Raw genomic sequence first — 267,170 nt, 5'->3', positions numbered from 1 at the left:
AGAGCCTGTGCATTCTCTTCTGTATGTACGATACAGAAGTATGTATGAATGTATGTATGTATGAAAGTAGGTATGTATGAATGAGGTGGTGGGAAAGGCTTAGGAGCCATGGTTCTGCCATGTCATGCAGCTACTGGATCACAACCCTCATTAGGCCAGCTAATCCATAGCTTTTCAGACCTTTGTTAAAAAAACAAACTTCCTCATTGGTAGTGATGAGGAAGGGAGTTAAATAGGAGATATTATACAATCACATTCAAGCAAGGATCAGAGTCTCATTCCTGTGTGCTGACTTCTAATGGAATGAGCAACGAGGGTCTTCCAAAACTGTTGCTGCTCCTATGTTCAATGGTTTCCTCCAATAAGTGCTATTCTAAAGGCCTAGTATGTGTCCTGTGTAGTCACGTGGTTTTGCTCTGTTATTCAACTGTATGAATATGCTGACATTATTTATTCATTCTTCTGTTGCTGAGCATCTAGGTTATTTGCTCTCTGTGGCAGTGACATGCAATGCTGCCATGAACATTATTGTATATTTATCCTGGTACTCATAAGCACAAATTTATCTACTAGATATCCTAAGTGTGGAATTGTGGGATCATAGGGCATATATATCTTCAAATTTTAAAGATAATACCTACAAGTTTTCCAGAGGGGTTGTACCAATTGACATCCCCCACTATTGTGGGAATTCATACACATTGCTCAACCTTGCTCACATTGCTCAGTCAATCCTTGCTAACATTTAATATTGCTGACTAATTCATTGTAACCAATCTGTGTAGTGTAGTGTAGTGTAGTGTAGTGTAGTATTTCATTGTTTTTTTAGCCTTTTGTGAAGTGTTTTTTCAAATCTTTCCCTCATTTTTTTTCTTTTTTGTCATCTTTTAAATATTTTCTGTTGCTATTCTTTGTATATGCTGGATAATTTTTCTTTCTCAATTTTGTGTTACAAAATCTTTTTGTTGATTGTCTTTTTAAAACTAAACTTAATATTTTTAGATAAATGTAGATATACATACATGAGAAATAATAGAGAAATAGCCCACATACTCTTTATCCAGTTTCTTTCAATGGTACCATCTCACAAAACTATACCACACTATCACAACCAGATTACTGACATTAATAGAATTAAGATACAGAACAATTCCCATCCCCACAAGGGTTCCTAATTTTGCTCTTTTACAGCCACACCTACTTCCCTCCTGTCCCTACTTCCTTTTTATTATAATTTCCTTCTCTGCTGGCTTTGGGTTTATTTTGCCCTTCTTTTTCTTGGTTCTTCAGGTAGGAGCATAGATTACTCATTTGAGACTTCTTTTTTTCTAATTTATGTATTTAGTGTTGTAAATTTTCCTTTCAGCACAGCCTTAGATGTGACCCACATCTGCATTTTATATGTTGTATTTGCATTTCATTTAGTTCAATGTATGTTTAAAATTTACCTTGAGATTTGTTCTTTGACCCATAGATTATTTGAAGAGGGTTGTTTAGTTTCCAATATTTTTTTTTTTTTAAGATTTTATTTATGTGAGAGAGCACAAGCAGGGGGAGCTGCAGGCAGAGGGAGAGGTAGAAACAGGCTCCTGGCTGAGCAGGAGTGAGCCTCAAACCCAGGACACTGGGATCATGACCTGAGCTGAAGGCAGTTAGCTGAATGAGACACCTAGGCACCCCAGTTTCCAAATATTTGTAGATTTTCATCTACAGTTGAAACAAGGAAACAATGGCTTTGAATCACACTGTGGACCAGATGGATTTAAGAGATATATCCAGAGCATTTCATCCTAAAGCAGCATACACATTCTTTTTGAGTGCACATGGGATATCCTTCATAATAGATCACATAGTGGGTCACAAATCAAACCTCAAAGTACAAAAAGACTGAGATCATGCCATGCATACTTTCAAACTACAACGCTATGAAACTTGAAGTCAATCACAAGAAAAAGTTTGGAAAGACCACAAATATATGGAGGTTAAAGAACATCCTGTTAAAGAATGAATGGGTTAACCATTCTCAAATAACCTAATCTTACACCTAAAGGAGTTAGAAAAGGAAATAAAGCCTTAAAAAAATAAAAATAAAGCCTTAAAAAGCCTAAAGTCAGCAGAATAAGGGAAATAATAAAGTTTAGAGCAGAAATTTAAAAAATGGAAACAAAAAAGCCTCATAGAACAGATCAATGAAACTAAGAGCTGATTCTTTGAGAGGATTAATAAACTTGATGAACCCCTAGCCAGATTTATCAAAAAGAAAAGAGAAAGGATCCAAATAAGTAAAATCCAAATGAAAGAGGAGTGATCACAACCAACACCACAGAAATACAAATAATTATTAGAGGCTATTATGAAAAATTATATGCCAACAAACTAGGCAATCTGGAAGAAATAGATAAATTCCTAGAAACATACAAACTGCCAAAACTGAAACAGGAAGAAATAGAAAATTTCAACAGACCTATAAGTAGCAAAGAAATGGAATCAGTAATCAAAAATCTCCCCACAAACAAAAGTCCAGGGCCAGATGGCATCCCAGGGGAATTCTAGCAGGCATTTAAAGAAGAGTTAATACCTCTTCTTCTCAAACTGTTAGAGAAAAATAGAAATGGAAGGAAAACCTTTTAAAAGATTACTAGCTGCTCTTTGAAAGGTAAATTTGGGGAATGGTAAACTGGAAGTAGGGAGATTCTCTTGGAGTCTACTGAAGTAACTATCTTAAGCCTTACTATGGAAGTACTAAGCAGTTGGTACCTTCAGAGATGATTAGAAGCCTCGAGGGTATTGAAATATACCAAGAGGATGACTAGCAGGAATGGACGGGAAGTGGGGGGGGGGGACGGGGGCAGGAGCGGGGGCGGGGGATGATGCAAAGGAGAGGGAGGAGTCAAGAAGAGAGCGTTGGTTTCAGGTCTTACCATTTAACAATTTGGAGCCACAGGAGGTCGGTCAGATTTGAAGGAAAAGAATTCAGCATAAGGTATATTGAGTTTGAGGTGTCTAAACAGCATGACAAGTCAGATAAAGATGACCAGCAGGCAACTAGATACAACGGTTTAAGAGCTCAGAAACGACATCAGAGCTACACAAATAGCTGGAGAGGGTTGCCTGGGTAGCTCAGTGGTTGAGCATCTGCTTTTGGCTCTGGTTGTGATCCCAGAGTCCTGGGATGTAGTCCCACAGGGGGCTCCCTGTAGGGAACATGCGTCTCCCTCTGCCTAGGTCTCTGTGCATCTCATGAATAAATAAATAAAATTAAAAAAATAAAAGAAATAGCTGGCGGAATCAAAGATGAAATAAACAAAACTAAAACAGGCCCATTGTTTGAAGTAGGTTGGGGGGGAAAAAGACAAGAAAAAAAGTAAAAAAAAAAAAAAAAAAAGGGAGAGATAATCTGTAAATAACTTGGCTACAAAAAAGTTAATGCCTAAACTAAATGACGAACAAGAACTAAGCTTATGCCCAAGTTATTTTTATAAGCAGCAAAATAAAGAGAGCATACTTCCAGACACACACTTGAAACGCGGTGGTGACCTGAGCTCGGATGGGGGGCGGTCGGAGTAAACTTAGCCTGGCGGTGGGGGAGAGACCTGAGGCCACGCCCCCGCCGCCCCGGCCACGCCCCCCGGCCTCGCCCGCGCCGCGGCCTCCAGCGCCTCCTCAAACCCGGCGTCCATTTTGAGAGACGCTGGTCTTTTCCAGTGGAGAAGTCGTATTTGTGTTTGAGGCTTTGAAGTCGCCGTAAGTAGTGTGTCCAGCTCTGTGCTCCCCTCCTTAAGCATCTCCAGGAGTGGAAGGCTTCGTACATATTACCGAGTTGGCGGCCAGGCCTCAGGCCCTCGTGCCCCGGCAGCGCAGTGGGGGCGGTGAGCTGGTGCCATCGCCGCCTCAGAGGAGGAAGCCGAGACCGCAGGGCCCTCAGGCCGGGCAGGCCCAGGGCCTCCGCTGCGCCCCGGGGCGGGCCTGCGTTCGTTCGCCCCGCAACTCCCTGCAGGTGTGAGGGGCTCGGCCGTCCCTCCCCTCCTCGGCTCTCCTGGCCCAGTGCTGCCTGGGTTCAGCGCCTGCAAATGTTGTCTCTTGCCCCGTTTCCTCGTGGAGGGCGCCTGAGTCTCGTTCTAGGTTCTCCATCCTGGCAAGCAGGCCCTGGCGTTTGACCGAAGCACGAGGTAGATGGTGGTGCCCTTTGCTATGATGGGACAGGCTTCAGAAGGAATAGGTTTGGAAAGTTGGGTTTGGGATATATTTTGAGATGTTTGGGAGAAATCCCAGTGGAGATTTTGCAGGCTGCAGGATATATGGGTTTGGAAATCAAGAGGAGAGGTTTGGAAGGGGAACAATGTTTTGATCTTTCCCTAAATGGTACTGAACTTCAAGGATCTGTAGGTACGTGGGAAATGGCTGTGGTAATGATTCTGAAAATGCTGCCTGTAATTCAGTATTCAAGCAGTTTACCACCCTCCCAGTCACAGGGCTTCTGTTCTTGGGCATATCAATATTTGCAGTTGGTCACACCAAATTCATGGAGTTTGATCATCAGCCAATTCAGGCTTCTCATTTCCGTTGTGATTATTTTCCTTTGACCCATGGGGTCCCCCCCCCTTTATATATTGTTTAATTTCCAAGTGTGGATTTTTATAGTTATTTTTTTCTTACTGATTTCTGGCTGAATTGTGCTGTAGTCAGAAAATATGCTCTGTAAGATACCAATTCTTAAAAGTTTATTAAAACCAATTGTGTGGTTCAATATACGACTTTCAATAAATGTTCCAATTCCAATGGAATGTATATTCTGCAGTCATTGAGTGTTTTATACATGTTAATTAAGATTAGTTCATTGGGACGCCTGGTGGCTCAGCGGTTGAGCGTCTGCCTTGGGCCCCAGGCATGGTCCTGGGGCCCCGGACCTGGTCATCGAGCTCCCTGCATGGAGCCTGCTTCTCCGTCTGCCTGTGTCTCTGCCTCTCTCTGTGTGTCTCTTGTGAATAAATAAATAAAATCTTAAAAAAAAAATTAGTTAATCAAGTTGTTAAAACCTTTTAGACTTTTTTGTCTGGTTATTATATTATTATTGAGAGAATATAAATTAATATATTTTTTATTCAGAGAAGTATGCTAAATCTCCCACCATGATTGTAGTTTTGTCTGTTTCTCCTGTAGAAGCCATTTGATTGGGTGCCCATAAATGGGAAATTATTTTTTAAGTCATTTTGCATCATGGTGAAAGGTCTTTCTTTGTCTTTTTGCCTCAAGCAAAAAACAAGGTCTTTTGATCTGCTGGTAACTAGTGAGGTAGACTGCATCATTTGACTCCAATTCCTACCCTTCCTTTCTCTTTTATGTTCCTGGTAATTTTTTAAAATATATTTTTGAAAGATTTTATGTATTTATTTGAGAGCGAGCAACACATGTGCATGAACAGGGTGGGAGGGAGCGGGAAAAGCAGACTCCTCGCTAAGCAGGGAGTGGGACGTGGGGCTTGATCCTAGGAGCCTGGGATCATGACCTAAGCCAAAGGAAGCCACCAGCCACCTGAGCCACCCAGGTGCCCCCATATTCCTGTTAATTTTTTTTTTTCCTGGTAATTTTTGATTGAATAGTTGGCATTGAGAATTTGGTTTTTTGGCTACTTGTATTTTTTTTTTTTTTTTTTTTTTAATTCTGATCTTTGTTTCAGAAGAGATCCAAGTTACTTGGAAACATTTTGACAATTTTGAAGCTACTTTTTAAACTTTGGACCGGCCATAATCCTAGTAGCCTTTAATGTAGACCTAATTTTTTTTTCACCCTTTTTTCTACTATTGAGGCAATACCCTTCTGAGTATGCTTCCTAGTGCCTCATGGATTATGAGGCTTTTCTGCTCTAGAGAAAACACCAACTATTCCCAGCCTTTTGTGAGCTCTTTTGTCTAAGCACCTTGTTTTATGTGGTTCTTTCTGTAGTGTCAGATAATTTCTTCACACCCATGTACTGATTTGTATTCAGTTGGTGACTCAGGGGAAGACATAGGGGTTGGTGCTTTTCCTTCCCCAAACTCCCATTTCTGTCTGCTCAGTTCAGGGATACTGCCAGGATTCACCTACATTCTCATTCCCAGTGCTTCATCCTGGAAACTATCCAGATTGCATATATAATACTCACTTCCTTTGTTTCTTCTCTCTCAAGAATGGCTATCGTTCACTGCCTGTTGTCCACTGTGTGAAAACTGTTCTTTCATATTTTCCCCATGTTTTTAGTCACTTAAGTTGGGAAGGTTACTCCAGTCCCTCTTATTCCCATTTTTGCCAGAGGTGTACATTCAGACTATGCACTGTGAACTACAACACACTTAACTACAACACTGCTTTTCACAGAAAAACTAAGTGGAGCACAACAAAGTTTTCAGGAGCAGAGATGATTGCCTGGGATCAGGCCCTTTAAGACTTCTTGTTTGTTTATTCTTAAATAGTTTTCAGGGGTTTTTTTTGGCCATTCATTCCACACATTCTCTGAGAGTATCCTATTACAGTAGGGTGAGAAAATTCAGTAGTGACAGCTAGACATCCCTCAATATCCTTTTCTTTTCTTTCTTTTTTTCTAGTAAGAAAACCTCTGTCAGTGAAATGCATGTTCAATTTTTGTCAGTGTCCTTAAAATAAGGGGGAACATCCTTTGTTCTTCTCCCTTTCTCCTAGTTGGAATTTAGCATGGTAGCATGTAACTTGAGCATCCATTTTTGGATGCTGATGAGGAACCCCTGTGCTGCAGTGGAACAGCAAGATGGAAGATATCAGGGTTCTTAAGGACATTGTGAAGCTACATACCGCATAGTTTCTGAAATATTTTTGTTGGCAAAAGAAAAAACAAACTTGTCATATTTTGGCCATTGCTATTTTGAATATTCCATCATTTAAATTGAGGCTAATGCTAACTAATTCCACATGGGAAAAGAGCAAAAGGGAAGGGGCAGCCAGGCAGCTGTGTATCTGAGTCACTTATTAGTCGGTGGTTGTATTTTTCACATACCTCACCCATGCCTCTTAGGTTCTCAAGTTATTTCAGGAGCATATTACAAATATTGAAAAAACACATGTGTATATGTTATCTAATAAGATGCTTTCAGCATTTATTAGTTGTCCAGGACAGAGAATATGGTCCCACTTTAGAGGTGAAAAAAAAACTAAACCTTAGATAGCTCATGACTGCACTAAGTACTCAACAAGTTAGGGGAAAAGGTAGGGTGAAGCTCTACTCATCTGCCCTGAATCCAGTGCATTATCCTAGATTATAAACTTTTAAAATCTATCAATTTTTGATGGAATTTTCTGTATGACAGTGAGGTAGGAAACATTTGAAGGAGCTATTAGATCCTAATCATTTTATTTGTCATTTCAGCAAGAGGGTGAACCATGCTTAAGGCCAACAGGGTTGAACCTGGGAGTAGCCAGAAGAATAGAAGTCTGAAAGAGCGTAATCCATGTGTCCTGTGCACCTGCAACCGACAATGCTACATCACCTTGATTACTGGTTGCTATACCTGCGAGTGGCAAGTCAAACAGGAGAAAATGTCTAGACCTGGACCCTGCTGCTGCTCTTGGGTACAGAGAGATGGGAAGGAGTAGGACCATACTTTCTCAAATGTGGGGAACATGGGCTGGTTCCTGGCCCTATGAGGGATCATTAGAGTCCCCAGGCCTGGGCATAGTAGAGCTCTAGTTCTCTGATGAAAAGCCTGCTACAAGTCTGGAGCCAAAATTAACCTTACAGAAACACATGCTTGTTTTCTTCATTTTCTTTCACTTTTATTCTTCTCCTTTTTCTTACTAAATCTTTTTTTTTCTTACTAAATCTTTTATGTCATTTATTTACTCATTGATTTACTTTTGCTTTTATTCATTTAGTAAATTTTGAAGAAGAAGTTTAGGTGTAGTTAGATGTTTTTGACTAGGAATTACAGGAATGCTTGAATCTTAAATTCTCTCTTCATGGTGAGTTTCCCAAAGGAGTTATGTTTATGAGAAAAATAATAGCAAGTAGGAAACAAGGTATTCCTTTATTATTGGTCAGGCTAATGCCTATTTTCCCTAATGAAAAACTTTAGTAAGGCTGAGTTGTGGCATGTGACCTAATCTTATTGAAGCCTCTTATTTTAAATTCTAAGCCATATGTTGGGATCCTCTGGTGGACTATTTGATATAAGAGACCAAGTGATGAGCACACTGAAGTGATAAGAGGAGGGCCACATCATGTACCTTCATGTACTTGTAAATGCAGTCCAGCCAAAGTCTGAGATTCTGACCATTTAGATCACTAGTTTCTTATATGTAAAGTGGGGAGCACAAGCAAAGGGGTAGTAATGGGAAGCTTGCCTAGATTAGGAGACGTGTTCTACTCTTTCCTATATCTTACCTTCCTAGACAGTCTATTAGTTTATAGTTTATACAGACTAGTTTATATACTAATGTCTAGGAATGAAGAACTGCCTTAGATATGGTTCCTGCTCTCAAGCAATTCATAGTCTATTGGAGGAAGAGACCAGCATGATGCAATCTTAAATTCTAAGAGTATTTGTGTGTGTGTATGTGTATATATACATACATGCTTCCATGTGCCAAGGGAGAGGCTGAAAACAACTTCTTATAGAAGGCAAGAGGTGATTAAGAACTGGGTAGCTAAGCATAGGGGATGGCAGAAGCAATAGTATTGAGGAGTCAAGGGGCATTGGTATAAGGTTTATTTTAGGTGGAAAGGAGGTTACAAATGGAGAAGTGATGGGAAGTGAAGCCAGAGAGGGAGATGGGACCAATGTTGTGTGGTTTTAAGAATTTGACTTCTATCATGTAGACGATAGAGAGTCCCTAAAGATTTTAAACTGATGTTCCTGATCTATGTTTTGGAATGATTGTTTGATCATGTGGGGGATGGATTGGAAGGTACAAACAAGGGAGGAGATGTCTTTGCCTTCAAAGAGAAAATGATAGCAGTATTTAATTAAGGTAAGAGATGTTGGTGGTCTAGATTAGATAGTGATGGTAAATATGGAGAAGAGTGAACTGATTCAACAGAAACTTATTACTGGGATCCCTGGGTGGCGCAGCGGTTTGGCGCCTGCCTTTGGCCCAGGGCGGATCCTGGAGACCGGGGATCGAATCCCACGTCTGGCTCCCGGTGCATGGAGCCTGCTTCTCCCTCTGCCTGTGTCTCTGCCTCTCTCTCTCTCTCTCTCTCTGTGTGTGTGACTATCATAAATAAATAAAAATTAAAAAAAAAAAAAAGAAACTTATTACTTAGGATTGAGGAAGTAAGTTACATGAGAGTTACTATGTAATAAGAAAGAAAAGGGAGGCTTCATGGGCAGGGTGACATTTGAGGCAGTGTGTGTAATGGAAAAATCCTTGGACTAGAGCCTGGGAGAATGTTTGAGTACTAATTCCCACTCTGCCTTTGGCTGATGATTTGAGATCTCTGAGCCTCTCTATAGTTAGAGAATTGAATGAGATAATTCCTAAGGTCCCTAGATAATTCTCAAGGCCCCATTTTCGCTCAGGGGAAGGAGCAAAGCATGTAGCATAAGAACTAAAATCTTGTGTTATGAGAAAAGACTACATGGATTCAGTTTATGGCTTTACCACGGACTATCTCCAAATTAGAGTTTTACCACTTGCGCAGGTTACTTGACAGCTAGTGCTTTAGATGCCTCATTAGAATAATGGAGATGGTAGGTATGCCTGGGTAGCTCAGTGGTTGAGCTTCTGCCTTCAGCTCAGGGCATGATCCTGGAGTCCTAGGATTGAGTCTCGCTTTGGATTCCCAGCAGGGAGCCTGCATCTCCCTTTGCCTATGTCTCTGCCTCTCTTTGTGTCTCTCATGAATAGACAAAATCTTAAAAAAAGAAAAAAGGAAGAAAAATGGAGATGGTTATAATAGTACCTACCAATAGGATTTGTTGTGGGAATGGAAGAAGTAATATATGGAAAACACTTAGAATTGGGCTTGGCACACAATTAGCCCTTAATAAATATTAGCTATTTTGTTACTCTTGGAAGTGATCTTTCATATACAGAAATATTGGTACAAGGGATTATGGGTAGAGGAAATGAGGTGGTCAGAGGTCGAGGAATAGAGAAACAGTGGTGTGTTTAGGGAAAAGTAAATTTCCAATGATGAATTAAGGACATGTAAAGCAATGGTAAGCAATAGGGTTGTAAAGTAATATTTTGATCAAATTATGAAGCATCTTTGTGTCAAGCTAAAGTATTTGAACTTTCCCTTGTAAATAGCGGGGAGCCTTTGAAAATGATTGAGGAAGAGGGGCAACAGTGAGAATCAAAACAAGGAAATGGATCTATTCAACAAAAACAAGTTAGTGGAACACTTCTGTTCCACAGTGAATAAGACAACTAAGGCCTCAACCTTCCTGCAGCTTATGAATCTAGTGGGATGAGTTAGTTAATAGACCATAAATGAAGAGAGATTATTTCAGATAGTGATAGGAGCTTTAAAGATATTAAATAAGAAACAGTGTTAGAATCTGGGGTGGGAGAGTGGTTGGAGAAGATCTCTTTGCAAAAGCGTCATGTGAACTGTCTCCTAAATGGAGATGTAGAGTCAGCCATGTGTGCAGCTGGGGGCAAAAGTATTCCAGGCAGAGGAACCAGAAAGTTCAAAAGTTTTGAAGTAGAAATGAATTTGGTCATATTATAGAAACAGAAAGAAGGCCAGTCTGGAGTTCAGAAATGGAATGTGTAGAATAAGATGAGGTCAGGGATGGACAAGGATTGATCATTGAGGACCTTGTGGGCCATGGCAGGCAGTTTGATGGTATGTTAATGCAACAGGAAGCTCTGGCAGGGTTTTGAGCAGGGGAATGACATTATCTGATACATGTTTCTAAAGTCCACATGAGATTTAGAAGATAGAGTAGGAGTGTAAAATCTGAATCAAAGATTTTGTGCTCTTCATCCTCCTACACCCAGAAAGTGCACCTTGATAGCTGTAATGTCTCTCATCTTTTTGGAATACAGTTCCTACATTTTCCATTTTATTTATTTTTATTTTTCACAGTAATGCCATAGTTTAGACAGGGCAAAGATTATCTGTCCAGTGTTAACAGATTAAATGCAGTGTTCTAAAGAGGCAGAATTCTTTTTTTTTTTTTTTAAGATTTTATTTATTTATTCATGGGTGGGGGGCCGGCAGAGACACAGGCAGAGGGAGAAGCAGACTCCACCCAGGGAGCCTGATGTGGGACTCGATCCCGGGTCTCCAGGATCACACCCTGGGCTGAAGGCGTTGTTAAACCGCTGAGCCACCCGGGCTGCCCTAAAGAGAGGCAGAATTCTTATTTAGGTGATACAGAAGTGTTAAGATTGTAACTCAGGTAGCAACGCAAACCTAATGTTCCCGGGAAGCATTTGGCAACCTCTAGCATGACTGGCTTGTGATGTGACTTTCAGTGAAGGAGGTTGCCTTCAAGGCTGTTTGAACACCTCCATAAAGATGTACTCCATCCTGGCTTTAGGCTCAGAGATCTGGGCAGTATCCCTGCTACTTCTTGGCTGTGTGGCTTTGAGTCAATTATTTCACTTCTCTGAGCTTTAGTTCTTCTGCAAAGTTAAGGATAATAATACCTAATTTATATGGCCATATTGAAAAATGAAGCAAATGAAAGTAGTTTTTGCAATTTCTAGCATTGTACTGGCACAAGGTAGCTACTCAAAAAAAGCTTTATTCCTTAACCTGTCCTCCATCCCCCAAATTTGGGCAGGTAAGTGACTAAATGAACTGATGAGTGATGACTGGATGAATTACTCAAAGATTGAGTCAGCGAACAAACATTTGGTAGATGAAGAGGTGGATTAATGCAACAGAGGGTTGTTAAGAGCTAGCTCCATTTAAGGAACTCTGCTGGATATTGCCAGGATGGAGGTGTGTAACAGTTTCTTAGAGAAGAAACTTTCTCACCAAATACAAAAAGATAAACATGTAATTGCAACTAAATGTAATAAATGTTATAAATAGGCTTATACAAAATTCCATAGGGGTAAGGAGAATACAGTGGTCACTCCAGTCTCCAGAAGATAATGTGCGGCATTGCAACTATACAGAACTTTGACAAGTTTATACAGATATTGCTGAAGTGACATGGATAAATGGAGCTGATTTATACTTTTTTCTTTTCCCAGAGAGAGCGATTATTTTACCCATTTGTGATTATTTCATTTTTCTTGTCTGTGATTTTGCTGTTCGTGTGGATAGAAACTTCAAATGAATACTTTGGCTTTGACTGGTGAGTTTCACTTTTTGTGTTTTCATTTGTATAGGGGCTCTTTGGTTTGCTGGCCACCTGAATTGTACCTCAGGCTGAAAAGATCTGGTGGTATAAGAGGAAGGGTCACAAAATTGGTCTTTTCCACAGTGGGTGGATGAGAGGCCTAACTCTGTGGTGGAGGAAGGATGCTCAGCACCCTCACTTATTTCACTTACCTTCCACATTTAGTCCAAATCTGGCTCAGTGGGAAGCTATTCAGATGACTCCCTGAAACCTTGTTCCCAGTCTTTTTGTCTGGGCTACTGATGCCTTATACTAGTTGGTCTTTGTGTTCTCTGTCCATGAACCCTCCTGTCTCTGCCTCACCTCTAGCCTCCCCCTCTTCCTTCTGTACCTAGGGAGCTTCCTAGGGCTCTGAACACAGAAATGGGTGTCCTTGGCATTCTTTCATGGCCACACTCTTCATACTGGATTGCTCACAGCAATTCCAGTTTCTTTGGTCTGGTGGTTGCAAATCTTACTCATTATTTGGTATTTGGGGGAGAAAGAGGTATGTTTGAATACGAGACTTTTAAAAAAATGGAATATAGTTGAGTTTTACTTTTATAGAATTAAAGTGTGTTTTCTTTTCTTTTTTTTTTCAAGGGAGGAGGGGAGAGAAGAGAGGAGGGGAGGGAGAGAGGGTTAGAGAGAGAGAGAATCTTAAGTAGGCTCCGTACAGCATGGAGCCAGAGGTGGGACTCAGTCTTGTGACCCTGAGGTCATGACCTGAGCCAAAATCAAGAGTTGGACAGTTAACCAGCTGAGCCATTTAGGCACCCCTGGTTTGTTATTTTAAATATAAAAACTTGAAAAATATAAAAATCAGCTTAGTCTTATTCTTGAGTGACAATTACTTGTTGGTATATTTCCCAGCCTTTTTTTCTACACTTATTTTTTTATATTATTGCACTCATACCATACATATATATAATTTTATTTTTCCTTTTCACTTAAAATAATTATAAACATTTTGAAAAAATTGTTAAAAACTGAACATCATTTAAAATAGTTTCAAAATATTTCATGATATGAAGATGCTGTAAAATACTTAACCACTTTGTATGTGGTTATGAATGTTTCTAATTTTCTTGTTTTTATGAAATAAGAGTGCAGAGAATAAGAGTTTGTATTCTGACTTAGGTCTTGGATAGATTCTCACAAGTAGCATTATTGAGCCAAGAAGAATAAACATTTTTAATATTCATTATGCCTATTGCTGAAGTACTTTCTCAAAAGATTGTAGTGATTTTCATTTGCAACAGAGGTATATGAGAGTTTCTTTGTTTTTGTTTTTGTTTTATAGAGAAAGAGAGCACACATGTGCATGTATTTGCCTGAGTTGGGGGGAGGGGGCAGAGGAAGAGGGAAAGGGAGAGAATCTTAAGCAGTTTCCACACCCAGCATGGGGCCAACTTGGGGCTCAGTTTTAACCACCCTGATATTATGACCTGAGCCGAGATCAAGAGTTGGATGCTCAATCAGCTGAGCCACCCAAGTGCCCCGAGAGTTTCTATTTTAACCTGTCATTGACAGCATTAATTATTCTATTTTGAATAATTTTTATTAATTTTATAGATAGAATTTGTTTTATTTTAATTTAATCATTAAGTGTTAAAAATAGTTTATTTTCTTTTTAGTTTTCTTCTTTGCCCATTATCTTGTGGGATTTTTAGTGATTTTTCTTGTCTGCTTATATGCAGTCTTTATGCATCAGTTCTAAGTTACTACAAAACACTTGAAATACAAAAATGTTTCATTTTTTTTTTAATTTTATTTATTTATGATAGTCACAGAGAAATAGAGAGAGAGAGAGAGAGAGAGGCAGAGACACAGCCAGAGGGAGAAGCAGGCTCCATGCACCGGGAGCCTGATGTGGGATTCGATCCCGGGTCTCCAGGATCGTGCTCTGGGCCAAGGCAGGCGCCAAACCGCTGCGCCACCCAGGGATCCCTGTTTCATTTCTTATATTTAGAATTTCCCAATTTTGGAAAACTTTTTATTGAGATATAATTTATTAGTTTCAGGTGTACAACATAATGATTTGGTATTGTATATATTGCAAGATGATCACCATTTTAATTAACATCCATCACCATTGTTACAAATTTTTTTCTTGTGATAACTTTTAAGATCTCTCTTCAGCAACTTTCAAATATATAATATTATTACGCCACTATGCTGTATATTACATGCTCAGGACTTACTTTCTAACTGGAAATTTGTACCTTTTTTTCTATTTACACCCATTTTACCTACCCCTCACTCCTTGCCCCTAGAAACCACCAATCTGTTTTCTGTGTCTGTGAGTTTAGTTTTTTTTTTTTTTTTAAGATTTCCTATAAGTGAGATCATATGATATCTTATCTTTCTTTGATTTATTTCACTTAGCATAATACTCTCAGGGTCCATCCATGCTGTTGCACATAGCAAGATCTCATTCTTTTTTATGGCTGAATAATATTCCATTGTGTATTTATACCATATTTTTCTTTATTAATCCATTGACAGACATTTAGGTTGTTTCCATATCTTGGCTATTATAAATAATGCTGCACTAAAGATGGGGGTGCATATATCTTCTTGAGTTACTGTTTTTATTTCTTTTGGATATCCCAAAGTGGAATTGGTAGGGTCACATGGTAGTTCCATTTTAAATTTTTTAAGGAACCTCCATACTGTTTTCCACAGTGGCTGTACCATTTTGCATTCCCACCAACAGTGCTCAAAGGTACCCTTTTTTCCACATCCTCACCAACATTTGTTATTTCTTGGCTTTTTGATAATAGCCATTCTAACAGGTGTCAGGTGATATCTCATTGTGAGTTTTGATTTGCATTTGCCTGATGATTAGTGATACTGAGCACCTTTTCCTATACCTGTTGGCCTGAATGTCTTTGGAAAAATGGTCAGGTCGTCTGTCCATTTTTTAGGCCTTTCATTCATTTTGAGTTTATCTTTGTATAAAAAAATGGTCTAGTTTCATTCTTCTACATGTGGCTGTCCAGTTTTCCTAGCACCATTTATTGAAGAAACTGTCCTTGATTTTTTTTATTAATTTTTTCACTATAACTTATTTTAAAGGTCTTGTGCTTTTATTTTCCACAACTCTGTATGCTGTGCTCACCGCAAGTACAGCTGTCACCATACAATGCTATTACGATACCATTGACTGTATACCCTATGCTGTAACTTTTATATACTTTATCACGTACCTCTTGGTGTATATGTCTTCTTTGGAAAAATGTCTGTTTATTACATCTCTTTCTCAATTCTAATTGGGTTATTTATTTGCTATTGAAATGTATGAGTTCTTGATGTATATTTGATATTAACCACTCACTCAAACACGTTTTGCAGATATTTTCTCCCTTTAAGTAGGTTGCCATTCATTTTGTTGATGCTTTCCTGTGCAGAAGCTTTTTAGTTTGATATAGTCCCACTTGTTTATTTTGTTGCCTTAGCTTTTGGTGTCAAATCCAAAAAAAATCATCACCAACATGGATGTCAAGAAACTCTTTGCTTATGTTTTCTTCTAGGAGTTTTATTATTTCAAATTTTACATTCAGACTTTAATAATCCATTTTGTGTATGGTATTACACAGTGGTCCAGTTTCATTCTTTTGGTTGTGGCTGTCCAGGTTATTGAGGAGACTGCCCTTTCCCTATTGTATATTCTTGGTTTTTGGCTTCTTTGCTGTAAATTTATTGACCATATATACACCTGGGCTCTTTATTCTGTTCCATTGATCTATATGTCTGTTTTTAATGCCCACACCATACTGTTTTGATTACAATGGCATTGTAATATAGTCTGAAATCAGGGCGTATCATGGCTCCAGCTTTGTTCTTTTTCCATATTGCTTTGGCTGTTCAAGGTCTTTTGTGGTTCCATAAAAATTTTAAGATTGTTCTATTTCTGTGAAAAATGCCTTTGGAATTTTGGTAGGAATTGAACTGAATCTACAGATGGCTTTGGGTAATATGAGAATTTTAATAATATTCTTTCAGTCATGAATGTAGGATATCTTTCCATTCATGTCTTCAATCTCTTTCCTCAGTGTCTTTTATTTTCCAGTAGGTAGGTCTTTAACTTCCTTGGTTAAATCTCTGCCTAGGTATTTTATTGTTGTTGATGCTAATGTAAATGGAATTTTTAAATTTCTTTTTCATATAATTCATTAGTAATGTACAGTAATGCTACTATTTTTGGGTGTTGATTCTGTCTCCTGCAACTTAACTGAATTTGCTAAATTAGATTTAATTGTTTTTTGGTGAAGTCTATATTTTCTATATATAAAATCATATAATCTGCAAATAGAGACATTTGTACTTCTTCCTTTCCAATTCTGTTTTTTTTTTTCTTGCCTGATTGCTTTGGCTGGGATTTCCAGTACTATGTTGAATAAGAGTGGTGAGAGTGTGTGCACCCTTGTCTTGTTCTTGATCTTAGAGGAAAAGCTTTCAACCTTTCACAATTAAGATATTCACTGTAGACTTGTCATATGTGTCCTTTATTATGTTAGGGTATAATTCTGTATTTTATTTATTGAGTTTTTTTCTTTCCAAATTTTTGTTTAAATTCCAGTTATCAGGGACACATGGGTGGTTCAGTGGTTGAGTGTCTAGACGCCTTTGGCTCAGCCTGTGATCCTGGGTTCCTGGATTGAGTCCCACATCGGGCTCCCTATGAGGAATCTCTCTGCCTCTGGCTTTCCTTCTGTATCTCTCATAAATAAATAATATCTTAAAAATTAATTAATTAATTCCACTTAACATGCAGTGTAAATTTAGTTTCAGATATAGAATTTAGTGATTCAGCACTTGCATATTATACCGAGTGCTCATCACAAACAGTGCCCTCCTTAATCCCCATCACCCACTTAACCCATTCCTCTCCAACTTCCCCTCTATTAACCATCAGTTTGTCCTCTATAGTTAGGAGTCTGTTTCTTGGTTTTCCTGTTGAGAGTTTTTATCATGAATAGATATTGAATTCTGTCAAATGCTATTTTTTCATCTATGGAGATGATCATATGATTTTTGTGTTTCATCATATTAATGTAGTGTATCGCACTTACTGTTTTGTGTATGTTCAACCTTCCTTACATTACTGGGATGAACCACTTGATCATGGTGTATGATCTTTTTAATGTGCTGTTAAATCTGGCTTCCTAATATTTTGTTGTGAATTTCTGCATCTATATTCATCTGGGATATTGGTCTATAGTTTTTTTAAATTATTTTTTATCTTATTTAAAATATTCTTTATTCAAATTCTATTTAGTTAACATATATTATTAGTTTCAGGGATAGAAATTAGTGATTAATTCGTTGCATATAACACCCAGGGCCTGTGGTTTTCATTTCTTGTAGTGTCCTTATCCAGCTTTGGTATCAGGGTAATTCTGGTTTTGTAAAATGAGTTTGGGAGTGTTCTTTCCTCTTTGGTTTTTAGAAGAGTTTGAGAGAGAATTGTGTTAATTCTTTAAATATTTGGTAAAATTCACCAGTTAAACAATCTGGTCCTGGGATTTTCTTGCTGGAAGGTTTTTGATTTCTGAGTCGGTCTTCTCAGTATAGGTCTGTTCAGATTTTCTATTTCTTCATAATTCATTCTTGGTAGGTTGTATGTTTCTAGGAACTTACCCATTTCTTCTAGGTTGTCTAGTTTGTGGGCATATAGTTGGGCATAGCAGTTGTTTATGATCCCTTTTATTTCTGTGGTATCAGTTGGAGCGTCCCCCCTTTCATTTATAATTTTATTTATTTGGGTCCTCTCTTTCTTCTTTGGTTAGTCTTGCTACAGGTTTGTTTATTTTATTTACCTTTTCAAAAATTCAACTTTTAAGTTTGTTAATCTTTTCTGTTATTTGCCTGCTCTCTATTTTACTCATTTACCAAATAAATTTGCTCTTAAATGAAAGTAAGACTCTGCATAAGGACCTTGCTACACAATCAAAAGTATATACTGTCAGTCTTCCTCCTAGTTTCCCCCCAAAGACTATCTAGCCATTTACCAAGGTCGTTGTGCATGGGGGTTATACTTTTACAGGAACTAATGGACACTGACACTGAACTGATAGGAATTTCTGGAGATGTGATTCACTAGTCAGAATAAGGCTTTCAGATGATAGGTAATAGATGGCACTTTGGCTCAGGTCCATTTCTACAGTGGGTCTAGTGGGTCCCCAAACCCACTCTGGTTATTTCTCTAGTTCTGGAATGCATAATTGGAATAAACATACTTGGCAGCAAGCAGAATTCCCAGTAAATACTCCATCATCAAATAGAAATTGTATGTATAAATGTATTCCCACAGGTTCTAATGCCACAAATAAGTTTCATGGGCAGTTTTCTATTGCTGCTATAGCAAATTACTACAAATTCAGTGGCCTGAAACAATACCCATTTATTATCTCACAGTTCTATAGGTCAGAAGTCAAGCATGCTCAACTGGGTACTCTGCTTCGGATCGCATAATGCTAAATTCAAGGTGCCAGCTGGCCTGAGCTTTTATCTGTAGTCTCTGGGTGAAAATCCACTTCCAGATTTATTCAAGTTGTTGGCAGAATCCATGTATTTCTGGCTGTAGAAATGAAGTGTCCTTTCTTTGGCAGTTATCAGATGGAAGTTTTTCTCACCTTCTAGAGGCCAGTGCATTCTTTGGCTTGTGGCTTTCTCTATCTTCAGAGCTAGCAACTGGGTGTCAAATCCTTCTTGCACTATGTATTTCTCTGAGTTCTTTTTCATCTCTCTGATTTCCTCTTATGCTCTCCTCTTCTGATTTTAAGAGTTCATGTGATTACACTGGATTACCCAGATAATTCAGGTTAATCTCCTTATTTTAAAGTTGACTGATTAGTAACCTTAATTACATCTGCAAAGTTCCTTTTACCATCTAACATAACATCATCACTGGTGTGACACCAAAGGGCAAAGGTCATGGGGGCCAGAATTGTGCTTGCCCATCCCTCCTTCCCTCCCTTCTTTATATGTGTGTCTGTCTGTCTATCTTTATCTACTTTTATCTTCTCCCATCCTTCTACCATTCAAAATAGGGTGTGTTGATAGTAATTAACCATATATATTAGTACTTAAATTAGAGGTATAACCATTACCCAGTGGTGAGAACTCTGACCTCTTGTGGAGAGAGGATTGGTCCATTTTTGGTTGCATGAGAGATAATTGCATCATGTTAGAAAATAAGGGTAGTTAGTAGAAGTGTGTATGGATACCAAATTGACCTTGAGTGGACTGTGATAATATACTTTCTGGGTCAGCTAAACTAAAACTTCATTTCTGAGAATTACATTCCCAATATAGGATTGAGTTAGGATTAGTCACGAGAAATTTGCATAAAATTTGGATGTAGGAAGTGAATCAGCAGCCACTGTTTTATATACTCTGAAGGTCAGCAGTGTGCTCAGGCATTATGGCAGCCTTCATGCAATATCACTATCTGGTAGTTCACTTAGCTGACATGGAGTGGCACCTCGGCCCACATACACTCTGATCCTGCCAGATCTTTTTTAGTTTCTCCATGTCCTAGGTCATAGTAGTAAAAGGCACCAACTATTTCTGAAGGCCTCCTTTATCATCAAGTTTGGAGGCAGTATGTTACAACTTTGTTAAACTAATATTTGTTACGTGGAGCACAGGGTGCTAGATGATGAGTCAGGGCAACAATAGTGATGAAGTGGTTCAGTGACCACAAGATTCCCTGATGCCTTCATTTAGATTTTAAAAAACATATCATCCAGCTTTTTAAATTGTTCTTATCTTTAGCTAGAAACAGGTAGAGCAGAATTTTTGATGGGACAATTGTCACTTTCCTTCCCCCCACACACCCTCTGTGTGTGTTGTGGGGTTGGACTTGTCTCCCTATTCCTTATGGTATGTGAAAGTTCTCAATGCCTCACAATAATGTGCCTTTTTTTTTTTTTTCAGAAATGATTGGTGGTTCTAATATAACTGTGGTATATAGTATATGTATTGGGGGAAGATGCAAGAAAGCTGCATCTTGGAGCTATAGGAAAGCAAGGATGAGGTCCTGAAGATTTCTTAAGCACTAGTACAGCAAATGTCGGTTTAGATGAGGAGGTTGCATTGACTAGGCTGTCCTAAAAAGGCTCTCTGTATTGAATAAGAAGGCCTTCTTCTAAAAGGGGGATGTGATTATGGAACTAAGGGGATATAAAAGAAAATGGCCCAAAGCAGAGAGAAAGCCTCTTGAAAATACTAAGTCAAGAAGCCTAAATTGGACAATCCATGTAGAGTGAGCCTCCTGTATATTCATCAGCAGTGGTATATTCCCAGATTAGAGGGATGATAGCCAAGAAAGACTTCTTTTTTTTTGATTCTCGCTGATGTGTAGGTAGTCACTAAACCTAACTCCTGCTCATTCTTCTCACTCCCTTTTGTTACCTACCTCCTGCCCACACCACTAGCCAGATGAATGCATAGGAAGAGGTAGAAAACGGAGAGAGAAAAAAATCACAGCTTTTCCTTTGCCTGAAGTTCATAGCAAGTAGATAAGAACTTCACTTGAGTTTGGCGAGAGAGTTTTGAGCTGAACTAAACTATTAATAATACTTACATGTGATTGAATATATAAAAGAAGTTTGAAAGGAGGGACGCTTGGATGGCTCAGTGGTTGAGCATCTGCGTTTGGCTTAGGGCTCCCCAGAGGGAGCCTGCTTCTCCCTCTGCCTATGTCTCTGCCTCTCTCTGTCTCTCGTGAATAAATAAATAAAGCCTTAAAAAAAAAAAAAAAAGAATGTTAAAGGAAGTGAAAAAAATCTAGTGTGGTCAGAGAAATGATTAGAAATCTAGTGTGGTCAGAAAAATGATTAGAAAAGACAAGGGGCACAATTAAATGGCAAACCTTAGTTTTCTTTTTTTTTTTATTATTTTTTTTTTATTATTTATTCATGATAGTCATAGAGAGAGGAGAGAGAGGCAGAGACACAGGCAGAGGGAGAAGCAGGCTCCATGCCAGGAGCCTGACGTGGGACTCGATCCCAGGACTCCAGGATCGCGCCCTGGGCCAAAGGCAGGCACCAAACCGCTGAGCCACCCAGGGATCCCCAAACCTTAGTTTTCTATTCTTACTTGAAAGCAAAGCCAAAACCATTTCTTGGTTAAGCTGTTTGATTAGTCCTTTGGCTATATCTACACTGATATTAAGTCCATTGTTCATTTTCTTTCAAGAACTTTGTATTAAAACACTATATTTGAGCAGCCCTGGTGGCTCAGCGGTTTAGTGCCTCCTTCAGCCCTGGGGTGTGATCCTGGAGATGTGGGATCCAGTCCCACATCAGGCTCCCTGCATGGAGCCTGCTTCTTCCTCTGCCTGTGTCTCTGCCTCTCTTTCTCCCTCTCTGTGTGTGTCTGTCATGAATAAATAAAATCTTACAAAAAAAACAAAAAAAACCAAAAAACAAAAAACCCACCACTATATTCTTGGGGCCCCAGACTGGCTCAGTCAGTAGAACATGGAACTCTTACTCTTGGGTTGTAAATTCAGTTGGGTATAGAGATTACTTAAAATCCTTTTTTTTTTTTTTTTTAAGCAAAAACATATTCTTGTTACATGGATATTAGTCCTCCTTTATTTCTTTAAACATCTTAAATATATTTGTTTTGTGATTCTTTTCTGATTGCTCTATTTTCTTGAATGCAAGTTATTCCATGTGTCAGCTTTATTGAATTCATTTGTTGACATTTTTTTTTTTATGATTTCTGATTTCTGGGTGTAAGTTCATCTTCTGCAGAATACTGTTCCTTGTGTTTTGATTAGTGATAGCTCTCGATAGGGTGACTGCTTGCCTGTTTCTTTCTTCTTGATGTGTTTTATAGCCCCTGACCAAAGAGAATTTCCTTTCTTATTTTTAATGTGGTTATATGTTAGTTGATGTATATTTTAAATTATTAAAATGTAATTTCTCCAGGTTTTATATTGAGAGAAGGTAATTTCTGTTATCTGGAAATGAGTCTAAATTATTTGACATATAATATGTAGACTAACATAACTAAGTTATGTTGGTGTTATTTTTGCTAAGAAAAATAACACTATTTTTCTTAGCAAATAATTAGCAAGTTTCTTTCATAACCTACTCTTGGAACAGAATATGTCCCATCTGCTTTACAAGGGCCCAAATCTCTTAGCTCTAGCATAGAGCAATTTTTTTTTTGCATAGAGCAATTAATATGGTAGCTATGATTGCAGTTATATTAGAAAACATATGCAAATGGACAAGGAACTTGCCAGAATGGAAAATACTAATTTTATTAAGATGGTGAACTTATGGATGACTTTTTCTCTTTTGACATTCCAGAATTTTTGTATTATATAAAGAGGGCATAATTTTTGAGTATATATTCTAGATAACTTTTAAAAATCATACCACTTATACAGACCCCCCCCCCCCCATTAAAATACCAAGTTGCCTGTAGGGTAAAGTCAAACTTCTCAACTAAGTATCTCCACAGCTTTTCAAAGATCTCTTCTCAGATTGCTTCTCTTAACTCCTTTCATTTTCTTATGCTTCATTTAGTCCAGTCTTGTTCCTCACCCTTGACACAGACACTGCTAATTTCTGCTATGTTTAAAGGATTGAAACACATTTTTGCAGGGTCGTTTTTCTAGGTACAGGATACTGGTTCTTTTGGTCCATTGTTTTGCTCAGTTTATTTGGGATCCTGGCTGCCTACTCTTCATTGCTGGTGGTGAGTAATGTTTCATTGCGGTTGGTGAGTAATGTTTCACATTTCTCCTATTCTCTTCCTGAGAAGCCTCATGAGGTGCTCCTATCTGAGATGGTATCTAGTAGGTGCTGGGAGCCTTCAGAACCTAAGATCATGCTTGTCTTAGCAGAGTTGGGGTTTGTGTCAGCTACTTGAATCTTAGGCGCAAGGGATGGATGGAGGAAAAAAGGCTTGTGCTATTAGAGGATCTGTCTTAGAACCTCCTCTTTTAAAAGGTACCAGAACATCCTTTTTCTTTTTCTTTTTTTTTTTAGAACATCCTTTTTCTAATCTTGTTTCATAGCCAATTATTTTTATGGTTCACCCAGTGTTGTTATTTTAAACACCCCAGATTCACATTACATATTGAACTACCGCATTCCATATCCTGTCTCCTGAGCATCAGTATTTCTGGGCCTTACAAATTAGCTAGTTTTTCAGACCTATTCTAATATGCAAATGTACATTAGTTCTCTAGTCCAGGTGCAGAGTAGTAATATGTAAGACCTTTGGCAAATAGTGACCCCATTTCTGTTTCCTGACATAGTAGTGTAGTGTGACATGAGAAATTCAGGCCAAGCAAGAGAAAAGTCTTTAGAAGTGTAAAGCTAGGGGAGATTAACTTTCAGGTAATGGGAGTATTTCAGTGCCCACGTACACATAGGACATATATATCTTGGGCAGCCCAGGTGGCTCAGCGGTTTAGCACCGCCTTCTGCCCAGGGTGTGATCCTGGAGACCCGGGATCTAGTCCCATGTCAGGCTCGCTGCATGGAGCCTGCTTCTCCCTCTGCCTGTGTCTGTGCCTCTCTCTCTCTCTCTTTTTCTCTCTGTCTCTCTCTCTGTGTCTCTCATGAATAAATAAATAAAATCTTTTTTTTTTTTTTTAAAAAGACATATATATCTTTCCCAGATTTCACAATTCCCTGACCTTACTGATTTCCTTTCTGATACAGAAAACCCCAACCCACCAAATCCATTGCAATTTGCATTTTTTCAATAAAATTTGTTAATCATTGTATGAGTGATAAGTATTGAGTATACAGTGATCAACAAAACATGCAGTTTCTGTTTTCATGCAAGACACTTCAAAGAGATAGGTATAAGATGTAAAGTTATAAAAGTGTCATAGTTCGCTGAGTTTAGATTCTAGTAGGGCAGCTAACTCTTAGACAAAAATAGCTAACCCAGACAGAATATTATATTTGTCATTAGAGAGGCCTAAAAAAAAGTTCTGCATGGGTTCTGAGAAGGAAGAGGTGACTTTCAGCCAAGAAGGAAGACTTCTTGGAAGAGGTGGCACTGATGTGTGATCTTGAAGGGATGTTGAATTTGGGCATGTGTATAATATGCAGATGGGGGAAGAACATTTCCAGGCTGTGGGAACATTATGACAAAGTTGGCACGATAGAAATATGGAGTGTGGGTAGATAGGAGGGAAAGGTCAGTTTCTGTTAGCATATAGAGCATAATGGAGAATAATGGGGGCATAGCTAAAAAGATAGGCTTGTGACAGATTTTGGAAGGTCTGGAAAGTAAAGCTAAGACATTTGGCATAAATCAGATTTCTATTTCAGGAAAACCATCCTGGAAGTTTTGATGTGGAGGGTGGCTTTTCTTTTAATGGGGAAAATGCAGATGAAGGATGTGCTCTGGGCCAAACTCTGGCCACTGACTTGTACTGCTTTTATACACAGTGCACATTAAATGGTATAGTTAGCTTCTAAGGCAGAAATGAGTTCTAGTGTCCAATAAGGCAATATATTATAACTATCACAAACTTCCTACTCTATGGTACATCTTTTTGGATACATGCAGTGGCAATAACAGTGCACAAAGAGGAAAATCTGAGTTCTGTTTCTGTTGTTAGGTTACTTTGTAACCTCTTTGACTCTCAATTTCTTTTTTTTTCAAATGAGAATGATAATATTTAATTGGCATTTTATGGGGCTGGATAAAAAGCAAATGAAATCAGATATATAAAATTATTTTGATAAAATAGTTAAGAGCTTTATATATTCCCTGCTGACTTGGAGCTAGTTAGATTTAGATTAAAATCTAATTAAGACTTGTTGACTAAGTATCAGATTAACAGCAGTGGTTAACTGTTGTAACAATGGCACTGATTCCTCAAGAGCTTTTAAATAACTCTTGGAAGGGCTGGCCTCTGCCTTCTCTTCTGTCACAAGTGAGTCTAAGTAATAACCAGAATACAGTTCATCACAGGGAAAAGAAATTGTTAGGAACTCAGGAAGAGTATCAGTATGGCAACTGTTAGGAAATTCCAAAGAATTCTTCCTGGAGGTGCTAGTGAACATTACACATAGAAGGTGACATTTTAACTACCTTGGAACCAGTGGCATGGGGAGGGAGAGCTTTTCAGGCAGAGGAGCAGCATGGCAAACTACCAGAGGCTGCAAAGTACAGGTATAGCAAGAAGTGAATATAGTGCCAGACTGTGAAGGGAATTCTGAGATATAGAACAGTGCTTTGGGCAGCAACTTGGTGATTTCAAAATAACCTCCTTTTTCTTCTTTGCTTTTCCAGGTACTTGCATTTTTGTTAGTTTGGGAAGGGTATGAACTATACCTGCACTGGTGTCATAAGGTAGGACACTGAATCTTTGTAGGAGACCTTGGGCCAGGACTGAATGTGCCTCTTAGGACTCAGTGTTAAGAACAGAGTGACCCTTTCTTTCATTGTTCCTTCTAAGAAGAGATCTATTTACATTGTTGGAACTGAAAGCCTTAAATTTCTAACAGTTGTAACTGATTTACTGATGGAGCTGAACTCAAACTTTTTTTTCACCACTCCTTATTAAACCCCTCTGTGACCCTGTTCTTCCCATCCCAGTAACATCATAGGCAAGCTCCATTACTTTCTCAGTCCTTTATAGTCATAGGAACATTCTCATCTCGGTCAATAAAAATTTCAGTTCATTGTAATAACCCAAACTTCCACAATATAAGATTTTTCCTCTCCTTATTTGGGCCTGACCCAGGCCTGGAAGCCTGCATGATAGAGCATGATGTCCTTCTACCTCTTTCACCAGAATAGGGCTAGGAGAAGAGGGGCTAGAATAAAAGAAACAGTGGCACAAAGAGGGGCAAGAATGTCATCCGGGGTTGATGCTGTCAGGACCAGGTAAATATTCAGTTGTTTTTATCCCACAGGGTTTTTCTGTGTGTATTTTCAGAGACCCTTCTGCTAAAATCTTGTCTGTGCTGAAGTGTGTGTCTGTCTTCCTATACTCTCAGAAATTTGTTGAAATCTTCTTGACTCACCCTTAGTTTGGAGCCCTTTAAAATGACTCCACAGTGGTGTCTCTCAAAGGACCTATATTTGTTCTACGGAAAGCAGCATCTCTGCCCCAACATCTGTGGACATGCAGCTCATTTCCAATAGCCTCCCTCATTTTGTTCTGTCATGGGCTTGCTTGAGCAGCTCCAGCCGCAGCCTCTTGCCTTTTTATAAACTTTTTTCAGGCATGATTTGACACCATATTTTGTTTTTCCTTAAACCCAAGAACATACCAAATTCTGAGTGGTCCCCTTAAAATTTCTTCATACTCAAATGAGAAGAATGAACTGGAAATGTAAAAGGGTTATTAGAATAGGTCAAAATTGAAGTCATAAGATCTTACAGGGAAAGAATGTAGATTGAGAAGTGAAAAAATAGGCCTTATTGAGATCACCGTGTGTTTTGGGGTTGGACACTGATCGGTTAGTCTCTACCAAGAATCGTGTGGAATCTAAAAAAAAAAAAAAAACAAATGAGTAGACAAAAAGCAAAATCAGACCAATAAATAAAAAGAACAAACTGATGGTTGCAGTGGAGTGTGGGGGGGAGTGTTGGACAAAATGGGTGGAGGGGAGTGGGAAATACAGGGTTCCAGTTATGGAATAAGTAAGTCACAGGAATAAAAGGCACAGCACAGGGAATGTAGTCTGCGGTATTCTAATATTGTTGCAGGTGACAGATGGTAATTACACTTGAGGTGAGCATAACATAACATAGACAGTTGTCAAATCACTATGTTGTACATCTGAAACTAATGTAACATTGTGTGCCAAATATACTCAAAATGTTTTTTAAAAAGGAATGAAAAAGGAATCCCTCTGATTGAAACCATTCTTTTTTTTTTTTAAGATTTTATTTATTCATGAGAGACCCAGAGAGGGAGAGAGGCAGAGACACAGGCTCCATGCCGGGAGCCTGATGTGGGACTCGATCCCAGGACTCCAGGATCGCACCCTGGGCCAAAGGCAGGCGCTAAACCGCTGAGCCACCCAGGGATCCCCAAACCATTCTTATTACTATTCAGGCTTATGCCTATTTTAGAAATCATGCCTACTTTGTCTCTGGCAGTTAATGCTGCTACTTGACCTCTGCCACAGCAGGATCTCATTATTGCCTTTGAAATCAGGAAACTAATTTCATTGGTGGTATCTCACCTTTATTCAGTCATAAGAGGTTTAGCCACCACTGTGCTTTTCAAGGATACTGACACTCTCCTCACTAGTGTATTTTTCAGTGTCCTCTGAGACCTCCCATAAAATATAATAAGGGAATGGGTGACCTGCTCATAGGTGATACCATTTCAGCAAACTTTTCTCAATAAATCTTTGGATTCTTTTTTCTATATTATACCAAGAAATTGCTGGTATCCCAATTTTGTTAAGCATAGGCCGCTATTGAACCAAGGTTTCGAACAATCAAACAGTTAGAACCACTTTGAGATGTGTAATACCTGGATTCTAGTGTATTCAATTCAGAATCTCTAGTAAGTACACTCAATAAATTTAGCCTGATCTAAAATTGTGTTCTTTTCTCCTTGTCCAGCACCCTTATGATTCATTCCCATACATAGTCTGCAGGGTTTTTGACCAATATAAATTAACAAATCCCTTTTCTCTTGAGGCATTCTGGGATCTAATTCCAGTTATGAGTCTATAGGAGATGAGAAATGATGGAAGTAGGGTATGGGAAGAGTAGGCATCCCCTTGGAAGGTAATTACCTTGATTGGGTCTTCATACCATGAAAGATTAGGCCTAGCAGACTTGAGAGGAAAAACTGCTTCTATTAGCAAGGGAGATTCTGTAGGACTTGAAGTGTTAGTTGTCATGTATTCAGAGTAAACCCAGAAGGAAAGGATTAGCACTAAGCTTTTTTTTTTTTTTTAATTTTTATTTATTTATGATAGTCACAGAGAGAGAAAGAGAGAGAGGCAGAGACATAGGCAGAGGGAGAAGCAGGCTCCATGCACCGGAAGCCCGATGTGGGATTCGATCCCGGGTCTCCAGGATCACGCCCTGGGCCAAAGGCAGGCGCCAAACCGCTGCACCACCCAGAGATCCCAGCACTAAGCTTTTAACCCATTCCTCTTCTACCTAGGGATACTTTGGGAAGAATGACTGACCTCAATCAAAACTTAATAAGAACCCAACCTCCTGATAAACACTTAAGATGTTTTTTAGTCAAAAGATAATAAAGAATCCTTGTCAATGAAAATTTCTAGCACAATATAACTTGCTAAATATAAATAATATTATTGTAAATAATACTGGAATTTATATGTTAGGTGAGAGACATGGCTGGCTGGAGTTGTATGATTAGTGGGATGTAAGCTAAGGATGCTCCATAACCAAAAAGGCTCCTTCTTTGAAGTAATGTTTTCCTATAACTTTGCTCAAAACACATCTCACACTCAAAGAAAATGAAAATACTGATTTGAAAAGATATGAACCCCTGTGTGTATTGCAGCATTATTTACAGTAGCTAACATATGGAAGCAGCCTGTGTCCATCAGTCCTTCTTAAAGATAAAGAAGATGTTATGCTAAGTAAAATAAGTCAAAGAAACAAATATATGATTTCATTTGTATGTGAACTCTAAAAACCAAAATGAACAGGCAAAAAGTGGAAACAGACCTATAAATACAAACAAACTGATTGTTGCCAGAGGGGAAGGGGTAGGAAAGAAGCATAAAGAGGAGAAAGAAGTGGGGAGTGGAAAGTATATCTCCCAGTTATGGAATAAATAAGTCACAGAGGTGAAAGGTGGTACAGCACAGGGAATGTAGTCAAAGGTATTGTGACAGTGTTGTATGGTGATAGTAGCTATATATGAGGTGAGCATAACATTATGTATAGACTTGCCCAATCACTGTGTTGTACACCTAAGACTTTTGCAACATTGTGAGTCAACTATATTTCAATTAAAAGAAAACACACCTCACATTTTAAGTCCCAAGACCCAAATGCATCCTAATATAGAAGGGGAAAGACCTTTTTATGAGTAACTGCATATGACGGGTTGACATTTCTCCAAGAGAAAATGTTTTATATGTACCTTCTAATTGCCCGAATACTTTGAATCATTATTAAGTTTGGTGTTGGGTAGATTATAGAACAGTATGAGATTCATGTGAGCTTGATTTGACAATTAAACTTTTATGTTGAGACGCTTCTGTTTTGTTAATAAGCTACTTAAAATTTTTGCATCTGTGTACATAGGAGAGATTGGCATATACGGGCATACCTTATGTCACTGCACTTCACTTTATTGCAGTTTGCAGATACTGTTTTTTACAAATTGAAGGTTTGTGACAGCCCTGTGTCCGGCAAGTCATTGGTGCCATTTTTCCAACAGCATTTACTCACGTTGTGTCCTGTATCACATTTCTGTAATTCTCACAGTATTTCAGACTTTCTCATTGTCATTATATTTGTTATGATGATCTGTGATCAAGAATCTTTGTGTTACTGTTGTAAATGTTTTGGGTTACCATGAACCACCACCATGTCAGATGGTGAACTTAATTGATAAATGTGTATATTCTGACTGCTCCACCCACTGGTCATACCCTGTTTTCTTTCTCCCTTTCCTCAAACCTCCCTATTTTCTGAGACAACACTGGAAGTAGACAATATTGGAATTAGACCACTTAATAGCCCTACAGTGGCCTCTGAGTGTTCCAGTGAAAGGAAGAGTTACATCTCTATGCTAAATCACCAGCTAGAAATGATGAAGCTTAGTGAGGAAGGCATATCAAAAGCCGAGATAGGCTAAAGACTAGGCATTCTTGCACCAAACAGCCATGCTGTGAATGCAAAGAAAAAGTCCTTGAAAGAAATCAAAAGTGCTATTCCGACAAACAAGAATGGCAAGAAAGCATTGCTGATAAGAAGAAAGCTTTGGGATCCCTGGGTGGCGCAGCGGTTTGGCACCTGCCTTTGGCCCAGGGCGCGATCCTGGAGACCCGGGATTGAGTCCCACGTTGGGCTCCTGGTGCATGGAGCCTGCTTCTCCCTCTGCCTATGTCTCTGCCTCTCTCTCTTTCTCTGTGACTATCATAAATAAATAAAGATTTAAAAAAAATTTTTTTTTAAAAAAAGAAGAAAGCTTTGGTGGTCTGAATAGAAAATCAAACCAGCCGAAGCATTCCCTTAAGTCAAAGCCTAATCCAGAGGAAGGCCCTCTCTTCAATTCTCTGAAGGCTAAGAGAAGGTGAGGAAGTTGCAGAAGAGAAGTTGGAAGCCAGCAGAAATGGTTCATAAGGTTTAGGAAAGAAGCTCTCTCCATAATATCAAAGTGCCGGGTGGAGCAACAAGTGCTGATATAGAAGCTGCAGCAAGTTATCCAGGAGATCTTGCTAATTCATGATGGTGGCTACACTTGACAACAGATGTTCAATATAGACAAAATATCCTTGTATTGGAAAAAGATGGCATCTAGGACTTCAATGGCTAGAGAGAAGTCAGTGCCGGGCTTCAAAGGACAGGCTGACTCTCTTGTTAGGGGCTAATGCAGCTGGTGATTTTAAGTTGAAGCCAGTGCTCATTTACCATTCCAAAAATCCTAGGGTCCTGAGGAATTACACAAAATCTACTCTGCCTGTGCTCTATAAATGCAACAACAAAGCTTGAATGGTAATATGGTTTACTGAATATATTTTAAAGATTTTATTTATTTATGTTAAACACAGAGAGAGAGAGAGAGAGAGAGAGAGAAAGGCAGAGAGGCAGAGGGAGAAGCAGGCTCTATGCAGCGAGCCCGATGCGGGACTCCATCCTGGGACCCCAGGATCATGCCCCAGGCTGAACGCAGGCGCTAAACCGCTGAACCACCCAGGGATCCCCATGGTTTACTGAATATTTTAAGCCCACTATTGAGACAACCTGCTCAGAAAAAAATTTTCTCCTGCTCATTGACAATATACCTGATCACACAAGAGCTCTGCTCGAGATGTACAGCAAAATGAATGTTTTCATGCATGCTAATACAACATCCATTTTGTAGCATAGATTAAGAAGTCATTTTGACTATCAAGCCTTATTATTATTTAAGAAATACATTTTGTAAGGTGATAGCTGCCACAGATAGTGATTTCTCTGATAGATCTGAGCAAAGTAAATTGAAAAGCTTCTGGAAAGATTCAACATTCAAGATGTCCTGAAGAACATTTGTGGTTCATGGGAAGCAGTCAAAATATCAACATGAACAGGAGTTTGGAAGAAGTGGATTCCAATTCTCAGGGAAGACTGAAGGGTTCAATACTTGAGTGAGTAACTGAAGACATAGTGGAAATAGCAAGAAAACTATAATTAGAAATGGAGCTTGAGGGATCCCTGGGTGGCGCAGCGGTTTAGCGCCTGCCTTTAGCCCAGGGCGCGATCCTGGAGACCTGGGATCGAATCCCACGTCAGGCTCCCGGTGCATGGAGCCTGCTTCTCCCTCTGCCTATGTCTCTGCCCCCGCCCCCTCTCTCTCTTTGTGTGACTATCATAAATAAATAAAAATATTTTTAAAAAATGGAGCTTGAGGATGTGACTCAATTGCTGTAATCTTATGATAAAACTTGAATGAGCAGTTCTTATGGGTGAGCAAAGTGTTAAGATGAAATCTGCTGGTGAAGATGCTGTGAGAATGGTTGAAGTGACACAAAGGATTTAGAATATTATGTAAACTTAGTTGGTAAAGCAGTGGCAGGGTTTGAGAAGATTAACTCCAATTTGGAAAGAAGTTTTACTGTGAGTAAAATGCTGTCAAACAGCATCACATGCTACAGAGAAATCATTCATGAAAGGAACAGTCAACCAATGCAGCAGACTTCATTGTTATCCTATTTTAAGAAATTACCACAGTCACCCCAGCCTTCAGCAACCACCACCCTGATGAGTCAGCAGCCATCAACACTGAGGCCTTACACTGGCAAAAACATTATGACTCACTGAAAATTCAGATAATGGTTAACATTTTCAGCAATTAAGTATTTTTGAATTAAGGTACGTACATTGCTTTTAAAGATATAATGCTATTACACACTAATTGACTACAGTATAATATAAACATAACTTTAAATGCACTGGGAAAGCAGAAAATTCATCTGACTTGCTTTATTGTAATAATTTATTGTGGTGGTCTGGAACTCAACCTGCAGTTATGTCTGAGGTATGCTTGTACTTTTTCTTTTTTGTCCTGTCCTTGTTGAGTTTGGGTGTGAATGTTTTGTTGGCTATGTAAGACAAGTTAGAATGTGTTCCCTCTTTTTCTATTCTCTGGAAGAGTTTGTTAAAGATTGGAAATGTTTAAATGTTTGATAAATTAGCCATTTAAGCCAGCAAAGCCTGGAGGTATTTTATGAGGAGGTTTAATTATGGATTCAATTACTTTAATGGATAATGGAAAGGCGGTAACTAAGTACTCTTTAGAGGGCAACACAGATGTAGAAAAATTATACATTTAGAGGAGAAAAACTTAGGGGCACTTGGGTAGCTCATTTGGTTAAGTGTCTGCCTTTGGCTCAGATCATCATCTCAGGGGCCTAGGATTGAGTCCCGCTCTGGGCTTTCTGTTTAGCAGGGAGTCTGCTTCTCTCTCTACCTCTCCCCACTGCTTGTGTGCTCTCTTTGTCTCTCTCAAATAAATAATAAAATCTTTTAAAAAAATAAAGGAGAAAATCTCAGAGTTGTGTTTTCTTGGTCTCAGTGTTTTTTCTTTGTGAAGTGTGTAGTGTTCTGGCAAGCAGATTTTGGTTTCCCTTTGTCCAACAAATATTTATTGGATGCCTACCATGTGCCTAACATTCTGCAAGGCAGTAAGGATATAATCATAAACAGTGTCCTTGATACCATGAATGTTATAGTCTTTGGGGAAGACATACATTGAAAAGGTAATTAGAAAGTACGATTTACTTGTGATTTTGTTGATTCTTACAAAAAATGTAGTGACCCATTGTAAAGGCCATTGTTGAAGCTGAGAGATGCCTAGCAATATTGAGGGCTCAGCTGAGGCAGTAAAGGCGTCAAACTACATAGCTGAGTGATTTTTTTCCAGCCATGCTGTCCAGCAAAGACTTCTACACAAAGAAAGTAAGTGATTGGATCCATTCCATATTGGAGATTTGCGAGGTTGTTAGATTAAAAGGATGAGGAAATGAGATCCCTGACATTGTTGAGACACACATAAAATTCCCAACGACAGTTCTGATTCAGTTCTAGTGTCTGGAAGTCAAGAAAAACTTTCTGTTTCTCCAGATCGTGATTCTGATAGTGATTATGATATGCTCATTTTTTCTCTGGATTTTATGCAAGTTCTGGCGAGACAGGTGGCTGACAGCTGGGCTGTCACTTCAGGTAAGCATCATCCTATAGGTCTAGCACTGTCTGTTTAGATGTGTTCAGCCTAACTTTTGGCTTTCTCCCAGGTCTTTGCTCCTTACATACACCTGAGCAGCATAACTGTGATGGTTATCCTTTCCTGGCCTGTGGCCTTCTACTTGATCCATTTGGAAGAAGAAGGTATGTCATGTGGGTGGAACCTCGCCTGATTCTTTCAGCTCGGACTTTAGCTTGTTTTCTACACTTAGCAAAATGCAAGTTTGGCAGACAGCCACCACTATATCTTTTTGAAATTTGTTTAGCTTGTTACTTCTACATACTCTTTGTGGTTGAACTCAATGATTTGTGGTCTGTCACAGCATTTCTCTAACTTAACAAGTCTCCATCTAAAGAGGGATTCTTCTAGAATAATAAGAATTTTCTCCATGTTGTTACAGATTGTCTGGGAATGGATTGAGGGTGGGGTGAGAATAGAGGTACATTTTATTTGACCAGAATGTTTGTACAAGTCACGATTCCTTTAGTTTGTATCAAGTATTACTAGTTTCAAGGAATGAACTTACGATAGGTCCAGATGTCCCTGGTTCCTTCCTAGTAATTCAAAGCAGTCTCCTGTGTGTCCCTGACTGACAGAAATGTCTGCTTTTTCCACTGATTTCCTCTCCATTCCTAATATGGAAACAAAAGAGAATCAGCTATTTACTGAATTGTTTTGAGACTGAAGTTATCTTGCAGCATCTTTACTAAAAAACTACAATCTTCCTTTCTATGCATCTCTCTTTTTACTCTTAGTTAAATAAGGAGTGTTTGCTTCCTGACTTGTGGAAGGATGCAGGCAAAAGAAAGACTAGCTTGATACTTTTGCCATTGATGGTTGTATGTGTGTATATGAGTAGGTGGAGGTGAATTTTAGGCAATATTTCTGGGCAGGATCTTAAAGGGTTGATAATGATCTCTTTTTCATTTCCTGAATTTTAGCTAGAGTCAGAAGATACAAGATGGCACACAATGACAGAGAAAGAACCAAGAGATGTAATATAATCACAAAGTTGAGAGGTTAGAGCTGGAGATCTAGATTTGCAAGTGATTGGAGCATAAGTGATAACTTTTAAAAATGTGCAAATGGGTAAAATTCTCAGAGGTCTAAAATAGTGTTGAAATGGCCAGTGACAGCAGATATTGTGTGTGTGTGTGTGTGTGTGTGTATAAGAGAGAGAAGAACGAGTACCTAATATTTATTGATTACTTAGTATGACTCATCACTGTCCTATCAATTCTATGAGGAAGATTTTAGTAGCAAGATAGCCCCATTTTTAAGAATGAAGAAAATGAAGACCCAGAGAGGTTAAGCAATATGTTCTTAGTTACACAATTAGAAAGTGATAGACTCTGGCTTTGAACTAAGATTTCTGTCATCTAGGGCTCCTTCCACTATATTGCACTGCCTTAAATATGGACATTTTAGGCTTTCCAGATTTCAGGGCTTTCTTAGAAGCAGCCAAACTACTCATCCTCCTGAGAAGGTATTCCTTAATATTTTCTCTTCATCCTACCTCCTGCACAGTTTATTCCCTTATAAATTTGCAGTTCCAATAATCTTTTCTTAACAATAATGCTTGTATTTGGATAACCCTATACTTTCAAATCACTGAAAATAAATAAGGGTGTGACAGAAATAGTAAATCAGCCAGTCCACAGAGTTAATTAAACCAATAGACTGGGTACTTACTGACTGCTGCTGGGATAGTTGGTTGCTTTGGTTGCTTGAGATGGTTCTCCATTCCTCTTCTGCTTTGTTCTCACTTCTCCCCCGACTTTTTCAGCTCTACAGGTGGCTATTGGATTGCCTTTTTTCTTCATCCTTTTATGTCTCTATGTTGTGCCATTGGGGATTCATTCTCCCTGCATTCAGGAGGAGGGTAAATTGGGACCCAAGCCAGACTTCTTTGGACATAGAGGGGCACCCATGGTAGGTCTGAACATGGGTGAGTAAAGGTATGCATGGGGTGTGGGGATGAGAATGGGACCTCAAAACCCTGGGAACCCATGGAAAGGAAAAAGGGTTAGCTTGAAATGACAAGAATAAGGAGTTAATTATAGAGGTTGTATTTGAACCCAAGTCACCTGACTTAATTTATTTTTATGTACTGTGCCCAGTGGTATTGCCTCACATGAGCAAAGTCCTGGAATCAGACTGGGTAGAGGAGAATATAGGCAGGCTCTTTGAAAAAAGAGCTGAGAGATCCAAACTTATCTTCCTAAAGCCTTTTCATTACTGGGCTCTCTCCCAGCCATAAAAGGGATGTTAGGATGAGAGATACTGAGGTATAGGGACTAATGTTCTTTACTTTCACAGCTGGGGCCTGAGAATACCATGATGGCCTTTGAGAAAGCTGTTGAACAAGGGGCCTATGGGCTGGAGAGTGATGTACATTTAAGGTAGGAAAGCATGGGCAGGGGTGGGGAGGAGATAAGACCAATGTTGTGGAAGACAACCAGCATGGCCCAAGTTGTAGAGAGGGCAGGCCCCGGGAAGTTTCTACTGTGTTTATGTGGCACATATCCACAAAGCACATACACACACCACTTCTTTACAAACCATACATCTGTACCCCTACATTCTCAAACATAGTCTCATAAATCATAACATGTACTATATGGTCTCCATACATAATTCAGGTTTGTCTTCATCGCAAACCATGTTAACATTTTAACCCCATGTACAATCTTAGCAATCTACTTAACATTCCCTGGGCACCTATTATATTCCAGGCCTTCTTGTTAAGTGCTAGAGAGAGGCAAATAAGATGTAGCCCTGCCTAAGAGATGTTCCCAGCCAGTGAAGGAGGCATGGCATGTTTACAAACACAGTATAAAACCATTTGTGGTGAGTTCCTTCCAGGGAAGAGTAAGTCCGATGCAGTGGAACCTCAGTGGAGGAAAAGGCCTCCACTTTTTCACCACCTATTGTGTGAAAAAGATCTATATCCTCAGAAATGTGTTTACATTGCCTTGAGAGAAAAATATTTTAACAGAGATGGAGAAGGAAGGTATGCTGGGCAGAGACAGCAGTTTATTCAAAGGCATCTAAATGAGAAATAAGTTTGTAGATCATCAATAACCTGTGTGGATTCCTAAAGTGATATGCTTTGGGGACAGGAGAGGGCTATGTGAAGAAGAAGTATAGCTGTAAAGCTCACTGAGGCTTGATCATGGAGATCCCTAAATGTGTAATGGGCAGCTGTGGTAGATTTTAGAGAACATATTACCATATTGTTTTAGAAAGGCTCATCAGGAAGTGTATGAGGGAGAAATGTCAGGGAGTTGGGTGGTAGACTATAGCAGTGTCCAAGGGAAAACAAAAGAAAATTTGGATCAGAGCAGGGGTGAGGACACAAAGACATGCTTTGCTGTAGAACCTGTATACCTTAGCAACTGGAAGTGGAAAGGCTTAATCTGTAGCATGGGCATAATTAGACAATGTGGTGTGTACAAACTGTCTTCACAGCCCTTCCAAGGGGGAAACAAGAAAAATGAACCTTACATTTCACAGATGAGGAAATGTGTTTTGAACCTAGATTCAAATAAGGGAAATGTATTACTAAAGTCATAAGGCTAGAATTTACATGATAAATCCAGAATTAGAACTAGATTTCCTGACTCCTGACTGGGGTTTTTGATGTTACCCAGCAATGACAATTGTTTGATGCAGAATGTTTGAATATTGTGGATATTCTATCAGAGCACCTGGGTTCATTTGTTGAAATGCCTTGTGGTCATGGCATAATGTGGTAAAGGTGCTGAGTCAGTGAGGTCCTGGCATACTGCCTTTCTCTCTTCTGTTACTTCTGTGACCTCAACTTTGATGTAGGTGATCCTTCCAACCCCTCAGTTTCTTTGCTTATACCGGCACTATCCATATTCATGGATAGGTCATACCCTAAGTTTTATCATTACCAAAAATTGAATATCAGTTAGAGTCCAGTCAGGACACAAATACCACATCAGTAATTTTAACAGAAAAATGTAATATCCAGAATTACTAAGTGTTAAAATGTGGTTAACTACGAAGAGGTAAGAGGATCCTGAGAGTTCAAAAGTATCAAGTACAGCTACTGGAACTTCTGTTCCAGATGAAATGAAGTAAGCACATATCACCCTTTTTTCCCCCAAGAATTACAAAAAAAAAAAAAAAAATACCCCTCCCCAAAAAACTGGACAAAATTCATTTACAAGTGCACATCCTGCCCACTCCTTTGAAGAATAAGAGATGTAGTTGACTTTCTTAACCCACAGAAACAGAGAGTTAGGCAAAATGAGGAGACAGAAGAATATGTCACAAATGAAAGAACAGGACAAAAATCACAGGAAGAGACCTAGTGAAACACCTATAAGTAACATGCCTGATAGAGAATTTATTTATTTATTTATTTATTTATTTATTTATTTATTTATTTATTTATTTATTTTTAAAGACTTTATTGTTCATGAGAGACAGAGAGAAAGAGAAAAGCAGAGACAGACAGAGGGAGAAGCAGGCTCCACGCAGGGAGCCCAATATGGGACTCGATTCTGGGACCCCAGGATCATTCGGGACCCCAGGATCATGCCCTGTGTGTGGAGGCAGACTCTCAACTGCTGAGCCACCCAGGCATCCCCTGATAGAGAATTTAAAGTAATGATCATAAAAATACTTACTGGACTTCAGAAAAGAATGGAAGGCATCAGTGAGACCCTGAAGACAGAGATAGAAAACAAAGAACCATTTAGAGTTGAAGAACACAATAAATAGCAGCTTGAAAGAAGCAGAGGGACAATTTAATAAATTAGAAGACAGTAATTGAAAGCAAAGGAAAAAATAATTATGAAAACAAAAATAAACTTATGGAACTCAGTGACTCCATCAAGCACGATAGCATTCACATTATAGGGTTCCCAGAAGGAGGAGAGAAAAGGGGGTGGAAAATTTATTTGAAGAATTAAGAGCTGAAAATTTACCTAATCTGGGGAAGGAAACCGGTATTCAGATCCAGGAGGCACAGAGATCCCTCAACAAAATCAACCAAAGTACCCATCCCAAAACACATAGTAATCAAAATGGCATAAAGTAACGATAAAGAAAAAAGTCTTGAAAATAGCAAAAGAAAACAGTTACATACAAAAGAAACCCTGTAAGGTTTTTTTTTTTCTTTTTTTTTTTTTTGAGACCCTGTAAGTTTATGAGATTTTTAAGCAGAAGCTTTGCAAGCCAGAAGAGTGTGTCACGATCTCTTCCAAGTGCTGAAAGGGAATAATCAACAGCCAAGAACACTCTTCCCTATCATTCATAATGGAGAAAAAGTTCCTCAAAAGAAAAAACTAAAGAAGTTCATGACCACTAAACTAGCCCTACAAGAAATATTAAAGGGGACCCTTTATTGTAAGAGAATGGAAAGTAGGAAATACAAAAACAGTAAAAGTATTTCCATAAAAAAACTAGTCAAGGGATTTACAAAATGAAAGGATGTAAAATATGGTACCATACACCTAAAATGGGAAAAAAGGAATAAAGAATGAGTTTGAATTTAAGTGACAGTCAACTTAGTATAGATTGCTATATGGTGAAGATGTTATATACAAATCTAATGGTAACCCCAAATCAAAAACCACTATAGATATGCAAAGAATAAAGAGAAAGAAGTCCAAATATGTCACTAAGAAAACCAGCACAGAAAGCATAAAAGAGAAGAATCAGAAAAACGACAAAAACAACCAGTAACAAAAAATCAAATCCATATCTATCAATAATTACTTTGAATGTAAATAGACTAAATGCTTCAATCAAAAGACATAGGGTAAAGAAATGGATTGAAAACAAAAAAAAAGACCTATATGCTGCCTACACAGAACCCATTTCAGGCCTAAAGACACCTGCTAATTGAAAGTGAATGGATGGAAAAACATTTATCATGCAAATGGATGTCAAAAGAATGCCAGAGGAGCAATACTTAGACAAAATAAATTTTCTTTTATGTTTGAAAAATCGTTTTATTTTCATTCTAGTGTAGTTAACATATAATATTAGTTTCAGGTGTACAATGTAGTGATTCAGTAATATATATAATTTTATATATTACTCCGTGCTCATTGTGTTAAATGTACTCTTAATCTTCTTCATCTGCTTCACTTATCTCCTCACTCACTTCCTCTCTAGTAACCTTCTGTTTGTTCTCTATAATTAAGAATTTGATTCTTGGTTTGTCTCATTTTTTTTTCTCTCTGTTCATTTGTTTTGTTTCTTTTTAAAAAATTACTGTTTTTTTCTTAATTTAAATTTTAGGTAGTTAACATACGTGCAATATTGGTTTCTGGAGTAGTATTCAGTGATTCATCACTTAAATATAACACCCAGTGCTCATCATAACAAGTGCCCTCCTTAATACTCATCTCTCATCTAGCTCATCCCCACCCCCCCCAACTCCCTCCATCAACCCTCAGTTTGTTCTCTATCCTTAAGAGTCTTTATGGCTTGTTACTTATATCAGGCAAAATAAACTTTAAAACAAAGAGTGTAACAAGAGACAAAGAAGGACATTATGTAATAATAGAGGGGACAATTTGAGAGGATGATACAACAATTTGAAGTATTTATGTACCCGGGATCCCTGGGTGGCGCAGCGGTTTGGCGCCTGCCTTTGGCCCAGGGCGCGATCCTGGAGACCCGGGATCGAATCCCACGTCGGGCTCCCGGTGCATGGAGCCTGCTTCTGCCTCTGCCTGTGTCTCTGCCTCTCTCTCTCTCTCTCTCTCTGTGTGACTATCATAAATAAATAAAAATTAAAAAAAAAAAAGAAGTATTTATGTACCCAACATAGGATCACCCAGATATATAAAAGAGATAATAACAAACATAAACAAATTAATTGATAGTAATACAATAATAGTAGGGGACTTTAACACCCTGCTTACATTGATGCATAGATCATCCAAACAAAAAATCAACAAGGAAATAGTGGCTTCATATTGACACACTGGACCAGATGGATTTAACAGATATAATTGAAATATTCCATCCTAAAACAGCAGAATGCACATTCATTTCAAGTGCACATGGAACAGTGTCCAGAATAGATAACATGCTGGGCCAAAAAACAAGCCCCAACAATTTCAGAGACAAAGTCATACCATGGATCTTTTCTGACCACAATGAAACTAGAAATCAACCACAAGAAAGAAGTTGGAAAGAACACAAATACGTGGGAGTTAAATAACATGCTAGTAAACAATGAATGGGTCAACCAAGAAATCAAAGAGGAAGTAAAAAATACACATGGAAACAAAGGAAAATGAAAACACAATTGTCCAAAATCCTTGGGATGCAGCAAAATCCGTTCTAAGAGGGAAATTTATAGCAATACAGGCCTACCTCAAGAAGGAAGAAAAATCTCCAATAAACAACCTAACTTTATACCTAAAGGAGCTAGAAGAACACAAACAAAACCTAAAACCAGCAGAGAAGGAAATAATAAAAGATTGCAGCAGAAATAATGATATTGAAACTTAAAAAACAATAAAACAATTCAATGAAACCAGGAGCTTGTTTTTGAAAAAAATCAGCAAAATTGATATACCTCTAGCTGGGCTCATCCCAAAAAAAATGGTTGGCAGGGTGGGGGGAGTCTCAAACAAATTCAACAATGAAAGAGGAGAAATAACCAACAACACGAAATACAAACAGCTTTGAGAGAATATCATGGAAAACTATATGCTAACAAATAAGACAAACTCCCCCAAATTGAGAAATTCCTAGAAACATATAGTGTACCAAAAGTGAAACAGGAAGAAATAGAAAATTTGAACTGATTACCAAGGACATTGAATCTGTAATAAAAACTCCCAAAAAACAAAAGTCCAGGACCAGATGGCTTCACAGGTGAATTCTACCAAACATTTAAAGAAGACTTAATGCCTATTCTTCTTAAACTATTTCAAAAAATAGAAGAAAACCTTCTAAACTCGTTCTTTGAGGACACCCTGATACCAAAACCATAAAGAGACCACAAAAAAGGAAAACTACAGGCCAATATCTCTGATGAACATAGATGCAAAAATTCTCAAAAAATACCAGCAAACTCAGCATCAAAAAACAATCCAATTAAAGAATGAGCAGAAGACATGAACAGACATTTCTCCAAAGATGTCCAGATGGTAAAGAGACACATGAAAAGATGCTCAACATCACTCACCACCAGGGAAATGCATATCAAAACTACAATGAGATAATACCTCACACCTGTCAGAATGGCTAAACTCAAAACCACAAGAAACAACAGGTGCTGGAAAGTATATAAAGAAGAAGTGACACTTGTGCATTATTATTTTTTAAAGTTATTTATTTATTTATTTATGAGAGACAGAGAGAGAGAGGCAGAGACACAGGCAGAGGGGGAAGCAGGCTCCATGCAGGGAGCCCGATGTGGGGCTCGATCCCAGGACTCCAGGATCACGCCCTGGGCCAAAGGTGGCGCTAAACCACTGAGCCACCCAGGCTGCACCACACTTGTGCATTATTAGTGGGAATGCAAAGTGATGGAGCCACAGCGAAAAACAGTTTGGAGGTTCCTCAAAAACTAGAACAACCTTATGATCCAGTAATGGCACTAATGAGTGTTTACCTCCAAAATACAAAAAAGAAACCACTAATTCAAAGGGATATGTGCACCCCTGTGTTTATAGCAGCATTATTTAAAGTAGCCAACTTATGGAAGCAGCCCAAGTGACCATTAATAGATGAATGGATAAAGAAGATGTGGTAAAAGTATCCAATGGAATATTATTCAGCCTCAAAAAAGAATGAAATCTTACCATTTACAATGATAAGGCCGGAGCTATAAGGAATAATACTATGTGAAGTAAGTGAGTCAGAGAAAGACAAACACCATATGGTCTCAGTCATAGATAGAATTTAGAGGAAAAAGCCAAATGAGCAAAGGGGGGAAAATGAGACAAACCAAGAAAGAGACTCTTAACCATAGAGAATAGACTTCTGGCTACCAAAGAGGAGGTGAGTGGAAGGATAGGTGAAACAGGTGATGAGGACAAAGGAGTGCACTTGTGATTAGCACTGGGTGATGTATGGAATTGCTAAATCACTATACTGTATGCCTGAGACTAATATTACACTGTATGTTAACTATTTTGGGATTAAAGGGAAAAAAACTCCTCTTTTCTCTCTCCCCTCAGCCCGTGGTAACCACCATTTTGTTTTCTGTTTCCGTGACTTTGACTACCATAGATACCACTTATGAGTGGAATCATTTAGTATTTTTCTTTTTTGTGACTGTTCACTTAGTATAATGCCTTCAAGTTTCATCCATGTTAAAGCATATGACATAATTTCCCTGTTCAGGCTGAATAATATTCCATTATATGTATATAACAAATTTTACTTATCCGTATGCTGATGGGAATTTAGATTACTTCCATATCTTGCTATCTGGACTAATGCTGCTATGAACATGAGTCTACAAATACATTTTTTAGACCTAGCTTTAAATTCTTTCGGGTATATACTCAGAAGTAGAATTGCTGAGGCATATGGTAATTCTGTGTTCCGTTATCTGAGGAACTGCTATGCTGGAGAAAGGGATTTTTAAAACCTGTGTATAAAATCTTGGGCAGACCTTTATGTAATCCATACATGAAACCCTACAGAAACAACACAGCAGAAGATTTGATAACTGAACAATGGTCTGGAGTACCATCCAGGTTTAGATTTACTTCTGGCTAGCATATAGTGGGAAGGGCCAGAAAAGCACAGCAAAACCTTTGAAAACTAAACTGGCTTTGAAACCATGGCCCACATAAATGGGCCAGAACATGTGTGCCTAAGTACATTGACTGCTAAAATAAATTTAAATAGCAGTGAGGAGCTCATCAAAATGCCAAGGGTACAATCCAAAGTTTGCATCATACCAAAACCTACAAAAAAATCTCAGCTTGAATGAGAAAAGGTAATTAATAGATGTTACCACCAAAAGAAACAGATGTTAAGGCAGCTATCATAAAGTATCTCAAACAATTGTGGACACTCATTAAACAGATTGTATTAGCAAAGAAAAAGAAGGAATAAAGAACCATATGGAAATAAAATTTCTTTAGAGAAAAGAAAATGATTTAAAAAATCAACCTCAAATCATGATTATGTTATATACCCCAAATACAATGTCATGTCAGTTATTTCTCAGTAACATGAGAAGAGTTAACCTCTTAGCATTTGAATTACTCCCTCATTTATTTTATTTTATTTTTTAAAGATTTATTTATTTATTTATTTAGAGAGAGAGAGGCAGAGACACAGGCAGAGGGAGAAACAGGCAGAAGGAGAAGCAGGCTCCATACAAGCAGCCTGACTCGATCCCGGGTCCCCAGGATCACACCCTGGCCTGCAGGTGGCGCTAAACCGCTGCACCACCGGGGCTGCCCTACTCCCTCATTTAAAAAACACTTTTAATTTGGCTTCCAGAGTATCATACTGTCTTGACTTTCTTCCTTTCTGGACTGTTCCCTGTATGTGTGGGGGTTTTTTTCCCCCTCATTCCTACCATTTCTTCTTATTCTCAAAATGGTGGAATTTTTGAGATTTGTGATAAAATATAAAGGAAGTCTCATCCTACCCCCAAAGTGAACTTTTTTTGACAGTGTTCACCACATTTTGTAAAATTGCAAACACATTTTAATGATATGTCAAACATGTTTAAATGAAACTTTCATTTGAATATGATATTTTTAAGACACATTTGAAAAGGAGGCATGTCTATACATCAAAAGCAAGTAATATAAACTGGTATTTAGCATCTGAGAGAAAGCTTATGATAAGAATCTATACAAAGACTTTTGGTTGCTGAGATTTATAGTATCAAGGCCCAGCTAGATAACCTCACTAAGTGTGGAACAACACCTCTCAGAGAACACTGAATCATGTTTTCTGAAGCAATGATCTTGTCTAAGCCAAAAGGAGAAATGTTGACTTCCTGGGACTCAAAGGAAGCTGAGCATAGAGACTGAAAGATTGCAGTAAGCTTATGTGGGCTTTGCTGCCCCATTTCTTCCCCACCAACTTAATTTTTACTTAACTTTTTAGGGGAAATAAGCATAGTCCCTGGTGTGATTCTGTCCTGCGCGGCTGTTCTGTGAAACAGTAGTCCTATATCTCCATCTGCCTTCTCTTCCACCTAAGTGTGTGCCACAACCCCTTGGAAGATTTGATATGGACATGAGCCCCCTGAGGCCCCAGAACTATCTTTTTGGTTGTGAGCTAAAGGCTGACAAAGATTACCACTTTAAGGTGGATAATGATGAAAATGAGCTCCAGTTATCTTTAAGAATGGTCAGTTTGGGAGCTGGTGGTGCAAAGGATGAATTGCACATTGTTGAAGCAGAGGCAATTATGAAGGCAGTCCAATTAAAGTCACACTGGCAACTTTGAAAATGTCTGTACAGCCAATGGTGTCCCTTGGGGGCTTTGAAATAACACCACCTGTGGTCTTATGGTTGAAATGTGGTTTGGGGCCTGTGCATATTAGTGGACACCACTTAGCTTGGTGGAAGATGCAGAGTCAGAAGATGAAGAAGAGGATGTGAAACTCCTTAGTGTATCTGGAAAGCGTTCTGCCACTGGAAGTGGTAGCAAGTTTCCACAGGAAAAAATAAAACTTGCTGCTGATGAAGATGATGATGATGATGATTTTGATGAGGAGGAAGCTGAAGAAAAGGCTCCAGTAAAAAAATCTATATGAGATACTCCAGCCAAAAATGCACAAAAATCAAACCAGAATGGAAAAGACTCAAACCATCAACACCAAGATCAAAAGGTCAAGAATCTTTCAAAAACAGGAAAAGACTCCCAAAATACTGAAAGGACCTAGTTCTGTAGAAGACATTAAAGCAAAAATGCAAACAAGTATAGAAAAAGCGAATTGAACAGTCTTGGGCGCTACTGGTAAATTAAACCCAAAGCTGAGGAGAGAGGAAAAGGAGAGACAAATATAGTCCATTTACTGACAGTCATCAACAATCCGGACTGAAGTCTCAAATCCCCTTTCCTGATTTGCCACCCACCCACACCCCCTTCCAGGCTGGAAGCAGTCTTACTCTTGATATGCTAAAGCACTTTTCTTTTGACTGCTGTGATTCAGTAACCCCTTAAATTTTGCTTTCTATGATTTGTGCATTTGCCTCACCTCTTTGACCATGTTTTTTGTTTGTTTGTTTGTTTGTTTGTTTTTTACCATGTTTTAATCACCTTTGTGTCTCCCTAGCTGCTCAATAAATATTTGAATGAATCAAAAAAAGAAGCATAAATGTTGTACTTTGTGTGTGTACACGCATTTGTGTATATGTGTATGAGAGAGAGTGGTAATTTCTCTCAATATCGCGTACCCTCTAACATCCATATTGAACAAAATGTCAGATATTTCAGTATGGATGTGCCATGCCAAACTATAATAAAGCCTGAGGCAAAAGGTAGAGTCAGTAATTCTGTATTTGAAATTTAGTATTTTGTTTGTCATGGATTTTTCATTAATTTATATATATTTTACAAAATCTATTTATTTATTTATTTGAGAGAGAGCGCATGCATGGCTAAGAATGAGCAGGGGAAGGGGCAGAAGGAGAGAGAAAGAGAATCTCAAGCAGACTCCCCAGAGTGCAGAGTCCAGTGTGGGTGGGGGTGGGTGGGGCTCAATCCCAGGAGACGGAAATCATGACCTGAGCCAAATTAAGTTGGAGCTCAACCAACTGAGCCACCCAGGTGTCCCATCATTAATTTAGCTTTTTAAAAACATTGCATCAAAACAGTATTTATCTTGACTACTGAATTTTTGGCACCTTCCTTACATTTTTCACCTGACATGAGTGCAACAGTTTTGCTACTGTTTTTTCTTTTCCTATTTTACTTTAGATGAATGGAATACTTTTTAGGACTTTATCTCTGCCTCTGGCTTATTAGCTGTATTTTTTTTTCTTTTAGTGGTTGTGCTAGAGTTACAGTATTATGTTTAAGCTATCACCTCTTCCTTAAATATTATACATCTTTTGTGTGTGAAATACAAATTTTTTTTTTTAATTTTTATTTATTTATGATAGTCACAGAGAGAGGGAGAGAGGCAGAGACACAGGCAGAGGGAGAAGCAGGCTCCATGCACCAGGAGCCCGACGTGGGATTCGATCTCGGGTCTCCAGGATTGTGCCCTGGGCCAAAGGCAGGCGCCAAACCGCTGCGCCACCCAGGGATCCCTAAAATACAAATCTTTTAACAGTGTACTTCACGGATGCCCAGGCGGCTCAGCAGTTGAGCATCTGCCTTAGGCTCACAGTGTGATCATGGGTCCCGGGATTGAGTCCTGCACTGGGCTCCCCATGAGGAGCCTGCTTCTCCCTCTGCCTATATCTCTGCCTCTGTCTCTGTGTCTCTCATGAATAAATAAAATTTTAAAAGTCTTAAAAAACAAAAAAACAATATACTTCCATTTCACCTCTCCCATCATTTGACTGTTTCTGTCATGAATCCCTCAATACATTGTTATTAATTTTTGCTTTAAATGGTCATAGTCTTTTTTAAAGATTGAAAATGAGGAAAAAAGTTTTGAATATTTACTTATGTATTTATCTTTTCTGGTACTGTTCATTCTTTCCTTCACTGCCCAGAAGCTTTTATTTTGATGTAGATTCTGTAGTTTATTTTTGCTTTTGTTTTCTTTGCCTCAGGAGACATATCTAGAGAAGTTACTGCCTGTGCTGTCTTCTAGGATTTTTATGATTTCAGGTCTCACATTTAGGTCTCTAATCCATTTTGAATGCATTTTTGTGAATGGTGTAAAAAAATGGTCCAGTTTCATTCTTTTGCATGTAGCTGACCAATTTTCCCAGCACCATTTGTTGAAGAGACTTTTTCCCAGCAGATACTCTTTCCTGCTTTATTGAAGATGAATTGACCGTATAATTGTGGGTTTATTTCTGGTCTTTATTCTGTTCTGTTGATCTGTGTGTCTATTTTTGTGCCAAGATCATACTGTTCTGATTACTGCAGCTTTGTAATATAACTTGAAGTCTGGAATTGTGATAATGTCCAATTCTGTTTTTCTTTTTTAAGAATGCTTATTTAGTAGGGTCTTTCATGATTGCATGTAAATTCTAGGATTGTTTGTTTTAGTTCTGTGCAAAATGCTATTGGTATTTTGATAAAGAGTGCATTAAATGTGCAGATTGCTTTGGGTAGGATAGACATTTTAATAGTATTTGTTCTTCCAATCCATGAGCATGAAATTCTTTCCATTTGTGTCATCTTCTATTTCTTTCATCAATGTTTTATCAAGTATGGGTCTTTCACTTCCTTAGTTAAGTTTATTCCTAGGTATTTTATATTTTTGGGTGCAATTGTAAATGGGATTGTTTTCTTAACTTCTCTTTGTTGCTTCATTATTAGTATATAGAGATGCAATGGATTTCTGTACATTGATTTTATATCCTGCAACTATAAGTCTAATGTTTTATTTATTTATTTATTTTATTAGTGAGAGAGGTGGGGGGGAGGGACGGGGGGGGAGAGAGAGAGAGAGAGAGAGAGAGAATCTCTATGCCCAACAAAGAGCCCAATGTGAGGCTCAATCTCATAACCCAGTGTCAGTCATGACCTGAGCTGAAATCAAGAGTCAGACACTTCACCAACTGAGCCACCCAGGCACCCCTATAAGTTTAATGTTTTAACCATCATTTTTGAGGGCTTTTGAGTAATACTTAATTCTATTTAATTTAGATATTTTAAATTGCATTTGTGCATTTAATATATTGTTTTGGTATTGCAGTTGTCTGAAATATATTCAGAATACTTAAGGAATTCTTATCTAATACATTAAATTTTTAACTATATAGACCCTATGTGCTCTTATATCTTTCAAATCCATAACTGTAGTGAGATATGAACTTATAATCACAAATCTAGATTAGTTACTCAATTTCCTATTTTAAATTGAAATTACAAAGAATTTTGTACTTCTGTACCAAAAGCAGACTTCTTGCTTTATTCTTAATCTTAGAGGAAAAGTTTTCAATCTTTCACTATTGAATATGGTGCTTATTGTGGGTTTTCATTTATATCTTTTATTATGTTGAGGTTATTTCCTTCTACTCCTAGTTTATTGAGTGTCTTTTATCATGATAGATATTTGATGCTGTTAGATGCTTTTTTGGCATCGATTGAGGTAATCATGTTTTTTTTTCCCCCTTTATTCTATTAATGTTGTATATTACATTGATTGATTTTTTGTTGTTGAACCATCTTTGCCTTCCAGGAATAAATCCTACTTGATCATGGGCTATAATGCTGTTAATATATTGCTGAATTCAATTTCTAGTATATTATTGAGGATTCTTGCGTCAGTGTTCATTAGGTATATTGGTCTATGGTTTTCTTTTCTTGTAGTGGTTTGTTTGGCTTTAGTATGAGGGTATCCTTTAGTTTCTTTTAGTATTTTTTGTTTCTTTTCCTCAGACTCAATAACTTCTATTGTCCTCTCTTCAAGTTCACTGAATCCTTTTGCCTGCCTAAATCTACCTTCAAATCCTTCTAGTCACTTCTTCATTTCAGTTATTGTACTTTTCTTTCTTTTCTTTTCTTTTCTTTTCTTTTCTTTTCTTTTCTTTTCTTTTCTTTTCTTTTTTTCTTTCTTTCTTTCTTTCTTTCTTTCTTTCTTCTTTTTTTTCAGTTATTGTACTTTTCAACTCCATAATTTTTTTGGTTTTAGATTTTAAAATCTTTTTATTGATATTTCCATTGTGTTCATACATTGTTTTCTTTACTTTGTCCACATCCTCCTTTAGTTCTCTGAGTATTTTTAAGATGATTGTTTTAAAGTCTTTCTGTAGTATATCTGCCATCAGCTCTTTACAGGAACAGTATCTGTTGATTTATTTTTTCCTGTGAATGGGCCATACTTCCTGTTTCTTTGTGATTTTTTTAATTGGAAACTGGACATTTGAGTCTAATAATGTGGTAACACTGGAAATCAAATTCTCCTCCTTCCTCAGGGTTTGCTGGGGTTTTTATTATTATTATTTTTACATCATGTAGGATGTCTCTGCTGTGGGTCAGCCTGAGGTATAAAATCAGGGTCTTAGGTTTTTCTGATCCTTTCCTTGGGAATGCTCAATCACTTTATAATTTTCTCCATATATGCATCTGTTTCTAATGTGCTGGCCTTTAATGTCTGGGAAAAGGAGAAAAATGAAGAAAGGTAAAAATTAAATTGAATTAAGTATTATTCAAAAGCCCTCAAAAATGATGGTTAAAACATTAAATTTATAGGGGTGCCTGGGTGGCTCAGTTGGTGAAGTGTCTGACTCTTGATTTCAACTCAGGTCATGACACTGGGTTATGTGCTAGTCCTCTAAAGTTCCTGGCAGTCACTTTAGCCTGAAGAGGAGGATTTTGTAACAGTGGGAGTAGGTGCAACAGTGGTTGCTTGTCTCTCTGTCCTTCTGTGGCAAAAAGCAGCAAACAGTGACCAGAGCACACCATCCCCTATATTTAGAGCATAGGGTTGTTTTTGCCATCATGGCTATGTAAACTACCTTTGGGACTACAGGGTAAGCTACCCTTGGAACTGTACACAGTTGTTTGCTATGTGGCTGGGGTGGGTTATTGGTAGCTGCTAATGTGCTAAAAGCTGAAATTGACCAAAATTAACCTCAGTTTATGTGCAAGCCTTCCCCTGGACATTGCTAGCTTTTTAATATACTCCGGAGTTCCAAAATAGTTACATTAGACAAAGTCTGCCAGTGCAGTTGTTGTCTAAGTTGAGAGACAGATTCTTGGTGCTTCCAACTTTGCCATTTTTCCACAATCCTCTTTTCTTTCATTTTTGAAAGATTTTAAATTGATATTTATTTTTCTTCATCATTTAAAACCTGTTTCACTGTTTTTTATCTCATATTTTTTGATGAGAAGTCTGCTGCTTTATGCTTGCTTTTGTTTCTCTCTAAATATGTCCTTCCCCCACCCCCCGCCTACCTTTACCAGTTTTCTTTTCCTCATCAGTTTTTGGGTGTTTTTCACCAATTTGGATGTGATAATCCTTAAGGTGGTGTGTATATATGTACTTTTATATTTATCCTTCTTGGTCTTAATTAAGACTCTTGGATTTGCTGATTATCAAATTTTTAAGATTTTTGGCTTTTATTTTCTTAGATTTTTTTGTTTCTCCCTTTTTAGGACTCCAATCATACATATATATTACTTGTCTAGTAGTCTCAGTAGATCATTTGGATAGATTGTATTGCTACCTCTTCAAATTTTCTGATCTGTACGTGATCAGAGAATTTGAATAATATTCAAATTCTATCTGATGTTGATGTCATCTAGTGAAATTTTCACTTTAATTATATTTTTCAGGTTTAGAGTTTCCGTTTTTTTCTAATATTTCTAGTAATATCTAATCTGATGTTAATGTCATCTAGTGAAATTTTCACTTTAATTATTATATTTTTTAGGTTTAGAGTTTCCGTTTTTTTCTTTTTTGTGACTTACAGTTGTGTTTTTATTATGTTCATGTTTTCTTGACATTATTTAAATACACATCTAAACAATCCAATCATGAAATGGGCAAAAGACATGCACAGAAATTTCGCAGAGGAAGACATAGACGTGGCCAACAAGCACATGAGAAAATGCTCCGCATCACTGGCCATCAGGGAAATACAAATCAAAACCACAATGAGATACCACCTCACACCAGTGAGAATGCGGAAAATCAACAAGACAGGAAACAACAAATGTTGGAGAGGATGTGGAGAAAGGGGAACCCTCTTGCACTGTTGGTGGGAATGTGAACTGGTGCAGCCACTTTGGAAAACTGTGTGGAGGTTCCTCAAAGAGTTAAAAATAGATTTGCCCTACGACCCAGCAATTGCACTGCTGGGGATTTACCTCAAAGATACAGATGCAGTGAAATGCCGGGACACCTGCAGCCCAATGTTGATAGCAGCAATGTCCACAATAGCCAAACTGTGGAAGGAGCCTTGGTGTCCATCGAAAGATGAATGGATAAAGAAGCTGTGGTCTATGTATACAATGGAATATTACTCAGCCATTAGAAACGACAAATACCCACCATTTGTTTCGATGTGGAGGGATCTGGAGGGTATTATGCTGAGTGAAATAAGTCAATCGGAAGAGGACAAACATTATATGGTCTCATCCATTTGGGTAATATAAAAATTAATGAAAGGGAATAAAGGAAAGGAGAGAAAATGAGCGAACATATCAGTGAAGATGACAAAACATGAGAGATACCTAACTGGGAAATGAACAAGGGATTGTGGAAGGGGAGGTGGGCGGGGGGTTGGGGTGACTGGGTGATGGGCACTGAGGGGCACTTGGCGGGATGAGCACTGGGTGTTATGCTATATGTTGGCAAATTGAACTCCAATTAAAATTAAAAATAAATACACATCTGTATTTTTGTTTTATATTTATGTTTTAATACCCTTGTTGATTCATCTCTTTCATATCTGAATTGTCTTTATTGAGTAATTTCTTCTGGTTCTGGTTATATTTTCCTGATTCTTCATATGTCTGGTAAATTTGGGTTACATGCTGGACATTGTGATTTTACCAGGCTAGGTGCTATATTTTGTTGTATTCCTTTAAAGAATTTTAGACTTTTCTAGCAAGCAGTTAAATACTTAGAGTAAGTTTGTTCCCTTGAAGGAAGTTTTTAAGTTCTTTAATGTATCATTTTAGTTCTAAATTATCCCCACTCTAGGGCATGGCCCTCTGAAGTCTCTGAGGAATGCCTTTGTAATTACTGAAGTCTCTCTGCTCTTGCTGGATGGAACTTGAAAGATTCATATACCCCTGTGTGAGCTCTGTACACTGTCTTAGAACTTTCTGGTAATTTTTCTTTTCTTGGAAGTTGTTCTTGGCAAGCTTAATAGAGTTTTACTTTGCACATATACTAATTGATATTTAGCCATATGCTCAAAGTACCTCTACATATTTCCCTAGAATTCTTTCTTTTCTTTTTCATAGCTCCATCCTTTATGAGACTCTATTCTGCAAATTCTAGCTCTCTTGACCTCTTTTTAATCTGTTCTCTTTCTACTCAAATCAGCATGATAGTTGGGTTCATTTTAGGTTCTCTCTCTCTGTGCCACAGTCTAGTATTCACCTACACTACAAGAGGGAAGCCTGGGTAATTGAAGAACTAATTTCAGCTGTTTACCTTTTCCTAGAGATAAAATCATACTGTGAAATGAGGTGAAAAGAATTATTTCCCTTATTTTTTCCAATTTTCTAGTTGTTTATGGCCAGGAGGCTAATCTCAGCTCTGTTACATTGCCTCATGGCCATTACAGAGGTCTCTTCAGAGGTATTTTAATGAGAAAGGAGAGATTTTCATAAAACCAGAGATACTTCAAGGCAAAAAGCAGATAAGAGAACAAGGAACTTTTCTAATAATAGCATCTAATGTGAAGGGTCTAGGGCCAGAAATACGCAGTTCAGGACCTACCAGGGAGATTGGTCAGAACAGGGAGATTGTGTAGATGCTAGCTTAGTGTGATTCCAGGACCACAGGGCCTTGCCCCATCCCTACCCCCACTCACCTTACTCAGGTCATTACCGTACCTACTGTTTTCTTGATGCCAGAAAGCCTCTAGATAGGGAAGCTACTTTTTCACCATTACTAATATGATTATATGTTACTTGATACTGAATTCTTGGCATAAAAATATTGAAATCAAAGCGTGAGTGACTAGTCCTTATTCCTTTGCTGAGATTTGGAGGGAATAAGAAACCCTAGTAAGACTTGTGACCTTGATGGGCTTTCTAAGAATCTACCTTATCTGCCAAGGTAGCTGAGTTCAGCCTTTCTCCCTCTTCTTTTCCCTTTCTGCTTGCAGTTATGATCTTGTGCCTTTTCTTATGCATGACAGTGACCTGAGAAGAACAACCAATATTAGGGAGGTCATGCCAAATGCCTCCTTCACACACAGTAGCCTCTTCACGTGGAGTTTCCTGTCGACTCTGAATGCAGGCAAATGGTTTGTACAATCACGGGTAAGATACATTTTCCAACTCAACAAACCTGCATCAAATCTCTCTTCTGTAGGAAGTAATGTGCTGCTCCTAGAAATAAAGTCAAACATACATACATTTTCATCCCATTTTGGTAGGAGAACTGTGGCATTGACAGGAGGACTTTTCCAGGAATGTAGTCAAATTGTTGCTTTTTACATTCACTGGAAATTTCTGAAGATGAACTCATAAACTGACTTTTGTCATTTAATTCCTTTTTATCCAAGAATTTCATAAACTTTATATTGTGTCTACCATGTACACAGCATTTTCCTAGGCATTTTGAGTAGCTCACAGTTATAGATGAGCCATACTGGGAAATAAGTTTATTTTTTCCTCCTTTTCTTATCATTCAATACATATTTACTGAGTACCTTTTGGGTACTAGGCACGTGGAATACAATGGTGAATAAACACACACTCAGCCTAATGGAGTTCACAGGCTAGAAAAGATAATTACAGGGATCCCTGGGTGGCGCAGCGGTTTGGCGCCTGCCTTTGGCCCAGGGCGCGATCCTGGAGACCCGGGATCGAATCCCACATCAGGCTCCCAGTGCATGGAGCCTGCTTCTCCCTCTACCTATGTCTCTGCCTCTCTCTCTCTCTCACTGTGTGCTTATCATAAATAAAATAAAATAAAATTAAATTAAAAAAAAAGAAAAGATAATTACAATACACTGTAATAAGTGCTAAACCAGAATTTCAGGTTGCTTAGGAGCACACAGAGCAACTTCTAACTTAGTCTGAGGGATGGAGATGGGGGATTCTGGAAGGAGGAGATAAATAAGCCAATAAAGGTGTGGTAAAATAAAAAGTGTTGCTGTGTACAATGTAATTCACAGGCAAGAGTGAATGTTTCTAATTGAGAGAGTTGGAGAATACTTCATGCAAAAATATCATTTGAGCTGCAGGCGATCATTAATGGGAACCATGGGCAATGATGGTGTGTTTCAAAGATTGCAATATGCTGATGCAAGAGTGGATATGGTGTGTGTGTATGCATGCATGTGTAAAAGAGGAAGAAAAGAATGGAGGGAAGGAAAGAAAAGGGTGGGTAAGGAGGAGATGGGAGATAGATTTGGAGGAAAACCTGGGAAAACATTGAGAGGAGATTATAGCAATGCTTGACAAGTTAGAGAGTTTAGAATTATTCTGAGTATTTTAAAGTATCTAAAATAAAAGGTCACATTTGCATTTGATACAAGTTAAACCTGCTTTCCCAGGATAGATTAAAGAAAACAAAACAATTTACAGTTTCCAGCTTATCATGTGTCTAGGGGAAGATCCACATGACTTAGCTTATACTGATCAGATGTACTCATTTGAGACTTCAATTTTGGGAATAAACATCTGAGCACAACAGACAGCGGGCATTCATACTGCTAGCACCTGTATCACCAGAGATAGCATGGTATTGACATCAGCTGTAATAATAGCTCTTTTATCAGGTAATAGGAAAATAAGTCTTAAGGTATTTATAATTGTATACTAAGGATGTAATGGAGTTTTATTTATATTTGATATTAACTGAGAAGTTTTTTTTATCTTTTCTCATGTAAAAAAGTGTTAAGTAATGCGTCATGTTAAAATGAACTACTCCACTTTAATTTCATTTTATTAACTAGTGTTGATATAAGAGATAGGTGAACGGAGATTTAGAATTACTGAATCTTCTTAGAAAACTTGTTCTTAAGGGGTAGTGGAAAGGGAGGTGGGTGGGGGGTTGGGGTGACTGGGTGATGGGCACTGAGAGGGGCACTTGATGGGATGAGCACTGGGTGATATGCTATATGTTGGCAAATTGAACTCCAATAAAAAAATAATAAAAAATTTCTTGCCAGACTGGAAAAAAATAAGAAAACTTGTTCTTACAGGAGTATATAGCCTATAAATACTCTTTCCATCAATGAAAATTACTCTGATATTCCAGGTTTCTGTGTATATATAGGCTCTGTAAAAGTTTCATCATACATGAATAAATACATATATTAACTAGAGATGTTCCATTAGAATGTATATATTAAGTTAGCCATAGGTAATGTTTTAACAAATGTGTGTACCAGATGAAAGAGCTGATACTCTGTCTGATGGATAGCGTATGACTCCTAAAATATTATTGTAAGTGATAGGGTTGGGTATGTCATTGTAATACATTTTGGTGGATTTTTAAAGACTTAATAGTTTTATTTTAGCATATTTAGGTGGCATGCTTGCAGTATTTAGCTAATACTATACTATGACTACTGATGAGTATCCTGGATCCTGGAGTTGCAAATATGGTTATGTAGGGGGCTTTATTTTTAGGTTTAATTGTGGAGTTTCTTTGCTTGGATGCTGTGCAGTCAGGAGTAGCTGAAGTGATATTGACATGTGATTTAAAAGATTTGGATATTTGGATACTTTTTGACAGCAAAGAAATTGTTTTGTGAAGATTATTTGGGTCACTCTTCTTTGGATGTGTGTAATTATGGATTTATGATGGTGGTGAGTTGATCATTATTTGTTAGTATATTTATTCCTGAGATTATTGGTGAAAATTAAATCGTTAATTTGATTGATAATGAAATAAAAATAATAGAACCAATATTGTTAAAATGTTGACAAAACCAAAAGACAACCAATAGGAGAAGATATTTGCAAATGACACATCTTTATGAGCTAATCTCCAAAATCTATAAAAAACTTAATCAGACTCAATACCCAAAGAACAAATATCCAGTCAAGAAATGGGCAGAAGACATGAACAGATATTTCTCAAAGAAAGACATGCAAATGTCCAACAGACACGTGAGAAGATGCTCAGCATCCCCCCAGGTCAAGAAAATACAAATCAAGACCACAATGAGATATCACCTCACATCAGTCGGGATGGCTAAAATTAACAAGTCAGGAAATGACATGTTGACAAGAATACAGAAAAAGGAGAACTCTATTGCACTGTTGGTAGGAATGTAAGCTAGTGCAGCCACTCTGGAGAACAGTATAGAGGTTCCTCAAAAAGTAGAAAATAGAGCTACCGTATAACCTAGCAATTGCGCTACTGGGTATTTACCCCAAAGATACAGATGTAGTGGTCCAAAGGGGTACTTGCACCCTAATGTTCATGGCAGCAATGTCCACAAAAGCCAAACTATGGAAAGAGTACAGATGTCCATCAAGAGATGAATGGATAGAGAAGATGTGGTGTATGTGTACACACATACATACACATACAATGGACTACTACTCAGCCATCAAAAGATTGTTGTTCCTGGAAGTTCAGCTGAATTCCTGTTTGTCCAGAAACAAGCATTTCTGTAGAGCTTTCTTATATCTTTTTGTTAAAGTATAATTCTCAAAATGATAAAAGAAAATATAATTCTTATGCAGGGGTGCCTGGGTGTCTCAGTCAATTAAGCTTCTGCCTTTGGCTCAGGTCATGATCTCAGGGTCCTGGGATTGAGCCCTGCATCAGATTTCCTGCTTAGTGGAGAGTCTGATTCTCCCTTCCCCTCTGCTCCTCCTCCTGACTTGTGCATGTGTGCTTGTGCTCTCTCTCTTTCAAATAAATAAAATCTTTTAAAAAAAAAATACAATTCTCCTGCAACTAATGAGGATGAATATAAGTTTTATTTAGCACATTAATGAGAGAACAAAGCAGAATGACAAAACCCACTCAAAAGAAAAGTGAGAAACCAGCATGCATATAGTCAGTGCAACAAAGAAATCCTGAAATCAGATTGCTAGAATAAATACAAACTTAGTTAATATACTATATGACAATAAAGCTATACCTTTGGACTTCTCTACCAGAAAAAGTCATTTGCATCTCTACTGGACAGAAATCATTTCCATTTTTATCAGTTTTCTACAAATTAACATCTAACTTTTACATAGTTTTGCCCTAATCAATAGTAAATAGTAATCCAAACAAAGATACCTTCCCCTGAGAGTCAGATGACCCTTACATGGGTTTGTTAAAGACTATGCTAGCATGATATTGCATAGTCCAACAATCAGCTTTTTGCCTTATTTCTGAGTGAATAGTTTAACAGTCTCCTTTTGTAGTCATAATTAACTTTTATAGATTACTTAGGGGCTCATCTGAGTGTAATTATGTGTTATATGGATTTATTTATATACATTCAGTAAGAAAGGTCAACACACATAAGGTTCCTTGTATAATCAGCACATCTAGAGCCAACAGGCTTCTAGAAGCCGACAAGGTTGGTCGGGGGGATGAGTGGAATATGTGAAGAAGATTAAGAGTACACTTACCCTGATGAGCACTAATTCACAGAATTGTTGAATCACTACATTGTACAACTGAAACTAGTATAATACTGCATGTTAACTATACTCGAATTTTAAAAATAGTGCTCAAGTGTTGGGAGTATACATATTTATGATTATTTTGTATTCTTGATGTATTTACCCCTTTCTCACTATATAATGACCTTCTCTGTCTCTTGTTAACATTTTTGGCTTGAAGTCTACTTTGATATAAATATAGCTACACCTGCTTTCCTTTGGTTATTTGCTTGGAGTATCATCTTCTACCCCATCACTTTGATCCTGTTTGTGTCTTTATAGCCAAAATGAGTGTCCAGAAAGCAGCGTATAGTTAGGGGCTGTGGTTAGCTACATTTCACCCTTTTTAAAATTTTTTAAATTTATTTTTCTTTTTTTTTTTTTTCTTTTTTTTTTTTTTTTTTTTTTTAATTTTTATTTATTTATGATAGTCACACAGAGAGAGAGAGGGAGGCAGAGACACAGGCAGAGGGAGAAGCAGGCTCCATGCACCGGGAGCCCGACGTGGGATTCGATCCCGGGTCTCCAGGATCGCGCCCTGGGCCAAAGGCAGGCGCCAAACCGCTGCGCCACCCAGGGATCCCCTATTTTTATTTTTTTCATTTCACCTTTTTAAAAAATTTTTTGTTAACATATAGTGCAATATTGGTTTCTGAAGTAGAATTCAGTGGTTCATCACTTATATACAACACCCAGTGCTTATCATAACACTGCACTCCTTAATACTCATCACCCATCTAGCCCACCCTCCATCCACCTCCCTCCATCAACCCTCAGTTGGTTCTCCATAGGTAAGAGTCACTTAAGGCTTGTTTCTCTCTCTTCTTTTTACTTTTCTCCCTTCCCATATGTTCATCGGTTTTCTTTCCTAAATTCTACACATGAGTGAGATCGTAGGGTATTTATCTTTCTCTGACTGACTTATTTCCTTACTGTAATACATGTTAGCTCTCTCCATGTCATTGCATATGGCAAGATTTTTCTTTTTGATGATTGGGTAATATTCTGCGTGTGTGTGTACTGCCTCTTCTTTATCCATTCATCAGTCAGTGGACATTTGGATACTCTCTATAGTTTTGCTGTTGTTGATAATACTGCTATATAAACATCTGGATGCATGTACCCCCTTGAATCTATATTTTTGTATGCTTTGGGTAAATACCTAGTAGTTCAGTTGCTGGATTGTAGAGTAGTTCTATTTTTAACTTTTAGAGAAACCTCCAAACTGTACTCTAGAATGGCTACACCAGTTTGCATTTTCTTCTGAGGCAAAGATAAAAAGCTTTTCCACTGGATCAAAGAATAGGAATTACTAGGCAATCAGTCTTTGATGTGTGCCAGGTTGCTAATACTTTTAGAACATGGCCTCTCCTTTTATGTACTTTCAAAAAGAAAGTTTTATTATGACTTGGAAGATCAGCAAAGATGATTGTTGAAGAAATATTTTGAGATTATTGAAGGTGTTTTTGCTTTTTGTGTTTTGTGAGAATGGTTCCCACAATGTTTGATTAACTTAAATCATACAGAGGCCTATTTTCAAAAGAGCTTGCTGTGTATACTCTATGACATCCAAATAATCCCAGGAATTATTTAATTGTCCTTAGTGTTTGGCCTTGGATTTTGGATAATTTGTGATCTGGAATTGGATTATGCCCTTCCTTAGCCAATATATCATGGCCTAGATCAGATGTTGGCAAATGGTGGCTTGCTGTCCAGATCCAGCTACTGGCTATCTTTATACAGCTTGTGAGCTAATGGAGTAGTTTTTACATTTCTACATGGTTGAAAAAAATCAAAAGAAAAATGTCCCATGACCTATAAAAATGATATAAAACTCAAAATTTCAGGATCCATAAATATTTACTGGAACATAACCATGCTTAATCACTTATAAATTGTGTGTTGCTGTTTTTTGCACTATATATAGCAGAGTTCAGTAGTTGTGACAACAGAGGCTATGTCTCACAGAATCAAAATATTTTGTATTTGGCCTTCACAGAGTAAGTTTACTGAACTCTGGATAATGAATATAGCCATAATTTGATAATGTGCAGTAGAACTTTCTACAACTCCTGAAAATATTTTGTCTGTGGTGTTTTTTCTTTTGGTAGATTATTTTTGCAGAATAGATTCCTAATGATGAAAGTTATAGGAATGTGCCATAGAACAGAAAGGAATGTTCTTCTGACAAAAATAATAATAATAATAGTTATGGATTGGGACGTGGAAAATGATTTAAGATTATTAGAAATTCCCACTACTTAAATGGTTTTTAGTACTTTGAGCAACCTGAATTTCCATGGTAGTAGGATTAATAGTAAAGATAGTGGCACCTATATCAACAAGAAGTTGTATTGTTGTTCATCTATATTTACAGATAGCTCTCTTCAGAATTGTATGTTGAATGGTAATGTTTCCCTGTAAGTAGGATTATTGGGCAGATTTTGGATAATTGTTATTTTTCTTACCAGTATGATACATTGGATCATCCTACTTGTAATTTCTCTAAGCATAAGCACAAAGAACTAAGGACTTTTTAGTGTTGTTTTTATTTGATGAACCAGGTGTCTTATGTGGAGAACCAGAGGTTGGTTTTCATTTCTAGCTCATTACTTCCTAGTGCTTTTTTGAAAATGTTTAACCATATGTTAGAGATTCTTTAAACTGGCTGTGTCCCATTCCAGTTTATCTTTCTCACTAAGTCCCTGATTTTATATACCAAAAAAGAGGCTCAATTAACTTCTGCCATTAGATCTAACACATAATAGTATTTAAAGCTTACTGGAATCTAGTTTTATTTTATTTTATCTTAAAGATTTTATGTATTCATGAGAGACACACAGAGAGAGGCAGAATACAGGCAGAGGGAGAGGCAGGCTCCCTCCGGGGAGCCTGATGTAGGACTCGATCCCGGGACCTGGGATCACGACCTGAGCCCAAGGCACATGCCCAGCCACTCACTGAGCCACCGAGGCGTCCCTGGATTCTAGTTTTAAGCTCTCATATTGTTTAACCTTTAAAAACATTTTTTGTTTAATTTATCTTTAAAGGAAAGTCTTTATAAAAGTCCTTGCACAGTACATTCTTATTTATGCCCATTCAGGGACTTTTTAAAAATTGTGCACAGCTGAGTTATTTAAGTTCTGTCTTGGTCTTTCCCATTGTGTTCTTTTAACAGTTTTCCCCAAATGAAGGTCTAATAAGAGAATTAGTTGGCCTTGATCTGGTGGAATATAACAAAATATTGAATTCTGAAGCAAATTTTCTATTTTCCTGAGAATTAATAAAACCCTTAATAACAGACCTCAACTCAGATCTAGACCATAGTTTGACTTTATTTCTATGGTCTGACTTCTGTTCTGGCATGAGGATACTGTATAATATGACTATTTCTTTGCCAAGAAGGAGACCAGAAGAAGGAAGAAATAGGATAAGATGAGAACAAAGATAAAGTCGTGTAGAAAAAAAAGATTACTTGCCTCTTGGGAAAAGGACCCATGTCCTGTTTCTTTCTTAGGCATAGCCTTTTATCACTTACTTCACCCACAAATGATTTAAAATGGGCAAATGACTATAAAAGTAGTCATCTGTTAAATGTAATATGGCTAATAAATGTATGGTGTAAAATGAAACGCTGTGTATTGCAAAGATAACAGGACAGTTCCTGCCATAAGGGAGGTACATTCCCGTAGAGGCAGTAGGGAGTGAGGGAACAATGTGAATTGTGTACTTTTCTATGTACTAGACATGCTTGTAGACCCTGTAAATATTTTATCATATTTAATATTCAAAATAATCCTGAGAAATACATAGATTGCCTCTCCCTTCACCCATTTTATAATTTGGGCAATAAAGACTTCGAGAATTTAAACAGTTTTACCAAGATTACACAGCAACACACACACACAAAACAAGGATTTGAATCTGATCTAAGATGTAAACAAATAGAAGGCAGAATGAAACATACAACTGAGGTGTAAAAATGAGCCTCTGGAGTTTAATACCATCAGAATCTCGTTAGTTCAGGAATATTTAAGGAAGGCTTCGTGAAGGAGGTAACATTTAAGCTGGGCTTTATAGGTTTAGGATAAGATTTTTAACAGGTGGATTCAGCAAGGAAAGCCAACGAGCGATGGAGCTGGAATTGAATCCAATTTTATCTAAAGCCAATGCCTATTTTCTTCCCATTACATAAACTAGAATAGTGAAAGCAAATGTGGGAAGCCAGTGTGACTTTTATAAAGAGAGATTTTATTACCTCAACTTATAGAAAAAAAGCTGAAAAGGTCAAGACAAAATTATGAAGGACCTTCAGTGCAAACACATGTTCTACAGTATAGAAGAAATCATTCCAAATACCATAATTATATATATGAAGATTACATTGAATTTCTCTCCTTGGCAACTCTTATCTCAGGACAAGTATTTCAGAGGGTCTGGTGGGTTGAATGATAATGGAGCAAAAGGGAGGTAGGGCTGGGTGTAGGGCTATAGAGCAGGAAAATTGGAAATTGCTTTTGATAAGAGTCAATGTATTCTCTGATATATTTGTTTTTAGTTCAAACCATTTTACAAAATGAAACGCCTCTCAAAGGCTGATCGTGAAAAAGCAGAAAATCAGACGATTCCAAGACTAACTGATTTATTGGAACTTGCACAGAAGGAACAAAAATTTGTGATATTTGATCTTAATGGCCCTACACGAAAACATCCTCTCAGAAACACATATGTTCGCCATGTAGTAAGCGTGATCCTTGCATCTAAAATTGAGCAACATCTGGTATGTCTACCTCATTATTTACAGTAGAATTTAGTTTGGGAGGTGGGTAGCATGTCCCAGGAGTATAGCAGTTGAACCTGACCCACCTTGTAGATCTTCCCTGGGATGCTCAAATAATTTTGCTCTCTGTAGATATAGAGGTGATTACTTATGTAGCCACATGTGGCAATCTAAGAATGACCCAGTTAAATTTATCCAGGGGAGAAAAACAGTAGCTGTTTGCTACTCCAAACTAAATGATGTAACAGCACTCTGTTAAAAGGCATGTGTGTAATGACTATGTGATGTGACTTATACCATCACTAGCATAGAACTATTATAAGGGGCCAGGGCAGCACTGAGGCTTTGAAGATTTGGCTTTAACTAATGATACAGAAGAAAGAGCTGGTTCTTATTCAAGCAGGGATTTGTTCATCATGTTTTTCAGAAGCAATTCTCTGCACTTGAACAATCATTCCAAATCTCTTAAATTCTTAGAATATGGTAGATTACTGACTGAAACCAATATGTGTTTTCCTGCAAATAAAATATTTCCACGGATGAATCATAAAAGCATTGTCCACTGATATAGGAAATAACCCCTTTCAAAGATGATTTTTAGTGTCATCAGCCAGAGGAAATTGATTCCCGCCTTTCACCCGCACCTACCAACTCCTCATCCACTTTGGCTAGTGTGAGGCTATTGGAACACCAATGGGCCTTTGACTCAGGATGTTAACTCTGAGAAATCTCAGCTCCAGAACAATCCTGGTGAAAGCCACATTATAAGAGTTCATTAGACAGTATGAGGCCAAGGTGACTCTTTTTCACTAAGGGCTAGATCTCTCTCCCTGGGACTCTGCTCCCTGGGACTCCCTGCTCTCTCTCTTCTACATGGAACTCTTTGTACCTGGAGAGCTGATTATCCACTGAAAGACTTCCTTTTTATCCTTACAGATTTTTTGGTTGTCAAGTTTTGATAGGCAGTATGTCAGAAACGCAGCTCCTGGTTTTCAGCAAGTGGGCCGGTTATTTTCCATTGAACGTCTTACAAAAGAAAATATCAGTATAATAAATGTTGACTACAAGAGGTTATTCTACAGTGGGTTGAGGTAAGAGTTTGACCATACCTCTCTCGGCAGGTATTGCCTTGCATAAAATCAGTACTCCTACCAAGCGCTTTGGCTTCTCTATCTCATCTCAGAGTTTCTTTGTGTGGTTCTTTTTGGAATCCCCTATTTTCCCCTCTTCCCCATCCCACGCTATCTTTCTTCCTCCCTCTGCCAGCAAACTTTCAAGTGTAGACTGTGTCCCTTGAACACAGTCTTCAGCCCCTTCTCTATCTCCAGTCTGTTATCATTCAGCACACTTTTTTGTATGCTTAGTGGTTTTGTTCTTATGTAAGGTGATTGAACAGTCAGAAATCAGGAAGTTGTTTATTCCTCCTGCCATTACCAGATGGATTGCAGTTCCTCATAAATAGCTTTGTGGTCCAGATAGCCAAATTTTTTATAGGGATAATTAAGATGGTGTCCTTCTCTCCTACTCATAACTAAATAATTATTTTTATTTTTTATTTTTTTAAATAATTATTTTAAAAAAACAACCTTAAAACAACCAAGGACAAGAAGAAACAAATTATTAGCTATGTTTATAAATATGTAATTAGTGACAAATTTTTCAAATTAAAAGCACCAGGGAATAAAATGGTACCTTTTTCAGACTTAACTGTTATTAATCACTCCTTGATTTAATCCACGTTTCCTTTCTCTTATATTTGAAAGTAAAATTTTTCAGATGATTTTAAATGTTCAAAAACAGTTTTGGGGCAGCCCTGGTGGCGCAGAGGTTTAGCACCGCCTGCAGCCAGGGGTGTGATCCTGGAGACGCTGGATCAAGTCCCACATCGGGCTCCCAACATGGAGCCTACTTCTCCCTCTGCCTGTGTCTCTGCCTCTCTCTCTCTCTGTGTGTGTGTCTCAATAAATAAAAATAAAATCTTTAAAACAACAACAACAACAACAACAAAAAAACAACAACAAAGTTTTCCCTGCAGAGATATATATATACAAAATCTCCTTGGGCTTAATAAAAATTCCCACTAGATGCCTGGGTGGCTCAGCTTTTGAGCACCTGCCTTCAGCTCAGGGCATGATCCTGGGTCTGGGGGATCAAGTCCTCCATCAGGCTCCCTGCAAGAAGCCTGCTTCTCCCTCTGCCCATGTCTCTGCCTCTTTCTCTGTCTCTCTCATGAATAAATAAATGCATTCATCTTTTAAAAATTCCCGCTGTTTTTCTGCAACTCAAGCCATGAACTAAGCTGTTAGATTTACCTCTGCTCCTGCTCTTGCTTCTCCTGCCTCTCTGGCCTTTTGGTGGTTGATCATGAAATACTATCTTTTTTCTTTTAGCAATGTTTTACCTCTATTTCCTAATCAGATTTCTCTTTGCTCAACTACTACTTCTATTTTGAGTGTATTTTTCTTTCCTTTTACATTTTTTCAAATAGAAAATAGCTCTATGATAGTGTCCTTATCTCCTACTCATTATTTAGATCAATCTAGTACTTGAAAAATAATTATAATAGCTTCCATTTATTGAGCATTTACTATGTGTCAGGTTCTGTGGTTGTTAGACCACAGGCTCTTTTTCAGTTTCTGCCCTCCTCATCATCTACACATAGGACTTTAGATAAATTTCTGATCATTTGTTTTCTCATTTGTAAATTAAGATAGCAACAACCTAAGGAGGAAAAAAAAAGAATAACAATAACATGATGAACTGGTTAAAAGATTAGATGATAATATTCTTTATATAATGTGCATGCAAAATACTGGGCAAGTGTAAGAACACAAGCTGCTGCTTTTATCATCACCATCCTTACATGCTGTGCCCTAGAAATGATCATCATCCCCATTTTTTCAAATGAGGAAACTTGTTTCTAAAGAGGAAAAGTTCAGATAGGCTAGGTAATTCACCAAAGTTAATATACTTGATCAGTAGGGGACCAAACTGAGATTTAAATATAGGTCTGACAGAGTCCAGAAGTCCAAATTTTTTCACCCTAGGAATATAGGTATTCCTTGGCTGTAGTTATATGGGCATAGTTTCAACTGGCATCAGATTTGAGAGGGATCATGTCCTGAATCCTATTATAAAGTTAAGCAGTTTAATTTAGCTCAGCAAGTATTTACTGAGTACTAGTATATACAAGTGTATCATGCTAGTTTTATATGAAAAGTCCAAAGCAAGGCACTATCCTTTTCCTTAGGGAAACCATGTATTCTAATAAGAACAAAAGAGGTTTTTCCATATAACTATACTGCAAAGCTGATCGTGATAAATTCATGTGCTGTACATTATTCTAAGTCTTTCTCCTCAAGGACCACTGCATTTTAAGAAATTAAGCTACTTGTGTAATGTTTATGACCAGAATATTTGTAATTATGATCACATATCCAGTATATTCCGTGATTATTATGCTCACTTCATAGTTTATCTGACCATGTTCACAAGACATTATGACCTTGCCATTTTTGACTAAGAATGCTTTAAATACATTATTTTAATCAATTTATATTAACATAGAGATGTCCTCTGCTTTATTTCTGATGTGGAAATTTTTATAGCATTTTTTTAAAAGCCTGGGTGGCTCAGTCAGTTAAGTGTCTGCCTTCAGCTCAGATCACAATCTTGGTATCCTGGAATCAAGCCCTGTGCTGGGCTCCCTGCTCAGCAGGGAATCTGCCACTCCCCCTGCTTGTGCTCTCTCTCTCTCTCTCTCTTAATTTTAAACCCTGATTTATTGAGGTGAAATTCATATAACATAAAATTAACCATTTTAAGAGTCTCATGCTCTACTGACTGACCTAAGTGAGAACTTAAAATTAACCTTATTTATTTATTTATTTATCTATCTATCTATCTATCTATCTATCTATCAAAATGAATATGGCTTTATTTTTTTTATGATTGTAAAAGCAATTCATGCTTGTGAAAACATTCATGCTGTTCAGAAAGATGTAAAGGCAGTGAAAATATCCTTATCTTTTCATCCAAAGGTAACTTGTATTTTCTCCATGTGACTGTGTGCACATTTGAATGCACACAGATTCACACAGATTCACACATGTATGTATGGATTTATATTTTCACAAAATCGAGATAATACTTTTTCCAAGTTCAACAATATATCCTAAATATCTTCCCATGTTAATAAATGCAGATCTACCTTACCATTTTATTTTATTCTGCCCCACATGTGAATTCTGCCATTTAAAAAATTTTTTTCACTTCCGTTTTTTAAATTTAAATTAAATGAATTAACATAATGTATTATTGGCTTCAGATAGAGGTCAGTGATCATCAGTCTTCTATAACACCCAGTACTCATTATATCATGTGCCCTTCTTAATGCCCATCACCCAGTTATCCTTTCCCTCCAGGAACCTTCAGTTTGTTTCTTATGATTAAGGGCCTCTTATGGTTTGTCTCCCTCTCTAATTTCATCTTGTTTTATTTTTTCTTCTGTTATGATCCTCTGTTTTGTTTCTTCAGTTCCAGACGTGAGTGAGATCATATGATAATTGTCTTTCTCTGATTGACTTGTTTTGCTTAGCATAATACCCTCTAGTTCCATCCATGTCATTGCAAATGGCAAGAATTCCTTTTTTATGGCTGAGTAGTATTCCATTATATATATACCACATCTTCTTTATCCATTCATCTGTCGATGGACATCTGGGCTTTTCTGTAGTTTGGCTATTGTGGACACTCTTGCTATAAACATTGGGGTGCAGGTGCCCCTTCAGATCACTACATTTGTATCTTTAGGGTAAATACCCAGTAGTCATTGCTGGGTCATAGGGTACCTCTATTTTCATTCTTTTTTTTTTTTTCTATTTTTTGAGGAACCTTCATAGTGTTCTCCAGAGTGGCTGCACCAGCTTACATTTCCACCAAGAGTACAGTAAGGTTCCCCTTTCTCGACATCCTCATCAACATCTGTCATTTCCTGACCTGTTCATTTTAGCCATCTTGCCTGGTGTGAGGTGATAGTTCATTGTGGTTTTGATTTGTATTTCCCTGATGATGAGCATCTGTTGCTCATATTTTCATGTGTCTATTAGCCATCTGAATGTCTTCTTTGGAAAAATGTCTATTCACATCTTCTGCCCATGTTTTAATTGGATTTTTTGTTTTTTGAGTATTGAGTTTAAGTTCTTTATAGATTTTGGATACTAATCTTTTATCAAATATGTCATTTGCAAATATCTTCTCCCATTTCATCGTTGCCCTTTAGTTTTGTTGATTGTTTCCTTTGCTGTGCAAAAGCTTTTTATTTTGATGAAGTCCCAGTAGTTCATTTTTGCATTTGTTTCCCTTGCCTTTGGAGATGTGTCTAGCAAGAAGTTGCTGTAGCCAAGGTCACAGAGGTTGCTGCCTATGTTCTCCTTTAGGATTTTGATGGATTCCTGTCTCAGACTTAGGCCTTTCATCTATTTGAGTCTATTTTTGTGTATGGTATGAGGAACTGCTCCAGTTTCATTCTTTGCATTTAGCTGTCCAGTTTTCTCTTTGTGCTCCTTTAGTATTGGTGTATAGAAATGCAGTAGACTTCTTGCATTGATTTTACATCCTGTGACTTTGCTAAATTCCTGTATCAGTTCTAGCAATTTTGTGAATAAGTCCTATCGGTTTTCTACATAGAGTATTATGTCATCTGTGAAGAGTGAAAGTTTGACTTCTTTACTGATTCAGATGCCTCTTATTTCTTTTTGTTGTCTGATTTCTGAGGCTAGGATGTCCAGTACTATGTTGAACAATAGTGGTGAGAGTGGGCATCCTTGTAGTGTTCCTTACCTTAGGGGAAAAGCTCTGTTTTTCCCCATTGAGGATGATATTAACTGTGGGTCTTTCACATATGGTCTTTATGATATTGAAGTAGGTTCCTTCTAGCCCTACTTTCTTGAGGGTTTTTATTAAGAAATGATGCTGTATTTTGTCAAATGTTTTTCTACACCTATTGAAGGGATCATATGATTCTTGTTCTTTCTTTTATTAATGTAGTGTATCACATTGATTGATGTGAAGATGTTGAACCACATTTGCAGCCCAGGAATAAATCCCACTTAGTCGTGGGGGGTGCTTGGCAGGATGAGCACTGGGTGTTATGCTATATGTTGGCAAGTTGAACTCCAATAAAAAAAATTAAAAATAAATAAAAATTCATCTTTAATTTCCTGATTGAGTCCTTCATTCTTTATAGGATGCTCTTTAACCTCCATGTGTTTGAGTTCTTTCCAAATTTCCTCTTGTGATTGAATTCCAGTTTCAAAGCATTGCAGTCTGAAAATATCCAGGGAATTATCCCAGTCTTTTGGTACCCGTTGAGACCTGATTTGTGACCTAGTATGTGATCTCTTCTGGAGAATGTTCCATGTGCCCTTGAGAAGAATGTGTATTCTGTTGCTTTAGGATGGAACGCTCTGAATATATCTGTGCAATCTGTCTGGTCCAGTGTGTCATTCAAAGCCCTTGTTTCCTTGTTGATCTTCTGCTTAAGTGATCTATCCATTGCTTGAGTAGAGTGTTAAAATCTCCTACTATTATTGTATTATTATTGATGTGTTTCTTTAATTTTGTTATTAATTGGCTTATAAAATTGGATGTTCCCAGGTTAGGGACATAAATATTTACAAGTGTTAGGTCCTCTTATTGGATAAACTTTTTAATTATGATATAGTGTCCTTCCTCATTTCTTAATACAGTCTTTGGTTTGAAATCTAATTTGTCTGATATAAGGATCACCACTTTAGCCTTCTTTTGATGTCTGTTAGCATATAAATGGTTTTTTACCCCCTGACTTTAAATCTTGAGGTGTCTTTGGGTCTAAAATGAGCCTCTTGCAGATAGCGTATCAATGGGTCTTGCTTTGTTATCCAGTCTGATACCCCATGTCTTTTGACTTTGGCATTTAACCCATTTACATTCAGAGTAATTGTTGAAAGACATGAATTTAGTGCCCTTGTATTACCTGGAGAGTCAGTATTTCTGTATGTTGTCTCTATTCCTTTCTAGTCTATGTTACTTTTGGGCTCTCTCTTCACTTAAAGGATCCCTTTTAATATTTCTTGTAGGGCTGGTTTGGTGATCACAAATTGTTTTAGTTTCTCTTTGTCTGGAAGCTTTTTATCTCTCCTATTTTGAATGACATTCTAGATGGGTAAAGCACTCATAGCTGCATATTTTTCATATTTAGCATTCTGAATATGTGACGCCAGTCCTTTCTGGCCTGCCAGGCCTCTGTGGAAAGGTCTGATGCCAGTCTAGTGTTTCTACCATTTTAGGTTACAGACCTATTGTCCTGGGCTGCTTTCAGGATTTTCTCTTTGTCTCTGAGATTTGCCAGTTTCACAATTATATGTCAGGGTGTTGACCTATTTTTATTGATTTTTAGGGGGGTTCTCTGTGCCTCCTGGACTTGGATGCCTATTTCTTTCCCCAGATTAGGGAAGTTCTCTGTTATAATTTGCTCCAGTATACCTTCTACTCCACCCCTCTTCTTCCTCTTCTGGAATCCCAATTATTCTAATATTGTTTTGCTCCATGGTATCACTTATTTCTTGAATTCCCTCCTCATCATCCAGTAGTTGTTTATCTCTTTTTTTTTTCTGAAATTTTTTATTCTCTATCATTTTGTCTTCTAGATCACAAATTCTCTTCTGCCTCATTTATCCTAGCAGTTAGAGTCTCCCATTTTTTATTGCATCTCATTAATAACCTTTTTTATTTTGACTTCATTAGATTTTAGTTCTTTTATTTCTCCAGAAAAGGATTCTCTAGTGTCTTCTGTGCTTTTTTCAAACCCAGCTAGTATCTTTATAATCGTTATTCTGAACTCTAGTTCCAACATTTTACTTATGCCCCATACAGATTAGGTCCCTGTCAGTACTGCCTCCTGTTCTCTTTTTTTAGGTGAGTTTTTATGTCTTGTCATTCTTGCTGAAAGTGGTGGTTGCTTTTCTATTTGTAGAGTTGCAGCTATTCTTTTCTTAGCTCTCTGGTTAAGTTTGCAGGTATTCAGAATGAATTGATAGCTATCTAGATGAATTCCTGGGTCTAGATGAAACTAAGGTCTCCTATTCCTCCACCACCTTTGAGTCTGTCCTTGAAATTAACCATTTTAAAGTGAACAGTTCATTAGCATTTAGTTCATTTACTTCTCGTTCCATACGATACATTTTTTCCCTCTGTTTGATGTTTTTATTTAAATTCTAGGTAGTTAACATATAGGGTAATATTGGTGTCAGGAGTAGAACTTAGTGTTTTTATTTAAATTCTAGGTAGTTAACATATAGGGTAATATTGGTGTCAGGAGTAGAACTTAGTGATCAGCACTTACATATAATACCTAGTGCTCATCACAAGTGTCCTCCATAATACCTATCAACTTCTTAGCTCATCCTCCACCCACCTCCCTCCATCAAGCCTCAGTTTGTTCTCTCTAGTTAAGAATCCCTGTGGTTTGCTTCCTCTTTTTTCCCCTTCCTCTATGTTTATCTGTTTTATTTCTTAAATTCCACGTATGAGTGAAGTCATATGGAATTTGTCTTTCTCTGACTAATGTATTTCACTTAGCATAATACACTCTAGCTCCGTATGTGTCACTGCAAATGGCAAGACTTCATTCTTTTTGGTGGCTAAATAATATTCCACTCTTCTTCTGTATCCATCTTACTTATCAGTTGATGGATATTTGGGCTCTCTCTGTAGTTTGGCTATTGTTGGTAATGCTGCTATAAACATTAGAGTACATGTACCCCTTTGAATCTGTATTTATGTATGCTTTGGTTGAATACTTAGTGGTGCAATTGCTGGGTCATAGGGTATTTTTATTTTTAACTTTTTGAGGAACCTCCAAACTGTTCTCTAGAGTGGCTGCAACAGATTGCATTCCCACCAACAGTATAAGAGGGTTCCCCTTTCTCCACATCCTTGCCAACACCTCTTGTTTCTTGTGTTGTTATTTTAGCCATTCTGACAGATTTGAGGTTGTATCTCATTTGGTTTGATTTGTATTTCCCTGATGAAGAATGATGTTGAACATCTTTTCATGTGTCAGTTAACCATCTGGATATCTTCTTTGGAAAATGTCTATTCATGTCTTCTGCCCATTTCTTAGCTGGGTTATTTATTTTGGGGGCTTTGAGTTTCATAAATTCTGTATAGATTTTGAGACTTACCCTTAATCAGATACGTCATTTGCCAATGCATTTTGATAGTAGAAATTTTTATTTTCCTTCTCTTCCTTGGTCAGTCTTGCTAGGAGTTAATGAATTTTATTAATCCTTTCAAAACCCCCAGTTTTGGCTTTGTTACCCTTTATCTGTTGCACATTTACTTTCCCATTTCATTGATTCCTGTTCTTTATTTTCTTTTACTTAAAGTTTAATTTGCTCTTCATTTTTTTGTTTGTAGAAACTTTATGTTTGAGTTTTAGATATGACAACAGGAGCAAAAACCTTTTTATGGAAGGCTGGAATTAGATATGGAGTTTTAAATGGCAATTCTATTAGTGGATAATTCCAAATTGAAAATACACACTGGGCCATCTGGATGGCTCAGTTGAGCATCTGACTCTTAATTTCGGCTTGGGTCACAATCTCAGTTTCATGAGATCAAGCCCTGCGTTGGGCTCCTTACTCAGCAGGGAGTATCCTTGAGATTCTCCCTCTCTCTCTGCCCCCTCCCCTCATTCATTCTTGTGGTCATTTGTGCTCTCTATCTAAAACAATCTTTTAAAAAATAATAGAATAAATAAATCTTTAAAATAAAACCCATAATGTATAATAATACTCTAAGAAAAACATACTTTAGTTTTTTAAATCTTAAAGTGTAGAATAGATGGTATATATCTGCTCTCATAATTTACTTTTCTCAAAACACTTCATTTTTTTAAAAAAGATTTTATTTATTTATTCATGAGAGACACAGAGAGATGCAGAGACATGGACAGAGGGAGAGCAGGTTCCATGCCGGAGTCTGACACGGGACTTGATCCCAGGCCTCCAGGATCAGGCCCTGGGCTGAAGGCGGCACTAAACTGCTGAGCCACCTGGGTTACCCAAAACACTTCATTTTTTATTGAGGTATAGTTGACACAATGTTACATTATTTTCAGGTGTACAACAACTCTGTGCTATGCTTACCACAAGTAAAGCTACCACCTGTCACCATATAAGGCTATTACAATACCATTGGCTTTATTCCCTATGCTGTACCTTTTATCCCTTTATGGACTTATTCATTCCGTAACTGGAAGCCTGTATTTCTTTTTTTTTTTTTTTAAGATTTTATTTATTCATGACAGACAGAGAGAGAGAGAGGCAGAGACACAGGCAGAGGGAGAAGCAGGCTCCATGCAGGGAGCCCAATGCGGGACTTGATCCTGGATCTCCAGGGATCACACCCCGGGCCGAAGGCAGCGCCAAACTGCTGGGCCACCGGGGCTGCCCTGGAAACCTGTATTTCCCACTCCCCTTTACCTATTTTGCCTATGCCCTCCAACCCCATTCCATCTGGCAACCAGCAGTTTGTTCTGTTTGTGGATCTGTTACTATGTGGTTGGTTTGTTGGTTATTCATTTACTTTGTCTTTAAGATTCCACATTTAATTGAAATCATATAGAATTTGTCTTTTTTGTCTAACTTAAGTTAGCATAATATTTTCTAGGTCCATCTATATTATGGCAAATGGCAAGAGCTCTTTCTTTTTATGGTTGAGTAATATTTCATTGTATATAAATATACCACATCTTCATTCATCTTTTGGTGGACATTTGGGCTGCTTCTATATCTTGGCTTATTGTAAATAAAGCTGCAATAAACATAGAGGTATGTATAATTTACATTTCCACCAAAAATGTATAAGGGTTCCTTTTTCTCCACATCCTCATCGGCTCTTGTTACTTCTTGCCTTATTGATACTAGCTAGCCATTCTGACAGGTGTAAGGTGATGTCTCATTGTGATTTTGATTTGCATTTCTCTAATGAAGAGTGAGATTGAACATCTTTTCATGTGTCTTGTGGCCATCTGTATGTCTTCTCTGGAAATACATCTGTTCAGATCCTCTGCCAATTTTTAAAATCAGATTTTTTTATATTGTTGAGTAATATAAGATACTTATATGTTTTTTATATTAAGCCTTTATTGGATGTATCATTTACAAATATCCTCTTCCATTCAGTTGGTATTGGTTGCCTTTTCATTTTGTTGATAGTTTCCTTTGCTATGCAAAAGCTCTTCATTTCAATGCAGTCCCAATAGTTTATTTTTACTTTTATTTCTCTTCCCCTATGTCTAGAGACATATCTAGAAAAATGTTTCTGAGGCCTAATGCCTATGTTTTCTTCTAAGAGTTTTATGGTTTCAGGTCTCACATGTAGGTCTTTAATTCTTTTTGAGTTTATTTTTGTGTATGGTGTAAGAAAGTGGTTCACTTTAATTCTTTTACATGTAGCTGTCCAATTTCCTAGCACCATTTATTGAAGTAATTGTCTTTTCCCCATTCTTGCTTCTTTTGTCCTAAATTGACTGGATGCACATGGGTTTATTTCTGAGCTCTCTGTTCTGTTTTATTGATCTATGTGTCTATGTTTTGTCTGTACCATACTCTTGATTATTACGGCTTTGTAGTATATTATGAAATCTGAGATTGTGGTATCTCCAGCTTTGTTGTTCTTACTTAAGATTGCTTTGGCTATTTGGGGTGTTTTGAGGTCACGTACAAATTTTAGGAATATTCTAGTTCTGTGAAAAATACTCTTGGTATTTTGATAGGGATTGTTTGAATCTGTAGATTACTTTGGGTAGTATGGACATTCTAACAATATTAATTCTTTAAATCCAAGAGCATAGAATTCTTTCCATTTCTTTGTGTCATCTTCAATTTCTTTTACCAATTGTTTTGTAGTTTTAGAGTACAGATTGTTCACCTCCTTGATTAAATTTATTTCTAAGTATTTTATTTTTTTTGAATAATTGTAAATGGGATTGTTTTCTTAATTTCTCTCTATACTGTTTCATTATTAGTATAGAGAAACACAACAGATTTCTGTGTATTAATTTTATATCCTGCCAGTTGACTGAATTAATTTATCAGTTCTAATAGTTTTTTGGTGGACTCCTTAGGGTTTTCTATATATAGTATGTAATCTGGAGATTTTGACGGTTTTACTTCTTCCTTATGAATTTTAATGCCTTTTATTCCTTTTTCTTATCTGATTACTGAAATAGGATGTCCAGTATTGTGTTAATTAAGTAAAAGTGGTAAGAGTAAACATCCTTGTCTTGTTCCTGATCTTAAAGGAATAGCTCTCAGTTTTTGATGACCTTAATATGATGTTAGCTCTGAGTTTTTCGTATTTGGCCCTTATAATATTAGAGTATGTTCTCTCTAAACCTACTTTGTTGAAAGTTTTTATCGTGAACAGACATATTTTTCAGATGCTTTTACTGCACCTTTTGAGATATCATGTGTTTTTTATCCTTCTTCTTGTTAATGTGGTATATCTCATGGTTGATTTGCTAATATTGGACTACTCTTGTGTCCCTGTAATAAATCTGACTTCATTGTGGTGAATAATTTTTTCACTGTATTGTTGAATTTGGTTTGCTAATATTTTGTTGAAGGTTTTTACATCTATGTGCATCAGAGATATTGGCCTGTAGTTCTCTTTTATTGTAGTGTCCTTATCAGGATTTGTTATCAGGGTAATCCTGGCTTCATGAGTGAATTTGGAAGTTTTCCTTCCTCTTTTATTTTATTTTTTGGAAAAATTTGGGATTAATAGTATTAACACTTATTTAAATATTTGGTAGACTTCAACCATGAAGCCTTCTGGTTCTGTACTTTTGTTTGGAAGTTTTCTGATTACTGATACAATTTCATTACTGGTGATTGGTATGTTCAGATTTTCTATTTCTTCCTGATTTTTTGTATGTTTCTTGGAATTTATCCATTTCTTCTAGGTTGTCCAATTTGTTGGAATATAATTCTTTATTATATTCTCTTATAATTCTTTGTATTTCTGTGATATTAGCTATTTCTCTTCCTTTATTTCCAATTTTGTTAATTCTTTTTTTTTTTTTTTTTGATAAGTCTGGCTAAAGGTTTTTCACCTGTGTTGATCTTTCAAAAAAAAAAAAAAACAAAAAAAAAAAAACAAAACAAAACAAAAAAAACCAGCTCCTGGCTTTATTGATTGGTTCTATTGTTTTTTTAGTTTGTATTTCATTTATTTCTGCCCTGATATCTATTCTTTCCTTCCTTCTATTGGTTTGGGGTTTTGTTTGTTCTTCTTTTTCTAACTCCTTTAGATATAAGATTAGGTTTTATATTTGAGGTTTTTCTTGTTTCTTGAGGTAGGCCTTTATTGCTATAAACTTCCCTCTTTGAACTGCTTTTGCTTTGTCCCAAAGATTGTAGATCATTGTGCTTTCCTTTTCATTTGTGTTTATTTAAATTTTATTTCCTCTTTGATTTCTTCATTGACCCATTGGTTGTTTAGTAGCATGTTGTTTAGCCTCCGTGTGTTTGTGGTTTTTCCAATTTTTTTTTGTAATTGATGTGTAGTTTCATGCTACACATCAATGGTTAGAAAAGATATGTGGTATAATTTCAATCTATTTAAATTTATTGATACTTGTTTTGCAGCCGAACATGATCTGTCCTGGAGAATGTTCCCTGTGCAATTGAAAAGAATATGTATTCTGCTGTTTTGGTTGGAATGTTCTGTGTATATCTGTTAGGTCTAGTGTATCATTCAAAGCCATTGTTCCTGAGGATCCCTGGGTAGCTCAGTGGTTTAGCGCCTGCCTTTGGCCCAGGGCATGATCCTAGAGTCCTGGGATCAAGCCCCACATCAAGCTCCACATCGGGCACCCTGCATGGAGCCTGCTTCTCCCCTCTGCCTATGTGTCTGTCTCTCTTTGTGTCTCTCATTAATAAATAAATAAAATCTTTAAAACAAACAAACAAACAAAGCCATTGTTCCTTTGTTGATTTTCTATCTGGGTGATCTACGCATTGATTTTTAAGAAGAGTATTAAAATCCCCTATTATTATTGTATTACTGTCAATTTCTCCCTTTAGAACTGTTAATATTTGCCATATATATATATATATATATATATATATATATATATATGCTCCACTGTTGGATGTGTAAATATTTATAACTGTTATATCCTCTTGTTGAATTAATTTCTTTATTATCATGTAGTACAGTTCTTTGTTTCTTCTTATAATTTGTGTTTTAAAGTCCATTTTGTCTGATATAAGTGTTGCTACCCTGGCCTTTTAATTTTTTTTTCACTTCTATTTGCATGGAACAAGTTTTTCCATCCATTCACTTTCAGTCTGTATGTGTTTTCAGGCCTGAAGTGAATCTCCTGTAGGCATCATAAGATTTGGTCTTGTCTTTTTTAGCCATTCTGTCACCTTATGTATTTTGATTAGATTATTTAGTCCATTTACATTTAAAGTAATTACTGATATATATGTAGTTATTGCCATCTTATTGTTTGTTTTATGGTTATTTTTGTAGTTCTTCTCTGTTCCTTTTTTCTTCCTTTGCTCTCTTCCCTGTACTTTGATGGCTTTCTTTTGTGATACGTTAGATTATTTTCTCTCTCTAATTTTTGTGTATCTATCACAGGTTTTTTTTATTTGTGTTTATCATTGAGTTTATATATAAACACGTAGCTGTCTACATTAAGTTTATGGTGACTTAAGTTTGAACACATTCTAAAAAGCACTAATTTTTACTTCCCCTCCCCATTTTATCCATATGATGTCATGTTTTATATCTTTTTATTTTGTGTATATTTAATATACAAAATTTTTATAGATATGATTCATTTTACTACTCTTGTTATTTAACCTCTATTACTGTCTTTATAAGTGATTAATCTATGAGCTTTAATTTATGGTTGCTTTTACCTGTGAACTTTTTCCCTTTCATAATTTTCTTCTAATTATAGCCTTTTCTTTTTACTTAAAAAAATTCTCCTTAACCTTTATCATAAATCTGGATTAGTGGTAATGAACTCCTTCAACTTTTTTATATCTGAGAAACACTTTGTTTCTCTTTGTCATTATTTTTTGCTATTTTTCTTTTTTTTCTTTTTTTTTTTTCTTTTTAAAGTAGGCTCCATGCTCAGTGTGGGGCTTAAACTAACGACCTGGAGATTGAAAGTCACTTGCTTTACTGACTGAGCCAGCCAGGCACTCTGCCATTTTACTTTACATGCTTTGGTGTGGACCTCCTTGGGTTTATCTTTTTAAGACTTTCTGTGCTACCTGGACCTGGATGTGTTTCCTTCCCTAGATTAGGGAAGTTTTCGGTTATCTTTTCTTTATATAATTTTTCTGCTTTCTCTTTTTCTTTTCCTTCTGGGATCCCTGTAATGTAAATGTTGTTACACTTGATGTCACTGACTTCCCTTAACCTAGTTTTATTTATTTATTTTATTCTTTTTTCTTTTTGCTGTTCAGCTTGGTTGATTTCCATTACCCTGTCTTCCAGATTGCTGACCCCTTCTTTGGCCTCTAATCTGCTAGTATATTTTTTATTTTGGTTATTGGATTCTTCAGCTCTGACTGGTTATTTTCTGTAGTTTCTATCTTTTTGTTGAAGTTCTCAATAAGTTCTCCACTCTTTTCTCACGTTTATGGAGTATCTCTGTGAATATTACTTGGAATTCTTTATCAGGCATATTGCTTATCTCCATTTCTTTTAGCTCTTTTACTGTGATTTTGACTTTTTGTTTCCTATGGGACATGTTACTCTGTCTTTTCATTTCTTCTCTCTGTGTTCATTTCTATGTATTAGGTTTAGCAGTTATATCTGCTGGTCTTGAATATGGTGGCCTTTTGTAGTCCTATACTGCCTTCTGGCACAATCCCCTCTGGTTACCAGAACCAGGTGCTCTGGGAGTGTCCCCTGTGTTGGCTGCATGCACCCTCCTATTGTAGCTGAACTGTGATTGCCTTCAACCCGGCTGGCTGTGATGACCTGCTTTGCTTGCTGTGGATACACTAGGCAGGGTTTGGTCTCCACATTATTGAGAGATCTACCTGCAGCAGCCACTGGCTTGTTGGTGTATGGGGCCTAGCTGTCTGCAGTTAGCCTCTCTGCCACAGCTGTAGGCATACCAAAAGGCAGTGCTTGCTCCCTGTTCTAAGAGGCCTAGCTGCAAGGACTATGGGCACCCTGGTGTGTGTGTGTGGGGGGTTATTTTTCCACTTCCCCAGAGCAGGAGTCACTTTGGAGTGGACTGGTCCAGCTGGGGCAGACTTCAGAGTGTGGTGGGCAGCAGCCACTTTGGAGGGACTCTTGCATCTGAGTTGGATGAGGTAGTTCTGCAGGGGAACACCATGGCAGGACATGTGGTACTACTAGCAAGATAGATAGTGTTAGCGCTGGCTGTCTAGGCTGGGGAAGTGAAAGGCAAATGCTGTCTGCCAGTACTTTTGTTCCCTGAGAAATTTCCTGTAGATTCTTGCTCCTCCTATACATATTCTAAGAAGGGTCAATGAATCTCCTTCACATATGCTTTACAAACTGCTGCTTTTGTGCTGTTTTTTAGTCTAATTATTTGGTATGCTGGTTCTTTATGCTCAGAGACTCAGTTTCCTGTCACTCCCAGATCTCCCAGAATTAAGTCTCATGGATTCTTAAAGCTCACAGAGTTAAACCCTGCTGATTATTAAAGTTCTTGGAGTTAAGCCCTGCCAATTTTCAAAGCCAGACATTATCTTCCAGTGTGGGTCCCCCTGCCAGGGATGCCTGTGGTGGAGTCTGATACTCTTGCTTCTCTGTGCTTGTGATATGCCTCCCGTTTGTAGTTAGTCACAGCAGGAATTTGGTTCTAAGAAAAGTCTCTGTCCCTCCCTACCATTTTTACCATTTTCAGTGTGGCCTTCTCTCTATGCTTAGCTATGGCAGATGTGTTTTGCCAGTCTTCAGGTCATTTACAGTTAGTCACATAGAATGTTGCTGTTATCTCTGTGTGTCCCTGGGACAAGATGAGTTCGAGATCTTCCTACTCTCATCTTTCTGAAACAAGTAGTAATTCTATTTTTAATATTTTTGAAGAACTGTCATGCTGTTTTCCATAGCAGCTGAACTAGCATTGCACAAAAGTTCCAGTTTTCCATATTCTCCATATCATTATTTTCTGTTTTTTTGATGTAGCCATCCTAATGGTTTGGTATTAGTTCTTTAAATGTTTGGTGAAATTCACCAGTGAAATCATTGGGTCTAGGACTTTCTTTGTTGGGATATTTTTAGTGATGATTCAGTCTCCTTACTCATTATAGATCCATTCACATCTTCTAATTCTTCATGATTCAGTCTTGGTAGGTTCTGTGTTCTTAGGAATTTGTCCATTTTATCTAGGTTATCAAATTTGTTGATGTACATCTGTTCATAGTACTGAAAGTTCATAGTACTTTCTTATCATTCTTTTAATCTCTATAAAATTGGTAGTAATGTCCTTTCACTTCTGATTTCTGTAATTTGAGTCTTTTTTTTTCTTATTAGTCCATTAAGCTAAAGGTTTATTAATTTTGTTGATTTTATTCAAGGAATTAACTTTTGATTTCATTGATTTTCCCTATAGGTCTTCTTTTCTCTAATTTATGTATGCTGTCATCTTTATTGTATTCTTTCTTTTGCTATGTTGGGTCAATTTACTCTCTAGGTCCTTGAGATATAAAAATAGGTCGTTGATTTGAGATTTTTCTTGTTTTTGTTAAAAGATTTTATTTATTTATTTGAGAGAGAGAGCCTGAATGGTGGGGAGGGACATAGGGAAAGGGAGAAACAGACCCCCTCACTCAGCAGGGAGCCCAATGTAGAACTTGATCCTAGGACCACAAGATCATGACCTAAGCTGAAGGTAGCTGCTGAAGCAACTGAGCCACCCAGGCACTCTGAGATTTTTCTTGTTTTTTAAATATAAGCAAATTTAGCTATAAATTTCCCCTTTAGCACCACTTTTGCTGCATCCCATGAATTTTCCCATGTTGTGATTTTGTTTCCATTAATCTCTAAGTATTTTCTAATTTCCCTTGTTGATTGTTTAAAAGTATGTGGTTTAATTTTTCACAAATATGTGAATTTTTCAGTTTTATGTTACTGACTTCTAGCTTCATCCTCATGTGGTTAGAAGATACTTTGTATGATAACTATCTTTTAAAATGTATTGTGACTTTATCTGTGACCTAACATATTGGTCTATCCTGTAAAATGTCCTGTGTGCCCTCAAGAATAATGTTTGTATGCTGTTATTGTTAAGTATTCTGTATATGTCTGTTAGATATAGTTAGTTTCTTGTGTTGATTAAGTCATCCATTTCCTTACTTATCTTTGATCTGGTTGTTCTATCCATTGTTAATAGAGTATTGACGTATCAAACTATTACTATACATCTGTCTGTTTCTCCCTTCAATTCCATCAAGTTTTGCTGTACACATTTTCTTGGTCTGTCATTAGGTGCATAAATGTTTATAATTGTTATATTTTCTTGCCATATTGAACCATTTATTAATGTATGTGTCTTTCCTTGCCTCTTGTTACCATTTTTGATATAAGTCTATTTTGTCTGATATCTGTATAGCCACCTCTGCTGATTTGGGTTACTATTTGTACAGAATATCTTTTTTCCATTCTTCATTTGTAATCTGTCTGTCTTTGAATCTAAAATGAGTTTCTTGAAGAGAGCATATAGTTGGGTCATTCTGCCAATGTCTGTTGTAGAGTTTAATCCATTTACATTTTTTTTAAGATTTTTATTTATTTATTCATGAGAGACACACAGAGAGAGAGAGAGGCAGAGACACAGGCAGAGGGAGAAGCAGGCTCCACAAAGGGAGCCCGACATCTCCGGTCTCCAGGATTACACCTTGGGCCGAAGGCTGCGCTAAACTGCCAAGCCCAAATCCATTTACATTTAAAATAACTACTGAGAAGAAGGGACTTAGGTCATTTTGTGACTTGGGTCATTTCTGTAAATATTTATTTTGTATCTGTCATCTCTTACTGTTATTTCTATAATGCCTTTATAACTTTTTTGTCCCTTATTTCCTGTAGTATTGTTTTATGTATATGTGTTTAGTTGATTTTTTTGTAGTGAAATGTTTAAATCCTTTTCTTATTTCTTTTTGGATATATTCCATACCTATTTTCTTTGTGGTTACCATGGAAATTATATTTAACATCCTAGGGGATCCCTTGGTGGCTCAGCGGTTTGGCACCTGCCTTTTGCCCGGGGCGTGATGCTGGAGTCCCGGGATCGGGCCCGTGTCGGGCTCCCTGCATGGAGCCTGCTTCTCCCTCTGCCTGTGTCTCTGCCTCTCTTTCTCTCTCTCTATCATGAATAAATAAATAAAATCTAAAAAAAAATCCTAAATCCATAAGATTCTAATATGAATTTATACCAGCTTAATTTTAGTAACATACAAAAACTCTGCTTCTTTACAATTTCTTTCCTACCTCATCTGGTTGTTGATATCAGAAAATTACATCTTTGTATGTGGTGTACTCCAGAACGTAAGCTAGTAATTCTTTTAAACTCATTAGTCTCTTAATTTACATAGGAAACTATGTGTGGAATTATAAACCGAAATTACAGGGATACTGTCTTGCAGACTAATTGTTTTTTCTTTAGATATATTAGTCTTTCAAATTATTCTTACAATAATACTAACTTTTATGGTTGCCCATTTATTTTTATTGAGATCTTTCTCCATACAGCTGTGAATTACTCTCTAGTACTCAATCCTTTCACCTTGCAGGACTCCTTTGGGCTTCTCTTAAAGGGCAGGTTTAGTGGCCATGAACTCCCTCAGTTTATCTGGGAATGCCTTAATTTTCCCCTTCACTATTCAAGGACAGCTTTTTGGTTTGTTTGTTTGTTTGTTTGCGATAGTAGTCTTGGTTTTTGTGTGTGTGTGTGTGTGTGTGTTTTAAAGATTTATTTATTTATTTATTTATTTATTTATTTATTTATTTATTTATTATAGACACACACACAGAGAGAGAGAGAGAGAGAAAGGCAGAGACACAGAAGGAGGGAGAAGCAAGCTCCGTGCCGGGAGCCTGACATGGGACTCGATCCCGGGACTCCAGGATCGCGCCCTGGGCCAAAGGCAGGCGCCAAACTGCTGAGCCACCCACGGATCCCCAGTAGTCTTGGTTTATATATTTTTTTTCTCTTAACATTTGGAATATGTGGGCCCATTGCTTCCTGGACTCTAAAGTTGCTGATGTGAAATCTGGGGATAACTTCATTGAGGGTTCCTTGGATCTGACAAGTTGCTTTTGTTTTAGTGCTTTCAGGATTCTTTCTTTGTCTTTGCCTTTTGAAAATTTGATTATAGTGTGTCTCACTGTGTGTCTCTTTGAGTTCATCATATTTGTAGTTCTTTGAATGTTATAAATACTAGTCCCTTGTTGGAACTGTGTTTTGCAAATATTTTGTCCTAGTCTATGGCTAGTCTGTAGTATCCTCTTAAGGGGGTCTTCCACAGAGCAAAAGTTTTTTAATTTTTTTTTTTTAATTCTTCCCAAGGCTCAAGTCTTTTGTTTTGTTTTTTAAGATTTTTATTTATTTATTTATTTGAGGGGTTGGGTAGAGCACAGAGGGAGAGTGAGAGGAAGAAGCAGACTCCCCACCAAGCAGGGAGCCCAATGTGAGGGCTCAATTCCAGGACCCCAGGATCATGACCTGAGCCAAAAGCAAATGCTTAACCAACCGAGTCATCCAGGCACCCCCAAAAAGTTTTTAATTTTGATGAAGCCTAGCATATCAGTTTTCCCTTTTATGAGTCATGTTTTTAGCTCAAGTCTAAGAGCTCTTTGTCTAACCCTTAGATCTCAAAAATTTTCTTTCATAGTATTTCCCTGAAAGTGAGTTTTACATATCTTATATATTTTATGTAGTTTTATATATTTAAGTCTGTGTGGTATATCTCAAGGTACTTGTTTTTTTGTGGGTTTTTTTTTTTTTTTTTTTTTTTTTTTTTTGGTCTCTGCCTGTCCAATTGTTCTGTCACCATTTGTTGGAAAAACTGTCCTTATTCCATTGAATTGCTTCTGCACCTTTGTAAAAAAAAAAAAAAAAAAAAAAAAAAATCATTTAGGCATATTTGTGTGGGTTTGTTTCTGGGTTTTAAATTATGTTCCATTAAAAATAAATAAATAAATAAATAAATTATATTCCATTGAACTGTGTGCTTCTCTCTTCTCTAATATTACATGTTCTTGATTACTGTAGCTTGATTACTAATAAACCTTAATATTAGGTAGACTGACCCCCTTTCACTTTATTCTCCTTTTTCAGGATTGATTTATTTTGGGGCTGTGTCTTTCCATATAATTTTGTTTTATTTTTAAATATTTATTTAAAGAGCATGATCGGGGGGTGGGAGGAGTGCAGGGGAGGGGCAGAGAGATAGGGAACAGCAGACTCCTTGCTGAGCAGGGAGCCTGACTCGGGGCTCAAACCCAGGACCCTGGAATCATGACCTGAGCCGGAGGCAAAAACTTAACCAGCTGAGCCACCCAGGTGCCTCTCCATATAATTTTAGAATCAATTGACCTGGTTGTACAAAACACTGGGATTTTGATAGGAGTTGCATTAAGACTATGGATCAGTTTCAAAATTAACTGATCTTTTTAAAGATGATAATTAACATCTTTATAGCATTGAGTCTTCCAGTCTATGAACACATTGTCTATTTTTAAAAAAATATTCTTTGATTACTTTCATCAGTACTTTGTAGTTTTCAGCTTATAGATTTTGCACTTGTTTTGTTGAGTTTATACCACAGTATTTTATTTTCTTTGTTAATTGTTAACGATATTGTGTTTTTGATAGTTTCTATGTATTCATTAGTAATATATGTAAATGTGATTGATTTTTGTGTATTGGTTTCAAAAGTATAAGTAGCTTTTACTACTATTTCCTTATTCCTATTTTTTTATTTATCTGTGGGTAATTTGTAGAATTATCTTAGAGATAATTCTAACATACTGGATAATTGCAAACACTCCTGCAAAGGCAGTGCTATATAGTTTATAGTTATACATTGAGCCTAACAATTTGCCAGGTTAGAGTATGATAGAGCTGGAATTCAAACCCAAGCTTGTACAGAGCTGTTTAAAAAATTTTTTGAAGGCATTTACATGATGTATTTTGTAAGAAATTTATTTTTTATTTTTTATTTTTTGTAAGAAATTTAATTCCTGAAAATGACAACTTGACTAGACTTGCTAAGGATTTCAATACTTATTTTCTTCTTTTCTCTATAGAGAATGTACAAGTGTCTGCTGATATGTTGTGCATTGGGAAACGTTTGGTTTCATTGTCCCTACTCAGTGCTTGTAAATAAATTTTATATTTGAAATTTAAGTATTTACCAGATTGGTATTCATTTATTCATTCCTTCATTTATCATTTATGAGGGCAGGTATTATGCTAGGTACTAGATATGCAGAGATGAATAATACACAGTCTCTACTTTTAATTTGATTATAGTCAAATAAAGAAGACTAATAAGAAAGCAGATAAATTTAGTAGAGGGTGTTAAGTGCTCTGATGAAAGTATGTGTAGTTGCTACACAATAGTGTCCTGGAGCTGGTTCATGTCAGCACATGGGAGTCATTTATTAAATATTCAGAAGCTTTGCAGATCTGTTTGACCAGTGGTAGCTTAAAATTGGCTAAGGTAGAAGTATTTACACCATAGAAATTGGCAAATGCTACAAATAGTGCTTTGTCTTTTTTTCCTACTTTCTTTTTTTTTCCTCCTCAGGACATCTACTTTACTAACATATCATGTTGGTTAGGTATTAAATCCAGTCCTTTACCTCATTGCAACATAAACCCGTTCTGCATTATCATAAGTTGTCACAGGACCAGCTGCTTCTAGTGATTTAAGCAGCGGCCTCTTCCAAACCTGGTGGTTTGTTACCCTTTTAGATGAGGAAAGTGAGATTAAGTCTAAATTCCCTGTGGATTCTGTTTTTATTCCAGAGATTATAAAGCAGCTAACATCACAATCAATTTATACATCGTCAATGAACCTTGGCTCTACTCACTGGCCTGGTGCTCCAGGATTCATTCAGTGACCACAGACAACATTCAGATCCTGAGGCAGATAAATCACCCTTACTTCTTCATGGTGAGCTGGTTGTCCAGATTGTTCTTTTCAAGTCTGGTATAGTAGGAATGAAAGTCCTTTATCCCACCCCTACATTGTCCACTGTGCAGACCCCCTGGGGAGCTACTTAATAGCAGAGACCTCTGTGATATTGGAAATAAGGCATTCTTTTCCCTTCTCTCACCCACATCCTTCTGTGATTTGCAGAGAGAAATTAATATTGTTATAATAACTGCCATTTATTGAGTCTTCACAATATGTTTTTCATGCACTATGTAATTTGACCCTCTCAGTTACACATTCTTATTATCCCCATGAAGAAAGTGAAATTTGAAGATATTAAGATTCTTGGACATAGTCATATGATGCCACATTCAGAATGAGGTTTGACTCCAGAGTTTTGTTACGGTAGCCCCACCTTCCTAGACGCATGGCAATGATGACAATGACCTGGGTTGTGTGGAGAAAACCAAGTATATTTGACTCCAAAGTGAAAACTGTGTGTCCTGAACAAAATGCTTTTGAAAAGAAGAGTCAGTCTCAGGGCCTGAGCTCAGTGTGAAGTGTGATTGAGATTCTCCCTCTCCTTCTGCTCCTCCCCCAACTTGCATCCTCTCTCTCAAAATAGGTAAATAAAATTTTTAAAAAGGAAAAGAGAGAGCTAGTGTCCAGCCACCTAACTTGATTGCCCTCCTATCCCTGATACTGCTTATTGTCAAAGGTTTAGGGACCTGAACACTTGGGTTATAATCACAGCTAAACTCCTATAATTTGTTATCTGTGGAAGCAGCCCTGGATAACCAGTTAACTGCTACCAAGCTCTTATCTGTTAAAGTAGCTTGACTGAGCTGGACACAATAGTGTACAACAGAAATGAGCTTAATTTCTCTTCATTGTTTAAACTGCTCTGTGAGTTAGCCTTTCCCTGCTCCTGAATGAAATCCTACTCAGGTCCCATAACTTTTCTAGTCACTTTTAGGTAATTTTAAAATTTCACTTCCTAGTCACCAAAGAGCCTCAATTCAGAGAAGTGTCTAGTTGAGAGTAAAAACCCAAACTCCAAGCTGTCTTAAAAAGGTATGCAGTTAAGCAGAGAAGCCCAAATGAGAAGCATAAATTTCAGTTGCCTTCACCATCCCTCTGGGCATCACTAGCCCTTGTTTAGAGTCAGGACCAGGGCGTCACTAGCCCTTGCTTAGGGTCAGGACCAGGAGAAAAAGAATCAGGGTCAGGACACAGTCTCATAGAGCCAGTACTACATTGAGGTCTGGTGGCAGTGTAAAATTACTGATACCTTTGTTCTCAGTGGCTTGGGTAACTTTCTGGGGATGACCTTGAAGAAAACCTTGAATGGCAGGTCCCTTGGCTAGGTGAAGCCTTTCTATTTGTCTGTCCTCATATAATTTTCCTTTCCTTCCCTGATATTTTTATAACATTTTGTTTTTAAAAATTGATTACAAAGTAAGCCTGTTCATTATATGAAATTCAGTCATTATAAAAATACATAAATCTGAAAGCAACATACCACTCCATAATCCTGTCCCCTAAATCAGTAATGTATCAGAGTTGTCCCTTTGTATATATTAAATGAAGCTTTATTAAATCTTTTTATTTTAATACTTGGATTGATACTATTTGAATTGACAATAAATTCATGTGATTCAAAATTCAAAGAGTACAAAAGGATATAAAGTTTAAAAAGAAACTTTTTTCTATATGTGGCTTTGGCTTTTTTAAAGACTCCAATGTCACTTTGTTCAGGAAAGTGGGACCAGTATCACCTGAGTTTTCTCAAACAGCTCACACTCTGGAGTTAGAATATGCAGTTTTAAGTCTTGGCACTACCACACTTGGAAACATTAGTTAGCTTGTCTGTGCCTCTTTTTGTTTATTAGGAAATTGAGGATAATGATAGTACAACAGAATTACTTTTAATCCATCACGATCTACTCTGATCATTGGTCTGTTAATTGAAGAGGTTAAAGTGGGGAATTATAAATGTATGTGTGTGTGTGCATGTGTGTATTTACAGTCTGTCAGCTTTTACTACTTAAAAAAAAAAACACCTCAAGTGTAGTTCCTTAAGACAAATATTTATTTGTCACATTTTTTGTTATGGCTAAGTGGTCCTCTGGTCTGAGCCAGCTTGGTGTAGGAGTAGGATGAGTGCATCCATATGTCTCATGTCTTACCTGGAATGCCTGGGATCTTTCTTCATGTGATCACTCATCCTCAAGGAGGCCAGCTTGAGCATGTTCAACTGGTGGCTGTGGGTTCCCAGCAATAAGAAAGGTCAAGCCCCAGTGCACATACAGTTTTTAAGGCTTTCCTGGTGTGTAGTCTGTGAGCCAAAGACAATTACATGGCCAAGTCCAGAATCAAGGTAGGGTAGGGGAGAAATAGACTTCATTTATTGATGGAGAGGAACAGCAAAGTCACACTATATACATTCCTACATTTTGGGTGAAATATTGTCGTTTTTGTAAATGATCTGTCACATACATACCTCATACATTTTAATTTAGAATATTCGTTTACTTTGTAACACAAAGTTTTTGAGGTTACTTCAGTGGGTGGAATTCTATATTACATTTGCTTATTTAAACACCCAAATGAACCAGCTATGATTTCTAAGTTTTGTTTCCTTAAAGCAGAACAAGAACATAAAATCACTGAAAGAAGCTGCCTGAATGAGGGATTCACCCAGATTTTCATAATGCTCTTATCCCAATCTCTTAACAGTGTTTCACTCATACTTCATTCCGTTGTAGTTTAATAACCTGTTCTGTCTTCACTGAGATTTTCAAAGCATTGGCTTAGTTTTCTTGAAAATGGCATATCACTTAGATTTATAGAGTTGAGTAACATTTAATTACACTGCACAGTTATAATAAGTACACTGTTCTAAGCCATTTAGGGAGGAAGAATGACTGATTCTTAGTAAATGGACAGCTCACCTGATGGGAAACCTGGAGTAGACCAAGCTATTAGTCACTCTTTCCCAGAGGGGATTAAGAGCCTGGGTTTAGGGGTGCCTGGGTGGCTCAGTCAGTTAAGCATCTGCCTTTGGCTCAGGTCATGATCCCCGCCAGGGTCCTGGGATTGAGCCCTGCCCAATGGGTTCCCTGCCCAAGGGAGTCTGCTTCTCTCTGCCCTTCGGCCCCTCTCCCTGCTCATTCTCTCTCTCTCTCTCTCTCTCTCAAGTAAATAAATACATGTCTTTTTTTTTAAGGGTTTTAGTGGAAATTATTTAAGGACTTCTACTATACATGCTTAGTGGGCTGTTGTGAGGATGATATGTGAAAACACCCTTAAAGTGCTTCAAATGCTTCCTTAGCTCTTGTGGCTGCTCATTAATTATTAATTGTTGTCATCATGACTGTTATTGTTGTTATTATTGTTATTATGGTTATTATTCAGTTCACAGAACGACCTTAGGATAGGGTGAGGAAAGGTTCAAGAAAAAGTAAAAAGTGTCACCCTCAGGGGCATCATCAAGTAAAATTGGTCAGGGAGCAATGAGGTGAAAAGGGAGGATCAAATCAAGTAATTATAAAACTCAAATTAAGAGGACCAGGAGATGGAGCTCTGGGAAATGGGTGATTCAGGCAAAGAGCATGGAGAAGGCAATCTGTTAGTTAAGGAGGAGTTATAATTTCAACATGCTTATTTGAAGCATGATGATTTTTTAAAAGATTTTATTTATTTATTCATGAAAGACAGAGAGAGAAGCAGGCTCTCTGCAAGGTGTCCAATGCAGGACTTGACCCTGGATCCTGGAATCACGCCCTGAGCCGAAGGCAGATGCTCAGCCACTGAGCCACCCAGGTGTCCGTGAAGCATGATGATTTAGAAGAAAAATTCCTGGATGCTGGTTCACAGACTAGTTGCTTCAGCATTACCAGGGAAGCTTATTCAAAATGCAGAAATTCTAATTCCTGAGGGATTTAGTGAGACCTGTGACCTTGTATTACTAAAAGCTGCCCAGGTAGATTTGGATGTCCAGCCAGGTTTGGGAAGCCATACTATGGAAACATGGAGCAGTGGAACTCAAGAAACTTGGGCTATAGTCTAGGGCCCAGATTAGCCTTGCTATGTGACTTCTCTGGGACTCGTCTGTCTTTGAGGGTTAAGGGGAATGAAGGTTATGAAGTGTTCTGTCCCTTGTAGAGTCCCCTGCACATATAAGGGGTGATTGTTAGGTTATGAGCAGGTACACACTGTGTTTGAGACCACATCAGAGTTCTTCCATCTGCTTTGCCTGCCCCGTCTCCCCCTGCTCTTCCCTCAGCCCTGGCAGGAGAGCAAAGGACTTGGCTTTTGTGAGCTAAAAATCCCTTCCAACTGTAGTCTTTTAAAATTGTTTTGTTTTCTGTTTTGCAGACACCAGGTTACTATATGTTCATGTGGCTTTTCATGGATAGTATTTCTGCGGTTCTCATTGTTACCATATTTTATTTTCATTGGTAAGCCTATATTTGTAATTTTAAATGAATATTTCCCAAGATTAAAGTGTAAGTGGTTCTTATGGAAAGTTCAGAAAAAATGCTTAGACTCTTCCTGTAATCCCACATGGCAAACTCTCAGGAAGACAGGGTTTAAAATCTCATTACTTCTCATGCTGCTTGTACCTCCTCACGTCCTTTCTATTCAACACAGAACAATATTCTAAGAATAAGGACTCTCACTTAAGCCTAGTCAAATCCTGTTACTACAGATTCATTGTGGACCAGTTGTAAAAGGACAAAGCTTGAAGGTTGTACAGAACAAGTGCCTCATCTTCCTGCTTCCATGAAACAAAGCAAGTTCACAAACTGGGAAGCCTGGGCTTTAGTCCTGGCTTTGTCTTTTAGTAGCTGGGGGACCCTGGAAAATCACCGCCTCTTTCTAGGCTATGGGCTTATTATTTGTCCAAAAAGATGACATTTAGAATCCTGCAAGGCAGATGTTATGGATTGCAGGATTCAAGGTGGGAAAGGGAACACCCAGGTAGAAGAATTTTAGGTAGAGGAGACCATAGTTGTTTAGGCCTCATCACACCCATCATTTCATCATTTGTGAGTTATTCTTTAAAAAGGAAAATATAAACCCTGTACTTAAGTGAGAATTTGACTGGATGGTGTTTCTTTTCTGACCACTGCCTTGGATTATTGTCTTTTTTTGGAAGAGATCTATGAGGCTCATGGATAGTCTCTTTCCTTCCAGGTGGAGAGAGAGGAAAAAAGAAATGTTCGATAATGCCAGCATTTACACAGGTAAAGTCAGAGGTCTACCCTGATCCTATCTCTTCATCCCTACCCACTGCCTCCAGGACATGGAGCCTGCTTTTCATGCTTCTGAGAAGAGCTGAGGGAGTCTGGGGAAAATCAGGGAGAAGTTGAGAATTGTCAGCTGGAGAGTCCTTGACATAGGCTTCATTTTGGACTTTCTCAAATGTTGGCAGTGAGACCTCTTGAAGATTTTGAGCATGGGTGTTTATTTGTTCACTTGTTCATATCTTAATTCATCACACAGTTAGTTATTGAGTACCCTCTTTGTGCCAGGCACTCTAAGAAAGACTGAAAATAATTGAAAGCTATCATGCAGGGTGGCCCAAGAGAGAGGGGGCCTGGCCCCCAAAGAGCAGCAAGGAAGGAGGCAAAAGTAGACAGTTGATGCCATTGAGCTAGGCACCAAGGTCCAGCTACCAAAGTAGCTGTCATGCCCAGTAGAGCTCTATGGGGTGATGTATGTTGGAGGGTGGAGGGAGAAAACTGCAGAGATCCTGAAAGACTTTACTAGAGTCTAGGCTCTGCACATAAGCAATGAAGAGATGGCAAATGAGCTTCTTCAAGGGAGCAATATGTTTAGAATTCTGTGTATAACAGAGTAACATTATTTAGCAGAGTAACTCAGGGGCTGAGGAAGTGAGATAGGCCCAGTAAAGGGAAGGAGAGCTGGATTTTATTTTTCAGGAGGCTGTGGGGATAATCACACGGTGAGTGACTAGTTGGGAAGCCTGTGCAATGTCAAAGGAAAACCAATTATGAGGCAAAGGACTGGGCAATACTTGATAGATTTCTTCCACAGCTCCTGGAGCCTTAGGTAAAGTTGGTACCATCATAGAATCATGAATTAATGTAATTTCTTGTTGATAGTGGTGAAGATCCTGAAATGCCATGCACCAACTGGCAGAGGGTTGAACTGATAAAATACTTAAGTGTTGCAGGAATGGATCCATAGGAACCATGAAAAAAATAAGTACAGAAATATGAATAAATTAAATGGAGAGCAATAGTCTTGCATACTATGAAACTGAAGGTTCAGACTAAGCTCACTCAAATCTCACAGAGCAGAAAGATCTCAAGTAACTCTGTGTTATATGGATTTTAAAGATTGCTTTACTGGCTGTTAAGTCTGAAGGCTTTAGCCTTATGATTTTCAGTAGTTGTATTAGTAAACCAAAGCTGCTATAACTGAATACCACAGTTTAGATAGCTTAGACAACAGAGATTTATAATCTCTGTTCTAGATGCAGAAAGTCCAAGACCAATCAATGTGTCAGCAGGTTTGGTTTCTTCTAAGGCCTCTCCCATTGGCTTGCAAATGGCCACTTTCTTGCTGTTTCCTCATATAGCCTTTCCTCTGTGCATACACACATACCAGCGCCTCTCAGTGTGTTTAGATTTTCTTTTCTCCAATTAGATTGTATTAGGTCTCATTTTAAGCACTTTTTTAAAGGCCTTATTTCCATGTCTAGTCAGATGTGAAGTACTGGGGGTTGGCCCTTCAGCATGTGAACTTGGGGGGCCCAAAATTCAGCCCATAATAGTAATAGAGCCAGGAAATGAGAAAACAAACAAACAAACATGGAAATGGTGATGAAAGTATGTATAGGAGAAGTTTTGAAGGAAAATTCAAAGAAGTGTATAAATAACGGATGAAGGAAAAAGTACTTGGTTAACTTGACCACACCTATCCACTATGTTGAAATGATGAGAAAATAAGATGAATAGAAAATGAATTAAGAATTTTTCCTGTTTTTTTTTTTAAAGATTTTTTAGTTGCCTGTTACAGAAACCAGTTTTGCCTGATCTAAGCAGAAAGAAAATGTATTAAAAGGCTGTTTGAGTGCCCCTAAGAGATATCTAGAAGGTACAGGACCAAGTTTAGAATCAGGGAAGGAACAAGAAAGACTGAAGCTAAAACCACAGCCCAGATCCATTGAGACTCGAGAATAGAGCCTCAGACACTAAGCACAGTGTCACTCACATCTTGCGCCACAACAGCCTCCAGGATGGGCAAGTACTGCTGCAGCTGCTGCTGCCACCATAAGGCATTCATCAACTTTCTAGCTTTAGGATGTATTTTTCAGCACTGTAAAGTAATCAGTCCTTTGTCTTCTGCCTTGTTTAGTTTCTTATGGAAAGTCTTGCAAAAAAAAAAATGCCCATTTTATCTGTTGTTCTACTTGTAACATGTCCTTTTTTTCTCTAGCTGCTTTTTAAGATTGTTCCTTTTGTTACTGGTCTTCAGTAATTTGATTATGGTTTACCTTGGATATGTGTGTGTGTGTGCATGTGTGTATCCTGCTTAGGGTTTGCTGAACTCTTAGATCAGTCAGTATAATTTTCATCAAATTGGATAAATTTTTAGTCTTCATTTTTTCAAATATTTCCTGTTCCTACCCTCTTCTGAGATTCCAATTACATGGATATTAGAAAGTTCAATACTATCCCATAGGTTGCTGAGACTCTGTTCATTGTTATTTTTGGACTATTTAATTTCTGTGCTTCATCTTGAGTAGACTCTATTTCTGTAGTAGTTTTTTATTGCTGTGTAACAAATTATTATAAACTTAGCAGCTTAAAATAATACAGATTTATCATCTCACAATTTCTATGGGCCATAGGTTCAGGCATGGGTTAACCAGGTCTTCTACTTAAGAGTCTCACCAGGCTGGGTCACCTGGGTAGCTCAGTTGGTTGAGTATCCAACTCTTGGTTTCAGTTTGGGTTGTGATCTTGGGATTATAGGTTCAAGCCCCATGTTGGGCTCCATGTTCAGCATGGAGTCTGCTTGGGATTTCTCCCTCTCCCTCCCTTGCTCTCTCTTGCATCTGTTCTCTCTCTCTCTCTCTCTCTCTCTCTCTCATAAAATCTAAAATAAATAAAGTCTCACCAGGCTAAAATCAAGGTATATGCCTAGACTGCAATCCCATCTGAGACTTTTAAATCCTCCTCCAAGATCACTCATTGTTAGAAGAATTTAGTTCCTTAAAGTTGTAGGACTGAAGTTTTTATCTGTTTTCTTGATCACTGTTGCCAGGGTTTTCTCTGAGTTCCTAGAGCCTAACTTTAGGTCCCAGTCATATGGCTCTCTCACAAGGCAGTTTACTTCTTCAAAGCAGGAGAATGTCTTATAGCAGTTAGGTTCAGGAACAAGACACCAAAGGAAGAAAATAACAGAAACCAAGTTGAAGCATGATTGTCATAAATCTAGCCATTTTATTAATCACATCAAATATAAATGGACCAAATATTCAAAAGTAGAGATTGTCAGACTGGATAGAAAATAGAAAAAAGCTGGACCCAATCATATATTGTCTACAGAATAGTTGAATACAAAGTCAACAGAAGATCAAAAGTAAAAGATTGGGAAAATGATATGCCATGCAAACAATAAGCATAATAAATAATACCTGAAAAAAATGACTTCAAAACTTGGAGCATTACTGGAAACAAGGATTTGATAATGATGAAAAGGTCAGTATATCAAGAAGGATTTGATAATGATGAAAAGGTCAGTATATCAAGAATATAATGTATTATATACATTATAATTAGAACTCTATAAACACATGAAACAAAACTGAGAGAAGTCATACTTAGGCATGTTAACTTCCTCTCTTAGTACCTACAAGAACAACAAAACACACAAAAAATCAAATCAGGAATATAGAAGTCTGAACAACACCTTGATCTAAGTGAGATAAAATATACAGAACAACTGAAGAATATATAATATTTTCAAATGCATGTGGCATATTTGCCAAAATAGACTATCTGACAAGCTATAAAACAAGTCTCAATAAATTTCAAAAGACTAAAATCTTAAAGTATGTTCTGTGACCACAACAAAATTAAACTGGGAATTAACATTCATGAAGTATCTAGATAAGTCTCTAAGTGCTGGAAATTAATGTATTTCTAAACATCTCATTGATCATGGGATAAATCACAAGAGAAATTAGAAAATATTTGAAATTAAATGATGATGCATCTACAACAATGAAATTTGTGGGATAAACCTAAAGCAGGACTTGGAAATTTGTAACTTTAAATTTTAGAAGGAAGAAAGTTTAATATTGATGAAGTTTCTACCTCAAGAATCTAGGAAAAAAAGACTACATTTTCCCCCAAGTGAAAGGAAGGAAATAATAACAATAGCAGGAATCAATAAAATAGAAGACACTAAAAAAAAAAAAAAATAGAGAAAATGAAAAAAGTGAAAAGTTGATTTTTGGAGAAGATTAATAAAATTGATAAACCCTTAGCAAGATGAGAGAGGGAGGAAAGAGGAAGAGAGAGAGAGATTGACTCCAGATATGAATGAAAAACAGATTATCCAGATCCTAAACATAAAAAGGAAAATTAGGAATATTTTTGTGCCATTAAAGTTTAAACTTAAGTGAAATAGATAAATTCCTTGAAGTATGTGGCTTACCAGAACTGAGAGAAGAAGAAATAGAAAATTTTAATAATTCACTATTAGAATCAAATGTGTATCCCAAAAACCTCACCAAAAGTCCAGGCCCAAGGAGTTTCAATGGTTAATCAAATATTTAAGAAATAATGCTGATTTTATACCAACTCAGAAAAAAAGAAGCAGCGTTTTCCAGCAGTTTTTGAGGCTTCCACTACCCTCATATAAAACCTTGTGACAGAGATATTACAATAACTAAATTTATAGATCAATATTATTATGAACTTAGAACTAAAAATCTCTAACAAAATATTAGCAAATTGAATTCATCAGTATATAAAAAAGATAATAAGTCATGAGCAAGTGGGGTTTATCCCAGTAGTGTAAGATGGACATATAAAAAAAAACAATGGACATATCATTTGAAAATTAATATAATTCAGTGAATTAATAAAATAGTATATTTGACAAAAGTCAATACCCATATATGATAAAAATCTCTGGGAAAACTAGTAGAATGAAACTTCCTCAATCTGATGAAAAATATCTACAAAAACCAACAGCCAATATCATTTTTAATGGTGAAACAATGAATGTTTTCCCTCTAAGATCAGAAATAAGGCAAGTATATCTGCTCTCAGCACTTGTATTCAGCATTGTGCTGGAGATCCCAGCCAAGTTAGTAAGATAAATAACAAGCATAAAGGAAGGGGAGAAAACACTCCTCATGTGCAGATATTATTAATTACATTTTAAAAATTCTAGACTTCCCAGGACAGACAGCAGAGTAAGAGGACTCTGATAAGCTCCCCTCATCCCATGGATGCAGATAGTTAACCCTCATGTCAGTGTAAATGACCCAGAAAATGTCCCAGAGACTGGTAGAACTCCATAACTAAATGTAGAGAAGAGGCCACATCAAAGAGAATAGAAGGGCAGATACACAATGCAGAACTGAACCTCACAGGTTTGGCCACTTGAGGGATGGAGCTATGGCTGTGGAGAGGGGAGGGAAAACAGACCGTCACACCTGGAAGCCTGGACAGGGAAGATGAATCCCTGTAACATTTGGCTTTGAGAACCAGAGGGATGAGGGTTGGAGTGCCTGGGTGGTGCGGTTGGTTAAGTGTCTGCCTTTGGCTCAGGTCATGATCCCAGGGTCCTGGGATTGAGCCCTGACACACGCTCTCTGCTCAGCAGGGAACCTGCCCCTCCTTCTCCCTCTCCCTGCTTGTGTTCTCTCTGTGAAAGAAATAAAATCAGAAAAAAAGAAAAGAAAAAAGCCACAGGGGCTAAATTTCATGAGTTCTTACCACCAGTGGGACTTAAACCCTGGAACTTTAAAAATCAGTAGGCTTGGCTTTAGGAGAGTCAGGAGGGCAATAGGAAACTGAGTCCTCACCCTTAAAGAGACAGTGCAACAAATAGCCCACAGAGATACAGCATGGAAGCAGTTTGAAAACCTCCTGGGGCATAGAGGTGGGAGGGTTATTTACTAATCTCAGAGTTCACTGAGAGCTTCTTCAGGACCAAAGAAGCTGGCAGGCACCATTTACCTCCCTTGCCCCACTGCATATAAACACATGGTCCTTTGTGGGAACCAGTGTAGCACTAGCATTCACTACCTAACTTGCTTATACTCCACCCCACACCCTTAAGCCAGGTTTGCCTCAGTACTGGTGCTGCGGGTCCCCTTCCCCAAAAAACCAGCACAAATCTTGCCAATACCACATCTCTTAACTGTAGTTTGCAGGGCCTACATGCAGTGGCAACTGGTCATTTCCCATGGATAATGGGCACACCTTGTTAAAACTGTGTGTCCAGCCCATGTGTCCTTTGCAGTGTTTCCTGTTTCTGTCTGGTTCCTGTTTTTGCAGTGGCTGTGCTTCCTCTATGGAAGAGGACTAGTGCCATCTTGTTAAAAATGTGTGCCCCACCCACTACTTTGAAGAACAAAAGATGTAGTTGACTTTGCTAATGCACAGAAACAGACACAGAGAGTGTCAAAATGACACTGGGGAATATGTCCCAAATGAAAGAACAGGACAGAATCATAGCAAGAGACCTAAGGGAAACAGAGATAAGTAATATGCCTGATAAAAAATTTAAAGTAATGATCATAAATATACTGGACTTGAGAAAAGAGTGGGTGACATCAGTGAAACCCTTAACAAAGATATGAAAGAAAACAATCAGAGATGAACCACAATCACTGAAATTAAAAATATACTAGGTGGGAAAAATACCAAGCTAGAAGCATCAGAAGGATGGATCAGCCACCTGGAGGATAGAGAGTAGTGGAAAGTAATCATGCTGAACAGGTGAGAGAAAAAAAAAATATGCAAAATGAGAATAGACTTAGAGAACTTGGTGACTCCCATCAGGTGTAATAACATTCACATTATAGGGATCTCAGAAGAAAAAGAACAAAGTGGGCAGAAAAGTGTTGGGGAAATAAAAGCTGAAAACTTTCTGAATTTGAGGAAAGAAACAAATTCAGATCCAGGAGGCACAGAGACCTTCCAACAAAAATCAACCCAAGGAAATCCATACCAAGACACATAGTAATTAAAATAGCAAAAAGCAGTGATAACAAATTTTAAATGCAAGAGAAAAGAGAATGTTACAAGGGAAACCCCTCAAGGCTGTTGGTGGATTTTTTGGCAGAAATTCTGCTGGCCAGAAGGGAGTGGCATAATATATTCAAAATGCTGAAAGAGAAAAATCTGCAGTCAAGAATAGTATATCCAATAAGGCTAGCATTCAGAATAGAAGGAGAGAGAAAGAGTTTCCCAGACAGACAAAAGTTAAAGGAGTTAATGACCACTAAACCAACCCTATAAGAAATTTTAAAGAGGACTCTGACTGGAAAGGAAAACCAGTAAAAAAAAAAAAAAAAGTATATCTGTAGAAATCGGTCAAGGAACTCACAAGATGAAATGATGTGAAGTGTCATACCATATATCTATAATGCGGGGAGGAGAGGAGTAAAAAATGGGTTCAACCTTAGGTGACCATCAACTTAATATAGATTGCCATATACAAAGGTGTTATCTACAAACCTAATGGGAACAAAAAATCAAAAACAAATGATAGATACGCAAAAAATAAAAAGGAAGCAAAGTACCTCACTAAAGAAAGCCAACTTAAGGTGAGGGAAAAATCCACAAAACCAAACACACAACAAATAACAAAATGGTAATAAATACATACCTATCAGTAATTACATGGAATGTAAATGGACTAAATGCCCCAATTAAAAGACACAGGTTGATAGAGTGGATTAAAAAAACTTTATCTATATGCTGCCTACAAGAGACTCACTTCAGACCTAGACACATACAGATTGAAAGTGAGAAGATAGAGAAACATTTATCATGCAAATGGATGTGAAAAGAAAGCTGAGGTAGCAATACTTAGACGAAATTGACTTTAAAACTGTAACAAAAGATGAAGAAGGGCACTGTATAATCATTAAGGGGACAATACAACAAGAAGACATAACAGTTGTAAATATTTATGCACCCAACATGGGAACATCCAAATACATAAACCAGTTAATAGCAAATATAAAGGAACTAATCTATAGTAATACAGTAATAGTAGGGGACTTTAACACTCCACTTACATCAATGGCCAGGTCATCTAAACAGAAAATCAACAAGGAAACTGGCTTTGAATGTCAGATGCAAAAATCTTCAACAGCAAACTGAATCCAGGAATACATTTTAAAAAAAATCATTCACTATGATCAAGTGGGATTTATTTCTGGTTTGCAAGGGTGGTTCAGAATTTGCACAAATCAATCAGTACATCACATCAATAAGAGGATAGGAACCATGTGATCATTTCAATAGATGCAGAAAAAGCATTTGACAAAGCACAACATTCATACGTGATAAAAAAAAAATACACCTCAATGAAATAGGTTTAGAGGGAGCATACCTCAACATAATAAAATCCATATGTGGAAAACCCACAGTTAACATCATCCTTAATGAGGAAAAACTGAGAGCTTTTCCCCTAAGGTCAGGAATAAAACAAGGTGTCCACTCTCACCACTTTTATTCAACATAATATTGGAAGTCCTAGCCACAAAAATACTCAGCAAAAAAATAAAAGTCATCTAAATCAGTAAGGAAGAATTTTTCAGATGACATTTCTATATATAGAAAAGCTAAAAGATTCTATTAGAATCTCTAGATTCTAATAATTGCTAGAACTGATAAATTCAGTAAAATCATGGGGTACAGAATCAATGCACAGAAATCTGTTGCATTTCTATACACTAATTACGAAGCAGCAGGAAAAGAAATCAAGGAAACAATCCCGTTTATAATTGTACCAAAAATAATAGAATACCTAGGAATAAACCTAACCAAAGAGATGAAAGACGTGTACTCTGAAAACTATATAAAACGCTGATGAAAGAAATCAAAGTTGACAAAAAGAAACGAAAAGACATTTCATGCTCATGGATTGGAAGAAAAAGTATTGTTAAGATGTCTATACTACCCAAAGCAATCTACACACTTAATGCAATTCCTATCAAAATACCAACAGCATTTTTCACAACTAGAACAAACAATTCTAGAATTTGTATGGTACCAAAAAAGACCACAAGTAGCCAAAATAATCTTGAAAAGCAAAACTAGAGGCACCATGAGTCTGGACTTAAAGTTATATTACAAACTTGTAGTAATTAAAACAGTATGGTACTTGCACAAAAATAGGCACATAGATCAATAGAACAAAAAAAAAAAAAAAAAACTCTGAAATAAACCACAACTATATGGTCAGTTTTTCTTTGACAGTGAAGGAAAGAATATGCAATGAGAAAAAGTCTCCTCAACAAGGGATGCTGGGAAAACTGGACGGCCACATGCAAAAGAATGAAACTGGACCACTTTCTTACACCATACTCAAAAATGAAGCCAAAAGGGATTAAGTACCTAAAATTTTAAATATCATTTACAATACCATAAAAACAAAATAGGAATAAATTTAAGGAAAATGTTGCAAGTTCTCACAAAGAAGATATGGTTGGCCACTGAAAGCTACAAAAATTTACTGAGAGAAGGCACAAATAAATGGACCAATATGCCACATTTATGAATTAGAAAACCTAATAAATACTAGTTGTCATGGAATTGACCTACAAATTCCATTTAAAGAGTGCCGTTGTAATCCTTTTCTTCCTGTGAAGCTGACAGAAATGAAGTTGATGTATGCAGCCATTTCTTCAAGATTGATATTACACTCAGGGCAAAAACAATGGAGTTCTTGGTTTACTTTGGATTCTCATTATCTTGTAGATTTTAGCCCCACAGTTCATGACCACGTGGTAAAACCTTAGATGATTTTAAGCTGTTTTCTTAGTTTTAATTATTACCCAGTTTTTATTTTTATTTATTTATTTTTTATTTATTTATGATAGTCACAGAGAGAGAGAGAGAGGCAGAGACACAGGCAGAGGGAGAAGCAGGCTCCATGCACCGGGAGCCCGACGTGGGATTAGATCCCGGGTCTCCAGGATCGCGCCCTGGGCCAAAGACAGGCGCTAAACCGCTGCGCCACCCAGGGATCCCTATTACCCAGTTTTTAATTTGTCTTTTGTAAGATTCAGTTTCCTAGCTCCATTAGTAAATGTAGTCTCCATCATTTATTTTTCTATCAATTAGATTAAAATTATTTTTTGAGCACTTAGGACACTTCTGAGCACTGTGTATATAGTGTCAAGCAAGATAAAGTCTCTGCCCTTAAAAAGTTCCCATTCTAATTAAGGATGTATTCATTTGTCTGTTCAAATTGATGTGGAAGCAATGGTTGTGAAATGCCTGAATTTTAAGTAGATGTCACTTCCTGCCTTCTGAGGGCTTCCATGTTGGCCTAAAATCTCACACACTAGACTCTTAAACTCCAGCACCATGCTGAATTGGAAGACCATAATAAAAGCTGCACAAAATTTGGGGTAGGGAAAACTAAGGGGGGAAAGAATGTGAGATGGTACGAGAGGGACTAATGTTTTAAAGATAAAATTTCACCACATGACTGGCAAAGATTGGAGAAGTGACATTTGAGGAATCTGTGTTTTTGTTGTTTTATCCCACAGATCCTAAAAGTATAAGCCTCCAAAAGAGAGAACAGGGAAGTCAAGGATCTTCAAATGTATCCACAAAGGCTCCCTTCCGAGTTATGGAAAGTCCTTGGACTCTAGCAGCCCTCTACCCAACTTTAACCAAGAACACAAAGAAACACCCAGGCACTCGTCATTTTTTAGTAGTCCCCAAGAAGAAAGCCAGTGAACCAGAGCAAGCCAAGAAAACCATAAAACCACTGATGCCTCAGAAGGATGCTGTTAGACAGCTGGCATCCACCGAGAAGTCATTTGAACCCACATGGGATGCTACCAGAAAGGCTACCTTCCAAACTGCATTACCTTCCCCGAAGATGAATAAACCAACAATTTCTTCCTTAGAGATCCTTGAATCTGAAACAGAACCTGAAAATACCTCCAGTAGTGAGCCCTCCCAAGAATCCTCTCTTATGTTTTCTACCACATCCAGCATATTCTCCTCTGGGCTGCTTTCAAAGAAGAATTAGCTACATCTTGCCTTCTTCTTCCTTTTTGTTTCTGTGCGTAAGAGTGGTGATGGTGGATAGTGGTCAAGAAAGGAGTGCAGAGGGCCATTGAGGCTCTCAGGAGGATCACTCTGGTCTAGCATTTTCCATAAAGAATGCATCTCAAAGGTATGGGCAAGGGAGTTGTGGTCTTGGAGCTGGAGCTGGTTGTTCTCTGATGTTACAGGGTTTCTCATCTTAACCCTTCATAACACTCCCTGCTAAAGGAATGGCTTTGTGCGTATCAGCATGGGAATAAAGACAACCTCTCAGGAACCCAGAAGAGAAATGGTGTATTCTTTGAACCCTTCTGTGATCACTCAGGTTGACAGAAACTAGGGGATGAGTTCAAAAGTGATGCCATCCTAAGTCAGAGAATGAGAAACGGCATAGACATGGGCATGAGTTGGAGGAAAGATCATCTTACATGCACATTCTGTGATCTAGCGTGTAGTGAGATGCTTCCTAATAGCTTGTTGATGGCTGATTCTCCAATGGGATGATGGGCATAATCCCATGCCCACCCAATGGCCCTAGACCTTGAGCAAAAATCAGAGCCACAGCAAGTGTCTGGAGACTTACCGATTTGGAGGATTCCAAAGAAGGCAAGCATGGATCTACCAAGTGAAAGAAGCAATGCAATGAGATAAAAGTGGAATATTTTTAGATACTTTATTAATCAAACCAAGCATATCCTCTAGAGCTTTATCCTCTTGACACTAAGGTTAGGGTATTGCCACTTCTCTCAGATAAAAGTTAATCTAGTGGATGAATCAAGTTAAACAGAACTATAATAAAAAATCTAAATGTAATTATTTATAAATATTTAAGTAATTCTTCAAGGTGACAGTGGAAGAACTATCACCAGGCATGCTCTAGACAGCATTAGTCCAACAAAACCTTAATATCAATCTTAAATTCTATATTTGTCCTTTTAAAAAAATTGTAGTAAAGGGGTACCTGGGTGGCTCAGTCAGTTAAGCATCTGATTCTTGATTTCAGCTCAGGTCATGATCTCAGGGTTGCAGGATTGAGCCCCACATCCAGCTCTATGCTCAGCAAGGAGTCTACTTGGAATTCTCTCTCTTCTCTCCCTTTCCCTCTGTTCCTCCTCTCTCTCTTTCTCTCTCTCAAATAAGCCTCTTTAAAAAAGTAAAAATAAAAAGCTTCTGCAAAGCAAAGGAAACAACAGAGGGAAAGGGCAACCTACAGAAGGGAAAAATGGTTGCAACCCTATTTCTTATAAAAGGTTAAATCCAAAATATATAAGGACCTCCTACAATTCAACAGCAAATACACACACACACACACACACACACACACACACGTACAAACATACATACTTGGGTAAAAAGTGGGAACAAGACCTGAGTAGACATTACTCAAAAGAAGATATGCAAATGGCCAATAAGCACATGAAAACATCATTAATTATCAGGAAAATTAAAATCAAAACCACAAAGAGAAATCACCTCACACCTGTTAGAATGGTTATTATCAAAAAGACAAAAGATAACGTATGTTAGTGAGGATGGCAAGAAAAGGGAACTCTTACACACTGCTGATGAGAATGTAAATTGTTAGAGCCACTATGGAAAACTGTAGAGAGGTGCTTCAAAAAATAAGAAAATAGAACTACCATATGATCCAGCAATTCCGCTATTGTTGGGAACACATCCAAAGGAAATGAAACCAGTACCATTAAGAGATATCTGTACTCCCATGTTTATTGCAGCACAGCACTATTCACAATAGCCAAGATACGGGAACAACCTAAATGTTTGTTGATGGAGGAATGGATAAAGGAAATGTAATAATGGATTTTTTTTCTTTTTAAGATTTTATTTATTTATTCATGAGAGAGAGAGAGAGGCAGAGACACAGGCAGAGGGAGAAGCAGGCTTCATGCAGGGAGCCCGAAATGAAACTGGATCCTGGGTCTCCAGGATCAGACCCTGGCTGAAGGTGGTGCTAAACTGCTGAGCCACCCTGACTGCCCAGTGGAATTTCTCTTTTGGTTTCCATGTGCATGGAATATCTTTTTCAATCCTTTCACTTTCAGTCTGTGTATCCTTAAAGTTGAAGTGAGTCTCTTATAGGTAGCATATAGTTGGGTCTTGTTTTTTATACATTCAGCTATTCTCCTTTGGTTGGAGAACTTAGTCCATTTGCATTTAAAGTAATTATTTATAGGTATGCGCTTATTGCCATTTTGTTAATTGTTTTATAGCTGTTTTGTAATTCTTCTGTTCCTTTCTTTTTCTCTTGCTCCTTCCCTTTGTGATTTGAAAATTTTCTGTAGTGGCATACTTGGGCTCTTTTCTCTTTATTTTTGTGTATATTCCATAAGACTTTGCTTTGTGTTTACCATGAAGTTTATGTATAACACAATAATCTACTTTAATTTGATAACAACTTGAGGGTTTTTTTTTTTATTTATTCATGAGAGACACAGAGAGAGAGAGGCAAAGACACAGGCAGAGGGAGAAGCAGGCCCCATGCAGGGAGCCCCACATAGACTTGATCCCGGGACTCCAGGACCACGCCCCGGGGCCGAAGGCAGGCACCAAACCGCTGAGCCATCCAGAGATCCCCCAACAACTTGCGTTTGAACACATACTAAAGCTATACATTTTTACTTTACACCCCCACATTTTTTGAGGTCACAATTTAAATCTCTTTATCTTGTATATCCATTAGCAAATTATTATATAGTTATTTTTATTGTGATTTTTAGCCTTTATACTGGATCACACCAGCATTACATTAGATTATTCTGAATTTAATTGTATATTTACTTTTATCAATGAGATTGGTACTTTCATGTATTTTCCTGTTACTAAGTAACACTCTTTCATATCAGCTTAAAGAAGTCCCTTTAACATTTAAGGCTGGTCTAGTGGTGCTAAACTCCTTCAGTTGTTGCTCATCTGGAAAACTCTTTAACTCTCTCAGCTCCAAAGGCTAACTTTGCTGGATAGAATATTCTTGATAATGCTTTTTTTTTTTTTTTTTTTTTTTTTTTTAGTACTTTGAATACATGGTGCCACTTTCTCCTGGCCTGCAAAGTTTCTGCTGAAAAATCTGCTTATAATCTTATGGGGTTCCCTTGTATGTAACAAATTGTTTTCCTCTTGCTACTTTTAAGATTTTCTGGACCTGGATATCAGCTTCATTCCCCAGGTTAGGAAAGTTTTCAACCATTATTTTTCCAAATAACTTTTCTACCCCTTTCCCTCTCTTTTCTTTTTTCTGGAACCCCTATAAAGTGCATATTAGTCCACTTGATATGGCCCAATAAGCTCCTTAAGCAATCTTCACTATTTTTTATCCTTTTTACTCTTCTGATTGGATGAATTCCACTGCTGCCTTCAAGTTTGCTTGTCCTGTTTTAGCTTTATCTAGTATGCTGTTGAACCCCTCTGTTGAATTTTTCCAGTTCATTTATTGTATTATTCAGGTCTGTAATTTTTGCTTGGTATTTTCTTGTATTTTCTGTTTCTTTGTTGAAATTCTTAAATTTGTTTATTCATTGTTTCCTGACCTTGGTGAACATACTTATTGCCATAATTTTCAACTCTTTGGTAGGTAAATCACTTATCTCTTTTTCATTAGGGTCTTTTTCTGAGGTTTTATCTTGTTCTGGCATTTGGAACACATTCCTCTATTTCTTCATTTTCCTTGACTGTGTTGATTTCCATGCCTTAGGTAAAGCAGCCATCTCTCTGAGTCTTGGAAGAGTGGTCTGGTGTAAGAGATGAACCTTATTATTCAACCCTGCTCCAGCTCTTGTTGTCTCTCAAAACTTTATGATTGTCTGCACATGCTTGTTTGTTCTTAGTAGCTCCAGTAGGTGAGAGTTTGCCAAGACCTTTTGTGTCCAAAACAGGGAAGGATCTCAGCACCTAGATGCAGGTTTTTTAAAGTCAGATCCTCAGCAGCTTTTTTTTTTTAAGATTTTATTTATTTATTCATGAGACACAGAGGCAGAGATACAGGCAGAGGGAGAAGCAGGCTCCAAGCATGGAGCCTGATGTGGGACTTGATCTCTGGATCACTCCCTGAGCCAAAGGCAGGTGCTCAACCACTGAGCCACACAGGCATCCCATTAGCAGCTTTTAAAGTATGCAAATAGGCCTCTTTCAAGGGAAGTCTGGGAAATGGGAGTTTCTGTCTGCTCTCTCTGCACTGAGCCCTGAGAGTTTAGCCAATTCTAAACTTTTCTTTGCTACCATTTTGTTGAACCTGTGAATACTAACTTGCTAGTTACCAGAGCCAGGCTATTAAAGAAGATGTCTTCTAGGTGGCAGTCACAAAAACCAGGTTATCAGATGTGTGTACAGACCCCTTTCTTGGTAGAAGGAGAGCATGAAGATGGTGCCCACTGGCCTTCCTGGTCTCTGGAGAGGATTACAGTTGACCTCTAGATGTAGGTTAAATTAAAAGCCTGCCTCTTGGACTACAACTTTTAAAATAAGCAAATAGGCCTCTTTCACAGAAAGACTAGGTGTTTCTGGCTGCTGACTCTGTGCTGGGTTTTTGGGGGGATAGCCAGTTAAGAATTGTCTCTCTGTTATAGTCCTGTGAGACTCATGAATTTAGGCCCCATTGACCACCAGAGCCAGGTGATCAAGGGGCATGTTCTGGGTAGCAAGTACAAAAATCAGGGCAGCAGGCATGTGCTCAGCCTCCCTTCTGGAAAATACTGTTGACCTGGAGCAAGGCAGAAAGAGAACATATAAACATGGCCCTCACCAGCTACTGTAGTCTCTGGAGAGTATTGGAGTTGGCCCCTAGATAAATGTTAAATTTGAAGCCTGTCCCCCCTTTCATGGAAAGATAGAGTGTTTTATTCTTCTGCCTCTGCACTGGGTCCTGGGTGTTCACCATGGTGAATCCACATGAGTCCTTTAAGAATGGTTTCTGGGTTTGTTACAGCCTTACAGATTTGGTAGCTACAAGCCCCATTGACATTCAAAGCAAGATGTTTTGGGAGCTTATCTTTCATACAGAAGTCTTAAAAGTTGGGGCACCAGATGCAGTGTCCAAACTCTGCTTCTCAGAGAGAAGCCAAAGGGAGTTTCCTTCTGGTTGTGCATTACCATGCTGGGGATGAGGTTTATGGCAAGACTGTGTCTCAGCCTTTCCTCCTTGTTTCACTGTAGGTTTTTTCTTGTTAATTCAGTGGGTAGAAGTAGCTTGGCTGGCTTCTAGCTTTTAAAAAGAAGGAAATTCTGCCATTTAGAACACCATGAATGAAATTAGAGGACATTATGCTGAGTTAAATAAGGCAGACATAGAAAGACAAATAGTCCGTGATCTCACTTACATGTGGGATCTAAAATAGTCAAACTCCAATAAGCTGAGAATAGAATGGTGGTTGCTAAGGTGAGAAAGAAATGGAGAGATGTTGATCAAATATATAGTAATGTAACTATATTTACCAATACTGTTATATACTTGAAATTTGCTAACAGGACAAATCTTACATGTTCTTAACACAAAAAGAAACAAAAAATAAAATGAGATTAGTTAGTGGTGATAATTTCACAATATAGAGGTATATCAAAATATCAAGTGATATACCTTAAATATATACAATTTTTATTTGCTGATTATACCCTAAGAAAGCTGAAAGTAAACCCTTGAAACTCTGTACCCATTAAGCATAACTCCTCATTTCTCCCCCAAGTCCCTGGCAACTACCATTCTATTTTTTGTTTCTGTGATTTTGATTACTCTAAGTACTTGATACAAATGGAATCATACAGTATTTGTCCTATTATGGTTGGCTTATTTTGCTTAGCATAATGACTTCAAGGTTCATCCATTCTAGGCTCATCCATATTGTAAAATGTATCAGAATTTCCTTCCTTTTTAAAACTGAATAATGCTCCATTATGTGTGTAGACTATGTTTTGTTTACCTATCAATTCATGGACATCTGGGTTGTTTCCACCTTTTGGCTATAAACATGGACACACAAACATCTATTAATGTCCCTGTTTTTAATTTTTTAAAGTATATATCTAGAAGTATAACTGTGGAATAGTACAGAAATTCTATTTTTTTAAATATTTAGTTTATTTATTTGACAGCCTACCAGCAGGGAGAGTGGGAGAGGGAAAAGTAGGCTCCCCACTGAGCGGAGAGCCCTATGCAAGACTTGATCCCAGGACCCTGGGATCATGACCTGAGCCAAAGGCAGACACTTAACCGACTGAGCCACCTAGCGCCCCTTTATTTTTAATTTTTTGAGGAACTGCCATACCACTTTTCACAGTGGCTGCACCATTTTTCATTCCCACAGCCCTGTACAAGGGTTCTAATTTCTCCACGTTCTCCCCAACTTCTATTGTTTTCTTTTTAATAATAGCCATCCTAGTAGGTGTGAGGTGGTATCTTATTGTGGTTTAGGTTTGTATTTCCCTAACAAATAGTGATGATGACTATCTTTTCATGAGCTTGTTTTTTTGAGAGAGAGAGCACATGCACACATGGGGGATGGGCAAAGAAAAGGAGAGAGAATCTCAAGCAGTCTCCACAACTAGCATGAGGTTCAGTCACACAACCCTGAGGTCATGACCTGAGCCAAAATCAAGAGTCAGATGCTCAACCAACTAAGCCATCCAGCTGCCCCTCTTTTAATGTTCTTATTGGCAATTGGTATATATCTTCTCTGGGAAAATATCTGTTTATGTCCTTGGGCTATTTTTTTTTTAATTTTTTTTATTTATTTATTTATGATAGTCACACAGAGAGAGGGAGAGGCAGAGACACAGGCAGAGGGAGAAGCAGGCTCCATGCACCGGGAGCCCGACGTGGGATTCGATCCCGGGTCTCCAGGATCACACCCTGGGTCAAAGGCAGGTGCCAAACCACTGCGCCACCCAGGGATCCCTCCTTGGGCTATTTTTAAATCTGGTTGTTCATTTTGTTGTTCAGTTTTAGTAGTCCACAAGACTCTGAGGGAATCTTATAATGGAAGGAACATGTATTTTTGGTCTTAAGTTGGAATCTGACTTTCGCATTTACTGTTTCTGCGTCTTATGCATCTCCTCAATTTCATTGAGCCTCACTTGCCACCTCTGTCAAATGAGCATAATATATATAAAGAGAGAGAGAATATATAATATGTATTAATATATATAATATATATTAATATATATAAATATGTTCTCGATATTAATCTCTTATCAGATAAATGATTTAAAAATACTTTCTCCTATTCTGTGGTTTGCCTTTTTTGTTCTTGATTCGTGTCATTTGATGCACAAAAGATTTTAATTTTCATAAAGTCCAATATGTCCATTTTGTCTTTTGTTGACTCTTTCGTGTTATATCCAAGAAAACATTGCCAAACCCATTGTCATGAAGATTTCCCCCATGTTTCCTTCAAAGAGTTTTATAGTTTTATTTTATACCTTTAGGTCTTTGACCCTGTTTCTAGTTCATTTTCATATATGGTGCAAGTTAAGTGTCCAACTTCATTCTTTTGTGTATGGATATCTAGTTTTCCTAACATCATTTTTTGAAAAGATTGTCCTTTTCCCATTGAATGGTCTTGAAATGATTCCTGAAATCAATTAGCCATATATAAAGTCATTTATTACTGTGTTCTCTAGCCTATTCCATTGGTCTATAGGTTTGTCTTTATGCTTATACCCCACTATTTTGGTTACTGTAGCTTTTTTTGAAATCAGGAGGCATGTGAGTCTTCCAACTTTATTATTCTTTTTCAAGATTGTTCTGGATTTCTAGGGCCCCTTGAGATTCATATGAATTTTAAGATGTAAACAATGCCACTGGGATCTTTTGGTTTTGTTGATTGTTTCTTTGCTGTACAGAAGCTTTTTATCTTGATGAGGTCCCAATAGTTCATTTTTGCTTTTGTTTCCCTTGCCTCCGGAGACATGTCTAACAAGAAGTTGCTGTGGCCAAGGTTAGAGAGGTTGCTGCCTGTCTTCTCTAGGATTTTGATGGAATCCTTTCTCACATTTAGTTCTTTCGTCTATTTTGAGTCTATTTTTGTCTATGGTGTAAGAAAGTGGTCCGGTTTCATTCTTCTGCATGCTGCTGTCCAGTTTTCCCAACACCATTTATTCAAGAGACTGCCTTCTTTCCACTGGATATTCTTTCCTCCTTTGTGAAAGATTAGTTGACCATAGAATTGAGGGTCCATTTCTGGGTTCTCTATTCTTTTCCACTGTCCTCGGTGTCTATTTTTATGCCAGTACCATACTGTCTTGATGACTACAGCTTTATAATAGAGTTTGAAGTCCGGAATTTTGATGGCTCTGCTTTGGTTTTCTTATTCAGGATTGCTTTGGCTATTTAGGGTCTTCTATGGTTCCATGCCAATTTTAGAATATTTTGTTCCAGCTCTGTGAATAATGCTGGTGTTATTTTGATAGGGATTGCATTGAACATGTAAATTGCTTTGGGTAGTATAGACATTTTAACAAATGAAGTTTGACTTCTTTTCTGATTCAGATGCCTTTTATTTCTTTTTGTTGTCTGATTTCTGAGGCTAGGACTTCCAGTACTATGTTGAACAACAGTGATGAGAGTGGACATTCCTGTTGTGTTCCTGACCTTAGGGGAAATGCTCTCAGTTTTTCCTCATTGAGGATGATTAACTGTGGGTCTTTCATATATGACCTTTATGATATTGTGATATGTTCATTCTATACCTACTTCCTTGAGGGTTTTTATCAAGAAACAATGCTGTATTTTGTGAAATGCTTTTTCTGCATCTATTGAAGGGATCATATGATTCTTACCCTTTTTTTATTAATGTGGCATAACATGTTGTTGATTTGCTAATGTTGAACTCCCTCCTGCCCTACCCTGCCACAGCCCAGGAATAAATTCCACTTGGTCATGGTAAATAATCCTTTTAATACACTGGTCAATCTGATTTGCTAGTATCTTGGTGAGGATTTGGCATCTATGTTCATCAGTGATATTGGCCTGTAATTCTTTTTAGTGGGGTCTTTGTCTGGTTTGGGGATCAAGATAATGCTGGCCTCATAGAAATAGTTTGGGAGTTTTCCTTCCATTTCTATTTTTGGAAGAGTTTCAGAAGAATAGATATTAATTCTTTAAATGTTTGGTAGAATTCCCCTGGGAAGCCATCCATCCCTGGACTGTTGTTTGTTGGGAGATTGTTTATTCTTATTAAATTTCTTTGCTGGTTATGGGTCTGTTCAGATTTTCTTCTACTTTCTGTTTCAGTTTTGGCAACTTATATGTTTCTAGGAATTTATCCATTTCTTCCAGATTGCCTAATTTGTTGGCATATAATTGGTCATAATATCCTCTTAAAATTGTATTTCTGTGGTGTTGGTTGTGATCTCTCCTCTTTTATTCATGATTTTATTTGTGTCCTTTCTCTTTTCTTTTTGACAAGTCTGGCTAGAGTGTTTCCAATTTGTTTATTCTTTCAAAGAATCAGCTACTAGTTTTGTTGATCTGTTCTACCAGGGTTTTTCTTTTTAATTATATGTCATTGATTTCTGCTCTAATTTTTATTATTTCCCTTCTCCTCCTGGATTTAGGCTTTATTTGCTGTTCTTTTTCCACTTCTTTTAGGCGTAAGATTAGGTTGCGTATTTGGGACTTTTCTTGTTTCTTGAGGAAGGCCTGTTGCTATGTACTTTCCTCTTAGGACTGCTTTTGCTGCATCCCAAAGATTTTGGACTGTTGTGTTTACATTTTTTTTTTGTCTCCATGTATTTTTTTAAATTTCCTCTTTGATTTCTTCACTGATCCATTCGTTGTTTAGTAGCATGTTGCTTAGCCTTTATATGTTTGTGCTTTTCTGTTTTTTTGATTCTTGTTTTTTTTTTGAAGATTTTATTTGTTTATTAATGAGAGACAGAGAGATAGAGAGAGAGGCAGAGACACAGGCAGAGGGAGAAGCAGGCTCCATGCAGGAAGCCTGATGTGGGACTCGATCCCTGGACTGCAGGATCATGCCCTGGGCGGAAGGCAGGCGCTAAACCACTGAGCCACCTGGGCTGCCCCTGTTTTTTTGATTCTTGTAATTGATTTTTAATTCCATGCTGTTGTGGTCAGAAAATATGGATGACTTGATTAGTCTTCCTAAATTTATTAAGACTTATTTTGTGGCCTAACACATCTGTCTGGAGAATGTTCCATGTGCACTTGAAAAGAATGTATATTCTGCTTTGGATGGAATGTTCTGTATCTGTCTCTTAAGTCCATCTGATCTAATGTGTTGTTCAAAGCCAGTTTCCTTGTTGGGTTTCTGTCTGGAAGATCTATCCATTGATGTAAGTAGGGTGTTAAAGTTCCCTTCTATTATTATTCCCTGTTAATTTCTCCCCTTATGAATGTTAATATCTATGTATGTAGGTGCTCCCATGTTGGATGCATTGATATTTACAATTGTTATATCCTGTTTCTGGATTGATCCCTTTATCATTATGTAATGCCCTTCTTTGTGTCTGTTACAGTCTTTGTTTTAAAGGCTGTTTTGTCTAATAAAAGGATTAGTACTCTGGCTTTTTTCCCCCCTTGTATTTGCATGGAATATGTCTTTCCATCCCTTCACTTTTAATCTGTGTGTGTCTTTAGGTCTTTAGTGAGTCTCTTGTAGGCAGCATATGGAAGTTTACAGCTGTTTCTTCAACTAACTTTTCTGCCTTTCTCTCTCTCTTCTTCTGGAATGCCTATAATGCAAACATTTGTTCATTTGATGTTGCCCAAGAGACCTCTTATCCTATGCTCATTTTTAAAAATTATTTTTTCCAGAGTGCTCTGGAATTATTAATACTTAATATTAAACTATTATAATATTTAATATTCAATACCTTTGGCTGGCTTAGTTGGTAGAGTGTGTGACTCTTGATCTCAGGGATGAGATCAATCCCTACATTGAGTACAGAAATTACTTTTTTAAAAAAATCTTGGAATTTTTTTCTTTTTGCTATTCAGCTCAGGTGTTCTCCTTTACCCTGTCTTCCAGATCTCTGTTCTTCTGCATCCTCTAATCTGTTCCTTCCTTCTAGTGTATTTTTCATTTCATTTATTGTGTTCTTAAATTCTGGCCATTTTTCATGTTTTCTCTTTGTTGAAATCCTAAGTTCATCTACTATTTTCTCCAGTCTGTTGAACATTTTTATGACCATCACTCTGAACTCTTTATTAGATAAATTGGTTATCTACATTTCATTTAGTTCTTTTTCTGAGGTTTTGTCTTATTTTTCATTTGCAGCATATTCCTTTGTCTCTTTATTTGGCTTGACTTTCTGTGTCTGTTTCTATGAACTAGGCAGAACAGCTACTTCTCATAAACTAAGAGAAGTGGTCTTGCCTATGGTCATCCCTTGTGTATACTGTATGTGTCTGGTGACTTTGGCTGGCTAAAGCTGTGGCTGGTTATAGGTTGGGGTTCCTAGGGCACTCTGGATGGCCAAAGCTAAAATGGGTAGAGGTGGAGGTAGTCTTGGGATTCTTCATGTAGTCAGTGCCCTGGTAGTACTACTGAAGCTGAAGTGGGTGCAAGCCAGGGTGTTCCAGGGTACTTAACGCAGGGGGCACCCTGGTAGGACAGCTAGAACTGAGGTGTGCATCTGTGCTGTACCTTAGCAAGTTGTCTGGAGCCAAAGTGGTTTGGACCTAGAATGTTCCATGGTGTTTTACATCTACGTTACCTTGGCAAGATGACTGTAGTTGTAACAAGCACTGACCAGGATCGTACCAGTATGTGCTACACTGCGGCTGCCTTAGAGAGATGGCTTAGGCTGGTGTGGGCTAGGAGCCTGGAGCTCACTGAGGCAGTAAGCCAGCTGGGATGCCCAGACCTTGTTTCCATCCACACTATCAGGGCACTTGCCAGCTCCTATTACCAGAGAGGGTTCCAGCCAGCTCTCCTGCTATTTGGCAGGTTTCTGGGGCTGCTTCCTTTATATCCTAGTTGCCCTTTTAAACCAAAGCTTTTTTTTTTTCTGTGCTTTAGAACAGACAAATCTGTTCACCACCCCTCAGTACTATCCACCCCATTCCCTACTGCAGTTTGCGGAGTTGGTGGTGGAGGTTCCCTTCCTTCTCGTGTCTTTTTTTTTTTTTTTTTTTTTAAGATTTAATTATTTATTCATGAGAAACAGAGAGAGGCAGAGGCACAGGTAGAGGGAGAAGCAGGCTCCATGCAGGGAGCCCGATGCAGGACTCGATCCTGGGTCTCCAGGATCACGCCCTGGGCTGAAGGTGGCACTAAACCACTGAGCCACTCAGGCTGCCCTTCTTGTGTCTTTCTTGCCATTCTCTGTGTGATTTTTTTCTTCTTTAAATTCAGTTAATTAGCATATAAAGTATTATTGTCTTTAAAGGTAGAGGTCAGTGATTCATCAGTCTTATATAACACCCAGTGCTCGTTACATCCTTAATGTTCATCAAGTTACCCCATACCCCTTCACCCCACTCTCCTCCAGTGAGCCTCAGTTTGTTTCCTATGATTAAGAGTCTTTTATGGTTTGTCTCCCTCTTTGATTTTGTCTTATTTTTTCCTCTATTCCTAATGATCCTGTTTTGTTTCTTCAATTCCACATGTATGAGATCATATAATTGTCTTTCTCTGATTGACTTATTTTGTTTAGCATAATATCCTCTAGTTCCAAACATGTCATTGCAAATGGTGAGATTTCATTTTTTGGATGGCTGAGTAGTATTTCTTTTTTTTTTTTATTTTTAATTTATTTTTTATTGGTGTTCAATTTACTAACATACAGAATAACCCCCAGTGCCCATCACCCATTCACTCCCACCCCCCGCCCTCCTCCCCTTCTACCACCCCTAGTTCATTTCCCAGAGTTAGCAGTCTTTACGTTCTGTCTCCCTTTCTGATATTTCCCACACATTTCTTCCCCCTTCCCTTATATTCCCTTTCACTATTATTTATATTCCCCAAATGAATGAGAACATATAATGTTTGTCCTTCTCCGACTGGCTTACTTCACTCAGCATAATACCCTCCAGTTCCATCCACGTTGAAGCAAATGGTGGGTATTTGTCATTTCTAATAGCTGAGTAATATTCCATTGTATACATAAACCACATCTTCTTTATCCATTCATCTTTTGTTGGACACCGAGGCTCCTTCCACAGTTTGGCTATCGTGGCCATTGCTGCTATAAACATTGGGGTGCAGGTGTCCCGGCGTTTCATTGCATTTGTATCTTTGGGGTAAATCCCCAACAGTGCAATTGCTGGGTCGTAGGGCAGGTATATTTTTAACTGTTTGAGGAACCTCCACACAGTTTTCCAGAGTGGCTGCACCAGTTCACATTCCCACCAACAGTGTATGAGGGTTCCCTTTTCTCCGCATCCTCTCCAACATTTGTTGTTTCCTGCCTTGTTAATTTTCCCCATTCTCACTGGTGTGAGGTGGTATCTCATTGTGGTTTTGATTTGTATTTCCCTGATGGCAAGTGATGAAGAGCATTTTCTCATGTGCATGTTGGCCATGTCTTTGTCTTCCTCTGTGAGATTTCTGTTCATGTCTTTTGCCCATTTCATGATTGGATTGTTTGTTTCTTTTGGTGTTGAGTTTAAGAAGTTCTTTATAGGGATCCCTGGGTGGCGCAGCGGTTTGGCGCCTGCCTTTGGCCCAGGGCGCGATCCTGGAGACCCCGGATCGAATCCCACATCGGGCTCCCGGTGCATGGAGCCTGCTTCTCCCTCTGCCTGTGTCTCTGCCTCTCTCTCTCTCTCTCTCTCTGTGACTATCATAAAATAAAAATAAATTAAAAAAAAAAAAGAAGTTCTTTATAGATCTTGGAAACTAGCCCTTTATCTGATATGTCATTTGCAAATATCTTCTCCCATTCTGTAGGTTGTCTTTGAGTTTTGTTGACTGTATCCTTTGCTGTGCAAAAGCTTCTTATCTTGATGAAGTCCCAATAGTTCATTTTTGCTTTTGTTTCTTTTGCCTTCGTGGATGTATCTTGCAAGAAGTTACTATGGCCGAGTTCAAAAAGGGTGTTGCCTGTGTTCTTCTCTAGGATTTGGATGGAATCTTGTCTCACATTTAGATCTTTCATCCATTTTGAGTTTATCTTTGTGTATGGTGAAAGAGAGTGGTCTAGTTTCATTCTTCTGCATGTGGATGTCCAATTTTCCCAGCACCATTTGTTGAAGAGACTGTCTTTCTTCCAATGGATAGTCTTTCCTCCTTTATCGAATATTAGTTGCCCATAAAGTTCAGGGTCCACTTCTGGATTCTCTGTTCTGTTCCACTGATCTATGTGTCTGTTTTTGTGCCCGTACCACACTGTCTTGATGACCACAGCTTTGTAGTACAACCTGAAATCTGGCATTGTGATGCCCCCAGATATGGTTTTCTTTTTTAAAATTCCCCTGGCTATTCAGGGTCTTTTCTGATTCCACACAAATCTTAAAATAATTTGTTCTAACTCTCTGAAGAAAGTCCATGGTATTTTGATAGGGATTGCATTAAACGTGTATATTGCCCTGGGTAACATTGACATTTTCACAATATTAATTCTGCCAATCCATGAGCATGGAATATTTTTCCATCTCTTTGTGTCTTCCTCAATTTCTTTCAGAAGTGTTCTATAGTTTTGAGGGTATAGATCCTTTACATCTTTGGTTAGGTTTATTCCTAGGTATCTTATGCTTTTGGGTGCAATTGTAAATGGGATTGACTCTTTAATTTCTCTTTCTTCAGTCTCATTGTTAGTGTATAGAAATGCCACTGACTTCTGGGCATTGATTTTGTATCCTGCCACGCTACCGAATTGCTGTATGAGTTCTAGCAATCTTGGGGTGGAGACTTTTGGGTTTTCTATGTAGAGTATCATGTCATCGGCGAAGAGGGAGAGTTTGACTTCTTCTTTGCCAATTTGAATGCCTTTAATGTCTTTTTGTTGTCTGATTGCTGAGGCTAGGACTTCCAGTACTATGTTGAGCAGCAGTGGTGAGAGTGGACATCCCTGTCTTGTTCCTGATCTTAGGGGAAAGGCTCCCAGTGCTTCCCCATTGAGAATGATATTTGCTGTGGGCTTTTCATAGATGGCTTTTAAGATGTCGAGGAATGTTCCCTCTATCCCTACACTCTGAAGAGTTTTGATCAGGAATGGATGCTGTATTTTGTCAAATGCTTTCTCTGCATCCAATGAGAGGATCATATGGTTCTTGGTTTTTCTCTTGCTGATATGATGAATCACATTGATTGTTTTATGGGTGTTGAACCAGCCTTGTGTCCCAGGGATAAATCCTACTTGGTCATGGTGAATAAGTTTTTTAATGTACTGTTGGATCCTATTGGCCAGTATCTTGTTGAGAATTTTTGCATCCATGTTCATCAGGGATATTGGTCTGTAATTCTCCTTTTTGGTGGGGTCTTTGTCTGCTTTTGGAATTAAGGTGATGCTGGCCTCATAGAACGAATTTGGAAGTACTCCATCTCTTTCTATCTTTCCAAACAGCTTTAGGAGAATAGGTATGGTTTCTTCTTTAAACGTTTGATAAAATTCCCCTGGGAAGCCATCTGGCCCTGGACTCTTGTGTCTTGGGAGGTTTTTGATGACTGCTTCAATTTCCTCCCTGGTTATTGGCCTGTTCAGGTTTTCTATTTCTTCCTGTTCCAGTTTTGGTAGTTTGTGGCTTTCCAGGAATGTGTCCATTTCTTCTAGATTGCCTAATTTATTGGCATATAGCTGTTGATAATATGTTTTTAAAATCGTTTGTATTTCCTTGGTGTTGGTAGTGATCTCTCCTTTCTCATTCATGATTTTATTAATTTGAGTCTTCTCTCTCTTCTTTTTAATAAGGCTGGCTAATGGTTTATCTATCTTATTAATTCTTTCAAAGAACCAACTCCTGGTTTTGTTGATCTGTTCCACAGTTCTTCTGGTCTCGATTTCGTTGAGTTCTGCTCGAATCTTTATTAACTCCCTTCTTCTCTTGGGTGTAGGATCTATTTGCTGTTTTTTCTCTAGCTCCTTTATGTGTAAGGTTAGCTTTTGTATTTGAGTTCTTTCCAGTTTTTGAATGGATGCTTGTATTGTGATGTATTTCCCCCTTAGGACTGCTTTTGCTGCATCCCAAAGATTTTGAACGGTTGTATCTTCATTCTCATTAGTTTCCATGAATCTTTTTAATTCTTCCTTAATTTCCTGGTTGACCCTTTTATCTTTTAGCAGGATGGTCCTTAACCTCCACGTGTTTGAGGTCCTTCCAAACTTCTTGTTGTGATTTAGTTCTAATTTCAAGGCATTATGGTCTGAGAATATGCAGGGGACAATCCCAATCTTTTGGTATCGGTTCAGACCCGATTTGTGACCCAATATGTGGTCTATTCTGGAGAAAGTTCCATGTGCGCTTGAGAAGAATGTGTATTCAGTTGAGTTTGGATGTAAAGTTCTGTAGATATCTGTGAAATCCATCTGGTCCAGTGTATCATTTAAAGCTCTCGTTTCTTTGGAGATGTTGTGCTTAGAAGACCTATCGAGTATAGAAAGAGCTAGATTGAAGTCACCAAGTATAAGTGTATTATTATCTAAGTATTTCTTCACTTTGGTTAATAATTGATTGATATATTTGGCAGCTCCCACATTCGGGGCATATATATTGAGGATTGTTAAGTCCTCTTGTTGAATAGATCCTTTAAGTATGATATAGTGTCCCTCTTCATCTCTCACTACAGTCTTTGGGGTAAATTTTAGTTTATCTGATATAAGGATGGCTACCCCTGCTTTCTTTTGAGGACCATTCGAATGGTAAATGGTTCTCCAACCTTTTATTTTCAGGCTGTAGGTGTCCTTCTGTCTAAAATGAGTCTCTTGTAGACAGCAAATAGATGGGTCCTGCTTTTTTATCCAGTCTGAAACCCTGCGCCTTTTGATGGGGTCATTAAGCCCGTTCACGTTCAGAGTTACTATTGAGAGATATGAGTTTAGTGTCATCATGATATCTATTCAGTCCTTGTTTTTGTGGATTGTTCCACTGAACTTCTTCTTAAAGGGGAATTTTAAGAGTCCCCCTTAAAATGTCTTGCAGAGCTGGTTTGGAGGTCACATATTCTTTTAGTTGCTGCCTGTCTTGGAAGCTCTTTATCTCTCCTTCCATTTTGAATGAGAGCCTTGCTGGATAAAGTATTCTTGGTTGCATGTTCTTCTCATTTAGGACCCTGAATATATCCTGCCAGCCCTTTCTGGCCTGCCAGGTCTCTGTGGAGAGGTCTGCTGTTACCCTAATACTCCTCGCCATAAAAGTCAGGGATTTCTTGTCTCTTGCTGCTTTAAGGATCTTCTCTTTATCTTTGGAATTTGCAAGCTTCACTATTAAATGTCGAGGTGTTGAACGGTTTTTATTGATTTTAGGGGGGGATCTCTCTATTTCCTGGATCTGAATGCCTGTTTCCCTTCCCAGATTAGGAAAGTTTTCAGCTAGAATTTGTTCAAATACATATTCTGGCCCTCTGTCCCTTTCGGCGCCCTCGGGAACCCCAATTAAACGTAGGTTTTTCTTTCTCAGGCTGTCGTTTATTTCCCTTAATCTATCCTCATGGTCTTTTAATTGTTTGTCTCTTTTTTCCTCAGTTTCCCTCTTTGCTATCAACTTGTCTTCTATGTCACTCACTCGTTCTTCCACCTCGTTAACCCTCGTCGTTAGGACTTCTAGTTTGGATTGCATCTCATTCAACTGATTTTTAATTTCTGCCTGATTAGCTCTAAATTCTGCAGTCATGAAGTCTCTTGAGTCCTTTATACTTTTTTCTAGAGCCACCAGTAGCTGTATAATAGTGCTTCTGAATTGGCTTTCTGACATTGAATTGTAATCCAGATTTTGTAACTCTGTGGGAGAGAGGACTGTTTCTGATTCTTTCTTTTGAGGTGAGGTTTTCCTTCTAGTCATTTTGCTCAGTGCAGAGTGGCCAAAAGCAAGTTGTATTGGGAAAAAGAGAAAAAGAGAGGAGAGAAAGAAGGAAAGAAAAGAGAAAGAGAAAAAAAGGGAAGAAAAAAAAAAGAAGAAAAAGAGAAAGAAAAAGAAAGGAGAAAAAAAAGGGGGTGGGGGAAGGAAACAAATCAAAAAGCAAAACAAAACAAAACAAAACAAAACAAAACAAAAAAGAACCACCGGGGAGTATCTTCTGATTCTGTGTACTTTAAGTCCCTTGGCTTCTCCTGGAGGTTGTCAGTCTAGCTGGTGTTCTGGGGGAGGGGCCTGTTGTGCTGATCTTCAGGTGTTAGCAGTTGGGGGAGCTGCTGTGCCCCTGCCTGGTGCAGGGCTCAGTGGGGGTTGTTTACCCCGTGAGGCCGCAGGAGGAACAGCCCCAGTGGCGGGGCCAGCTCTGGAAACCTGGATTCAGCTCCGGCAGGAACTCCGTCTGCAGGGCCTGGAGGCTCCGGGGCGGGGCCGCTGATCTGCTCAGCTGGGGCAGGAGCGTCCTCGCTGTCCTGGGCCCTCCCGGCCTCTGCCTGTCCCGGGGGAGGTGGGATCCTGGGCTGTGTCCCGGCGCCCTGTGCTCCGGAGCCTGCGCTGTTGGATTCGCGCTCCCGGGCCGCGCAACGCCCTCCGCGGAGCTGCCGCCCGAGCCCCTCCGAGCTGCTCCTGGAACCGCGCAGCCCCTCCGCACGGAGCCTCTTCCTCTGCCCGAGCCCCTCCGAGCTGCTCCGGTCCCGCCGGTCCCGCCGTGCAGCCCTTAGGGAGCTCGGCGCACTCTCCTGGGCGCGCAGTTGCTCTGTTACTGGCCCCGGGAACCCGAGGGCATCCCCGCCCTCCTGGGTCCTGCTCCACCTCCCTGCGGGCCCCTTTCCGCCCGGGAAGGTTGGTGCAGCTCCTGCTCCTCCGGGACGGGGCTCTCCTGTCCTGGGGACACTCGCCCCGGCCTCAGCCCGGCTCCTCGCGGGGCCCCTCCCCCTCGGAGGCCTTTGTTTCTTTACTTCTCCCCACCCACCCCCCACCCCCCACCCCCCCTCCCCGTCTTCCTACCTTGATAGAAGCGCGAACTCTTCTCACTGTTGCATTCCAGGTGTTCTCTCTTTAATTCTCAGGCCGAATTCATAGATTTTCAGGATGATTGGAAGGTTTTCTAGGTAATTTGGTGGAGACAGGTGATTTGGAGACCCTACTCTTCCGCCATCTTGCCCCTCCCTGAGTAGTATTTCATTGTATACATCTACCACATCTTTATCCATTCATCTGCCAATGGACACCTGGGCTCTTTCCATAATTTGTCTATTGTGGATATTGCTATCAACATTGAGGTGTGGTGACCCTTCAGATCACTACATTTGTGGTTTCTTTTGTGGTGAAGAGGCTGTTCAGTCACCCCTCAGATCATCTTCAAGAGAAATTGCTCCATAAAATAGGTGTCCATGGAGGAGGTGAGTTCAGCATCTTCCTACATCACCCTCTTGGACCAGAACTAGCAGTGTTTTTCAGGTGTTCTACACCTTACTGATTTTCTACCCAGTTCTATTAGTTTTCGAGAATGGGGTATTGAAGTCTTCAAGTATAATTATAGATTTTTATTTGCAGTCTTGTCTTTGTTTCATGTGTTTTGAAACACTGTTAATAGGTGTGTAAACATTTAGAGTTAGGTCTTCTTGATGAAATGAATTCTTTATCATTAAGCAATGAACTTCTTTATTCCTGGTAATATTCTTTCTCTGAAGTATACTTTGTGTGATATTAATACCATCATCTTTCCAGTAGTGTTAACAAAGTATTTGTTTCTCCATTCTTTTATTTCAATCTATTTGTGTCTTTGTATCTAAAGTGAATTCCTTATAGACAGTGTATAATTGGGTCTGGGCTTACCTTTTTGGATTTGCACATTTCATTCCTCACTATATTGTTAAATAATTTTAATGTTCCTTCGTATTTTATCCATTTAAAAAATTTGCCCTGAGTAGGAGAGTAGATCTCAACTCTCTAGCTGTCTATTACCAATTTTTCCATCAGTCAATTAGTCAAAAAAATGTTTATCAAGCACCTACTTATGTGACATTTTCTGGGTACCAGGGATAGAGAGGCAATCAAGTCAAAGGTTCCTGGGCTCAAGTTCATATTCTAGTGGGGAAACACTGTAAAATATATAATCTTTAAGCAAATGCTCCTTTTTGAGACTCCCTTTGGAGTTTCCATAACTTCACATAATGGACTTGTTTTTATCCCAAGCAAAATTGGAGGGCCACTTACAAGTTTTTGCCCAAAATCTTGGGGGGGAGGAAGTTTAGAAGAATAAGCCTGAGGGAGTGAGGGTGGTTCTGACATTTAAGAGATGACTGTAAGTTCACCACACAGCAAACACAGATTGGGTAAGTGACACTAAAGGAGTCTCTTTATGTCTTTTCTATCCCCTACAGATATTCAGGAACCAGCAGCCCCTGACATAGAAAATGAGTCATGGAAAACCCCTGAACAGGGGCCACCTTCCAGCCAGCCTAACCCCCCAGAACTTTCAGATGTCCAAGCTTCCTCTGTGTCACAGAAGCCCCCAAGCATGAGGCCCTCAGTCCAGCAGTATCCCCCCCAGGAGAATGTGAAACCACCAGTGCAAGGGGAAAGTGAAGCCACCAGTATCCCCCAAGGGGAAGGTCAAACCAGCAGTGTCCCCTAAGAAGAACAAATTACCAAATGTTCTTCCCCAGGGGAGTCATCAGACAGACCCTCCCTACTGAATCACATTGACTCCCCTGCCACAGAAACCCTGGGATTCATAGTGCCCATCAAAGAGGTCGCCATCTGAAAATCCCAGGAGACCTCCATTGTTTAATCCTCCTCCCAGGAATCCTTTCATACAGTGCATTCCTTCTCTAGTATGTCCTTCTCCTACAGGATGTCCTTGGAGAAAATTTGGTCATACCTTGCCTTCTCCTACCTCTTCCTCTCTGCATAAGGGTGGTGATGGGTAATCAAGGAAGGAGTGCAGAAGGGCCATTGAGGCTCTCAGGAGGATCACTGTGGTCTAGCGCTTTCCATAAAGAATGCGTCTTAAGGGGATGGGCAAGGGAGTTGTGTGTGGTCTTGGAGCTGAAGCTGTGATGTGTGTTCTGTGATGTTACAGGGTTTCTCACCCTAACCCTTCATAGCACTCCCTGCTAAAGGAATGGCTTTGTGCAATCAGCATGGGAATAAAGGCAACCTCTCAGGAACCTAGAAAGTAAATGATGTATTATCTGGACTCTTCTGTGATCACTCAGGCTGGCAGAGACTAGGGGAGGAGTTCAAAAGGTGATGCCATCCTGAGTGAATGAGAAGTGGCACGGGCATGAGTTGGGAAAAAGATCTCATCCCACACACACACTCTGTAATCTGTGCAATGGGATGATGGGCATAATTCTGTGCCCACCCACCAGCCCTAGGCCTTTAAGGGGAACTAGAGTATAGAACAAACATCTGGAGCCCCTTGTGTCTAGGAGCTAAATGTTAGAAGCAGTGAACTGGGTTCTGTGTGACTTCCACCTATCCACACTCCTCCTAAGTCTCCCTATCTCCATCAGTATGATGGTGTTGGGGCAGACCACCACAGCACCTTCCTTCTGGCTCAGATTGAATCTGGGCTACCCGTGGAGCCAAGTAAACACTGGTGGGGCAAAGCTGTCTCAGCAAATGGTCATCCCAGGGAGCAGTGCGGTCTTGGGGCCTCTATTTTTACTAGCAGCCCCTCCCACCCAGGAAGCTGGGGAGAACTCCTTGTGGAATGTTTGGGCATCCAGATGCAGATGTCCTAAGACACTTAAGGACTGACTCTGTGGCAGGATTGGGGGACTCGGGGCTGATCATCAACATGCCTCCTCCAGGGGATTCTCCATCGTCACTTTTCTAGGCGTTCCTCCTAATCATGGCCTAGGAGGATGCCCCACCTCCACATCACACCTTCCCTGTCTAAAGCCCCCACCCACATACCTGCCCAGATCATGGCCTAACTTGGTCCTTTCATCCTGATCACAAAGTAACATTTTATTATTTATTTTTTATTTATTTTTTTAGCAAAGTTCTTTTTATTTTAAGATTTTATTTATTTATTCATGAGAGACACAGAGAGAAAGAGAGGCAGAGACACAGGCAGAGGGAGAAGCAGGCTCCATGCAGGGAGCTCGACATGGGACTCAATCTCGGGTCTCCAGGATCACACTTCAGGCTGCAGGCGGCGCTAAGGCGCTGCACCACCAGGGCTGCCCCCAAAGTAACATTTTATAGGCACTCTCAAGACATAAGGATTTGACCCAAAGCAGCATCCTTCTTGGAGTTGTTGATGAACCAAGGAGATATTTCTGACAGGATGCAAGAGCTATTCTGGCTCCACTGGCCCTAGTCAAGTCCCAGAAGCTGGTTCCTTCTCTAGTCCCCAGCCCCTGCACACTTAGGCTACTACCTCCCAGACTAATGTCCCAACATTTACCCCATAACCCACCCTGGTCCCAGCCAGTCCCTTTAAGCCCCTTTCAAGCACACCTTGGGCTCAGGCATCCCAACCCCCAAACTCAGACCAGCTTAGCCCTGTACACATAGACAAAAGATATACAGGCCACTCGCACACAGCCCTGTCTTTGTCCCCCACACATTCCCCCACTCTCTCCCCCCTTCCCACAGCAAAGACACTATAGGACCAAAAGATTAAACACATACTTTATACCCTGAGGTGAACAGGGGTAACTAGCACAGGGGCTCAGCACTCACGTTGCAATATATAAAAGTGATCTGTCTCCCTCATCCCAGCTGAGAATCCTGGTCTTACAGGAATTAAGGCAGTCCCTTAGGTTTCAAAATATTCTGGGTTTGGTTTGGTTGGTCCTGGTGTGGAGAACTAGGTTGTCCTCTTGAAGTCAAAGGAGGTCACATGGTAGGACTGGTCTAAGAAAGGCATCCAAGGATCACAGGCTCTTATAACTGGGAAGGCCACAGCAAGCCAGGGCTAGAACCAGCCCTCAGGAGTGGATAGAGGGGAGTTCTGCATCCCAGCAAGGCTGCCTCGCTGGAAGGATAGGAAGCCAAGTTGGTGCAATCAATGATGGCCAGCTGGCCCAGCCTCCCTGCCCAGATGGCAAAAGTCCTCCCCCACCTGCAGAGGCAGAGGTAGCTGATGGGCCTGAGCCAGCACCACCTCTCCCACTGTTCACTTGCCACTCCTGGAGCCCCGCTGTTTACTCATGGCCGTGAGCATCTGGCTAATATAGGAAGTCAGGAGGTCATCCATCTTGTAGCCCTGGAAACAACAGCAAGAAGAGAACAGAACAAAAAGTGGGACAGGGCCAGCCCACTCAGATGCAGAACTCTCCTAGGAAACTGTAGAGAGCAGAGCCCTCGACAAAGGAGGATCCTGTCCTGCTCTCGATCCAGTCTCCCCAGCTGTACACTTGAAGAGTTAGACTCATCCAGCCAGATATCTAAGATTCTAAGTTGTTATGACCCCACATAAAGGCCCCAGTTTGTAGGTCCCTAACATACTGGTGACACTAAAGGTTCTACCAGTTGAGTCATACCTCTGAAGTTCAGCTCAGTCCAAGAAGCCTCATTGCTAATGGGTCCACTGTTGAACTTAGAGGCTAAAGGCTCAGTTCCCAGATACTGAAGTTATTCAAGCAATAGTTATTAATTGAGGTGTCTGTTTCTCAGCACCAAATTAAGCCCCTCTCCCAGACCTAAGCTGAGTCTCAAACCAACCTGACCTTGGTCCAGTCTGACCCTAGATCCCAGTCTCAGGCCAAGCTGTGCACTCATGTTTGTCCTGGGGCCTGGGATGCTAGCTGAAGCTGCAGGCAGGCCTGAATAGAAGAGCTCTCACCAGTGACGTCTCACAGAGCAATTTGCTCCCGCGCACCAGGTTCCCAATGGTGATGTGGAAGTAGGTGTTGCCGCTGCTCCAGTTGGAGATCTTTGTGAAGGGATGAGTAGTCAAGATGTCCTAGGGAAGCAGACACAGTCTGAAGCTATGCAGTCTGGACCCTGTGGCCTCACTTCCCTCAGTTGCAACCCATAGATACCACACACCGAAAAGGCCTCCAGCTGTCGGACAAGAGAAGGAGCAAGAAGACAAGCCAGCTCTGCCATGGAGCTGCTGGGGGAGGCAGGTGCCTTCCCTCCATCCATGCATCATTTGGGACCAGATGGTAGGCCACCCAAGGAAGTCTGAGAGGCTGTGAGGTATGTGGGGCTGGAACTGGAAATTTGAGAGGCCCAAAGAAACAAACTATGATGCTGAGTGAGATGGTCCTGAGGAGGAAGACAAGATGACAAGGACAGCCCTGGGGAGCACAATGTGTGTGCGTGGAGAAGAATGACCAAGAGAGATAAGAGGAAAACCAGGGAAGTGGGGCACATGAGCACAAGGGGAAGATGGTGGTCCTTGGCACTCTACCAATTGTCCAGTTGTACCCCTCCTGGGTATGTAGTAGGACTGTGCTTCCTGGTTTGCTGAGTGAGGACAACTCTGGCCCATAAATATGAACAATAGTTATCCACCTCCACCCAATGCAGTCTGCCATCCTGACCAATATGGACAGAGAACATTGTGGAAGGAAGGAATGGTTGGTAAGGGGTCCAGTGATGCCGATAGGCCAAGTACTGATAAGTTCATTGGATTCAGTAGCAAGGTGGTGGCTAGTGACTCTAGGAGAGCAATTTTGATGGAGCAGGTAAGAAAGTAGACAGACAAAGAATCTCAAGATGTGTGGCCAAGAGGGCAGATGAAGTGAGGATGGTGGCCAGCAGGGGCTCTTTGAGGCTTGGGTTTGGGGGCCATTGTTAGAGGTGCACACAGAGAAGTATACCTCCCCACCCCTGCCCCTTTACTGCTCACCTTGCTTCTGGGATCGATGAGGCTGACCCCATACTTATTGATGGCGATTAAGAGGATCTCGGGGAAGTTTGGCTCTGTAGTTTGCTAGCAAAGAGAGCCAGAAACCATCAGATACAGCTGGGGGAACCCAGAGCAGGGAAAGCTGGGTGCCAGGATTAAGTTGCCCTCTCCTGCTGCCTGCTCAATGCCAGGGCTACAGCAGGGCTGGTGGCCCTGCTGCAAGCTCATGTTCTCCATCTCTACTGGGCCCTCAGTGCCACCCAGATCCCCTCATGGGTCCCCAAATGATCCCATTTCTCACCCTCCCCAGTGGCAGTTTCATCCCTTCTCTCCTGCTTCTCTAGGAGTCTGGGCTATCTCCTCTCTCAGCCCAAATGTCTTTCATATTTAAAAATCCTGAGCTCTATCCCTGCTGCCTCCAGCTTATCTCTTTACCTCCCTCTCTTTTTGCACAGTCAGACTTCTCCAAAGGCCCCCATTCAAGGTATGTAATGAGGCCATCCCCTCTCTTCTCCATCTTGTGCCATTCCCACAGTTCTCTTGCCATCCTGTTCATCATCCTCCTGCCTCTGCTCGTGCCCCTTAGGCCCACCCCCACCCTATGGTCAGAGTGCATTTCTCACCCCATCATCCCTGTTTAGAACCCTCCAGTGTCGGCCACCACCTGCAGGAGGAAACCTCACCCCCTCGCCTGCTTGCCAGGCTGCCTCAGCACAGTCTGCTCATCTCTTACCCTGTGGCCATCCATACTCAATCTCTCGTACTTCCTGTGCTCATGCTAGGCCCTCTGCCAGGAACAGTCTCCCCAGGGTCCTCCTGGAAAGCTCAGCTGTTGCCTCCTCAGCCTTCATAGTCTGGGTAGGCCTCCCAGGTTCTAGCACTTTGATGAGGGTTCCCCCTTGTCACACATGACCCAGTTCATTCTCCGGTACTCTGGCTTGTTTACACATCTGCCTCCCCTGCTAGGCTGAGCTTCGGGTAGGCCCTCGGATCCCAGGACTGAGACACCCAGGTGGTACAAAGCTGAGGGTGCTTCCATCCTTCCCTTGCCAGTACAGGTGGCAGAGGCTATCGCTGTCACCCACAGTCCTGGAGAGGAGTTCCTGTGCCTTCTTGCCCCCACCCCTTGAGGCAAGAAGCCACCCATAATGTACCTTCACCTCGAAGAAAGCTGAACCAAAGGTGGGCCACTTGAAGATGAGCTTTAGGAAGGCTAGCTTGGCTTCCTCCTTGGACTTCCCTGCATGCTTATTGAAGTAGGCAACAATAGACTGTGGGGGAAGCACAGGTCAGAGGCCTCTCTCCTGCCACTCCTGCCCCACCTGCATTGTCCAGCTCTCCCGGGCCCTGGGGGGTCCAGGCATAGGGCGAGGGTCCCAGAGGCCATGAAGGCTCCCCTCCCCTTGTTTATCCCACTCAATGGAATCCTGATCTCCCTTCCCTCTCTCCTCTCCCCTAAGCAAGCAGGCCAAAAAGTATCAAGTAAAATCAGGTCACCATGGTAACCAGGACAGGGCAGATTGCTACCAAGCAGCCAGGTGAGGCCTTTGCCTGGAGGACTGGATACTAAAGCAAGTGGAAGGGAAAATGGGACTTTATCATATACAGGGAGACTTCCGCAAGAGAGACTTCCCTGGGCTGCTGCCTAGCACCTGACCCATAGGGTGCCCAGAGACTCATTTGGCAGTGTCCCGAGTCCTACCACCACCTCCGTACTCACCCGCTTCCAGTCATCAGGTGAGATCTGCCGGATGAGGTCCTGGGGCACCAACTCCCGCAGAAGCTTGGGGATACTGGGGAAGTAGGACTTGTCCTCCTCGAATTTGACCCTGTAGATCAGTGCCCCCAGCTGCAGCACCTCCTCCCGTGTGCACTTGTGGTAGCCCCGGAGATACTTGGGCAACTCCTGCCAAAGGCAGAGCAGGTCGTAGGCATGGAGAGAATGGGAAGAAGTGGGTTCCTTCCCTACCAGCCTGATGTGAGGTCTACTGCTTACCCTGCATTCAGGCCTACCTGCTTCTCCAGCCTCATCTGACACTGTGCCCCAAGGGGACAAAGCACAGCACAGGGAATGGCAATTGTGCTTGCACAGATCCAGCACATTAGAGTTGGAAAGCAAAGCCATGTATGCATACTATTTCATCTCCCCTCATAATAGTCTGGTGAGCTGAGCAGCCCCATTTCAAAGACAAAGGGACTCAGAGTGACCAGCTGAGGAGCCTGAGACTATTCCACACCACCAAACCTTCTGAGGCTGTCCTTCATTGGGAAAAACCTCTCAGGCTGGCCTCCTCCCATTGGTTCCCCTGAGATTGGCTGGTTTCATCTGCAGCACCAGCCTCTCCTCCACTTGGAACTTCCAGACCCAGAAACAGAGTAACTGAGAATGAGGAGTGGACCAAAAGCAAAGATGAAGCCTCAAAAGGGCCAACACCACCCCTAACCTTACAACTGTCTTACCTAGTCTTTGAAACAGGGAAACATGCTGGCCTGAGGACACACTGCAGATTATTATTTTTTTTATTAACTTTTAAAAATTTATTTTTTAAAAGTTAATATGTGCATAAAAGGAAACTGAAAAACACAAGCAGCAAAGAACAAAGTCATCCATAATCACAAGCAGTTTACAGTTTGACTTCTAGGTTCTGTGTGTGTATCTACACAAGTAAGCATTTTAATGTAAGATCGTACAGTTATGTATCATGCTTTTACACACCATGAATATTTATCATGTCAAAGTCCCCAAACTATGAGTATTTTGTTAACCAAGAATACACTACACGAACTCCATCTGAAAAAAATATATAATCCTGCCTTTCTTGGCGACAAAAATATAAAAGACAAAAATGGCAACAGGCCTCTAGATAAAGATACTGGCAGAGTTACAATTAAAATACTGCATTCCCTTAATGTTCAATTAAAACTGAGACATAAAGTAACAGAGTACACAACATATAATGCTTCTAAAAGAATTCATCATCCAATCTATAATATTCAATTAGCAAGGAGGTATGTTTCCATTGAATCACTTAATGTATTCCTATAGTACAGCCAAAGAGACTAATACATGTTAATAGTTATCGTTAAAATGTAAATACGAAAACATCCGCATACAACTCTCCCTCTATACTTCCTTCTGTCCCTCTGCTGTCAACCTAGTAAGTTCTGACATTTCTCAGAGTCAGCTTAACAATCTCATGTCCAAGATGCTTCTTTCCTATCAATGATAACAAAGAGAAACTTAAAAATTGGTTAATTCACTAGCTGTACATTTTATCACACATTGTCACCTCAGGATATCCAAAAAGCTTAGATGTTACAAAATAATGAACCTTTCCACAACACACACAGGTACTTCATAAAAACATACGTATAGATCTATGGTTATAACCTAAAACTGTCTTCTAAAAGTGGAGATACTAGCAAAAAGCCCTTCCCTTCACCCACACACACTGCAGATTAGAAACCTGAATCAATTGTTATCCATCTATCCACCTTTTAAACTATTCACCCACCTATCCACCTATCCATACCCATCCCTCCATCCATCCACCTACCCATCCATACGGTTCTACCCACCCACATCCATTTACCATTTGTCCATCCATCCACCCACCAATATCCACCCATAAGTTCATTCACCATCCATCCTTCCACCCATTCATTCACTGAGTCACTTCCTATTCACCCATCCACCAAGCCAACATATATTCATTATCACTATGAGCCAGGCCTTAAATAACATAAACCCTCCCTACTCTCATAAAACTTATAGTCAAGGCAAGAATAACCAACACCCAAATCAATGTATAATTACAATCTTTGAAGGAATTGCTCTCAGTGCTATCACAGGATACATCTAGTTGACTTGATCTAGTCTTGGGAACAGGGAAGACTTCCCTTATGATGATTGAAATGACATTTAAAACTCAGTAGGTGAAGTAGGGAACCTAGGCAAGAGTTTCCCAGAAGAGAGAATGTTACAGAGGTTCCTTAGAATACCTGAGAATTTGAAAAAATGTAGTTGGAGTGAAGTGAACAAAGGGGAACTGGGTACAAGACAAGGCAGCAGAAGTAGCTAATGGCACTCTCCATGCAGGGCTGCAGTCAGGATTTGAGGTTCTACCTTGAGAGCAAAGGAAGCACTGAGAGGATTCCAAAAGCATGATGACCACCCTGTGGAGAATGAATTCAAAGGGGGGAACAATGGACAGGGGAGCTCAGGGGAAGGTTACCAGCTTCACCAGATGAGAGAAGATGAGGGACTGACCTGAGCTGGTATAGTAGGGGAGAGATGTGGATGGATTTTAGAGAGATTTGGGAGGTGAAGTCATCAGGTGAATGATTTGGGACATGGAAAACGGGAGAGGGAGATGTCAAGACTGACTTGGGTTTCTGCCTTGGGGAAATTGGTAGTTGCCATTCATCGCATGGCACCATGGAGAGAGGCAGAGCTCATGGGTGAATGAGCCCTGCTGATTCCCAAGCTAGCATTCTCTTTACCATGGTAGCCACCATCCCTGTCCCCCATCCTTCCCAGAATCCTGGTCTGCCTGCCCCTTAGATAAATGGTAAAGGTAAGTGAGCCCAGAAAATATCACTGAATCTGCAGCTGTGAAGACATGGAATCAAACCCCAGTTCCACCTGCCCTGCAATCCTAATCACATCAATTGATCTCTCTGAGTTTCAGTTTCTCCCTCTATAAAATGGGAACACCATGCCTACTTGTTGGGATTTGCTGGGAGGGCAAAATGAGTGAAAAGTGCCAGACACAGAATAGAGGTTCAACATGAGGGCACCCCACAACCTCGGCTTCCTGCAGACACATGCTTGTGCTGGAAAGTGCAGATTCACACTGAGGCCTCGGATACATCCGGATACACCCAGAATCTTCAATTCAGAGGATAGCCCCTCACCAACAGAAGGACATGAACAGGTGGGGATTAAGAGCTCAGAAGAAACAACAAGGCTCTGAGGAAGAAGAGTGTGAGGCTGAGCCACTCCCCAAATCCCAGCAGGACTCTCAGAGGCCTTGCCATTAGAGGCCCGTCTCCTTGCAAGGACAGAAGGTTCCCGCTTTCCCAAAGTATAACAAGGCCAACAGCACACGGAGGCAGTAACAGCAGAGAAGTGCTAGGCAGCTCACCTGGTAATAGTGGAAGATGGAATCAGCCATCGGGTCCTTCCCTGGCACTGTGGTGGTCCACAGCTTTTTCATGAAGAACACCTGGTAGGTAAGCGAGGGCACGATTCCTGTGGCAGAGGGCAGTTGATCACCCAGAGGGTCCCAGCACAGAGGGCCACCCATGCTGAGCACTAGCCCCGGAGGAGGCTGGAGCTTAGGTCCCACCCAGGTGGGCCTCGCAGTATGGCCCTGAGCCAGCACCCGCCCTGCTCCGGGCTCAGATGATCCCAGATGCCAGCCTCACATTACCATCCTTGACAGGCCGTGCTTTCTTTATCCAGTCTGTCAGGTGTCGAACAAAGTCGAAGAAGAAGTCATTCTCAGGGACACTGATGACCTAGGGATGTGGGCATTCAGGTCCATGCATTTTAGTTCCAGCAATATTGAGTTTTCTCATTTTCCCACCCAAGGCCCTCCTGGTGGTCCTTTCTTGGAGCCAGAAGGGGTGTCCCACTCTGCCCTGACTGCCTGTTGTGCCAGAGCACAGACTACTTCCTGCCCGGAGTGATGGTCATTCCACTTGCCATTCAGCAAAGACCTACTGCATGCTATCCTAGACCGTGGGGAGAAGGCCAAGGATGAGACCCAGTCCGTTCCTGGGACATTCTCCAGCATCGTGACCTGCTCCTCCCACAGGCTTCAAGCTCCTCTGGGTCCAGGACCTCCCTGTGATCACCTCTGGATCCCCAGTATTTGGCACAAGGACAGCTGATGAGGAGACAGACATGGATGCACAGGGAACTATGAGAGAGCACCTGATCTACACGATCAGGGAAGCCTTCCCACAGGAAGAGGCTCAAAAGCTGGGCCCTTGACCTCCATGGACACAGAAGTGGTGGAGAGCAGTATGGAATGGTGGTAGGGACCTGTGCTCTGGAGTCAGACCTATGTGCATCTGTGTCCTTGTTGTGTGACTTTGAATGTGTTACTTAACCTTCCTAAGTCCAGGTTTTGTGATCTGTTAGGTGGGGATAATCACCCTCCTTTCAAGGGCTATTTCAAGGATTATTTCAAGGATCAATTGGCCTCCCCAAGGCAGCTGAGGGACCAGTCAAATCAAATCTGGAAAGTACATGCGTGTTGCAGCAGAGTGATGAGCCTGGTGTGTCCAGAACATAAACCACCCAAGAGGTTTGGGGACATGCTCTGTCATGGCTCAGAAGAGATTTAGGGGAAGCTGCTACAAGTAAGGGGGTCCCTGCAGGGATGTAAGGAGGAGAGGGGCACGGTCAGATGCCACATGCAAGCACATCTCTCTCTTCCCCTCTCTTCCTCCCTCATTCTCTCTCCCCTCCCTGCTGCCCCACGACCAAGCAAATGTTCCAACACACAGACCAACAGTGGTCAGATAGGAAGCCAGTGACCCATGACCTACCTTGTCTGCAATTTTGACAAAGAGACTGAATCCCTCTGAGGACTTGAGGAGCAGCCGGGCTGCAATGTTCTGGCAGAAGTCTTTGGCCCTAGTGCTGGACTCCACCTCAAAGGCCTGGGGAGTGGGGGGTAGGGAGGGATACTTGGCTCTGGCAAGGCCTCTGCTGGGGCTTCTTGCACCCCTCTGTCTGTGCCTGCAACAAGATTGAGCCCCCTCCCCTCCCGGAGGGAACCCTCCATGCGAGGGGCTTCCCTATGGGTCTAGAGCTGGGCATGGCCTCTAAGAAAAGGAAGAAGCTAACTCCTGTCCAGATCTTTCCAGATTGTGTCCTTCCCAACCCTCCAAGTGGACTTGGCCTCTGCTTCCAGGGTTCCAGGGTTCTGGCCCATACAAGCATGGTGGTGGTGGCGGGGGGGCGGGGGGAGGAGACGGAAGGGGGTTGAGAGGCCAGGGGAGCCCAGATGGGGAGGTGATTGGGAGTAGAGAAGAGGCTGGAGGAAGAAAAAAGCAAATTCCAGAAAGGGGAGGAAAGAAGAGAGGAGAAATAGCCTGGGGTAGGGGTGGGGAGGCACTGCTCCACGTAAGGTTCCATCCACTGGAGGGATGGGAAGGATGTGTTAGTTTCTTGTCCTTATCACTAGAATCCGATCATGGCATTTCCAAGCCTCTAGCCTCTAGGCAAATTTCAAAACTGCTTTTGAAACTAAAAGTTTCATTTCTGGAATCATTTATGTGAATGAGCCCCTGTGCTGAGGTGGGGCAGGGAGTGGAGGTCACAAAGCAGCCTGACCTACTGGGCATGATGGGAAGACAAATAGGACCTTTGGACAAGGAGACCTACAATCAGGTCAGGTGAGGAGGAAGAAAGGGGCCTGCAGGAAAGTGGGCTCAGGGCAATAGGGAGGCTTGGAGGGGTGGAGGCAGGTGGGCCTGTGCCCTGGTACAGGGCTGGCAGCAGGAAGGCAGCATCAGCACAGAGCACAGCTAGGAGGGAGGGAGCAATCTTCTCTTCTCTGAGCCAGAGCCTCCTCAGAAACAGGGAAGAATGATTTTTTTCAAGGAAGCTGCTGGAGACAATAGAAGGTCAGACCCGGAAGCCAAGATCTCCTGACCCAGAGAGTTTCTCTCAACTGAGCCCTGACTCTACTGAGGAGCAGGAGGGTGGGAGCAAATGTGGGGGTCCCTGTGTCCTCAGGGAGCCTGGTCCTTCAGGAGTGCCAGTGACCAAGAAGCCTGCAGCCCTCACCTCATCGGTATCATCAGGAAAGTAGACCTTGTGGAAAATCTGGGTGGTTTTGTGCTGGATGGCCTCCACTTCCACCAGGTGTGGGGGGTACTTTCGGGACCCATTTCTGAAAACCAGGGGGGGTGGCTGTCAGGAGCCTGTTGGGTTCATGGGGCCATGGGGAGCAGGGAATAGAGGGAACTTTGGAGATTGACCCCGCTTCTAATTCCTGTCCACCACTTCCTACCAGATGATGGTCACTTAACATCTCAAGGCTTCCAGTTCCTCAGCCATAGAATGAGAGGAGAATAGTACCCACCCCCAGGGCTGTGGAGGGAACGGAAGGAAGTGAAAGAGTGGCCTTTGCCGAATATGAATTGCGGCCCAGGTGCCTGCCTCCCCAGTAGGCTGGAAGGTATGCACCAGCCCCTCTGAGCAGCCAGACGCAATCAGCGTCCAGCATGGGCACTATGTGCAACCTTTGGCAGGCTGACAGCCGTGGGACCCCAGGGACAGGTCCCACCTGCTCTGTGGGCACGTCCTCATTCGCAAGGGACACCCGCAAGCTCAGGTTGGCTGGGAACACATCCCAGCACCTGCCCCAGGCTCTTTGCCCATTCCCTCTGCTCTCAGGGCTGCCGTACCTCAGGGCTTTCTGGAGGCGCTGCAGGCAGTCGATGGCGAGAGGGCAGTGCTTGCGGGACTGCAGGAAGCGCTGCACGTGGGGCAAGAGGATGTTGCTGGGCGGGAAGAGGCCCGTGCACAGCCAGAGCAGCTCCCAGCCTCGCTCCTCACTATACCTGCAGGAAGAGGTGTGGGGTCCAGCAGGGGTACCACAGGCCAGTCATGGGTCTGAGTCCCCCAAGGGGCTGCACATCCCTCGGCACCTCACCATGGCAGCACATGTCTGCCGTGACCCCCACCACTTTTCTGAAGACCCAACACAGACCCACCTCCCTGACAGCCGGATGGTCAGTGCTACTCAAAGTGTGGCTGGCCAACCCACACCGGGCCACACAGCAGCAACATGGAAGTAAGGTGCTCATGCCAGAATGTCAACCAAACACTCTTGGTTCAGCTAAGATTTTTTTTTTCTTAGCAAGACTTCCTTCCTATGAAGGAAGCAGTGTGTGATTTGTATTCTGGCAGAAGCTCTTTAACTCATTCTTTGAGTGGCACAGTTAGATGGGTCCCTGGGCTCCTCGGGCACCACTCTGAGCTCCTTGGGCCTGACAGGAACGAAGCATAGAGGACTTCTAGAAGGAGGTGGCATTTGATCTAGGTTTTGAAGGCTGAGGCAAATTCGGATATGCAAGAAAGGAGATAACTGCTGACTGGGCATAGCACGCATGAAGGTTTGGCAGCGTGAAAAGACCCAATATATGGCTCAATGGTGGATTTTGTAAGAGGTGCAGAAAATGGCAAAGCTGAGGAGGGAGTTGAGGATCTAGTGTAAGGGGAGACGGTGGGGTTTCTCTCAGGTTCTGAGACTTAACCTGGGCCTGACCTCCCATTCCTGCCGCCGTCCAGCCCAGCAGGGAGGAAGTGACACACTCTGGGACTCAATGCTGTCAGCCCATGAGCATTTTCAGCCAGAGCTTCCAACTGCCAGCCAGCACAATGCAGCTCATGCCAAGTTGGGGACACTTGCTCAAGAACAGTCTGCAGGCAGACAGTGGAGTCTGGGCTGGGGAGGGGTGTCCAGAGGAGGTTCAGGCAGGGAGTGGCAAGAAGTTTAGGAGGAGCTGGTGCTGTTAAATTTGGAGATAGCTTCAGAGGACACAGCCACCACCTCTGGGTTCTTGACCAGACTCCCTTGGGCCTTGAAGCAGAGGTGGGACGTGAGGGGGCCTGAGGGCAGCTCCCAGCCCTGAGCAAGGAAGGACTGCTGCCAGGCAGGGCCAGCTGCTGCCTGGGGAGGGAGACAGCTCCCTGTCATGGTGGGTAGAGGACCTTTCAGATGCCCTTCAGCTGTGAGCACTAGAGGGGAGCCCGCCCCTCTCCCCCACCTTCCCCCACAACCCACCTGATGTGGTTGTCAGTCAGCTGCTTCAGGATCTGCACATACACCTCATCCTTGAGAGGCTCAGCCTTTAGAGAACCCTCAAAGATCTGGTCAGTGAGCTCATTGACAGAGCGCATCCTCTTGGATGGGTAGTCGCCCATGTACTTGAGCATGGGTGAGGAGCCGTCAAGGAAAGGCTTGTGACCAATGGGGGAACACTGGCCCAAGAGGCCACACTCTCTAATAGGGTCTGCCCCTACCCAACTGTGTGGCCCTGGGCCTCTGACTACTCACTCAACCCTCCCACCCTGTTTTCCATGCCTACTGCCCTCCCTCTCCTCAACTTCTCTGGCCACCTCTTCACCACTGATCCCACATCAGCCCAGGTCCTCATCCACATCCAAAGTCCTCACAGCAACCAGGATGAATGTTCCAGATCATAGCCTTGACTCCTCACTGCTTAGGGGCTCCTCATGGCCTTGGGCTACAGTCCAAGCTTCTCAACAGAGCTTGGGAACCCTTTGTTAGTCAGCCCACATCTTCAGATTTCCTTCTATACCTCTGCTTTCCACCTGTGCTGAATCATTTTGTGATCCTGGGCCTTTGGGCATGCTCATTCTGACTGGAACACTCCCCATCTACCTCCCCTTTGACTGACTAGGGCCTACTCAGTCGTCAGGTCTCAGCCTAGATACCCCTTCTTCCAAGGAGGCCATCCTGGCCTCCTCCAGGCCCACATCAGTTCACTGTGGGCTGGCCCCCATCAGCGTGTCTGCCCTTTCAGCTGTAAGTACCATGAGGCCAGGGCCTGGGTCTGCTCACAACTATGTCTCCATGCCTGGCCTAGCACATGACGATGGACACGTCTGTGGATGGAATGACAGAGTCAGAGGAGATAATGGATGAGGCATCCCCTTGCATGCTGCAAGGTGCCAGGCAAATGGATCCACATCCCTCTACACTGTCCAGGACCCAACTGGCCCTTCTGTCAGAAGGAAGTAGGTATCTGGATAAAAACCCTAGAGTCAGGGGCCCAGCACCACCCACCGACCTTGGGGTTCCCCCTCCTTGTGGCCCCTGCCCTGCCCTTCCACGGTGACCACCCCTGCAGGTGTGGATATCGATGAAGGCCATACAGGCCTCCTGTGAGAGCTCCTCACTACCCAGGATCTTCTTGAGCAGAGCCTGCTTGAGTGGCTCCCGTGTGTGACTCCACAGCCGGTCCTTGCCACGGGCTTTGGACACCATCACCCGGCTCAGCGTGTGCTTGGGTGGGGGCCTGACGCAGCACAGTCAGCACTGACTGACCCCCAAGTTGTAAGATCCACTCCTACCCCACTTGTAAATGGAGGCTGAAGGCCCCACTCCTCCCTGATACACTGGGTGACCTGGGGTGGGTCACCTGGCCTCCCTGGAAAGACAGCCTGGCCCACCTCCACAGCCTCCTCCCCTCTGTTCCTCTCTGCTCTAGCCTTGGCATGTGCCACCTACAGCACTCCTCCACCTGGGGCATCCCCTGCCCAGCTCAGCCGCCACCTCCTCCAGGAAGCCTGTCCTCTGTCTCCACCCCAACCCCAGCCTCCCCATCACAACACTGGGCACACGGAATCACAGCTGCACAGTTTCGAGCCTATCTCCCCACCAGGGCTGTGAGTCAGTGAGGAAGGTGCAGGCATGAGTGGTGAGTGCCCAGGACCCGATATCTTAAATAAAGGAAGGATAAAATGACATAAGAAGGGTCATCTCAACAGACAGAAAGTGCCCTCCTGCTCCCTCTGACCCAGGCCCTGCTCATAGACAGGAGCATCACAGGGCAACCCCAACACACCGACTAGAGTAGCAGAAGCCTAGAGCTCACTCTCTGGGTCCCCCGCTATCCTTTCCCCATCACCTGAAATAGTCATAGGAGAATTCCTCCAGCGTGTAGGGCTTGGCGCGGACCTCAGGCTCTGCTGTGCGCAGCTGCAAGAGCCGGATGACGTCCTGTCTCTGGTCAGGGGTCATGGTGACCAGGGCCTAGAGACCAAGAGACAAGGGTCTGAGGTCAGCCCTTCATGTGTGGCCCCCAAGATCAACACAGTCAAGCCCAGAGCTTTCTGGAGTGGGGAAGATTGCCTGCCATGGGGATGACCCTCACCCCATGGTGACCCTGGGAGCCCTTTTGCTGATTGTGATCTCTGAGGTTACTGCTGTCTCCATCATGCTGCACTCAGGATCCTTTCCTTAACACTCTGTGTCTGAACCAGGTTGGGTCAGTCAGAAAGCCTGGATGAAGCAGGGGGATGGGGGTGTAGTGTGAGAACTGCCCAGTCAGTCTAGCTCAGCAGCTGCCTGGAAAGCCAGGCTTAAGTCTTCAGTGCTGTGATCCAGAAGAATCTGGGCCTCCCCTCCCTGCTCTGCCCGCACTGCCTTTTCAGATAGTGCGAGGTGATGTCTCCCTGCCCACTCTCCTCCCAGCCCTCGCCCTCGGCAGTTCCTCATTTGATGCAGTTTCTAGGCCACTCCCCACCCAGCACCGGTTTGACAGCTTCCCCAACTTGAAGTTGGTGGTCCTGTGAGACCCCCAGATCATCTTCACAGAACTGCAGACCATGAATCTATTTTAATTCCTCACTCCATTTTACAGATACAGGGAGAAGACAGAGAGAGGCCCAGAGGAGACTCCCATCCATCTGCCACCCCCAAGCCACATACCACAATTTCCCGCGGTGGCATGGTGACAGTGGGCATGACATACACGCAATCAGTGGGGAAGTCCCCACGCTGCTTGGTTCTCTCATTGATGCCGTTGGCCCAGCCTGAGTTCATGACCTGCTCCCCTGTGTCATGGTCCAGGATGATGAGGTCTCCCTTGGCAAAGCTGAGGAAACCCGACTCCTCCCCCGCTGGGAGGTGGAGGTGAGCAGGGCCATGTGGGGGCAGAGAGAGGCTGGATTGGAACATCTTTATTTGGGTTGATGACCCATAAGCTGTTCCTCCCGCACTGAATAACTGAGGCCCTATCCCTCTCATGCGTGCTCACTGGTCACCCTGCCTCTACCTTGCCATAGCCCTTCACCAGACATGGCCATTGCACGGGCTACTCCTCTGCTCGAAAGCCCACCATCCTCAGCATGCTCACAAGGCTATTGTGGGCTGGATTTCCTGACTTCTTCCACTTCACTTCTTGCCCTTCCTCCCTAACCTCACCCCTTCCAGCCAAACCATACCATTTGCGCTTCCCAGACACACCTGCTTTCTCCAGCCTCTGTACTCTGTTTGTGCTCTCCTCCCTGCCTCAAACACTCTGCCCACACATACCTCCTCCCCGAACCCCAGGCTATGTGGGGGTCTCCCCTCCAGATTCCCAGCATCTCTGGGCTTCCCTGGTCACTGCACTATCCCAGGGACTGTCACTTTCCAGCCCCTCTCCCCACTGAGAGTACGGCCAGGGTCCATTTTATTTCTGTCCTTTCCAGAATTTATTTCTGTCCTCTCCTCTGCCCAGAGACTAGGAGGCCTGGGGTGTGCTCAGTCAGGGGGCGGTTACTGCTGTTCTCATCTACAGTTGGTGGGTATTTGGAGACTGAGGAGGAACCCCTGACGTCACCTGGAGAAGGTGACAGGTGATAAGCATGGAAGGACCAGGAGAGGACGATGCCCCATGGGGCACAGATGGAAGGTGCAGAGTCTGACTTTCAGTCCAGGTGGAGCCGAGGGCATCTGGGGAAGGGTGGTAACAGGCACTGGCAGTCCTGAGTGCCTGGTGATCTGCTTGGTGCCCCTGACCCCGGTACCTGGCGGCCTGTGCCAGGAGCCACTCACCAGGGTTGGGGTTGTCCTGCAGGGCCACCACGTACTTAGACCTCTTCCGGAGCCCTTCCAGGAAGGTGACCACTAGGTCACGGATGTCCTCAGCGTTGCTGGAGGTAAAGGTGTACTCATCCCCCTTGATGGTAGCCAGCGTGAAGCTGGGAGCTACCAGTTTTGCTCCCCTGCAGGACCAACACGGAGAACAGGGCCCAGCCGGGGTCAGTCCTGCCCAGCCCGAGTGAGGCGCAGCACAGCCCAGATCAGAGCAGCCCAGCGAGAGCAAGACACGGCACTCCCTGAAGGAGACCAAGGCCAGCCCAGTCAGACACGGCCCAGCCAGGGTCAGACGCAGCTCGGCCTGAGTCAGACATGGCCCTGCCGAAGTCACACACAGTCCGGAGCAAGGCCTGCAAGAGCCCAGCCTTGTTCCCCTTTGCTGTCTAATTCCTACTCCCCCTTTAGATCTCAGCCTAGATATTGCTTCCTCCAGGAAGTCCTCCTTGCCCTCCCACAGCCCTCATCACATTGGTCCTTGCTTTAAAATAGCCTGTTCCATGTCTATCTCATCTCTCAACTGAAGGAAGCTGCAAGAAGGCAAGGTCTATCTTATCTATTTTCATCCCCTGTACCTAGCACATGCCTGGTCAGAGCTGGACGTGCCCGGCCCCAGCACACATCAGACACTGCCCAGAGGCACTCCAGTAAGCCTCGGATCACTGAGGGAGGGCCTGCTGAGAATAGCAGTTTATTCCAAGATACCCCCTACCCCTGCACTGCTCTAGTGTGTCTAGAGCTTTCAGTTTATAAAGAATTCTCCCATTGGTCTCACCACTGTAGGGAAGTACTAACAGCTGTTTGAGGGACGAAGGGCATGGAGGGGAGTCCCACTTGGGCCCCTGAATCCCAGGCAAGGCTCTTTCTGTACACAGTTGACTGCCCCTGACTGTCCTCCTAGCCACCCACACCCATTTCTGAATGACCATTAACACCCCATAAAGACCCCCTGCCCCGATCAGCAGGGAGGCGCCTGAAATAGTACAGCACAAGCTGCTCGAGCACATGTGACCATGACAGCTCCCTGCATGTCTCTGCACCACAGTGATATTCCTGTATGAGGCCATGGCTCCCCCTCAGAGGCCCCTGTGACCCCCAGGAAAGCTCCAGGAGCCCTCTCTTTTCCCTTCTATCTGTGCGTCCATCTGCCTCTCTTTACTTCAGACAGCACTGAATCAGGACACAGGGTTTGACACCCCCCTGCCACTGGTCTTTGTACAGCTTTGGACAAATCCCTGCTCTGCACTAAAGTGCAATGTGGGAGGGGTCAGACTAACCTACTGCTGGACACAGCCATGATCTCGGGGAAGGACAGCTCCAGGAGCACCTGCTCCTGCTCATCCACAAAGTAGACGCCTGTCCAGTTGACCGCCACGATAACGTCGTTCTTGGGGAGGCTGGGGCCTGCGGCAGAGACCATGGCAGTGAGAGGCAGGTGGCCCCGCTCACAGCCCAGCCCTCCCCAGTCCTCATGCCCACTAGGGAGGTAGCGAGGGGGAACATGCTGACTTTCATTTACAAATGGGGAAACTGAGCCTCGGAGAGCACAACCTCCCTAGAAGTCAAAATTCAAAGGGCAGTGGGAAGAGAGCCCTGAAATCAGGAAATTCACCTAGCCCTGAAAGACCTAGCCCTGTCTTTCTGCAGCTCTGGACAGGTTCCTGCCCTGGAGTGAGGTGGACTATAGAGAGAGGGTCGACTGAGCCCCAAGGTTCCCTCCAGCTAGATATTTGGTGATTCTACGAAGCCCAGCACCAGCATGGAGCCTGGCATGGAGCTGATGCCCAGTAATTCGGACCCAAGGATGGCTGAGCCAATGGCCTGGTATGGGTTTGTTTCCATTACATCCACGCCCTGCTTCAGAGTCAGCCCAGCCTATACTCTGGACTGCCTGCTTCCGTATATAGTAGGTGCTTAATTATCCTAGCAGTCATTCATTTGTTTAATGCAGAGTGTTGCTGAGTACATGGACTATGGGGAGGCAGGATCCCCTCTGTTCATTGACCTGGAAAGATGAGCAACCCTCCCAGCAGGAACCCAGATGGCTGGGGACATTGGCTCAGGCCATCCCTTCCTTCCACTGTGGGCTAGAGCCATGGAGTGAGGGGTGGGAGAGGGCATGGAGGAAGATGGGTAGGCAGGAGGGCTGAGGGAGTACCTGAAAATTTGTAGGCTTCATAAAACCTGGAGAAGAGCAAAGGCCATTTGAAACGGGCATAATTGACCACATCCTCTTTGACCTTCTGGGCATCAGTCCTCCTCTGGGCATAAATCCCCTGGAGGGGCATGGACAGGGGAAGAAAGACTTCATAGAAGCTCTGTCTGGAAATCCAGTGTCTGTGCCCCCAATTCAGGAGTAGCCCTGGAACCATGGTACCCTCCTGTGCTCATGGCCTTGTCCTGAGCCATCAGCCCAGTCACCTCCATCACTCCACAGGTCCCACCTGCAGGGAGCTCCCAGTGCAGCCGGGACGGAAAAGCCCACAGTTGCAGCCAGCATGTGTGCAACCCCGAAGTTGTGGGTGGGTGGGAAGCACCTGGGACATGGGAACATGTGTGGCTAAGCAGGGGTGTGTGTGCCAGACCAGGAGGAGGAAGTGAGGAAAGTTGCAGCACAGGGAAGGGATGGAGCAGCCAGGAGATAATGCAAAGCTGCTGGCAAGAAACTAAAGCACTAGCATTTCATTATCTAAAGATATCCCTCGGAGCCCTATTAAGAACTTGGTGGTGTTGGGGCAGAATTGAAGGGATGTATCAGAATGAACTCCATAGTGTTTATCGTCTATGGACTCAAACATGGACAAAGACACATGTGCATGCCGTGTGCTGGGAGGGCCCGGAGCAGTGCTCTTCCAGGAGAGGACAAGGGTCAGAAGAAATGGCACGTGCCTACTCGGAGAGAGAGGATCATAAAGCAAATGCAGCACGTTAACACCTGGTGAGTCTGGGTGAAGTGGAGGGGTATATGCTTCTAGGTTTTTGAACTTGTAATTTCTCCATAAGTTCAAAATTGTTCCAGATGAAAATGTTTCTACCCCTCTGACCCTAAAAACCATGCTAACTCACAGCTCTACAGCTGACTTGTATACTCCACGAGAAGACGGGTCCAGGGATGTGACTCCCACAGGCCAACAGGCTCTGGTCCAAGGGGGAGACATGGCAAGCTCAGCTGTGGGCTCTGAAGGGCAGAGACCACCTCTGTCCTCTTCACATTTGTGTCCCCATGGTGAGCACCCCAAACAGAACAAATTAATGAGCAATGGTACCTAGTCTGGAATGTGCCATGTGCCATGTGCATGATGGCAGTGAACACAGAGGAGGCCCCGGGGGAAGTCAGAGGGACGGAAGCTGTTTGGGAGGTGGAATGGATGGGCTTCAGTGGCTGACAAGGTGGACAAGTGAGGGACAAGACATTGCCTGGACAGAGAGACAGAGGGGTGGAGGGAAAACATGTATTTCCTCTGCAAGGGATGGGAGGTGGAAGAGGACCTGGTGGGGGAGCCAGACCCAGAGGTAGAGAGGGTGCGGGGCAGGTTCAGGGAAGAGTGGAGGCTTGTGGGCAGCTCACCAGGGAAGGCACAGAGGGTTAGGGAAGAGGGCGTGCAGTGTAGAAGGGTGAAAGACTGCTGGTCTGCAGAGCTCCTCGGCAACTTGTGTGCAGAGATGACTCTGGTCTTATACAACGAGGGCCAGGAGGTGAGGAGCCTGCAGGTCCCCTCGAGCAGCCACACCACCCCTCCTCTACTAGTTGGGCAGGCCCCTTAGCTTGGAAGGGAGCTACCCAGGGCTCATTACCTGGGGACTCAAACAAGGAGGCCGAGGGGGTCTGTACCTAAAGTTCCCCAGGCAGGAAGCTGGGCCCGAGCTCTTTTAGACAGAAAAGAGGGTGCATTTCCTAGAAGCTCTTCCAGCATGCACCAACACCCCTGAGCCGTAGGTCTAGCAGGTGGCTGCTGCCAGGCCAGGAGGAGCAGGGGCCCCCAATATCCTTGGACCCATGGTTTCTCTTATGAGGCTACAGGGTTGGATCTGATCCGTCTCAGTGTCCCTGGCACCAGCCCAGAGTAGACAGCATAAGACACAAGTGAACTGATATCCATGGTGGAGGAAGGCTGCTTAGGAGGCAGGAGGTAGAGGGTGCCATCCTGTCTCCCAGCAACCCTGCGGACAGTGAGGGCTGTGACCCTTTTGATTGGCTGGGTCCTTGCCTCTCAGCCCAGGTCACCAGAGAGCCCCTCCTCCAAGACCCTGCCCCACCCTCCTACCTTCTTGTGGGCAGCAATGGCCAGCTGGGCCCACTTCTCAAGCGTCTTCAGGGGCGTGATCTCACGATCCGGGATATAGGTGGGCACAAGGTTTAGGAGGCGCTCTAGGATCATCTCGGAGCCATAGTCCACAAAGTACTGCTGGGAGGCCAGCTCGGCCAGATCATCCTCCTAGGTGGAGAGAGTGGGGAGGGTGCTATTCACACACCCTCTGGGAAGCCCTTCCAGACCACTGAGGCCTCCAGGGCCCTGCCTCCTATAGCTGTCGACCAGCCTTTGGGAAACCGTGCACTCACTGACTCCCCAGAAGTTCTTGTCTGCTTGGTGGAACCATAAAATCCCTGAGGGCAGAGCCACACCTCTGTCTTCTCCCGTGTCACCTCAGCACCAGCACAGATGCACATGAGCTGACACTGAGAGGTCAGCCAGTCCGCTGGAAATGTGGTGGTTGACCCAGAGACAGCATCTGGGCTGACAGGCTGCCCTGGAGAAGGGGGGTACCTGGGTACTGCTGGTACTGTCAAAGGGAAGGGGGGCATCCCATTACCATCTCCATCACCATCACCCCCCCACCCTGGGATGGTCCAAGTAGTGAATGACAAGGAGGTTAAGCTACAGAGGCTTCAGAGGGCCAGATGATGGGTACTGGGCATTTGCCCCTTCCCTGCCTAGGATGCCACAGCAGGCAGCCCTGGTGATATCTACTTGGGGCTCATTGGGGCTTTGGCAGAAGAGGCCAAAGAGAAAGGCTCTTGGGTGTCTTGAAGGCAGTAGATGTTTCCCAGCCAGTTCAAAGCATTTCAGAATTTTAACAATTGACATGGCTGTACTCATGCATTCTGTGAGGGTATTAGGTCACCACCACCATGATCACCAACACCATTGCCACCATCACCAATTTGGTACCATCCTGGGCCACTAACTGTCCCCCCCATCACCAACACCATGATTATCACCACTGCCCTTGCCACCATCAGCTTCACCATCACCACCACTGCCACCAACAACCACCACCTTCATTTCCATCACGTCCATCCTTATCCCCCCATCACAAGCACCAGTAGAATCATAGGCACCATAAGAACCATCATCACTACCATCAAAAATAAAATAACACAATACGAGTTATTCCATATCACTCCTGTCCTTAGAAGGAGACTAACAGAGTACACAATTACAAACTCTGGTCTAAACGAGTAGATCTCTTACTCCTTTAGAACAAGGTTTTCTGGATGAAAGCAGAACAATACAGCATGTTCTGAAGCACAGAGGCTGTACCATGCACAAGCCCTACAGCAGAGTAGAAGACCTTCCACCAGCAGAGTTCCCACTAGTCTTCAAAGCCCTTGCTCCCCAAGGCAGTGTTGCTCTAGAGGAAGCCTCAGCCAGGCTAACCTCCACATAGGCTAATGGTAGGTCACAGACAGTAACATTCAGCCCAAATTTGGAAAACGGAGGGCTGTGAGCTAAACAGGCTCAGGCAGGAGACTTGCCCCGCAGTCACTCACCTTCTCACACCTGTACTCCCCAAACTTGACCCCTCGCACCACCTGCTGGTAGATGAGGTTGGTGGCCACATTGTCTTCGGAGGGGTTGTGCCAGGGCGTGAAGACCTCTTTGCGAAAGAAGAGCCTCCAGGGGGCATTGCGTTCCTGGGCACCCTGCTCCTTGGCATACTGTTCACACTGGGAGATGGCATCCATGACGTGGTCACTGCCACTGCCCAGGGAGGACACCTGAGGGCACAGGGCTGGAGGTCAGCGAGAGAAAGGTGAGCAGGCAGGGAAGGACTTAGAAAGAGCCACCAACTCTCCTGGAGCAAGTGGAAAACTGAGACTCAGAAAGGCAGGGACATGTCCAGATGACCCAAGAACCAGACCAGACCTCTGGACCCCAGCCGTGGGCTCTGAGTCAGCACAGCCAAATGGGCATTCCCATTTCCTAGTGTAAGCCTTGTGTGAAATGATGGACAAATGGTCACTGAAAACACAAGAGGCATCTGTAAGTGAGAAAAATTCAGGCATCTGTCGGACAACATGGTTCTGTCCCTGGACCTGCCTGAGTGGGGAGTGGAGGGCAGACACCTCTGCTGCATGTGATGTTGCTGAGTGTAGAGGCAGAATCACACATCCCCCGGCCCAGGTGTGCCCAGGGTTGCACACACTCCAGGTGGTCACTAACAAGTGAACAGAAACCACCACAGAAACCTGACAGTAACTTATATTCCCATTTGCAAATGAGAAAACTGAATCTCAGAGAGCCAGGTAGCTGCATGCTCCCCCGGTCTCTCTCTGTCATGTTTTTTCTCTGGTACCAAGGAAGAGTTGACTCAGCCCAGGTACATTGACAGAAGGGAGCCCTAGGTCTCCGTCTACACTGTGCTGGCAGACTTCTAGGTGCTCTCCACAGTCCTAATGAGTTGGGCAGAGGCAGAGCTACCAGTGGCTGAGAGGAAATGAAGGCTCTGGAAGATAGGCAACTGCCCAAGATTGTCTGGAATCAATGCGTGGCAGACGGACAGAACAGGAGCCAGGGTGGTGCCAGGAGGGGGCGCTGCAGGGTGGCCGTACCTTATCAAACAGGGCAATGTAGAGGGAGAAGCCAAAGCGGTCCCTGAGCGAGATCTTGTCAGCCAGTGCATTGCAGAGCTCCTTGGCCGTGGTTGCCGAGTCGGTCAGCAGCGTCTTGGTGGTCCCATCCATGAATGTCACAGGCAACATGATGGGCTTCTTGGACTTGGTGGCCTGAAAATGACCAAAGAGGGTCTGTGGGGATCTTTTCACTTCAGATCAGTTCATATGCTGCAGGTTCCTGGCTCCCTGCTCCCCAAGGGGGCAGAGCAGCCCCACAGCCTTGGACCCCAACATCTCACCAAGATGCCACCTGTGGCTGGTCGCAGGCACCCAGGGGGCCCCACGGTGTTCCCCGCCCTGACAGACCTGAGCCTGGGCACTGGGGCCAGGAGGCTGGGGGGCTTCTGCCCTCACATTGTGCAACCATCACAAGACCCTGTGAAATGAGTAGCATTATTGCTGTTACAGAGGAAGCTATTAAGACACAGGGGGAACCCCCTGCCCAAGTCACTCTGATTATAAAACCGATGGGAGTCCATTGGGTGCTTTCCTGTTCCAACAGCCTGGGATCCCAGAACTTGAAGAACCATAGAATCCTAAGGCAGGGAATGTTTCTGGGGCACTGAAGCGCACTACACACACACACACACACACACACACACACACACACACACCCTCGAATGCCTGGGTGGGGCCATGGGCTATACCTGCAGCTCCAACCAGCTGGGTGGCTGTGTCCGTGTCCCATTGACGAAGGTCCTTCTGAGCCGCTCCTCGCAGTACGGTGCGTAGCCAGGTGGTCCCCCATGGATGAAGTTGCGCAGGTACTACAGACAGAGACCAGCTGAGGGGCCTCCTCTCCAGCCTCCCCCGGAGACCATCACAGCAGCCTCAGCAGGTCTCCTACTTCCAGCCCTCCTACCACACTGCGGACCTGCTCCAGGCCTGGCCACCCACGCCTCTCCCCTGCTGAGCTCCACCCTGCTGCCTTTGGGATCAAGTCCATGCATCTCAGGTGGAGCAAGGCCACCCCTACCTACCTTGAAATAACTCTACCAAGGTCATTTCCCCTCTCTTTACCTAGCCTAACTGCTCCTTCTTCTTTAGGGCCCACCTCCCTGACTCCTGACTGGGTGAGCACTCTCCCCCTCACAGCCCTGGCCAGCTGGGTTGGCTCTGCCGTGACCTGCCCTGTCTCTGTGTCGCCAACACTCAGGGCCTGGCACTGAGGCACAGTCAAGAGAGTGGCCCGAGACCAACTGAAATGCCTGCTCCAGGACTGTGAGGGGAGGGTCCAGGGAATGCTGTCAAATTCAGTCTCTTCATTAATAAAGAGATGCTGAAGGGAGAAGAGAGTGGAGGGCTGGGAGCCCGGGAGGAAGGTGGAGACAAGGCAGCGGGAAGTGCAGGCCCAGAGGAGATGGCCCAGGCCAGGCCTCACTGCCAAGCTCCGAGCTTCCTCCCCTTGCTCCGTCCTCTGATGCCCTTCCCGCCACAGGAGGCCAAGCCCCCCTACCTTAACGAACTTCTCGGAGGGGGCGAAGCAGCCCACGCAGAGAGACACGAGGATCCAGCCCCGGGCATAGCTGCTCTTGGAGGGGTTGTGAGTGAGCTGCTTGCTGATCTGGCAGTAGATCTCATCCCTAGGCAGGTGGGGAAGTGAGGGAGCGGAGGGAACCAATCCGGGGCTCCCACAGGGCGGCCACAGGTGGGACACCGGCTCTTCTCTCCAACTTGCCCAAGACCACCCGGGGCAGGGGCCTTGGGGCCGGCTGGGGAAGGCTGCGGAGCCACCCAGGAGGCAGGTTTATCAGGCACGGAGCATGTTCCTGACTCCAATCCAGATCCACAGCCAGGTCCCCATGATCCAGAGAGGGGGGTGCCTCCTGCTTGGGGCACAGTGGCCACAGCCACTGGTGAGCACTTTGATGAGAAGCACTGTCCCTTCCTTGTCCCTCACCAGCTGGGTGGCCTGGGCAGGTGAGTTCCCCTCTCGGAGCCCAGGCCATAGTCTCGGAGCCCAGCAGGTACAATTTCTGCTGACGGCAACGGAAGGGCACAAACAGCAACCACATCTGGGGACCTTCTCTGGGAGATGGAGTGGGTTGGAGCTTTGACTTTCACTTGATGTATTTCCATAATGTTTAAATGCGCTATTTAAGTGGCCGTGCGTTACTTTTGTAATCAGATCAAAGCAATGAAGCTAGTTTTTGGTTTAGTTTTGTTTTCACTTTAAAGGGAAATGATAATATCTTCCTTATAGGCTTTCTGTGAAGAAAAATGAGCCACAGCTTATAAAGCACCTAGCCTAGGAAATCCTCAGTAAACGCTAACTGCCCGCCTGTTGAGGGCCAAGGTCAGGACCTCTGTGACCAAGTGACCACCAGAAGAGGGGCTGGCCTGGGCAGGAAGGAGGGATGATCGAGTCAGTGGCACCCCAATCTCCAGGGTTCAGGGGCCAGCACAACTTCGAAATTAATTCTGAGGTTGCTCACTTTTTATCATAACAAATAAGGTCAATTAAAACATACCGTACACGTACGATCTGCCCACTATCTGTACCACAGTCGTTTCATAAAACAAATGTAACTTTAATATCTCAGAACAAAGAACAGTTCTTTCAATAAATCAAATTTAGCTTGAGAAACATCCTTATATTTTCCCCATCTCATCATGGCCCAATAAAAGCTTCTCACCTACACTTGGGAGCTAAGGCCAAGCGAAGGGAGGGATTAGCCACGGTCCCTCAGAGACTCAACACCCGGCCTTCTGACTCCGCCCGGGGCTCCTGGCATGACGCTCTCTAGGACTGCCCGCTTTAGGTCTGACGGTGAGATAGCTGGAGGCAAATTCTTGCCCCTTCAACACACCTTGGGCAGCTACCTTTTCTTCTGAGAGGCAGGTGACCCTGGGTAGGTACCCTGACCATCTCCAGTGAGGTAGTAACTGGCCTCAGGCAGCAACAAAAGGGGGCCTGACTGGAAAGCAGGAGGTCTGGGAGGCTAGGGTCCCAGGGCAAGTCTCTTCCCCTCCCCGACCTCAGTTTTTTCCATTGGTAAAATGGGCTCATTACCCTGCCCCAACCCCATCCTGCTGTCCTCCCAGCCAATATATACAAGTTTGTGGGATCAGCTCTCCTAACCGACCATCTTGGGCAGATAGAGTCCTCAAAAAAGTCCTATCTGTCTTCCCTCCACTGACCTAGCTCAGTTGATTCCTTTCTTGCTCCTGGTGACTCTTAGATCAGTCCATCCCCTCCCCAACACCCCAGAGACCTGAACAAAGGCCTTTGCTGGGCCCAGATGGGGAACCCAAATGCAGGGTTCCCAGGCACGCTAAACACAGTGACTCTGCCCATGGGCCTGGGTTGGGTGCACCAAAGGTAAGCTGGCCAGAATGGGCTTCAAGCAGGAGACGCATTGGATAACGAGAGCGATAGTGCCCGCCATGTGGGTCCTGTCTTCCACACTCTCCATCATGTGATCTGCCCACCAGTCAATGAGGTAGGTGCTATTATTATTCCCCCCTTACAGATGAAGGAGCTAAGGCTCACAGGGATGAAATAACTCTACCAAGGTCATATGACTAGTAGGCAGCGGAGCTAAACCCAGGCCTGTTTGCTTCATCTGCCACCAAGGTGACAAGGCCACAACTCCCACCACCAGAAGTCCTTCAGGGCCACACTGGGAAGTGCTGGGCGCCCCCCTAGCCAGCGGCCCCTCAGGCACTGACCTGAGCGCAGGCCGCAGGATGCCGTTGCCAATGACGAAGTGCAGCTTCTCCAGGTTGGACGTGGGCCGGTCCTCCAGCATGCTATTGCCCTGTACTGTGGACTCCCCATCATGCAGCCTCTTGGTCACCTGGGCCGGGGGGGTGGGGGGTCGGGCACAAGGCTTGGACCAGGCAGGGTAAAGTGAAGGGCCTTGCTTCATGTCTGAGGCTACCCACTCCACTGGAGAGCAGATCCTGAGAATGGCCAGAGAGCTGGCTCCCCACCACTGTCACAGCCCTGGCCCTGTCCTACTCCCATCTTGTGCAGAACTGACGTTGGGTCCATTACTGGCCCAGACAGCTGGGCAGCACCGGCCCGGTGCCACCTACTATGGACAAGATTCCTCTGCAGTCTCCCTGACCCTCTACTCCTACCCCAGGGGAGCCCTTTCAGCCAGGACCGGGACCTGCCCTTCTGGCTCCTGGTGGGGCACCTACCTCTCCCTGGTGGGCCACAACTCCACACGCAACCCTGACACCCAATTTATACCGAGGGTCCAACTACCCAGTCACCAACACCAATCCCCAGTGCCTCCGCCTCCGTGTGAACAGCCCCAGGCCTGGGTTCTTACAGATGCGTTTCTCCTCTCTGGTTCCACACCAGCACCAACCTGCACCCTGCCTGGAACCCCAGAGTGAGAGGGTGCCCCTGCAGGTGGGAGGGGTGTAGGAGGCCCTCACCCCTGTGGAGCACCCATAGCTCTGCTCTCATGCCATCCTCCCAGGAGCCCACCAGGGGGCATCACCTCCCCACCCCCGGGGCCCCTTCAGATAACCAGTGGCAGAGCGAGCATTCAAACCTGGGGCTACGTGGCTGCAGAACTGGATTTGAACCTCAGGAGGGGAAGAGGACAATGGGAGAGGCAAAGTAGGCTGCGGGAACCCTGAGGAGGAGCCTGAGTCTACTGTAAAGGGGTCTGGGCAGGCTTCCTGGAGGAGAGGACCTCAGGCAGAGAAGAAGGAGGAATTTTAAGCAGAGGGATGGATGTGTAGGAATGTAGGGGGTGGGGGAGCTGGTCCCGTGCACTGTAAATGCCTTGGTTAGTGTCTGCTGTCCTCCCAGCCTGCACAGTCCTAGAGCACAGGATGGTGCTCAGAAAAGCCAAGGTGACTAACTGAGAGCTCAAACAAATTAGTAGGGTTAACGCCCCATGGGCTCTCTTACCCACAGAAAGTTTGCAGTGTCTGAAAGGTCCTTTGATCAAATGCAATGGTTTCCCTGCCCTGGCAGGAAGTGTCCCCCTTTTCACCATGTGCCAGCTGCAGTCCTCTCCAGCTCTCCAGTCCCCTCTTCTGGGAAGCCCTCCCTGATCTGGCCCCAGCCTGAGCTCATGGCCCTCCTCTTTGCACTCCTGCCTGCCCAGTCCCTCCTCTCACGGCCCAGCCCAAGCCCCTGACAACAGGCAGTGGTTGCTCTTGTTCCCAATTCCCTGGGTCCCTGAGCTCAACCTGGCCCCAGCCTGGGTCTCCTAAGGCAGCCCAGGGTCTGCTCTAACCTCCTCTGTCAGTTTGGACTTCTTCTTCAGGGTCAAGTGCACCAGCTTGTGCCTCATGCTGCTCTTCTTCTGCCCCTCCGGTAGCTGGGCCTGTGGACCAAACAGGGTTCAGGGCCAAGTGACTGGGCCCCAAAAATGAGGACAAGGACAATTGCCAATGGAGCTACAGCTAGAGGGTGAACTCACCTCCACGCTAACATTTATGAGGGACACCCCACACAGCCACCCTCTCATCCCCCACTACCCTCCACCAGCCAGGTGATGGATGGGAAAACAGAGACTCAGAAAAGTGTAGTATGCGGCCCAGTGCCTCCCAGTGAGTCAGTGTTGCCACTGGCTCTGACCACAAAGGCCTCACCCAATCACGATCTGCCCTTTGCAGTTTATACAGCGTGTACATATTTGTTCCCACAAGTAGACAGAGGAGAGTGGGGGTCAGGGAGGTGAGGCAAAGGCAATCTTCAGGATGCTCCTTCTGCTGAGGCCCCTGGGGATGCCAGGCAGCCCTTCCGACTGGCCTGGGAGGACACGGAGGGACCAGGGTGGGTGGGTGGCAGCTGAGCCTCACCTCACCCTCACCCTGCAGGGCCTGCAGCTCCCTCTTGTAGGTCTTCTTGCCCAGAGTCTCATAAATCTTGGTCATCACAGGGATCTTCTCACTGCCATCACTCATGGCCGTGTGGTACTTGGGCTCAGGGAGGTCCCCCATGAAGCGCAGGATGGTGATCCAAACCGCCAGGGCTGCCTGGAGGCAGAACCGGGCATCAGAGGGTGTAAGCGCAATGTATTGCAGAACCATCAAAATAGCCTGGGGGTCTGGGGAGAGGGCCGGAGAGGGCCACAGGGCTCACGGTGTTCTGCTGCTCCTGGAGATTGGCCCATGTGGCCTGGGGCCAGGCTGAGTACCAGAGTGAAGTCAGCCCCAGTCCCACCCATCCACTGGGGACCCACCACCCAGGCACCCACGCAGCCCAGCCCTCACCAGCTGGTCGCCCTCATCGTCATGGTACAGCAGCGGCTGCTTGAGTGGCCGCCGGGTATAGGTATGTGTGGTCGTGCCCTGGAAGTAGGTGGCAGCGAACTTGGCAAATTTATACTCGGAGAGGTCCTCCTCATCTTCATCAGGCAAGGGAAGGGCTGCGTCCAGGTCCTCCTCCACCATTTCCCTGCGCCCACGCTCCAGGTCCTGAGGAGGCCAGAGGGGTTCCCTGCCGTGGGAGCAGACTTGGGCCAAAGCCCCCCCAGAGCTGTCCCTATGGGGCCAGCTCTTCCTCCACATGGGGAGAGACTGTATGTCACCCTGTTTAGTGCCCAGAGCCTGGCACACGGTAGGCCCTCAATACACACGAAGAAAAGTTTGTGAACGGCCCTGGAGAGACGTGATTGGCCCAAGGTCACATGGCAAACTGACAGCTGGACAGGGTCAGGGGCTGCAGGAGCCGCATGTCATCACTGCTGCCCTTTGCTCAGAGGGGACGAGGTGGACTTTAATGAAAAGAGGCACAAGGAGGGAGGGCTATCTCACTGTCCTGTCCTCAGCCCCTGTCCCCAGCTTGATACCTCAAAGCCACTAGGTGCTTGGCCCTCCTGGCCTGGCAGGCCGCCGGAAGTCCCCAAAAAGCCAAACATCTTGTCCACCATGTCCGAGTGGTTGATGGGCTCGTGGCGGGCCCTCTCCATCTGCTCCAGGAGCTCCTTCTTCCGCCGGGCCTCCTCCTTCTCCTTCAGCTCCCGCTCTGCGTCCTCACGAGCCAGTTGTGCCAGGCGCTCCTGAGAGGTTGGAGTGACACAGGAGACGCAGGCTCAGGGAGCAAGCCCTCCTCAAGGAGCCCAAGAGAACCCCTGTGGTGGCCAGGCCCTCGTCCCAACCTCCGCGGAGGTCCCGACAGCTGGGAAGGACTGCGCCTCCCGCTTCTCCATCCTCGGCGCCCCCCGACCAGCCCTCGCCGTCCAGGGCGGAGAGAGGAGCCTCCAGACAAGCCTGGAGTAATGCCGCCTGCCCTTCAGGGCGTAGCTGGGAACCCCCTCTTCCCGGGAGAACCTGCTCTGGCCCCACAGCTGGAGGGGACCACCCCAACCCAGAAATCCACGGCCGTTGGCTGGGTGGGGGCTCTGGCCCAGCGCCGTCCAATAGAAATAGAAGGCAAGCCACGTACGTCGCGGCTTCGTTTAAAACAGTAAAAAGAAATAGGGACATTTATTTTAAGGATATATTTTATTTAACCCGATAGTTCCGAAATATCAGGTCAACGTGTAATTAACATTTTTTAAATGGTGCTGAGATATTTTTGTATTCCTGCTTTTTTTTTACTGTCTTCAAAACCTAGAGTTTATTTTACACTTAGAGCCCCCTGCCACGTCAAGCACTCAGCCACCACATGCGGCCGGGGGCTGCCACACTGGGTACTGTCCCCCCAGCTCGGGCTTTTTATCCACGTGTCATCTCCCAGCTAGGAAGCGTGTGCCTGAGGGCTTGGCCCTCTTGCTCTGGAGCCACAGCCCCTCGGCCCCAGGACAGGACCAAGCGCCCAAGGCGCAGGCGAAGGCAGGCTGCACGGACAGATCATGACCCGCCAGCGAGCAGCGTCCCAGGCGCTGGGCCACGCGGCTCACCTGATGCTTTCGTTCGGCCTCCTCCTTGGCTTTCTTGGCACTCATCTCCTTCCGGAGCTTCTCCTCCTCTGCCAGCCGCATTTTCTCAGCCTCCAGACGCCGCAGGTACTGAGGGCAGGGGCAGCCCATGGGCACCATCAGGGGGCTTCCTGCCGGCTCTGGCCCACCCCACCCTGACTAATGATTTGGCAGATAGGGAAACTGAGGCATCTGAGAATTTCTCCAGGTCACACAGCAGGTGGGGGCATTGTTGATTCCCAAAGCCAAAGCAGCCTCACGAGAGCAACTGGGAGGACCAAAATAAGGGGTCTGATCCCAGTTTTGTGCCCTCCCCAGAGGAGGCACGGTCCCAGATCCCCTCTGTCGGTGTGGGCCTCCACTGACAGGTAGGGATGACCTGCCTGCCTGAGGCGGAAAGCGCCCCTCAGAGGGCACACCCCACACCTGGGGGACTCCGAACCCCTCACCTCGGCCCTGAGGCGCCGATGCAGCCTGCGCGCGATCATGCCCCGGGCGTAGGCCTGCACGGTGAGCACGGCCCAGAGGCGGTGGCGGAAGGCCTTGCGCACCAGGTAGGCGCGGCAGCGCGCCTGGAACTCGATGATGTGCCGGCGGGCCAGGCGGTACTGCTGCTGCAGCTTCCGGGACCGCTGCAGGGCCTGCAGCCGCAGGAAGCCCAGCCGCATCTGCGAGGACACCGGCCAGCTCAGAGCCTGCGCCCCCGCGCCAGGCTGGCCCTGACCACGGGTGGGCACGGCTCGGGGCTCCTCTCTCACTGGCATCCCGAAGACACGGCTCCGTCTTCTCTCAGACTAGGGCTCCCCAGAGTCAAGCTCTGTCTCCTCTCAGACAAAACTTTTCTAGGGAGTGGCCTTGGCTTCCCTTGAGGGGAAGGGGGCCCCCCCACGATGGACCCCCGTTCTCAGCCCAGGAGCCGGTCTCCTTCCTGCCTGTCTGCCCAGCCCCGAGTGCAGGCTGCAGCCCAGTTACTCGGCAAAGGTCCGCCTGGTGCCTGCTCCCAGCCGCCTCCACGGTCTCTAACAGCCCAGGTGCTCACATCCCACCAAAACATTCCAGAAGAAAAGCAACAAACTTTGCTGACCAGATGGGAAAAACCACAAGCAACAGACGTGGACTTTGGGCTGGAGGAACAGTAGAGACTAGCTGGGGCAGGGGGCCCGACCAGGCCTGGGCACAGGCACATCCTGCTGCTACGGCAACCGTAACTTGGCCGGTTCAAAGGCCTTGCAGGGCAAGGAGCGCCACCACCCCCCCCCAGCCAGAGGCTCACCAGCTCATAGTTCCTCCGGCAGTTGTGGCCTCGCCAGTGCCTCTGGATCACTGTGGCAGCATTCTTCAGCTTCAGGAAGTTGGATCTGAAACAGCGGCATGATACAGGAGGACCTCAGAGCAGAGAAACAGCCCCCGAGGCAGCCAGGGTACTGGTGGGGTTCGGAATCAGGAGGGTAGGGCTGAGTCCCAGCTCGGCGGCTCCCAGCTATGGGACCTTGGGCAAAGGCATACATAACTTTCTCTATGCCTCCGCTTCCTCATCTGTAAAGTGGGTACAATAACACCTGCCCCATCTGCCTCACAGGCTTGTCACACAAGCCCATTGAGGTCAGTATTCAGAAGGCATTTACTGAATGAGTAAATGTATGGATTATAAGTAAATGAACTACTATAAAGATTAGAAGCTTTGAACGCTGTGAACGTCACTTATTGCTAACTTCCCCATTTTATAGATGAGGAAAGTGACACTCGATGAGTTGGGGACTAGAGCCCTTGTCTTCTGCTGCACTCTGAGTGAGCACAGTGCTCACTTCCCTTTCACACAAGAGGCAGCTCATCTGGGATGACAGTCACCTGTGACCTGATAGAGGACAAAGAGACCACACATCAAACAGCAGATGTCTGCTGAATGTAGAAGGACACCGTGTGTACACTTCAGGAGGAGTGAAGGATGGGTAGCTCGGCGTGTGACGGAGCCGGCGAGCTGGTGCGTGGGCACACATAAGTGAGCGAGCAGCTGTGGGAGGGGATGGACAGATGGGTGGACAGATGAACGGACAAAAGAACTAATGGATGGATGGACAGATGGTAGGTGGAGGGAGGGAGAGAGTGACCAGACGTACTGCTACAGAGGCAGATTGCAGAGTTTTGTGGTTCCTAAATCACATTCCTGAGTCACCCCTGACTAATTATGAACTGTCACAGCTGTACACATGCCCTTTACATGGAATCGGGAACACATTCTGTGATTTACAAAATCTCAAATTTCCTCCTTGGGAAATTTCATCAGGCATCTGAGACACAGGAGCGTCCACCTGTGTGCCTCATATATCTGTGCGTGCGTGCTTGTATGGAGGGGAGTGCGTTGCGTTACTGGGCATACACAGCACGGTGGGTCTGTGAGTCACATGTCTGTGCGCCTGTCAGTGTCCACATGATCATGTGTGCATGCTGTGCACAGGTGCGCTTGCTCCTGTGTGTGCCCAAAGGTGTACGTGGTCATTCCCAATGTTCACGCAGGGGGACAGAAGCAAGCCAAGCACACGCACACAATTCTGTATGTGGCTGAGATGAGGGAGCTGATCCCGACACACACCTGTCTTTGAACCCCCGGATGACCTTCTGGAGGAGGATGACTCTGTCGGTGATGGCCTTGTCCCGCTCCACCTCCAGCAGCATGTCGTGGTGGTCCTGGAGTGCAGGGCTCCTGAGCAGCACCCCCACCCTCTTCACAGGGCCCCCAGCTCAGTCCAGAGCTGAGGCTGCCCCACTCAGCGTCCCCCTCTTCCTCCCTTTGGAGCCCAGGCCAAGGGCTCCCTTCCCTGCTCTGGCCATGGGATAGCCTCCCACGGTGCCAGGGACAGACCCAGCTCGTGGCTGTTTCTTGGAGGCCGAAGTGACACAAATGGAGCAGGAGGAGGCTAATCTGACTGGATGGGGTCAGAGAGCCCACCATGCACACACTGGCTTCATCCCTGTGGCCATCTCTGCCCAAGCCCCCACTCTTCCAAATGTCTCTGTCACATGAATCCCTGACCTAGGCCAGGTCACTGCCATTCCTCTGCTGGCCTCTGTCGTTCCTGCTCTGGCCCTCCTAAAACACAAATCTGATCGCGACCTTCAAGTGACACCCTTGGTTCCCGGGTTCAAGCCTGGTCTCCTCCATAATCTAGGTCCTGCTGACTTCCCTAGGTCTCCCTTCTTCTCAGCTCTGGGCCTCCAACCCTCACTTTGATTAGACAAAACTTCCTCATGCATTCAGTGTGGATGAAGGGAAGGTCTCCATGTGCCACCACTGTGCTGGGTGCTGGGATGGGGCTGCAGTGAACCAAGCAGGCAGGGGCCCTGCCCTGGAGTGGCTGAGTCTCACAGGGCAGCCACATCACTGTGGATGTGACCTAGCAGAGGAGCAGCCAGCCCAGGCTGTCTGAATGAATGAATGAATGAATGAATGAGAAGTAGATGTGTGGGGCTCTCGAAAGACAGCAATCTTCTGGAGAGCCCAGAGAGATGAAGGTGAGGATGAAGACAGTCCTCAGAACTGTCTGGCCCTGGACACCATCGTGCTCCCCACCTTTCCTCCCTTCCCCACACAGGCTAGAAGCCCTGCTCTCCACCCCAGGTCGGTGCACCTGCTGGGCAACTGACTTCTCGCTGAGCCTTGGAAATGGGTGTGACAGTCCTATGTCCCAGGGCCACTGTGAAGACTAAACAAGATCCTGGGGGCACCTGGGTGGCTCAGTGGTTGAGCATCTGCCTTTCACTCAGGCTGTGATCTTGGGGTCCTAGGTTCGAGTCCTGCATCAGGCTCGCTGCAGGGAGCCTGCTTCTCCCTCTATGTCTCTGCCTCTTTCTCTGTGTCTGATGAATTAATAAATAAAATCTTTAAAAAAAAAAAAAGGATCCTGGACAAAAAGCCCCACCTGGGCCTAGCACAAAGAACACGCTTTGCATATGATAGTAGTGATTTGTGCAGGCAGGGAATGGCTGACATATTTTTCTGATGAAGAAATGAAGGCCTGGGGAAACGAAGGGAGTGGCCCACATCCCCCAAGCCAGGAAGAGTTAGACCAGACCCCAGATTCCCTCCAGCTCTGGGCTGGCTCCTTCCTTCCCTCCAGCTATCCCCAGTGCTGGGGCCCCACCCACCCACTAGAGGAAGGAGCCGTCCATCGCCCAGGACAGACAGAAATCTAGCACAGCAGAAATGGAAAAGGGGAAGAAGGCGGGCTGGGAGGTCACGCTGTCCCTGCTGCAGCTGCCAGGGCCACCGCCAACTCCCAGCAAACTCTACTCCAAGGCCAAGATGCCGCATGGCCCAGCTTCCTGCTCCCAGCCCTACCCCCTTTCCAACTGCCCCATCCTGAAGTCCAGCCCCATTGAGCTCCAGGGGCTGCTCTGGGGAGGGTGGGAACAGGCCCCTGCAGAGGACAGAGGGAGGGGGGCAGCTCAAGATGAACCTGCCAGGCAGAAAATCCTAGGAGGGGGCCTAAAGGTATACTCAAGAGCCCCAAACACATCCCATTTCACAGAGGGGACAATGAGGCTCAGAAAGGGCCAACGAGCTGCCCAAAGTCCAAGGGCAGGGTCTTGATTGGATCCCTGGTGAACCACCTCTGGCCTCACACTGCCCCCCAACCAGATTTTAAATTGGTCTTAAAACCAATTTCCCTTCCCCCACGGAGGAGGCCTAATCCCCCCTCCCTCTCACAGACAGCAGGGCAGGAAGATCACGAAGCCCCCCACCCCGGCACACGCGCGTGTGCACACACACACACACTGACCCACCTGATGTGCAGCTTCTCTACAGAAGTCCCTAGGACCCTGTCCCCACTGTGATGGGGATTTCACAGATCCACAAGGCCGCCAGAGACAGAGGCTACGCTCACCTTCAGGAAGATCTTGGTTTTGCCAATCTGCCAGTCATCGTGGGTGCCCAGCACAGCCTCAGCCATGCGTTGGCATGTCCCCCGAAGGTCGTCCTAAGAGGTACACAAGGGAATGGGCAGCCCGACCAGTGAGAAGGCCGCCTGAGTGTCCGTCCCAAGGCCAGGAGGCAGGACTCTTCCTCTAGCTCTGCCCCGACCCGCTGTGTGTCCCTGGCTGAGTCCTGCCTTCTCTGACCCTTAGCTGAGCCTGATGATTGTAAAACCCTCTCCGTGTCGAACATCTAGGGGCCACTTGGCGGCGCTGATCTTGTCCACTTCGCCATGTGCGTGAAGTCCATGCCAGTTGAGCACGGTGACCCAAGCCCTTGGAAGCCCTCTATTGGCTCATCCCTGATCTTCCCAGCCACACCTGAGGTGGCCGAGCTCACACCGAGCCCAGCACACTGTCCCAATACGAAGGGCTCAGCTCTGTCCCCAGCCCCGTACCTGCTTGTAGGCGGGCTTCACTCCGGGCAGCAGCACGCGGTACCGCTCTACAAACTCCACGAAGCTGTAGCGGATGGGGTAGCCAGCCCGGCGGATCCGGATGGTCTCCATCATCCCTGAGTACCGCAGCTGGCGCACACACAGGTGCCGGTCGAACAGCTGCGGGACGGATGGACGGAGCCAAGGGCATCAGCACTGGAGGCTCCTGCTGGGAGCTCAGCCCTGCTCTGCATTATTTTCCCAGCCACACAGCAGACGAGGACCAAGGCAGACGGAACCCATATAGAACTTACTTAGCAGCACAAAATGGAACCCTCACATGGGGCAAGCTGCACACTTTGGGGACACAGAGGAGAAGCAGCTTAACTCCCCCTGGGATACCTTGAGGGGGCTTCATGGAGGAGGCGGTCTTTGCTCTAATCCTGTCAGGAGAAAGGGCACTGGAGGTGGCAGGGTGAACATGGGCAAAGGTGTGGAAGCCTAAAAGCACAGGGCCTGTTCGGGGACTTCACGGGGACTGAGGAGGCTAACATGTGCCAAGATCAGGGTTGTGCAGGTGATGGGTGCCTGTACAACCCCAGGGAATGCCTTTCATATCACAGCCACGTAGATCTGTAGCTCTTCAGACAATTTCTGGCTGCTGGCAGTAAGACACCTTAAGGAAAAGACATTTTTTTCCTCATGGGCACAAAGTCATTTTTGTGAGGGCAGTAGGTCGGAGAGGGACTGGAGAGGGCCTCAGAGGCCAGGCTAGGGAGGCAGCAGGGAGTGACCAGGTCAGGGTTACATTTGAGACCCACTGCTCTCACTGCAATTGGGAGGGGGACTGGAGCAAAGAGACAGGAGACCAATGAGGTTGAGGCAACAGATGCTGAGGTCTGGGCCCAGAGAAAGTTCTAGAAGCATCTGAGAACAAGAAAGGGGGTAGCCAACTATCTTGGCAGGGCCCGGGCCTCATCCTCCCAGACCTCCTGCCCTAGATGGGGAGCTAGAGCCCTCTGTAACCCTCATGCCCCTGCAGACCCAGTCCTCATGGGGGACAGGCCAGTCCACCCTGGGAAATGTTTTCAGGCTGGGGGCAGGGACAGCACACAGCTGGCTGACTTCCGCCACCTGTTTCCTCTCCTCCAGGCACTTTCCCTGGGCCCAGCCCTGGCCTCCCTCCGTCCCTCCCTCTGTCCCTCCCCAGACACCTCAGGGCCCCAGCTTCCCCCTGGGCCTCTGGAAAGAGCTTTGTGGTAAACAACACTTCCCAGAGCTGTAGAAAGAAAGGGCTTGAATGAGGGGTGGCCCGGGCTCCAGCTTATAGGCTGAAGCCCCTTAACCTCCCTGAGTCTGCAGTCACACATCTCAAATGCAGGACCGTGAAGGTCCCTCCTTCCCAGGCTGTTGGGAAGGTTGAGTAGGGCTGTGAGAGAATCTGGACACACAGTAAAGGCTCAATAAATGTGATTTGGCGGAGTCAAAAAATGAGAACATCTCCAACCAGTCAGAGGAATCTGGGAAGGCTTCCAGGAGGAGGTGGTGGTTAGCTGGACCAAAGGAGAGGGGGCTTTCAGGGTCAGGGCCGCGGCAGTAACCCAGGCTGACTGCACGCAGAGGACATGAACCGCCCCCAGGAGGTAAGCCCAGCTGAGACAGGCAGAATCAGGATTTGAAACCACACTGAGCACACAGTGGAGTCCAGGCTCTTTCTGGGGGACCTGCTACTCCAGTGAAGTCAGAACTTGTTCTAGGAGCCCCTCAGGTGCCCTGCTGTTTCCCAAAGAAGACAGAGTCTCAGCCCAGCCCAGCTCCCACCCTGCGCCCTGGCCAGGGCCTCCACCTGCCGCAGGCTGGTCCCCCGCCGGCTGCTCCAGGGACCAGGCCACTCACCATGGGCTTCTTGAACTCATTGGGCTTGATGCAGCGCACGAAGAAGGGCTGGCAGGCACCCAGGGTGCGCATCAGCAGCTCCAGGGACCGCTTGAACTGGCTGCTGAGTGTGGGCGAGCGCTTCCTTGTCTCGGCGCCCTGGGGGGACGGACCACGGTGATGGGAGGGGCTGACCCATGCCACCCCCCCTCTGGGAAGGGAAGCAGGAGGGGAGGTCAGCAGGCTCAGGGCCCCGGGGAAGTAGGCTAGCAGGGCACTTGGGGCTTTCCTGTGACTGGCCTCATCTGGGCTGATGCTCGACCTCAGGTGCACCCCCTGGGGCACCCCTGGGACCTGGGTCTGGAGGAGTGCTACTGGGGGAGTGAGTTCCCCCTGTGGTGGCTGGATGACTCTCCCAAGGCCCAGCCCCTCACAGTCTCCATCCTGCCTTGCCGGGAATAAATGAGCAGCCCAACTTGATCACCTCAGGACTCTGAGTCCTCTCTAGCGATGGTCACACAGGCCTACATTCAGACCCCAGCCCTTCCTCCACCTCCTGTGTGACCTTGCACAGATCACTAAACAGCACTGAGCCGATTTCCTAAATGGGAATAGTGTCACCTAACTAGCTGACAGGGCTGCAATGAGGGTGGGCGCAGAGCATGTCTCAGGAAGCAGCAGCCTGGGAAGCTGTGTGTGTTGGGGGGCGGGGGTGTGGGGCCTTGTGCCCTCTCCCTTCCCTGCAGGATTAGCCAGTCAGCAGCAGGCCCAGATAAGCCTCCTAAGAAGGCAGGCAGCTGGCCTCCCACCACATGGCCCTCAGGCCCAGAGGCTCTGAGCTCCCCTGGCTGCTATCTGGGTGAGCTGGCTAGGACCCCCTCTTCTGTCAGGGTCCCCAACACCATGATTATCACCACTGCCCTTGCCACCAGCGCCACCATCACCACCAGATACTTGCTATTCTAAAATTTGTCAGGTTTCTGTTTTAATGTCATTTGGAACCTATTCTAGGATTTTGCTAAGGGAAGCAGGGCAGTCTCTGCATTGGCATAGGGTGAATGTCAGGTCTGTGACCCCAGCATGCCCTTGCGCTGCTCCTTTGAATCAACTCTTCCTGGCCCCTAACCTTTGTCAACCACTGGTCTTTTTTCAGGGGTTCCTTTTGGTCCCAGAACCCGATCCAGCCTCAGCACCGCATGAGCCACAACTCCGGTCCTGGCCTTACCCAGCCTGCGTTAGAGCCCCACCCTGAGCACACACACAGCCCAGACACGGACACACACTCTACACGCAGTGAGCACAGAGCACACCCGCGCGCACGCACACACCCATACAGCGCACACAGTACAAACCTTTCTTGGTTTCTAACATCAGCCCCGCACTACTTGTGTCTTCCCCGCTGGGCTGTGAGCCTAGTGAGGACAAGCAGGTCTGCCTTGTTTTCTGCTGTGGCCCAGGGCCTGGCACAAGTAACTACCAGCAACCTTTCCTGAACTGGCTCCTGATGCCTACAGGCTCCTAGAAACATCCATCTTCTAATTGCTCAGGCCAAAATCTAAGAACTGGCCCCAACTCCTCTTCTTTTACATCCAATATGTCAGAAATCTTATTGGCTCTATTTCCAAAATAGATGCAGAATCTGACCTTCTTTTCTCTTCTTCCATTGCCATCTGTCCAGGCCACCAGCATGGTTCCCTCAGATTATTGCAGCAAACTCCAGGCTGGACTCCCTGCTTCTGTACCCCCTACTACCTCGCACCCCCCCTCCACTCCACTCCTGACACAGCAGCCCAGGAAAGGCCATTCGAACTCAAATCCACTCATACCCACCCCCGACACTCGAAGCCCTGCAATGGCTCCCACTTTCACTCCGTGTGAACACCGAGGTCCTTGCAAGGACGGATGATGTCCTGCGGGGTCTGGGCCCAGTTACCTCTGGTCCCTCCACCCTTCCAGCCAGCCCACCTCCATGATCTCCTATGAATGTTGGGCACATGAGGCAGGCCCAATGGCTTTGCACTTGCTCTTTCTTCTCCCCACCATGCTTCTCCTCCAGATGCACATGGCTGGCACGGTCACCTCCTCATCAACTTCCCAGTAAGGCCTTTCCCGCTCCCCCTACTCAACATAGCAAAGCCCCACCTCCAGCACTTCTCCCTCCTCAATTTTTCTCCATCTTCTGTATCACCACCTGACATACTATATATATGTACTTATTTACCTGCTTATTAGCTATTTCTCCCTTCTGCCAGAAAGTAAGAATGTTCCATGAGGACAGAGGGTATTTTTCTGTTCTGCTCACTACCCTGTCCCGAGGACCCAGGACGAGGTCTGGCATAGAGTGGGCCCCGTTACCATTTGTGCCGGAGGGCAGGCCTGTGTGAAGGGGAGCTGAGTGCACAGTCTACTCACTTCCTGGCTACTGGGGTTTTTTTTTTTTTTTTTTTTTTAAAGATTTTATTTATTTATTCATGATAGTCACACAAAGAGAGAGAGAGGCAGAGACACAGGCAGAGGGAGAAGCAGGCTCCATGCAGGGAGCCCGACGTGGGATTCGATCCCAGGTCTCCAGGGTCACGCCCTGGGCCAAAGGCAGGCGCCAAACCACTGCGCCACCCAGGGATCCCGCTACTGGGGTTTCTGATTCCGTTTTTATTTCACTGAGGGGAATGGTGGTCCTTTCTGATATTCATTGTTTGCTGGGATTATCTGCAGGCATTTGGAAATAGGGTAAAGGCAAGAGTGGAAAGTCCAAAGCTCAGTGTTAAATGACTCCTCAGGGAGGCCTGAGGGGCAAACACCTGAGTGTGCTGTGCAAGGGGCTAGGAGACGCAGGCAGAGGAAGCCACCTGCATAAAGCATGAATAAGAGTCCCGTGGACTCCGGGCCTGGGGACATGTGACTGGCATTAGACACTGATCAGGGTGCTCGATGGCCTGGAAGAACCACTGTCCTCGTGGCTTGGCTGGTCCCTTCAGCAGCACTGGCTGGGCTGGGGCCGCCCAGGGCCACTTGGGGAGGCAGATACAAGAGTCAAAAGATGGAAATTTGGGGCTTGGAGATGAGCATAGGACGCAGGTTTGGATTACTGGAAGGAGGTGGTATGGGCTTCCACCCCGAGGAAAGCACTGTCATCGATAAACTGTGACTTAATACTTCACACTTCACCAAATCGATTTCTATGTTCCTCTAACAGAGCCATCAGGCTTCCAGCAGTCATAGAACATGGGTTCTTTCCAAGGGATGACAGCATTGTACGGTGACAAAGAGCAGGGGCTTGCAAAGCTTCCCCTTAGCCCTCACTTGTGTGTGACTCTGGATGAGTTCCCATGCCTCTCTGACACAGACCGGATCAAAGTCTCCTGTGTCACAGGACTTGGAGACCACATGTGGTCTTAACTCTGAGTCTCCCTTCCTTCCTGCATGTCTGGCATCCCCCTGCTGCCCAGGGCCTCACGGAGTTCCACAACAGTCCACTAAAGCCACAGCTGCAGAGCAGGGTACCTGCAATGTCCAGAACAGGGAGTGTGACTGGATGGTAGCCTCTGTCCTTGGCCCATGGCCTGGCCCTGGGACCCCACCTCTCAGGCCAACACTGTGGCCTAGCTGCTCATAGGGCAAGTGTGAGGCCCCTGCCATGGGGGGCTCCAGAGGCCAGAAGTTCCCGCACCCAGCAGTCCCCACTGAGGCCCACATATGACAGGGTGGCGGCACTGGTGAGATAGGTGTGTCCCTGGGCTCTTTCCCACTCTTTCCTCTTCTCCTCTGGTCTCCATCCCACCCCCTCCAAGCTGAGCCATTCCTCCTGGTTGTAGGCAGTCCTGGAAGATCACTGAACCTCATCTTCTCTCCCTGCCCCCTCTCCTTTCCTTTCAAAGCACCTGGAGGTGGGACCTCTCCACGAACTTTCCTGTTCTGAGGCTTCTTCCCCTGGACCCTGGGATTAGAACCCACTTATTGAGGAACCATGGAGAGGTCCAAGTGAAAGACTCCAGGGTCTCCAGAAATGGCTCACTCTGGAGGGAGTTTTGGAACACAGAGTTAGGACACAAGAGTGACACGTTTGATCTTGATTATATCTTCTTTTCTGGGCCAGGCTGTGAGCCAGCCACCTACATTTCTCACCTCATTCACTGCTCACTGCACCCCTGTGAGTAGTTAGTATCATCCCCACATTACAGGTAGAGGACCTGGGGTTCAGAGAGGCCAAAGTGTTGGCCTGAGAGGTGGGGTCCCAGGGCCAGGCCATGGGCCAAGGACAGAGGCTACCATCCAGTCACACTCCCTGCTCTGGACATTGCAGGTACCCTGCTCTGCAGCTGTGGCTTTAGTGGACTGTTGTGGAACTCCGTGAGGCCCTGGGCAGCAGGGGGATGCCAGACATGCAGGAAGGAAGGGAGACTCAGAGTTAAGACCACATGTGAGAAGACATCGGTACTGGGCAGAGAGGAAACGGAGGGCTGAGAAGAGGGAGAGATGCAAAGGGATGGCAAAGCCAAGGTGCTGCTAGGGGGTAGCCGGCACCCTTGAGGTCTAAAGCATCTTGGGAGCATGACCCGAAGGTGGTGGGTGGACACATCCCGGATGCCATTCCAGGGCCTACGGAGGTCTAGGGGTGATGACTTCCCCGGGATACTGAGCCTCAGGATGTCACCTCCTATCTCAGAGCTTCAGTCCCCCATCTGCAAAATGCAGAAAATATCACCTGCCCCTCCAGCTCTGCAAGGTTATCGGGGGATCTGACCAAGCCATGGACACAGAGGCACTCAGCGGGGCCTGGAGGAAGCAGCAGGTCCTGACACCGCAGAGAGACTAAGGAGACCTGGAACAAAGCCCTGGCTCTGCCCCTGGCTCACTCTGCAAGTCTCGTCTCTTTTTCTAGGACTCAGTTTCTTCCTTTAAGAAACTGAGATGCTCACAGTTCACACAACTCAAGAAACAAAACAACAAAACCACTCCACAAACCACTCCACAAAAAGCACAAAAGAAAGAAAAAGAAAAAACACAAAAAAACACAAAAGGAAAAAAGAGAAAACACAAAAGAAAAAAGAAAAGAAAAAACACAAAAGGAAAAAAGAAAAAACACAAAAGAAGAAAAAAAGAAAAGAAAAAGCGGGCCTTTCTCCAAGCCTCGGTGCCCCGGGGCGGAGGCCACACCCAGCCCCGGGGGCCACCGAGGCCTGGCCGCGACCACGACCACGGCCCGGGCAGGGGCCTTTTACCTTCCCGGAAGCTGCCGACTGGCGCAGAGTGCCCGGTGAGTAACCACAGAGAAACTACAGCAGGAACCACAGCGGGCCCAGACGGGGTCGGGGGCAAGGAGAACGGGGCGGGTCAGAAAACAGAGCAAAATCCAGCAGGGAGAGAGCAGGAGCCCCGGGGCAGCCGCGCTGCCCTCCCCGTGAGTCCCTCTGCGCCCCCTCGGGAGGCCACGGGACGGGAGGAAAGTCCGAGGTACAAAGGCACATCACCACGCGGAAAACGAGGCTGCCAGACCACCCCGCGAGGGACGGAGGACAAGCCGAGCGTGGGACGTGCTGCACCCCTGCACGGGCCCAGGGCTGGGGCGCCCTCGCCCTCTGCGCATGTCTCCCTGAATAACCACATCTATCCACGTCCCCGACGCTGGATGGGCTCCCTCCTGCAGGCTCCCTGAGAGCTGCTGGAGGTCCAGCTGGGGGGCCCTCCATGGTGACCCATGTCCTGATCAGGCTGTGCTCTGTGACCTCTCGTGTCACCCTTCTTCGGGCCTTGTCCCCCCACACCCCCCAGTCAGTAAAGCAGGAGGACCAGGCTGGACGATGGCAGAGGCCCCCAGGCCTCTCCTGGAGCCACAGCAAAGCACTGCCCCACTCTGCGACCAGAAGAGCTCAGCTGAGGCTGTCGGACAAGGGTGGGCCTGGGTGCCAGCCTGGCCTCTGGGGGCCCTTCCTGCCCCATAGGGACCCCACCCCAACATTACCATGGCGACATCAGCCTGGAAGATCTGCTTGATGAACTTGTTTCTGGAGGAGTGGACCAGCTGGATGATGTCTCCATGCAGGGTGTCCCGGTTCTTCTCCAGGAAGCCTGGGCAGTGGCAAGAAGAGGTCGGTCACACCGTGAGACCTGCCAGCCTCCACCTGACAAAACCCAGCCGCTCCTCAAACCCACAGTGTGAGAGCCTGAGGAGTTAGGAACTGGTTAATGGCAGCGGGGATGGGGGTGGGGTGGGGGGGGTGGAAGACAGACTGGCGGAGGCCTGGGGATGCCTGATGGAGAGCGCCGCAGGGAAGCAGCACCCCTTCCCCCATAGGACTCAGGCTGCCCTGGCTTGTGGACAGAAGTGTTCAGAGACCTTAGGCAAGTCATTTCCCTCTCCAGGCCCCATTTTTAAGTCCATAAAGTAGGTAAGCCTTACGTCCCCCCAGATCTAACATTCTATAATTTTGTAACTGTGCAGAGTCCACTCAATTTTCCCATCTGTGTCCTCAGCAACAGCATGAAGCCTGATACACAACAGATCTCAGGGAAGGTTGGTTGAATTGAAAAACACGATCCTCTGTTACTCCTAACAGCAGACATTTGTTTGCTCCCCAATCCTTCAAACTTAATGTTGGCCTCCTTTTTTCTTTTTTTTTATGTATTTATGATAGTCACAGAGAGAGAGAGAGAGAGAGAGAGAGGCAGAGACACAGGCAGAGGGAGAACCAGGGTCCATGCACCGGGAGCCCGACGTGGGATTCGATCCCGGGTCTCCAGGATCGCGCCCTGGGCCAAAGGCAGGCGCCAAACCGCTGCGCCACCCAGGGATCCTGGCCTCCTCTTTTTTAACAGCAAGTTTGGATCTCCCAGTCTACTAGTTGAGGGAGGGCTGGGCAGGCTTCAGAGTCCATCCCTGCAGCATGGCTCACTGATACACTTGTCAGCCTTCTGGACAATTCAACAAGGAAGTATGAAACCAGTGGCTCTTTGCTTGTTTGTTTTGAATTTCACTGGCCTTTGACTGCAGGTGGAACCCTTGGAGGCTGAACACAAGAGCTCAGTATAGACGCACACAGCAGCTGATGCTCATCCAAGGCAGCCCGTTAGAGCAGGGTGGTGGGGGCCGAGTGGCAAAGGCAGTCTGCAAGATTCCAAGTGGGGTAACCCTGTGACCTGACTCGCTGCTTCACCTCTAGCTTTTAAATGACCTGCTTGTCCCAGCAGCACAGAAGATGCATCCCCTCCAAAGTTCACACTTGGTCTTGCTGATGAAAGAGGTTTAGTGGGTCCTGGGGCTGGTTCTAGGCCTGGCATGGCACCTAATGGCACCTGTCTCATGGGAAGACAGGTAACTTTGCCTTGTGAGCCTCAGCTTCCCCATCTGCACAAAGGAGCACTGAGCCCATCCAAAAGAATGGAACGCAGGGTCTTGGACAGATACCTGTAAACCCATATTTGTAGCAGCACAATTCACGGGAGCTAAAAGGTGGAAACAACCCAAATGTGCATCGAGAGATGAATGAATAAATAAATAAAATATGTCCATCTCAGATGGACGGTGGGGATGGTGGCACATTATGAATATACTTAATACCAATGTAGCCTTAAATACTGTTACAACAGTACATCTTGTATCATATATACTTAGCCACCATTTATTAAAATTTCTAAGAGAAAGAAAGAGCACTGGGCCCAGTGTTCCCTAAGGCCCCTTCCCGCTCTGGACTTCAGCCCCTACCCCATCCTGGGTGGGAGACGGGCGAGGGCCGGAGAGGGCCCAGGCCAGGAGACGCCAGCCCCCACCAGCGCGCTTATACCTTGGCTCTCATAGTAGACGACGCCTGCAAAGTGGTTGATCCCGAACTGAGTCTCGTGGTTGTTCTTGGGGGGGATGTAGTTGGAGTTCAGCTTGTGTTGGGAGTTCAACTTATGCAACATGGTGGTGTCTGTCCCCTGCAGGAACCGACAGCCATGGTCAGCACTCCTCTCTCCCCACCCCTCCTCCACTCTCCCCCAGCTCCTCCTGCCTTTGCTGCCTAGGCCTGTGCACCTCCTCTTCTGTCTTTCTCAGAGCTCCCCCCCTTTATTTGTATGCCACACAGGAGCACCCTGGGCCTCCACTTTGCCATCTATTAAGTGGGTAGATCAGCGTGCAGTCCAGTTTAGAAAAATCTCTTTCCCACACCGAAGATCATGGGAGCAGTCCCTCCCCCACTGCGAGACACATCCCATGTCTGCAGCACCTGTTCTGGGCCAGCTATGTGCTGAGATCTTCACCATTCAGGTCCAGGACCCCGTGGACCACAGGTGATCCCCAAAAGTCAAATAATGCACCTGCACTGGCCTCAGAGCCACGCTGGCAGGCACAGATCATTGGGTCCATTTTACCCATGAGGGAAGCTGAGGCTCAGAGAGAGGGGAGGTTTTGCACAGGCTCCCAACAGGGGGCAGGTGCACCTTGGGGAACTTGCTCTCCTCATCGATGAGGGAGATGATGTTCATGGGCTTGTTGGCGATCATGTCCAGGGCGTCCTGGTTGTCGGTAAACTCGATGTGCAGCCAGTCGATGCTCTCCAGGTCGTACTCCTCCTGCTCCAGCTTGAACACGTGCCGCACGAAGAACTGCTGCAGGTGCTCATTGGCGAAGTTGATGCAGAGCTGCTCGAAGCTGCGGGGCGCGCAGGGGACGGGGGAGGGGCTGAGCAGGCCTGGGCCCTTTGCTTGGCATGCCCTTGGCCACTTGGTGTTCCCAGCACGCCCTCCCCAGCCTCTGAGGCGGGCAGCGTGGCCCAGTCCCCTGCCCCGCAGCTACACAAGGGGACACTGAGTCAGAAGGGGTCAGAAGGGATGGAGGGGTTAGGGGGAGCTTTGAGACGTCCAAATGTTACAGGAACTGAAGCGACTTGCCAGGGGTCACACAGGTGGTGAGGGGGACGGGGGTGGGGGGCAAGGCAAGCAGAGCGGCTGCTGCCAGCCCCAGGATCACCCTGGGGCTGCTCTGTCCCTCTGCCCCTGACACGGCCCCCAGAATGGCCCTTCAAGGAAGTGTGGGACCCCGAGTGTGGCTCGGCCTCAGCTGCTTCGAGGCACCTTGCAGCTTGGACCTGAGCAGATTACAGCAGGGCCTGGAGTGTCCCTACGGTGTAGGAGCCTTCTGCCCACCACCCCAGCTGGCCTCAGCTGACCCCGGCACTGGAGGGGACACGCAGGAAGCGGGGTGAGAGATGACCAGATGCAAACTCTCCAGCAGCCCTGGAGAGCGCGCTCGCCGCTCACTACGTGTAGTCTGAAGGCAGAGATGTGACACCTGTTCTGTCCCTGTTGTGGAAAAAAAACTCCCACAGAGCAGAGTCGCTCATGGTACCTGTTCACAGCAAAGTTCTCGAAGCCAAAGATGTCCAGGAGGCCAATGGACCTGCGAGAGCTCTTCACTTCCTGGGAGGGGGGCTTGTAAATTGCCGCATTGATCTTGTCCACAATCCACACGAAGAGCCGCCCGTAGATGCCCTGAGAGGTGGCTGTGTCAGCCCCTGGGCGCACATGCCCTCCCAAGGACAGGGCCCGGGCTCCCAGGCCGCCACCGCCTCGTCAGCCCCTGCCCTGCTGTTTGAAACCGCCCAGCCTTTACTCAAGCTGTTCCCTCTGCCTTAGAGCCCGTTTCCTGCTGGAACCGTTCTTATTCCATCTCAAAGCTCTGCCAAGAAGCCTTCCCTAACCTTGCAGCCCAAAGGCCCATCTTTCCATCCACCTCTGTCTCCCTATCAGCTCTGAACATCTCAAGGGTCCCAGAACCCAGCACAGAACCTGGTGCATGGCAGGGGCTCAATGGCTAGCAAACTCGTGAGTGTGGAAACAGGAAGGACTGGGGGCCCTCTCTACCCGACCCACCCCATCTTCAGTGTCTTCTTTGGAAAGACCAGAGAGGGCATCCTCTGGGCTTGGAATAGCACAGCAGACTTAGTACCCAAAGAATACCACCAGCATGAGGCCCATGGGGCTGGAGAGCAGAGCAGGCCAGGGATAGAGGACCTAAGGGGACCAAGGCTGGCAGGGTTTCTGAGGGACACAAGACGCAGCCCCTTGTAGGATGAACAGAGCTCAGGAAGAGGCAGACTCTCGCTCAGGCCCTCCAGTGGCCAGAGCCTGGACCCAACTCAGGCAGGCCTCAAGGCCCAGATGTCCTTCTGATTCCATGGACTACTCAACTCCTGCGCAGATCAACAACCTAACACAAGGGGCAGAGAGAGCCAGCGCCACGCCACAAAGGCCCACCTTGACAAAGGCATCTCGCACATCCAGCGCCTGCTCCCTGCTGAGTGGGGTGGACACGGTCTCCCCACGGGTGATGAGTGTACGGCTAGTCAGGCAGTTCATCAGGTCTGGGGGGTTCACCTGATGGGACAACATCCAGGTGTTTGCCCAACCACCCACGGCCCATCCCTCCCTCCACCCACACCTCCCTACCCACTGTCCAGCCAGGCCTTGCTCAGACCATTCCCCACAGCACCACAGCCCCACAGCCCCACAGCCATCAGCCCCCACCCAAATGCTGCCTGGAAGGACTGCTCTCTCCTTGACAGCCTCCTCACCCCCCAGCACGTTACCTGGTCCTCTCAGGACTGGCCCAGACTCTGGCTTTATTCATCCCAGTTTTCCAACTCAGGGCAGAGCCTAGAAAGCCTCTACTGACAGACTGACTTACCCAGGGTCCCTTGTGCCCCACACCACCCCCAGGGGGTAGGGGTGAGTGGGAGGGGGGCTACGGCAGCGAGGTTCCCAGGCACTGGGCTCCACTCCTCCTCTGAGACCCCTGTCCAGCACAGATCCTGCACACAGTTGGTTCTCTATATTGAACTTCTAGAACTCTCCCAGAGGGCTCCAGCTGCCAAGTTCCCACGTGCTCATTCCCCTCAACCTGAGCCACAACCACCCCTCTCAGAGAAACCGAAGCAGCTCTGGGGACTGAAGGCCAGATACTGACCTCGAGCAGGGATGCTGCTGTAGCCAGGGACGGAGAGAAGAGGACCTCACAGGCATCCAGGTTTTCAAATGTCCGGGCTGTCACAGCAAGTGGGTGCAGGGTCAGGCAAATGAGGGTGGGTGTGGGGGGAGGGGCAGGCTAGGAGGGCCAGGCTCTCAGGGTGGCGGGGGCTGCCCTCTACACAGAGGCCACCAACACAGTGATTAAGTGCCTTTCTGGGTCAGTGGATGTTTAATGAATGTCCTCACCAGGAACTACAAGCACCGTGAGGGTAGGAACCACGTATGCCCCGCACCTGGCACCATGCCAGGCATCCAGGTAGAGACACTGGCAGTCACACCCCCCCTCCCCTCATGCTCCTCCAGCCCGGACTCCCAGAGCTCCTGGTGGCAGCCCTGGCTCCTGTGAGGCAGGGTTCATGCCTGCTGGGACAGAAAGTGGGCCGCCGTCGCCGGCAGACGGCTAGGCGCTGTGCTGCCCTTGGCCCTGGTGCAGGGGTGGGGTGGGGGTGTGCGTCGGGGCCTCACCCTCATACTGCAGGTTGCCCAGATGCAGGATGGCAGCCAGGAGCTTGGAGATCTCCCAGTTCTCCGTGTCAGTGAACATGAGCACCTTCATGGCCGAGCGGATGCTGGCGTACTCCTGGCTGTCCTCCCGGCCCTCGCAGACAGTACAGTTACCCTGCAGGGCACAGGTGGGGGGCCCAGGAGGACATCAGCAAGGCTGAGGGGACCCCCGGAGGGGCAGTGCCTGAGCTGAAGGCCAGGCCAGTCTGGGGTGTCGGGCGCAGACCTCATCTCATGAGTACCATGACCTCTCCAGAAAATCTAGAAAGCTCTTGGCTAGGGCTTTTTTTTTTTTAAAGATTTGAGAGAAAGAGAGAGCACAAGCAGGGGGAGAGGCAGAGGGAGAGGGAGAAGCAGACTTCTCGCTGAGCAGGGAGCCCGATGTGGGGCTTGATCCCAGGACCCTGGGATCATGACCTGAGCTGAAGGCAGACACTTAACAGACTGAGCTACTCAGGCGCCCCTTGGCTAGAGCTTTTTGGGAACACAACCACTCCCAGGGGACCTGGGTGCCCCTTCTTCCCAAGAGTGAGAGGAGCTGGATCGCTGAGACCGGTCCTGCCCTGTCCGCTAGCCTGGTGGTCCCAGCAGTAAGGCCCTAGCGTCTCCCACCTTCACTGGACCCTATCCCTCAGGGACGTGAAGGCCGCACCAGTGCCGCCCAGTGTAGGAGGAGCAGAAGGAGGTGGCTACAGACAGGCAGGGCACTGACAGGGGTCTGCCCGATGACATGTGCCCACGAGCGTGTGTGTGTGTGTGGAGCCTCCCATGCAGCTATAGGAAGTGTCTGGGGAGGCCTGCAAACCTACAACACACACCTTTGTTGTCCTACATCCCTCCCTTGTGTGGCCCAGCCCCAGACAACTGGGCAGGGATTCTCCCCAGGGCTAAGAAAGCTGGTTATCCCCACCACCCCACCGAGCCAGCCGGCCATGTACACGCATCCCCACCCAACTGCTGCTGGGTGGCAGCAATGGCCCCAGATTCCACTTCTTGGTGGCTAGACAGCAGCAAGAGGCTGGCACCCGGGCCCTGTGACCAGTGAGCCCCCGAGGCTGAAGCTGCAACAGCCTGTGTCCTCCAGTCCTGGGGGTCCCAGCCGAGGTCCTATTCTTCACGTCCTCAAAGACCAAACTAACAGTGTGCGTGTGCTGGCAGGTCTGGGCACGTGTGTCTACATGTCCCCGGGTCTCGGATGCCTACATACATTTAGGAACATGTGTATCTGGGGGGATAATTCATCTAGGTGCATGTGCAGGTGGATTGTGCCCAAGTGGGGGACAAGCCCTAGGGCACATACAAGCCCCTGGGGCAGGCCTGGGGACAGGGAAAGCCCACACAGAGGTTCCCACCCACCAGGCCTAGAGCTGGCGAGTGGCCGGGGGGGCTGTCCCCGGCCTCGCTGGGATGGGGGTCCCCCTCCCTGGACGCCCTGCCCGGGTCTCACCATAGCCAAGTAGTTATAGTCCGTGGCCTGGCCGAGGCCCAGCTTCTTCTTCTGATCCGCACTCATGCCCTCCAGCATGCAATAGAACACATGGTAATTTCTTTCATCAGGGGCCTGAAAATGTGGGCACAAGGTGTTGGGGAATAGAGGCAGGGGGAGGCATCAGAAACCAGAGGATCAAGATGAAACATAATTTACTATTTTAACAGATGACTTTGGCAAAAAGCCCCTATGGGCAGGTTTCATGGCGGGAATTCCGGCACCGCAGTAAGCGGGCAGCAGCATAGGGACGATCCAGACCGTGGGGCCCTCCCCCTCCCCCACCCCGCGAGGCTGGGGGTCCTGTGCTGGTGCAGCTCTGCCCTCCACTCGGGCCCACCTGGCGACAGACACGGGACTTCTCCAGCAGGTACTGCTCAATCTTGGCGCCCTCGATGGCACCCCGCTTGTTGAAGTGAATATCGATGTACTTCCCAAAGCGGCTGGAGTTGTCGTTGCGGATGGTCTTGGCATTCCCAAATGCTTCGGGGTGGGGAGAGGGTCATGGGCAAGGGCACCCACCCAGCCACCCAGCCCCACTCTGAGAGCCCTGGCCCTACCTTCCAGGATGGGGGTGGCTTCCAGCACCTGCTGCTCGATCCATGAGTGCTGCCCACTGATGGCTGCCAGGAACTGCAGGATCAGCTTGGTGCTCTCCGTCTTCCCTGCCCCAGACTCCCCGCTGCAGAGGAGACCCAGAGAGAGGCAGGACCCATCACAGTCTGCGTGGGTCTCTGCCTACGGGTCTTCAGCCCCAGCTGCCTCCCCCACCTGCACCTCCCTCGTCCCCCTGCCCCAGTCTGTAAAATAGGCTGACAGTATGGACCTTTCAGGGATGGGAAAGGCTCCAGAGCTCAGTGCTCTGCCATGGCTCAAAGTACTTTCTTTCCCCTTCATTTAGATACACATATACCCCTCTGTCCATACCTGCCATAGAGCATGGCATATATTGATGCTAGATCAGTGCTTTGTCCCATTGCCCTCTGCCCAAAAGAGAATAGGAGCCTGAGATTTCACCTGACTCTAACTTGTTTAATACAAGTTAATTAAACAAGGTTGGCCTCAAAACTTAACAAAAACTTTGGCAGCATTAATAGAGATGTAAGGCCTAGGAAAGGGGAGGTGATTCTCTACATTGAGGTATTAGCAAGAACACAAAGCTAGAGCTCTAGGAGCTAAGCCTAGAGCTCCAATCTGGTGCCAGGTCACCCACCTGATAATGCAGCACTGGTCACGGCTGTTGCGCTTCATGTTGAAATAGCAATTATCGGCAATGGCAAAGATGTGGGGGGGCATCTCCCCAATCTTCTTGTTGGTATACTGGCGGATATGCTCTGGTGAGTAGATGGAGAGCAGCTGGTAGGGGTTCACAGCCACCAAGATGGAGCCTGTGTACGTCTGTGGGCAAAACGGGATGAGGAACTTGCCACTTCCCATGTGGAGGTTCTGACTCTAGAAAGTTCTCAGGCTCTGCCCTGCTCCATTCCTCTGGAAGGTACAGCACTGGCTTTGGAGTCACACGGACCTGGGGTCAGAATCCTCCCTCTCTGTGAGCTGGCGGTGGGGCCTTCTAACTAGCATGGGGTCTGGGTTGGAGTAGGTGCTCAGTGAGGTTTAATGAAGGGAGGAAGGGAGTAGGAAAGGAGGGAGGGTCTCTGAGCCTCCATTTCCTTATCTTTATCTGTAAAATGAGCATAACATAACTATTTATAAAGATGAGGAGATGGTGTACTTTAAAAGTCATAGCACCCTGTAGGTACTCCTCAAATGCTGGCTCCCACTTTGGCCTCTAAGCCCTGCATCCCAAAGATTTGGAGAGACATTCATAATAAACCAGACCATTCCAGAACAGAGGCTGGGCTGGTCCAGGGGGAGTGGAACCATGCTGTAACATGCTGAAAGGGCTGGGGGATGTGGCTTGGGGGCTGGGTAGGCCCCAGTCTCTGCAGCTCAGCCCCAGGGCAGAGGGGACCCTGTGCTCTGGGGGACAGGGAACCTCTAGCCACCCTGGTCAGCAAAGGTGCAGGGGCCCAGTGCACCTCAGATAAGCCTCTAGTGGGCTTTCTCTCCTTGGGCTCCTCTGTTGATGCAGATTGGCCACCTGTGCACAAAATTTCCTGCTGTGAGCCTGGGGCCTTGCCACACAGGGGACAACATGGCCTGGCCCCCCTGCTACCAGGGCAGAATAAGGTACCCAGGGGTTACCGCTCCCTCCACCAGCCCCTCCCCACCCCAGCTTGAAAAGGTCAGGCTCAGCCTGTAATTGGTGATGGATGTATTGACATCTGGGCCTGGAGAGACTAAAAAAACATGTGACCACAAAGAGGATGTGACAGCCTGGTCTGTCACCTCCCACCAAGGGCTTAATGCATCACCCCAGAGCCAAAGCCATGCCCCAGCAGCCCCAGCCCACGATAGCCATGCTGGGGAAAAGTGCCACTGCCAGCACCGCTTTCCAGGGGACATGCCCAAACCAGGGCCAGGTGTGGCCAGGCAAAGCAGCCGGAGCTGGGCAGCCCAGACCTGGGTTCCCGTCCTGGCTCTGCCCACGCGGGGTCAGGGCACCTGGCCACTTACCACCCTTTTCTGGGCCCCAGAGGACATTTCCCTCCCACCTGGGCTCTGGTCTTCCTCCAAGCAGGCCAGAAGCAGCTGAGCCTGACAACGCACACCGTGTGCAAGACCTGACTGTGTGCAAGAGCCCAAGCAGGAAGAGATGCAGTGGGATGGGGACGCAGCCTGCAGGGAGGGAGCTGCCAGGCCAAGCACACCCTGAGAGCCGGAGCCAGCTCTCTGCCACACTCACCCGCCCTCCACAGTTGGTCTGAGGTTGGAAGGTGGAGAACAGGAAATAAGGGAACTGGTCAGTGGGAAGTGGGATATAGAGGCATTCTCCCTCAGCCACCCCACACAGCCCAGGGCCAGGCTAATTTCTCAGATCAGAACCCATAAACCTCCAGCCCAGGGCTCCTCAGCTCATCACGTCCAGCTCAGCCCTGCCTATGAGAACCAGCTGGTCCCCATCCCCAAGAAAGGGAGTCAGTCACAAAGACCATCTTTTTGGCAGATCGCCTTGCCTGTCAACAACCTCAGTTTGTTCCTCTGTAAAAGGGGAATGTATGTATTCCCAGGACTATGTAAAGCCCGAAGGTCATAACCTTTGACATGTGCCTGTGCCTGGCTACAGAGTAGCCATCCTTACGTGCCACCTTCCTTTCTTCTTGATACTTCCTTAATAAAGTAGCACTGAACCACCTGGTCTGTGATCACCACGTGGCATGAGGCTGGCTCCACGCAGTCATTCAAGACTCACGAGGAGGCTGACAGCCATATCCTGGGGGCCAGGGAGGGAAAGCTTGGGCATGTGTGTGGCAGCAGATTTCTCTGGTGGGTGAGGTGGGGGTGGGGGGAGAGGGAGGGGGGAATGAGGGCTAGGCAGTGGGAATTAAGCACGGAGGCATGAAAGGGCATGGCATTTGGAAGGCCTGCTGGAGAAAGGTCACCTTGGCAGCCGTGGGAGGATGAAGGATTGTCCCAGAGGCTGGAGGTAGAGACACTGTTTCAGACCTAATGAACCAGTCAGCGTGGCAGTGGGAGCTGGACAGAGGTGGCCCTGGGAGCAGGCTGGGTGACCAAGTGCAGGGCCGGCCAATGCCAGAGAGGACGCAGTGATGAAAACTGCTAGAAGCCTTCCTAGGGCAGGGCCCGGATCTTCCTCTCCCCCACAAAGCCTCCAGGACCCTCTCCACCTCCTCCCACAGCACAGGGGGGCCCCCTGGAGCACCAGGCCCTGAGCCCCCTGCCGCCTGGATGTCCTCCCTTCCATTCACCCGCCTGTCCAGACCCCACCCTCCCCTCCAACTCTGCTCCTTCTCACACTGCCCAGCTTGGCCAACAGGGCCCCACCATCCTTCGCCCGGGGTGGGGGTGGCCTGGGAGGCCCTTCATTGCCTCCCTCTTTTTCATCCCAGCCCACCTCTCTCCGACCCCTGGCCCCACCCCCATGGGCTCTCAGCGGGCTGCTGCAGGCACCCCGCTACAATTCACTTCACTCTGAGCCAGGACCAGCTTTTCAAAAATGTGACTGCAGCATCCCCTGGCTGAAAACCCTCAGGCAAGTTCCCTGGACGCAAGATACCGGAGCCCTGGCCCTCAGCAGCAGCATCCCACAGCCAGGAGGCCCCCTCCTTATTAACCCTTCAGCTAAAAACACCAAACTCCATCCCCTGCCCTCTCACCCAGCTAATTCCTCAGGTCCAAGCTGAGACGATTCCCCTACAAGAAGCCAGACAACCTCCTACGTGATCTGCACAGTCCCTGTCACTTGGCCCACCTGACTCCTGTGTAATTTCAGGGCCTCCTCCCTCTAGTCGCGCTGTCCTCTCTGCCCGGGCCCAGCACCATACGCGGCACACAGGATGTGCCCAGCAAATTGAAAGAATGATCGAGTGATCAAAAGAATGACTAAATTAACAGGTGGAGAAGAAATGGAGTAGACCGCATTAACTGCTGCTCACAGGAAAGCGCAGAGAAGGGAGCTGAGGGGACAGCCTGTCAGCAGCCCCGAGGCATCCCCGCCTGCAGTGACAGTGACAGGAAGTGGCTCATGGAAAACACACAGAACAGTGCAGGGAGCAAAGCTCCCATTTGTGTAGAAAAAATAAGGTATTTTATATATAATATTATATTTGCTATATATCATATATAGTCTTTCTCTTCGGAGACAGATATGAAATTAGCAGTGATTTTCTCTGTGGCAAAAGGCAAACCTTCTAATTACAGCACATGTGCCCACTTCAAAATAACTTATATAACGGAGGCCTCTTCGTCAGTGAGGAGGACCCTCCCCAGCAGGGAAAGAATGCACAGCCGCCACCTGGCTCCCTCCTGGGCGCAGGACGGTGCCGCCGTCAATCCAGCGTTGCCTGTGCCCCTCAGAAGGGGTTACACTGTGAGGGGTTACACACCCCTTTCCAGATGGGAGAACTTGCGCCTCTGGGAGGCAGAGGGACTTCAAGATCACACACCAGGGAGGCAGGGGCTGAATGAAGGGGGGCTGCTGGCACTGGAGCCCAGCCTCGCCTCCCTACCTGGGCTAACCCAAACCCCAGGAACATGCCCACAGGACCGTGGAGCTGGCAGCCAGAGAGTGAAGAAGGGATGGGCTTGGCCACTGCTGGCAACCAGACCCAGGCTCGTCCTGCCCTGTCTGGGCCTCAGTACGTGTCCACCCCCAAGGCTCCGTGCTCCCCTCTGGCCTGCCCCCTCTCCAAGGTCCATGGTCAGCCCTGGGTTATTGCCCAGCTGCCCAGCAGGCCTCCTGCTCAAGCCTCCAGGAAGAAAGTCTGCCTTTGGGGCCACAGGCTGGGAGGGGAAGAGATAAAGGATCATAGGCTGGGGCAGGGGGAGATAAGCCAAGGACATAGCATACATGGTCCCCAGGGGCCCCAAGTCTCCAGGCAGAGTCCTCAGGACCTCTCTAGAGCCAGAGACACACTCTTGGAGATGTGACAGGAATGGCTCCACCTCTCCTAAGAAGCTCCCCGGCCTGTCAGCCCGGGAACCTCTCCTTTAGCAGGCCATGGAGACCAAGACACACCCTGGGCACACACACCTTCCCATAGGCACAGATGTGCTCACCCAGGAAGTCTGCTCTGGTACCAGAGGGAGGCTGAGACCAGGGAAGAGCAGGGACTCCCCAGATGCCCTTGCCAAGACTTGGACCCTGGCCTCCCACACTGGGGCTCCAGTCCATGTTCAGCAGCAGGAAGCCCTGGATCCCCACCGGCCCTGCCACTTGCTCCCTGCAGGACCCAGGGAGGACACCTGGCCTCTGAGACCACCCAACCAGGGGTTTTTCTGAGGGTCCTCCCCCACTGGGGGTGTCCAGGGCTGATTTGTGGGCCTGGGATGCTGTCCCTTAGGCTCCTGGGGGAGGCTAACTGGAGTGGGCAAGCCCAAGACATATGGTCAGGGACAGAGCATTGCCCAGCCCAGGGCTGTGAGCAGTCGTGGTAATCTGAGGAAACCCTGGGCACGTGGGGCTGTGCCCAGGGTAACCCAAGCCACGAAGTGACCAGGGGTTGCCATGGTTAGGGACAGGTATGGTTTCTGGGTGGGATAATAGCCCAGCTACTTCTTCAAAGCTCTGTTCCTACCCCATCTACCCCATCACAGATTCAAAGAGTGAGCAAGTTGAAACCTTGAACAGGACGATCCTTGAACAGAAGGGCTCCCCAGACCAACAGACACCCAGAATCCAAATCCATGGACCAACCGAGCTTGGGACCCCCCAAGTGACCCGTGAATAAGAGGGCCACTTAAGCCACTCCTCTCCACGCAGTGTCCTGTCCCCTCCTCACTCGTCCCCTCCCTCCTCCAGGAAAGAGGCCACCAGAAAGGATACTGGTGACAACTTCTAATGAGGCAAATGGCACAGATCTTAGGGCCTTCTGGAGAATCCATAAGCCTCTGGAATTCTCTCCTTTGCTCCCCTAGTTAGCCTACTCAAGGACGTGAAGCCGATTTCTCTGCTAGCTGCCCCCTAGTCCATCCCTCTCAGTTTCACAAAGAAGATTTGCTCTTCCTGCAGTCTTTCCTCCCCTCTCCTTTAAGGATCCTGTGTCTGCCTTTCTTCCTTGATCCAGTCCGCCAACCGTCCCTCACGTGTGAGGAACCAGTTTGCCTGCAAAAATCAATGAACCTGGGGCACCTGGGTGGCTCAGTGTGTGAGCATCTGCCTTTGGCTCCGGTTGTGATCCTGGAGTCTGGGATTGAGTCCGGGATCACATCCCGCATCAGGCTCCCCGCAGGGAGCCTCCTTCTCCCTCTGCCTGTCTCTCTGCCTTTCTCTGTCTCTCATGAATACATAAATATTTTTTTTTAATTTTTATTTATTTATGATAGTCAGAGAGAGAGAGAGAGAGAGAGAGAGAGAGGCAGAGACATAGGTAGAGGGAGAAGCAGGCTCCATGCACCGGGAGTCCGACATGGGATTCGATCCAGCGTCTCTAGGATCGCGTCCTGGGCCAAAGGCAGGCACTAAACTGCTGTGCCACCCAGGGATCCCCATAAATACTTTTTTTAAAAAAATCAACAAACTGTGTGCAAAATAACCAACGCCATGCTTCTGAGCTATTCTTAGTGGACATGGTCTGGGGGGTCTCTGGTGGGGACAGTTCCCATCTTACCCACCTCCTCCATGTAGGGGTCTCTCAGCCTTCTCCTGACAGGAGACTGGGGCAGACATCAGCTTTGATAGTGGGCTCCCTCAGGGGGGAGGGGCAGACTCCTCCCTCGCCTGCCTCCAGACCCAAGTGTCAGACTCCACCCAACCCTGGGAAGCAGCCACAGGGCGCCCTAGGACCCTTTGTGTCCACCTGCCATCTAGAGAGAAGAGTCAGTAGGGAACAGCCAAGAACTGGGGGGCAGATACCAGTGAGTCCCCATGGGGTTGCTCCGGCCCCATCCTCCCATGTGGGTGCTGCTGCTCATGTCTGGAGGTGCCATCTCTGCCCTGCCTCCCCTCCCCTAGGTGAGGGAAAGAGTGACAGGGGCTTTATCAATGCTGAAGGGCACTCTGTAAAAGCCACTTGTGCTTACTCAGTGGACGGATGTGAAGGGCCTGGGCACAGCTGCCTCCCCTTGGGAGCCTGAAATAGCAGAGGGTCCCAGAGTGGGAAGGGTAGCAGAGGGCTTCCCTGGCAGCTGAGTGGCCACAATTCCAGGGCTTCTAAGAGGATGGATCCCTGACCTTGACACAGCTCCTTGCTGGGACTGCTCAGGGACAACTTCAGGGCTTCAGGCCCCATATCTCCCTGGCTCCTCCTCACGGTCCTGACAACCTGAGCGACACTGTGCTGCTCCTCACCAGGCACTGTCCTGCCTCCAGCCTCCTATCCATGCAGCACCCCTTCCCAGATGCTGTATCACCCACCTCCGGGAACCCCACCGCTCTTCCTGAGCTGGGAGCGTAGGCCTCACTACTACACCCTGCAGAACCTGCTCTGTCTTCACTTGTCTCAAGCACTTCTCTCAACACTTGTCACTCTGGATACTGGTGCACCCTGGATACTGGTGGCCTGGGGCCTGGGGACCTGCCTTTCAGGGGACAGGGCTCCCTCCTGCTTCTCCTTTAGTCACACAGCCCTGGTTTCCTTCACCCCGAGCTGCTTGAGGGACAGGCTGAGTCAGAGACATTCAGTGAGCCCAGCACACAGCGCTGGGTCTGGCTAAACCTTGTGGAGGCTCAGTTTCCCTGTCTATAAGATAGGACTATGGGATTAGCTCAGCGCTTCTCAGAGTGTGGTCTGGAGACCCCTGAGGGTCCCAAAGGCCCTTTCAAGAAGTCCGCAAATGCCTGTTCATCTCCATATCTGTGAAGCCAGCTTTTCCTCATACACTTCAACCAAACAACCTCACATCAGTTTAGATGAGAATTAGCTGTCTTCTATTAAGCCAGACATTAAAGATATTTCAAAAAATTATAACTCTTCTAGTTAATTGGGGGGGCATATTTATAGGTATTTTTCACAAAAATATTTTCCTATAATAGATTTTTATGGTTCTTTTTTTTTTTCTTTTTTTAAAGATTTTATTTATTTAGTCATGAGAGACAGAGAGAGAGCGACAGAGGCAGAGACCAGGCAGAGGGAGGAGCAGGCTCCACGCAGGGAGCCCAAGTGGGACTCGATCCTGGAACCCCAGGACCACGCCCTGAGCCGAAGGCAGACGCTCAACTGCTGAGCCACCCAGGGATCCCCTTTATGGTTCTTTTTAAATGAATTAATACATTTCATGGTTTCTCAGTTTTAATTTCTAATATAGTAAATATCAATAGATATAGCCTACATTAACAAATGCTCTTGGGAGTCCTCAATAATTTCAAGGGCATAAAAGGTTCCGGAGGCCAGACAGGGTGAGAACCTCTAGAATGTAATCTCCATGGGTCATCTGTGTTCTGATGGTCTCTGAATCCACCTCCTGGGATCAGTTCAGTCCTGGCTAAGTGAGACTAATTGTCCTGTTGAATTTCAAGGTTTAGGAGTATGGAGTGTGTGTACGACTGGTTCTTAGATCAAGGGTTTGACGTGGATGGAACTGGAGGGTATTATGCTGAGTGAAATAAGTCAATCGGAGAAAGACAAACATATGGTCTCATTCATTTGGGGAATATAAATAATAGTGAAAGGGAATATAAAGGAAGGGAGAAGAAATGTGTGGGAAATATCAGAAAGGGAGACAGAACATAAAGACTCCTAACTCTGGGAAATGAACTAGGGGTGGTGGGGGGTGGGGGTGAATGGGTGATGGGCACTGCGGGGGGCACTTGACGGGATGAGCACTGGGTATTATTCTGTATGTTGGCAAATTGAACACCAATAAAAAATAAATTTATTATTAAAAAATATAAATAAATAAATAAAATCTTTTTTTTAAAAAAAGAATATAAACCACTCTTTTCTGGGCATGTTGGTAATGTCATTAATTTTCACTGTAAAAACTTTTGTCATAGACTCTGAAAAATAATAGTTCAACCCTGTTTCTGTCTGGATTAGTTCAGAAAATAAGTGGGGTCAGTTGATAAGATTTTTTAACACTGTAGATTAAAATGGGTTGCACAGCCAGCTGAGCATAGTCACAGTGGCACAGTCAGCTGATCACCCTACTCTTGGTTTCAACTCAGTGAGTGGTCTTAGGATTTTGATCTCAACGTCATGAGATTGAGCCCCGAGTTGGACTCCACACTAAGCACAGAGTCTGCTTAAGACTCTCTCCTTCTCTCTATGCCCCTCCTCCACCTCTTAAATAAATAATAAAATAAAATAAAATAAAATAAAATAAAATAAAATAATCTTTTTTAAAACCCCTGTGGAAAAAAAAAAAGGGTTTGAGTTGAGGAGCATGCTCCCTCTTCCATCCCCTTCTGAGGATAGACTCCTGACCCAACCTCTCTTCACCTTGCCCAATGAATGGCAGGCTCTGACCCCGCAGCAAACCCAGAGAAGGCAGCTCCGCCCACGCCTCTTAATGGTTTCAAGGCCTGGGGAGACACAGGACTCCCTCTAATCACAGATCACACAAGCTGAGGGCGGGCGGGGGGTGGGGGGGGGGCGGCGGGCAGCACTCACGTAGATGAGGTGGTCCCGGTAGCGGATGAGCAGGTTGCGCAGGATGCCAGCCTCGTTGAGGTCTCCCAGGCGGATCATGTCCTCCACGCCATGGACTGACGTGGGGTGCATGGGCTTGATGTGCGTGGCGTTCTGCGGGGAGATCCAGTGTTCCTGCGAGGAGCACCGTGGCTATTGTCAGGCCGCACTCCTGGGACCCAGGCTGTGCTCTGCTGGGCAGGGGGCCCAGGAGGGACAGAGACCCTGAGTCTGTGCAACCCTGGTAAAGGCCTCCTCCTTTCCCATGACCAAACTCTGTCATTATCAAGTTTGAGTCTATGAGTCTATGAGGATGGTACTCCCCCCCCCCCCACCCACTACTCTATGGACCACTCCTCTTCCTCTTAGGGAATTCTTTCTACAGACCTAAAAGAGCAGCAGGGCAGGGACTCCAACCCCACCTAGGATTCTCATAAAGGCAATTAGAGTTCCCCCAACCCCAGTCACTTTGCAGGGTGGAGTGCAAAATGTAATCTTTGGAATTAGACTTGACTTCAGATACAGGCTCTGGTAAACAAAAGTATAAAAAGTAATTTCAGATAGTGCCAAGAACAAACCAATGTGCATATGGGATAGCGATCGAGGAGGGAACTACCTTCAGGTGGTCAGGAAGTACCTCTCCAAAGAGGGGACGTTTGGGCAGAGGTCTGAATGATGGGGAAGAGACCCCTGTAAGACATGGGGAGAGGGAATTCCAGGCTTAGGGAACAGCAAAAGCAAAATCTGAAGCTGTTGAAACCAGGCAATGGCAGTGGAGATGAAGAGACGTGATCTGTTTAGGATGGGTCTCACGGGGCTTGATGATGAATGTGGAGTAGCAGGAAACTAAGTGCTTGTGAGCTGATGCAGAAACTAGAAGAGAGGTTGCTCCATGGCTCTGCTACTCTCCCCTGCAATATCTTCTGCTGCAGGGGATGGGGGTGGCTTCCAGCTGTACATCTAGCTGATAGCACTGGCAGTTTCAACAAACCTGCAAATCTCTCCTTCCTTTTCCAAGGGGGTCTGCAGCACCTTCTCACAATCTAGCTTCTCAGTGAGGTGAGAGTGAACTGTGCTCTGGGGTATGGCTGCAGCCTGAGTGAGACCCCATAGCCCTCTGGGGGCCCCTGCCTGTTCCCAAATGCCAGAACCCTGGGATCCTCAGGACCAGACAGGAGCTTGACTTTTGGGAACAGGTGATGAGAAGAGGACCCCTCTGCCACCTCCCAGCTCCAGCCTTAAGACTTGGTGGGTAGGTAGGTGTGATGCACATGACATGTCCTCCCACAGCTGCTTCTCCTCAGGTTCCCTCTGGGATAACCAACTCCAACAACTGGACACTAGCAAGAATCTAGGGCATCGGCCCCTCATTCATCCCATCCCCAATCTAAGTGGTCACCTAGTCCTACTCATTCAACCCTCTGAAGGGTTCTGCTGATTGAGTGGTACTCTCCTCACCTGTACTCTAGCCCCTACCCTGATCCAGACCATTGTCTCTACCCGGCCCCCTGGTCCTTGCAGTGCTCCATCTCCCCTCCAGCACTCCTCAGCACCTATTTGATCCCATCGCTCTGGAGCTTGGAGCCTTTCCCTGCTCCCCTATACTCCAGCCTTCAGTTCCTTCAGCCTGGCTTTCAAAGGCCAACTGAGGTAGATACAGGGACCTTAGGCCTTTGCTCCGGTAATCCTCTGTACTTCCAAGCCAGCATGGCCTTGCTTATGCTATTCCTTTTACTTCCTTTCCACTCAGCCTTCGAGGCCCAGCTCAAGGGTATCCCAGTTTCTAAAGCCTCTGCTGACCGTGCCGCCCACTCTGACATGTGCCTTCCCCCCACCTCGACCGCAGGCTGTGGCAGGGCCTCCTCTGGGCCCCCACGTTCCCTGGGTCTCCCATTGGAAAGCAGTGGTCACACTGGGCTGCCATTGCCTAAATGTGGTTCTGACCTCCCAATGTGCCCCAAGGCTGGGGACTCCTGCTATGTCTTCTATATCCTTGGTCCATAGTGGGCCACACACAAATGGTGTGGCAGGGAATCTGATGGGATAGATGGCCAGCTGGTGACTACTGAGGAACAGTTCTGAATTAGAAGCAGAAGTCCTGGGACGCTTGGGTGGCTCAGTGGTTGAGCATCTTCCTTTGGTTCAGGGTGTGATCCTAGGGTCTTGGGATCGAGTCCTGAAGCCTCCTTCTCCTTCTACCTATGTCTCTGCCTCTCTCTCTGTGTCTCTCATGAATAAACAAATAAAATCTTAAAAAAAAAAAAAGAAGCAGAAGTCCTAATTTTGGAGAGACCCCTGTAGTTCCTAATTCCCACCATCTCACTGCACCTGAGAAAACAGTATCAGAGGAGGATGGTGGCCTGCCGCAGGTCCTCAGAGGGGTCAGGGACAGGGTGAGCCAGAGCCCACAACTCCAACCTCCCTGGCATTTCATGGCACCTCCCGGGCCAGGAGTACTTCTGTCCAGCCCAGGCCCTCCCACAGACCTCCCCCAGGCATGAATGGGCCGGATGGGAAGATGGAAGAACCCGCCCGGACTTTCCAGTCCTGAGTGGAACATTCCTAGCTCCCATTTTATCCTATTTCTTGATAAAAATTGATCCAGTTGGAAAGTTCCCTCTGCCTGGTCCCTGCTCCATGACTCGGTGTTAGGCTCCAGCACGGGCCAGAGGGAAGAGGATGCCTGGGCAAGCTATGTGCCTGCCCCACTCACCTCCAGCCTCTGGTCCCCAGAATCCCTCCAACAGTTCAGCACAGAGGTACGAAGCAGCTCGGCTACCATGTGACCCTGTAGCCCTGTGCTCACCACCTGGCTTCCCTGAGCTTCCATGACCTCATCTATGCAATGGGAATGAGAAGAAGTATCCCTTCTTTTTGGGGATTTGCGGTGGGGCAGGGGCAGGGGCTGGGGTGGTGGTGGGGTGGTGGTGGTGGTGGTGGTGGAATTAATCTATACACTAAGAGCCAACCTTTGTTTCACTCCCACCACCTCTAAAACGCGCCAGTGCCTGGTCATTGCTCAACCAGGGCTGGGTATTATTACTCTAATGCTTTCCGGTTTTACAGAGGAGATCTATGTTCTCATTTGTTTCTCATAACATCCCATAAAAGAATTAGCACTTAGTAGCAAGGAGTCACACTCAAGTGATAAAGCGGCTCGCCTGGTTACACAGAACTAAGCCTCTCCTCACCTCTTTCCTACACAGGACTCCCAACTGAGGTCAGCACCCCTCAGGCCAATGGCCACAGGTGCCCACAGCATAGACCAAAGTATAACCAAGACACAACCTGAGGCCTGGCCTGAAGGAATGCCAGAGAGAGAGAGAGAGAGAGAGAGAGAACATGGCCAATCCCACGGAGCACAGACACATCTGGAAAAGAGTTGGTCTGGTACTGAGTTTGGAGAGACAGGGACTGTGTGCTCTGTAGAGGAAGGGAAGGAGGGGGCCTCTGGCCATGGGAACAATTTAGGCAAAAGCAGAACATTAGGATCCCCGTGAGGATCATCCCTCCCTCCCTCCTTCTATCCTTCCTTCCCTCCCTCCCTCTCCTCCTCCCTTTCTCCTGTGAGGCTTCACAGAGAACCCTGTCTAGACAGATGCGTTGTGGGGTCTCAGAAGAACCACATGTGACTTGCCTAGTCCCTGCCCTCAAGTTAAGGGAATCTTAGAAGTCAGAGGGGTCAAAGACAACACGTGGAGGGTGGTGGGGGGTAAGGAAGGAATAAGAGTGGGAAAGGCCCTGAAAGAAGAGGCCAGAAGCCCTGGGCCCCATGCTACTGAAGCAAAGCAACGTCCCTGACCTGCCCTGGCCACCCAGTCATGTCCCTCCCCACCTGCAGCCCCCACTCTCAGGGCTTTAGTGGGAGTGGGTGGGAGGGGAGCTCTGGGATCCAGTGACACAGTTACAGGACACCATCTGACAGGCAACATGACCCAGGTGAAACATGAGCCTGCAGGCAGAGTCCCTGCCCCACCCCCCAAAGGGACTACAGACCAGGCCTGTCTGCACTGCCAGCTGAACCTGTGTCCCCTCCTCTGGCTGCAACCTCACAGTGGCTTCCTAGAAGGTCCTAGAACCAGACCTCCAGAATGATGTTGCAGGCACTCAGGTTCTAAACCCAGGGAACAAAAGCATGGTTTAACGGAAGCTGGGCACTGCCATGAAGATACTGGGTGAGGAAACACATACACAGAGGCCAAAGGTCCTGAGTGCTAATCCCAGCACCATCACTTACTAGCTGTATGACTGCGCTTGATGGTCCCTCCCTGTCTCAGTTTCCCCTTAGGGAACAGAGCATTTGCCTCTCACAGATGCTGTGAGGACCCAAAGACAGAGCTTGGGTCTAAGGGCTCTGCGGGGTGTCCCTGAAACCTGCAGGAACAACAGTGATGCCCCTGCCCCCTGTGTGTGCATTTCCTGCCTCTAGGCACCACCCCCCCGCCCCCAGCCCTGCCCTTGCCCCAGTAGAGCACTCTGCTCCCAGTCACTGTGCCCTCTTTTGCCACCAGCATCTAGTAGACAGAACCTTAGTTCTGGGTACAGCACAAGGCACAATCCAAAGAACGGGGGGACTGAATCTCCCCGGGTCCCTCCTGTCCCCGCTAAGCTAGGACTCTGTTCTCAGTACAACATCCCCACATCTCCAGGCCACGTACACATGTGTTTCCCCTCTGGACCCTCCTCCAAGCACCTGCCTTCTCCACAGCAGGACCCTGACTTTATACTCTTCCATCCCTCCCCACTCCCACTACCCACAGAACTTACACCTCCCATGTCCCTTTCCTTCAAGGCCACAAGAAATGAAGGGTTAATCCATTAGACTGATTCCCAGGGCAGTGCCAAGGAATACAATGAATTCCTAAGACACCAAAAGCTAACAGAGCAAGACTATGGTCATTTTTAGACTAACTCACTTTACTGAGGTGTTCTCTTCACAGGACCCAACTTATGAGTCAACAAACCAGTGAGATAATTACTATTATCCCCATTTTACAGAAGAAGAAACTCAGGCTCAGAAGTGATGGTTGGTGATGGTTGCATAACTAATAAATGGGCAGGATGGGAATCTGAATCCAGTCTCTCTGATTCCCTGTGTGTGTAGAGCTTCCAGCCTGGTGCCACCCTCTGCCCACCACTGTACATGTGCCACAGCGCCAGCTGCTGGGGCAGGTCCACCAGCTCCTACATTGCAGATGAGGCTCCCAATGTTCACGTTGGCCAGGGCCTTTGCAAACAAACCCGGCCAGAAAGGCTCAACATTCACACCCGCTGCTTTAATGAGGGCATTGATCTTATCCTCCGTGACCGTCACCTCGTCGTCGTGCAGGATGATGGGCCCCCATCTCCAACACCATGCAGAACAGACTGAGTGCTTATGGAAATAGAACCCAGCAGCCTGGGCAGAAGGAAAGGCATCCTCTTGCTGGGGGCAGTGGGAAAGCTCTGTGGAAGACGGGACATCTAAGAGGCAGGAGGAGGGGCACAGGTAGTGCCTCCACCCCCTTTAGGTGGCCCCTGCCTCAGGTGGCCTGCCAGCCTGTGTCTTGCCAAGGGCCTAAGGGGCAGGGGAGGTAGGGGGCTACTCACATTGCCTTCATCGTCCACCACCTGGATCTGCCCAGAGTCACACAGCTTCACCACTGCTCCAATGGGCACATCGAACTCCTGCCCAGATCTCAGGTCCATCCAGACATAGTCCCCCTGTGGATGAGAGAACATCCCAGGCCAGGTGAGCAGGGAGGGGCATCCTGTGCCCCAGCTCTCCTACCACCAGAGGCTCCTGTGCCAACTACAGGAGAGGGAAGAAGGGGGAGCTCACACTTGCTGGGAGCCATCTGTGTCAGACCCGGGGCCAGGCACTTATGCAATGTCCTCAAAACCTCCTCTGTAACAGCTGTTACTGCCCCCATTTCACAGATAGGTAGGTAGAGGCTCAGAGGGGTGAAGAAACCATGCAGCTGGGCAGCTTCAAACCCAGGCCTGTCCAGTGCCCCACTTTCCACAAGGCTCTACACCCCATACAGGTACAGCAAATCTGTTGAGGTTCAGGCAGAGACACTAAGCCACCCAAACCACTTCCTCTTGGTCCTAAAGGAGGCATCCCCACAGGACACCCAAACACTGTCCATCGCCTCTGGAGGCAAGTCTCAGAGTTCTAGGTGTGGGATGCCTGAGTGACACTGCTCTGTGCTGGGCCCTCTGATACAAGTTCCACCATACCGCCTCCCAGCTTGTGGGGAGAGCCCCGACCTTGAGGGGGAGGGTGTCCCGCTGTGTCCCCTGCTCTCACTACACGCCCAGTGAGGCACACAGAAGCTAAACCTAAAATATAGAGTCAGAGAAATGGACTTAGAAACAACCGCTTTTAGGGGCACCTGGGTGGCTCAGTGGTTGAGCGTCGGCCTTTGGCTCAGTTCATGATCCCAGGGTCCTGGGATCGAGTCCTGCATCAGGCTTCTCCCTCTGCCTCTGTCTCTCATGAATAAATAAATAAAATCTTTAAAAATAAATAAATAATAGAACAACCGCTTTCAGCACTGAGGCATTCCACAAACACCTACTGAGCACCCACTGAATACAAGGCACTGATCAATCTGAATGCAGGGGATCCAGCAGTGACCATGGGGTCTACTACGTTCCAGCTGAGAGGAGACAGAAAACAAAGACCTGAGCAAATACATTCACACAGTCACTGTGGAGAGTGGTGAGGACTGTGGAGGGCCCTGGCATAGGGATGTGCAGAAGACTGAGCCAGCCTACAGCTCTCACAGTGGTGGGCAAGACCCAGCACCGTAGACTCTCCCTGGCCTGCAGGTAAAAGGTGGGTTTTATCCTAATCCTAATGAGAGCTCCTCCAGAGAGTGAGAGAACACAGCTTAATAAAACTAGAACTTCCCAAGCAGCAGCTAGAAACAGAACAGCTGAATAAACAGAGGGTGATGAGGTTACCCTGTGGGTAAGGCCCAGGGACGGGGCTCTGGGCTGGGAGTCAGGAGCCTGGGTTCTAGCCTTGTCCCGCCTGGGCCCGGAACAAGCTGCTGACTTGAGCCTCCGGTTCCATATGCCTCCCTCCGAGGGGTGGGCTCAGTGAGTCCCGAGGCCAACTCCTCACTGCCTCAGCCTCCTCTTCCCATTGCAGTCAACTATCGTTCGGCCCCAGCTTCCACTTCATGGGAGGGAGGTTACGCACGTCAGAGACAGACTAACTCCAAACCCAAGCTTTCTCCTGGAGAAAGCAGGAAGAATTGGAGAGCCAAGGAGAACTCCTGTGTTTCCTGGGCATCTGCGGTGTGCCTGGGCTGCAGGGCTGCTTCCCGTAAGGTGCCCTGGGGAACCCTTTTGTCCCAAACCCAAACTGTCCTTCCTGACACACCCCTCAGCCACGCAGCCGAGTTCCAGGCCACAGGCCACCTGACACAGCCTGCTCTTCTCCAGGGCCCGCTACCCCACCCACCTTTCCACGCAGAGGATGCCCGCCCATCTGTCCAGCTCTTCGGCTCCTCCCCACGGCAACCTCCTCCTCCCCAACCCCTGAAGAGCTCATTCACTCATCCAGCACGTATTTAGGGAGAGCCCACTGTGGACCAGTCTTGTTCCAGCTCTGGGGACAGAGCCAAAACACATGGGAAAGGCAGAGGGCCTACAGCCAGAAGAGGGGAGGACATTGTGGGGGCGGGGGACCACGGGCAGGTACCAGGTTGCGAGAGAGATTGGACTTTAGAAGGTTTTAAGCAGGAGAATGGCGTGATGAATTTACATTTTCAAAATCTCACTGTGGCTGCTGTGTGGAGAATGGGGGCATCCCTCCAGGCTCCAGGGCCTCTGGGCTGGCCGCTTCCAGATAGCACCATGCTGGGTGATCACCATCTATGCGACCCTTCACCACTAGCCTGCAACACCCCAAGGACAGGCCTGGGTCTGAGTCCCATCTGTGACTCCTCAGAGTCAAACAGGAAAACAGAATTCATCTCTTAATGAGAGAGAGTGTGTGTGTAAGAGAGAAAACATGTGATAGAGGGGATGTGAACAAGAATGAAGACTGTATAGCATGAGAGGAGAGAGAGTCAGACACTAACTGCTGGAGGCCAGGCTGGCCAGGATGCTGCTTCCTGCTAACTCACAATACACCCACTTCGGGCCAGGTAGGTAGAGGCTTCCAGATGATTAACTTTCTCATCGACAGCTCTTAGGCAGAGGGTTCTATTTCTACCTCATCTCCTCAAAGAAGTCAAGAAATCTGCCCAAATCCGCCTGTTTTGTACTAAAACCAGGAACGGAGTCCAAATCTGACAAACTCCAAATCTAGTGCTCTTTCCTGACATCTCTCTGAACCCAGTTCTGTGAGCAAAACAGGAAACACTGATAGGACCCTTGGCCTTAAATGGCTTGCAGGCCGAAGCGCATGCCGGAAGCCTCAACAGGGGGCAGCTAGAGGGCAGGAGTCTGAGTCACCTGTATCCCCTGACCCAACACAGAGCCTGGCACACAGAAAATGCATCCCACTCCAGGACAGAGGATAACCTGTGTGAGCAGGAAATGGGAGCCTGGAGAGGCTGAGCAGGGAGCTCAGGATGTACAGAAACAGAAGTGACTAGAACTCTCCTAATCAAGGATAGTCACAAGGAGGGCAGTGACTTAACTTTCTCTTTCTCTGCTCCAGGTCTCAATTTGAGGACAAAGGCTAAAATGGCAGCTGAGTGGCCTGAGGGAGAATTATGAGGCCTGAAAACCTCTGAGGGAAGATGTTCTCATGGTCCCAGGGAAAGTTATTGAGGCATCAGGATGCAGGTGGGATGGAATCGTCTTCATTTTTACAGATGAGGAGACTGAGGTCCAAAGAGACAAAGGAATCTGGCCGTAGTCACTCATCAAATTGGTGACTGATAAAATCGTGAGCACCTGCAGGCCAGAGCCTGAACCAGAACAGGATGAGTCGGGAATGCTGGCTGGGTGACAGAAGGAAAATGGAAAAGAACAGGAAAGTTTTGGGGCGCCTGGGTGGCATGGTTGGTCAAACATCCAACTCTTGGTTTTAGCTCAGGTCATGATCTCATGGTTGTGGGATTGAGCCCCTTCTTGGGCTCTGTACAGACTCAGTGTAGAGTCTGCTTGAGACTCACTCTCCCTCTGCCTCTGCTGCTCGTGCTCTCGCTCAAATCTTTAAAAGAAGAAAAAAAGAGCAGGAAACTCTTTTGTGGAGCAGGAAGAAGGAGAAGAAAGGGATACTGGGTCTCACCCCACCAGCCTCTCCCATCTCCAGATTGCAGGCACTCATGCCTGCCTCTGGCCCCATTCATGCCACTCTGTTGGGGCAGATGCTCCACTGCAGACTTCATCTTGAATTGAAAATACCATTTGTGACATGCCAGATGCCTCAATATGGCTGTGTGACATGGGGCAAGTCCCAGCTCTTCACTGTCACAAGAGTGGCTAGAGCAGAGGGTCTCACAGAATGGATCTATCTAAAAGTTCTCAAAAGGACCCCAAAACCCCACGGGGAAGCTGGACCAGCCACAGCAAACAGAGTTAATGAGAGCTTGGTTCAGGTCCCAGCTCTGCCCCTAATCCTGTGTGACTTTGGGAACATCTTTCAATCTCTCCGAGTTCTGTTCACAGAGCTCACCCAGAGTCAGGGCATGGGAAGATGAGAGACCCCACAAACTCAAGTCTTTGATGTCTACCCACCTGCCCTCCCCAGCTGCAGCCCAGTGCGTGATGAACCTCACTTCCACCTGACTGGGCCTTGGCCCTTTCTGCCTCTTTCCTTCTTTGTGGAATGAAAGGAGTCTCAGGACAGGTCCCCCCCCCAATCCCCCCCCCCCCCGTCCTCCCATCCTCATAATCACTCTGGGACACCGGTTTTATTAGCCCCATTTTCACAGGTGGGAAAGGTGACCCAGAGACTTGCCAAGGGCACCTGTGAGCCAGGCGTCCAGCTGCTAACCGTAGGCGGAGGAGGGCCCCGGGCCAGCTCTCCCGCGGGTGGGCCGGCCAGACCGCTCTCCCCAGCCCCTCGCAGCAGCCGGGGCCTCCCCGCCCTGGGCCGCGGACACGCGGGAAGGCTCTTGGCGGGCCTGGCGCATCCACCTTGGGTGAAGGCAGAGGCTCCGGGCACCAGAAGGGGCGGCGGGGGCCAGGGTGGCGCGGGGAGCCAGGGATCGCCTGCGGCGCCGGGGGTGGGGTGGGGGGCCCGTCTGCGTGCACCCCGCGCTCCGCGGCGCCCTGGGGCCGGGCTGCCCGGGGTGCGCCCTCCCGCTCCCGGCGGCCTCACCGGCAGGACCGCGCACGCCTTCAGCGCGTGGTTCAGGCTGCGCACCAGCGCCCACTTGGCCGGAGACTTGGCGCGCGCGTCGGCGGGGTCCGCGGGGTCGGCGGGGTCGGCGGGGTCCGCGGGGTCGGGGCCGGGGTCGGGGCCGGCGCGGGGCTCCATGGCCGGCGGCGCGGGCGGCGCGGGCTCCCTAATTCACCTAATCCCGTGCGCGCCGCCCGCGGGGAACCCTAAACCCCGCCACCTGCCGCGGGCCCATGGCAACGGCGGCTTAGGTGACGCCCGCGGGCGGGCCGGGGAGGGTCCCCCACCTCCCCAGCCCCGCCGTCCCTCAGCCCGGCCCGCAGCGCGCCGCGCCCCGACCCAGCCTCGCCTGGGCTGCGGTTTTGCAGCAAATCTGTAAGTTTTTCTACGGAAAGTCCCGTGGGGATGTCACGGAGTGGAACGCAATAAACTTCGTGAATTTTTAAGACTTAAGGGAAGGCTTAAGGGAAGGTGCCTGAAAGATCCTTCTAGCTCACTGGCGTCCTCTAGAAAGCGGTGGCAGGTAAAAATCTTCAGGGGGTGGAGGAAATGAGGGGGTGGGTGGTGGCCGAGAGGAAGCTTCCCAACAGAACAGCCCCGGTGACTGGGCCTCCTCCAGCCTTGAGGCTGGCCGGCTGGGAGAGGGAGCACTGAGGCCTGGGGGAGGGTGTCCCCGGGTTCTCCAGGACAGTGGGCACCACGCTGGGCTCTGTGTCCTGGCAGCCACACAGGGCTGGGCACCTGGCTTGAGTCCATGCTGGGCCGTGGGCCACAGTCCTATCCAGAAAGCACAGGCCCTGTGACTCGCCTCCCACTCCCTTTCCCCCTCTCCCTACTTTTCTTTTTTCTTTAAAGATTTTGTTTATTTATTTGACAGATTGAGAGAGAGTGAGCAAGAGCATGAGCAAGGGGAGCATCAGGGAGAAGCAGTGAGGGAGACCAATGCAGGGCTCAATCCTGGGACCCTGCAATCATGAGCTGAAGGCAGATGCTCAACGCACTCAGCCACCCAGGCGCTCCAACCACCACCCCCTCCCCCGCCCCATGTTTTCTTCTTCCCTTTCCCTCCTTTGCCTTTGCTCTTCAAGGCCTTTTGTTTCCATATTTGGCCCTTGGCATTGCCTGGAATCCTGGAGGCCTAATTGGTCCCACAAAAACAAGCCAACTACTATGGGGAGTAGGGGGGATGGCAAGGAAGGAGACAGTGAGGCTTTACACAGAACTCAGAGCTACCCCCACTGGACTTGGGCTTCCCTTTTCCCCAGTTCTGTATCCGAGCCTCAGGGACCCAGCCTTCTGCCACCTGGCTCAAAGCCGACTGACCGCAGCCATTTCCATCTATTCCTGTGCTCACCCTGCTCTTGGGAGGGGTCCTTCCCCCAGCCAAGCACAGAGCAAGCACACCTACCTCTGCCCACCCACCGACCCATAGGAATCCATGGGAACAGGACCTTTAGACACAGGAAGGTGCCAGGGGTGGGCTTCCAGGCATCTTTCCATTTGTCCGTGTAACTAACCTTCAGAGGCTCAGACTAAAGCTTAGGAGACACCATCCTCAGAGCTCCCAACCTAGGAATGGACGCAGCCAGACCCAAATAAGGCTAGTGCCACCAGATGAGGGACAAATTCATTCTGGAGACAGGATTGCATGGCCACTATGCTGTTAGACTTGGGACCTGGACAGCTTAGGTTTAATCCTGGCTAGGCCACTCCAGCTGTGTCATCTTGAGCAAGTTCCTCAACCTGTATGTGCCTTTGTCTCTGCATCTATGGAATGACAAGGTAACAGTACCTCATGAGTTGCCTGTGATGATTAAAAAGGTTTACATGTATAACTCACTCAGATTCATACCTGTTAGAATAAATGGCTGTATGAGCATTGGTTATTATTAACTGAGCAAGTTATGTTAGGGGTGACACCTGGGTGCTGTGCTTATTTTAGGCAGACATGAGAGGGAAGGGCACTCCAGAAGAGGGAAAAGCAAAGCACAGAGAAGTGGAAATAAGAAGGAAGAGATGGTCAAACAGGTCTGGTATATGGTTAGAGGCCCCCTCAGGGAAACCCAGCCAGTACTATGAACCTAACCCTGCCGGACCCAGACCCATTGTTCAGCCCCATGCACCTGGGCCACCTTGAGCTGAAGCCTGGGAATAGGCCCCTTTCCCTGCAAGCAGCCTGCACACCAGGTGTGGGAGGCAAGTCTAATGCTCCTGTGACCCACTGTGGCATCACCAGATCCTCTCCCAGAGCCAGGGCTCACTGCTGCTCCAGCCTCATCTCCTGCTGCCTTGAACATACAGGATAGGGTCTCCCTAACCTCGCCTTTGCTTCTGCTGGGCCCTCTGCCAAGAATGCTTCACCCCACTATCCTCTTCCCTGCCCCCACCCAGCCACCAAGGCTCTACAGGGCCATGTGCCACCTGTTCTCCACAGCCCCCTCCACTGCCTTCTTTTCTGTACTTCCTTGGTGCCTCATAGAAACTCACAGTGCTTCCCTGATGCTATCACACCACCATCCAGCCCAATTCTGGCCAGATGGGGAGACAGAGTTTCAGAGGGGGTGAAGAGACTTACTTAAGGATACATACCAAGTTGGGACAAAAAGCTTTCATTTACTAACTGCACCAAATGTCATGAGCAAGTGATGTCAAGGAAGATGGCAGAGACATCTTTACAGAAACACTAAGAATATATGGGAGAAGCTGTCAGAATCAACTGTACTAGAATTCTAGAAAATAATCAAATGTTTATAGTAACCAATGGAACATTTAATAAAGAGAAAGGTGACTGAACCCCGGCAGGAGAGCTTTGTGGTATTTTAACCTACCCCCTACCTCCCATCTTGTGGCAGTCTTGAAGATGTAGGCCCCACATCCCTGGTGTGGGGTTTTGGAGCCAGAAATAGAACAGACCTATTATCAAAGAACTATGCTTGTTTTAACCTATCTGGGAACTCCCTAAAAGAATAATACAAAGGGCCTGCCTTTATTTCTCTAACTTGGGACTGCCCCAGGATGGAGAAGCTGCTCTGGTCAAAAACATTCAAAGAGAGTTGAACTACCACCCACTGCCACCTGGGGAAAAATAATCAGTTGGAAAAAACAGTAGCCACTCCAAAATGCCTGGTGGAAAGCCAGGGAAATATGGGTTTTGAAAAGCTCCTGCATATACTAGGTAATTTAGAAAACCTCACATGCCCAGGGTTGGAAGAATGTTCAGAAAAAGCCCAAGAAAGCCTTCACCTAAACTTGCACCTTCAACTGACCCTCAAGCTCTTTGTAGACAGGAAATGAAGGCTAAGTCAGGGTTGTAAATGGCCTGAGCATTGAAGGCATGCCCCAACACACACCAAGCCCAACTGCAGGACTGAGAGTTGTTTTTGGCTCTAGGGGTTTTCAAAACTTCAATGACCATGCACAATAAAGAATACAGTGTTCTTAAAGATAGTTTAGAAATGTCACTAAACAAAACTACAACTCACAAGCAGCAGCAACAAACCAGAGGGAGAGAGGAGATCAGACTTTCAGATTTATCATGTTTAAGTGTCCAATTTTCCAAAAAAAGGTCCAATTTTCAAAAAAAATTATGATGAGGCATGCAAAGAAACAAATATGGCCCACTCACAGGTAAAAAGAAATTAATAGAAACTTTCCCTGAGGAAGCTCAGACATTGGACCTTATAAACAAAGATTTTTATCAGCTACCTGAAATATAGTCAAAGAATGGGAGAAAACTAGAACATTTCACCAAATAGAGTATAAATAAAGGGATAGAAATAATTAAAAGTGATCAAATAAAATGTTAGGAGTTGAGGGCCACCTGCACAGCTCAGTGGTCGAGCATCTGCTTTTGGCTCAGGGCATGGTCCCAGGGTCCTGGGATTAAGTCCCACATCGGGATCCCTGCAGGGAGCCTGCTTCTCCCTTTGCCTATGTCTCTGCCTCTCTCTCTCTGTCTCTCTGTCTCATGAGTAAATAAATAAAATATTTTTTAAAATGTTAGGAGTTGGCAAATACAATAACCAACATGATAATTTCACTAAAGGGATTCAACAGCAAATTTGAGCAGGCAAAAGGAAGAATCAGCAAACTAGAAGACAGGTTAATTGAGATTACAGTCTGAGGAATAAGAAGAGGAAAAAAAAGAATTAGAAAAAAATGAGCAGAACCTAAGAAACCTGTGCGACATCAGGTGGACCAACATATGCATAATGGGAATCCCAAAGGATAGGAGAAGAGAAAGGGGCAGAAAAGATATTTGAAGAAATAATAGTCAAAACCTTGCCAAACTTGATGAAAGTCACAAATCTACATGTGCAAATAGCTCAATAAATTCCAGGTAGGGTGAACGCAAAAGATCCACATTGAGTCTTAGCCATAACAATCAGACAACAACAATAACAAAATAAAAGTCATCCACATTGGTAGGGAAGAAGTAAAACTGCCACATTTTGCAGTTTCTATATATAGAAAATGCTAAAGACTCTGCTAAAAAAAACTACTAGAACTGTTAAATTAATTCAATAAGGTCACAGGATACAAAATCAATATACAGAAATCTATTGCAATTCTGGGATGCCTGGGTAGCTCAGCAGTTGAGCATCTGCCTTTGGCTCAGGGTGTGATCCCAGAGTCCTGGGATTGAGTCCTGCATCAGGCTCCTCCCAGGGAGCCTGCTTCTCCCTCTGCCTATTCTCTCATGAATAAATAAAATATTTTTAAAAGATCTATTGCATCTCTATACATCAATAATGAAGCAACAGAAAGAGAATTTAAGAAAACCATCCATTTACAATTGCATCCAAAATAATAAAATACCTAAGAATAAACTTAACCAAGATGGTAAAAGACCTGTACACTGAAAACTATAAAAAGCACTGATGAAAGAAATTAAGACAATGCAAAGAAATGGAAAGACATTCCATGCTCATGGATTGAAAGAACAAATGTTAAAATGTCTATACTAACCAAAGCAATCTACACATTTAATGTAATCCCTATCAAAGTACCAACAACATTTTTCATATAACTAGAACAAACAATCCAAAAATGTGTATGGAACCACAAAAGGCCCCAATAGCCAAAGCAATTATGAAAAAAGGAAAAACTGGAAGCATCACAATTCAGAATTCAAGTTATATTACAAAGCTGTAGTGACCAAAATAGTATGATACTGGCACAAAAATAGACACATAGATCAATAAAACAGAATAGAAAGCCCAGAAATAAACCCCTCATTATATGGTCAATTAATCTTTGACAAAGAAAGAGAATATACAATGGGGAAAAGATGGCTTCTTGAACAAATGGTATTGGGACAACTGGACAGCTATATACAAAAGAATGAATCTGGACCACTTTCTTACATCATACACAAAAATGAAGCCAAAATAGATTAAGGCCCTAAATGTGAGACCTGGAACCATAAAAATCCTAGAAGAACACACAGGCAGTAATTTCTCTGACATCAGTAGCCTCCTGAGGCAAGGGAAACAAAAGCAAAAAAAAACCCCAAAAAACAAAAAACTATTAGGATTTCACCAAAACAAAAAGCCTCTGCACAGCAAAGGGGAAAAAAGATCTACATTGAGACACATTAAAATCAAACTGTCAAAAGACAAAGAGAGACTCATTGTATACAAAGCATCTTCAATATGATTAGTAGTTGAGTTTTCATCAGAAATCATGGCAATGATTTCTGATTTCAGAAGGCAATGAGAGGATATATTTAAAGTGATGAAATGTCAGACAAGAGTTCAATATCTGGCAACAACCAACTAAAAGACAACCTACTGAATGGGAGAAGCTAATTGCAAATGACATATCCACTAAAGGGTTAATATCCAGACTATATAAAAAACTGATACAACTCAACATCAAAAAAACAAATAATCCAATTTAAGAATCAGAAGACATGAACAGACAATTCTCTAAAGAAGACCTACTGATGTCCAATACACACATGAAAAGATGCTTGACATCACTCCTCCTCAGAGAAGTGCAAATCAAAACCACAATGAGATACCATCTCACACCTTTCAGAATGGCTAAAATCAATAAGTGTTGGAAGGACATGGAGAAAAAGAAAACCTTGTGCAATGTTGGTGGAAATGCACATTGGTGCAGCCACTGTGGAAAACAGTATGGAGACCCCTCAAAAAAGTTGAAAACAGGATCCCTGGGTGGCGCAGCGGTTTAGCGCCTGCCTTTGGCCCAGGTCGCGATCCTGGAGACCCGGGATCGAATCCCACGTCGGGCTCCCGGTGCATGGAGCCTGCTTCTCCCTCTGCCTATGTCTCTGCCTCTCTCTCTCTCTCTCTCTGTGTGACTATCATAAAAAAAAAAGAAAAGTTGAAAACAGATCTTATGATCCAGTAACCTACTGGATATTTACCCAAAGAATACAAAACTCTAGTTCAAAGGGCTACATACATGCACCCTATGTTTCTTGCAGTATTATTTACAATAGCCAAACTATGGAAGCAGCTCAAGTGTCCATCAAGCGGATGAATGGATAAAGAAGATGTATATACACACAATGGAATATTACTCACCCATAAAAAGAATGAAATCCTGCCATTTGCAACATGGATGAATCTGGAGAGTATCTTGCTACGTGAAATGAGCCAGTCAGAGAAAGACAAATATCATATGATTTCAGTCATAGGTGGAATTTCAGAAATAAAACAGATGAACAAAGTGGGGGGGAGACAAACCAAGAAACAGACTCAGATATAGAGATCAAACAGATGGTTACCAGAAGGGGCGGGGGGTCGGGAGGATGCATGAGATAGGTGATGGGGATTAAGAGTACACTTATCATGATGAGCACTGAGTAACATATGGAAGTGTTGAATCACTATATTGCACACCTGAGACTAATATAACACTGTATGCTAACTACACTAGAATTAAATTTTAAAAGAAGAATGCAATATCTGGCAAAACCATCCTTCAGAAATGACAGACACTAAGACATCCTCAGCTTTCATTTGAAAGCAGAGGGAGAGGGAGTTTGTCACTAGTAGACCTGCCTACAGGAAATGCTAAAAGTAGGCTTTCAGGCTGAAATTAAAGGGCACTAGACAGTAATTCAAAGCCATACTAGAAATAAAGAACTCTGATAAACGTAATTTTACTAAAAGTATATTTACATAGGAAAAAATAAAAGCCAGCACGATTATTATTTTGGTTTATAACTCTTTTTTTTTCCTATACGATTTAAAAGGCAAATGCAGGGGCACCTGGGTGGCTCAGTCAATGAAGCTCCTGCCTTCACTTCAAGTTGTGATCTCAGGGTCCAAGGATCAAGCTCCAGATGGTGCTTCCTGCTCAGCAGGGAGCCTGCTTCTCCCACTCCCTCCCCTCTGCTCATGCTTGCTCTCTCTCTCTCTCTCAAATAACAAAACCTTAAAATAAAATAAAATGCAAATGCATAAAACAATAATTAAGAATCTGTGTTAATGGGCACACTGTGTATAAAGATGTGATTTCTGACAAGCACAATATAAAAGGGAGAGAGAGCTGTACAGAAGCATTTTTTTAATGTATCATCAAAACTAAGTTGGTATTAAATCCTACTAGATGGTTATAAATTTAAGATCTTAATTATAACCCAGGTAACCACTATTGTGTGTGTGTGTGTATATGTATATATATATATATGTATATATAATATATGGAAATTATAAAGGAATCAAAAGAGTACATTGGGGGGAAAATCAATCAAACGTAAAAGAAGGCAGTAATGGAGGAATTCAGCAAAGGAAGTGGAAACACATATAGAAAAACATAGCAAAATGGCAGAAGTCTTTACATGGAAATGAATTAAGCTCTTCAATTAAAAGGTAGTGGTTGGCTGAATAGGTTTAAAAACAAAAAACAAAAAACAGGATCCAAATATATGCCATCTACAGGAGACTCACTTTAGATTCAAAGACACAGATAGATTGAAAGTAAAAAGATAAAAAAAATATATTCCATGCAAATAGTAACCAAAAAAGAGCTGGGGTGGCTAGAGTATCAGACAAAGTAGACTTGAAATCATTATAACATTGTTAGAAGAGACAAAGAAGGACATTTTAATAAAAGGACCAATTCAACTGTTATCAACAGCCCACAAATTTATCTTCAGACCTCCCTGTGCTCCTGAATCTGAGCTAAGTACATTCAGTCCCTACCCTGGATCCACCGCAGAGCCGGAAATCATAGCCTACTGAAACACAGCAGCCCTCTCGGACATCCTTAAAGAGGGTCATGTGCACCCCAGATCTCTGGGTTTTTGCAAGCACCAGCTGGCCTTGTAACCAGGGCCAGCCCCTCCTCTGAAGACCTCAATCCCTCATCTACTGCAACAGCCTCGGCGCCGTCCCTGGCACCCGCCACCCCAGGCAGGGAGAGACTCCCCCTCCGGCCCCCTCTCAGCGTCTGAGACACCACACACCCCCGCCACCACCTGCTGCCCCCTTACCATCATGGCTCCCTTCCCTGTCTCCACCTGCTCTAGCTTAGGTCTAAACGACCCTATCTGAGTAAAGTCTGCCACTAATCTTTCCCACATGGGGAAGATCCATCACATCCTTTGAGAACTCCTGAGATTTTCACACCAAATAAGGTGAGAGAGAAAAGAAGAGTGCTCATACACAGGAACACCACCATGTGATCGTGCCGGTAGTAGTTGTCACAGCAGCTAACCATTACCGAGCTGGGTCTTCTATCAGACTCCGAGTCGAATCTGCGTTAGGACATTGCATTCTCCAGTATCCCTTTGAGGTGGCCACCGACGTCTGCCTCGCCCCTTAGACCGAGTGAGGGTGTAAGAACAGTCATTCCTTCTTTAGCACAGAGCCTCATCTGAGTGGACTGGGTGCCGGGGCTGATGAGACAGTGGGGAGCAGGAGAGGCCTGTCCCCCACTTCCAGGCTCACCCGGGGGCCTCAGGTAAACTGAGGACAAAGATGGAATGTGCTCCGACTCTGCCGTGGGCAGAGCAGGGAAGGCTCCCCAGGGGAAGAGCGGCCACCTCAAGGCCTGAGGAGAAGGCCGCCAGGAAAATGGGAAGCCAAGTGCCCAGGCAGGATGTGCGGGAGAACCGGGGTCTTTCAGGGCAGGACGGAGAGGCGGGCTCGAGGGGCAGGAGAAAGCAGCAGCGCCTAGACTGACCCTCATGGCATTTTATCTTCACAACAACCCAGGAAAGAGGGATTTCCCCCTCATCTTACAGGTGAGGAAACAGAGGCTCAAGAAGGCTGAAGAACATGCCCACATCTGCCCACTCATCAAAAATGAAGCCCAGCCAGAGCCCAGGGGTGCGGGCTCTGTCTTAGAGCTGCATAGCTGGCTGGCTCCCCCTCCCCCCCCAGCTGGGGCCTTTCCCAGGAGCAAAGCAGTAACAGAAGTGTCCTTGCTGTGTGAGGGGTGGGCAGAGCCTGCGTTTACCCACAGGGTGAGGAGGGCCGGTTCAGAGAGGGCAAGGGAGGCCTCATAGCTTCCTGTGGGGAAACCCCGTGGGGGCTATGGGTGGCCCAGGCTGCCCCTCTGGGGGCCATGAATGCCCCCACCCACCCAGCCCTGCCTGCAGCCAAAGCCCCTGCACAGAGCAGATGCTCCAGGACAGCAACTTTCCTTCCCTTGGCTCAGCTGCCTCTGGCGGGGCTTTGAACAAGGTGTCAGGCCAGGCCGAGGGGCTCTTGGGGGGGGGGTCTCCTCACTCTGGGATAGAAAACTGTCTATTCTGATCCTGCCCTGCCTGAAGCCTGCTTCCTCTCTGTCTCTGTCTCTCTCTGGCTCTCACACACACACAGCTGCAGAACAAGGCTGCCCACTGGCCTCTGATGGGTCTGGAGGCTATGAAGCTGCTGGCAAGGTCCCCACAGCACACATCCCCACCAGCCCTAGGGCTTGGTGCCAAGCTGACCTGGCTTTGGGCCCACATTCCTGGCTCTGGAGACCAGGAGCTCATTAGAGCCTCAGGCTGATCACGGGGAAGGGCTGAGGGTCAGGGGCCATGGTGGCCCCAAGAAGGAAGGAGGCGGCTAGAGGACTCAGCCGGGGCCAGTACCTCTGCTTCTTTCCCGTACTACCCTAGGAGGCTGCAGCTCCAACCAGGTCATCCGCCACTCACTGCTCCCGTGCCAGGCTCAAGGCCTGTCCTGGTCTGGCTTCATTAGACTGACCAACTTCTTATTCCCTGTCCCCAAAGGCTGCCCCACGTTGGGGCCTTGCACGTGTTCTACTTTGTGGAATGCCTGAGGATTCAGAGATGCATGTAAATAAATAATTTCTACCCAGTGGGATGAGTGCAGTGAGAAAGGAAGGCCCCAGGAGACACATCAGAGGGAGCAGTTCTAGACTGGGCCTGAGAGAGACAGGGAAATTTTCACAGCAAGTTTTAAGCATAAATAGGTGATTTCTAAAAGTACTGGGGCAGGGCAGCCCCAATGACTCAGCGGTTTAGCACTGCCTTCAGCCTGGGGTATGATTCTGGAGACCCAGGATCGAGTCCCATGTCGGGCTCCCTGCATGGAGCCTGCTTCTCCCTCTGCCTGTGTCTCTGCCCGCCTCTCTCTGTCTGTCATGAATAAATAAAATAAAATATTAGAAAAAATAAAAAATAAAAAAGTACTGGGGCAGGTGTCCTGTGATTTAACCAGATGAATGTGAGATGGGGCAGGATGAGCCACCCAACAGAGTTCTTCCTGGCAATAGAAAGATGAAGGCCAGTGGGGTGCAGAGAGCACTCACCTGTTGAAGAATCACCATTGTTCTTCCTCAGATGCTCTTGCTTCCCGCCTGGCCAGATGTGGTTCTGCAGGGGGAGAGACCATGTGAAGCCTCTGGTCAGGCCCACCCTGGCAGCCATGAGCCTGGCTGGAGTCACCTGGGCTCTTCCCAAAGTCTCAGCCACTCCTCCCTCTGGGGAACCCTCCCTCCCTGGCTACTCTCCCTCTGGCCACAGCCCAGCCTGCGTGACCTGAGCCTCAGCCACAGTCACCAGCTCTACTGCCCAGAGCAGCTGAGCTCTTCTCCTGGTTACGGTCATTCAGAGATTTCTAAAGGGCTCCTAGGAAGTAGCAAGTCCAGCCCCCTCGCCTGGACATAAGGGCAAAGGGACCCAGAGATGGACCAAGGCTTGCCAAAGTCGCAAAGCAGAGCAAGACAGGTTCAGGATCGGGACCTGATTTCTGGCCTCCCCCACCTGCTCAGGTCTGCCCAAGGAGCTAGGGTGACAGCAGCAGCCAGGCCCAAGAGGAGGGGGCACAGGCTGAGCAGGACCTGCTCATGGCATGCCCTGCCTCAAACCCTTCCACAGAGCACCCTCTGCTTTCAGGCTGGCTTTGAAGGCCCAGTACCTTGTGGCTCCTGCTAATGTCTTAGTCTTTTCTCCCACTGCTTTCTGGGTTCCTTCCTCACCTCTCCCTGCACATACACCATTCTCAGCACTCATGACTCCTGAAACATGCCACCTCTTTTCATACCTCCTGGCTTTTGCATACATTGACTCTTCTACCTGGAATGCTGACTAGCAAATTCCCACCTCTACTTTATGGCTCAGTTCAGACAGTGCCTTCTCCAGGAAGCCCTCCCTGACCACCCCTAGGCTGCCAAGAGTCCTGATGTTTCTGTCTATCCAGCCCTGACTATATGCATTATGTTGTCAGGTCAGGGTCTGTCCCCACGTCTGCCCCCTCCAAAGTTGGGGAGTTAATCCAGAGCAAGGAGGTGGGGCTGAGCCACTACCTCACACGGTACAGGGCCAGGCCCAGAGATTGCTCAGGAAGGAACTGTGGGAATCGAGTGTGGTGATCCAAGGTGGCCAGAGCCCACAGGCCCCAGTGGGGGGCCCCCATGCCCCCTAACCTGCCCCCCAGGGTGAGCATCAATTTTTCACAAGGGCCATTCAGAGGCGCCGGGGCATTTGATCCTCTGTCCAGGACGCTGCCTGACACCTGAGCCCTGACCCCTGCCCCGGAGCTCCGGAACGCAGCAGGCGTGCAGTTCTTCTGGAGACCGTGCCAGACTGGCCGGCCGGGAAGGCAAGTCACCAGCGCTGGTGGTGCTGCCCTCCTGCACCAGCGTGAGCCTCAGAGGCCGCAAAGAGCCAGGGCTTTCAGGGCCCTGGAGGGTGGATGGGGTGGTAAAAGCTTGGAATTTAATGGCCACATTAAATTTTTCTTGTAAGCTTTTTTTTTTTTCTTGTAAGAAAAAAGCTACGAGATAAACTTTTTCCTCAAAATGAGAACTAGTCTCTGTTAAGTCCATTGCTTTTCAAATTGACAATAGGGAAAGCAAAACTGTGTTTGCATGTCTATGCCCATGCCTGACTTTACCTGGTCTCCACAACAACCCTGGGTTGGGGTGGGGGCTTCCTATTCCCATTTCACAGATGGAAAATTTGAGGCACAGAGGAAGGAAGTCACTTACCAAAGAGAAAGAGAGAAAGAGAGAGAGAGAGAGAGGTCAAGGAAGAGTGTCAGAGGCCAAAAGAGTGTCTCTCCCCCCCGCCCCCCGCCCCCCAGTTGCCAGCCCAGCACGTTTGCGCCCCTGCCCCAGGCCTGGTCAGAGACCATTCAATGACGCCATGCCCCTTGACTCTTCTCTTGTCCAGGCGACAAGCCTCCATCTGCCCAGGCTCAGGACAATTTCATTCAGTGGCTGCTGTGGCTGGGCCCCCGACCAGGAGCACATGGCTCCCAGGTGGCCCAAGCCCCTGATACCCCCAGACGTCCCGCAGCCCTTCTCCCAGAGAGCCCAGGAGAGCGGGCAGCCCGTGCTTACCGGGGTCCCAGCTCCCCACGCTCAGCTGCCCACCAGACTGGATGCAGCTGCCACCTGCACGAAGGGCTCAGAGCTGGGGTCACGCGTCTGGGACAGTCTGCAGACACACGTCCCCTCTTCCTCTGTCTCACTCCGGGGCTCGGCAGTCTGGGGCTCTCTTTGGATGTCACTTCTTCCCTGTGTGACTGTCTCCCTCTCCGCCTCTCCCTCTCTTTCCCGGCCAGGGCAGCTGTCCAGCCGCACCGCTGCCCTCCCCGCTCGCCACTCCAGAGCCTTCCCTCAGGAGGCGGAGTCAGAGGGGCCTCCAAGGTCCGGGTGCGGTGACATCAGCGCTGGGGGAGGCCGGCTGTGCTGCTCAGGGCCCTGCGCTGGGGCCGGCGCGCAGTGGAGGCAGGGCCCCGGGTCCCCGGGCGTGCTGCTGAGCAGCGGGACTGGACACCGCCTCCCCCAGCTTCCCCTGCCTATTATATGTAATAAGGCCACCTGCTCCCGGCACGTGGGCGGGGAACCTCCTGATCCCGACCGGGTCACAGATTTGCTGAGTCTCGGCATCTGCCGCGTCCACCAAGGCCGTGTTCTCCGTAAACGCCTGCTTGGCACTCCTGAGAGGAGCCGACCTGGCAGGGCAGGGCCGGGCGGGGGGTAGCAAGCCCCACTGCTGGCCCCCTCTCCCCAGCCCACCTCCTAAGAACTCCCCTCAGAAGTGCCTCTGAAGCTCTTCGCCATCAACACTGTTCTGGTTGCGGGTTGCCGCGGGGGGGGGGGGGGGGCTCACAGGTGTTGTCCATAATCATCCAGGAAACTTTCCCAAACCAACTGATTTGGAGCAACCCTGCCTGTACCAGGAAAACATATGAATTGAAGTGAAATAGTGTGATTTAAAAGTGTGGGGTGGGGCGTAAACAGGAGGAGTACACCGAGCGTCCTTGGCATTGGCAAAGACAATAATGTTGCAGACTCCTTGCTGAGACCTCTTGTCACCACCCTTTGCCTCCTGCCACCCGGCAGCTGCCCCATCAGTGCAAGCCTCGCTAGGGGAACTTTGGCCTGAGCAGAGGGGAGTACTCTTGGATCCCCAGCCTCTGAACTGAGGTGGGTCTGCAGGGAAGAGGTTAGCCGCTTTCCTCCCCCACCCCACCCCCGCCCCCCGCCCCCCAACCAAAGAATGGGGTAGGAGGCTCAAGTGTGCCACCTGCTGGGCACCAGCACAGCTGCCCTCCAGAGCCCCCACAGTAGCAAGGCTGAGCCTCCAGCCTCTGCCTGGAGCAGCAGGTGGAAGCAACAGTGCCCTGACTCGGACTCGACCTTCCTGAGCCCCCCAGGGGCTGCTCCGGGGCACCATCCTCCCTTCAAGGCTAGTGCCTGCCACCGACACTTGGCTACCTACCACTCTTCCAATCACCTCCCTTGCTGAGCCTCCCAGGCTGGTGGCGGCCTGCATCGACTGGAAAACTGAGACCCCAAGAGGAACACAGAGGTGGAATGCGGGCCTGGTTTGTGAGGATGGCCCTAGAGTGGTAGGGAGTGAAGAGGTCCTCAGTGACCTCTGGATGCCACGATAGCAACAATTTACTCAGCATCCAGTCATGTACTATGCTAAGCACGGCTCAGCAATTCATAACATCCTTTGCTCATGGTCCTATGGAGAAACCTACAAATTGGCCTTCATTCATTTTCCCTTCTCCCTCATCCCTCACCCCAACCCAATCATCACTGAAGTCTGTCCACTCTACCTCCAAAATCTGTGCACCCTTTCTCCCCAGCTTCCTGACTGGAGCTGCCAGCATCTTCCTCCCAACACCCTCCACTCTGGCCTCCCACAAACCCAGCTCCTCTTCCTGGCTGCCTCCCTCCCTCCACTGCCCACCTGTACCAAGGGCATGGACTGGACCTTCCCTCCCAGGCAGGCTGGAAGCCCCCAGAACCCACACTGGCTTTCTAGCCACTCCCTGCATGGTGTTTGTTAGGATCAATGTTTCCACTGGCCTCCCTGCCTCCTCTCCAACCCATTTGTGGGCTGCCCCACAGATGTGACTGTGGCTGGCTCCCCGCATCCCCAGTACCTGAGACGGGGCTTGGGACAAGGCCAGCTGAAGGAATGATGGAATGATCCCTGTGACCTCTGCCCACAGATGCACCAGGTGGGAAGCAGAGCCCAGCCTCAGCTGGAACTCCCAAGCCCTCCCTCACATGCCTCTTGACCAGAGGACAGTCACCTAAGCCTGGGACTCCATTGTCCCTTACCCCCAGAGGGACAAATACCAGAAAGGCTTTCTGGGATTGTGGTAATGTTTATTCTGAGAACATAGCAGGTCTCCAGTCCTGACCCCACAAGAGGCCCTGAGGGGAGTGGAGTCCACATCTGAGTGGTATGGACCGGAAGTCCTGCCCAGCTGCAAATGGGGACTCTGAGGCCCCCTTGAGCTAAAGGGTGCATCAGGGGAGCAGAGCGATTGCTCTCCCCACCCCACCCTCTAGTCCCATCCTGGAACTCCATCCTCACCTGCCCAGGGACCAGGGATCTTTGCACAGCCAGGAGCCAGCCTGGCCCACTCAGAAGGGCAGCAAGCAAGGGCAGGGCTGCCAAACCCCTTTTTGGGGGGAGGGGAGGCAATGCCCAATCCCCAGACTGAAGCCCGGGTCCACCAGTTGGTCCTGGTTTGCCCCTAGCCCAGGTGGGCATGGCTGAGCCAGGACCTGTCGGCCCCAGGGGCCCACACCTCTCCACCCATCAGGAGTCGTGAACGTGTGTAGTGTGCACCCATACGGAGATACAAAGAGGGTGTGGTTTGGCCCTTATTTGGCACTTCTTAGTAAGAGCGCTGACAAACAAGAACCATTGGCCCCACATTGCAGAAGGGAAATTGAGGCACAGGAGGTTTCAGTGACTTGCTCCTGGTCACGTGGTCACGTGCCAGCCCCAGGCCCAGGTTCTGGAGGGAAGTCCCAGCTTTTGGAGGAGTCCTCTTGTCCTCCTTGGTCCGGTCCCAGCTCCTCACGGGGCCAGAGGCCAGGACACAGAACAGAGCCAGCCACGGAGTGGGGAGGGCAAGTCAAGAGTCCAGCATCTCCCGCCGGGACACTGCACCGAACAGCCAGATGTGGAGCTAGATATTCAGGTGCCCAAAAGGAATTCCCAGCAAGGCCACCGGAATTCCTGCTCTCAAACCAGCTGGGCTTTTCATTTATGTCGCCTGGTCTGGAGCCAGAGAAAGCAGAGCAGAGACCCAAGCAGGTCATGGTGGCAACACCCTCCAAGAGCACGGGTGGTGCTGGCGGGTGATACATCCAAATAGAAGACATCCTCTTCTTCAGCCACCTGTGGGCCTCCTCTGAGAAGGCAGGATTTCTCCTCAGCCCTTCCCTTCCTTCCCCAGCGCAATCAAAAAATCAGAGGACCACAGGAACTAGAGTTTAAAATGGAAAAAGGGGTTCGGGCTTTCGGTTTTCCTTTAAAAGCCCCTGGTTAAAATCGATAACACATAAAGAATATAAAACACTGAGGACTAAAGGAACATTTTGGTTTGGGTAGCAAGAGGAGGGCCATAACCTCTTTGGCTACATTCTGGGGGGAATGCTGGGTGTGGGGCCTCTAGTCAGGTGATGGATTTACCTGTCTCCTGCCAAGCCCACTAAGTGACCTGAGCCCAGTAGGCCTAAGACCACCATTCCCAGGGGCCCTCCTCCCAGGAAGAGCCCAGAGATGTCCTCAGGCCCCCCACACCCTCTGGCCCATCAAACCAGGCACACTCCTCTGGCATAAAGGTAGTAGAGGCAGAAAGATGTCCCTCCTCCTCCCCACTGCCATCATCCCACTAGGGGCCTTCACCCAGAGGCTAGGAGTGAAATCAGGGCCTGGGGTGAGATGGCAGCCATAGCCCCTCTGTGCATCTGGGCATCCACCTAGGAGAGGGCCTGAGAGCAGAGGTGAGGCCCAGGACAGACGCTGGTCTCAGAGTGGCAGGGAGGTGCCCGGCGCCACCGGGGGTCTCCTGGGCATCATTTATTCATTTAGCTAATCTCTGTTGAATAAATGGATGGGCAAGTAGACAGGATCAAAGAATGAACATATGTCACCTGCCCATTTTTCTGACTCCAGCCCAAGCAGGAACCCAGCAAGAGCCAAGAGTCCTTTCAAGGTGGCTAGAACAACAGGTGTAGGTGACAGAGAGAACAAGGTCTGGGACACAGGAGCAGGCCTGGGGAAAAAGGGCAAGGGTAGGGTTGGGGAATGTGGCAGATCGTGTGTAAACAAGTGACATCTTGGCACCCCATCGGCAGACAGCAGGGCTTGGGAAAACATTTTCAACGGATAGAGTCCCTTAGCAGTGGTGACAGCTGGGGCAAGGAGAGCTATCATAAATCTCAGGCAGGAAGGCTCCTCCATGAGAAGGGAACGCTTTGGGGTCCTTGGGACACTGAGGCCCTGAGACGGACAGAGGCCTCGCAAGTTCACACAGCCAGTCAGTAGAAAAGCTGAGGAAAGGCCCCCAGCGTCCTGGCTCCTGGCTAGTCCCTGGCCAGGTTGGGGACATGCAGATGGTGGTAACACTGTGGAGGCCAGGCGGTCGGGCAGGTGTCAGACAGCCGTGAGGGAGGTGCTGCTGAAGACACACACAGTCACGGTGCCAGGCAGGTCGCTGGGCTGCCGGCCGCTGCGGTCCTGGAGGTGGACAGTGTGCAGGGTCTGGAGGTCGTCCGGGTCAGCCTTCAGGTGCACCTGGCCCAGGAATTCATCCTTCAGGACCCGGTGCTTCCACACCTGGGAGGAGGCAGAGGCTCGTGAAGGGGCTGTCTTCAGGAGCAGGAGCATAGGTCTGCGGGGCTGCTGGCGACAGGGCTTGCAGCCCCTTCTTGCGGGGCAAGCCTGGCTAGAGACCAGGAACCCCGCACTGCCTCTGCCTCCCGGTGACCCCAGAGCAAGGCCGTACCCCTTCCGAAGCCTCAGGCCTCCTCCCATCTGTCAAACTCCCTTCCACATAAGCATGTTATTAGTTCTGCTGGTGACCTTAGAGGACACTGGACAAGTGATACACCTGCTGCCCTGATTTCCCCATCTTCACTACAAGAGTCGGATCAACGGCCCCTATGGGTCCTTTCAGCCCCAACATCTATGGGTCTGTGATTTGATTCAGTGTTAGGAAAACTTGGAAATCCTATAGTGGCTTCCCCAGGGGAATGGGGCGTCTTTTTACAGATGGTTTCTCACCAGGGAGAGGCTGGCCTGGGCGGGGGGACAGAGGACTTTTCGCTAATAAGCCCAGAATCATCCACTGGCCTCCTTGGCCTGAGAAGGAAAGGAAGCCCGTGCCCAGGACTCTGGCTTCCTGGTCCCCTGCCCTCGGGAAACAGCCACCCCTGCCACATGGCATCTGGCTACAAGCTCTCCAGGTAGATTTACCTCCAGAGGGATTTAAGAAATAACTCCCAAACCACTGGGACAAAGCTGGCAGGGGTGACCACTGTCCCTGGCCAGGAGAATGACCCTGCTGTGTCTCAAAATCATGCAAGCTAATGCAACTCACCCACCCCACAGCAGGGACTCTGGGGCACCAGGAAGGGCCGGCAAGAGAATTCTCGAGGTCAAACCATGTCAGGGACAGAGTGAGAACCAAAACTTAGTGTTCGTGCGTCTCCAACGAAAGCTCTGGGCCCTGTCCCTGTGAGGGGGAAGCATCAGGCAGGGAGTGGCAGTAGGGGAGGCGCCTGAGGATGGACAAGGTCACCTGGACTGTGATGGGCTGGCCTGGCTTCTTTCGGTAGAAGATGCCTTTCACGTTGTACTCGGGCGTCGAGGTACCTTTCCACACAGCCGAGCGGACTTTGTCACCCTCGCACTTAATGATCACATAAGAGTTGGCCCCTAGAGAAATTGAGTGGGCAAAGGGGTGATGGTGGGGGCAGAACCCGAGGAGACAGATGTCTGGGAGGAGAGTTTCCCTCCCCAAAGCAGAAGACTGGAGTTCATATACCCAGGAGAAGGGAGACCAGAGGCTAACTTACTTCCTAACTTCCAGAAACAGGAGGGGGCATGCTGGCAATCTCTGGTCTCCATGCCCCGAGCACTTTTCTCCCTCTTCCACTTCACCAGCATATCTTAATGCTTCCTCAGCCTGGAGAAAGGCCACCTCCTCCGGGAAGCCTTCAATAAGCCAGGTCTCCCAGCTGTCTGACCCCATGTCTGACTGCCCCACCACACTGGAAGCTGCCCAAGAGCAAGCGGCAGAGCATGTTCCTCTCTATGCACCCAGTTTCCTTCCAAGGCTGGGCCCAGGCTGGATGGTAGGATTCAGTGAGCAAGAGCAGGAGAACTCTGGAGGCTGGGTGACTGCTGCTGAGCAGTCAGGAGAGGGCATGGGGCACCTCCTTGGTGAGGTGGGTCCTGGCGCTTTCCCCTAGGTGGGCTCACCTGTCGAGGAGTCCTTGAGACCAGTAGCCCTTTGGACTTGCACCTGAGTCACCTGTTGGGGATAGCCACATAAGGAGCTCCAGCAGGTGCGAGGGGGTTCATCCAGGCGTAGCTCCCTGGTACAGGGCAGGGGAGGAGAGGGGTGAGGCGATGGACAGGGGACAGGGAGATGGAAGGGGAGGGGGTTCAGAAAGGAGGGAGGGGAGGGGAGCAATATTTAGTCCACACATTGCTCATCCTGGGCAAACCACCATGGGCTTCCTGCTGCTCTGTCTCTATGCAAGGGTGCCCCATCCTCTCGGAGACAAAAGCAATTTACTGAACACCTGCTGTGATGTTACAGGTATTATTTGTAATTCCTCCCTAAAGCCCTGAGTGATAATGACTATTACCATGCGCATTTTACAGACTACAAGCACTGAGCTCACCAGGAGAAGGGATTTGCCCCACAAGCAGGACAGCGGTAGACTCAGCTGGGCAGGACTCAGGTCCACTGAGCCCACCACACATGCTGCCTCCCAGGTCTGCAGTTCGTGCAAGGAGCACTGAATCTGGGTTGCCTATCAAGGTGGGAGTGCAGTGTGGGGCTCAGAGGGTCTGCACCCCAGCAGGGATGGGATGGCTCCGGCAGGGTGCCTAGCACAACTCGACCACTGGGGTCAGGACCTTGGAAACTGCCCCCCCCAACCTTGATTCCCCAATCCTAATCTATAAAATAGAAGGGCCAGGCCCTCCACTTGGGGTTCAGGAGGGGCAAACAAGATGAGTGAAAAAGCTTTGTAAACTATGAAGTGCTATGCATGTGTGAGACACTGTCCCTTTATGTAGCCAAGAGAGGCTGGGACAGAGGAGCGAGCGGAGGAAGGCCATGGGTGCCAGTGTCAGCCCAAGGTGGCTGGAAGTCTGGGCTCCAAGCCTTGGGCAGACTCTTCACATCTCTTGGCTGCAAATTCTGGGGTCAGCCTGGGATGGAACTTGACCGTCCCCCCACCCCCACCCTGCAACCCTTGGCCCATAGCCCATCCCCACGCACTGGCAGTTGGAGGGCACATCAGTGAAGACTCGAAGCAGGAACTCGCCAGTGTGGCCCGGCTCGAAGGTGGTGGGGATGATGACAAAGCGGCCCTCGGGCTGGTCCGTCCGTAGGAAGACACTGCGTGAGTTGATGTAGATGGAGCTGGCGGCCCGGTGCTGCAGGCTGTGCATGCGGTACTGGCGGTTCTCCTCCACCTGCGGGGAGAGGGGAGGCTGGTCCACACGGGCCCACCTGCTGTCCGTCCACATCGCACACGGCTCCCACACCGGCGCCGCCGTGAAAAGAGGGAGAGAATCCACTTCCCTGCAATGCCCAGAAAAGGCAAATCTGCAGAGACAGGGGCAGATGGGTACTTGCTTAAGGCCCGGGGCTGGGCGATGCAAGAAGGAGGATGGGACTGAGTGGTGGCAGCTAAAGGGTGTGAAGTTTCTTTCTGGGCCGACGAAACTATTCTAAAATTGTAGCGATGGTCGTACAACTCTACAAATACACTAAAAATCACTGTACACTCTGAATGAGTGAACTGTGTGGTATGTGAATTATATCTCAGTAAAGCTGTTAAGAGTAGGAGGACAACAGGAATCCCCCTGGTAACAATGTCCACGGAATTTCTGACTCACAACAGACTGAGTATCGCTATCTGCCCACATCACAGCACGTGTCCGTGAAATGACATCACCAGCTGCCAGGATGTGCTAGACAATTCCTGGATCGAGTGCCATGATAAACTATAGTCATACCTCTTTAGGTCATGATGTGTCAAAGCCACCACACTTCAGCACCCAATGGACGTACTGACATAAGGACACATAAAAACTGTCACATGACCAAGCACGTCAAATGCAGAGGCTCAACTCAGACCAGGTGCCTAGTGCATCCACATGATCTCGTGAGGTTCTTGGCGTCTGGTGGGCCTAGTGTCCTGCTATGCTATGTGTCATCACACATCAGGTGTCACAACACGAGGGACTCAGGTTCCAGGCCAGCGGGAGCAGTCAGTGGCAAGCCTGCCTGGCTCTACCCAGGATGCTTCCTCCCAGGGCCCAGCAAGGCCTCCAGCTCAGGGGGACCCAGAGCCCTGAGGAAAGGTGCAGCAGGGGCCTCCCAGAGCATTGCCCCGGCCACCGGCAGCCTTCCCCTTCCCTCCACCAAACAGCCTGTGGGTCCAGGACAGGAAGGAATCAGCAGAGAGCTCCCAAGGCAGCCAATCCCAGGCAGGCCGGGCTTGGCTCCAAACAGGGCTCACGCTACATGGTAGGGATGAGGTCAGGGACCAGAGGGTTCTACAGTGTTCTCCCCCTGGCCAAGGGAGATTCCAGCTCCCTCACTCTCCTCACCCATAGCAGGGGTACTAGCTGGCCTCACCTTGTAGATGTCAAAGCCAATGGCCAGATTTTCACCCTTGCCATCCCGGCGGGTGGACTGTTTCGGCCGCTGCTGGATGCAGATCAGCACTTCATCTTCTGGCTTCTTGACATCAAAGATGTACTGCAGGGATGGCCGAGGAAGAGAGACACTCAGTAAGACCATGCCGGAGACAGGCTTGCTGGCTCCCAGAAGCTAGGCCGGAGCCAGGCCCCGGCTCAACAGTGTGCGCCCAGGTGAGTCACAGCACCTCTCTGGGCCTCGGTCCCTCGTCTGTGACACAGGCTCTACAAAGCCTACTCTGCAGGAGGGGCGGGGGACTCGGGGAGATCACGGATGCTCAGTTCTGAGCCTGCATGCAGTCGGTGCCAAAAGAAGGCACAAACATGAGAACGAAACAGCTGCCTGGGTCATGACCCAGGGGGCTGCCGGGGAGACGTGCGCCCTGAGGGAGAGTCAGCCTGGCCAAGCTCCTCTGGAAGGAGCAGCACTGTGCGTGTGGAAACAAGGGGTTTGAGCCCTCGGCTCAGCCTCTGTGCAACATCCCTGTGACTCTGGACAAGACACCTATTTGTCCTCAGAGCCCTAGTTCCTTGTCTTTACCATCGGCAGGTCACCCAGGACCCCCGAACATGCCCACCCCTCCCTCACTATACAGACAGGCCCGCAGAGGAACAGCGAGGTACCCAAGGTCATGCAGGACAGTGGCAAGGGCCAGAGGGGGTGTCCCTGCAAACACTCACTTGTGGATTCTGAAAGAAGGTGTCCTTGTGATTGATGCAGCCTCCACTGCGGTTCTTCTGGGGGTCCTCGTGCCGTGTCCAGGCACCCCGCAGCCGGGCCTCCTCCCACGTCTTATGGACGCTCAGGTAAGATGTATTGATCAAGCGGCACTTGATGATGTCGGTGAAGTAGCGGCACATGTCCTCGAAGGTCATCCTGGCCATGATGGGGAGACTAAGCTTGCCAAGGCCCCTGGCTGGCCCACCCGCCCACTCACCCTGTGTGCTCTGAACCCCAACCCACAAGGAGTGGGTATGGACGTGGTGGCACTTGGCCGTTTCACATCTCTTCTGGCCTCAGTTTCCTGATCTGTACAATGGGAATCAATCTCTCAACAGCTGCCTATCTCGCAGTTAGTGTAGGAATTCAGTAAAGCAATAAAGGCAGGTAGTACAAGTTCCGGTGGACAGAAGCTGGCAGAGGCTGGCTGTTACCATTATTAATAGTGTGAAGGACTACTGTGTCCGGCCCTCTACCGTCTAGAAAGCATGTTTCCATCTATTGACCATAGCTGCTGTGAGGCCCGAAGCCACAGGGGGTGGGAGTCCCTCAGTAAATGTGCTGTGGTGGCCGGGGTGCTGCCCGGCATACCTCTGGGAGCTGGGCAGGGGAGGGGGACACACATGCCCCCCTTCAAGTGCACACATACATGAGAACATGCACATACACACACCGAGCGTGAGCATATATGAGACAGGCCTTAGGAAGAAGCCCCTTCCACTGATGATGGTTTTCCAGTGCTCTGTTTTAATTTAACAGACCCCTGAGCCACACTGGGCAAAACAGATCTCATCCTCAGGATCCCAGACTGGAGGCCCAGGTAGGGGTGGGTTTCCCGCAGTGGCTCCCCTGACACCTGCAGGAGGGACCCTCACACTTGTAGGAGGACCACTGCCACCCACCTCTGAGCCAGCCTGGGGCCCTCATGGCATCTACCGCACACAGGGTACCCTGTGCCCCTCCAGGAAGCAGCTGAGTCTCAGAATTAAGTGTCCTGCTTGGCACAGAGTCAGGACTAAATGTAGGCCAAACGAATGTAGGAATCATTATCGGGCTCTTTTTTTTTAATTTATTTATTCATGATAGACGCAGAGAGAGAGAGAGAGAGAGAGGCAGAGACACAGGCAGAGGGAAAAGCAGGCTCTACGCAGGGAGCCCGACGTGGGACTCGATCCCAGGACCCCAGGACCATGCCTAGACTGAAGGCAGGCGCCAAACGCTAAGCCACCCAGGGATCCTCCCATTATTGGGCTCTTTAAGCAATACCACTGCCATCTTCCCAGCCCACCCTCAAACCACACACCCCCAATCACCCCTCACCGTCCCGAACTCCCTCTTCTCAAACCCCGTGTTCTCTCACCCCCGGGCCTGGGTCTCTATCCTGGCCCACCAAGGCCTCCTTTGCACTCCAAGGCCAACTTAGGGAGCAGTGACCCCGAGAGGCCTCTCCTGTCCCCTCCCTGCTCCCAGAAATCTGGCTGCCAGCATGCCCCCTGCCCTTCAGTCAATTCCTCACCTGCTGGCCTCCTGGCTACTCGCTGAGGGCCCACCCTGGGGGCCAGAGCAGCTCGGGGTCCCCTGAGGTTGGCAGTGAGGACTGGGGATGAACTGCCCGACTCATTTCACAGAAAAGGAAAGAGGTACACAGAGATGGCATGTCTTGTCCAAGGCCACAGAACAAGTCAATGGTGGGGCACCTGCTAGAGCCCTGGACGCCCAGGAGCGCACTCACCAGAACTCCCCGTCATCCTGCACGGTCACACCCATTTTCTCCCGCTCGCTCTTGCTCACTTTCTGCCACTCCTCTGAGCTGGAAGGTGGGCATGGGGAGGGAAGGGGAGGAAGGTAAGAAGAGAGACCTCACCAGGCCACACTGGGGAAGGAGAGGAGGCATGAGAGACAGCTCAGCACCAGGCCTCCCCCACTGTGGGTGTGCTTGGGGGCACCAGGGCCAGGCCCAATCCCTCTCCCAAAAGCCTGTCTGCCACTCCCACAGGTAACCATAGGTTGCCACCATGTGAGGGGCCGGAGGTCTGAGAGCAAAGCTGCAGGCTGGGGGCAAGGGTGGAATGACCCTCAAGGGAGGGGGCTCCTTTGCTGGGGGCCCGACTCTGCTGCTGTTCTGGCTTCACCAGGGCCATGAGCCAAACATAGAGCCGACCCCCCATTCTCAGCCCCGTGGCCTCTCCCTTCCCTACTCATCGCCAGGCGGGGCGCTCTGTCCCCTGCAGGAATCGGCTTACCACCACCTCCAGGTCCCCGCCCTGCAGAACCCACCCCCAACCCTTCCCTCCACCCACGTGCCGGCTGCAAAGTCGGTCTCCTAATGTCATCCTCCTCCCAAGTCTTTCAAGGCCCAGCCACCTCGTCCAGGAAGCCCACCCTTGTCCTTGCCCAAGCTCTCATACGAGGGCCCCACCCACCCGGGGTCTGTCCCCATCCCACATCCCCATCCCACATCCCCATCCCACGGCCTCACGTGTCACTCCAGGGCCCGTTCCATTCCCGCTCGCCCCAGGGGTTGCGCAGGCGGATCATGTCCAGCTTCTCCGACTTGAAGAAGGCCAGCAGGCCGTGGCCCAGGCGCACCTTGCGCACATCAGTGATGGCATACGCGTGGCCCTTCACCAGGCCACACGCAAGGCGGGCCTCCATGTCTGCTGCTGTCACTGCCTGCGGGAGGACACAGTTGCCCAGAGAGGCAGGCTCCAGCCAGAGCGGCAGCGGCGAGGTGGGGCGGCGGGAGGGGAATGTGTGCCTACACCGCCCTCCAGAGGACAGGGAAGGCAGGGCAGCCCCACACAGGGAGGCCAGGCCTGGGGAATGAGCTCAGTGTTCATAAAGCAACCCCCCAAGAAAGGGACCCAAAGTGCGGCTGGCCCAGGGGTGTACTGGAGTTCAGGGGCACTGGCTCAACTGTGCAACTGTGAAAATATTAACTGGAAATCAACACAGTGGGAATATTTACGCCACAGACATCATCAAATGCTACAAATCAGGGCTTTTCATTTTTCCAGGGGGCCAGGCCATCACCACACCACTGGTGTCTGCACTGAGCCTCAGCTTCTCCACCCAAAACAGCAGCAGTCAATGAAGTAAGTTGGTCCTCTTGAAGGACCAGGGTCCCTCCCCCTTCCAGTCTCCTTGAGCATGCGATGTCTCACACCCTCCGATGCACAGACACCCCACTGCCCCAGTACAAGATCCCATACAAGGGGGATGCTGGTCCAACAAGAAGGCCTTTCACACCGTCGGGGTTAGGAGGGCAGAAGGGCCTATGGCTGGTGCCGCCTCACACTGGGGAGAGGTTGCACCCCCCAGCTGCTCCCCTGCACCCATCGGGCTGAAGGTGCAGATTTATGAGCCCCTCTGGGTGGGGGCTCTGCCTGTGACCCCACCGCCAGCTCCCACCCCAATAAGGGCTGATGAAGGGGAGGGCCGCCTCTGCACTCTCACCTTGATGGAGGCGCTGATGAGACCCCCCCGGCTGTGCACCTTCAACACACGCTCAAAGAGCTGGTTCCTCTTGGCCTCATCGTGGGCAAAGCCACCCTCGGTCAGGTCGATGGGCTCGGAAACGCCACCTGTGAAGTCCACCAACGCATCTGCCGTGTTGCCTCCATCCAGTGCCTGGTAACAGCCTGCCAGCCTGAGGAGCAACGTGGAAAGAATTCCCAGCTCATGCTCCCCAGCCAGTCTATATCCCTCCCCTTATCGGGGACATTCTGGGGACTCAGTCAAGCACACTGCTAAGGTCACACAGCCAACAGTGGAACCCAGGTCTCTGGCTCCTGCACCAACATCTGTCCTGCTGAACCACACCATTTAGTCACCCAAATACCCCTTAGCCCCTAGCACCTAGCAGCCTGTCTTCAAAATTAGCTGTCCAGAAATGGAGCAATGCTTCTCAAAAGCGTCAAAAGCTCATGTAGTTTTTGAAATATCAACTATAAATAATTCACGTTGTTTATAACAATGTAAACCCAGAAATCACCTAAATGTCTAACAACAGGGAATTGGCTTTAGAAACTAATGCTGCCTCTGTGCTCCGGGACGTGAGGCAGCCCCTGGATGAAGCCTTGTAAAGGAATGCTTACGGCAGAAAACACTAGTGTTCACTCGGTACATTTGAAAAAACAATACAGCTGGATTCCAGTGATGTCTGAAATGTATGCAGGGGCACCTGGGTGGCTCAGCTGGTTGAGCATCTGACTCGGTTTCATGATCTTAGGGTTGTGAGATCATGCCCAGCGTTAGGCTCCGCACTCAGCAGGGAGTCTGCTTGAAGATTCTCTCCCTCCCCCTCTGCCCCAGCACACGCTCTCTCTTTCTCTCAAGATAAATAAGTGGATCTTTAAAAATAATAATAAAATAAAATGTATGCAATAATACATTTAAAAAACATTAAGTGGAGTGCCTGGATGACTCAGTCGGTTAAGTGTCTGCCTTCAGCTCAGGTCATGATCCCAGGGTCCTGGGATGGAGCCACATGTCAGGTTCCCTGCACAGCAGGGAGTCTGCTGCTCCCTCTCTCTCTGTCCCTCCCCTCGCCTGTGTGGGTATGTGCACTCTCTCTCAAATAAATACTTAAAATCTTTTTTAAATTACAATAAAATAAATAAATACAATAAAAATAAGTACAGGGATGCCTGGATGGCTCAGCAGTTCAGCATCTGCCTTCAGCCCAGGGGGTAGTCGTGGAGTCCTGGGATCAAGTCCCACATTGGGCTCCCTGCATGGAGCCTGCTTCTCCCTCTGCCTGTGTCTCTGCCTCTCTCTCTCTCTGTGTCTCTCATGAATAAATAAAATCTTAAAAAAAAAATAAGTACAAAGTAGGGCACCTGGGTGGTTCAGTTGGTTAAGCATCTACTTTCAGCTTAGATAGTGATCCCAGGGTCCTGGCATCGAGCTTAGTGGGCAGTGATGCTTCTCCCTCTCCATCTGCCCCTCCCTCCACCTGTGCGGGTGCACATACACACTCTCTCTCAAATAAATAAATAAAATCTTTTAAAAAAATTAAAATTAAATAAATACACTAAAAATAAATACAAAATAGGGGCACCTGGGTGGCTCAGTTGGTTGAGCATCTGCCTTTGGCTCAGGTAGTGATCACAGGGATCGAGTCTCACCTCAGGCTCCCTGCTCAGTGGGGAGTCTGCTTCTCCCTCTCCATCTGCTGCCCCCACCCCCACTTGTGCTCTATCTCTCACAAATAAATAAATAAAATCTTAAATAAATAAATACTAAATTAATACAAAAATAAAAAACATTAAGCACGGTTGGCTGGCTCAATCGGTAGAGCCTGGGACTCTTGATCTCAGGGTCATGAGTTCGAGTCCTGCATTGGGTGTAAAGATTACTAAAAAAAATAAATTAATTTAAAAAAACAAAAAATAAAAACCATTGTCTCCTATGTGCAACACACCAGGTGTTAAAGGTACAACAGTGGCTTCTTCTATAAATGTTAGGGAAACGGCTGGGGTCTTAAAGGCAGTGCTGAATGTGAATGTGAACAGCAGAATGGGATAGATAACGTAACAGATTACATAAGCTGAAAATCTATGCCTGATCTGTGTCTTGCAGTCTCCCAAAAAACAGCAACGTGGGTTTTGCAAGGTAAACTACAAGCAAAAAGAGCCACCAAAGACGTTAAAAGAGTTGCATGTGGTGGGGAGGGTGTGAAGAGAACAGAGGCAGCACAGGGAGGGAAACAGGAGTGGGGGCTGGGGCCTCGGAGGGGAGGGCAGCGAAGGTTCCTGAAGGGGGGAAGCCTGGTTAACTCAAGTGGCCCCAAACAGAGAAGGGGAGTGGAGAGGCCTGGAAGTCTACGCAGGAGTACAGGCGACAGGCGCCTTTATTACCTTCTGCCTGGGGTTTCTACATTTTCTGGATTTGCTATAACAGATATGCATTCATTTTATTTTATTTTATTTTATTTTATTTTATTTTATTTTATTTTATTAAGATTTCATTTACTTGTCAGAGAGAGAACGCACAAGTACACAAACAGGGGGAGCAGCAGGCAGAGGGAGAAGCAGGCTCCCCGCTGAGCAGGAAGCCCAATACGGGGCTCGATCCCAGGACCCTGGGATCATGACCTGAGCCAAAGGTAGATGCTCAACCGACTGAGCCACCCAGGCGCCACCCATTTTACAATTTTAAAAGTAAATAAATGAAAAAGCAAGCAAGGATAAATGGTACAGCTGCTGTGGAAGACAGTCTGGCGGTCACTCAAAAGTTTAAACACAGAACTGCCTTAAAGCTCCACCAATCCACTCCTAGGTGTATATTCCAAAGAACGGAGAGCAGAGACCCCGAACGGATACTTGCACACCAATGTTCACAGCAGTACATTCGCAGTAGCCCGAGGGGGAAACAACCCAAGTCCCTCGACAGATGAATGGAGAAACAAAACGTGGCATATCCATGCAATGGAATTCCGTACAGCTCTAGACAGGAAGGACACACGGACACATGCTACAACATAAATGAGTCCTGAAAACATTATGCTACGTGAAAGAAGCCAGGCATGAAAGGGTAGATATTGTACAAGTCCGCTTATATGATCTAGCTGGAATAGGCCGATCCCTAGAGATCCATGCCGAAGAGGCTACCGAGTGGCTCTCCTGGAAGAGAGGCCTGCGGGACAAGGGACACTCAGTCACCACCAGGGGGCGAGATCTGCTTTCGTCCAGTTGTCTCGCATTTGTTTTTGATGTTGGAAGTTAATTGGTCTTTCCCTTTCATGCACGCACACACTCACTCTCACACACACACACAGCAGTCCAAGGAGACCCACAGATGGGCCTGGGGGGAGGAACAAGGGAGAGGTTCCACAGAGCTGGTGGGCTGGTCTCTGACGCCACTGGCCCTCCTGTGCCAGGCCTGCCCCCGCCGGCAGGGGCCTGAGCAGGTCACTGCCCCAAAGCCCTCCACACACAGCTAGCTCAGCAAGCCTTTGCTCGTGCCTGTGCTGGGGACCCAGGGCCTGACAGACCGCGGGAGGGGAGTTGGTGGGGATGTAGAACTGATGGACAGTCAGGTAGACAGATAGATAAGTGAAAAGAAGGGGGAGCCCAACGGGCGGGGAGGGCCCACCCTCCACCACCCGCCCAGGCTCTGAGATGCCACATCCCCAGCAAGGCCACCAGGGAGGGCTTGGCAGCTCAGATCTGCGGGAAAATACCACCGACCCGAATGTGAGTGCCGGCTCTGCCCTCTCAGGTAGAACAAGGACAAACTCTTCCTCCCTACGTGGGTTGGTTTGAGGGGCTGGACACCAGGTACCAGAACTTCAGTCCAGGTCTCCGCCTGCCCAGTGTCGGCTCAGCTGGCCAGGCCCTGGGTTCCCAGGCGCTGAGCACACTGCTTGACTTTGTGGCAGCTCCCCCTCTCCGTGCCAGGAGCCCTGGCTAGAGGAGCACCCATGTGGAGCCCATAAGCCGAGCCTCCCAGTCTGCCACCCACCCGCCGGCCCGCTGCCAGCACCTACTTGGCGTAGGCCTTCTCCACCAGGGCACACCAGAACTCGTTGCGGGAGCTGGAGTGGCAGTAGATGAGCTGGTTGTTGACTGTGGGCAGCCGGTCGTCAATGACCACATCCACCCACTCCCCAAAGCGCCAGAAGTGGAAGTGGAAGATGCCTGCATAGGCATTGGGTTTCTCGGGGTCCCACTCCTGCTCCTTCCAGTCTGGGATGACCTGGATGGGGAGGGGAACAGGACAGGAACACAAGGCGGGTCACAGCTGGCTTCCTGAGGAAATGGGGGCGCATGCCTCGAGGGACTCAGAATGGAAAGGAATACTGGGTTCAATCCTCATCTCTGCCATGAACGAACGTGGAACTGGAGCGAACGCTTCTCATCTCTGGGCCTCAGTTTCCCTTCTCTGTGGCAGTTAGGCTCAGGCTCCTGCCAGCTGTCACTCTAAGATTCTGGGAGCTTCCTGCTCCCTTCCTCAGGATTCCCTCTGTATCCTTCCCCCTCAGAAATACATCACATTCCTCCCACTTCCCATCTGGCTTCGGGGCAGCCACCCCGGCCCCTTCCCTACCCCTCTCTCCATCCTAACAGGCCAATCTGATCTCCTACATTCTGCTAAAATCCATCTCTGGTCTGTCCCCTGGCACCAGCCTGGCCCAGCCCCCATCTCCTCACCCCAGAATGCTGTAATAGCGTCAGCCGCCACATGTGCCCTCACCCCACAGAGCAGCACAATGATCTTTCCCACCATGTCACTTCCCTGGGAAGTGAGGCCCAAACCTTTAATGTGTGCCTCCCCGCCACTAGCTCCCAAGCTGGCTTTTCTAGCCCCCTCATGCCCTGCTCCTTGCTCCAGGCTCTTTCTCTGCTCAGGAACTTTGGACTTGCTCTTTGCCTCTTCACCCAGCTGATTCTCATTTGCCCTTTAGGATATGCCTCCTCCTCCCGGAAGCCCTCCTTGACCCTTCAGACTAGGCCAGGACCCATGTCAGTCCAACTCATGTCCCCTGGCACTTCTCCTCAGGGACCATTACCACAATTATAATTAAACAAGTGTGTGTCACTGTGTTCAATTCTGTTATTATCCCTGGAATGTTAGCTCTCTGAGGGCAGGGATTCCTCAGGCCTGGTCACTGCTCTACACCCAGTACCCAATCTGGGGCCTGGCCCAGAGACAGAGCTTGACAAACAGGTGTTAAAATTCATAGGCATTGATTGCGTCTCTAAACTGTATTATTTATGGAACATCTCAGACACGCCAGGTGCCACGCCTGTGACTGCTACAGTTTATCTCAGTTTAATTCACACAATAACCCCATGCATAGATTACTATAATCCATCCCTCCTCTATAGCTAAAAAAAACCCTAAAGCTCAGAGAGGGCAAGCAACAGCCTCCTAGCAGGTGTCCTGAGAGCTGGCTGCAGGCATCCCCCAAGCAGACGAGGAGAACCTGGGCAACAGGAGGCGGGGACAGAGAAGAGAAAGCCCCTCACTCTAGAGTCAGAGTGACTTGCTGGCCCTTCCCAACACGGGACCAAGTGGGGCTGAACCCAGTGGGGCCACAGGCAGCTCCCTCTGGGAGAAAACCACCCTCAGGTATGAGGATGTACACCCAGGCATCCAGGCTGAGGAGCCAGAGATGCATCAGGAGGCGTAAATCCCAAGGCCCAGACCAGCCCGAGCACAGATACTTCAGCCAAAAGCCATTCCCCAAACACCACACTCATTAAAAAGGCTTTTGTTTACATACCTCTTACCATCAACAAGGATGTCAGCAAAGACAAATGATCCCAGTGAGACACTAGAGACCAAGAAAATGAAAATGCTAACCACTGAGAGAGGGGCCATGCTGCCAGCAGCAGAGGCCTGCCCGGGGCCAGGCACAGACTCTCCTGCCCCTACCCCCACCCCTTAGCACTGCCTTTCAGGGCAATCCTGGGAAGCTGCTGGAATGTTGCCCAGGAAGCCCAGGGAGGGAGGCAGGATTCACACGCAGGGCTTCAGGGCCCAGCACAGCATCTGGAACCCAGCAAGGGCTGACACTGGCTGGTCCACTTTCAGTGTCCTTTCTAAAACCCCCAGGCTGGCTTTCTAAAGCCCCAGCCCCTAGCACCCTCTGCCACTTTGCTTTTAGAGAAAAGGCTGTATCAAAAACAGGGCACATGTAGGGTGGGTTAATATGCCCACTGCACAGATGGGAAAGTTTAGGAATGGGGAGCTGCCCAAGGGCACAGAGAGATAGGGAGTCCGAGCTCAGCACACTGGGCTGGCCAGCGCACCCTCCTCCGTTCCTTCCTGCTCTGAAAGCTCTGGACTGCATGGGGACTGGGCAGGGAGGAAGAAGAGCCCTGATAGGGCTCTGGGAGGTACTGCTGGGGATGCAGGAGGATCATTAGCCAAACCCAGGGTGTGGCCCTACACCCTCTGTGGCTTAGGAAGCAGCTAATGAGGCTCTAGGGCCTGGAGATCCTGAGTCAGGGATCCCAATGGGCCTCAATTTTCCCTCCTACACTGTGTTGGAGGGCCCAGCATGGCCAGCTTCTTACCCCACAACCCCTCTGCTGCCAGCAGGGTACTAGGTGAGGATGACACTGTCCAGGACAGTTTGTGTGCCTGCTCACACAGGCACACAAACTCAAACCTTCCCACACTACATCCAGTCATACCAGGAAGCAAAGAGGCAACCACAGACCCTCGGGCCACATCGAAGGATTCCAGAACCAACCCAAAGAGGCTCCCGCTGGCCAAAGATGGGCTAAGACCAGCATCTGTAAGGATAATTACTGCAAAGGATGGCAACACATCAAATATATTCCAATCTATGAGACCACAACAATACTTAAAAAAACAATCAGTCACTACTGGAGGACAGCTGGAAATCAACTCATTTTTTTAAAACTGGAAAATTAAGAGAAAGAATCAAGATTTATCCTGCCTTTTCTTTACAAACTGTACCAGTGGGTAACCAATAGCAGATGAAGGGAGGTTTGTATCCGGAGATGAGCTGCAGCTAAGATATGAGGAAGAGACCAGCATATCAGACTCTCGGTATTTTATGACCATCGACAAACAATGGATTTAACAACGGTCATAGGTGGCTTCTAACATCACAAAAAAGAAAGACGACCAGACATCACGCACCCGGTGAGAGAAGTACACAATGTCTCCTATGAAGCAGTCATGCCAAAAAATTTGTATCTGAACCTTAGGAAGCCTCTGGTGGTAAGTCCGAGCTTACAGGAAATGCGTGGTACAGAGAACTCACGAACAACCCATGAAAGCCAAGCCAACAAAATCCAGATCATTGGAAACACCAAGCGACGGACGGGATCATTGGAAACACCAAGGGACGGACGGGTGTCTTCGGCAAAAAAATCCCAAGGAAACAGTGAAAGGAAACAAACTATTCAAATTGTGGACCTTCAAACAAACTATAAAACATACACACTTTTATGACAGAAATTGGAAACCAGAACTCTTATTAGATATGATGCTATAGGGAAACTACTGTGAAAGGTGAAACGATTTTAGATATGTTATAGGATTCCGGTTATAGAATTTTGTTTTTTGTTTCCTTTTGGTTTTGATGACTGCTTATTATCCAGAGATGTATCCAGAAATATTTACAGATTAAATGACATGTTGCTGGAGGGCGTAGTGGGGGATATGAGAAAACCAGATTGGCCTCGGTCGCTGAGTCGCTGCGGAGGGATGGCCTTAAGCCATCTCTCTCCTCCCATCCTGTCTCCATCTCATCCTCCCCACGGCCACCGCCCCCCCTCGGCCACCAGCTCCCCACGGCCACCAGCCTGGCATTCACAGCTGGGGCTCTACTGACTCTCTCCGCCCCCCACCCCAGCCTCCCACCTCGGGCCCCAGGCAAACCTTCCGCCCTGACACTTTAGGCCACCTCGGCTCTGCACGTGTGGCTCCCTAGCGGGTACGGTCCCCTTCCTCGTCCCTCCAGGGCAAGCGGAGCAGCAGCTTGCAGGGCTCTCCTCCCGGGGGCAGTCCCTCCCCAGGCTCTTTCCCTGATCACTGAGGGGAGCTCCTGGAGGAAGGGGCTGAGCCCCCGCTCACACTCAGATCCCCCCAGCACAGGGAGGCTGGCTCCACCCACGGCCAAGTCTTTCTGGAAGGAAAGTCAAGTGCCAGCCGCCGCGGGGCCTCATCCGGCTGGCGACCTTGTCCCCACCACCAGATGCGTAGGCATCTGCCTCCCCTGCTCAGGGCCGCTGAGGCCAGGATGGACCGTGGCCTCGGGGTGCTGCCCTAGCTGTGGACAGCTGTGCACGTGTCAGGGGTCATCCCCGCTGCGGAACGCAGTACCCGTGCGTGCCCTCACGCAACAGTCTGCAAACCCTGGGGCTGGCAGGGAGCTCAGGTGACCTGGTCAGTCTCCCTCCCCAGGAGAAGCCTCAACAACTGCCCCCTGTGCAGATGGGAGAGGAGAGCCCTGAACAGTCGACACACTTACTCGGGCTGAGCCCGCAGCAAAGCCAGGACTGTGTGGGATTTAGAGGCCCCAGGCACCCACTACAGAATCAGCCCAGAAACCTCAGGCACTGGGAGGGCGCTGGGGGCCCTGGTGCCTGGAGAGCTCCCAGCTCAAATCCTCCTGGGACTCTGAGCCAGTGGGACACACTCATGTGAGTGTGCAAGTGCATGAATGTCAGTGTCTGTGGGTGTGCACAACATGCATGTGTATGAGCATCAGTGTATGTGTGTATGCACACGGGAATCGTGTACATGTCAGTGTGTGTGTAGGTGTGGCTCAGGGAAGGAGCTTTCCACAGATTTCTGCCTGGGACACCAGAGGGCCAGCTGGAAGCATTTCTGCAAAAGGCCAGCAGGGCTGGGGGCTGAAGGGCTGCAGGGGGGCGCTTTCCTGCATTATCCCAGAGGTGAGGTGACTCCCCAAGCTAGAGTCCCTGGTTCCAAGCACCTGAAGTTTTCAGTTCTTAGCTTTTGATTCCAAGAGCTTCAAATTCCTGGGTTTCAAATGCTACAACGGGAAGAGGCCAGGAAGCCTGGTCCCCCCACCCCTACTCCACGTACCCTCGAGAGAACAGAGCCCCGTCGCTCACCACCCAGAGAGCAGGACATGACGCACCTGCAGGGGCCTGGGGATTCCTGCTCACAGGGCACAGCCAGATGCTCAGAGACCCCTGCAGCAGGACCCCTGCTGTTGGGCACCCCAGTTACACCATGAGGGCTAAAGATCCCCTTAGCTGGGCCATTTTGAGCCTGGTGATGATGGCAGAGGAGAAGCCATGCCCTCTCCTCTACTCTCTAACCAGAGCCAAGCCTGGCCCCTGACACTGCCTGTTCCAGAAGCACTGGGCTGCTGTGCTACCTCAGGCAGCTCACTCCCCGCTCTGAATCCTGTGCTTCTAGTCTGTGAGTAGGTTCCTCTCAGAATAACTGAAAGTAAGACCATGTATCTGCGGTAACTGGGAGAGTCACAACGAGCAAATGGAGAGGGTGCTGAGGCTCTGAGTGCCTCGCGTAACTTCTCACGGGCCCTGTGGGAGGCACCATCATTAACCCCTGCCAACAGGCTCAGAGAGGCTGCCCCGGGCCACATGGGTGGTCAGTGGCAGGCCCCTCCCCACCACACATGCTGCCTCCATGGGAGGCAGAAGCTCAGAAGATGACAGGTCTCTTCACTCTGGTTTCTTGTGGGTTCCATGGAAAATGGTCCTCTTTTCCCACTCCCTGCACTCCTCCTGGCCCAGTCTGGGCTGGAGAGCAGGGGTGGAAGGGCTGGGCTCTGTTACCCCCACCCCTTCCATAGGCATCTTCAGGACTGTATGGAGGCTGTGGCTGGAAGGGCAGGGCTTAGGGAAGGTAAACAAGGTGGCCGCAGCACCCTGGGGAGGGCTCTGGGGTGCAGGCTGGGGACGTGAGACCTGGCTGCATGGAGCATTTCAAAACAAGGGTCATTCACAAGCAAAACCCCAAGCATGGCCCTTGAAGTAGGACCTGATCTTGGTCACCAGGAAGAAGCTGGCCTTACTCGGGCCTGGGCCCTCAGGACAGGTGGGACACTGCCCCTGCTCATCCCAGGGGGCCACAGATTCAAAGCCTGGTTCCCGCCCCCCCACTCCTTTGGTCCTTCCACACTCCACACCTTAGGCAGATAGCCTCATCCTCTGTCCAAAAACTGCGTGAGCTCCAGAGGGATGACAAGGGGAAAGAGCTCTAAGAAGAGTCTAGTGGGGCACGAAGGTGGTGTGGCAACATCAGTCTTATCTGGTGTACGGGGCTGGGGCTGCCCTAGGACGTGCATTAAGTTGGTGACAGAGGCTAAGAGAAACCCGGGTATAGGCCTAGCCCTAACTCACCCCTCCACTCCCCTGTCCCATCCACCTCCTGCCCAGCCACCCTACAAGGGAAGGAGACCTGAGACTGCAGTACCTCCTCACCCTTCCCCTTGGGGCTCTACCTGCGAAGGACCAGATGGCATCTCCCTGTGGCCTCCCGCATGGCTCCACACTCCATACAGAGGCTGGTCTGGGGGCCACTGGGGAAAAAACTGTCAGGGGTGTTAGTACCCAGATTGGATGTTAAGAGACCTGGTTCTAAACTCCATCCTGGAGGACGCCTGGGTGGCTCAGTGGTTGAGCCTCTGCCTTCGGCTCAGGGCATGATCCCATAGTCCCAGGATCGAGTCCCACGTCAGGCTCCCTGAATGGAGCCTGCTTCTCCCTCTGCCTATGTCTCTGCCTCTCTCTCATGAATAAATAAATAAAATCTAAATAAATAAATAAATAAATAAATAAATAACTCCATCCTGATATCTGGACCATGAGCCCGTCTTGACTGCTCTAGGCCTCATCTCTGAAAGCAGCTTGGGGGGGGGGGGATGCAGGAGAAGGCCCAGGAGGGGATGCTCAGGGCTCCGAGGGGTTAGAGAAAACTCCTGAAGGAGCAAGGGTGGCTCACGGTGAGAGACTGCACACCACGAGGCGGGGGCACAGAGGTTTTATTGGGGACACGCAATGCATGGGGTGGATGTGGTGGCGCAGGGTGGGGATACAGGCAGTCTGCACCAAGAGGGTCCCCAGAGCCACAGGGAGAGGTCTAGTAGAGAGGTGAAGGGCCGGGCCAACTCCAGGGGTCTGGACTCCCCTCAATGTCAGCAGAGAAGGCAGGCAGGCAACACTGGGACCTCAAGCCCATCCCAGAAACAGGCCCCAGAACTGAGAGTCAGAAAGGACCACAGCCAATCCCCACCTAAAGAATCTCGTCTCCAGCAGCCCACTCCTGTTCTCATGCCTTCAGGGTGGGGGCTCACCACCCCCAGCAGCCCCAGCCCCTGGGGATAGCCCCCACCCTCTGTCTCTCAGCATGTCTGTTCATAGAAGCCTGCAGCCCTCGATGGCTCTGCTTTGCGAGGAGAATGTCCTGGGCCTCTTCCTGACAAAAGCAACAGGGCTGGCCTAAAGACGGGGTGTTGGGGGCACTTCCTGAAGCTCATGCCAGGCAGGCCAGGGCCCTCCTCCCCCCATCAAAAGAGACTCACCTGGCCTGTGCCTTCCCCACCCGGGGTGCTGGAAAAACCTGACATCCCAGCAGGGACACCTGAGGCCCCAAGGAATCTACTGTCTCCAGCTCCAGGGCTCTGGATCCCTCTACCCAGCTTTCCCAGGCAGAGGGAAACCCCTTCACTATGCTCTTCCCTGCTTCGCTGTATGAACTTCAAAGGCTCTCAGCTCAGGAGGACCTCCTCCCCAAGGCCATCCTGACCAAGCCCCTACTTAGGGTCACCCATGAACCAGCCGGGCAGCTACATAATAGATCATTTAAAATCAGACTTGCTCACGGGGCAGGTACAGACTCTAGAACAGCCGCATGAATACAGGGCTCTCTGTCAATATATATGCACACGTATAGAGAGATACATCTCTGTGTAACTTTTTTACATGTTCCCTCCCTGTCTGTCACTTCTTCCTCCTGAAATCATTCTCAGAAGAGCAAGAGTTGACAAGCACAGCCTCCACCCTGCCAGCCACTCCCCACTGCCCGATTCAACCCCTGTGGCTGCCTGAAGTCCTGAGGCCCCTGGGGCACCATGGGGCCACTCCAGGCCCGGCCGGGAGCAGAGCCTTCCTGGGTTCTCAGGCTCACTGTTCACCTCAAGACTTCAGCAAAGGGCGCTGTGGCCAGGAGGGCAGTAAGTGCCTATTTGTGGACTCCCCAGGAGGCTGCTCTGTTGTCCGTATCTCTGTCCGGAGGAAACCCAATGGCTGGTGCTTTGAATGTCTCTTTCTCTGTGTCTGTCTCTCTTGGTCTCTTTGAGTCTCTCTCTGGACAAGAAGCAGAGAGAAGGCTGATGCCCCTGGCTCCTTCATCTTCCCATATGAGCTTCGACCAGGGCTCCATGGTCTCCAGCAGAAGCAGCTTCTAGACTACAGGGCCTGTGCACATCCCTCCCGTGAGCAGGAGCGCCAGCACCGGGGAAAGGAGGAGAAGAAGGATGGAGGCTCGGGGGGTCCCGGGCAAGCTGAGTACAGGCCAGCAGCTTGAAGGATGTCCACACACACACACACACACACACACACACACACGCCTGGAGGAACAGGGCGCTGGGGCGGGGGACGAGGCGGGCGGGCACGGGGAGGGGGCGGCAGCGAGCACCTGCCATCAGAGCTGGTTAAAGACCACGGACGCCTTGAGGTTAGCAGGCTCCAGGCCCTCGCCGAAGGTGATGAGGAAGTACATGACCTTGCGGATCTTGGCCAGGTCGGACAGGCGCTCCCCGAACTCCAGGGCATCGGCCTCGTTCCAATCCATGGCCTCGGCGTCCTCCTTGCGCCAGAAGATGGCAGCGGGGTCCAGCAGCTGGCGCGTCATGAGGTTGGTGAGGTCGGGCGTCCAGTTCTGCGAGGTGCCCGTGATGGTGACCTTGCCCGGCTTGTCCAGCTCCACGTCCCAGCGCTCGAACTGCAGCTTCTGCTGCTGGACGAAGTCCAGGCGGTACACGGCCTCGGCCGGCCGCAGCAGCTTCTCCCCGTCCTGGCGCTTCTCCCCGCGCTGCTTCAGGCTCTCCACGCGCAGCCGCATCTGCTTGGTCAGGTCGGGGTCCAGGACCAGGGGCATGCTGAGCTGCGGCTGCTTCGGCCCGTCCTCCGCCATGCCCAGGTGCTGCTGCGCCGCTGCCTGCAGCCCGGTGTGTGCGCCAGGGCCTGGCCACGGGGCGAGAGGCCACCAAGGACGCCCCGCCTTCCCGGCCCCTCCCCTCCTGGCCACCGGCTCTCCCCAGCCCTGCCCAGTCCTCAAGAAGGGGGTGGGAGGCCCCAAATGCCTCCTCTCTACTCCTCCGACTGGCAGCAACGGAGGCACTGCAGGCGGGCAGGAGGGTGACAGGCTCCTCGGGGACACTCTGCTGATGTCAACTGCTGTGGTAACCGCCCTGACTACCTGACTGCCTGACTACCACGGAAGGGCTTGTTTGTGAAGAGGGGAAGCTGCCCGGGGCAGTAGAAGGGGAGTCAGTGGAAGAGCTGAACTATCTGAGTGTATCTGGGAGTGGGAGAGGAAGCTGCCATGACACGCCACACACAGAAAAGAGGACAGAGGCACAGGTCAAAGTGTAACAACTGAAAACGATCTGAAGGGTCTAGTGGACCACAAGCACAGTCAACTGTTAGATGGAGGCTAAATCAGTCAGTGGGATCTTGGGCTACCTGATGAGCAGGGGGTCACCAATGGGAACAGAGCATCCGGTCCTGTGAAGGTTACACCTCAAGCCCTGACTGAGGTCAGTTCTGGGGGGTCACTCATGGCAATCCCCCAAGGGCATTCAAGAGGATTAGAGATGTCAAGCTGCCTGACCTTCCCAGAACCTTTCACTTTGTAGCTGCAGGGGCAGAGGAGAGGAGAACATGGCTGAGGAATTACTGTTAAATTAACTCAGCATTAGAACAGAGCTTGCCATACAGGAGGCCCTCAGAAGATGCCTGTTGAATGAATGAATGAAAGAGGCAGGTGTATGTCAAAGTGCAGGATAAGGGAGACCCCTGGAAGGTGAGGTCAGGGAAACTGGTCTTACAGTGGAACGACTGCAGGAAGGGCAGATGTAGGCGCAGGCTGTGGCCACCATGGAAGCAGGAGACCGAGGCAGCTGATGGTAAAGGCTAATGGAGACCCAAACAGGAACAGAGGCCAGGATGATGAGGGGAGGATGTCAGCCACAGGGGCATGGTCATCCCTGGGATACAGCTGCACCAGGGGTGGAAAAGGCAGGGCAGTTGGAGGGGCCAAGCCCCTGGTGCCTGGGTGGGAGCCAGTTCACAGGGGGTGGCAATAAGGTGGACTGGGGGGGGAACATCATGGGGAGCCAATGGCATGAGCCCGTGGGGGTCTCCAAGTAGAGGGTGTGGTCCAGAAGCAGCCCGAAGGGAAGCGAGAACACCTGCCCCATCTCTGGATCCACAGGACACTTGGGGAGGCATTCGGTTTCTACCCGTGGGGACATCCAGGGGCTGTATGACCCTGGGGAAAGCCTGGGTTCAGCGTGGGCCATTGCCAACCTGCAGGAGGAGGCTAAGGGTGGACGTTACCCAGGGCCTGGGGCTCAGGTAGGCAGGGCAGGAGAGGCCCGAGGGTGCAGGAGGCTGCAGGAGGGGCTGAGCCCACTGCCACCCACAGCTCTCCTCTTGGCCACTGGACACTTTGGGAAGACCCACTAAAGCCTGGCGTAGGAATGAATAAAGAAGAGCAGGTCCCAAACTTGCATATGTGATTGCAACATTGTACTGAAATGCAAAGCAAACGCCTCTTTAGCCCCAACTGGAAAAAGAAGGGTGTGCTAGAGCACACCGTAACACTGGTTGTTTCCGGCTAAAGAAAGCCTGATGTGACATAGTATCGTCCCCATCGTGGGTCCCCCGTGTCTGGAATGGTGCCGGGCACAGCTGGTGCTCAGGGCCGGGGCGGAATGCACTGCTCTGTAGCTAACAGACGGGAACCACCTTAAATGGAACTGGTGACAGAGCATGAGACACCTAACTCTGGGAAATGACCAAGGGGTGGTGGAAGGGGAGGCAGGCAGGGGGACGGGGTGACTGGGTGGCAGGCACTGAGGGGGGCACTTGACGGGATGAGCACTGGGTGTTATGCTATATGTTGGCAAAGCGAACTCCAATTTTAAAAAAATAGTTAAAAAAAAAAAAAGAGAAAGAGCCCGAGCCCTGCCACCGGGTGCCCCCCCAGGCCCGGCCACCCCCAACACTGCCTCTCAGACAGCCTGGCACTCACTTCCGCTCTGCTCCCCTCCTGTGCTCGGCCGGGGCGCCCAGGGCTCGGAGCAGGGATCTGCCTCAGCGGCAGGTGAGCACACAGCGGCCCTCGGGTCTGGCTTGGGCCGGCCAGGCCTGATGGTGAATGCTCCACCTCACTGTCACGTCCTGATTTCTGGTCCACAAAACTCGGTCACCTGAAGTCCACGGTCCCGCCCTCAGGGAAGGCACGGTCAGGATGGGGAGACCCTAATGGCCTACCAGGGGTCCCACAAGAGGCGGGTGCCCACGGCCAAGAGATGTCTGGTAGAACAGAGAAAGAGGCGGGGAACACAGAGGTGGGGCAGGAGAGGGATTTGACACAAGTCTATTGCCACTAAATGCCACAGGCTTGCCCTTCCCGACCACAGGCTCCGTTCATCCTCCTACAGCTCTGGGGATCAGAAGTCAGGTCTACACCACAGCCAGGAGAAGGAACCCGACCTGCCCAGTGTCACACAACAAGGGGCCTGGGCCAGAATCAAACCTAGGTCTGGCTGGTTTCAAATTCTATGCCCATCAACCCCAGGCTGCATCAAGAACTAGAGGGAAAGGGGTGGCTTCCTGGAGGAGGGGGTATGTGTGCCGAGGGCACCATGCACCAGCATCCTGAGGTTCAGCATCCCTGGAGTGAGGTCGGGGGTGGGTGGGCAGGGGCACAGCTCAGGCTGAGGACCCCTGCTCTGTGTGTAGGAAACAGGGCGGGGCAGGGGAGGCCCTGCAGGGCAACAGGCCCTAAGTGAGGGGTGACAACAAACAGGGCCCAGTCAGCAGGGACAGGAGGGGAGAGGAGGCACAGTAACAAGCTCCCCAGGGCATCCTACCTCCTTCTAGAACCCAGGAGTTGTCACCACAGCAGCTCCAGGAGGCAGGGTGCAATTAGCCAAGAGTAACTTGCTCTGCTCCGGCCTCCTGGGGACCCAGGCTCCTGGAGATCAGCCTCCAGGCCCTTGAAACTTCCAGACCAGTCAGACCAGGTGCCCTGACATCCTGCAGGGACATCCTTGAGCCCAGGGACAAATAAACCCAGATCTGCCACTGCGTCAACGACGGTCCTCCTGCCGGCGGGTCATGGACCCCTTCTTCCACTCACCAGATGGGGAGCTGCAGCAGGGCACTGCCTAAGGCCAGGCCCGGGACAGGACACTCAGCAGGCGGGGGCTCCTTCCCACAGATGACGGGAGAGCCCAACCCCAGGAGGGGACATGCTGGGCCAGGCTCTGGCCCCACTGAAGGCCCCAAGAGGCATAGGGTAGGAGGGCCAGGCCAGGGTGGCGCTACTGGCCAGTGGCTGGGCCCAACAATTTGGGGAGGTGCTCTGTCCTCGAAACTTTCTTAAACCTTCTCTGTGCCAGGATCCTGCTGGGCTCAGTGGGAAGACAGAGTTGGGCCAGCTTTGCCCATGGGGAGCTCACCTCACAAAGAGAGACCACAGGTAAATGGGGGAAGGGTGGGAAGGACAGGGCCAGCTCCACAGGATTCCTGTGTGCCACTGTCTGCCCCAGACAGAGCCCCGACCTAGCTGGGGATGGGAACAAAGGCAGGGGGACCTTGTTTTGGGCTCAAAGAAGGGGGCTGAAGCCTGGAGACAGGGGGGCGAGGACACCCCCACATCCAGAGAACAGCACTGGCCCCACCCCTCCCTGGCCCTCGAGGCCCATGAGTGAAACGATCCCACGTGCGGCTCTCTGAGGCCCTTCCAGCCTGGACAGCCTACAACCACCCCCGTCTACAGGCTACAGCAGTCATCTTTCCTGAGGGCCCTCCAGCACCTACGTCCCCACAGGACCATCAACAGCCAGACCCCAGGGATACTCACCCTGGGGTGGCTTTGAAAGGTCACACCCCTGCTCAGAAGACCGGAGAGTAGGGCACCTAGCACAGTCCCAGCCTCGGTAAGGGCACAGCTCCCTCTGATGGCTAAGGGATGCTTCCTGCTTGCCTGGGAATACTCATTATGTTCTATGAATATTAATTATCATTAACCGGTAATGCAGCCACCATTCACTGAGCCCTGCATTGCACAAGGCCCTTTGAGAATAGTGTCTTGTTTTACCCTAACAAACTCCCTGAGAGGGAGCTACCCTCCTACCCTGGTTTTTCAGATGAGTAACCAGAGCGAATTATAAAAGCTACCAAATAGTGAGGCAGAGGCTTCAACCTAAGCCATGAGGCTGAGATGCCCAGAGTCTGTAGACCCTGCTGCTAGCTCGTCACGGGAAGAGCAGGGGGCAATGACTGGTATCTGCCAGCACAGGAACCCAGCAGTCCTGACAGATGACTCTTTAGAGACCAGCAGGCCAGCCTCTCCTCCAACCTCCCCGCCTCCCCAGGAGGCGAGCTCTGTGTGGGATTAAAGGGCTGCACCGCGGGTGCCGCCACAGGAGGGCGGAGTGTTGCGACCAGAGCCAGTTCTTTCCAACCTAAAGCCTTGGCGCTGGTCCAGAACATTAGCCCTGGGAACCCCCAATCATGAAACAAAACAAAACCGGCTGGGCCACTTCCGCTGAACAAGTGACAAAACTGAGGCCAAGCTAAGGACGAGGCCTGGCTAAGTCTATACAGCAAGTACTGCCGGGGTCTCCTGAGCCCCAGTTAGTGGTGTCTTCACACTGCACGGTTCAGGCAACTTCCACATGTCACAGGTACCTCTTCTGCCAAGTGGCTCCAGGGATACTGTGTGTCCCCAGTATTCGGGAGGGGACACATCAGAATCCCCTTGGGAGCTATGCACATGCCCAGCACCCAGCCCTGGAGATGCTAAGCTGGCAGCTCAGGGAGGGGAGCAATTCTGCTTCCCAGCCAGTGCGGGGAGCCCTTGTGTCACCCCCTCCACCCCTGCACAAGTGTTCATAAAGCCATATCTGCAAGTTCAGGCTGCACCCCCCGGCCCCCGGCCAGCAGCGAGGGTCCCACCGGGACTCACCTTTTGCCACAGTGACTCCCGGGAGGCGAGCGAAGAGCAGGCCGCCACGAACCAACAGTTGCCCACTTGGCCCTGGTGCAGGTCATGGGAGCTAATGCCATCCACAAAGAGGCGGGGGTCCTCACATATGTCCTGCGGAGAAGCCGAGAGGAACCTCACTGTCAGCGTGCAGATTCTCCCCCTGCAGGCTGCCCACCCCCCATGAAGCCAGTCCGTTTCTCCAAACCCAGCTCCCTGCCAGGTGCTGCCTGCCGGAGGGCCCCGCTCCCTTCCCCTGAAGAGCCATTCTGCCACAGTTTCCATGCTTGGGGGACTGGCCCCGGGGCACCCCCTTCCTCCTGCCCTCTGTGGTATTCCCCAACCAGCAAAAGGTCAGTGCCCATCAACCTCCAGCAGCAGTAGCAGCCCCGCAGTGCCCACACCAGCCCCCTTCAGGGGTCCCCAGTCACAAGGGGTGGGGGGCAGGGAGGAAAGAAAGAACAAAGTCACAGGTGATGAATGAGTGGCAAAGGCAGGAGAGAAGCAGGGAGCTGACCATGCCGGGCCCCGAGGAGGCACGTCCTCAGGCTGTCTCACTGGACCCTCGACCCACTTGGGGCGTGTGGGGTTGTTGTTCCATTTTACAGATAAGCAATGAAGGTTCAGAGAAGGGCAGTGACTCGTGAGGGGCACACAGCAAGCAAGGCCGAGCAGAGCTCCCAGAGTGCCTCTTGTGTGGCCCATGGGGATAGTGGGGATAGGACTGGGCATAAAGGAAGCTCCCTTCCCCTTTTCTAGTCCGGGCTTCTGCCGGAGGTGTCCATGTGTCCACCCATGTCCCGAAGCATCTACATCCACAGAGCTGAGAGGGAGGCTGCACCCCGAGGTGGAAAGTGGTAAGCACTGAGACAGGCCTTCCAGGTGCCAGGCATGGCACCATGAGCCATCCTCACCAGGATCCTGACAGGTGGGCACTGTGCTCACTGTACAGAGGAGCAAACTGAGGCCCAGAGAGGCTGAGCAACCCGCCTCCCACACAGCTGGGTCTGCCTCCCCATCACCTGGTCCCACCACAAAGAGCTCCTGAGGTCCTACCCCAGGCAACCAAGTAGAAGGTAGTAGAGTCAGGAAGATGGAATTTGAATTAGTCCCGTTTCCCATTTATGGGCTGTGCAACTTCAGGCTAATGGCTCAATCCCTCTCAGGTCATTATCCCTGCAGGGCTGTGTAAGGACTCAGATTATGGAAGCAGGGCACTCAGCAGGGAAACCAGGGCAAAGGGCTGTGGGCTCTCACTAAGGCGTCTGGGACTCCTGTTGCCACCTGTGCCTGGGAAAACCAGTGTTGGAGGGGGCCAGACCGAAGGCCATCGCTCCCGGGAGGGCATGAATGGCTCCAGATGGGACTTGGGTGTGGCCCAGAGCCAAGCCACAAGGTGGCTTCCCATAGCCGGGTCTGAGTAATATGGCCCCAGGTCACAGGAACCCAGCGAGGCTGGAGACACTGAGAGGCCTTCGCTCTGCTCTATCAGGAAGTAGGAAGGGAAGAAGCCGGCCTCCCTCCCTCCCGCCCTCCTTATCTTCTCTCCCAGGCCCTGGCCCTGGCCCACACGCAGACCAGCACCCAGACCAGCACCGGAGCCAAAGAGAACCATGACTTGACATCTGCCTCCCTAGAAGGACAGGCAGGACGGGAGTGGAGGGGCACTGTGTATCTGGAGAACCCCAGCTGCACCCCCACCATGGGAGTAGAGGCAGCCACCACCTGTCATCACCAGGGCCCGCAGAGGTGACCCCCTAGTACCCCACCCCTTCAGATCTTCCCAGACAAGGTGCTGGAGAGCCATGATGTTCCACTGGTCCAAAGAGGAGGATGCTGAGGCCCAGGAGGAGGCAGTGACACCCAAGGTCACATGGTCAATAGGATAGAACCCGGGTCTGCCGGGCTCCCTGACTAGGGCTCTCCTCCTCCCTGTCGAGCAGGCCCTCTCAGAGCAGACCTATGGGGCAGGTCCGACCATTCCAGCCTGGCCCTACCACACAGAACAGGACACTGGCACCAGACACTTCTCTGGCCCCCAAAGAGAAACTGAGCTTAGGAGTCAGGAGTCCCAGGGTCCAGGCTTGGCACTGCGGCATGGGGATGCAGGTGCCTCCAGCTGGAGACTGAGCAGAGAGGAGGTGGCAGTCTGGGGCGTATTGCCACTGCCAGCAGAGACAATGTCTGCCAGCACTGAGGTAGGTGGGACCTGGGCCTACCCCACAATCCAGCAGCCACCCGGGGACACCCTGAATGGAACAGTCACAGGAGCAGCTCATAGAGTGGGCACGTGCTGTGTGCCCAGCTCTGTGCAAAACCACCCTGGGAGGTGGGTACTGTTGACCTCCTCACTTTACAGATGAGGAGAGGCACACAGAGGTTAAGGCACAGAGAGGTTAAGACATTTGCCCAGGGCCACAGAGGAAGAGGTGAAGTGAGATTCAAATTCAGGCAGTCAGCCCCACAGCATCCAGGTGGGCCAGGACCTGTAAGTGATGAAGTGACCTTTCTTTCTTCCAACCCCCCTGCACCTGTCCTCAGCCCAGCTTAGGGGTGTTCGCTACACAGCAACAAGACTGAGGAGTCAGGGGCAGCCCAGACCCTCACCTACCATTAGGGCCAGGATCTCAAGACCTGCGTTTGTCCTTCCATCATCATCTTTCCTGGGCTATCGAGTAGGCACAGAGCACAGAGCTAATCAGGGAAGCTCCAGCCTGAGGGCACAGCCCTTGAGGAAGAAGAGCCTGACTGTGATCCTCCATGTGAGCACAGCTATGACAGCAGGAAGCCAGGGAGAGATCAGAGGGGGCTGCCTGGAGGTAATGACGCCAACAGAGCAGGCCTGGAGAGAGCCGGTGGGGAGGGAGGTCTCCAGAAAGAATGGGGACGCCAAATTTCACCTGAAGAGGGATCCAGCCACAGTACTGAGACACATGCCACCTCTGACTCCCCTGGGCTCCTGGCCACCTATGATCCCTTCCACCTCTGTCCACACTACGGTCACCCCTGCCACAGGGCCCAGGCCCGACTCTGCCCACTACCAGTGTTGGGAGCAGGACTTGGCAGGTTCTGTGAGGCTGTGGGCTGGACCCCTGGGAGCAAGGGAGGGCCAAGTGGCATGCAGGATTGGGCCGGACAAGTATCTATCTGCTGTGAGCCCTGGACCAAGCCCCACCCCAGGGCTGGGAGGTGACAGGTCTTCTGCTCCACGTACCTCTCTCTGGGGCACGGCCTTCTACACCTGCTATCACCTCTCACCCCTCAGCCCCTCAGCCCGTCAGACCAGCTCCACCAGACACAGGACATAGCCCAGAACCATCTCCCTCCGGGGCACAACAAGAATTTCAGGTTTGCAGGCCCGGTGTACAAACAGGCATGCAGCAGGACAGTGATTCCAGGGCACCTTCTGCCCTCCTCTCCCACCCTGCTCGTCCGTCACCTCCCTCCTGGAATCTAAGACCACGGCAGGAATCGACCACCCACTGGCAAAAGGCCCAGAAAGAAGGCAGTCCCTTTGCCAGGAACAGGAAAAAAGGGCAGGTTCTTGGGACTAATGGCCACCCCGTGCTCCCTGTCTCATCCCGCAGCAATCCCGGCCTGCAAGGCGACCTGAGCATGTGCCCAGAAGGGAACCCCCTGCTGGAGGGGGCAGTGGGTACCCTGTCCCCACAGAGATGCAAAGGGGTCCCTGCCAAGGCCTGGGCTTGAGAGAGGAGGAAGCCCCTCATGTGTCCACACTGTCAGGAGTCCCTGAGTCATGCTGACAACCTCCTTCTCTTATCTCTCAGGCCAGCAGGCATTTACCAAACTGGAAAAACAGAAAAACAAAGAACCCAGAGGAAGGAGGAGGGTGTGGGCCTAGGGCAGGTGCCCTGGGTGGGGAAGGAGGTGGACGAGGCCCAGCCCCACCCACAGTCCACAAGAGATGAATCTCTCCAGGCAGGGCCAGCTCCAGGTCCCCGCCACAGGGCTCACAGGGAGTGGGTGGGCAAGAGAGTGAGCCGGTCTGTCATCTGCCTCCCATAGGTGACGCCACAGACACCTCAAGTCATTTCAACCTCCAGAAACCGTGGTCAGCAAGAGCTAGCCTCCCCATTCACAGATGAAGCCACTGAGGCCAAGAGAGGGGGGGCGGCTTGTTCCAGGTCACGCCTCCGCAGACCCTCCTGTGAGGTAGGGGCGAGTCCATCTGGCTCAAAAACCAGCCTTCTCATTCCATTTTGGGAGAAAGCCAAAGGGAGGCCAGCAGGGAGAGAGGCCGAGGAGAGCCTCAAGAACAGAGAGGCCACGATACTGACCAATTTGATGAGAGGCGCTGAAGTTGGGATGGAAATGATGGTGGCCTTCTCGAGGGCATGACCGGAAAGAGCTTTTTGCTCTATTTATAAACAGGCAGCTCACAGGCCCCAGGAAGGACTCCATAGAAACGCAGCTGCCTCAGGACAAAGTTCCATTTCACTGGCCAAGGACCAAGCAGCTGGGAGTTAATGGTCACCCGCTGGGCTGGCCTCGCCCCACCCACCTGAGGCAAGCTGACTTCCTGCTCCACCAGCTGCCCCCCACACCCCGAACCCTCCCATCCTGACAGCGGAGTGACGGCCCGTCCGGTACACGAGCCCCATACCACCCAGCAAGCACTGCGTCCACATCCACCCACCATCTCACCCTGCTCCGCACTGTCACCTCCTTACCCCACCCCACCATGTGGCCTGGCTTTGAACTGCCTCCCGAACCCAGAACTGACCCCTCTCTGCCACCCCCGGGCTGCACTCAGACATCTCCCTGTCAATACCAATCACCACAAGCTGTCTGTCACCCGCCTTCACATGCAGGGCAGGGCAGGGCAGCTCTGCTCCTCCTCTTCCAGGGTCCAGAAAGGACCAGACACCACAACCCAGGGAGGAAGGCCGTGAGGGAGGGGGCAACATGGCAGGACTCTCGAACTGGCAAGGAAAGAAAGGGGCCCAGAGAGGGCAGGTGACTCCACCAGGATCACACAGCAGGGAGATACTGAGTCCAGGCAGGGGGGTGTTTCCTCCTCTCACCACACAAAACCCAACCTTCCCCAGCCATGCCTCGCCAGCCTCCTTCCAGAGCCACAGATCTAAAAGGGTGCTGGCAAGAGGGCAGGACAAGGGCAGCAAGGGGGTGGAGTGAGCAGGAGGCAGAGAGCTCGAGTGTCTCCCCCACCACGCACACACCCAAGGCCTCACAAAGGCCCTTTGAGGCTGGCCTCCTTCCCCACCCGCCAGACAAAGGAGACAGAGGAAGGCGTGGGGGCAGGGGGCCTGAGAGGCAGGAATCTGGTGGCCAGGCCAGGAGGCTCCTGGGAGTTCCGGAGAATTGAGCTGTCGGGCAGAGGGCCAGGGCAGGCAGGACTCCGGGGTCCCGGCCTGGCTCAGTTACGGGCTCCCTCGGCCATCGGGGCCTGCGCCTTCCCCTCTTGGGCCTCAGCTTCTCTGCCTCTCAAGTACCTCGGTCCAAGGAAATACACAGGACTGAGTTGGAAGGGACTAGGATCATGGCCTAGGAGAGGAACAAGAAAACTGAATCCCAAATGTCTAGGAAGCTGCAGGGAACTCCACAAAACACAAATCTGCCCATCACACCCTGCCGATAGCCTCATGCCCCTGCCCTGGGGCTCCCACTGCCCCAGGGCACACCAGCCCCACCAACCCCAGGACCCAGGCTCCCTCACTCCCTATGCTCCCGCCAGGTCCCAAAGTCTCCTGCCTTTGCCACACAGTGCCTCCTCCCCCTTCGACCCTGAGATGCCTCCTCTGACTATTGGGTGGCAGGGCACAGCACAGTGCCCAGCACCAGAATCCCTCCTGTGTGACCAACTCAGCACCAGCAGCCACCCGGTCACCCAGGTCCCGGCGGCACCCACTCTCACACTTGGGAATTGGGGTTAAAGAAGATGGAATCATATCACGAGGCTGAACAACTCTGTTTAACACAGTCTAGCCTTGGCGACCAAGGCCGGGATTGTGGGGGCAAGGGGGTGGGGGTGGGGGGGAAGCAGCCAGAGAAATGTCACGGAGTCACCATTCTCAAGAGTAATGGTGACACTGCCTGTACTGGGCGCCAGGCGTGCTGCCAGCCTTGTTCACATGCCATCTCTTTTAATGCTCCCAACAACCCTATAAGGCACTATTATTTATTACTACTATTACTATTATCGATTAACTATCATAAATACTTTTCATTTGCAGCAAATGACTATTTCAAAACCATTATGATAATGTGTAAGCAAACTGCTTATGCTTAAATGTCACTCTACATTTCAGTACAGTAAAACATTTGCCTCAGTTTTAGCCCAAAACCACTCAGGGAGAAGGGTGGCAGGGCAGAGGGCCCCATTTTCCCCATGAGGAAGTTGAGGCCCAGGCAGAGGGCAAGATCCTGGCCGGGCAGGGGTGGCCACAGGATGAGGGCCCCTTCTCTGGCTCCCTATCCAGGGGGACCCCCCCGCCCCCGAGCAGCCCCCCAGGGCCTCAGGATGACCAGCTGCCGCCCTGTCCCCTGCAGAGTGAGTGGGTCTGGACCTGCTCGCCTCAGCTCCCCTTGTGACCAGACACTGACCTTGGGCCGCTTCCACCGGACAGTGGGCCCCGGGGTGCCCTTATAGTACAGCGAGTCATCGGTGGCCGGGAAGTTGGGATCCTCGAAGAGCACCTTCCGGCGCAGACAGGCCCGCTTCAGGGCGGAGTAGTTCTGGTCCTCGTAGGCCTTCACACACGAGAACATGGTGGCGGCTGCCCCCGCAGGGGAGGGCTAGGCGGGGACGCAGGTGGCTCCTGGGGCACCTGGGGGGACAGGAAGGTGAGAAGATCATCACTTACTGCGGCCTACTGAGCCAGGTGCCTCATGGGTGCCCCTGCCCGGCAGCCCTGTGAAGTGGTCACCCTCACCCTGTCCCCAGGCCAGGAATTGAGGCTCAGAGGCGCGGCTGCTCCATGCACGGCAAGGACGGGAACCAACTGACCTGACTTTGCGCCCCGAACTCTCTCATTTCTGATGCTCGGAGGCGATGCCAGCCCGCAGGCCAAGAGGCCAAGGGCTCAACCACAGGCGCTCAGGGCTGCCTGGCCGCACCCGCCCACCCCGTCCTTCGTCACCAGCCCTCCCGAGACCCCCTAGCGCTGGGTCGGACTCGCAGCCCACTCGGCAGCTCCCTGGCTGGTGCCACGCGCGTCCAGGCTTCTCTCCTCCAACTCCCCCCACTTAATCGGAAAGCACATTTCAGCCCCGTGTGGAGGGCGCCCCCCTTTGGCCATCGTTCACATTCATTCCAAGCCTCACCCCCAAGCACCGCCTGCTTCACTGCGTTTCTGGAATGAACATTTCCTCATGGCTCCTTAATCCTAGTGACCTAACCTCCCCCGAGCCCCCCCCCCATCCCTCACTCGGTGGCCTCCCCATCTCTCACCGCAAAGGACTCTCCCTGATGGCTTCCCAGACTTCACGGAGTTTCACTCCTGAACACTCTCATCTCCCATCCCTGACCCCTCTCTCCCTCCCTTCTGCTCGCCTTCCCTGCCCAGATGACCCCATCTCCCCGTATTCAGCCTGGACCTCTTTTCTGGGCCCCTGACCCGCCCACCCCTGTGAGGGTCCCAGTCCCAAAGTGAACTCCTCCTCTCCCTCCACACCGCCCTTGGATTCCTGTCCCAGGAAGCGGGGCTGTAAAGCACCATCAGATCAGAAGCCCCAGAGAGCGGGGTCCACTTGGTTCGTCCCTCGAGAGCATGCAGCCCGATAGAGCCCAACACGGAAGGAGCGGCCCCTCTGCAGCGCCCCCCTTGTGCTTGTAGCCCTGTGCTAACCAAACACAGGGACTCAGGCTGGGCCCGGCTGGACCTGGACCGAGAGGGCCAGGAAGCCCTTGGGAGGAGGGGGTGGGTGGGGAGCAGCAGCTGGCAGGGCCTGACACAGGAGACGCCCTGACTCATGCTCAGATGGCCATGCATCTGGACCCACGGCCGCCGTATCTGAGACCTCATCTGGGTGCTGGCGGAGTTCCACACTCCCTGGGTCAGCTCACCCTGGGCCTGCCCACCAGGCCACAGGCCTTGACTTCTCAGCCCACCTGAGGGACCCCAAGGCAAGGCAGGCCAGCCTTTGGGGCGAACACAAGTCCGAGAGCAAGACTGATGTGGGTGCCAGTCCCAAATGCACCTTTCACCTGCTGTGTGGCCCTGAACAAGTGACTCACCCATTTTCTTGAGTCCCCATTTTCTCAGCTCCACAATGGGAATGCTGTTGCTTTAATAACTGGAAGGCGCCGTTATAATGAACCAAAGGTTGAGAAGACTGCTTAGCAGGCCAGAGGGAGCGGAAGGAGAAGAGGAGACAGGCCACCTCTCATTACCAAGAGAAGCTCCATCCCTCTGGCGCCTGCCGTGTGCAAAGCAGCCGGCAAGAAGTTCGTGTACAGGATTTGCAAAAGGCCCTGGGTAAGTCTTTCATTGTTTCCATTTTTTGGAAGAGAAAACTGAAGCTCAGTGAAGGGAGGCTTGTCCACGTCCCATGGCAGAGTCTAGGATTGAACACACATCCTTTGGTGCCTCCACCTTGGCCCGGTGACCCTGTGGCTAATGCCACACACCCTGACTGGTCCAGATTCATGGGAAGGAAAAGATGAGGGATTCAACAGAAGTGAGAAGCAGGGAGGGCAGGAGGTGAGGAGGGTGATGAGTTTGGAATCCACATGGGCAGCAGGAAGAGCAGGGAGGACTCACGGTCCCTGCCTGCCCAGGACACACGGTCATTTCACCTTCTGCCCCACATCCACATTGGGTCTGCTCTGCTGCTGTGTGACCTCAGCCCAACCACTTAACCTCTCTGGCCATCTCCCTCTGTCAGGAAGGCCCAGAACCCAGCCCCTCTCCCCCATCCTTCCAGTCTTCGGAGGCCTGATCGAAAGAGAAGAGGAGAGCCTGGAAAGCCAGCCCCTGGCTTCTGGCACACAGCCCCCCAGGGAGATTCATTAGCATCACAGTTTCCGGGAGGGCCTGCTCAGGAAGCAATTAAAGCTGCAGGAATTATATCAAAGAAGCTGAAAGCAGGATCCCAGAAATCAGCCCTAGCAATTCCCTGTCCAGAGCGCAGAGGGCCCAGGGAGGGGCAGCACGCTGGCCGAGGCTGCACACCCAGACCAGGGGAGAAGGAGGGTTCTCGCAGCCCTCCCGGCCACACCCCGTGAACGCTCCAGAGGCTCTGCTCTCAGGAGGACAGAAGGGACGTGGGGACAGAGACAGGAAAGCATGGCTGGACCCAGGGCTGGCTGAAGGTCTGCCCCAGCTTGGCCACCTCTCCAGCTGCACCCCTGCCAGCAAGGCTGCCTGGCCTACTGAGGCCAGGCTCTTCCAGCCCGGGCCTTTGTACACACTGCACCTCTGCACTGCCCTCTCACTTTCCAGGGCCCCAGGGTCACCTCCCACTCCACCCACTGGGGTCACAGAGCCAAGAGCCTCTGAGCTTTGCCCTCTCCCAGTAGCTGCAGGCATCACCACTTAAGGCCGTGGTTAAACCAGGAGTCAGGAGCCCAGCTTCCAAACCCGGGGGCTCTTCTCTCTGGGCCTGAGCTTGGAGCACCGTGCTTGGCGCTTCCTGTTTCTGAACGTCTTCAGGGTGCACTGCAAGTGAGCGGGTATTAACAGGAAAGTCTGAGCTTCCTAGTCTTTCAGCCGGCCTCCTCCCTGGGCCCCTGCCGAGCTCACCCCACCCCCATCATTCTCCCTGCCAAGGTCTGGTGCTAAGAGCCCCTGGCAGTTCCCTACAGCTGTTTACTCAGGGCCTCCGCACACACTGTTCCTTCCACAAGTGCATGCATTCCCGGAGAACTCCTGGTCACCCTTCGAAGCTCAGCCCAAGGACTCCCTCCCACCTGCCCCTGCCCCCTCCAGTCCTGGAACCCTGTGATGATACCCATTACATCGTGCCCCACCCACGTAGGACCTGGCCAGCCCCCTCCAGCTCCTTTCTGTGGCCCCAGGGTCCAACACTGGGGCAGAAGTAAATCTGTGTTGAAAGAGCCAACGCAGGTGAGGTTGGAGTCCCTTCCTGGATGGGAGACAGACTCAAAGAGTGGCAGGGACCACCAAAGGGATCAGCTTTTTTGTGTCAGAGCCCAGAGCCACACCAGCTCTCAGGGCCCCTGAAGGCAGGGCCTGCCCATTCCTGCGGACCAGGCCTCCAGGCCTCCCCACCACCACTCCTGCTGGCTGGGTGCCAGTGGGTGCCCATACCCCTGCTGTCCCAGGGGGCATCACAGCTCCTGCCCAGGCTTTCTCCATAGCAGCCGGCCCTTCTCCAGCTCTTGATGTGTTGGCTTTAGTTCCCGATGTCCTCCTAAGCTGTGTGACCCTGGAGAGACCATATCACCTCTCTGGTCTACATGGTCCTTGTCTGGAAAGAAAGAGCTAACATGCCAGGGTCTCTGGGAGGATCAAAGGAGACACTGCCACATGGAACCGCGTTCTGTATACTTGAACAGGGACGCCTGGGTGGCTCAGCGGTTGAGTGCCTGCCTTTGGCTCAGGGCATATCCCAGATTCCCGAGTTTGAGTCCCAAATCGGGCTCCTTGCATGGAGCCTGCTTCTCCCCCTGCCTGTGTCTCTGCCTCTCTATGTCTCTCATGAATAAATAAATTTAAAAATCCGAAAAAAAAAAAAAAGTGTATACTTGAACGCACTGTGCTTCTGAGGGAGGTCAGGACTGCTGTCGGGGGTCCACCTGTCATGTTTCCACACCCCTGCCAGGAGGGTAACGACAATTCTGGGTTCCCGTCCCCAAGGAACTCCATGGTCTGGTGTGGCCAAAAGACACAAGGCAGCATAGAATATGTCATTTCTGAGACTCCAGCAAGAGGGATGCAAGGAGGCCTCCATAAAGGCCTGGTCCCAGAAGCCAGCTGTTCTTGAGAGAAAGGCCATTCCAGACAGAGGGAACAGCTCCAGTAAAGTCTCAGAGGCAGGAAAGTGCAAGGTAATTCAGACCCAGCCTGGCACAGTGGGGCCTGCAGACTGAGCAGGGGATTGCTGACCTGGCTCAGAACAAGGGCCTGAGAGTGCTCACCAGGAAGCTCAGAGCAACCAGTTATCTGGCAGGTGAGTCAGACCAGAGCTTGAGCCCTGACCACACCACTTAATGCTGTGTGTCCTCAAGTGAGCTGTTAACCACTCTGAGTGGCTGTCAGCCACCTGGTTGTAGCTTCTCAGGTGACAGGGAAAGAAAGTGGCATCTGCCCCAGGCCTGCCCTACAAGACTCTCTGTCCTCACCTTGGAAATGCTGTGTACCCACTTCCAGGAGGCCGTGGCCTAGTCTGCTGTTCCCTGGGCCTGCGGGAGGTGGTGTGGACTGCCCAGCTGTGCACAGGGTGGGGTAAGGGCTCATCTTGCAGCAGGTCACACTGACCCAACTGCAGGAGGGGGCTGGCACCACTGAGCCTTCCCTGGATGCTGCAGCCACCACACCCAGGGAGGAACAGGAGAGAGACGTTTAGTCCCATTTTATAGATGAGAGCTTTGAGGTACGAGTCCTAATTCTGCAGCCTCTTGGCTGGATCCCAAGCTTCTAGACTCTGTATCACACCGGGGCTTCCCAAAGCAGGGCCCCGGAACAACAGCGTGATCCCTTAGGGGGGTACTCCAATGTGTCAGTAAGAAAGCCTCTACCCATCCAGTTCTTTCTCGAGGACTTTCCCAAAGGGGACCTCGGTTCGGTCTAGAGGGTCTTCTATTCCTCACGGCCCCTGCCCACCCACCTGACAAAGGAGAAGGAGGCCTCATGTCCAGCACATCAGCACCTGGCGGAGAATGGACTTTTGGGCTGTTTTTACTTTATTTTTAAGATTCTATCAGCTGCCTTGTGGAGAGTAATGCTGACTTTCTGTTTAGTAGATGCACGGTTTCCTTTAAGAAATATTAAGGAAAAAGAAAGTTGATTTAAAGAAAGCAATGATGTTCCCAGTGGTGTAGGCGGGGCCTCTGCCATACAGAGCCCCGGGGGGCAGACTGCAGGTGAGGAAGGAGGCGGACAGCCCTCCAGGACCCGAGTGGGTCACACTGGCAGTTAACGAGACCCATCTTAAAGCTCTAATAATTTAAACAGTGTGGTACTAGCACAGGGGAGACAAACAGACCAGTGAAACAGAATAGAACAGGAGAGAAAGTCCAGAAAAAAGGCCACCAGGTGGACAACATGATGCCACAGTGCACTGGGGGAAAGACAGTCTTTTCCTTGAATGGTGCTGGGTTGACCGGTTTATCCATACGGAAACATTTGTCTTGACCCCTATACACAAAAAACTATTCAACATAGATTGCAAATCTAACCAAAAGGGAAAATGATAACGTTTTTTTAAAGAAAACATAAGAAAAAGAGCATGTCCAAATGGCCAATGAAGAAGAAAAAAAGCCCTTGAATTCACTATTCGTCAAAGAAATGCAAATTAAAACCACAGGGAGAAGGGCACCTGGCTGGCTCAGCAGGTAGAGCACGTGACCCTTAATCTCAGGGTCCTGAGTTCACACCCCACACGGGCATGGAGCCTACTTAAAAAAATAAAATGATAAAATAAAACCCTGATGAGATACCACTATAGCCCCCACCAGAATGGCTACAGTGAAAACCACCACCACACACACACACACACACACACACACTCCTACAGCTCCTCTACACCAGGGGTAGAACTATGAATTGGTACAATCACTTTGCGAAAACATTTGACATACCTATTAAATCTGAACAAATGCATCATTCAGCAATTCTACTCCTAAGTATATACTGCATAGAAACATATGCACGTATACACCAGAAAACACATACAAGAACGTTTATCGCTGTAGTGTTTGTATAGCTGAAAATCAGGAAAAACTCCAATGTCCATCAACAAAAGAGGATAAATACGGTGTTGCGATGGAATAGTATCCAGCAATGAAAATGAGCAAATTATTGATCCATGCAACGCCACAGGTGGAGTTCCCAAGCGTAACCATCTGCAAGAGAAGCCATACAGCAATCCCGTTTATATAAAATTGAAAAGCAGGCCTAACCCATCTATGGTAAACAAGAGACAGGAAAAAAAAAAAAAGAAAAAAAAAAAAACAAGAGACAAGAGAGTGGTTATGTTTGGGGCAGTGACTGCAAGGGCCCCGAGGGGCCTTCCAGGATCTGCTAATACCACTTCTTGATCTGGGTGGTGGCTGCCAGGGTGCGGTCACTGGGCTGTGTGCCTGTGATTTATGCACTGTTCCACGGGGCAGTTATGCTTTAATAAAATGTTAGACAGAAAAGCCAGTGCAGTGCCCTGGGCAGAAGGGCTGGCTGAAGCTAGTGCCCCCGATCCTGCCAGTCCTGGGCCCCCATCAAGCTGGACAGTACAGCCCTGGAGGGTTCTGCCTGGCACCAGGGTGGGACAACCTAGGGTGGGGAGCAGGGAAGGAGCCCCGGGCTGGGGCCTGGCCTGGCCTCATTACACACGGGCTGTGTGCCCTTCTGCAAGCCTCCTCCTCTTCCTTTCAGGGCACTGTGGTTTTGACACCAGGAGTGCTCCAACCCAAGAGAGGGTCCCACAAGGGAAGGGTACCCCAACCAGGCACACACCTCCAGGGTTTCCTATCTGAGAAGGGGGTACCAGCTGGGGACCCCAAAAGACAATCTCGACCGCAGGCATGGAGCTCAGGGCGAGGAGCTGGGCTAACCCAGGGTGGCAGGGGGTGGTGGGAAAGAGGTCATAGGTGAGGCTCATCAGAGCCCAGTAGGGGTCCTGGAACACCAGCGAGAGACCGGGGTCCCTTCTGGGTGATGGAGAAGTGAGAAGGGTGCTGAGCAGGTGAGCGACGTGAGACCCAGCTGGCTGCCACATGGAGAATGCACTAGCAAAGTATAAGACTGGAGCAGAAGAACCAGAAGGCAGGCCACAGGACTCGAAATGACAGACTCACGTGTAAATGGAAAGCAAGCAGGTCCTTGAGCTCCTTGAGAGGGAGACTCAACTCCTCTTGGTGAGCAGCCAGTTGTGGGGGTTAAAGGGAGCCCACAGGAAGGCCTGCTGGGGGTCCCTCCTCTGAGCTGATTCCCCACACGCCACAGTGGGTGTCCATGATGCAGCACAGGCCCAGCAGAGGGGCTCCATCCGGTGCCAGCCGAAGCAGCCAGTGATGCCCCACACCCATGGCCCAGCAACCAAAGCCCCCCCATCTCCCCTCCTCGACCTCCCGCTACAGCCCACTCCAAGCCACAGGGCCCCCTCCCCTTTGCCAGCCACAAAGTCAAGGATGGGCCGATCAGCTGCATCTCATAATTTCGGGGACACAGACAATGCCAACATGCAGATCTTCGCTGACACCCATTCTGGGCTGGCCCTGAGCTGACAACGAGGGTCAGATCCTCACGGCTGTCGCAAGGGAGGCACAGACAGACATGACACAAACGATGAACGAAGCCAGGCACTCAGCAGTCAGTGCTCCCCGGAGGAAGGCACATTGCAGGCTGGCTTATAGCAACAGGAAGAACGGTGGTGTCTCTTCAAGATGGAACCAGAGCAAGGCTTGAAGGCTAGGCCAGAGCCGCAGGGGGCGCAGGGGGAGAGCAGCCAGGACGCACTCCAGATGGAGGGAAGGCAGGAGAGCACCGAGGAACAGCTGGAAGGCCCGGGTGTGGAGCCGGGGGCGGGGAAAGCTGGCAGGACCAGCTCTGCCAGGCTGGGATGCCAGGCTGCCAGGCTGGGGCTCCTACCAGGGCAGAGGGTAGCCCAGGTGTGGCGGAGGGGTGAGACCTAGGGGCAGATGCTGAGAAAAGGGTCTGTGGCCGAGGACCAGGCCAGGCCAGATGCCGGGGAGGGGCTGAACGGGAGAGCCCCAGGCTTTGGTGACCACCTGATTGCCTGCATGGTTTTGTTTTTAAAGATTTTATGTATTTATTCATGAAAGACACACAGAGAGAGGCAGAGGCACAGGCAGAGGGAGAAGCAGGCTCCCTGCAGGGAGCCGATGTAGGACTCGATCCCGGGACCTGGGATCACGACCTGAGCCGAAGGCAGACACTCAACCACTGAGCCACCCAGGCGTCCCTGCATGGTTTTGGGTTTGTCGATGTATGCGTCCCCCTCATCCCACAGCCCGCCCCACTGTCCTCTAGCTCCGAGCTCCCGCATCACCAGCAAGCTCAAGGAGTCTATCTCTGTGCTCCAGGGGCTATATTTTGGCCTCCTGCGTGTACTAGGTGCTGAGGAAAGCGTGGTGGGGCGGGGAGGGAGTCCGTGTGGAGGGGAGCTGGGCCACCGCTTCACGCTCGGGTTCACGCTCGGGTTCACACTCCCGCTCCAGCAGCAGGGCCGGGGGCCGGGCGCAGTGAGTCACTCCAGCAACGCCAGGCGGCCTGGCACCAGGGCTGGGCAATCCTGTCTTTCTTCTCCACTCCCCTCCCCCGACCGTGTCCGTGTCCGATCCAGTCCCCACCCAGCTGCAGTGATCTCTCGAACACATAAACCCAACCACGTCACCCACTGCTCGCAGACTGGGGGGTCTGGAGGGCAGGGCCGGGCACACTTGGGGCACAGGGTCTCTCTCTGGGCCCGGGGTGCTGATGAACCCCGAGCAGTGCCTTTGAGGGAAAAGCTAGCTTTGAGGCTGGCTCTCTGTGTGGTCCTGGCTGAGTCCCCAGGCCTCTGCCCGCAGCTGGTCCTCACTGGGCCGTGGGTCCCTCCACAGGGAATCTCAGTAAGCAGGCAGACCTGAAAGGGGAACCCTCCACAAGGGGGGTTCCTGGGACCCTGCAGCCTGGGACCTGCTGGGCTGACAGCAGGAACGAGAAGAAGCCACACTCCTGGAGGCGGCAGCCCCTGGGCAGGGGATGGGCTCCAGGCACGCAAGCAGCTAGTCCCCCTGGTCTGTGCACTGAAAGTCCTGCATCCTGAGAGACCAGGGCAGCTGTCACCCTACCTTGGAGCTCCCAGTCCCGAACCACAACCTGCGGAGAATGTGCTGGAAAGAGGGGCAGGTGCAGCTGAGCGCCACCCACAGGGGCTGCTTCCTGTCCTCCCTGGGTGGGTGGGGGTAACACTCGGAGCTGCAGCTCATAGGCACTACCCACTCCCCACAAGGGAAACCACCTGACAAAACGAGACTTGATCAGGTAATTGAAGCCCCCTTGACTCCCCTGTGCCATGTGACCCTGCCCTCTCTGGCCTGTAGGTTGAATGGCTGGGAAGGGGACACCCCTTGCCTTTTTCAATCTGTTGGATTGTCACTGGGACAGCCCCTTTTCCTGCTTCCTGAACAGGCTGGCTATGCTTCTAGCACCACGTGCCCCTCAAGGCCCAAGCTGGAAACCTGCTGAAATGATACCCATTTCTCAGACAGGGAAGCGGACATTCAATCCTAGCTCAAGCTCCTGCTCAGCCTCACAAATGAGCTGTGCTATTTTCACTGCAGATGACGTCAAGGGGCTCAGAGAGGAAAGGGATGCATTCCAGACCGAGCCCCGGGCCTATGTCATGTCAGAGTCCCGCTCCACCAGGCCCTCCATCCCTCCCTCAAACAAAGACAGTGACCTGCTCATCAGCCCTTGGGAGTTCGGCTCAGTGGGTGTTTCCCTTCCAACCTGCCCCCACACCTGCCCTGTGCCTGGTCAAGGGGCAGATGCGTCAGGCAGAGTTCCACCCAGGAGGTCAGCCTGGTGGAGGAGACACAGTGCCCCCAGTACCAAGCCGAGAGATCTGCTCCAAAAGGGCACTGATTCCTTCAGACAGGGCATGAAAGGCTCGTGGAGGAGGAGGCATCAAAGTAGGATCTCAAAGTGGGGGGCTGGGATTTCAAGAGGTATAAATGGAAGGTTAGGAGGAAGATGGAACACCCTAGGAAAAAGAAACCACTTAGGTAAGGCTGGAGGATGGGGTGCAGGGAAGAAGGGACCAGCATAGAAACATTGCCAGACCGGGTTATGATAGTCCTGAAAGCCAGGCTGAGTCCTGGGGAGAGTGCCGGGGTCTGAGGCGGGCTCCTGCATGGCTCACGGCAAGGCGGAGTGGAGGCCAGGGCGCAGGCACACAGGCCAGAGCGTAGAAACAGCCACCGAGAGAGAAGCAGGGCCTGTATGGCATGGCCTTGGCTGTACGGAGGATACAGTGACCCACACTAAGGCAGGGTCCGCAGCACGCAGGCCAGAGGCTCTCTGACTGGGGGTCTCCTGGGGGCAGTAGGAGGCCCACATCGCCTCCTCAGATGGCAACGGCCTCTCCAGGCAGAGGGAGTAAGCAGCACCTGCAGCATCGGTGCACTGCTCTGCACCAGGTCATGTTCCCACCCATGGCAGTCTCCAGTGCCCTGGGGACGAAGTAGAGCCTCAGCACATCCCGTCCAGGTCCTCATCCTCATCCTCATATGGGGAGACAGTTGACCTCCTTGTGCCTCAGAGTTCTCGTCTGTAAAACCAAGGTCTTCTGCTCTATTGGCCGAGCTCTCCTCACACCTCTGCTCGAGGCAGGACTTAGCCTCACTGGCCTTACCATGCTCATCTGCAACATGGGGCTCCCACCAGGACCCAGCCCTCATAGGATGATGGTGGGGATCAAGTGACCATGCACAGCACTGGGTTTGTTGAATGAATGTCTGCAATGAGCTGTGCACCTCTCTGAAAGGCCTAACCTACTGCTGGGTGCAGGATGGGATCTGGTCACTGGGGCAACCTGTGGGGGCATGCCAGCACATTCCAAATATCCTTGAGCTCTGGCTACTATGGTCTCAGGCTGGGCTCTAGGGCCAGAGGTGCCATAACCCCAGGCTCTGCACACAAAAGCTCCTAGGCTGGGGAGAGACAGATGCTGAGCGTGGCCACATGGTGGAAGCCAGTGGCCAATGGGCACCTGGGAAGGAGATCTTTCAGAATGGCCTGCAGTGACACCGCAATTGGTCCCTATGGCAGGCAGAATAATGCCCCTTGCCAAATGTCAATGTCCTAATCCCTGGAACCTGAGAATGTTACCTTTTACAGCAAGAGACTTCACATATGTATTTAAGGGTCTCAAGTTGTGGAGATTATCCTGGATCATCCAGACGGGCCCTAAATGTGATCACAGGTGTCCTTATAGAAGGGAGGCAGAGGGCACCTGGGTGGTTCAGTCAGTTGAGTGTCTGCCTTCAGCTCAGATCATGATCTCAAGGTCTTGGGATGGAGCCCCACATCAGGCTCCCTGCTGAGCAGGGAGCCTGCTTCTCCCTCTCTCGCCATCTCTCAAATAAATAGATAATATCTTAAATGAATAAAAGGGAGGCAGAGGGAGATATGAGCCTAGAAGAGGACAATGCAACAGGGCAACGGAAGGAGAGAGATTGGGGTCCTGAGGTCACAAGAATGCCAGCAGCCATCAGAAACTGGAAGAGACGAGGAACAGCCTCTCCTGGAGCCTCCAAAAGGAACCACCCTGCGAATACCATCTTAGTCCCATTAAGACTCAGTTCAGACTTTTGACCTCCAAACTGTCAGAGAATAAGATGGTGGTGTTTTCAGCCATTAAGTTTGCATTCGTTGTTACTGCAGCAAGAGAAAACGAACGCTAACCCTGGAGAAGCTCATGGGCAGGCACGTGTGTGGCCTTGCACCTCTCTCCTGCTCAAGGGAGTGAATGAGTGAGCAAGCAAGCGAGGAAGAAGTTATGACACCCTGAATCACTTCAATGTAAAACAAAGTCACCCCAAACTTCGGTGTCTTAGTTCCTGCTACTGGTCACAAGCCACTCAGGATCGACCTCACCCCAACTGGCCTAAGTCACCCAGCAGCAGGCGGCACTGGGGTAGGGGCTGGCTGGGCAGCAGCAGGCAGATCAGGTCAGCGGGCTCTCTGCATTTGGTCCCCCAGGACGCAAGGCCCTGTAGCCACCCCCTGACCACCCCCCCACCCCCCACCCCCGCCCAGGGAAGGTTAGCTGAGTACCAATGGATGGGCTTTGTCTGCTCTGGTTTCAAGACCACAGACCCCACTGAGGCAGAAAACCACAGGCCACCACAGCCTCAACCACCAGCGCTCTCACACCCCAGAGCCCCGAGAAAGTTGGGGTCCCTAGCAAACATCTCTGAACAAGCAGAATGGGGAAGAGTAGCTCAGTCAGCTGCGGCAAGCAAAGGCTCACATTCCATTAGCTTCCTGTGTTGGAGCATGAGGGCTGCCTTCCTACAACAGCCTGGATTAAAATCTCAAAGGGACTGAACCCATTTTGCCTTCAGTGAGCAGGGAAAAGTAGGCCCTGAGGCCAAGGAAGTCGGCAGCCTGGCCCAGCCAAATGCCATCCCAGGGTCTCATCCTCACCCCAGGGAGGAGACGCTACAAAACTGGGGTGGGGGGCGGTCCTTAAAGGTGAGGCCTGGGGGACCACTGCCAGCCAAGAACTGTTTGTTCTGAGCACCAAGGGCAAGGCAGGAAGGGGCAGAAGAGGTCTCTAGGCAGGGCTTGAGGGCTGGAAGAAAGGACCCTAAGGGCACTCAGAGCACTTGAGGAGGACAGCCTGGGTTGCTCAGTGGTTGAGCATCTGCCTTTGGCTCAGGTCATGATCCCAGGGTCCTGGAATCGAGTCCCACATCAGGCTCCCTGCATGGAGCCTGCTTCTCCCTCTGCCTATGTCTCTCTCTCTCTCTCTGTGTCTCTCATGAGTAAATAAATAAAATCTTTAAAATAAAATAATATAATAAAAAATAATAAAAAAATAAATCTACATATAACTTTTGACTCCCCGCAAAACCTTACTAAGAGCCCACTGTTAACCGGAAGCCTTACCAATAACATAAGCGGTTGATTAACACATATTTTGTTCGCTGTATGTATTATATACTGCAATCTTACAATAAACTCAGCTAGAAAAAAGATAGTATTATTAAGAAAACCATAAGGAAGAGAAAATACATTTACGGTATCGTCCTGTAAAAAAAATCCACGTACAAGTGGACCCGTGCAGTTCGAACCCACGTTGTTCAAGGATCAGCTGTACCATTAATTATAATGGCTATCAAACACCATGCACTTAGTATAGCCCTTTCGGTGACACGATCTACCTTAAACGTGGTCGGCCCCCGAGTCCCTGTCATTAGGCAGGATCTATCCTTGGGCACAGTCAAGGGCAGAGCCAGTCTCAGAGAAGAAGCCTGGATACAAGGACAGGCCCTGCAGGTAGGAGAGGGCACCTGCTTGCTGTTCGGGGACCAGGGCTTCAGGGCTGTCCCGAGAGACTGCGGTGAGGGCAGAAGCAGCCAGAAGGCCTGGAAGCAGTGTCCTGGATGTTGCCCCACAGTCCTCCCACAGCCAACTGTCCATCTCATTGCCTTCCCCCAGTGGTGGCCCCATCTCAGAAAGGGCTCCTCGACCTACTCTCCCTCTGTACGGGGTCCCTCTGAAAGAGGTCTCGGTGCAACCCTTTTGCCATGCACACCACCCCTGCTCTGGAATCTCTATCAGGTGCTCCTCCCTGTACCAAACCTAGGGAGGGGGGGTTGGGCGGAGGAGAGGCAGGGGAGAGGGGAGAGCGCCTCTCCCGGCTGCGGCCTCCTCCTCACTGGCCTCCACAGTAACCCAGTGAACACAGAGCCAAAGATGGATGGCACTTGTCAGATGCACATCTGACCATCTGATGCGCCCCCTCCCCACAGGGCTACCATTCCACTTCGCACCTCCACGCCTTTTCCCTAGACCTGCCCTGCCCTGCCCCTTCTCCTCTGCTTGGCGAACTTTTCACCCTCTGAGACCCAGCACTGGTGTATCTGCAGGGAAATCTCCCCCAGCGCCCAGGCAGGTCTCTGCCCTGGGCTCCAGCACTAGGCGCATGCGCAGGGGCTTATCTGTGGCCCCAACTGCCTCCTCACCAGTCAGAAGGGAAGTTCCTGGGGCAATGACCCCACCTCATTGTCCTGGCACCCAGCTCTGGCCTGGCCTGAGGCAGTCGCAGCTGGGTCCACCCCACCCTGCCCAGTACCCTCAGCCAAGAAAAGCAGTCAGGCCTCCCCACCCCTACCCCAGGGCTCTGGGGACCGGAGCAGGGACCAGTCCCAAAGATGCTGAAAGGTCTTAATCCTTGCAAGAGAACACAGTGCTTTCCCCAGGAGGCCTCACACTCTGGGTTGGCTGAGCCCTACCCACAAACCCCTCTCTTCCAGGAAGTCCACCCAGATTTTTCCCTCCCTAGAATATTAGGAATAGCTGACCTCAACACTTTGCTCTCCAACGCTGCTACAGGAAGAAGATTCTGACTTGAGAGCCAAACCCAGGTTCAAATTCTAGCTCAGCAGCCCTGAGAGACGCGGGAGCTCACTTAGCCCTCTGCCCCACCCTCTTCACCCCAGGGAGGGCTGGGAGGGGCTCAATCCCACTACATGAAATGAAACCTGGGCAGACTTGGCACCTCTTCATGATCTTCTGTTCTACTTCACCTCTGGACCCCAGGCAGGTGTCCCCAGGTCCCCAGCTCTGAGGGCTGGAGGCAGAGAAGCCCAAGATCCATTCTCTCCCAGATCTCCCCGGCCCCCTCTGACACACCCAAGCTCAGCAGCCCAAAAAAAGGCCCCTATCCAACCTGGGTGGAGGGTCGGCGAGGGAATCGGCCTGGCCTTGGCCCTGCCCCTTCCCCAAGCTTCCGGGGCGGGGGAGGCCGGGGGCACATCCAGGTGGGGAGGTGGAACCGAGCGGATGGCAGAGGGCTGAGCAGAGACCAGGAAAGGGGAACGGAGGTAGAGAAGGGACAGTCGGGTCCCGGGGGTTAAACCTCAGCGCGTCGGGACTAAGAATCAGGCTCCGGAGCGCCCACCCCAGGGGAGGTGGAAGACGCCCCGGGCCGCGGGGCGGGGGGGGGGGGGGCGGACCGTCGGAGCCTCTCCCCGCCCCCGCCTCGGGCCTCCAGGCCCGCGCTCACCTCCTTCCTCCCCCGCCTGGGGGTGCGCCCCCGCGCACCGATTCGTCTCCGCGGGCACGCACCGGCCCGCGCTGCGCCCGCACACGCACCTCCGACACACGCGAACGCGCGCTCGCACACGCCTCCCTCCGCGCAGCGCCTCCTACCTGCCCGGCTGGGGCGCGGGGCACCGCGCGGGCACCGCACCCCGAGCTGCCGGCCTCGGGCTCGGGCCGGGATCGGCTGCGGCTGGCCCGGGGCTGGGGGCTCGCGCTCGGACTCCGGGGCTGCGCCCGCCCCGCCCCGCCCCGCGGCCTCCGCCCACTTGGGGACAGAGGCGTGGTCTGCAGCGGGGCGGGCGGCCGGCACCGCTGCGCAGGCGAACTGGCGCGGAGCCGCGGGGCGAGCCCGCAGGGAGGTGGCCGCCGAGCTCCCGCCCGGGGTGGCCGGGGCCTGGGGCCAGCGCGGCTCGGCCCCGCCCCCGCTCCATCGGGCCCCGCCCTCCCTCCCTCCCAGTCTCGCCCCGTGCGCCCCGGAGTATCTCGGGGAGCCCTCCGCGCCCCGCCAGGCCCGAGCCCAGGTCTGCCCGAGGTCGTGTGCCGGCCCCGGAAGGCGCGCAGGCCGCCGAGCCGTGGCCATGCATCCTGCGGGGCGAGCCGTGCAAGGCCGAAACGGGACCGGGGAAAGAGGACTTGAGGCGAGCCCTGTGCCTTCCCCTCCGCCAAGGTTCAGGACGAGGATGGGGAACCGAGAGCCCCGGGAGGCTCGCGCAGAGGCCCTGACAGCCGGCCCCAGGCTCGGACTGAGCCTTCGCGCGTGTGTAACGGGGCTGCCGCAGGAGGGGCGTGTTTCTGGAGCAAGGTTGAGGAGGCTTGTGGGTGACCAACCCCGGCACAGCAGGGGCTCCGGGGAGACCTGCCTCCCCGGTCTGGGCACCCCAGGCCTGTGCCAGCCCACTTTGCAGATGGAGAAACTCGGCCCACTCACCGGGTTCTCAGTCTCGGTTAATCACCGCATTAACCTCTCGGGCACCCCGACTCGGGGCCACCACCACCTCGCAGTCTCGGTCCCAGGCTCCCCAGATGTTACACCCCGGAGGCAAGCTCCAGCGCCACCTCCCCACCCCCCGTCCGTCCCCCACCCCCAGTCCCGATCCAGCCTAGGAAGACTTTCAAATGTGCATCCGTGACCGGCCTCCCACAGAACAATGTTCCCAAACTGCCCCTGTGCCTGACTCCTTCACCCGTACCCCAGTACCCCACGGCTCGGCCCGTACCCTGGCTGCAGCCTGCCGTGCTCCTCGCGAGGCCGCCCCCCCCCCCCCCAAACCTCGCTGGAGCTGCTCTGCGGCCGTCTGAAGGCTCTTCCTTCCCTCTCGGGGAGGCAAGTGCTGCTCCTCGGGCCTCCAGCGCCGGCGCCTCCATCGCCAGGCCCCACCCCCACCGCAGCACTCGACGCCACACCCCCCCTCCCGAGCGTTCCCACCCTGTTGTTTGTGCTTCTTTCCTGGCTCTGAACTCTCTCCCGGCCTCTTAGAGCTGGCGGTGGGGTCTCGGCCTCCCCGTGAGGTTGAGGGTCAAGCGCGGGGATGACGGTCATACTTGGTGACCGGGGTGCTCAGTCTGCCGGTTACTGGCTGAGTGATCCAGGCCAGTCCTCTATCCCTTTTCCTGTCTGTACACTGGGCTTTGGGCAGAAATGTGTGAGGATTAGGTAAAGGCCAGTCGTTAGGCGGAAGACGGCCCCATCATATAGGGTGTGGGGTCATATCTGTTGCCTCGGCCTGCAAAAACAGTGGATGTTGGGTCCCCCTTTTGTTTTCAGAGTGTGGGGACCACAAGAAGAGTGTCAGGCGGTGGTGATTCCAAGCATGAACTCTGGACTCGCTGCCTGGGCTGTCACATCAGCAGTGTGACCCTGGGCAAGCCACCTAACCTCTCTGCTTCAGTCATCTCCCTATAAAATCAGTGGAGTAGCCTTCATATCACAGAGTTGTGGGAATTTCATGGGCCATCCCTGTAAAGCCCCTGGAGTGGCTCCCTGGCTCAGAGTAAGTGCTCAGCACAGTTTAGGTGATGTTACGCTCATCCAGACCAACTTTTTGTGAAGACGCTGGGTCCTGAGAAGCAGAGACATGGCTAGTTAGAAGCCCAGGCATTCCAGAAGGTCAGAATTGCAAGGGCCCACTCTGAGCCCATCCCTGGCAGTTTCTGCCTTCTCTGACCGATGAGGAAAGAGGCCTAGAGAGAGACAGTGGCCGGTCCAGGGCACCCATCCTGGTTGGGGGTGAGGGGAAGCACAGCCCTGCTCTTGTTGAGGGGGCAGTCGAGCATGGTCTGCAGACAAGCCAGGAAGAACCCGGTCTCCCAGCAAGCTTGAGGAAGGGGTGCGGCCCCAATGATGCTCTGGTGGTACTCAGTCTTCATAAACTGAGTCATCGAACGGTGCCATCACTGGGCCTGCCTCCTCTGCAGGAGCCCTCATTAGGCCCATTTTGCAGATGACAGAAATGAGCCTCAGGGAGATGCCCCAGCCACACAGGTAGGAAATGGCAGAACTAGGATCCACACCTACCCTGTCTGACTCCACTCTTGTGCTCTTCTCCTCCACCTCCTCCTCTTCTCTCCTCCAGGGAAAAGCCACCTCTGTAGACCTGTTGACTGGCTAACCAATCTCTGCTTGCATCCCCCTATAACTGGGACCTCATTCCCTCCATGGGGCAGCTCTTTCGACTCCTCTTGGAAGAGTCCTTTGTCACCCAAAGCTGACCCACTTCCCTCTCCATAGTTCTGCAGGCTCCATACCAGAGGCTGGACACAGAATCTTCTCTGTCCCAGTCCAGAACACCCTTATCTGGACTGTGTGTTACCTTATCTCTGTGTTACAAGGTTTCCCAGGTGAAACTCTTACAACAATAATAATTTCTTTCAAATCTCAGCAGATCTAATTGGCTAGCTATTGTTTGAGAAACCTAAAGGAAGCCCCTCGGCTTGAGGAGTGGCTCTGTGTGTGTGGGGGGGTGGGGGTGGATATTCAAATAACCGTGTCAGCCAATTCCCCTACTCCAATCTAGCCAGGGGGGCTGTAGGATGGATTATAGGCCAAGGATTGTAGGGAGAGAGATGAGTCAGACATTCAGAACTTTCAGGTTGGGAGTGGTGGCTAACAGCAGTCTCCTGAGAGTGCAGGAAACGAGAGGGTCACAGTGGACTTCAGCAGACACAGAGGACAAGATTACCTTTCAGTTGCTGGGAATTCCAGGCCTCTCTGACAGGTTGCCTATACTTTGCTAGCATCCTGGATATTATTAGGAACCAGCCAGAACCAAGTGACATTTATTCCAGGAATACAAGGTTGGTTTAACATTAGAGAATCCATTAATAGCATTGGTTTGCTAGGGCTGCCATAACAAAGTACCCCAAACTGGGCAGCTTAAACAACAGAAATCTATTGTCTCACAGTTCCAGAGCCTAGAAATCCAAGGTTAGGTGTCATTTGGGTTGAGTCCTTCTGTGAGGGAGAATCTGTTCTGTGCCTCCTTCCTTGCTTCTGGTGGTTGGCGGGCAATCTTTGGCATTTCTTGGCTAGTAGACACAACACTTTGATCTGTATTTTTATGTTCACATGTGTTCTCTCTTTGTGTGTAAACATCTCTGTGTTAAAAATTCCCCTTTTGATAAAGACACCAGTCTTTTTGGATTAGTGACCTCATTAGTGACCTTAATGACCTCATTTCTTGATCACCTCTTTCAAAACCCTATTTCCATGTAAGGTTACATTCTGAGGTACTGGGGGATTAGACTTCAACATCTTTGGGGGATATAAGTGAACCCATGATAAGCATGTGCCATATTAATGAATTTAAGAGGAAAACCGTATAATATTCTTTATGGATGCCAAGAAAGTCTTTAGAACATTCAAACCCCCTTCATGATAAAAATACTCAGTGAAATAGGAAGTGAGGGATACTTTGTCAAATAATAAAATGTAGTCCTAAAGCCAGCATCTTATTTAATCAAGAAACACTGGAAATATTTCCATGAAGATCAGGAACCAGGCAAGAATGGCCACTTGCTCCACCACTATCCCACACAGGTATTAGCTAGTGCTATTTAGGCAAGAGAAATCAATTGGAGGTCTGACAATAAGAAGAAATAAAACTATCTCTATTTGCAGATGACATAATGTTACACCTGAAAAACCACAGAGAATCAATGATAAAACTAATTCAAATAGTAAAAGAGTTCAGTAAAGTAGCAGGATTAAAATATAAAATTTGATAGACCTTATATATACAAATAATAAACTGAGGACATAAGGGTAGAGAAAACCCTATCTATGATATATCACAACAGAAAAGATTAAATGCTTAGGATCAAATTTAATTAGAAATGTATAAAACCTACATAAGGAAAAATGGAAACATTCTTGAAAGACACTAAGGAAGAATGATTGAAAAGACATACCCTGCTCTTAGATAGGATGAGTCAACAGTATAAAGATGTTAGTTCTCCTTATGTGAATTGGCAACTTCGATGCAAATTAAAAATATGCCTATTAAAAATAACGGCAAGCTATTTAATGAAGATAGATGAGTTGATGCCGAAGAGCATATGAAAAACAAACATGCAAGTAAGAAACTACTGGAAAAGAAAAACTGTGAGGGTTTACTAGATATTAAAAATGTCAGGGCACCTGAGTGGCTCATTTGGACTCTTGATCTTGGGATTTTGAGTTCAAGCCCCACACTGGACGTAGAGCTTTTTAACAAAAATGTTTACCGACATTAAAACAATAAAAGCTTCTGTAATTAAAAATGGGTGGTACTGGTGGGTGAATAGACAGATTGCAAGAGGCTAAAAAATTTAGAAAAAGACCCCAATACATCATTACCCCAGTGATTTGAGATGCATCTTTGTTACATACTAAAGATGGACCTTGTCATAAATGGTCCTGGGTAACCATTAGGAAAAGGAAACAAATAGATCCATATGTTACAGTCAACAAAAG

General features: G+C 47.3%; 4 protein-coding genes and 1 pseudogene across 34 annotated transcripts; 2 read left to right on the top strand and 3 right to left on the bottom strand.

Moving 5' to 3' along the window:
• The first annotated feature begins 3,612 nt into the window (after nucleotides 1-3,612).
• On the top strand, nucleotides 3,613-123,522 carry GDPD4 (glycerophosphodiester phosphodiesterase domain containing 4). Of its 19 annotated transcripts, none has more exons than XR_012015712.1 (18): nucleotides 3,613-3,744; nucleotides 7,376-7,578; nucleotides 12,166-12,269; nucleotides 22,928-23,021; nucleotides 25,587-25,646; nucleotides 33,636-33,677; nucleotides 33,749-33,842; nucleotides 34,641-34,718; nucleotides 35,486-35,631; nucleotides 36,019-36,101; nucleotides 53,604-53,760; nucleotides 62,627-62,848; nucleotides 63,785-63,939; nucleotides 85,935-86,082; nucleotides 90,445-90,527; nucleotides 91,267-91,316; nucleotides 101,858-102,495; nucleotides 122,727-122,845. XR_012015712.1 is itself a non-coding variant. In XM_072794750.1 (18 exons), exons 2-18 carry the CDS (start codon nucleotides 7,390-7,392, stop codon nucleotides 122,754-122,756), a joined length of 1,908 nt encoding a protein of 635 aa, XP_072650851.1. In that variant the 5' UTR covers nucleotides 3,613-3,744; nucleotides 7,376-7,389; the 3' UTR covers nucleotides 122,757-122,907. The 19 variants fall into 19 exon arrangements, 6 of the variants coding, with proteins under 6 accessions (XP_072650851.1, XP_072650850.1, XP_072650852.1 ...); XR_012015710.1 differs by having other exon boundaries at nucleotides 33,579-33,677; XM_072794750.1 differs by lacking the exon at nucleotides 101,858-102,495 and adding an exon at nucleotides 109,117-109,232 and having other exon boundaries at nucleotides 33,579-33,677; nucleotides 122,727-122,907.
• Nucleotides 44,790-46,274, top strand: LOC140615043 (nucleophosmin pseudogene; annotated as a pseudogene).
• Nucleotides 123,523-124,980: 1,458 nt separating the features above from the next.
• On the bottom strand, nucleotides 124,981-209,243 carry MYO7A (myosin VIIA). Of its 7 annotated transcripts, none has more exons than XM_072794748.1 (51): nucleotides 208,975-209,243; nucleotides 206,941-207,004; nucleotides 191,493-191,606; nucleotides 185,886-186,038; nucleotides 178,562-178,579; nucleotides 176,969-177,153; nucleotides 176,316-176,437; nucleotides 176,096-176,238; nucleotides 175,717-175,830; nucleotides 174,231-174,384; nucleotides 173,704-173,780; nucleotides 172,995-173,114; nucleotides 172,087-172,229; nucleotides 171,180-171,390; nucleotides 170,540-170,675; nucleotides 168,721-168,827; nucleotides 162,780-162,917; nucleotides 160,905-161,063; nucleotides 160,419-160,511; nucleotides 158,126-158,220; nucleotides 156,809-156,893; nucleotides 155,985-156,203; nucleotides 155,518-155,625; nucleotides 154,465-154,674; nucleotides 153,887-154,090; nucleotides 153,473-153,649; nucleotides 152,905-152,994; nucleotides 151,370-151,497; nucleotides 149,154-149,280; nucleotides 148,345-148,464; nucleotides 147,635-147,808; nucleotides 146,573-146,800; nucleotides 145,065-145,235; nucleotides 142,958-143,075; nucleotides 142,077-142,203; nucleotides 140,758-141,041; nucleotides 139,648-139,838; nucleotides 138,845-138,969; nucleotides 138,075-138,232; nucleotides 136,975-137,128; nucleotides 135,593-135,748; nucleotides 134,970-135,075; nucleotides 133,724-133,837; nucleotides 132,593-132,685; nucleotides 132,310-132,416; nucleotides 128,883-129,068; nucleotides 128,317-128,433; nucleotides 127,163-127,246; nucleotides 126,149-126,268; nucleotides 125,426-125,569; nucleotides 124,981-125,338 (listed from the first exon to the last, which is right to left on the bottom strand). In XM_072794748.1, the coding sequence occupies exons 2-45, from the start codon at nucleotides 206,956-206,958 to the stop codon at nucleotides 132,378-132,380; spliced, it is 6,006 nt and encodes a 2,001-aa protein (XP_072650849.1). In that variant the 5' UTR covers nucleotides 206,959-207,004; nucleotides 208,975-209,243; the 3' UTR covers nucleotides 124,981-125,338; nucleotides 125,426-125,569; nucleotides 126,149-126,268; nucleotides 127,163-127,246; nucleotides 128,317-128,433; nucleotides 128,883-129,068; nucleotides 132,310-132,377. The 7 variants fall into 7 exon arrangements, with proteins under 7 accessions (XP_072650849.1, XP_072650843.1, XP_072650846.1 ...); XM_072794742.1 differs by having other exon boundaries at nucleotides 132,598-132,685; nucleotides 208,975-209,230; XM_072794745.1 differs by having other exon boundaries at nucleotides 132,598-132,685; nucleotides 140,758-140,927; nucleotides 208,975-209,228.
• Nucleotides 209,244-211,245: 2,002 nt separating this feature from the next.
• Nucleotides 211,246-263,616, bottom strand: CAPN5 (calpain 5). Of its 7 annotated transcripts, none has more exons than XM_072794736.1 (13): nucleotides 263,490-263,616; nucleotides 246,864-247,087; nucleotides 240,261-240,392; nucleotides 226,060-226,268; nucleotides 222,024-222,216; nucleotides 221,047-221,240; nucleotides 220,300-220,377; nucleotides 218,528-218,723; nucleotides 217,785-217,907; nucleotides 216,417-216,613; nucleotides 215,384-215,499; nucleotides 214,701-214,837; nucleotides 211,246-213,736 (listed from the first exon to the last, which is right to left on the bottom strand). In XM_072794736.1, exons 2-13 carry the CDS (start codon nucleotides 247,026-247,028, stop codon nucleotides 213,554-213,556), a joined length of 1,923 nt encoding a protein of 640 aa, XP_072650837.1. In that variant the 5' UTR covers nucleotides 247,029-247,087; nucleotides 263,490-263,616; the 3' UTR covers nucleotides 211,246-213,553. The 7 variants fall into 7 exon arrangements, with proteins under 7 accessions (XP_072650837.1, XP_072650840.1, XP_072650836.1 ...); XM_072794739.1 differs by lacking the exon at nucleotides 263,490-263,616 and adding an exon at nucleotides 263,437-263,457; XM_072794735.1 differs by lacking the exon at nucleotides 263,490-263,616 and adding an exon at nucleotides 262,328-262,454.
• On the bottom strand, nucleotides 233,028-237,918 carry OMP (olfactory marker protein). Its single transcript, XM_072795430.1, has one exon. The coding sequence runs from the start codon at nucleotides 235,188-235,190 to the stop codon at nucleotides 234,699-234,701; it is 492 nt and encodes a 163-aa protein (XP_072651531.1). The 5' UTR covers nucleotides 235,191-237,918; the 3' UTR covers nucleotides 233,028-234,698.
• Nucleotides 263,617-267,170: the final 3,554 nt, after the last annotated feature.

The sequence above is a fragment of the Canis lupus genome, chromosome 23, assembly GCF_048164855.1.
Source record: "Canis lupus baileyi chromosome 23, mCanLup2.hap1, whole genome shotgun sequence".
Lineage (NCBI taxonomy): Eukaryota > Metazoa > Chordata > Mammalia > Carnivora > Canidae > Canis > Canis lupus.
Note: the sequence above shows the minus strand (reverse complement) of the source record. Positions and strands in the feature narration are given on the sequence as shown.

Excerpts from the sequence above, each read along its gene's own strand:
- GDPD4 (XM_072794749.1), top strand. The coding sequence starts at position 7,390 with ATGCTTAAGGCCAACAGGGTTGAACCTGGGAGTAGCCAGAAGAATAGA. Across the intron at positions 33,843-34,640 it reads GATCCATTTGGAAGAAGAAG|CTAGAGTCAGAAGATACAAG; the intron begins GTATGTCATGTG and ends CCTGAATTTTAG. Across the intron at positions 91,317-122,726 it reads TAATGCCAGCATTTACACAG|ATATTCAGGAACCAGCAGCC; the intron begins GTAAAGTCAGAG and ends TATCCCCTACAG.
- MYO7A (XM_072794743.1), bottom strand. Across the intron at positions 174,385-175,716 it reads ACTATAACTACTTGGCTATG|GGTAACTGTACTGTCTGCGA; the intron begins GTGAGACCCGGG and ends TGTGCCCTGCAG. Across the intron at positions 143,076-145,064 it reads CCATTGCTGCCCACAAGAAG|GGGATTTATGCCCAGAGGAG; the intron begins GTAGGAGGGTGG and ends ATGCCCCTCCAG.
- OMP (XM_072795430.1), bottom strand. The coding sequence starts at position 235,190 with ATGGCGGAGGACGGGCCGAAGCAGCCGCAGCTCAGCATGCCCCTGGTC.
- CAPN5 (XM_072794736.1), bottom strand. The coding sequence starts at position 247,028 with ATGTTCTCGTGTGTGAAGGCCTACGAGGACCAGAACTACTCCGCCCTG. Across the intron at positions 217,908-218,527 it reads CCTTCTTTCAGAATCCACAA|TACATCTTTGATGTCAAGAA; the intron begins GTGAGTGTTTGC and ends CCATCCCTGCAG. Across the intron at positions 214,838-215,383 it reads TCTCAAGGACTCCTCGACAG|GGGCCAACTCTTATGTGATC; the intron begins GTGAGCCCACCT and ends CAATTTCTCTAG.